Source organism: Populus trichocarpa, chromosome 1, assembly GCF_000002775.5.
Source record: "Populus trichocarpa isolate Nisqually-1 chromosome 1, P.trichocarpa_v4.1, whole genome shotgun sequence".
In the NCBI taxonomy this organism is placed as follows: domain Eukaryota; kingdom Viridiplantae; phylum Streptophyta; class Magnoliopsida; order Malpighiales; family Salicaceae; genus Populus; species Populus trichocarpa.
This window is the reverse complement of record NC_037285.2, coordinates 43,940,721-44,229,078: the sequence shown is the minus strand read 5'-3', so window position 1 is coordinate 44,229,078 and position 288,358 is coordinate 43,940,721. Positions and strand designations below refer to the sequence as shown.

Sequence of the window (288,358 nt, the reverse complement as noted above, 5' to 3'; positions counted from 1 at the left end):
CGACGTTTATTCAGTTTACTCAGGTTGCCATCTTCTTAATAGCCTCTCTCCTTCAAAAGATCCTTCCTTCCCCATTCTGTTTTGGAACGGCTTTGCCCTTCCAAAAGTGGATGTGTTCATGTGGCTCCTATTAAATGGTAGTCTCAACACAAAAGTTTTTTAGCTGAGAAGGGGACTATTATCTATAAGGAAACTCTATGTCCATTTTACTACAAGGAGATTGAGACTATACATCATCATTTCCATCATTATCCTATAACATGGTCTTTCTGGGGTAGATTGTTGAATTGGTTTGGGTGTTTAGGTTGTCTGCCTAAAGACCCAAATCATAACCTACAGGAATGGTTCAGCTCGGTTAGAGGCAATTTTTAGCATTATGCCATTACCCTTCTCTATAAAGGACTGTACTGGTCTATATGGATAGCTTGTAATCGTGTGATATTCGAGTCTAATACCCCATATTGGGATGTGATTTTTTACCTCACCTTTCACCGTTTGGATTTTTGGTTGAACTCCTTAGCTAGAAATTTCAGCTACATAAGCTTCGATCTTTTTAGAAATTTTGAATGTATCATGAATTGGACTAACTAGTTTGGTCTCTCGTTGCCTTGCTTTCCTTTTGTGTTTTTCCCTTTTGTTCTCCCTTCTCTTTCAACCTTTGTCTTGGGATGTGATTTTTCCTTGTTTGAACATCCTTCAATTGGATGTGGGAATTCATTGGTGGGCCAAATTCTTAAAGAGATTGGAAATTGTTCATCATTGTAATTACTATAAGTCCTGTATCAATTCCCCTAGTTCTCTAACTAATGCATTATTCAATGCTTGTTTACATACCAAATGTGAATGCCTTTTATTTTCTATGCAGGAGCTTGTTTCAAAATAAATCGAGTGATTCTATTTCCAAATCTATTTCTAGGATAGACAAGCTCAAAATTTAAAATTGGAGTTCAATGAGCTGGAGAGATACCACAAGAGCTTGGAAAACTAGAGAATCTTCTGGTTGTAAATATATCTTATAACAAGCTCATAGGCAGGCTTCCTATTAAGAGTATTTTTATGATACTTTAAGGCAAGACTTGGTTTTGGCAACACCCGGGCCATAAAAGACAATAGTTTGTTGTCTCTATTCTATTTGTTGTAAAAACCCTCAATTCGCATCCAAAATCCTTTCAAAATTTGATTTAGGCTTGTTTGATCTAGGGTTGAAGGAAGTAGATTTCACACAATGGATTGATAGGTACAATTCCATCAGGTTTAAGCATTTTCTTTTCATTTCTCACATACTAAACCTTTCAAGGAACAATCTCACGGGAATCCAGGGGAACTTTCAGGATCTCACAGTATATGAAGAGGGAATTCGGGGGAACATTGATAGAGAAGTGGATGAGTGGACATCGGTCAACCAGCTGTAAGTTTTTCATTCTGCTCAGCTTTTACCCGTTTTGGTTTATGCTCTCTCTATGATTATCTTTGCTTGGAACAATTATGGTTTATGTCTAACAAATGCTATTCCATTCAGAATAGGCTGATAAATTGTAATGTTGGAATTTACTTTCTGTTAGAAACTAAAAAAGATAATTGTTATGACTCTTTCATCAGAAATATGTGGAATGTTGTAAGTGTTAAATAGGCTTTCCTATAATCTGTAGGCAAATCATGAGGGATTATAGTGACGTGGGACAACTCTATCTTTGAGGTGAACACAATAAAATTTAGGAGGTAGTGGATTTACCTATGCGGCACACATCTTCCTTTACATGTATGGTAGTTGGTGTCTATGTAGCAACTTATATGCAAGAACGTGCTAAACTATGGGAAGACATCATCACTCTTAAGTTTGCTTTCAAATTGCCAATGGTGGTGCTATGCGACTTCAAAAAACCCTCGATATTCATGAGCGAAGTAGCTGCTACCTTAATCACTCAGGTTCAACTTCTTTCCATAGATTCTTATCTGATTGTGAACTGATAGAATTCAATCTGGAAGGCCACTGTTTCACTTGGTTTAGGGGTGGATCTATGAGCCGCATCGACAAGGCTTTTTCCTCTCTAGATTTTCACCTGCAGTTCCCAACCTTCAGTTTTTATCGCTACCCTAGGGGGATGTTGGATCATTGTTATTTGCTCCTACAAAACTCTAAGGTAGTTTGGGGTTAGAAGCCTTTCTGCTTCATAAACTGCTAGCTGTCGTACCCTTCTTTCATGGCTGATTTTGAGGTCTTCTGGTTTGATAGATGCAGGGAATATCCATGTGATTATAGACTAGTTAAGAAGCTAGGGTTTTTGGGGAAAAGGTTGAGGCAATGGAACAAATCCACTTTCGGTGATCAAAACCTAAAACTAATAGACATTTATAATGCCATTACAACCCTCGAAGATTTAAGCGAAGTGCGTCCCCTGTTTGTGTCTGAAAAATCAAAGCTCAAAGGTCTTAATTTTGAGTTATGAGAGGTTAGCAAGAAGGTTAGAAATCCTAACATAATTGGTGCAAAATGAGGGGTAAGGACACTCGTTTCTTCCACTTATTGGCAAAGGAAAAGCCACAACCATATTAGTAAGTTCGAGCAAAATAAAAGCTACCTACTCTCTTAAACGACATCAAATAAAGCGCTACCAACTTCTACTCTAGTTTGTTTACTAAGCCTAAATGCATAAGAATTGAAATAGGACACTCGGGTTTCAATACAATTTTAGAGGCTAGTTCAGTTTAGCTAGAAAAACTTCATTCAATAGAGGAGGTGAAGCAAGTCGCGTGGGACTATAACGGTTCAAAATCCCCTGGTCCTGATGGGTATGCCTTCTCCTTGTATAAAAAGGTATGGGACCTTATCAGCTCAGATGTCTTTATGATGGTCCAAGAATTTTTCAGAATTGGCAGATTTCCCAAGGGTATTAGCTCTTCTTTTGTGACACTGATTATAAAGACTAAAGAGCCAAGTAGATTCTTCCAATTTTGTCCGATTAGCTCGATTCATGAGTTATATAAAATAGTGGCAAAACTCTTGTCTACTAGGCTTCAAAGTTTTTTGTCAGATGTGATCAGTGTAAACCAGTTAACTTTCATTGTCAGGCGTCAGATTTTAGATGGGTTCATGATAGCAAACAAGGTTGTTTATGGTATTTGTAACAAGAAGGAGCACAATTTCTTATTAAAGGTAGATTTTCATAAAGCCTTCGACTTGATTCTGTAGGAACATATTGATATTACTATGGGTTATATGGGTTTTGGCTCTCATTAAAGGAAACTGATTTTTGAATGCTTATCCACCTCCAAAATGACTATATTGATAAACAGCTCTCCCGGGAGAGAATTCAGTCTGGAGAGGGGTCTTAAGCAAGGGGACCCTCTTTCACCTGTCTTATTCGACATAGCGGTTTATGGGTTGACAGGTTTATTCAACAGGGCATCAGAATTGGGTTATTTCAAGGGCCTCAAAACTTCTACAAAACATCACATAACTCATTTGCAATATGCAAATGATACTCTGATTTTCATGTCAAATTATTACTCCTCTCAACTGCATGCCAAGAGGATTCTTTATTGGTTTCAGATCATCTCAGGCCTAAAAGTTAATTTCTATAAAAGCTCAGACGACGACTACACTTTAGGTCTAGAAAACATAATTTTTATGTCACAGTGATACTTTCCCGATCATATACTTTAGGTTGCCTCTTAGTGCCAATCCGAGTAGGCTTTCTACTTGGAAACCAATGTTGTCCACTATTAGAGCAAAGTTAAGTACACGGAAAGGGAAGTTTTTTAGTATGGCTGGGAAGCTATGTCTAATTAAATAAGTTTTAAGCTCTGTCGTTTTATTATATATTTGTTTTTCCTATGCCAAAGGGTATTAATAATGTCATCTCCTCTATCAACCGTTTCTTTTTATGAAAAGGTACTTCAAACTCGCGTGGTATCTACAAGGTGGCTTGGCATAAGGTCATCAAGAGCAAACCCTTTGGTAATCTTGGCTTAGGATCTCTTCATAACAAAAACTTGGTGTAGCATGATGTCGGTTATCTCCTTAAATGAAAGCATAGCCATTCCTCTTCATTCCAATGTCAAGTTCAATGTGGGTGATGGCAGAAACATCTAGTTCTGGAGCAATCAATAAGCCTTGCAAATGTGTATAGCCCGACTGATACCTCTGTCAACCTGTCTTGAAGGAGATCTCTTCGGCCTCGTGAACTCTGTATACGGGAAAGATTAATTGTAGAGATGGAGCATGGTCTGGTCTTTTTTATATTTGAGCTGATAAGGTCCCATACCTTGTACCCATCAGGACCAAGGGCTTTTGAACCGTCACAGTCCCACACAACTTGCTTCACCTCCTCCATTGAATGAGATATTTCTAACCAACTGAACTAGCCTCTGAAATTGTATTGAAACCTGATTGTCATATTTCAATTCTTCTGCATTTAGGCTTGGCAAACAAACCGGAGAAGAAGTTGGCAGCACCCTCTTTGATGTCGTTTAAAGAGACTAGGTAGCTTCTATTATGCTCGATCTTATTGATATGGTTGCAGCCTTTTCTTAATCTTGCTGATAAGCGGAAGAAATGAGTGTTCTTATACCCCATTTTGCACCATTTTTGTCAGGGTTTCTGCCTCCAGATATCCTTAACCATTCTGCTAACCTCTCATAACTCAAAATTTAAACCCTAGAGCTTTGATTTTTTAGACGCAGATAGGGGACGCACTTCGCTTAAATCTTTGAAGGTTGTAATGGCATTATGAATGTATATTAGTTTTAGGTTCTAATCACCAAAAGTGGATTTGGTCCACTACCTTAACCTTTTCCCCAGAATCCCCGGCTTCTTAACCAGTCTATAATCATTTGGAAATTCCCTGTATTTATCAGACCAAAAGACCTCAAAATCAACCATGAAAGAAGAGTGCGACAACCAATAGTTTATGAAGCGGAAAGGTTTCCAACCCCAATCTACCTCAGAGTTTTATAGGAGCAACTGACAATGATCTGACATCCCCCTAGGGTAGCGATAAAAAGTTAAGGTTGGGAACTGCAGGAGAAAATCTAGAGAGGAAAAAGCCTTGTCGACGAGGCTCATGGATCCACCCCTAAACTAAGTGAAACGGTGGCCCTGCAAATTGAATTCTATCAGTAAACAGTTAGATAAGAATCTATGGAAAGAAGCTGAACCTGAGTGATTAAGGTAGCTGCTACTTCTCTCATAGCACCACTATTGGCAATTCAAAAACACACTTAAGAGTGATGATGTCTTCCCATAGTTTAGCAAGTTCTTGCACACAAGTTACTGTATAGACACCAACTACCATACATTTAAAGAAAGAGTTAACATGTGTGCCGTATAGGCAAATCCACTGCCCCCTAAATTCTATGGTGTTCACCTCAAAGATAGAGTTGTCCCACATCACTATAATACCTCCTTATTTGCCTATAGATTCTAGGAAAGCCCATTTAACATTTACAACATTCCACAAATTTCTGATTAAAGAGTCACAACAATTATCTTTCTTTGTTTCTAACAGAAAACAAATTCCAACATTACAATTTATCAGCCTATTTCGAATGAAATAGCATTTGTTAGACATACCTAAACCACAACTGTTCCAAGCAAAGATATTCATAGAGAGAGCATAAACCAAAACGAGTAAAAGCTGAGCAGAACGAGAAACTTACAATTGATTGACCGATGTCCACTCATCCACTTCTCTGTCAATGTTCCCCCGGATTCCCTCTTCATACACTGTGACATCCTGAAAGTTCCCCTGGATTCCTGTGAGATTGTTCCTTGAAAGGTCTAGTATGTGACAAATGAAAAGAAAATGCTTGAACCTATGGAATTTTACCCATCAATCCATTGTGTGAAATATTCTTCCTCCAGCCCTAGCTAGATCAAACAAGTTAGAAATTTAAGGTTAGGGTTAGAATTTAGAAAGGGAAAGAGAAAAGGTTGAAGGTGGTGGCTAGTTTTGTTTTGTTTTTTTAATTAATAGAAAAGTTATAATATTTAATATAATGGTTTTTTAGTCATTAAATGGATTATAATGGTTTTTTAGTCATTAAATTAAGAAAAAAAATAACAGAAGTTACCGAAATGTAAAACAATCTCTCATAGATCGCACTCATTTGAAACACACAGCTGGAGGACAAAAGAAATAATAGAATTGTTTAATCATCGGAAAAGCATAACGGGGACAAGCATTGAAGCAGCAACCTTCAATTTCAAACCCTTGTCTTCAAATATTGTAAGATTATAAACAAGGTGGGGGCCGAAGGATGACCAGAAGAATGTTTCATCAGAGAGGGTCAAGATCCGTGTCAACCCCCACCAGGGGCCGGGAGAGATAGACTAAATTAGTGGAAAAACATAGCCCACTAACTAGTCAAATTGTTTGTTTACATAAGAATGCGATCATATCTTGCTGAGAGATGAATTGGAGGTCTCTTTCATATACGGTGTAAATTGCACACAATTTTCAAAGGGCTGAAATTCAAACAAGTCAATGAAAAGAATGATGATGACTACGCATGAACATAAAATCTTCAACATTTTTTTACACGAGGCCTTGCTATGGTTGTTTTACCCTATAAATAAAGAGGAAAAGATATTTTAAAGTCCAAAGGGAGAGTATCTATCGAAAAGTCAAGTGGAAGTATTTTTCAACTTAAATGATTAGGTTAGAATTGTGGTTGGTGAGTATAATGCGAATTTAGACAAGTTTCCAAGAGGATTTTGCTTTTAAGATATTGATTGAGATGGTAAAGAAAATACTCATTTAATTTGAGATTTTGAATTTAAGTCTTTTTTTTTTTTTGAAGAAATGATATTTGTGTTTGATTTGTTCCTATTCATAGAGGTATTTTAATTAAATCTTAATTAATCCCAAGTAGGGATTCTAAGAACATGTATGTGGATGTAATTAAGAAATACAATCTTTATTTCAACAAAACAAAAAACAATCTTTTTACGTTTGGTTGTTATCTAAAGCACGCTTAATTACACTTTAATTGTTAATTAATATACGATTAGCATCTACGAAGAGATAATAACGAGGAACATCTATGATGGGACAACGTCGTCAAACCCCGAGTGCAATTGTAATTAATTAAATACTAAATTATTTATGGTCTCACTAGAATCACTTTCTAGAACCACTTGCTGGATCAAAACATATTTTTTTAATGGACTTGATTGAATTATTTTTTGATTCTCAAATAAATATTTATATCCATCCCCCAATTGTCTTTATTTTTTGGGTAGCCTCCTTTTAAAAGGTTGGCAGATTGTCTTTTTATATTTTACGGATTTTAGGCAAGCAATCCAAGATCACGAAGTGGAGATCTTAGCTGGTTTTGTTGGATTAGAACGGCGATATATTTAATTGTAAATTTTTGGCAAGTAACTCTTATTTTTTCTTTTTCTTTTTTAATTAGAAAGAAGAACATACAATGTGCAAAAAGAGAGCCGGAAAGTTCATAGAATTTTCATCATATCTAGCTGACAATTGAGTTCCACCGTATATAATGTGCCAGTAGTCAAGGTCATGCACTAACCTCTTTATTTTTCTTCTAATTTGGAATGATTTATCTCTTTATAATTTAATTCCTTGTCCTCAATTCGTTAAGCTTTTGAAAACGTTTTCTTTTATTGACTTCATTTGCATTATCTTCTTGTCAATGTTATGGTTTAATGCATGTATTGGTCTTTTTCGTGCATTAACCTCGTGTTTATCCTGTTAATCTTGTGTTTTAATTATGGTTTCCTTCATTCAAGGCCGAAGCATTAAACATGTTAATTTTATAGTTGAATCATCATATATTAGATATGAAGTTAATAAAATCTAATGTCAATTCAGATTAGTTTTTTGTTTAATTTAACTACAAGAAAATGGCATGTAAATACTAAAATCTTAAAATCAAATTAAAATCTTAAAACACAATAAGCATGTTTAAACATAATTTAAACTAGATTATTAAAAATATTTATTTGTTGAAGTATTTAGAATCTTCTTTAAATGAAAACTTGTTATTGTCAAGAATTAATCATTTGTCATAAAATCTTTAATGCTTATAAATTGGTAAAAATAAAATAATCACAATTAGCTTTTCAGAATTTCAACACCATCATCTTAATTAGTTTCAATACTAAATATGTCCATAAACTCTTGGAAATATGACTCAAAATCTCTTTACAATGTTACCTGACATTGCAGTGACTCGCTTTTTTTTCCATAAGAAAATTTTTTTTTTTTGTTTTGAGAGGGAAAAAGATATTATGTTATGAAAAGAAATCGTCATCTAGTACTATAGTCACTAGAAATCATAACTGGTCATTAAAGTTTTGAGGTAAGGTACTAGTTATGCTAAAAAGAAGATATTATCACCTTAAAACATTCTAAGATAAAGTGCATTACTATTTGTCTTCGATTCCTTATGAGTCTGTTGTGTCTAATCTACTAGTGGTCTATCTACAAGGATGGGAGTGAGTCCACTGCAATGAGTTAAACCCTGGACAGATGTTTAGGCTTGAGTTTATCCATTATAAAGTTCGGGTCATATTTTCCACTCCTAATTGCATTCATTCATTTTGATAAGAATTAGTGAATTAACATATTTACAACCAATTTCTCCTGATCAAAACCTTTGACCAATAATGGTTTATCAAGAAATTCCAGTCAATAATTGGATGGACCTATATTGGGCACCTTAAATTGAGCCCTAATCCTAGAAAGGGTAGTGCAAAATATTTGTTTATGCATCCAAGGTCTATAGACAATGACTAGTGAATGTTTGTTTATTCTATGGTGAAGATTTACTTGTATTTTGTTGAAGGAAGTTTTATATCCTAGTCTTAAACATCCAAACAATGACATTTATAGGTTCATCTACTCATTAATGGGATCTAGTGGTATGAATGTCCATTTTGGACTAAATTTGGAAAATATGACCTATATGGATTCATTTTCTCTAAGATGTGTTGCTATATTTAACAATTACATTTACAGTTCAATTTTAGGATATTGCCTTAAATATCATGAATGAATAACAAAAAAAAAAACATTGATTTTGACAAAAATGATTAAAAAAATAAAAGGAATGTTTTGAAAATATTTTGAATGTCTTTTAATGTGGGTCAAAACCTTGATGGGTTTTTTTTTAAATAAGTTATAAAACTCAATGCAAATCTAAGTATGAGTGTGAACATTATCCTTTTATGTAAAAGCAAACCCGTGCATAAATAATATAAAGGAATGACTAAAAATATCAAACATGAGCAAGATGCAAACCTTAAAGGATTTGACCTAGATGTGAAAAAATAAAAGTCTTGAAAACATGTTGAACACATTCGCGATGCACATTTAGTTATAAAATGCACTATGTTAGAAAATTAAACACATAAGCAATTCAAATATTCACATATGCAACCAATCTTAAAGTTTGTTCAAACCCAGCAATTTCATCATAACACACATAATAAACCAAAATAATTATTTATAAAATATTTAGAGTTTAAAATGGACCTTCTAGAATGGATAAGGTGGACCAAAAAGGCTAAAACAATAGGTGATAGTGGTAAAACATTAATAGAACAGTTGCTAGCGATAACTTAGATTTCATCGTGTTGTTAAGCTAAACAATGAGGAGAACATGTGCGTGATCTGGTTCATAAGAAGAAATAATTCCTTTTATTTCTCATGGTGGAGGATGTGTCAGCCACCACCATCAAATGAGGGAGGTCTGTTCATTCAAAGTCCAACCACTTCTCCCTTTATCATTGTTTCTTCAAGAAAACTTGGCTTCCAATGTGTCATTAAGCTTATTGGTAGGGAAGGGAGGCATGTGGCCTAGCATGTAAGTTGTGCCACCCCATGTTATTCCTTTTGGTGGTGGCAGTGTAAGACATCGAAGGTCAGTGAGAAGGATCAAAGGTGCTGAAAGTCTAACTGTCTATTGTTTTTTTCTTTAACAACTTCATTTCCTTCTTTATTTTGATGTTTTTCGAGGATATAAGGGTAAAGAAGTCAGTTGGATGATGAGGAGATATGAGAAAGAGGTTAGGATTGCTGTTGTGGTGGTCGAAATGATGTTGGTTAACCAAAATATAGTGAGGTAGGTTGAGATATGACTAAGGTTCGTGATTTTGTTTTTGGGTTGATTAGTGGGAGAGAAGATTTTAAGGTTTTTGTGTGGTTTCTTTCTCAAGTTTCAGCCCTCTACTCTCTTTCTCTTTCACTCTTTCTCAATTTATTTATTTTTTTGCTCTTCAATGGTGGCTAAGATTTTATATTAATAGTGGAAGAGATGAAGCTAGGTTTTTTAATAGGGTTGGTTTATGATGTGAGTGGCTAGATTTTCCATCAATTATTTATTTTTGTCTTACCTATCCTATTTACACTATTCTTAGGAATATTCTTATTTTTTTATCCCTTATTCTAAGAACATCCTAGTAATATCCTTATTGTATTTGTTTTGTCCTTTATTCTTCTTGTTTTGCATTTTAGCCCACTTATTCATTTCTATTTTGACTAGAAAAGTATTTATTCCCTTGTACTTTGTATATTAAGCTTAATCTATGTTCCTAAACTTTATAGCCAATTAATTGAATCCTTGATATTCATATACCTAATATGTCGTTTTATTAATCCTTGATATTCAAACTCCTTAGAATTTTTTTTATTAATATTTATCACACCTTTAATACAATGCTAATATTATGGTACACTAACAATTAGTAAATTCAATTCAATCTTTAATGAAGAAAATGATCAATTTTGGTAAATTTCCAAAAAGAAACTTATTAATCCTAAAAAAAAGGCTTTTCTTATAATAAATCCTAAAATATAGGTTATTTTTTCATTTATACATTGTATAAATAACATAAAATAAGTAACTTAAATCACTTTTAAAATATATAATAATATATTTGTACTTTATTTTGACTATTAAAACTCAAAAAAATAAAACTTATAAATAAACCAATAAAAACATAAACAATCAAATTTTGAAAATTATTAAATGACATACAAAAATCATCAAATTATTAAATTGATTCCTAGGTGATTTGTTATAGATTATTTGTTGTTCCTATGTTGTTTTTTTACTCATTTCAACAAAAAAATGAGTAAAATTATTAAATGACAATAACAAAAAATAAACCAATAAAAACATAAACAATCAAATTTTGAAAATTATTAATGACATTTCAAAAATCATCAAATTATTAAATTGATTCCTAGGTGATTTGTTATAGATTATTTGTTGTTCCTATGTTGTTTTTACTCATTTCAACAAAAAAAATGATAATGTTAAAAATAAAACATTTATTAAAAATATATAAAAATTTATTCATTTTTAATTTATATTTACTTCACTTATAATTGAAAAACAATGGTTTAACATAAAAAAAGTTTCACAATAATATATTGTTAAGTTAAAAAGCTTTAGTGATTATTATTTAAGAGTTATATGAATTTATCCTAACTATTACTTAGTATTTTTAAAAGATAATTAAATTTATGTCCCCAATATTTTCATTTTAAAACTATTTTATATGGTAAATCATTAAACATTTGATGCATAAATAATTATCAAATTTTATGTCAAATTATTTGAAAATAAAAATGTTTATTTAATAAAGATTTCAAATTTATTCATTTATAAATAATCCTCAATAATTTATTAGAATTTACAAAAAGATATAAATTTGTTAAACAATGCATGTGCGAAAGCATTACGTGTAATGAGAAACTAGTATTTAAAGAAATACAATATTTAATTTTGAAAAACGAAAAGAGAAACAAAAAACCCAATAAAAATAAAATAAAATAAAAACTTAAAAAGACCTCGAAAATTGAGTAAATGAACCATCCATATATGGTGGTCTCATTAACTAGGGTTGCAAGGACAATAAGTTTTTTCATATGTTGTTTATTTTCCATGTTTCAATTTATGTTCTTTTTTTCTCCTTCTTTGAATTTTCAGAACTATATATTTTTTCCTTTTGTGTTGAAGACCTATTGGAGAACATGTGAATATATAAGATATCCATTGATATTATTTATAAATTTTAAAGACTAATATACAATGAAAACATGAATCAATTTACCCAAATATTATTCATCCTATGAGAAAAAGCATTCCGTGCTCTCATGAAATGATATTTTTTAATTTAAAAATATTTTAATTAAATAAAAATGATTTGTGAGGTGTCTCCCTTTCTAAAGTTTTTTATTTTTTTGAGAGAGAGGGATGCTGTAATTTTAATTAAAATAAGTGACAAGTTTTAATTCATATAGAATTTTCATTTACAATTCCGTTAAAATTTACTAACATGTTAAAATTTTGATGAAATTACTGAAAAAATATTTATTTATTTTATTTATTTTTAAAATTTCATCATAATTTCCATTAAATAATACCAAAACAAAAATATTTTGTTGCTATTTTCATTGGTAATTACCAACTGAACTTTTTGATTGTTATTTTCATCAGTAATTACTAACTGAAATTTTTTCATAAATATTTTCATTGTTGTTTGTTGATTTTTTGTTAGCGAATGCTTGGATAATGAAATGACAGATAAATATATAAATATTTAACTCCGATTTATCTTTTTAATTTATACATTTTATTTCTTTTACCTTGGATGTTGTTTTTTTTTTACCAAGAACAAATTATTTTTATTTTTATAAATACATGATGCAAATACAGTTCATTTATATTAAATATAAAAGAAAAGAAATATAAATTATAATATTATTTTTGAAACATTAAGAAAATACAAAATAATTGAAAAAATAATTGTTATTTAAAAAAGATGAACTATACAATTAAAAAAATAAGAAAGAGAGAGGATAGTAATTTAAATATATATATATAAAAATTAATGCAGTAAAAATTTATAAAAAAACAAGGTTATTAATTAAAATTAAAAAAATAAAAAGGATAGTGTTGGGCTACGCCCATACTCCTTGCCAGCTATATAGCCAAGACATGCCTGAGCTGATTTTTTTTATTGAACGGATTACACGTCGTTCACTCTCCTTATTTTATACTAAATGACAAGTTATTCTCTGTGGCATATAACCTACTATTGTCTAGAATATTTTATAGTCACATCTGGTGGTCATGGAAAAATTAGGGCTCGAGTTTTGGGGGGAAAAAAAATTTAATATGTTTTTACCTTAAAAACCTAAAAAAAAGACATCCTTATAAAATAAATAAACTATTTTTTCAACTTAAAATACCTTTAAATTGATCAAAATATACAAAATTAAATTGAAAAAATATTTTTTTATTTCAACGCCAATCTACTTTTTTCTGGCATTATAAAAAATAAAAAACACATCAATAGAACTTCTCTTGTCGAATGAAACTCATTGACATCGATTATGATTTTTTGTTTTGCTAGATTAATATGCACAACCAATGAATTTCTCTCTCCTCTCTTATTTTTCATTGGATCTTTGTCCTTTCTCAAACTTAGGGATTGAAATTTGATCAAAATATAGTTTGTAACAAAATATTACATTGTAAAACTAAAGGAACTAAACATGAACTCGACAAAGACTTTTAGGCAGAAATAAGCTAAAAAGCGTGTTTTTATGACTTAAAAAATAAAATCAAATCCTTGCATTGTTGCATCCCACTAAATTTTGTCCCGGAATGATATTTTTTTTACAAACAATAAAACTTAATTTTTTTTTATGAAATCAAGTATTAACACAATTAATGTTGGGATATTAATTCGATACTTTTATAACCTCATAAAAAAATATCAAAATAAATTATAGAGTTCAATTTCCCATCAACACAATGTAAAATGATTAAATTAAAAAAAATAATTATTTGATGATTGAATCGGAAGAATTAACAAAAGAAAAAAAATATTGTACAAATCCTAAGTAATCTGCGTACTGTGGATGAACAATATTGCTTCTACTGTAATATAAGTTTTTGTTAATTGTACATTGCATGGTTTTTTTCATACCACCATATCAAACACATAACGTGACTTTTCTTTTATGATAAGTATATGACAGTTGGGAAAAAAATTATGTAAATTTATTGAGAAAATTTACATTACTAATGCAATAACTAATTATGTGTAAATTCTCTCTCTCTCTCTCTCTCTCTCTCTCTCTCTCTCTGTATATATAAACTTGATTCGCGAATGTTTCTTTCTTTTATAGAAAAAATCTCTAATTTATGATACCTGAAAAGCTACAGTGATTGACCCAATCCATACTTGAAGACCTAAGACAGTCAACATCTTCAAATTCACGCTAGAGTCGTTCTATGCATACTTTGCTATTGAAATCAGAATCGTCTTGTATGATATAACTTTGCTTTTGAAATCAGCATGGATTGATAATTCCGGACACCAACTGGTTAAGCAAGTATTTGTTTTTGTGTTTTAAAAATATTTTTTTAAAAATTTAAAATATTTTTATTTTTTTCTTTATTTTAAATTAATTTTTTTGTGTTTTTAAATCATTTTTTGTGTTTATGTTAAAAATATGTATTTTTAAATAAAATATTTTAATATATTTTTAAATAAAAAAACATTTTAAAAAATAACCACCACTAACCCCTCTAAAACTCAAAACCAAATGGTCAGAATTCATTAACTTGTGACATATCAAACAAGCATCATCCATTGGATGATCCCTCCAAGAATTAATCACTCCAAACAAGACAATCAATTAGCCTAAGCCAATTCATATTTAATATAGTCTTTTAAGCAGCATAGAAGTAATTAGTATATTATGGAGATACCCATGAAGTAAACATACCCATTGTGATAAATACACTTGAATTTGACTAGAAATATTGAAGAAAAAAAAAAAGAGTAAAAAAACAAGAAGAAGATAATGGAAAGAGATGCCTAAAGTTTACAGCCCTGTTTGTTTTTGCGTTTTAAAAGCATTCTTGAAAAATTTAAATATTTTTATTTTTTTTATTTTAAATTAATATTTTTTTTAGTATTTTCATATCATTTTGATGCGCTGATATCAAAAATAATTTTTAAAAAATATAAAAAAAAATTATTTAATGTATTTCCAAGTGAAAAACACTTTAAAAAGCAACCGCAACCGCAACTACACTCCCAAACAGACCATAGTTGGATCGCTAGAAACATAGGGATGATAGAGCTGAAAAACCAAGGGTGTTAAATTCTCCTTTTTAGTTTTTCTTTTCTTTTTCAACTTTCTATTTTCAATGAAAAATTAGAAAAATATTCTTTTATTAAAAATCAAGATGATTTTTTTTTAAAAAAAAGAAGAGTACATAAATATTATAACTATTTTTCATAAAAAATTAAAACTATAATTTATAATAACCATCTTAACATTTTGTGTTTGTGATAATCTAATAGTATAATATTAATTTTATTTCATTTAAATTAAAAATTATCATGAAAATATTATATAAAAAAATTAAAGAGTGTTAGAGAATAATATAAATCATATCTTGGAACCTTACCTAACAGCTTAAGCTATTGGGTTGAGATGGTTCTTTGACAAAGAGAAAGGCGAAAAAGACTCGGTTTATTACTCACTATAATAGTAAAATGATGGTTTTGCCCTTCCGAAAAAACCAATTGTCTTTGTTCCAATGGTATTTTTGTCTTTTCATATGGCATATTAGTCATGTATAATAAATTTATAACATTGTTGAAGAGGTGCATAACTGTCTTTTTATTTATTCATGTATAATAAATTGACAAGTAAACACTTGGAATCAAAACATTTAAACTATAGGTTCAAGGGCCTTTTGATCCTTTCCTTTAGATTTTTTTACCAGGGTAATCAAAGACATTCTTGCCTTTTAACATTGATTAAATATTATTTAAATCTAAAAAGTTGTTAGCATGTGGAAGGTACCTCGTTCCTTTTGTACGATGCGTGTGGCACCTCACATTGACATAAATTGCCCTTTTGCTAAATCGTTAGATGCATCACCGCGTCCTCTTACTCCTTATGTGGTGAATGTTAGCGGTGATGGGGTGATTTGTCGCTAGTCGATCTTTTTTGTTTTTTTTTTCCTTCTTATCTCTCTCCTGCCCTAAAAAATACAAGTTGGTCTTTTTTTGTTGTTGATGCTTCTACTTTTGTTCTTATTCTTCTTATTTCTAATTTTTGTCCTTGTTTTTTTTGTTAAATTGTTTTTTGTTTTCAACTTAATCCTTCAATTCTAATTTGTCATGTATTAGATTTTTATGTTTTTAATTTCATCATTCAATCCAAGTTTATAGTGTATTGTTTTTTTCTTCTAATTTAATTATCATTCTTTTGATTATTTTTTCCTTATGTTAGATTTACTTTTCTTTTTAATTTAACCCTCAAATAAAAAAAGTTCCTTGCCCTCTAATTTATTTTTTATTTTAATTTTCACCCTTATTCTTTGATTTGTTGGGAATTGGGCTTTATGATTTTTTTCATATTTGGTGCTTTCAGTTTAATGATCCAGGTTATAGGTTTGAAAAGTTAATGTAGGTCGACATCTTTTTTTTGCTTTTTTTTTAATTTCATTGTTTGACATTAGTTTCTTTTTGTATATAAAAAATAGGCTTTGTGGTTTTCTTTAATTTTTTTTTTTTCTATTGGGTTATCTCCATCTTATAATCCAAGCCACAAGTTTTGCTAGTTAACTCGGGTTGGCTCACCTTTTATTATCCAAGTTACATGTCTATGACACTATCTTTGGTTAACTCAAGCCCTTTTTTTGCCAATTTTTTTTTTATCTATTTACATACTTCCTAGTTTTTTTCAAGTTATTGTGTTTTTTTTTTAAATTATCTATTTACTATCATTCTCAATTTTTTTTATTTAATTAAAATAAAACAATCTTATTAAACAAAATTAAAGTTATGACCTGAGTAATTTATTTTTGTTATTTATTTGAAACGCTCTTGTATCCTAGACATTGTTTTTACGCAAAAAAAAATAGGAACACATGGTGCAACGCAGATTTGTGTCTAGTTGGTAACTAAACAAATATTTTTAATAGATTTATAATAAAAATTAAGTTTATAACACTAACTAAATATATAAAAAAAGAATTTTAAACTTTTATATTATTAAAAAGTACTTGTATAATTGTTTTTTTGAATGGTTCACGTTTTTTCTTCATTTAGAAAATAGTGGAAAACTTGTAAATGATAAACCCTATATGGTTTGCTTTGTATACTTCTTGCATCCTCTATTCTCTCTCTCTCTCTCACCGACACACACATGGAAGTCACCACTTGATGTCCAAATCCAAGTATTGTTGTCTAGTTTGTCGCATTCACACCTCAAGCTTAGAGCATTATGACATCATTTTGACACAATAATGATTCAGAAACAAGATGGCCAATGGGTTTTTTTTAAGGAAAAAAAATTGGTTCCAAATTATTCGTTATGTAAGAAATTCTCTTAAGGGAAATTTTTCGAAGATTTAAATTAACGGTCTTTACATTGATTAAGATTTTACGTTTTTATTTTATTTTTTTATATATAAAAAGGAGTTAGTGTTGAATTTTATTCAAATGTTGATGTCGATAAATCCATTAATTAGGTCAAGGTTTAATGATTAAGTTCCTGGAAGTTTCATTAATGTAAAAATTGCTTGAATTCGTGAAAAGTACGTTGGAACTACTCTAAGGACTCTCCCCCCCGCCGGCAGAAGTAGGTAATCGGGCTAGAAATATATGGATTAATCTACTGGAGTGATCATTAATTTGTTTACTATTCTTTTTCAAATATTTTTATTTTGTTTTCATTACATTCACTAGAAATTAGCTTAACTCCTTCTTCATGTCCAAAAAGAAAAGAAAATATTATATTTTGATAAAAAAAAATATTTAAAGTTGGTTCGACAAACTATTTTTCTTGTAATATGTTTAAAATTACTAATAAATTATACACAAAACAATAAAATTTTTTATTCTTGATTAATAAGCTTCTCTATAAAAAAAGGCTGAAGGAGATGTTTATTTATGAAGTTGGATTGTGTTTTTTTTAACTTTAAATTAATTATTTTTTAATATTTTTATATTTTTTAAGAGTTAATATTAAAAATAAAAGAAATATTATTATAATATTTTTTTTTAAAAATAGTTTTTATCATAGATACAAAACCGTAAAAGTGTGAAAGCATTCATTTTCCTAGGGCACAACACATTAATTTTGATGGGGGTAATGCCAATGTTTGTGGTTCACGCTGTCTCCAGATGTTGTCACGCTTGTCATGTATTTCTGTTATCATAATAAGTGGATATTGGAATTCAATCAACAATTATTTTCGAGTTCATATTGCAATCATTATTTCACTCTTTAGTCTTGTATCGTACATGATAAAAATTCTGGGAATTTGAAAATTAGTGCGTATTTTATGCGCCATTTAGGATCATTTGTGGGGTTTTTTTGCAAAATTTTGGAAACAAAAGCAAAGAATTTTCTTTATTCAAAAAAACTAAAACCTTCACAATTTTTTGAAAATCATTTTGTTTTTTATTCAAAACTTTTAGCAATCAATAGTCAATTTTATGTTTCTGAAAATAAAAAATCTTCTTTGGCATGATTTATATTTTCTATTTGGCTTTTGTTTTTAAAATTCAAAAATAAAATTAATTAGAAAATTAAAGAATAGTGATAGAAAACCTATTAATTGGGGCATGCTTGGAGTACAAGTAGATAGAATTGCACATTATACATACATACTTACATACAAATCGCTGCTACTTTTCTTGTCAAACTCTAAACCTTGTTTATAGTCCTTGATGGTTGCATTTCTCGAATTGCATGTTGGTTTTCAAACAACCCTTGTAACGATCAAGTTAGTCTTCTCTCTAACCTCGAGGTTGACAAGAAAAGTAGCAGCGTTGGCAGATTCGTGGCTAGGTCGGCTGATTGATGCTTACCTTTCTTCAAATTGTTAATGAAAGTAATAGAATTTGAATGGAATGAAAGTTGTTACGTGAAGAAATATATATATTTATCTTATTTTATTTTATTTATTAAAAGTAGAATATTATTTTCAGTTTAGCTTATATATAATATCTTTGTATTAATTAGGTTAAAGCCATACTTTTAAAATATTGTGATTAATGAAAACCCTAATCTCTTTCTCTTTTATGTTTGTATTTATTTTCTGGTAATTTGAATTGCTTTAATATGGTATCGGAGTTGGTTTCATGGAATTTTTTTGGAGTGATATTCGTTCTGTTTCTGCAAATCTGGTATTTTGTCTTCCCTTCAGTTTCTGCAAATCTAGTATTTCGTCATCTCTTTAGTTTCTACAACTTGGTATTTACGTTCTGTTTTTGCAATTTTTTTGTTTTTGGAGTAATCGTATAACTTCGAGAAAATATTTGTTTAGTTTCTACGATATCCGTTCAGTTTCTGCAATTTGGTATTTTGTTTTTCGCTGCTTTTGCATTCCAGTTCTCTATGATTGTTGATTATGACTACTGAAAGAGATGATTTGCTTCAGTTTGTGAGTGTGAGGTAGGATGGGAAGAATTATTTATATTGTAGTTATGTAATGCGGAATTTTTTTAAGGGTAAAAAGATGTAGGGATATGTTAGTGGAACCTTGCGGTACCTAAGAATACTGAGGAAGGGGATGTTGTTTTGATAGATGCATGGGAAGCAAACAATGCAAAGATTATTACTTGGATTGACACTTTTATTTAGCATTCCATAAGTACATAGTTGGCAAAGTATGAGACAACAAGGGAGGTTTGGGATCATCTGCAAAGGTTATTTACGCAATTAAATTTTGCAAAGCAGTATCAGTTAGAGAATGACATACGAGCTCTTCACCAGAAGAATATGAGTATTCAAAAGTTCTATTGACAGATCTTTGGGTTCAATTAGCTCTTATAGAATCAGCAGACCTATATTGATCGTATGGAACAACAATGATTGATACAGTTTTTAACAGCACTTTGCAGTGATTTTGAAGGACTCAGAGGTTCAATTCTATATCGTTCTCTACTGCCTTCTATTGACTCTGTTTTCAGTGAATTATTGGTTGAAGAAATACATCTCCAGTTTTATTCTAAAAGGGGAATTTTTTCTGTTTCGAATCTATCTGTACTAGCAGTACCCTCCAAGTCAATCTCTAATCATCAAAATAAGCCTTATACAATGGTTGCCTTCGATGAGTGCAATTTTTGTAAGCAGAAAGGTAATTAGAAGGCTCAATATCGCAAGTTGAGACAGCAGAATCAAGCTTAGAAGTTTGGCAGCCAGTCACAATCTAATGCTCATAGACCATCTCAAAGTTATAAACCATCACACCACAATATTGCAGCAACAGTTACATCAGGCCCTATCACCGATCATAGCACTCTAGCTGAGCAATTTCAGAAGTTTCTCTCCTTACAGCCACAAGCAATGTCTAATTCTTCTTCTGTAGGTCAGTTGCCTCATAGTTCCTCAAGTATGTCACATTCTGAATAGGTCTTGGATTCTAGTGCTTCACATCATATTTCTCTATATTCTTCATCTTTTACCTATGTGTCCCCTTCACCCTCCATCCCTATTATGACTGATGATAACACTCCATGCCTTTAGCAGGTGTTGGTTCTGTTGTCATACCTCACTTATCTCTTTTTAATATTTATCTTATTTCAAAACTTAGATTGAATCTTGCTTCTGTTGGACAATTATGTGATTCTGGTGATTATTTAGTCATTTTTTTCTTTTTCTTTTGTTGTGTACAGGATCTGCAGTCTCAGAAGTTGATTGGGACAGGTCGTAGAGAGAATGGACTATATATTTTGGATGAGTTAAAAGTACCAGTTGCTACTACCGCTGCTACTACTACTATTGATTTGTCTTTTTTTTTTTGTTTAAGTCATTCCTCTTCTAGTTTTTATTTATGGCATTCTCGTTTAGGTCATGTTTTGTCTTCTCGTTTGAGATTTTTAGCATCCACAGGAGCTTTAGGAAATTTACAACCTTGTGATATTTCTGATTGTAGTGGATGTAAACTGGCAAAATTTTATGTTTTACCTTTTCATCGAAGTATTTTTGTTTCTTCTTCCCCATTTGAATTGATTCATTCTGATGTATGGGGACCTTTTCCTGTTGCCACGAAAGAAGGGTCTCGATATTATGTTTCTTTTATTAATGATCATACTCATTATTGTTGGGTTTATTTAATGAAACGTCATTCTGAATTCTTTGAGATATATACAGCTTTTCGAGCTCTTGTCAAAACTCAACATTTTGTTGTTATCAAATGTTTTAGGTGTGATCTGGGAGGGGAATACACCTATAATAAATTTTGTGAGTTGTTTGCCTTAGATGAAACCATTCACCAAACTTTGTGTACATATACTCTAAGTAAAATGGTGTGGTTGAAATAAAACATAGACACATTGTCAAAACTGCTCATTCTCTCTTGTTGTCTGCTTTTGTTCCTATTGAGTCTTGGGGAGAAGTTGTCCTTACTGCTGTAAGTTTGATTAATACAATCTCATATTCTCATAGTTCAGGTTTTTCTCATTTTGAAAAGTTATATGGGTATGTCCTTGATTATTCCTCCTTTAGAGTTTTTGGTTGTACTTGTTTCATTCTTCATCCTCATGCAGAACGCAGTAAGTTTTCCTCTCGATCTGCTATTTGTGTCTTTCTAGGTTATGATAAAGGTAAAAAAAGGTATCATTGTTTTGATCCAATAACTCAGAAACTTTATGTGTCTCGTCATGTTGTCTTTCTCGAGCATATACCTTTTTTTTCTATTTCATCCACTACTCATAGCTTGACTAGACCTGATATTATTCGTATAGATCCCTTTTCTGAGAATTCTGCTAGTTTATCATCTCAGGTTCCCAGTACCTTTAATACCCCTTCCCATGTTTATTCTGTTTCTACTCATCATTTTACAGGTACTAACACTTTACTCTCTACCACATCTGAACCTCAATTCTCATCTACAGCCCCCCAAGCTTCGTCTGAGATTATGAATCCACTTTTACATCAATCCATACACATTTATAAGTCCACAAAACTACCAGATTCGCTTATTCTTGTTATTCTTCATCCTTTACTTCTTTTTAGCTTATGTTCATTATCTCTCTAAGCACTTTTCCTATAAGGAGGCAATTCTTGATCCTCTTTGGTAGCAAGCTATGGATGAGGAACTTTCTGTTTTGCATAAGACAAATACTTGAGATTTGGTTCCTCTACCTCCTGGTAAGAGTGTTGTTGGTTGTTGTTGGGTGTATAAGATCAAGACTAATTCTGATGGGTTTATTGAGTGATACAAAGCTAGGTTGGTTGCAAAAGGATCCTTTCAATAGTATGGTATGGATTATGAGGAGACATTTACCCTAGTTGCAAAAATGACTACTATTCATAATCTTATTGTTGTAGCTTCGGTTCGTTAGTGGCATATCTCCCAACTTGATGTTAAAAATGCCTTCTTGAATGGAGATCTTTAAGAAGATGTTTATATGACGCCCTCTCCTAGTGTTTTACATGATTCTGGGTATGTTTGTAAGCTCAAGAAAGCATTATATGGTCTAAAACAAACGCCTCATGCTTGGTTTGATAAATTTTCTATTGTGATCTCGTCTCTTGGATTTGTTTGTAGTAGTCATGATTCTGCTCTTTTTATTAAGTGCACTAATACAGGTTGTATTATTCTGTCTTTATATGTTGATGATATAATTATTACTAGTGATGACATTGATGATATTTCAGTTTTGACGACAGAATTGGTTAGACAGTTTGAAATGAAGGATTTGGGTTATCTTTGATATTTCATGGGTATTGAGGTAGCTTACTCACCTAGAGGTTACCTTCTTTCTCAGTCGAAATATGTTGCAGATATTCTTCAGCGGGCTAAACTTACTGATAACAAGACTGTAGACACTACCATTGAGATTAACGCAAGGTATTCTTCTTCTGATGGTATACCTTTGACAGATCCTACCTTATATCGTACTATTATTGGGAGCTTGGTATATCTCACTATTAATCATCCAGATATGCATGTTCATGTTGTTAGTTAGTTTGTTGCTTCTCCTACTACAATTCACTAGGTAACTGTTTTTTGTATTTTGCGATATCTTCGTGGTACGGTCTTTCAGAGTCTTTTACTCCCATCTACCTCTTTCTTGTAGCTGCATGCATGCATACTCTGATGCTGATCATGATAGTGATCCCATAGGTCGCAAGTCTGTTACCGGTTTCTGTATCTTTAGGTGATTATCTTATTTCTTGGAAGAGTAAGAAACAGTCTATTGTTTCTCAATCTTCAACCGAAGTAGAATATCGTGCTGTGACATCTACTACCAAAGACATTGTTTGGTTACGTTGGTTACTGCTAATATGAGAGTTTCTCTCTCTCATCCTACTCCTATGTATTGTGACAACTAGAATTCTATTCAGATTATTCACAACGGTTTTTCATGAATAAACTAAGCACATTGAGATCGATTGTCATCTTACTCGTCATCATCTCAAGCATTGCACAATTACTCTGCCTTTTGTTTCTTTTTCTTTGCAGATTGCAGACTTCTTTACCAAGTCACATTCCATTTCTTGTTTTTTTTTTCTAGTTGGCAAACTCTCGATGCTTGTAACTGCCGCATAGTTAGTTTAAAAGAGCCGCATAATGAGTTTAAAGGAAGATGTTAATATATATATATATATATATATATATATATATATATATATATATATATATATATATATATCTTATTTTATTTATTAAGGATAGAATTGTATTTTCAGTTTAGCCTATATATAATCTCTTTGTATTTAGGTGAAAGCCATACTTTCAAAATATTGTGATTAATGAAAACCGTAGCCTCTTTCTCTCTTATGTTTGTATTTGTTTTCTGTTAATTTGAATTGCTTTAATAGTCTAAAGAATTCAAAACATGTTTGGAAAAGCCACTTGCACTAACTCGACCTATCGAGGGAAATTATATATATTAGCAATAACTATAGAAGTTGTCTATGCAGTGTTGGTGAGGGAAATGATGGGAAAACAGAAGCAGGTATATATATATCAATAAGATGATGAACGAGTTAGAATGTAAATATATGTCCATTGAACAATGTGGATTAGCGTTCCTATTTTTAGGTTCATACCATATATTAGCTAACCACCCAACTTTTGAGACAAACCCTTTAGAAGCTTGATGTAGCAGCTGGATGGTTGGTAAAGTGGTTCATATAATTGAATGGATTTGGCATCCACTGTAAACCACATACATTAACAAAAAAAATTAGCAAATACAAATGGACACGTCGATAGAAATATTATGTCAGTAAATTGCAGTAAATTTATCCAATTGAATATACCATCGTAGTAGCAATTGGTAAACACCGACAAAAATATTTTCTTGATATATACTGAGAGAATTACAGTGGGAAAAGAAGAAATGATAAAAAGATAAAAAGTACGATGACATGTCATTTTTACAGATAGAATTATTGATGGATTTAAACTCATCAGTAAATCTATCTATAATATTTAATTTATGACCTGACAAACAACCCTCATCTCTCCCTCCCCCATTTCTTCTTATTCCTCCATTTTTCCCTACAAAAACACCATAACACCCCCCCTTAATTTTATCACAAATCAACCTCTCACTACAAATCTAGTCACCTCAACACTCAGTTTGTTAGGATCCTTGTTCTGATTCAAATTTTATTGAGGATTCTCCACTTCAAGTAAGCAAAACTACCCATTTTTAACTCAATTTTAAAATATTGATTTTTATTGCATATTTTTGAAGTATATGTATTTTGTTTGGGTGTTTGCTTGCTTTATAGCTTTTTTTCCATAGAAATTTGTTATATGCATGTATGACTTGTACATGTTAGGGTTTGTTTGAGATTTTGTATAATTGTATTTGTTTGTACATTGATGAAATTTAATTTGAATTTGTGATTTAGGTGTTTTGTGATGAAATAAATAATGGCTTATTTAATGAGTCCATTTTATATTTTGTCAATTTTATTATTGAGTTCAAAATTTTGGTAAATGTATAGAAATTTGAATTTATGTAGATAATTGAATAAGTTGAAAATTATTGAGTTGCATATATTTAGTTGTACTATTAAAATAGTTTGAATTAAACCAATGTTCTATTATTTATTTAGTTTACATAATTAATTAATACATGTTGTTATCAATATTCTATATAGGTTTGACATAAGTAATGGATGATCGTTCATAGATGTATCGAGGTTCACCCGGAGGGTTGCGTAGGATAGATTATTGTAATGAGATTGAAGATTTTATTAATCATGCACTATCTAATCCGAGAAATTTTAGTGGAGGCGGTATTAGATGTCCATATAAAAGGTGTAAGTTTTAAAAAAGTTAATCGATCCAGATGTTGTAACGATACCTATTTTACAAAAAGAGTTCGTGGAGAGATACTTGTGTTGATTTGCACACGGAAAACCATATGTTCTTTACATGACCATGGTAGAAAAGATGATTGGGTTAACTTTTAGTTATAACAATGTACATGAAGTTGTTGTTGACAATAGTAATCCTTATAGGAATATAGTTATAGATGCGATGTGAATGAATCAGGGTTATACCAGCCAATGTCCAATAGTAGATGAAGAACCTAATGCAGACACAACCAAGTTTTTTTTATCTTTTGAAAGACTCTGATGAATCATTATGGAATGGGTGCACAATCACAGTAAATTATCGGTAGCTGCACATGTGTTCACCATCAAGTCAAATCATGGGTTGAGTGAGGCCGGTTACGACATAATTGTTGAATAGGCAAAAAGCATTTTACTTAAAGGGAATACGCTGAAAGAGAATTTTTATGCTACTAAATCCATTGTGAAACACCTCAGCCTAGGATACCAAAAAATTAACATGTGTCTAAATTTCTACATGTTGTACTACCTTTAAAATGCAGAGTTGACCTAGTGCAGAACATGTGGATATACTCATTATAAACCCAGAATTGGCAGGGAAAGGACTTTTATTGTACATAAAAAACTTAGATACTTTCTAATCACACCTAGACTACAAAAGGTTATTCATGTCACTAAAGATTGTTGAGCATATAACATGGTATCATTTACATGATGTGGTGGATATAGTGATAGTGCACCATTCTGATGGTGGAACCTGGAAACATTTTAAAGGGTGCATCCTCAGTTTTTAGTAGAATTAAAAAACATGCATCTTGGGTTATATACAAACGGATTCAATCCATTCGGGTCATTTGTTGCTTCTTATTCTTGTTGGCCAGTGATACTCATGGTTTACAACTTGCCACTGAGGATGTGTGTAAGGTTGGAGTTCATGTTTTTATCTACAGTCATACCTGATCCTAATAATCCGGGTTAAAATATATATATATATATATATATATATATATATATATATATATATATATATATATATATATATATATTTGTCTTTGTCCGTTGATTGATGAGTTGAAGAAATTGTGGTCATCCAGAGCTTTGACTTATGATGTATCGAGGAAATAAACTTTTTCGATGAAGGCAGCTTTGATTTGAACAATCAATGATTTTTTTATGTACAATGTTTTTTACCCCAACATATAAAACAACCTCTATAAACAACTGATGTAACCATCTAATAGTCTTTGAGACATTTGATACATCTATAGATTGCAAAAAAACTGTTCCTTTAGGACAATATACTAAGAAATTAATTAAAGTCCTTCTTTTATGATCTTTCCATCCATCAACCATTAATATGCAACCATTAATCTTCCAAATCTCTCGATAACTCTCAACATAAATCTTCACTTTATCAACCACTTTTGCCAAGTAATAACCATGAATAACATGCAAGTTTGGTCCTTTATAACCAGAACTCATGGCTGTTACAACATCTATGGCATGCTGATAATACACAGAGTTAACATCATTAAATAGCACACATGCATCAATCATCTACTTCGTTAAAGCAAGATCACATAATTCAACTGCTTCATTCATTTGCCAATAATTTGTAAGAGACTTTTGAGCACCAGGAGTTGTTCTCGACATGAAATGTGCCCCAAATGTTGCAGATTCCTTCTGCTTTCCATAACTTGTAGTTCGTTTTACAGTGCTGGTGCTTTAAAGCTTTTTCTTTTTTGCAACCTTCGATGGTAACTTATGTTTTTTAGTATGGACATCATCGCCATCCTCATCATCACCACCACCACCACCACCATCATCTTTTAATTGCCTAATATCATCTCTTCAAGATCTTTTTGTTGTGCATTAAATGGATTGAAATCTACTTGCATTTCTTTAACTCTTTTTTTTTCAACATTTCCTTTAAGATTCAAAAGCATTTGATGTTGAACATCAGGAGGACATTTGCGACATTATTCAATTTCTCCTTTAGCTTCAGCTAAATGTTGCTTAAATTGATTAATGTCACCACTCGCAAAAACTTTAGCACAATATAAACATACTAATTTAGTTTTTTTACATCCAACACTAAGTTCAGGAGTTTCTCTACAATGACCCTATGCCCAATCTATTCTTCCTCTGTTGCCACTTGATATGGAAATTGAAGGTTGAGATGATTGGGCCATTGAAGGATCACTATTTGGAGTACTACCATCACGAGAAGATACTTTAAGGACCTATATTAAACCAAATCAAACATAATTTATCATATTATATTCACCTAATTAACAATAAAACAAGCATATAGTTTAGTTAAATTATTGACGATCATTAAGAATTTCAAAGTTTAACTGCAATAAGCATGCAACTTACCAATGATAAAAAGAGGTATACTTCAGCCTAAAAGAAAAGGCTATGCTATATAAAGACCCCATCCAAGTGTACTTCAAATGTTGAAGTGAAAGTCATTTTCTAAATATTGGTCAACAACAGCCCTCGATGCTACAGAGCTAGGAATTTCTAAACAAGCATTTTTCCCTCATGCATGTTTGATAATTTCCTATATATCTATATAATCCTAGATCATCTGCCCTTGAGACTACATACTACTGATTATAATCATAGATGATTACATTCTCTCAATTTGTTGTTAACAAGAAAAGAAATAGGGCAAGAAACAGAGCTTAGATTCAAACAAAACGTGGGCAGGGAACAGAAAAGGATTGATATATAAACAGGGCAAAAACAAGGTAAGGAACAGAAATAGGGCAAGCAACGTGCAAAGGATTGACATATAAAAAAAGTAGTTAAATAACCTATATTACATCCATAAAGAGAAACGAAACCAGTGAATACAAAGAGGAAAACTCATTTTAAACAGGTATGGATTAACATCCAACAATATGGTGGATTATCTTCTTAATTTTCAAATACAAAAAGGAAAACATGAATTACCCATGTAATTAAATGACAACGAATTAATAACCAGAAACCAGAAAAGCCAAAAAGCCACAATGGAGAAAAAGTGGTAAAAAAGAAAAGGATATGTAGTTTACCTACAAAACATGGTTCTCCAAGCGTATAGTTACTGGTTTGCTTAATCAATCAATAAAGAACAAAAATCTGAGAGAGAAGAAAACTTAAGAGAAACAAGTAATTATTTTTTCATGAGGCTGAAAAGGAAAATATTTCAGCGCAAGTGCTTTTGTAAAAAAAAACTAAAGAGAAACAAGAAACAACAACTTCATCTGACCTTGATTCGCAAATCGGAATTGAAAAGAGCCAAATCAAGAAAAGAAATAAACACCCTGCAAAAAAAAGATTTAGAGTTTGTTAAGGGCATCTTCTTATTATTATAACGAAAAGAGAGACGAGGACTTACTTGGTATGGCTTGCCTTGAAGTCTTTTGCGTGTGGCTTAAATTCCTCTACAACTGATAGGGCTTTGAACTTTGAAGATTGAAGAGATTAGGTTTTCTGTGAATTGTGATTCTGTCTTCACGTTGCAATGCAAATGGTTTGATAAATTGACAGTAAAAAGCTAAAATGGTGACATTTTATTTATATATATAAAAAAGACATTCGTGTCTCATCTGGGTTTACCCAGGTCGACCGGGTTTTGCCGGGCCAAATCCCTGGCTGGTTTTTTCATCAACCTAGCCCGGTTCCAGCCCTAAGTCAACCCATCGGGCCAGGCCAAGTTTTAAAACTATGGACCAAATATCTATCCGCTAAAAGTTACAGAGATTATTGGAAACTAAAAAAAAATAGTATGGAAAGGATGCCAAGAGGGGAATGGTATAGCATGTATAACTCTTATCTTTAAAAGACTGTAATGCCAAAACTCAAGTTGTTTCATTTTTTAAATACCCGACTCAGGTCGAATCGGCCCAATAACATAGTCACATGTCAGCTAGGTCGATCCTAGTTTGGCCTGAGGAATTTCCAATTAGATTTTTGTATGAATTCGGACCGATTGAGGATGTGAATTAACCTATTGGTCCGGTTCAAATTTTAAAACAAAGGTTGTTTGGGTAATGCTTGTAGGACAAGGAATAAAAAATGAAGGTATGTATATTAAGTAATCAAAAACCAACTTCCAATTAAGCCTTGTCTTTGCAGGAACTCTAGTGTACCAGACTAAGGGACCTCGCCAGCAAAATGGTTGGAATCAACATTATAATTATAGATTATGATGTTAAATTTGAGGGTTTATCATAATTCATCACAGTGCTTTTTTTTTTTTGTTTATTCTTGAGATACATATACACACTACTAGATTTAACAGCTTTACCAACATAAATATTTGTCGGTATTTACACTCATAGTATGTCAGTAAGTATTTTACCGACTGGCTCATGAACAAAAATAGTGCATTAGAAAAACTCTCGTCAGTAATTTTTGGTAAGTCGGTGAGTTTATCGGTAATAAATTTATGGATGAATTTACTAACGGACAAAGCACGTAAAAAAAATTACTCTTTTCTTTCCATCGATTTTTCCCTTAGGAAGTTTGCCATATAATCGATGGAATACCATATGCAATTCAATTGATATTTTTATTTGTTCATCGGTATATCCATTGTTAGCTATTAAATATCACCAGTAGAATACCATCTGTAATTCCTATCGAAGAATTAACAGTAGCAGTGGTATTTGTAGTAATGTTTTTCTAACTCTCTCGAATATATCAATGGATGTGGTCCGTTGGTAATATTTTAAAGTATATATTTTTAAAAAAAAATATTGAACAAAAGTAGAAAAATAATTAAAATAAATAAAAATAAAATACATAAAAAGAAATTAAAATAATATAAAAATTAAATATTTATTACAAATTTAAACATTTGTACGTTCAAATACAATGAATCTAAAACAAAGGTGGCACTAGAGGAGGAGGAGGAGGTTAGTCGTCACTGGGACCGTGGGGATAATAAGGAGGAGCATATGGACCATCCATGTGTGATCTCATCTCTATTACCACTCGGCGGAGTTCTTCATAATCTGCAATGAGTAGTTCATATTTTTCAATAAGATGGGTTCTCCGATCTTGTACTTGTTGGTCTAACATCGCCTTGAACTCAGGAGTTTGAGTGCTCGGAAACGATTATGAGAAATCTAACGGTCGAAACACTCCGAGCCGTCCACAAGTTCTTGGTCGTAGTGTAAGAGAGTTCGTACACTTGACTTCGATTGAGTCCGCCAGACAATTTTACTTCCAATCACAAATCTAGATCAAGATTCAGATGTGTTGAATGATCATCCTCGTATCTCTCCTTCAACCACCAATCAATTATGAACATGTCATTGCTAGTTCTTTGTACCGAATTGTGAGGGAAAATGGATCCCGTTGTGAAGGGACAACCCCTCGACATTGCGGCAACACACCTAATGACCCCACGTCATGAGTCGATGCTTGTGCCTCAGGTGCCTATTTGTGGTCGGCACCTAATGACTCGTGGTCGTTAGCATTGCAAGGCAAATCAAACTAGCAGTGATTATGTCCTCATGACGTGCAATAAACTTTCCCCTAGACATGTACACAAATTAACGGGAAAACATTAAACAATTTCTATTTTTTAAAAACATTCTGATGCACCTACCCTGTATCAGCGGCTACCTAAAATTTTTAAATCTGCAAATACACAACATATATGCCACAAACCAGTTCATTTTATTAAATTTCTTCCAACAAATTAGAATAATTCAATTTCACACAAAATTCTTATTTTTCTAAGGGGTAATATATTTAATCCTAAATTTACAAAAAAAGTAATCTAAATTAACAAAAATTCAAATTAATAATTAAAATTAATAATACATATTTAATTGAAATTGAACAACAAAATTGGAAAAAAAATAACCAAAATTATTCAAAATAATGAAAAAAATATTTAAATAACAACTAAAATTCAACACAAAATTGAACAAAAATAATAACAAAAAAAAAACAATAATAATGCAACAAAAAAAACACATATAAAAAAAAGAAAAGGAATGAAAATTTCTTACTTTTATGGCATGCTTAGTGTTGGTTGAGAATTAAGAAAAAGAAGGAAAACAAAATAAATGAAAAGGGATTGTTAAATAACCTAAAAATATAAAAATAAGAAGAAAAAATAAAGAAAGACAACATACCTTAGGAAGAGAAGAGAAGATGATGCTTAATTTCGGCTCGGGTCATGAGCAAAAATAAGAGAATAAAGAAGAAGAGATAAAAAAAATAGAATGAAAGAAGAAGAAGGAAGAAGATGAAGCTCCGTCTGTTATGCATGTGGTCTTTTATATTAGGTTTTACCGACAAAATTCCTTATGGAATATTAAATATTAGTATCTTTAAATTTTCCGACGGTGATTTTGTTTGCGAAGTGAAGTTGAAATTTTCAATTCGCACAAAAAATTTTAGAAAGCCCTCCAAATATTATCGATAGCTTTCCATTTTGTTAGTGATTTCATAGGCAAAATAGTAAACAATCAACATTCAATAAGAGGATTAATTACCACCACCTTGAAATTCTTATTTCGTTGATGATTCCATTGGGAAACGTGTACCATAGTTAGAAAAAGCATTAATTGTCAGCGCGTTGGAATTTTCATTATGTCGGTGATTCTGTTGGTAAAAAAAAACATTAATTATCACTGCCTTGAGAAGTGAATAACGCCTTGAGAATAGAACAGTTCTCATCGCCATTAGAATATACCGATAGAAATATTTCATCGGTATATTTGTGTGTAATTAACACCATGAACAATGTCAGGAAAAAGGGGAACAATTCTCATTGCCACTAGAATATACCAATGGATACATTTCGTTGGTATTTCCATCGGTGTAAAACTGTGTTTGATGTCAGATTGTATCTGTATTTCATATCTATCCATCATGCAAATACTTAAATTCATAGCTGCAGGCACAACACAAGAATACCAGTTCACATTAAAATAATAAAATAAATATTTCCTTGTTATTCAAAAATAAATTAACACCATTATCATTACATTAAAGTGAGTTTCGTCCATAAATATTATATTATAGTTTATGGCATTACAAATTCATGTTGTGTAAATTAATCAAAATTAGCTTCTTTCTTCGTCAATTGACTCGTCCTCATCTCCATTATAATCTTCTACGTTGATTTCATCGCTATCATCATCTTCATCGACTTATGTATCTCCGTTGGAGCTCAAAACATCATTCAATTCCGAAGTGTCAACATCAACAAAAATATTATCGGTGATGCGAAAGTTATGATCAACCAAGCGTTAACATCTTCTAAGTCATTAGATAGAGCAACTCGATATGGATAAACTAACTCACCAAGTTGATGGACATCATCTCCCATAATTAATTCATTGCTCCCATCTTGAACAACCTCGACACGACCCCTGAGTTTGGTTTTCACTATGGATAACCAAACTCTTAAACGATCATTTCTAAAGGAAGGATTGTATATGTAATAAACTTGCTGGCATTGCTTGGCGAAAACAAAAACATTGTCGACGTTGCAGAGTCTAGTTTTTGAATTAATTTCGACCAAACCATAATAGGGATCTACTCTTATTTCTTTGTCAGCAGTGTCATACCAATAAAATTTGAATAAAAAAAATTATATTATGTTTACTGTGATATTGCAATTCAATTACCTCTTCTAACTTTCCATAATAGTCAACTTTAAACTCATTAGAAGTCGATCTCTTAACACAAACCTCACTATTATATGTCTTTCTACCATGTCTATATTTTTTAGTATGAAACACATGTCAATTGACGAAATACATGTTGTATCACTTCACCTTTCTTTCAAGACCTAGAATTAGTAAAGACAAAGTAACACTAACATTCCTTCCCAATTGATAAACCTGATATATGAAGTACAACTATGAATAGTTAATGAGAAATGTTTAATGAAATTAAGTATCTTGAGAGATAAAAATAATTGTATAATACTTACATATGTTTTGAATCACGTGAAAAATTATTCATTTTGTGATCGAAAGATTTGGGATTTAGTTAGCTATGAGTTTTGTAACAGTAAATATTGATGTTAGTTGTTAGTCTTGGGACAATAAATATTGATGATGTTGCCTACGAGGAATTCAATAATGTATCATTTTATGATATTATATGAGATTAATTATTCAAAAATAATGACATGTTAAGTAGTACACTTATTGAATAAAAGGTTTTAGTTTATTAGAGTTAAATAACACATAATTATATGGTTGTCTAAATTCTATTTCAGACAAATATCTTCCCCTCACAATATTTTTTGGTACGAGTCGAAGGCACTTCTCCACCATCATCATGCCTTGGAATGCAGTTGATTTTTTTACTCAATTGAGGCTCAAAATAGTACGAAATAAATGTTGAAATCTCTTCAACAATAGAGGCCTCGCATATCAAAACCTTAACACGTGTCTTGTTTTTTACTTTTCTCTTAAGGTTGAACAAGTACCTATATAGAATTAAAAGAATGTTTTGAATTATACAAAGAAAGATAAAAAAATAATAATTACGATGCATGTGTAATCCCTAACCTCTCAAATGGATACATCCATTTATTTTGGACTGGGCATCCAACTTTTGCCTTAAATGGTAAATGTATGGATAAATGCTCCATCGAGTTGAAAAATAATGAAGGAAATATCATTTCAAGTTTGCATATTGTCTGGACAATATTTGTTTCAAGTCTCTTTATATGTTGTGTCTGCAACTTATTGGTGTATATATATCTAAATAAATAACTAATCTCCGTGAGTGCATCTCATATCCCATTTGAAAATAAATCTCAATAAGCTAATGGAATGAGTGTTTGCATAAACATGTGGCGGTTATGACTTTTTATTCTATACAATTTGCAATCATCTGAATTCACTAACCTTGATATGTTTGAGGCATGTCCATAAAGAAAACACAAACTTTTAATCCACTGGTAGACAAGTAATTATACATTCTTGTCTAAGGCAAAACTGACTTTGGGCTTTACGACTCGTGACCTAACATAAACCAACTCCATATTTTTATGGTGACAAAACAAAGTTATATCCATTCTAGCTTTGATGTTGTCATTTGTCTTCCCCTTCACGTCCATAATCGTGTTGACAATGTTCTCAAATACATTCTTATCTATGTGTATAACATCAAGGTTATGGAGGAGAAAATTGATCTTCCAATAAGGAAGCTCCTAGAAAATACTTCGATTAACCCAATTGTGGGTCAAACCTAAATCAGGAAACTTTTGCTTACCAGATTGAAAACAAAAAAAATGTCACCATACTCTGACACCAAAAGAAGTCCTTCTTGTTCTTTCTATACTTGTGATCCATTGACAAGAACCATCGGTGGTAGTAAAAAAAGATGTTTTACCACTGTTTGTTAACGTGAATGTCTTGTTATTTTCCATACAATATTGACATATAGTTTTCCATATGTGCTTTAACCAGAAACCATTCTATAAACAGGAAAATCATTGATTGTCCACATCAAAGCTGCCTTTATCAAAAAAATTTGTTTCCTCGATACATCATAAGTTAAAGCCCTAGATGACCACAACTGTTTCATCTCATCAATCAACGGTCGAAGATAAAATCTATATTTTGACCCAGACTATTAGGACTGGGTATGACTGTAGATAAAAACATGAACTCTAACCTCATACACATCCCCGGTGGCAAGTTATAAACTGTGAGTATTACCGACCAACAAGAATAAGGAGCAGTAAATGACCTAAATAGATTGAATCCGTTTATATATAATTCAAGTCGCACGTTCCTTGATTTCACTGAAAACTGAGAATGGACACTATTAAAGTATTTCCAGGCTTCACCATCAAAAGGGTGCACCATCACTCCATCCACCACATCATGTGATTGGTGTCATGTCATATGCTTAGCAGTCTCTGGTGACATGAATAACCTCTGTAGTCTAGGTGTGATTTGAAAGTATCTAAGTTTTTTGTATGCGATAAGAGTCCTTTCCTTGTTAGTTTTGGGTTTATAACGAGAATGTCTACATGTTCTGTACTTGGTCGACTCTGCATTTTCAAATGAGTACAACATGCATAAGTTTAAACACATGTTAATTTTCTGGTATCTTAGACCAAGGGGTTTCATCATGAACTTAGCAACATAGAAGTTCTCTTTTAGCCTATTCCCTTCAAATAAAATGCTTCTTGTACATTTGACAATTCTGCCATAATTGGCATCACTCAACCCATGATCTAACTTAATGGTGAACACTTATGCAACAACCGATAATTTATTTTGATTTATGCAATCATCCTATAATGGTTCGTTAGAATCTTTCAAAAGATAAAAAAACATGGTCACGTCTGCATTAGGTTCTTCATCTACGATTGGACATTTGACCGATATGACCTTGATTCATTTTCATCGCATCAATAACCATATTCCTGTAAGGATAACTATTGTCATCTACAACTCCATGCACATTGCTAGTGCTAGAAGTTGACCTAACCATCCTCCCTACTATGGTTTTGTGATGAACATATGGTTCTCCATGTGTATATCAACACAAATATTTCTCTATTAATTGTTTTTTTATAGAAGATGCATCGTTACAATATCTTGATCGATAATTTTTTTATTTTTACACCTCTTGCATTGATATCTAATACCGCCTTTACTAATATTTCTCGAATTAGATAGTGCGTAATTAATAAAACCCTGAATCACATTACAATAATTCATCCTCCATAACCCCTGGGGTGAATCTCATTACATCCATAAATGATCATCTATTACTTATATCAAATTTATTTAAATAATGATGACAATATGTATTAATTATCTACGTTAACTAAATAAATTTGCAAAAATATTAGTTTGTCTCAATCTTATTCAATCTATTTTAATATATCTCTTAATTTATTATCAATTATATATCTACCTAAATTCAAATTTCTACATATTTACCAAAAATTACAGCTCGACAATAAAATTGATAAAATATAAAAAAAACCGGTTAAATAAGTCATTTTTTAATTTCATCATAAAACATTGAAGTCAAAAATTCAATATAAGTTTCATCTATTTACAAATAAATGTAATTTTATAAAATCTAAAACAAACCATAACATGTACAAATCATAAATCCATGCAACAAAATTGTATGAGAAAAAACTATAAAATAAGTAAACACCCAAACAAAATATATATATTACAAAAATATGCAAAAAAATTAAAAATTAAAAATTATGTTTAAATAAAAAAAAGGGTAGATTTGCTTACTTAAGGTGGAGATTCCTCAATAAACTTTGAATCAGAACGTGGATACTAACAAACCGAGTGTTGTGGTGGTTGGATTTGTTATGGGAGGTTGAATTTTGTTAAGATTGAGAGGGGAGGGGAGGGGCGGGGAAGGGGATGACTGTTTGTTGCAAAAAAAGATGTATAAGGAAGAAGGAGAAATGGGGAAAGTGAAAAGAGGGTCGATCGCCAGGTCATAAATTAAATATTACTGATGGATTTACCAACATAATTATTTTATCGGGCATTCTATTAGTTATTCTGTCGGTAAAAAGTGTCACATCATCGTATGATTTGCCTATTTGAATCCCACTGTAATATCATCCATAATTCCATCACTATATACCGAGGGATTATTTTTGTTAGTATATTTATTAACGAACTTTACTGTCGGGTTAATTCTATCGGTAAAAGTTACATGTTATCATACTTTTCTGGCTTCTTTTATTCTTTCTTTTCCCATTGTAATTCCCTCAATATATACCGATAAAATGTTTATGTCGGTGTTTATCGACAAATATAGCAATGAAAAAGTTTATCGGTAAAATTCACCGCAATCTACCGATGAAAAAATTATGTTGGTGCTTTCAATTATATTTGCCAAATTTCTAGTAGTAATATAAATGAAAATGAAGAGAAGATCAATGTTGTTAAAATCACGAGTTGACTTGTAAAATCATATGATTTTACGAGTCAACATATATATAACATGTAAAATCGGGTTAAAAACTCAAAAATGGTCAAACTCGGTCAACTCAGTAAAAACGGACCCAATTAACAAGTTTGACAAAGAGTGAAAAAAATAATTAACTATCTCCCATCCCCGTCACACCGTCACTCTCCCCTTTCCTGTTTCCCTTTTCTCAAATCTCAAGGGTTCTTCAAGTGTGCTCTCCCTCCACAACTCACCGAGTCTTGTCTCTGCATAGGCAAAACTCAAACAACAATCGATTTGTGTACAATAATAAGTTGTTGAATAGGTTGTTCAATAAGATCGGTTGAATCAAGGAAGGCAGTCCCACATAATAGATAGAAAAGAGCTTCTAGCCAGGGGCGGAGCTAGGTGCATTTTACAGGGGAGGCCAAAATTAATATAATAATATATATTATTAAAAAGCTTATTTATTTAAATTAAAAATATTAAATAATAGAAAATTTTAAAATGTTTTGCAGGGGCCCAAGCCCCAGCTTACCACCCCCTGGCTCCGCCCCTGCTTCTAGCCATATCGAGAAGAACCAACAGATCATAGAACAAGCTGTTGGCTGCACCATCTGATAGGGAAAGAGCAGAGACTCATACTAGAAAGCGGTCGGGCTTCCTTTCCAACTCAATGATCTGCTCCTGCAAAGATGAGTGAGCGGTCTTCAGATCCTTGCGTACAACGTGGCATCTCCTATTTCAACCGTAGTTCATGTCAAGCAAGCTTCATGCTGAAACTATCTTCCTAAGAATGTCCTGCTTCTTCCCCTCTATTGTGTGGGTGCTAAAGACTAGTTTTTAACATACTTGAAAAAAGGATGGGTTCTTTTCAAGTTTTGATTTTTGTTCTTTTTTTTCCTTCTTGTCAGTGCATTTGTTTGTGGAAGTATGGAAGATAATGGTGAAATCGTGTAAGAATATTATCAGTCTATCACTTTGTCCTCTTGTATGTTAAGCTTAGCTTTAGCTTGCTAGCTGGAAAGCAAAAACCCTAAAGACAACACTGATTATAGATTGAAACTCCAAATTAGAAGAATATTTCAGCTGTTTGTTTAGCTTTTACCAATTTCTTGAATATTCTCATAGCCGAAGGTCGGTCTATATAATTGGTTAGGCTGTCAGAATGTTTGAACTCTTGTTGAAGCAAATTGTAGTAGATTATTATTGCTAGGTTAGGTTCATTACAGTAAAAGCAAAGTTTGGTAATCGAACTTGTGAAATGAGACTAATTTTTCTTATGATAATTTCTTTCGCAAAATCGGTATATAGGCCGATTTGAGGTGAATTTGGATTTTCTTGATAAGTGTGGTTTGTTGGTTTTGATGCGATTTTTTTTCATTTGCAGGTTTTTTTTAACTATTTGGTGATTGAACATGATGAATTTTACAACGGTGTTGTGCAAATGTTTGAGTGTGAAGGAACTGGTCACCAATGTCCCTGTCTAGGAAAGCATTACTGGTAATGCCTGTTTCCTTCCAGAACATTGTTTTGTTTGTATTGATTTTCTTTGAATTTGTATGGGATGGTGTTATGGTGTCTTTGTGATTATGAAAGCATTACTGGTAATGCCTGTTCCTTTCCATAACATTGTTTTGTTTGTATCATCTTCTTTGAATTTAGGACAATAGGCTTTTCTTGAAAAAAAAATTTATGATTTCACGATCCGTTTTTACAATCCGAGTTTATTTTGTATTTTTTGTGTTGTGTTAAAAATATGTTTTTGACAATTTTGGAGAAGACAATTTAATATTTATGGTCTGATTGGGAATGGAGTACAGTATGGTTGAAATTGCTTTTTTATTCTAATCATAGTTTTGAAAGTGTTTAGTTATTCAATACACATTATGGTTTTACATGAGTTCCATTGAAAATTATCTCTTGAAACCATGGTTAAAAAAAATATACAATCTACAATTTATTTATTTATTTTTTTAACCGTAACCACAAAAACTATTACAATACCAACTACAAATTTAGTATAATATAATATTAATTTTGGATAGTAATTAAGGGTAATTTCAACACTAGTGTTGTTAATAAAATCTTAACTATTAATGTATTATTAATACTTATATTATTAATGTATTCATGAAAAATTTTATGCTCACAATATCCATTTTCATTAGAATCCTTAATAATATGGATAATATAATCATTTATTACCTAATATAATCCTTGACTTTTCTATATCTTCAACATTGAGGAAGATGGATAAATTAATGGGTACGTGTATAATGTGAACAAAGGGAGGCCAAATGATTAGAGTTTGAAGAATGTAAACACAAATTTGTTTTTAATGTAGTGTCAATTTCGGGGTTCTGACTCGGAGGAGGAGGAGGAGGAGGGTGGCTGGCTGACCTAGGGATGGCTTTGTGGCTTTAGGATGGCTATGTCAAGGGACCCACTTGTCGTGGCACGCGTGCACGCCGCGTGGACCCCATGCGTTGACGTTTTGAGATTTTTCAAAAACAAAGGTCACACGTATATTTGTTACCGTGTGACGCGAGAGTCTTCTTCTAGTCTCCCCTCCACCATTACCTCTCTCTCTCTCTCTCTCTCTCTCTCTCTCTCTCCGCCTGCCTCATCATCTATCACCCAACCTTAAGTCAAAATCTAATTGCATGTGCATTTCTTTCTTTAGTTTTGTTGTATCTAAGTCATTTGTTGTATTAAGTCAATACTATCATTTGAGAAAATAATAAAATAAATAAAGAACAATTGTGTTGTGTAAATGTTAGTGCTTGTCAATTTCCTTCTTTCTCGATGGAAACAGATTTGGTACATGGAATAAACTAGTACCATTTAGGGTTTTGTTTTTGTTTTTTAGTTCTTTGTGTTGGGATATTAGTTCCTGATGACGAGAAGTTGTGGGCAAAAATAGTTCTACATGGATTTTTTCTAGGTGTATGAAGTAATTTTTTCACATTTTTTATTTCATTATATGTCAATAATATTTTTATAAGAAAATTCATAATTTAAATATTATCAAAATAAAATAATTTACTAGTAAAATTCTTCTTTTTCATATCAATATGTTTTCCTCAACCAGAAGAATTTTTATTTTTTGAAGCAAAACATTATGAGAATCATAAAACAAAAATTTAATAAAAAACAATTAATAATTCTATTATTATGTTTGTATACAAAATATAATAATAATGCACAAAAATATTTTTAGTACAATAGGCAAAAGTATTTCACAAATTGGCATAGTTGAGAAAATATTTCCTACATTAGCACATAAACACAAGTCAGGTAAGTACTACATGTGCGACCTATTAAAATGCACATGCAACACATGCACATTCACTGGTTGTGCATATATCATAAGTGCAACTATTGGTCGTGTATATAGTACATGAATGTCTTAATATATGGCACATGTAGTACATGTGTGACCTTTAAAAATATTGTTCGGTTGTCTGTCTCAATATTTTCAGCCACCTGTCAAACAAAATATAATATTAAAAGCAGCACAATTACAAAAATTAGCAGCTCGACTATCCCAACAAATTCAACACAACTATTTCTTTAAATTCATATAATTTCATAGCAAGTAATTTCATAATTAAAGAAACTTAATCGCAATACAAAAACAATTAATTACAATAAGCAATATCAATTCAATTACATAATTAAACTACATCTAACCCTGTTGATGGGCCCGCATCATCAAAACCATAGTCATCATACATGATAAACAATCTTATCCTTCTCTATTACATTATCCAAATATTAAGCCTCTTTAACCTGTTAAGATGCACATGTATCACATGTGTGGAGTGGTTGCGCATACAATATATATGCAATACAAGGAACACGCATCTGCTATATGCATGTCTTAATAGGTCACACATGTAGTACATTTGCGACTCATGTTTTTGTGTTAGAGTGAGATATTTTTTTAATTGAGCTAATTTGAGGAATACTTTTACCCATTGTGTTAATATTGGAAAAAAAAATCTAGCTTGGGACTCTCAAGTAAAAATCAATTTCTAATTTTATTTTATTGGAGTGTGTGTACACACACAAGATCATGCATGAACAACAATTACTCATCTTCAACTTCTAATTAAAAACCTTTGACTTATAGCAAAGGTCAAAATGATCTTATCCTTGACTTAAAAAAAATATATATCAACTTACACCACCTGTGTTCATTAGATAATTGAGGAATGACGTTCATTAGATATTTAAACTCCTTTTTAATTAAAGTGTGTGTGTGTATTGTCTAGAACTGAGTCATTTCATCAACTAAATTAGTATAAAGTCAAATGTTAAATTAACGTTTCTCATTTACAAATTTACATTAATTAGCAGACAAAATTTACGCGATCAACTACAATTTGACCATCCCACTTAATTTGATGTCCTCGATATGCTGAGTTGATCGCCAACTTCCTTCAGGTGATTTTTATTTTAGTGGAATTGGTGATTGTCAAGAAGCCAATTGTCTTGTCTTGATGATCAATCAAGCACCCATGTCTTGAGGAAAAAATTATTTTGTGTTGTATGAAACGACAATGCAACTATATATTAATAAATAATACTTGTCAACTATATATTAATTAGAACACATTATAGTGGTAGTTTGATTAGGATTAATGCTACCATCATTTCCAATTCTTTCTAAAATTACCATTTCGAAAAAAAATCATACTAGTTGAATTTTGTGAGTTCCGAAGGCAGATCCCCAAATTTAATGATTATAATATTTTAAAAATGGTTTTCCAAAAATATTTTCTATAATTTTAGTTAATAATGATAGAAAATCTAAGTTTTGAATGAAAGGCATGAGGTTCCATTTTGTACAATATTTTCAAACAATTGATGCATGCATAATTGCATGAGATTTGTTTTTCATGTAAGTAAGTAACATTGAAAATTACTTTATGCACATTTAAAAGTTGGGAGGAGGTGTTTTTCCTATGTATTCATTATTATTAATCATGAAATAATCAGTGATATCCTATTAATTATTTTCCTTGCTCACTTTAAGAAAAAAAAATAAAGATAAATAGAAAATAAATTCTATGTAAAAATACAGTTAATTTTTTTTTAAGCACCATAAAATTAATTTTTTATTATGTTAATATATCATAATCTTGAGATAATGAAGTGAAAAAACTTTTGAGATAGCATCATTGATTTGGTGTAGCTAGTACTACGTATATATGTACTTGTGCCCTGGTGCTTATTCGTTTCAGCAATTTTGTGGACAATGCAGTTTGATTGATCATAGCTCTTCAGTTTCTGAAATACTCACCTCCTCGTAACAAAAAGTCGAAATTACTTATCAATATATTGCTATTTCTCCCTTTGGTAATTAAATAACCAAATGATTTTTTTATTAGGTTTTTAATTAAAAGGATAATTTTATACATGCGTACGAGGATTCATATTCTTACTGAAATCCCCTTATAAAAAAGTTTTATATCCAAAAATGATCCACTTGAGTTCTGTTTTATGAAGAAATTGTTTTCGGATTTTAAAAATATAAAATAATATTTTATCGATTTGAATTTAAATTTTTTTACAAGGTTTACATTTATCATTATATTTATAAACTATTGTTTTGGCAACTATTTTAGATAAATGCTTTTTTAAAGTCACAATTACAATCTTTATAATATAAATGGTTTATATAAAAAAATATATTTACGATACATATATGTTATATCATAAAATACAATCACACACATAATATAAATATCTTAAATATTAATAAAAAATGAAACGCTAGCATTCCCTCTTTGCTGATCTATCTGTGATCGGCGCCCCAGTGGCTCCACACACAAGTGGATTCTAACCTGGCATGATTTCATCAGCATAGCAACATATCAAAATATACTATTCTTTATTATAACATTGATTAACAAAACCTAGGAAAACATTGTTCAGTGCAAATTACAGTTCATTAAAATGATAGTTTTACTTTTCCCATAAAAAATTATTAAATTGACTATTGAGATAGAGACTGTTTTTATATCGTAGGCATTACTAAATTTATAAGAGATAAATAATTTTTTTTAGAATTACAATAAAACAACTAAAATATTATTGAAAATAAGAGTTTTAAAATTAGCATTCAGGGTTTTTTCTTATTTTTACATTTATTTTTTCATAATAATCAAGTTGAATAAGATGCAATTTGGTATTTGAATAAATATAATATAATTAAAAAACAAAAAGTGAATGGCGTTTGCAACACACGATCTAGCATGTTAGGAGATGCCTGTGTCCTTCAGGCATCGTGTGCGGCCCCTCCTGACGGTCAAAATTTACCTTTCATCGTATCACTAGAAGTGCTACTATGAGAACTTTTGATTGGGCCGGTGCATGGCAATATTGGAGGGGCGTGGCAATTAACACCACTGATCTTTTTTTTTTCTCTCTCCTCCCCTAGAAATTCACATTTGTCATACAAAATCTCAAAGTTGTCCTCTTATATATTGAGATTTCAACTTCAGTCCTTATTATTTTAATTTTTAATTTTTTTTCTTGGTCCCTTTGTAAAATTTTAATTTGTTTTCAATTTCATCCTTTAATCTCAAGTTGTGATATGTTATTTTTTTTCAATTTAGTCCTCATCTTTTTAATTGTTTTATTTTTTTTACTCCTTTTGTTAAATTGATTTTTCTTTTCATTTTCACCCTTCAATCAAAAATTTATAGTTGTTGTCTAACTTATTTATTTTATTTCAATTTTAGTCTTTATTATTTTCATTGCTATTTTGGCTTTGGATCCATTTGCGCAATTGAATTTTATTTTTAATTTCATCTTTCAATATTTAATTGATTGAGAATTGGACTTCTTAGTTTATTCATATAGGGTTCTTCCAATCTAATGACCTGAGTCATGTGTTTGAAAAGTTAACGTGTTGGCATTGATTTTTCTTCTTCTTTTTTACTTATTTTCTTTTTTAATTTCATTATTCGACAATAGTTTTGTTAAAAAAATAGGCTTTGTGATTCTACTTACTTATTGGGTTATTCTAATCTCATGATATGGGACACGAGTTTAGTGGGTTAACCTGAGTTAAGTCTGCCCTTTTTATGAGGTTGCATATTTTTTTTTTAAAAAAAGGATTTTTAATCTTTTTTCAAATATTATTCTTTATGAAAACAAAAACGGCATAGCATGGGTCCTCGTCTAGTAACAAAAAAGCTAAAGCGAAGGCAAATTCATATTGGCCATAAACATATTTTCCTATTCACACTATAGTGTAATTATCATTTTGCTTTTCCAAAAAAAAAAATCAAATGCCTTGGTATTGGGGGTATTTTGATCTTTTCATATGCCATATTAGTCATTTAAGTATTGATCGGGGGTATAAGAGTCTTTTTTAATCTTTTAAGCATCGTAAAATGACCTAATTACCCTCTAAGTCAAAGTTTCTAAGACTAGCACACAAAGGTATTCATGTTTTTTCATTCTTTAAATACAATAAAATGACAAGTTTACCTTTTAAATAAAAAAAAAATTAAACCATGTGTCTAAGAACTTTTTGGTCTTTTCACTCTGGTTTTTTTTGTTATTACCAGGTTCATTGAGGGCAATTTGGTCTTTTAATGAAGACTGATTAATATTTAAATGGAAAAAACTACTAGCATGTAGGGGAGCTCGCACATTTCAGGCAGCACGTACGTCACCTTTTGATGGTAGAAAATGCTCTTATGTCGTGTCTTTGAAAGCTTTGTTATGTCCTCTTCCTGTTGATGCGATACATGTCGGCGATAGTTGGGCAATTTATAATTGGTGGGTCTTTGTTTTCTTCTCTTTTTTCTCCCCTGAAAATTACATGTTGGTCCATTTTGTTGTTGATATTCCAACTTTAGTTCTTATTCTTTTGATTTTTGATTTTTGTTCTTGGTTTTTTTTTGTAAAAGTTTTATTTGTTTTCAATTTCATCATTCAATCCTAATTTTTCATATATTATTTCTTTCAATTTGATCCGTATTCTTTTGATCTCTAATTTTTCAACCCAAATTTATGGTATGTTATTTAGGGATTGAGCTTCACAGCTTTTTCAAGTATGGTATTGCTAGTCTAATTATTCGAGTCATATGTGTTGAAATGTTAACAATGATTGGCATATTTTTTTTTATTTTCTTTTCTATCGAGTTATCCTAATCTTATGATATATATAGAATGCGAGTTTGACGGATTAACCCGAGTTGGCTTGCCCCTTATTGCCCAAATCACATTTCTATAATGCTAACCCAGGTTGAGTCGCGCCAATTTTTGTCCCTTTTTATCCAATTTCTTCATTTTATATTTAATTAGCTGAAATTTGAACAACATTATTTTTTTGCTTTTGAAAAAAAAATCTAAGTTATTGTGATCTTTTTTTTTTTGTTATCCCTTTATAATTATTACTTATTTTTTTATTTGATTTAAATAAAATGATCTTATTTAACTGGTAAAGAATATAACTCAAGTTGTAAAAGTATTTTTATTCGTAACACCTAAACATTATTTTTTATAAAACATAATACGGATAGGCAACCTAGCACGATCTACAACTAGTATTCAACTAAAAGGAAAAGCAGCCGGAAAAAATAAAGGCTTGAAAAAATAAAAAGAAATTCAATTTCAAAATGAAATTTTCCTTGTCTAATCATCACTCGTATTCACTCAAAGAAATGTCAACCACCACCATCCCGATTAGTTCTTTCATTGGTACACCGCAGGACCCAAATGGTCACTTTGGTTTCCAGCTCCTATAAATACTCAAGTTATGCAGCGAACCGTTTTCTATCATTTTATGTAACCATAGAAGCTAAGTAAAGTAATCGAGAAAACAAGAAAGAAAGCCCAAGAAACCCAAGTTTCTTGCACACCAATAACCACAAAGAGACCAAGCAGTGTTAAGCCATGGCAGATGAGTACACAAGCACAAACTGGTGGGATTCATCTTCAAGCAGGAACAGGTTTGATAGTACTGGATCATCTTCTACAACTTCAGGACTTAATAGTTTACGTAGCTTTGCTTGGCCGACAGAAATGGCTGATGTCAAAGGAAGGTCTTCAATGGAAACTGTTTCGGTCTCAGATAGTTCTGTTGCTTTCCATGATTCCCAGAAGCTGCAACAAGGCCATGATTCTTCAGCTGACTTGCATATGATGGGTTTGGGCCTCTCTTCACAAGCCATGGATTGGAATCAAGCCTTACTGTAAGTTCACATACAAATACACTTGTAACCCTAGCTAGCTATATATGCGTACTCTTTGTTTCTTTATATGCATATAGCAGGTGTGCAAACAAATTTTAAAGTTAGAATTGTTTTGGCAGTCGCGGCGACAAGTCTGAGAACAGTTTTCGATCGATGCTACAAGATAATTTGAGTTCAAGCACCAATTATCAGCAAGAAACTGCAGGAATTGGATCTTCTCAATCTCAGTGGAGGGAGAGAGTGTTCACAGGGGTCACTGGAGATTCCTCTATGAGTGAGTTTAAGCAAATGAATCGAGGCTTTTCTTTAGATCAACCACAGTTTAGCCCTCATGGGAGCTCCAGTGATAGTACCGTGTCATGTCAAGGCTTGCAGTCTAGTTTCCCAATGGATTCATCAAGTATCTATGGAAGCCCTTCAACTATGGTACAAGGGCTATTGATATCAGATAATCAAGCACGGCAGTCTTCTTTTGAGAACAGACCGATGAGTTATGCATACGGGGCAAATTATAGTCTTGGCACTAATGAATTGCTGCCTTCTTGGCCAAAAGGACCTCAATTCTTGAGAAATTCACCTCCCAAACAGACTTCTAGTAACCAATTGCACTTCTCCAATAATACTCCATTTTGGAATGCATCTGCAAGTGCCATGAATGATGTTCGTCCGAGCTATTTCCCGTCGATGCAACCGCAGTTTGCTACATCGAATTTCGATGAAAAACCAAAGGTATGCAAATCTAACACGATAATGGAAGAGTACAACTAGGCATCTTTTATGCCTAAAAACCTCATATATATATATATATATATATATATAGCTACACATATATGCAATATTCAGATTTGATTGATATTGGTAATTATGCTTTTAAGATTAGGGTTTGGACAATTGAGATTGGAAATTTTTGGTTCACTCTTTTTTCCAGCAGAATATATCTGAAGTACGGGATTCGAATATAGCAGTAAAGAAAAGTGGGAGTGAAGCAGCAACAAAAAGGCCTAGAAATGAAATACCATCATCTTTGCCATCTTTTAAGGTACAGAAAATTTGATAAAAGATTTTGACAAGATGAGTCCATACAAGCTTTTTATCCCTTACATCATTTATAGACATGAATGAGAATTTGTAGCTTTGATCACAGGTAAGGAAAGAGAAGATGGGGGACAGAATCACTGCACTCCAACAATTGGTTTCGCCTTTCGGAAAGGCAAGATAACTCTCTTGTTTGCTTGCTCACTTTCACAAAGAGTAAATAGTGATAGATCATTTGCATTCTTGAATGATGAAAGCTTATCAATGATTATCTTTTTGGCTTGCGATCATGTTATCATGTCAGACTGATACAGCCTCGGTGCTCTCTGAAGCTATTGAATACATCAAATTCCTCCATCAGCAAGTTACAGTAAGTGATTGATCTTATACAAATCTTGCATCCTTCTAGTGAAAATTATACTAATGATATAGGGAATGAATCATAAACAATGTATTCAACCAATAAGTATATAGGTGCCATGAATTTCTAGTATATTCATCTTCTTATTTTATTTTCAGGTCTTCAGCACCCAATACATGAAAAGTGGAACTCCCATACTCCACCAACAGGTACAATAATATTCTCCTTCCGGAAATATATAATCAAATAGTAATAAATCCAATGAGTATTCAATACTTACTATAAATTTTTCAATTAAAATTATGGACTTTTTTTTTTTTTATGTCTTGATGGATTTAATATGGCATCTTCTTTCACTGTAGAGTTCTGACAAGTCCAAGGACCTCGAAGGACAAAAACAAGATCTTAGAAGCCGAGGGCTATGTCTGGTACCGGTATCGAGCACTTTTCCGGTTACTCATGAGACCGCAGTTGATTTTTGGACCCCTACATTTGGAGGGACTTACAGATAAAAGAAAAGAGAAGATGGTCGAAAATTCGGGCATGGGAACAGATTCTATGCAACTAGTATACATGATCTTATCAAAACCCTAGCCAAGTTGGGAACGATAAGATCAATGAGAGAAGAGGAAGAAGAAGAAGAAGAAGAAAGAACAGAAAACAAACAAGCCCCACATAACTCAGTCCAGGATGCAAAAGAATACAGCGTATAGAAATTGTGAAAAAGAAAGAAAAGGAAATGACTGTCCAAGGGTACATGCCAATGTTGGGCCAGCTACAGGCAAAATGATGCAGTTGGCCAATATTGGGACCATTTGGAAGCATATTAATTGTTGTAATAATTGAAGAATTATATGATTATAAACATGGGTTAGGAATGAGTATAGGCGCAGATTTTAGGGAAAGTGTAACAGATTAATTAGTTTAGATAACATTAATTTGTTATAAAGTATACTTGAGTTTAGTAGAAGAGCTCGCTGGAGGAGATCATATATATAAAGCAACTTTTCTTTTCTTTTCTTTTCTTTTCTTTTCTACTGCTCTCTCTTTCTCCCTATATGTATATATATATATTGTGAATAGAGCTGGCACTAGCTTTAATTAGGTTTCAAGAGAGAAAAGGAAGAAGAGAGAAGAATTGAAAGGGAATAATTGAATTCCAGAATAGGGAGTGAGTGTGGGGATGTCATTTGAATGAAAATCTCACTTTTGATTTGTTTGTGTTATGGAATATTGGTAGTGGAAGTCAGAAGGTGGTCCACACCTCTTCCTTTCAGGTTTTTATTTTCTATTACATAGAAATAAACAAATGTTAGGAAATATGTATGTATGTGTAGACTCTGTGCTTTTATGCTTTTCATCCAATGGCCACATTGAGGAGCTTCCATTGGAGGTATGTCAACAAGACAATTAGACCCTATCTCACTTTCATAACCAGAAACCTAAAAACCATCAGACTAATTTTATGCTTGGTTATTTGTATTTATGATTATAGGAAACTAACACACAAAGGTGAAGTGGGAAATGAATGATTAAACTTGATCTTAAATCCTTCTAAAAAAGCAAGAAGATGAGTACACTTCAAATTTTTTGTATCAGATGATGATGATGATGATGATGATGATAAGAGGGTTAGGAGAGAAACCCATACATCTCCTTCCAACCGTAGCAATGATTTCTGTGTAGAAATCTGTGTTCAAATCCGAGCACACAAGCGGTGAAGTGGTGATAATTTTTGTTTTCAAGAACAAATATAAAAGAAAGATAGGAGAGAAGCTTTGCTTGTTATTATTTGGAAATAATTTGTTGCTTAATGCTCTAATGCAATAAATATTCATGATCATACACTGTAAATTAACTTGTAATTCTCTGCTCAGGCACCGGATTCGATCGGGACCTTATAATATATCAACTACTTTATGAGTTCAAGTTCTTTTTAAGTTACTGAAAGTTGCATCAACTTTACTAAGAATCATAGAATCTAAGAGTTGATCATTGTTTCACCAATATTACAGACTTCCATGTGACTTCAAGATATCAAAAGCTTACTTTCCAATCTTCATATTTGTCTTCTATTACAAGTTTTTATTGATTAATTCTTAAAAGCACTTTCAATCTACAGTCCTTCCTTGCAATACTAATCTTGGCAAAGATTCTTACTTGAAGGAATTGATTATATATGGGCATTCTTTACTAAATATATACTCCTCTTGCAAGATATATAGAGTATATATATTACACTTCCACATGCATGTGATTCACTCATGCTTGACAGAGATGGATCTCTTCGAGGAATGAGAGGAGTAGAAACTAGCTAGATACAGTTCCTCTTACTCAAATTGTCGAAGAAAAGATGATATATCCACAAACCCTTCAAGGAAAAAAGGAAACAAACAAAGATTCGTACTGTAGGAGCTTTGTTTGATTCAATCCTTACACTTTAAAAGCACAAATCCTACTCTTGAAATACACAATGTTTGCAATGATCATAAGTATCATATCCTCTTTTATAGATTATAGATATAAGTTCCAAGGCCAGATGTCTCTAGAGTAGAATGATATTAGCCCAATATATCGAACCCACCAACATTGCAACAGATCATTAGGGTTTGAATTAGTTTAATACCTTCATTATCTTGCATCAATTAGTAAATCTCTTGCCTGCTGATCATGACACGATACTCTCATATATTTCAGTATCTACCAATGAAACTTCCTAATTGCATCTTTTGTCATCATGTGGATTAGTTTAAAGAACTGTTTTCCTCTTTGGTCTCATCTTTTGTCACCCAGTGCTGCAGCAAAAGATACAACTGAGTGGGATTCTTATAGATTTAAATCTAATATCTATCAGAAAAAGAGAGCCATACTTTAAAAGAAAGAAATAATTATAAAGGGAGTGGAATCTTGTAATTGTATAGGGTAAAAATGATTGCCCCGAGACTCTAATTTAAAATAAAAAAAGTTTCTTTCTCTTGTTCTAGGTCGTGCAATGGAGTAAAAAATGTTTTCCATGAGAATTTATATTGGTCAACGTGCACACCAATTGGTGTTCGAGATTTTATTATTACTACTAGTTAATGGGCATCCAACTATGCAAGCATGAGCATAAGCAGAGGGCAAGATATGAGGTAACACATGACATCAACCTAGCTACCTTGAAATTCGAGCACAGAATTCTATCTCGAAACATGTGTTTAGTTCGAGATGCTATTGTACAGTGCTTTTATATATATATACTGGCCGGAGAAGATCACGAAATTGATTACTGCATAGGCATGAAAGTAAAGCATGTAGGCAGATAAAAGAAAAGCTATAGGTTAGGTACATGAAAAAAGTGGCGAGACAGGATTTCACATGCGGCTGGATGTTTGGCCAAATGATGGAAGAAACAAGTTTGAGAGTTACAAGACTTCTTCTGGTGGCCCTTATCTGATTCCAGTAATCCGAAGTTCATTGATTGCGAAGGAGCCGAACCCTTTTATGCATAGCAATTCCTCAGAAAAAGAAATGTCCAAGTAAATTGATGATAAGCAAAAACCTACCCAGCAAGGGCATATTTGTTAAGCTCGACGTAACTCGATGAGTTGACCTGGTGTTTAGTTTATATCTAGAGTTTATTTTTAATTATTTTAAATATTAATATGGTTAAACTTGATTGATTTAAGTAAGAATTAGTAAAGTGCATTCCAAAAACTTTTTATCTTAATTTTTTTTTGTCCAAAATCATATTATTTTTTTTAAAAGAAATTATCCACAACAATATCATTTTAGGAAAGACATGGTTTGACATAAAAAATATCCGCTATCTGGATCTTAAATCGGGTTATGCACTGGGTCGAGACTAACAACTATGGAGGAAAGTATATCCAATATGCTATGGTGCCCACTTTGCTAGAAATAATTTGTAACAAGAAAAAGACACTGTTATGTGTTACATCGGCACCCATTTTAATCTCTTAAACACAATACACTCATGACCGCGGAAAGCTTGCTTGAGAGCACCCTTTCTAATGAGAACAGGAGTCTTGATGGTTTGGAGAATTATATTCATATATTCTGAGAATAGTTTGGTTCTCATAGGACATATCAGCTCAAACAATAACTAAAAATAAAACACTGATGAATCAAATTCCACCTAATATTTACCAAACCATCAGGTTGTGTATATTCTTTCTTTTATGTGTGCATGAAGGTTAGGTTATGCTCAGAAGTTGGTGTAACGTTGACACTATATTTTTTGTTAGACGTGGCTATACATACATCAGTGATTAGCCTAAATTTGAAAAGGTTCTAAAGAATGACAGACAGGAAAACTGCAGGTGAAAGGATCAATGTCAAGATAGAGGGACTCTAAACCATAAAATGTCACTGGCATCATTCAGATTTTCAAAACTTAAGACCTGCATTCACTATAAATTGTAGTGTTATGGTTCAGGTTTCGATGCGCTGCTTACGCAGGTCTCTGCCGTCTTTGCCTGGCATTAGCTTCAAAGTGGTTATTGCTTTCAATTTGCAGGAGCAATTGATCGAAATTATTAAGGTTCTAATAGAGGAATGAAGAAATCATATTATGATGCAATGGCAATGGAATAAATGAAAACACAACCAACCTTGATATCATTGAGACAATAATCACTATCGTGTTACACACATGAAAAGCATATAATAAACAGTAGAATAAGAATTATTCTTTGCAAATGCATATTCTATAGGGTGAAAAAATGGAAGACCAGACCGTATTCTTGTAATTGAGTAAACTTAAGCAGCTCCTTTGAGCTTCTTTGTGATGGCAGCAATGTACTTGCCCTGGTGGAAAGCCTGCTCCAATTCAAGCTCGGTTGGCTGTCTCGACCCATCCCCAGCGAAAGTTCCTGCGCCGTAAGGACTTCCACCTTTCACCTTCTCCATCTCAAACATGCCAGCACCAAATGTGTAGCCAATGGGAACAAATATCATCCCATGGTGAACAAGTTGGGTAATAGCAGTCAACCTGTAAAAATCTCAACATTTTCATAAGGCATCGTTACTTGTGCTCCCTAACAAGCTTTTCGAGTAAAAAACTTAATCTGGTAGCAGTGACACGGGGACTTACGCTGTGGTCTCTTGGCCACCACCTTGCGATCCAGTGCTAAAGAAGATTCCAGCGGGCTTGCCAGCAAGTTGCTGTGTTTTCCATAGACCTCCAGTTGCATCCAGAAAAGCTTTGAATTGGGCAGCCATCATTCCAAATCTTGTCGGGAATCCAAACACAAATCCATCAGCTTCAGCGAGTTCACCAGGTGTAATGATTGGTACATCACTCTTTGGTGGTGCACTCATCTTTCCAAGCACCTCTTCTGGCAGTGTCTCAGGAACCTGTTACACATGAGGACTAGATCAGTATAATTGTTTTTTGCAATTTCAGAGAAAACCACAACATTGAGGAGCCTCGACTTCAAAAATAATCCTTGCCACCAGTTGAACTATCAAGTTGCATTCCAAATATATTAGATTACACACTTCAGTGGCAAGAAAAACTATAAATAGCTATGCCTTCACAACCCTATAGATAATTATTATATGTGACAACTGACAGAGATGTCTAACCAAGGAAAAGGAACTGTAACAACTGTGAACAACTCCATCACAGGTGCAAAGTTCTAACAGGACCTTGGCACATATGAGCAACAGGACATAACTATGAGAGATATTAAAAGTTGTAATACTGATTTTACTAAAGGCAACAATATTAAAAAAAAAAAAAAAAAAAAAAACTGCATGCAGCAGTTCACATAAAGTATGGAAGCCATGAGTGTCGATGATGAATTCTGATAACCTCATAACTTCGCACGTAGGAAACATGCATTTTCAGAAACAAGTTGAGTTCATGATTCTCAAACCGTGTTCCTTTTGAATCTAAAATTCTTGTGGCATTCTACTTTGTATCATCATATACAGGCCACAGCATGCAGGTAAAATAGTTCAACATCACAAGAGCATGGACTGTGAAAGTTGACATCGGATGCACTTCCTCACCTGCCATAATTGGGCCTCAACACCTTCAACAGATGAAGCCCCTTTCTTAATCTCTTCTGCCAGTTTCTCTACATGTCCATACATGGAATAGTACCTGTAAATGCAACAATAAATTTTAAGAGACAAAGTACGACGAAAATAGCAGAAAGGAGAAAGAAAGAGCGTGAAGAGCATTTGGAGCATATAAAAATAACTTGCATGAAATTGTAACATAAGAGGTCAATAATGTCTTTAAAGGCAATGCTTTTTCTAAGTTTTTGAACCAAATCCACTATCAATTTATAAGATCATCTAGTCCAATCCAAAAGTGGATCTAGTAAATGGAAGTTTTTGCCAATTGAAAAACCTTGAATAGCAATGGTTAATAAAGATTGCAAATTTGCAATACCTCAAAACACCATACATCATGTTCCAGCACAGCCGATATGTTCATATGACAAATAAATGGGAGGGGACCTCAAACCCATTAGATTCAAAAATTGCAACAGAAAGTCATTACAGCACTGAAATCAGCGTGTTGACCGAAACAAATAATTCGTCATGTGTAAAATGATTTTATCCTAGCTTTCTAGATCTGAAAACTAGACACTTGCAAATGCACCCCCATTCAAACACCCACAATGCCAAAAATAAGTGAATTAAAAAAAAAAATTCCCTCCTTGGATTTTGTATTTTATTAGCAATAAACCAGCTGACCCGAAGTGATAATCCCACCAAATAGTGGATGCCTACATAGAGCCCACTACCCCACTATGTATAAGAACCTTCAGCCACATGAAAAAAAAAATGCTAGTACAGCTGGGAAAGTACTTCATACCAATAACATGACATGAACCACCAGCTAAATTGACAATTCATAGTGAAATAATAGTGTATGCAAACTAGTACCATATCCATGCAACTGGTTGAAAATCATGAAAAAAAAGAAGATGTAATCCATTGCAGCAGCCAATGTCTTCTTTTAATGGAATTTGACAGGATCTTTAGTGAATTATCTCAACTAATCCAGCAGAATTATCTGGAAAATAAAAGCTAACAAACTCTGACTTCAACCCTTAAGGGAAGCAGTAATAAAAATTTACATCACTTCGCACAGAACACTTAAACAGAGTGACAAATGAAATACAAGAAAGCTCGGTATCACCAGACAAACAATGAAGCAGCAACAATAATTACTAGACTTGATAAATAATCAAATTTTAACTTCAACTGACATGAAAAAAAAAGGTATCTGCACATGCGTAGCACAAGACCTCTAACTACATTGCATCGCAAGATCAGAAACACATTTATATCTTAGTACTTATAAATAACCAAAAAATCCATTCCTCATTGATGTGCAAGGGTTTCCTCATTATCATTTTCGCGACTAAGATGAGCTTATCAACACTAATTAATCGAATAAAATAAAAATAATTCTAAACCGATTAATTAGAGATCTAATAAAAGATCAACACACGAAAACGCAGCGCAGATAATCATACTTTAAATTAGCAAATGCACCATTACATCAACCCTGGCTCAAAGCACTTAAACAGAAACGATCTTATAAAGCAGAATAAAAATTATAAATAAATAAATAAAAACTAGAAATCCTAGTTCAAACCAAAAAAATAAAAAACAAAAAACTCAAAGTTCAAAATATAGAAAATTAGAAAAGAAAAATGGTGAGGATATACAGAAAGAGAGAGAGAGAGAGAGAGAGACTTACACAATATACACTTTGGTCGCCATTGAATCGGCAGAACTCTGCAAAGCTAGCTAGCTTACACTCTCCTTCTCTCTCTCTCTCTCTGGGTGTTAGTTGGTTGGTTGGTTGCGTGTGTGATTTTAAAAGGATGAGAAAAAGAAAAGAGCGTTGACGTTTTTTATAGAGAGGGAAGGGAGTCGCTGTAACGCTTATTTATAGTTGCTGACGGTGGTAAGGAGATTATTTTATTTAATTAAGGGGAAAATGAAAATAAAGAATTATTCAATTTTTAAAAGCAATGAATAATATATAGTAAGAGTTTTTGTTTATTATTATTATTATTATTTTAGTTAGTTAAGTTGGGTTGGGGTTGGACGCCGTGAAGAGAAACGGTATTTAGCTGTTAATAATTTTCAAACGGAAATGATTAGTGATTAAGGATGATGGAATATTGTGGTCATGCTTATAATCATGATCGGAGTGGTTGCTGAAAACTAATTTTTTCTAGAAGATGTGATGCTGTTCTTCTTTTCTTTTTCGGTTTTTTTTTTAATTTTAAAATGAAAATAAAAATCTAATTCAAATATGGATAAATAAAATTAGAAGGGTGTTGGTGGGGCAATGAGCTGTGTTTGTTTACTTGTTTTGGAGTATATATTTGGATTTTTTTAGAGTTCCGAACAATTCCAATGTTAATATGATTTTTTTTTCCATTTTATTCATGAAAATGGAGAATTAATTGGTCGATTTTTAGTTTTGAAAAAAAAAAAAAAAAGTGGATGACGTACATTAGATTGCATGCTGACCCAAAACTATAATGGTTATCCAATTTACAAACATGCCATTCAAAATCAATTATTTTTCTCTTTTTTTTCTTTTCCATTAATCTTCCTTATGCATAATAGAAGAGGAACTTCAGAAATTAAAAAATAAAAAGGAAAATAGAAGGGGGAAGAGCTACCTAGTACAATTTCTTAGTATGATAATTACTAAACAAAAATTAACAAGTTATACTAAAACATATATATATATATATATATATATATATATATATAGAGAGAGAGAGAGAGAGAGAGAGAGAGAGAGAGAGAGTATAACAAGTTATTTCTAGCATTTTATCATGTTTCAAGAATTAATTGCTGGTATTGATCTTGATAGAATTTTAAGAAATACATTATTTGCTGCCTTTCAATAACAATAACAAATAATAATAATAAACTTTGAAGTGGACTTGTACCTAAAAGCACAACAATTCAAGTCTAATATATACAATAGTTAAATCGCTCTTACAAAAGTCATGACGAAGAATGAGTCACGCACTAGTGCAAAACGTTATGTACGCAGTAAACTCATAAATCATGGTAAGAAGAGCGGTAATTTTGGTTTTTGGATACTTTTTAAAGATATATTTATTTTAAAATTTATGTTTTTTTATAATTATATTAATATGCTAATATTAAAAATACAAAAAAATCTTAATGGGCCATAAATGTTTTAATCAGAAAATAGTAAGACACGTGTACAAAAATAAAATTAATTAAGGATCTTAACTAATCCCCATTTTTTTCTTAGAAAAAAAAAAAAGCTATAATTGAGAATCACAAGTGTTACAGGGGAGGTGGGTGGGGTGCATCAGAAGCTTCAAGCACAAATACAAAAATTGCCTGCCGAATATTGCCATAATTTCATGGGCCATTATTTCTAACAAGTCGGATAACTTTTTTGTATTGTGAGTGAAAAAAAACACAAAAAATAAAGAATAAAATGATGGGCATTTCCTTGGATAGTGAGAAAACTCCATTATCATTCTTCATGATATCTCACAGAGGCCCACGCCACAAGGATAACATTAGCAAATTGGCTGTCGCTTCAAGGATAGTATAGGCTCTGCCACCTCCCATGATGTCAAGCAATTTTCCTACGTTTTCCTTGTCCAGAAAGCTACATTTTTTTGACCAAATGTCTCTGTTACTGTACTTGTAATTGATTTTACATGCAATATTTAATATTAAAGATACTCGTATGGTATGTAAAGTTGGTCTTGACTTTTAGACAGGTTTAGAAACACGGGTCAGCAAAAAAATTTAATTTTTTTTAAATTTAATTTTTTTATATTTTTAAATTGTTTTAATATATTATTTTCAAAAATTATTTTAAAAAAATAAAAAATATATATTTTTAATGCATTTCTAAGAAAAAAACATTTTAAATCACAACTGCAATTACAATTCTAAATAAACTATTTATATCTCTTGGATTTTTGATGACTTTTTATGCCTCACCATCTTGAATATATATTTTTTTAGAATATATTTTTTTTCCGAAGAATTTCTATGTGTCCCTTTTTTAAATGTTCATGTCTTTCCATCTAATAAATTTGTTCATGAGTAGTCATATCTTTCCATCTCAAATTAAATTGTGAGGAGTTTTCTATCATGCCTTTCCATCGTTGGTATATTCAACTCTATAGAATATACCAATAAAATTATTTTGTTAGTGATCTAATATTTGTGGTGGTATTTGCACTAACTCCCTGAAAAATACTAACGGAATCATTTTATCGGTGATGTAAAGTTACAGTGGCATTTATAGTAATTCTTTTTTAACTTTTTAGAATATGTCAATGGAATAAATCCATCGGTAACCCCATTCGTAAGAATTTGAAAATATTTTTTTTAAAAAAACTTATTGAACAAAAATAGAAAATAATTAAAAATAAATAAATTTGTATAAAATTCAAAGTATTTAAAAATCAATTATCTTAATATAAAAGCTAAATATTTCTTACAAATTTATACATTCAAATACAATGAAAGTAGAACAAAGACGGTGCTGGAGGAGGAGGAGATTGGTCGTTCCTGGAACTGTGGGGTCAATAAGGGGGTGTGACACGACCAAAAGATTGATGTCTTCTCCCAAGTGTAGGAATGTCAAAGTAATAAATAACCCGGCAATACTGGGGTCGAACCACAGGGAGGTCAACTGTATAAACTACAAATAAAGAAATAGATAATAACAGAAAAGGAGTTAAAGAGAGCTATGAGATGTGATATTGATATAAGGATTTAAACAAATATAAAACATTGTCAAGGTTAGAGGATCCATTAATAGTATTTCAAACAAGTATAGTATAAACTCTTTTTATTACTCAACTGGAAACCACACATAAAGGAGGTTCCAATCGGATTATAAATTGTTAACATGATTACATTAGTTATCTTATTCGAATAATGCTAATACTTGTAAATGTTGTTAGGTATTCATGATTATAACTTATGTTAACAACAAATCAAGTTCCTTTCATAGCACAAGTGTCAATTATACCATACGGTTGCGCTATGAAAGTGTCAAGTATTTGTTGCACCAAGGGTTATACAACATAAATCTAGATTAACCATTTAACAAGCAAAGTATTAAAAGTGAACAAGATAACAAATACAAAACATGTTAGTATCAAACATTAAAGTTCATGTTGAGTTTATACTATACTTATTCTTACACCATTAGTGTAACCTTTTCACCTTGACATGATAAACTTAACTAAACATAATGAAAGAGAGAAACATAAATAAACAAGATAAGAACATAAAAAAAATATAAGTTAACTAAGTAAAGGAAAAGAAATTAAAGGCATAAACAAGAGATTAATGAAAGCAAAACTTAAGCATTACAAAAATATAAAGAAAAAGAGCAAGAACAAGAGATATGGGCTGAACACTGAACAATGTTTGGGCTGCAGGACAAATTCTAACTTCTCCGTTGTTGCTACAATTTGAACTTGAAAATGGTCTTTTGAATCTTGGACTCTTCATGAAAGTTTTAGGCCTATGTCTTAGCTTTCCATCCATATAGACCGAACCTAAATCCAAGTTCTATAACTCCAGTTATGATCCAATAACTGAATGGTGTTCTAGTTTGAATTGAATCAGCATCTCTTTTCTAAGTTTAGCCTCATCTTTGTCCTTTCACTTTCAATAGTTAATCACATCAATCAATCCTTTGAATTGTGAGATATGCCTGCATTTAAAATAAGCATTTACCATAAATTAAAGCTATTTTATATTATCAAACTTGTTATTATAAAACATGCTTAAGTTAGGGAATTTAATCATACTTTAAGTGCAATATGATGATATAAAACCTTGATAAAAATACTAAAACCTTGATAAAAATTTAATGATACTTTTAGTCCCTAGTAATCAAAGCATTAAAATAGAAAAATAATTTGCAAGTTCCACAAAGCAAGGCATTCATCATTCAACTTCCATTAATCTATCCAAATAAACAAACTCTCATTAAATTTATATATTTGCTTCATACTTCTTAAACAAAATATTAATAAACCTTTCTTTTGTGCTCAATATATCAACACATAGTTATGGGGCTTTACTTGTAAGAAAACAAAATTTTGTTCTAATGTTTAAGGTTAACTTCCTTGGGTTAGGATTATTATTTTTTTTTCTTTTTCCTTTTTTTTTTCTTTTTTTTATATATACATATAACTTAAAACACAATGCATTTTTAACTCATGTAACGAGCTTTAGGCTAATGACTCCTAGACCAGTTGGTCTTAGGGCATTAGGTGTTGAGACACCCCTTCGAGCTTAGTAACTCGGGTTGCAGATACTGATACGTAGATAGTGCAATGTTTGATTCCTTTAAGCTTTTCTCCTCAACCCATGTAACAAGCACTGACCCAATAGCTCCCAAGTCAGTTGACTTTAGGATATTAGGTGTTAAAACACCTCTTCGGGCTTAATTGCTTAGGTTAGGGAGGCTACGAAACCAAACTTATCTACGTTTTTATTTTCATCAATATTATCAATTATTTTTTTTTTTTTTTGCAAATTATATACTATCCCTTTCCCTTAGTTGTTAACTTTAACAAAAGAACATAAATAATGTAATAATCCAATATACAACTCACAATCATATGTTAAACTGTGTGTGAAAATGAAGGTTTATGAATACTTGTTAGCTAGGTATATGAGCAGAATCAATTGATAATAATGCAAGAGTTTGTAAACCTGAATATTTCAAGAGAAGTATGTGATAGACCTTGTTATGAACATTGCAAATAACCATTAGAAAATGTTTACCAAGATGCGTCTCAATAGTCAATAAAATTCTCCCTTACTATGTCATCCTAGTAATAACAGTTTTGTCAAATGGTTTTAATAATAGCAAAAACAGTTAGTGAGTTAGTTTTTTTTAATGTCAACTACTATCCTCTCCCCCTAACCAGAACGAGACATTGTTGTCAATGTCCTAAGATAGAAAGATAGAGTATAGAAGACATCACCTGAAACAGCAAACACTAACAAACCTGAAACACACTTAAACATATATAAAAAATAACAAAACAAAATAATATGTTATTAATAAAACCAAAAGACGCAAGGTTTCACTAACGAAGGCTTAAATCCAATCTAAGCTTTTTATGGCTTTCCATAGTTGACCAATTTATGCGACTCATGGAGGGATCAATTACAAGGATGAAAGATTGTAGTTGGTCAATCAATTGTTCAGTAGTAGCAGCAGAGATTATGATTTGTCGTGCCGACAATGTTACAAATTTATGTTCCACAGCTTGATCAAGAAAAGATAATAAATTATCATAAAAATCATTAACATTTAACAAACCTATAAGTTTATGGTGAATGTGCAGTTGAGCCCAAGAGAAAATATGAAAAATCTCTTTCAATGTGCTCAGACCACCTGGAAAAGAAATGAAGGCATCAACATGGTTAAACTTCGCATTCATTCGATCAGACATTGTGGAGACTTGTAGTTCCTCTCCAATTATTTTTCCAATGATGTCCCTTTTTGCTAAAGCTTTGGGGACGACCCCCAAAACTTGACTGCCTCCTAAAAATACAGCTATTGACACACCCCCCCATTAACCCAAGGCTGTTTTTCCTATACACTAAATGAATCTTTCTCTCAGCTAGCACCTGACCAAGATGATTTGCTGGTTCTAAAAACACATTTTCTTTCCCAGAACTGGATCCACCGAAAACACAAATATTTCTTATGTGGTGACTTGATGAACCTGCCATTTCTACACACTTTTATATTTCTTATGTATGGGTTGAGTAGAAATGAAGGGAAGGAAGAGAAGATTTTATAGATGAGAAATTAAAAATGCAATCATACCACCTATATATGTAGGTCAGCCTCCTCTCACTCTTTCTCTCTCTCTTATTATTATTATTATTATTATTATTATTATTATTATTATTATTGAAAAAGCATGTGTAGTACAGGTAGTTGTGATTGTGGCTCATATCTTTCCTTGGTTTTACATCCAAGAACGGCTTAAACACCCTCTATGGGTCGGGGATAGGCTTCTCATCCAGTTTTCTTAAAAACTAGCAAACAAGGTCTTTTTTAGTCAGATTCCTAAGACTATGTCGAGCATGTTCTTTATGGAATAATGGCCATAAATCATGAATTGCACGATGCACATCTCCACTAGGATGCATCTCAAGAGTCAATAGAAGATTATATAAAGACTCCTTACTTAGGTCATCCTTAATGAATTGTATTTTATCTTTATGGTTTATAGATATCATTCCTAAAGAACGACATTGTGTATTACAAGTCCATCTGGTACATCGGTGACAGACTTTCAGTAGTTTTGCACGATGTTTCTTTGCAAAAGTACTTTTACCTGTTCCGGGTATGTATGAAATGAAAGAATTAGAGGACTCACCTGATAATCAGACCTTTGCTTCAATTACCAGCGAATATCTTCAGGAATTCCATGATTCATTAACAATCTCAATCTTGCACACCTAGCACGGTAAATTTTTGCAATCGCATTTGGAGGCAAAGCGGGAAAATACTTTTTCAATTTTTCAAGAGTGGTGTTCATTTTCAAATAAGAATTGGAGAAGAGATGCGAAGAAAGGAGAAAGAGCAAAGAATTGCATAAATATATACATAGATATCAGTTATTATGGGAAACTGAAAGAACCGACGTAAGAGTCACGGAGTACCGTTATCTGCCATTTGACCGGGTTGAGAGAGACTAGCAAAACAAAATTCACACCAAAAGAAACAAAAAAACAATGTGAGAAAAACAAAATAATCAACCTTTATATACAGGATCATTCAAACCAATGGATTCATTTTCACTAGGAAAATTATCAAAGTACGCTTTTAAACGATGTCTATTTACCTTAAAAACATTGTCATTCTTTGGATTCTCAATATCAAAGGTTCCATAAGGATACACATGTTTCTCAATAAATGGATCGCTCCATCTTAATCTTAGCTTTCTAGGAAATAAATGGAGTCGAGAATTGTAAAGCAAAACATTTTGACCAATATCAACTTTTTGACAATTTTCACAAGTTTTGTAGAATGTATGCGTGTCCTTGAATATGGTGGGCCAATAAAATCCACATTGTAAGATTTTTACAGTTGTCTTCTTTGATGAGAAATGACCTTTACATGCCTCAGAATGACAAAATTTAATGACACTACTTACCTCATTGTCAGAAATGCATCTTTGAAATATTTGATCATGACAATATTTGAATAAGTAAGGGTCATCCCAATAAAAGTTCTTCACTTTGTTCAAAAACTTATTTTTATCTTGGGTACTCCAATGAGCTGGCAAATCTCCTGAAGCAAGAAAATTGATATTTTTAGCAAACCAAGGCATTGAACTAAGAGAAAGTAAAGATTCATCAGGAAAGTAATTATCGATTGGTGTGATGTTGGATGTTGAATCTGTTGTCAATCTTGACAAATGATTCGTATCAACATTTTCGATGCCTTTCTTATCCTTGATTTCTTCCTAAGAATAAATCATTTGCAATTCTTTAGATTCATCAGACTCAGTTTTACTCAAGGTAGATTCAAATTGATCATAAACTAATTCTTCAATAACATCTACTTCTTATGAATCATTATCATCTCCAGGTTACTTGCAAATGTTGAAAATATTCATCTCCAATGTCATGTTTCCAAATGATAGCTTCATCACTCTATTCCTACAATTAATTAATGCATTAGAGGTTGCAAGAAATGGACGTCTTAAAATAATTGGAATTGAATTACATGTTTCAACAGGTTGTGTATCCAAGACAACAAAATCCACAAGATAAATGAATTTATCAACTTGTACTAACACATCCTCAACTATTCCTCTAAGCACTTTTATAGATCTATCAGCAAGTAAGAGAGTTACAAAAGTTAGTTTTAACTCACATAGATTGAGACTCTGAAAGACTGAATATGGAAGTAAATTCACACTAGCTCTCAAGTAAGACTCTTTCAATTTTATGTTCTTCAATAAAGTAAGAATTGAAGGACAACCAGGTGTCAAACCTGACATCGTGGCGGCCTTAAAAAATAATATTGGAAAAGAACGGATTTCTGGCATCTTGTTATTTGATGGGGAATGGTCTTGTTTAAGGAGTCGCCACCTAATATTATGGTCAATAGGAACCCTAACTAGTCAACAGAGAATCTATGGTTCGGGACTAGTTACATAAAAAGGAAGATATTATCACCCCTTAAACGTTCTGCCTGAGACCGACTGCATTGCTGGTTTTGTCTTAAATTGCTAAATGTTTATTAATTTTTGCTATGATGATTTGCTTATAATATTCATGATTCTGGCGCCAGTGAATATTCAACTACGGATACTTCCAACTCTGGTATTGGTAAATATTACGTAGTTATAAAACAAAATAAATTTAAATCCATATTTTTATTTCTGATTCTAGCGTCAGTGAATGAAAACAAAAATAAAATTTATTTTTATGCATACTCATATTTTTATTTTTTATGTAGCTAAATAAAATAAAATAAAATAAATTTAAATCAATATTTTTATTCCTGACTCTAGCGTCAATAAATAAACTAATAAATTTATATTATTTTTTTATTTATGCATGCACATATTCTTTTGAGACTGGGCTGAGCCTAGCCAATATAAACTGGGTTGAGCCTAACCAGCCCGGCCTGGTCACTGGTCCAAGCCAGGGACCTGGTTAGCTGAGGCACGCATGCGTGAATTATTCACGCATGCTGTGCACAGTGGGAAGGTAATTTTACCTTCTCACTGTACTTGTGCAACTATAAATGAAAGGGAGCGGGAAGCTTACCTGGACGCAGGAACGAAGACGATAACGAAGGCGTGGTGGCTGGCTGTTCCCTTCTCTGTTTTTTTTATTTTCTGGTTTGTTTCAGTTCGTTCACGCCCTGTATAATCTTTGTCTATTCTCTCCTTCCTCCTCCTGTTCGTTCGTCTCCTCTCTGCTTCTGGGTTTTTTCTTAGAGATGAAGGAACGAAGATGATGATGATGATGCCGGTTCTCTCTGGTGGTCTTGATTCTGGGTCCTTCTTCTTTTTCTGCTATCTTTTTAGTTTTCTTGCTTTCTTGTTGCTGCCTCCGGTTTTTATTTTCTCTGGTTTATGTTTTCGGTTCCACTCTCTCTCGGTCTCCCCTGTCTTTCTCGGTCCCTCTCTTTTTCTCCGTCTTCGTCTGTGTGTCCCCTGTTTTTTCTGTTTCTGTTCGTGGTCTGCCCCCTGCTTTTTTTTTCTCTGGTTCTCTTTCTCCGTCTGTGTTTGTTCTTCTCCTGACCTTCCCCCTAGTGTCTCCTCTGTTTTCTTCTTTTTTCACCCGCCAGTTCCTCTCCTGCGCTCTCTCATCTTATCTGGCTTTATAGCCAGAGAATGCCAAGCATTTGAAACGGTCTTCAAGCCTTTACTCCAGAAACGGTTCCTGGGAAAGAAGGCGAAGAAGGCGATGAATAATCTTTTAAAAACGACGCCGTTTGTGTGATGGGAATAGCCATTTTCAATCTGGTCACTGAAGTTCTGAAATCGTGTAATCAAGCCCCTGGGTAAATTGTAATTGGACCCCTGTATTTCGATGCCATTTTCAAGCTAGTCCTTGGATTTTAATTTTTGCAATTTGGACCCCACTTAAACCCCAAACTTTGATATTTCTTCAATTAAGTCCCTAATTCCATTAATTAAATTAATTCCAAGTTCAATTAAGTCTAAAAACTTATCAATTCTCCAATTGAGCCATTGATTTGATTAATTAAACTAGTCAAGAGTTTAATTAATCTCTAAACTTCTAAACATGTTGCCCTTAACCCAAATTTTAATTCATTTTTCATTTATTTCATTTTTTTTTATTTTTTCATTATCATTTTTCATTTTTCATTATCATTTTTCGGTAAATAAAATAAAAGTAATAATAATAATTAAAATAAAAAGGATAAAAAATTAGGTTATGACACCAGAGTCTTTATATTTCAAAGCATTATTGTTTTAAAGAATGACACTTACTTGTTCGGCTAAAAAGACAATGACACTTACTTGTTCGGCTAAAAAGACTTTCTTTTTCACATTCAGTTGCACAAGTCTTTCAAAAATTTAGCATAAGAAGGTACCTATTTAATAGCATCTAACAAAGGTATATTGATCCTTACCTGTTTGAAAGTTTCAAAGATGTCAGAGTTGTGATTGACTTTCCTTTGTTTGGTCATAACATGAGAAAATAAAAGTGCTGGCGGAGAATCAGTCTTTTCTTTGCAATGTTCATATTCAACCACTTCCTTACCCTCAGAGATTAACTCATCATCTTTCTCACAAGGTTCAATAATGGGTTTTTCAATAACCTTACCACTGCGAAGAGAAATGACTAATTTGACTTGATCCATGTATTGGCTTCTGGAATTACTTGCATTTGCATTGTATTGCTTGCCCCTTGGGATTTTGCTATGGTTGAGATGAAAACTTACCTTTCTCATGATAACTGAGAGCAGATGTGAATTTTACAAGAGTATTGACATGACCAAAATATTGATGTCTTCTTCCAAGTGCAGGAGTGTCGAAGTAATAAATAACCCGGCAAGACCAGGGTCGAACCATAAGGAGGTTAACTATATAAATTATAAACAACAACAACAACAACAACAACAACAATAATAATAATAATAGTGATACTGTAGTAGTAGTAGTAGTAGTAGTAATAATAATAATAGTAATAGTACTAATAATAATATTAGTAGTAGTAGTAGTAGTAGTAGTAGTAGTGCTAATAATAAGAAGAAGTTAAAGAGGACTTTGAGATGAAAGATTAATGTAAGGATTAAACAATGATAAGAACAATTGTCAATGTTAGAGGATCCACTAAGGGTATTTCAAACAAGTATAGTATAAACTCTTATTACTCAACAGGAAACCACACACAAAGGAGGTTCAAATCGGATTATAAATTGTTAACATGATTACATTAATTATTTTATTCGAATAATACTAATACTTGTAAATGTTGTTCAGGCATTCATGATTATAACTTACGTTAACAACAAATCAAGTTCCTTTCATAGCACATGTGACGGTTATACCATACGGCTTGGGCTATGAAAGTGCCAAGTATTTGTTGTACCAAAGGTTATACAACATAAATCTAGATTAACCATTTAATAAGCAAAGTATTAAAAATGAACAAGATAACAAATATAAAACATGTTAGTATCAAACATTAAGGTCCATGTTGAGTTTATACTATACTTATTCTTACACTATTAGTGTAACCTTTTTACCTTGACATAATAAACTTAAGTAAATATAATGAAAGAAAGAAACATAAATAAACAAGATAAGAACATAAATAAGATATAAGTTAACTAAGTAAAGGAAAGGAAATGAAAGGCATAAACAAGAGGTTAATATAAACAAAACTTAAGCATTACAAAAATATAAAGAGAGGAAGCAAGAACATGATCTTGATCTGAAAACCAAGATGCCTAAATGCATGGCAAATGCCTTCTTTTATAGGTCAAAATTTGAAACTATTGATTTGATGACTAATTGTTGAGTGGGTGGCCACATCTTGACTTGGTGACAATCCTTATCTTCATGTCTGAACAAAATATCATTGATAACATTCGAATTTGAATAAACTTAAATCATAAAAGTTCTAGGACATTGTCTTAGCTTTTCAGAAAACAAAATTGAGGTCATTTGGACTTCTAGAACACAAGATATGGGCTGAACACTGAACAATGTCTGAGCTGCATGACAGATTCAGACTTCTCCGTTGTTGCTACAATTTGGACTTGAAAACGGCCTTTTTAAATCTTGGACTCCTCATGAAAGTTTTAGGCCTATGTCTAAGATAGATATCGACACTTGCTTAATACTTGCCCTCATTATGGTTTTGAAACATGGAGATTGGTTTCATATTTTTATGAAAGGTTAACACCTAAAGATAAACAAATGGTTGAATTGATGTGCAATGAAACTTTTGAAGATAAAGACCCTAATGAAGCAATGGAGTACCTAAACTTGCTAGCTGAAAATGCGTAAAATTAGGACGCTACAAGCACTTATGAGGCACCAAGTGAAACTCAACCTCATACATCTAGTGGAGGAATGTTTAACCTTAGGGAAGATCATGACCTCCAATCCAAGTTTGCATCTTTAGCTAGAAAAGTCGAAGCACTAGAATTGAAAAAGAGTGGTCAATTAAAATTTGTTCAAGACATTGTGTGTCAAATATGTGAAAACAATGAATACTCAATAAATGATTGTCCAACTTTGCCTTCTTTTAAGGAATGTCTCTATGAACAAGTCCATGCTTTAAACAGTTTCTAAAGGACTAATCATAACTCATACTCGCAAACATACAACCTTGGTTGGAGAAATCACCCAAATTTCAGTTGGAAGAGTGATAATAATAATGCACAAACTTCACAACCACCGTTTCAAGCACTCTATAATTTCTAAAATTCTCATGGATATGCACCTCCTTATGCTCCACCTCATAGAAGAAATCTTGAGGAAACATTGCATGCATTCATTGAAAAGCAGGAGACAATCAACACTCAAAATGCTCAAACCATGGCAGATCTAAAAGATGCTCTTACAAAGTTCACATCTGCTCTCAGTTTCCAAGAGAAAGGTAAGTTTCCATCTCAACCATAACAAAATCCCAAGGGGCAATTGATTAGTACTTAAAAGTGCATTCTCATTAAGGCTTTATATCTTCATATTGCACTAAAGTATCATTAAATTCCCTAACTAAAGCATGTTTTATAATAACAAATCTGATAATATAAAATAGTTTTAATTTATGGTAAATGCTTATTTTCAATACAGGCATATCTTACAATTCAAAGGATTGATTGATGTGATTAACTATTGAAAGTGAAGAGACAAAAAGAGGACTAAGCTAAGAGAAGAGATGCTGGTTCAATTCAAACTGGAACACCATTCGGTTATTGGGTTATAACTAGTGCTGTAGACCTTGGATTTAGGTCTGCTTTATATGTATAGAAAGCTAAGACATAGACCTAAAACTTTCATGAGGAGTCTAAGACTCAATTCTGCCATTTTCAAGTTCAAATCTTAGCATCAACGGAGAAGTCTGAATCTGTCCTCCAGCTCAGACACTGTTCGGTTTTTAGCTCATATCTTGAGTTCTAGAAGTCCAAATGAGCTCTGGTTTTTTTTTGTTGGAAAGCTGAGACAATTGCCCACAACTTTCATGGGTAAGAGGAGCTCTAATTCTGATGTTAGCAATAACTGTTTGGCCAGCCAACAATATCAATAACCAACCAACAATATCAATAACTAGCAGCCAACAATGTCAAAAACCAGCCACCAAATCAATGGTTGGCCACTAACTATTTTCTTAGTCAACCAATCAATAGTTTTGAAATTTAGCTTATAAAAGGAGGCTTTTGCCATGTATTTAGTCATCTTATTTTCAGATCAAGATCATCTTCTTGCTTTCTTTCTTTGTAATGTTCAAGTTTTCATTCATGCTATATTAATCTCTTGTTTATGCCTTTTCATTTTCTTTATTATACTTAGTTAACTTATATCATGTTTATGTTCTTATATTGTTTATTTATGTTTCTCTTCTTCATAATGTTTAGCTAAGTTAATTATGTCAAGGTGAAAAAGTTTCACTAATGGTGTTAGAATAGACATAATATAAACTCAACATGAACTTCAATGTTTATATCTAAGAACACTTGCCATTAACATGTCTTATCTTTTTATCTTACCAATTTGTAATACCTTACTTGTTAAATGGTTAATCTAGATTTGTATTGTATAACACTTGGTACATCAAATGCTTGATCTTTCATAGTTTTCGGTCGACATCGTTGTTATGTGAGGAACTTGATTTGTTGTTAACATAAGTTAACATCATGAATAACTGACAATATTTACAAGTATGGTGTTACTTAGATAAGATGATTAATATAATCATGTTACTAATTTATAATGAGCTAGTAACGATAAATCATCTGATTGGAACCTCCTTTGTGTGTGGTTTCCAGTTGAGTAATATAAAGAGTTTATACTATACTTGTTTGAAATACCATTAGGTGCCATTCTTCAGAACAATAATGCTTTGAAATATAAAGACCCTGACTGTCCTACAATTTCTTGCTTTATTGGAGAACATAAAATTGAAAGAGCTTTATTTAATCTTAGAGCTAGTGTGAATTTACTTTCATATTTAGTTTTTCAAAGTCTCAATCTAGGTGAGTTAAAACCAACTTCTGTAACTCTCTTACTTGTTGATAGATCTTTAAAAGTGCCTAGAGGAATAGTTGAAGATGTGTTAGTACAAGTCGATAAATTCATTTATCCTGTGGATTTTATTGTCTTGCACACATAACCTGTTGAAGCATGTAATTCATTTCCTGTTATTTTAGGACATCCGTTTCTTGCAACTTCTAATGCATTGATTAATTGTAGGAATGGACTGATGAAGCTATCATTTGTAAACATGACATTGGAGATAAACATTTTCAACATTTGCAAGCAACCTGGAGATGATAATGATTGACAAGAAGTAGATTTTATTGAAGAATTAGTTTATGATAAATTTGAATCTACCTTGAGTAAAACTGAGTTTGATGAATCTGAAGAATTGCAAATGATTTATTCTCAGGAAGAAATCAAGGACAAGAAGGGCACGGAAAATGTTGATGTGGATCTTTTGCCAAGATTGACAATAGATTCGACATCTGACATCACACCAATCGATGATTATTTTCCTGAAGAATCCTTACTTTCTCTTAGTTCAATGCCTTAGTTTGCTAAAAATATTAATTTTCTTGCAACAGGAGATTTGCCAGCTCACTGGAGTACCGAATACAAAGAAACGTTTTTGAACGAAGTGAAAAACTTTTATTGGGATGACCCTAACTTATTCAAATATTGTCTTGATCAAATATTTCAAAGATGCATTCCTGACAATGAGATAAGTAGTGTCATTAAACTTTGTCATTCTGAAGCATGTGGGAGTCATTTCTCGTAAAAAAAGACAGGTGCGAAAATCTTTCAAAATGGATTTTATTGGACACTCATGCATTCTACAAAACTTGTGAAAATTGTCAAAAAGTTGATACTGGTCAAAAAGTTTTGCTTTATAATTTTGGACTCCATTTATTTCCTGGAAAGCTAAGATCAAGATGGAACGATCCATTTATTGAGAAACATGTGTATTCTTATAGGGCCTTTGATATTGAGAATCCAAAGAATGACAATGTTTTTAAGGTAAATGGACATCGTTTAAAAGCTTACTTTGATAATTTTCCTAGTGAAAATGAATCCATTGGTTTGAATGATCTCGTAGATAAAGGTTGATTATTTTGTTTTTCTCACATTGTTTTTGTGTGACTCTTGTTTTGCTAGTCTCTCTTACCATGGTCAAATGACAGATAATGGTACTCCGTGACTCTTAAGTCGATTCTTTTAGTTTTCCATGATAACTAATATCTGTGTATATATTTGTACAATTCTTTGCTCTTTCTCCCTTCTATGAATCTCTTCTCTAATTCTCATCTAAAAAATGGACACCACTCTTGAAAAATTAAAAAAGTATTTTCCCGCTCTGCCTTATAATGCAATTACAAAAATTTACCGTGCTAGGTGTGCAAGATTGAGGTTGTTAATGAATCATGGAATTCCTGAAGATATTTGTTGGATAATTGAAGCAATGGTCCGATTATCAGGTGAGTCTTCTAATTATTTTATTTCATACATGCCTAGGACATGTAAGAGCACTTTTGCAAAGAAACGTAGTGCAAAATGACTGAAAGTCTGTCATCGATGTGCCAGATGGACTTGTAATGCACAATGTCGTTCTTTAGGAATGATATCTATAAATCGTGAAGATAAAATACAATTCATTAAGGATGGCCTGAGTAAGGAGTCTTTAGATAATCTTCTATTAACTTTTGAGACGCATCCTAATGGAGATGTGCATCGTGCAATTCATGATTTATGACCCCATTTTCATAAAAAAACATGATCGACATAGTCTTAGAAATCTGACTATAAAAGACCATGTTTGCCAGTTTTTTAAAAAACTGGATGGGAAGCCTATCCCCGACCCATAGAGGGCGTTTAAGCCGTTCTTGGACGTAAAAACAAGGGAAGATGTGAGCCATAATCACAACTACCTATACATATACATGCTTTATCAAAATAAGTAAATAAACAAATAAATAAATAAATAAAGAGAGAGAGAGAGTGAGACTCCAGCTGGCCTACATATAAGTGGTATGATTGCATTTTCAATTTCTTATCTATAAAATCTTCTCTTTCTTCCCTTAATTTCTACTCAATCCATACATTCAACATATATAGAAGTGTGTAAAAATGGCAGGTTCCTCAAGTCATCATATAAGAAATATTTGTGTTTTCGGTGGATCCAGTCTTGGGAAGGAAATAGAGTTTTTAGAATCAGCAAATCATCTTAGTCAGGTACTAGCTAAGAGAAAGATTCATTTAGTGTATGGGGGAGGCAGCCTTGGATTAATGGGGGGTGTCAATAGCTGCATTTTTAGGAGGTAGTCAAGTTTTGGGGGTCGTCCCCAAAGCTTTAGCAAAAGAGGACATCATTGGAAAAATAATTGGAGAGGAACTATAGGTCTCCACAATGTCTGATCGAATGAATGCAATGTTTAACCATGCTAATGCCTTCATTGCCTTACCAGATGGTCTGGGCACATTGGAAGAGATCTTTCATATTTCCTCTTAGGCCCAACTGCACATTCACCATAAACCCATAGGTATGTTAAATGTTAATGTTTTTTTATGATAAGTTGTTGTCTTTTCTTGATCATGCTATGGAACATGAATTTCTAACATCTTCGGCACGACAAATCATAATCTCTGCTGCTACTGTTGAATAATTGATTGACCAACTACAATCTTTCATCCCTGTAATTGATCCCTCCATGAGTCGCATAAATTGGTCAACTAAGAAAAGCCGTAAAAAGCTTAAATTGAATTTGAGCCTTCGTTTGTGACTCCTTGTGTCTTTTGGTTTTATTAATAACATCTTATTTTGTTTTGTTATTTCTTATATTTGTTTAAGTGTATTTCAGGTTTGTTAGTGTTTGTTGTTTCAGGTGATGTCTTCTATACTCTATCTTTCTACCTTAGGACATTGAGGACAATGTCTCGTTTTGGTTGGGGGGAGAGGGTAGTAGTTGATATTAAAAAAAAAAATAATAATAACTAACTGTGTTTTCTATTTCATAAACCATTTGTAAAACTGTTGTTACTAGGATGACAGAGTAAAGGAGTTCTTTTGTTAAAGTGACTCTTGAGACGCATCTTAGTAAACATTCTTAACAAGGTCTACTAGAATACTTCTTGAAATATTCAGGTTTACAAACTCTCACATTGTGATCACTTAATTCTGCTCATATACTCATTTAACAAGTATTCTTAAACCTTCATTTTCACACACACAGTTTAACATATGATTGTGGGTTGCACATTGAATTATTAAATTATTTATGTTCTTTTGTTAAAGGTAACAACTAAGGGAAAGGGATAGTATATAATTTGCAAAAAAAAAAAAAACAAAAACAAAAAAAATGATAATAATAAAAATGTAGATAAGTTTGGTTTCGTAGCTTCCCTAACCTAAGCAATTAAGCCCGAAGTGGTGTTTTAACACCTAATACCCTAAAGTCAACTGACTTGGGAGCTATTGGCCCAACGCTTGTTACATGGGTTGAGGAGAAAAGCTTAAGGAAATCAAACATTGCACTATCTACGTATCAGTATCTGCAACCCGAGTTACTATGCTTGTAGGGGTGTCTCAACACCTAATGCCCTAAGACCAACTGGTATGGGAGTCATTAGCCGAAAGCTCGTTACATGGGTTAAAGATGCATTGTGTTTTAAGTTATATGTATATATATATATATATTAAAAAAACAAGGAAAAAAAAGAAAAAAGAAAAGAAAAAAGATAATAATTCCAACCCAAGGAAGTTAACCTTAAACATTAGAATAAAAATTTTGTTTTCTTCCAAGTAAAGCCCTATAACTATATGTTGATATATTGAGCACAAAAGAAAGATTTATTAATAACTTGTTTAAGAGGTATTGAGCAGATATATAAATTTAATGAGAGTTTGTTTATCTGGATAGATTAATGGAAGTTGAATGATGAATGTCTTACTTTGTGGAATTTGCAAATTGTTTTTCTATTTTAATGCTTTGATTACTAGGGACTAGTAATAAGCTGGTTGGGGGGTGTGATTAGTACTTAAAAGTGCATTTTTATCAAGGTTTTATATCATTATTTTGCATTTGAAGTATCTATAACTCCTTAACTAAAACATGTTTTATAATAACAAGTCTGCTACCATAAGATACCTTTAATTTATGGTAAATGTTCATCTTAAATGCAGGCCTATCACATAAATGAAAGGATTGGTTGATGAGTTTAGGTACGGAAATTGAAAGGACAAAGAGAGGGCAAAACTTAGAAAAGAGATGCTGGTTTAGTCCAAACTGGAACACTGTTCGGTCATTGGGTCATATCTGGAGCTGTAGATCTTGGATTTAGGTCTGCTCTATATGGATGGAAAGCTAAGACATAGGCCTAAAACTTTCATGCGGAGTCTAAGATTTAAAAAGGACGTTTTCAAGTCCAAATTATAGCAACAACGGAGAAGTCCGAATCTGTCCTGCAACCTAGACACTTTTCAGAATTCAGCCCATATCTCAAGTTCTAAAAGTCAAATGACCTCAATTTGTTTTTTGTTGGAAAACTGAGACAATTTCTTAGAACTTTCATGAGTAAAGTCTGTTCAAATTCTGACGTTATCAATGACGTTTTGTTCAGACAAGAAGATAAGGATTGTCACCAAGTCAAGATGTGGGCACCCATTCAACAATTAGTCATCAAATCAATAGGTCCAAATTTTGGCCTATAGAAGGAGGCATTTGCCATGCATTTAGGCATCTTGGTTTTTAGATCAAGATCATGCTCTTGCTTCCTCTCTTTATATTTTGTCATGCTTAAGTTTTGTTTATATTAATCTCTTGTTTATGCTTTTCATTTCCTTTCCTTTATTTAGTTAACTTATATCTTATTTATATTCTTATCTTGTTTATTTATGTTTCTCTCTTTCATTATTTTTAGCTAAGTTTATCATGTCAAAGTGAAAAGGTTACACTAATGGTGTAAGAATAAGTATAGTATAAACTCAACATGGACCTTAATGTTTGATACTAACATGTTTTATATTTGTTATCTTGTTCACTTTTAATACTTTGCTTGTTAAATGGTTAATATAGATTTCTGTTGTATAACCCTTGTACAATAAATACTTGGCACTTTCATAACCCAAATTGTATGATATAACCCACACCTGTGCTATGAAAGGAACTTCATTTATTGTTAACATAAGTTATAATTATGAATGTCTAACAACATTTACAAGTATTAGCATTATTCGAATAAGATAACTAATGTAATCATGTTAACAATTTATAATCCGATTGGAATCTTCTTTGTGTGTGGTTTCCAGTTGAATAAAAAGAGTTTATACTATACTTGTTTGAAATACCATTAGTGGATCCTCTAACCTTGACAATTGTTTTTATCATTGTTTAATCCTTATATCAATATCACATCTCAAAGCTCTCTTTATTATTACTATTACTATTATTATTATTATTATTATTATTACTATTACTATTATTACTATTATTGTTGTTGTTGTTGTTGTATTATTGTTATTTATAATTTATATAGTTAACCTCCCTGTGATTCGATCCCTGTCTTGCCGGGTTATTTATTACTTCGACACTCCTACACTTGAGAGAAGACATCAATCTTTTGGTCGTGTCACAAAGCTAAGACTTTTAAAGATTTTTTTTCTTTTGAAAAGATTTTTGTGCTGAAATAGAACCAAAAAGCCCTTAATTTGATAAAAGACAAATTAAAGCATTGATAAGAGCATGATAAAAAGCAATGACAGATCATGCATTTTTTGGAAAAAAGGTCTTTAAAAAAGGGTCGGGGATTTCTTCTTTGAGATGTGATGGGTAAGAAGGATGACATGAGAGACAAATTTTAGCATATGATTTCAAACACATGAATAAGCTCATGCCAAGAAAGAGTTCTACGAAATGAAAAGGACCTATGTTTCAGAACAAGGTAAGGATGCATGCATGACATCTAACCTCAAAGCATTGCACATACATTTTTGATTAGTTACAGGAAAATCCTCAATGAAATCCAGTAAGATTGTGGACAAAGAGAGAATCATTGAGCTGATAATAACAAAGAATCATGGTTGTGATCATGGAACGGGAAGAAGATGAGATGAATCCTACTATTAGGAAAATCTCAAAGAAATGAGAAGATCAACCTTGTCATCATAAGGAGTCTTCAAGTCAACCCTGCAATCAGGAAGCATCAAGTCTTCCAACCTTGTCATTGAGAAAAATCAGTTAATTTCTGTCATCAGTAAGGATAGATGTCAACCCTGCAATCAGGAAAGACCGATGTTAGTCCTGCAAAATCATAAAAAAAAAGCATCAAGTGAAAAGTTTGATCAAACCTTATCATCAAGAAGAAAAATGAGAAGAACCTTACCATTAGGAAATTCTCAAAACAAAAGAAGAAAGTTCAAACCCTGCCATCAGGAAGAACACGTAGAGTTTGGTTTTGGTTAAAGGGGATTGCCATACGGGATCTTAGTTTAGCCCAACCAAACAAATTTTGGTTCTGGTTAGAGGGGATCGCTAGATGAGATCTCAGTTTACAAGTATTTTCATAGATTTGAAAAATATCCATATGAACACGCAATATATGTGAAGAAAAAAGCTGATGGAAGCACACTATTTGCATGCCTATATGTTGATGACTTGATATTCGCCGGTAATAATCCTACCATGTTTGAAGACTGCAAGAAAATCATGGTACATGAGTTTGAAATGACGGATATTGGTCAAATGTCACATTTTCTTAGTTTATAAGTGATGCAGAAAGAAGAAGGAATTTTTGTATCCCAAAGCAGTTACCCCAAAGATATTCTTGAAAAATTCAAAAAGAAAAACTGCAATCCAGTAACAACTCCAGTTTGAAATGTCTTTCCATCACCCATAGATTCTGATGAACTAATGCTGTCAAGGGCGGTGGAGAACTTCAACAGGAAAATAAGTGCATTAGCACCGGTAAGTATAAGTGCAAGGATCATACTCATGATGTCTAATGTTCAAGCTGTTTAATCCCTTTCTGGTTATGGAGATATAAATCCTATAGACTTGGGAGACATGAAATTTGAATTGGAAAACGATACACAGAAAGGTCATTGTTCGATGTCGATAGATAGCAACAGATTACCTTCATTTCTTCCTAGTGGTCCACCATCTATTAGAATCTCAGAATATTCTTTGTTTTTTATTCTTTTTCAAAAATCTCAGAATTTTCTTTGCTTTTGATTCTTTTTCAAAAACTGTCAGACCACACTAAAATCTTAAAACATACGAATGTGTTCTATCACCTACTCCTAAACCTCACTATATATAGCAATACTTGGCTACATCTTTTGAAACATTGTCTTCTAATTATTTGGAGAATATTTACCACTAATTTTATATTTAAGGATGTCGTAAAGAAATGAAATTGATGATTTTTTATAATCGATGAAGAAGACCGACAGTTAACAAGGATTCATTGCTGTCCCAAGGCAACAAAAATTTGTTTATTGGACTCTTACTTTTCTTTGCCTTCGTAAAGGCTGGTGAAAATTCTCTGAAACTGACAATCGGTTTTGAACTTCTTCGCTTACAAGTGACAGCTGAAAGGTACATATAAACGGCTATACCTTCGGCCAAATAAGTGGCAGCCAGGGTTGACGGATTACAAGGGCGTTGGAGTCATGGGTAGTGAGTCTAGTGACTTGTTGATTTCCCTTGAATGCGTCAAAGTTGTTGTCTGTTCACCACTCTTGCCTTAATGCTTCTGTACAGGACAGATTAGTAGCCTTGTCATACTTCAATAATTCTGTTTGGTTATTTTTTTAAAATAAAAAACTGATAAAAATAGTTAAGATAAATAGGAAGTGTTATTTTATGATTTTTGTTTTAAAATATTATAAATTCATTTTAAAACTGTTTTACAAATACATTTATTTTTATTCCTACAATCAAACATGTTCGCTCTTTTCTATAACTATCCCTTGTAAATATTAAGACACTAATCAAATATAGTCTAAGTTTCTCGTGATTCCTCGTCATCCAAATATTTATGGGGTTATCATAGTAAATACTACGCATGATGTGAGAAAGTTTATAAATTTTGTTTAATATTTTGAACCACTAATTGTATATATCTGATGTTCTGATTCCTGCTATCCTAACCGTTTCCTTTTCTTGATCACAGAAATTTCCCTCCATCTTTATTTTTTTTCATCTTCAAAAAGAGAAAAGAACAGAAAGAAAGATCATAGCAATTTGCTTACGCAAAAAAAGACTTGTCCACTTCTATGTTACTTTGACCCTTGTGGATTGGAAACCATACCTGTATTCCAACTGTTACAGAAAGCAAAATAGTTCAAAGTTTTCCCAGTTGCTAATGGACACTCTTTCTTCAATGCTAATTATTATTGCGAATCTACTCCTTCTATTCTCTAGATTCTGTATTACAGATAATACCCTTACTTTGTCTCAATCTATTCGTGATGGAGGGACAAGAACCTTAGTTTCGAAAGATGGAAGTTTTGAGCTTGGTTTCTTCAGTCCTGGAAGTTCCAGGAACCGTTATGTCGGAATATGGTACAAGAACATCACAGTTAGAACTGTTGTTTGGGTTGCAAACAGAAACAACCCAATCAATGATTCCTCTAGCTTGTTGATGTTAGACAACACAGGAAATTTTGTACTTGTCAGCAACAACAATTTTTAAGAGGGGCCGGTCACCTGATATTGAGACTATTTTTTAGAAAAACGTGGAGTTTTCTAAAATTTTTTTTAGGTGGGCAGGTCACCCGATATTGAAACCATCCCTTAGAAAAGCATGAAGTTTTCTAAGAATTTTAAGAGGGGCTTGTCACCCGATATTGAGACCATTTCTTAGGAAAGCATGAAGTTTTCTAAGAATTTTAAGAGGGGCCGGTCACTTGATATTGAAACCATTTCTTAGAAAAGCGTGGAGTTTTCTAAGAATTTTAAGAGGGGCCGATCACCTGATATTGAGACCTTTTTTTAGAAAAGCGTGGAGTTTTCTAAAAAAAATTTAAGGTGAGGACGTCACCTGATATTGAGATCATTCATTAGAAAAGCGTGGAGTTTTCTAAGAATTTTAAGATGGGCAGGTCACCCGATATTGAGACCATTTCTTAGAAAAGCATGGAGTTTTCTAAGAATTTAAGAGGGGTCGGTCCCCTGATATTGAAACCGTTTCTTAGAAAAGCGTGGAGTTTTCTAAGAATTTTAAGATGGACCGGTCACTCAATATTGAGACCATTTCTTAGAAAAGCGTGGAGTTTTCTAAGAATTTTAATTTGGATAGGTCACCCGTCATAATGAGACCACACACACACATTTTTGTATTGGTTGTGGTTAAAGGACATCGCCAGATGGGATCTCAGGTTAACCCAACCACACATAGAGTTTAGCTTTGGTTAAAGGGAATCGCCAGATGGGATTTCAGGTTAACCAAGCTACACACCGACTTTGCTTCGGATTAAAGGAGATCGCCAGATGGGATCTCAGTTTAACCCAATCAAAAGGGTAGGTCGCCCGTGAAAATAGACCAGCGTGAGTATGTGGGCAGGTCGCCCCTGAAAATAGACCAGGTTTGAATGTGTGTGGGCAGGTTGCCCGTGAAAATAGATCAATTTTTTTTTTTTAAAAAAGGGGGGGGGGCAGGTCACCCATGATAACGAGACAAATTTTCTTTTAAAAAATAAAGTCCTTGAATGAGTGGATCACTCAGCAAGCAAGGAAGACTTTTTTTCTTTACAAGCTTACTATGCAAAACATTGAGGAGTTTTGCTTCGTAAGCATTGTAAAGAGGGGGGACATCTGTTGCTACCTAATTTTTGACCCATGTTTTGATAAAAAAAAAATTTAAAAAATAAAAAATAAAAATAAAAATAAAAAATAAGGATTTACATGTGGCGATAACATAGAGCATCAGGGTTAAGGAAGCAATATGTCAAGGAGATAATTACTGAATCATATATAATTACTGCAATATATAATACCATAGATATATGATTTGATTCGTGCTGGTTATGGAAAATAATCACTGCAATAAAAAAATACCATATATATAGGATTTGTTGGTGCTGGTTATAGAAGACAATCTCTATAATAATTATTGCAATATTTCCTTAAATGGAACGTGTAGAGATTTTCTATATAAGTAAACATCCAGCCATATGCATAAGGGGGGAGAAAAATATTCAGAAGGGGTTAATTTTTTGAGAAAAGGGGAGCTAAACAAAAAAACCCTAAAGATAAAAAAACCTAAACCCGTTTTCTCTCTTGGAGCTATTCCCCCCTCTAGCCGACCAAAGCCTTTCCTTTCCCTTGGCTAAAACCTAAACGAGTCGCCTCCCAACGCCATTTTCCAACATCCCTGCAGACAAACCTCTCCCTCTCCAAGCCAAAGCAGTCGCCCCCCAAAAACTATTTTACCCTCGGCCATTTCAACATCCAGAACCCCGGACACGCCTCTCCCACAAACCCATGGTTCCCCATTTCCTCTGTTTCTCTCCCAAACCAGCAGCCATCCCCATCTCTTTTCCCCCTCAGCACCTGGCCGCCATCTCCCTGCCCGGTCATTAACACACTGCCCCTCTGCCAAAAGAGCACCAGAGAGCACAAGACAACCTTTCCTTCTTCTTCCTCCAACTCTTTTCCCTTCCCTCTCCCAATCGTCCCCTTCCTAGCACACAACCTCTCGGCCACTGCACCCGACTTCCCTCTTCCAGCCGCCACACTAACATCCACCGATCTATCTTTCTGCCTTAGAACATTGAGGACAATGTCTCGTTTTGGTTGGGGGGAGAGGGTAGTAGTTGATATTAAAAAAATAAAATAAAATTAACTAACTATGTTTTCTATTATTACAACCATTTGCAAACCTGTTGTTACTAGGATGACAGAGTAAAGGAGGAACTTTAGTGACTCTTGAGACGCATCTTAGTAAACATTCTTAACAAGGTCTATCATAATACTTCTTGAAATATTCAGGTTTACAAACTCTCGCATTGTTATCACTTGATTCTGCTCATATACTCATTTAACAAGTATTCTTAAACCTTCATTTTCACACACGCACTTTAACATATGATTGTGGGTTGCATATTGGATTATTACATTATTCATGTTCTTTTGTTAAAGGTAACAACTAAGGGAAAGGGATAGTATATAATATGAAAAAAAAACAAAATAATAATAAAAAAAATAATAACAAATTGAATAAATAAAAAAAGTAGATAAGTTTGGTTTCGTAGCCTCCTTGACTTAAGCAATTAAGCCCGAAGGGGTGTTCTAACACCTAGTACCCTAAAGTCAACTGACTTGGGAGCTATTGGCCCAGTGCTTGTTACATGGGTTAAGGAGAAAAGCTTAAGGGAATCAAACATTGCACTATCTACGTATCAGTATCTGCAACCCGAGTCACTAAGCTCGTAGGGGTGTCTCAACACCTGATGCCCTAAGACCAACTGGTCTGGGAGTCATTAGCTAAAAGCTCGTTACATGGGTTCAAGATACATTGTGTTATAAATTCTATGCTTTTTTAGAAAAAAAAAAATATTCCCAACCCAAGGAAGTTAACCTTAAACATTGGAACAAAATTTTGTTTTCTTCCATGAAAAGCTCCATAGCTATGTTTTGATTTATTGAGCACAAAAATAAGGTTTATTAATATCTTGTTTAAAAATTATGAAGCAGATATATAAATTTAATGAGAGCTTGTTTATTTGGATAGATTAATGGAAGTTAAATGATGAATGCCTTGCTTTGTGGAACTTGCAAATTGTTTTTATATTTTAACGCTTTGATTACTAGGGACTAGTAATAAGCTGGTTGGGGGGTGTGATTAGTACTTAAAAGTGCATTCTCATTAAGGCTTTATATCATCGTATTGCACTAAAGTATCGTTAAATTCCCTAACTAAAGCATGTTTTATAATAACAAGTATGATAATATAATATATCTTTAATTTATGGTAAATGCTTGTTTTGAATGCAGGTATATCTCACAATTCAAAGGATTGATTAATGTGATTAACTATTGAAAGTGAAGAGACAAAAAGAGGACTAGGCTAAGAGAAGAGATGCTGGTTTAATTCCAAACTGGAACACCATTCGGTTATTTGATCATAACTGGAGTTGTAGAACTCGGATTTAGGTCCACTTTATATGGATGGAAAGATAAGACATAGACCTAAAACTTTCATGGGAGTTCAAGACTCAATTCTGCCGTTTTCAAGTTCAAATCTTAGCAACAACGGAGAAGTCAGAACCTGTCCTACAGCTCAAACACTGTTAGGTTTTCAGCTCATATCTTGAGTTCTAGAAATCCAAATGAGCTCTGGTTTTTTTTGTTGGAAAGCTGAGACAATTTCCCACAGCTTTCATGGAACAAAGGGCTCAAATTCTGATTTTAACAATGATGTTTTGGCCAGCCAACAATATCAAGAACCAGCAGCCAACAATATCAAAAATCTGCCAACAATATCAAGAACCAGCAGCCAACAATGTCAAAAACCAGCCACCAAATCAATGGTTGCCTACCAATCAATAGTTCTGAATCTTAGCCTATAAAAGGAGGCATTTGCCATGTATTTAGTCATATTATTTTTCAGATCAAAATCATGTTCTTGCTTTCTTTATATCTTTGTAATGTTCAAGTTTTCTTTCATGCTATATTAATCTCTTGTTTATGCTTTTTCATTTCCTTTCCTATACTTAGTTAACTTATATCATGTTCATGTTCTTATCTTGTTTATTTATGTTTTTCTTCTTCATTATGTTTAGCTAAGTTAATTATGTTAAAGTGAAAAGGTTTTACTAATGGTGTTAGAATAGGTATAATATAAACTCAACATGGACTTTAATGTTTATATCCAAGAAAGTTTGTTATTAGCATGTTTTATCTTTTTATCTTACTAATTCTTAATACCTTACTTGTTAAATGGTTAATCTAGATTTGTGTTGTATAACACTTGGTACATCAAATGCTTGATCCTTCATAGTTTTCGGCCGACATCGTTGTTATGATAGGAACTTGATTTGTTGTTAACATAAGCTAGCAACATGAATGCCTGATGATATTTATAAGTATGGTGTTACTTAGATAAGATGATTAATATGATCATGTTAATAATTTATAATGAGCTAATAACGATAAATCATCCGATTGGAACCTCCTTTGCGTGTGGTTTCCAATTGAGTAATAAAAAGAGTTTATATTATATTTATTTGAAATACCATTAGTGGATCCTCTAACCTTGACGTCTGTTTTATTATTGTTTAATCCTTACATCAATATCACTTCCCAAAACTCTCTTCAACTCCTTTTCTGTTATTATTCTCTTCAAATCTTTCTCTTTATTTATAATTTATCCGCCATTTGACCAGGGTTGGAGAAAGACTAGCAAAACAAGAGTCACACTAAAAGGAAACACAAAAAAAATGTGAGAAAAACAATATAATCAACCTTTATATACAGGATCATTCAAACCAATGGATTCAATTTCACTAGGAAAATTATCAAAGTAAGCTTTCAAACGATGTCCATTTACCTTAAAAACATTGCCATTCTTTGGATTCTCAATATCAAAGGCCCCATAAGGATACACATGTTTCACAATAAATGGACCGCTCCATCTTAATCTTAGCTTTCTAGGAAATAAATGGAGTCGAGAATTATAAAGCAAAACTTTTTGACTAACATCAAATGTTTTTCTCAAGATTCTCTTATCATGAAACTCTTTGATTCTTGCTTTATGAATTTTTGATTTTTCATATGCATCATTTCTTATTTCCTCAAGCTCATTTATTTGCAACTTACGCAGATGGCTAGCATCATCCAGGTTTGAATTGAAAGCTTTAATAGCCCAATAAGCATTGTGTTCAAGTTGCACAGGCAAATGACAAGGTTTTTCATAAACCAACTTATAAGGTGACATACCTAATGATGTTTTAAAAGTAGTGCGACAAGCCCAAAGTGCATCATTAAGTCTTAAAGATCAGTCCTTCCGATTATGGATAGAGATAAATCCTATAGACTTGGGAAACATGAAATTTGAATTGGAAAACGATACACAGGAAGGTCATTGTTCAATGTCGATAGCTTGCAACAGATTACCTTCATTTCTTCCTAGTGGCCCACCATCTATTAGAATCTCAGAATTTTCTTTGTTTTTTATTCTTTTTCAAAAACTGTCAGACCACACTAAAATCTTAAAACATACGAATGTGTTCTATCACCTACTCCTAAACCTCACTATATATAGCAATACTTGGCTACATCTTTTGAAACATTGTCTTCTAATTATTTGGAGAATATTTACCACTAATTTTATATTTAAGGATGTCGTAAAGAAATGAAATTGATGATTTTTTATAATCGATGAAGAAGACCGACAGTTAACAAGGATTCATTGTTGTCCCAAGGCAACAAAAATTTGTTTATTGGACTTTTTGATGCAATCCAACCATCAAAGGATTCATTGGAGGTTCCAGTTGGGTCCAGTTACTAGGCTTAGGGCTAAGAAGTTCAAAGAAGCTTTCAATGGACTTCTTCAAGATACATGGGCTAAGGTGGACTTCAAGAGGATTTGCAATAATAAAGAGCAAGTCTTGATTAATCTAATTCATGTTTAATAGGAGCTTGTTGGTGGAACCAAGACCATTACACAAGGATTGGGAGAAGAAGACTAGATTCGGACAGTTTGACCTTTTGTTACTCTTTTGGTAATACCTTGAGCTACAGATCGAATTTTGATGTGATTCTAGTTGGGCTGGAAACTATACTTCCATACCTTTCCAACGGTATATGGAACACCTTCTAATTCATTAATACGCGAGAGAACCATCTATTTTAAGTTGGGCCTTGATGCTGCCAAACAGAATGCGGAAACAACGAACTTGTCTTATTTAATTAGTTGGGCTATCAAACTTTAATTATTTTGAGAGGAGACAATTTGTTTGGGTCTTAGAATTGTTTATTTTGTTTATTTTAATTAGTTTGGGCTAATTTTAGCTTGGGTTGATTATTATTTAAATTGGGTTTATGTGAGACCCATTAGGGAAACTAGGGTTTTGGCTTGGAGTTTAAATACTCTTTAGGAATAATATTAGGTCAGACTTTTGATGATATTTTCAACTCCGACTTTTGGTTGCTCAATCTTGATTCTTGATTGAACTTTTAACTCTTCAAAGAATTGACTATTCTTTGTTGTGAATTTATACTTTCTTTGCTCGTCCCAGGTGTAGGCGTTGTGATCGAGTTGGTTTATAGTTTTGTTGCCTTGGAGCAAGTCTTCCATTGTGATAAGCTCATTCAAATCTCAACAAACTTGGATTAGATTGATCTTGGGGTTGCAAATACCATTAAATTCTGCTAGGGTCCGCATCACTCTCACTTTTCTTTGCCTTCGTAAAGGCTGGTGAAAATTCTCCGAAACTGACAATCGGTTTTGAACTTCTTCGCTTACAAGTGACAGCTGAAAGGTACAAATAAACGGCTATACCTTCGGCCAAATAAGTGGCAGCCAGGGTTGACGGATTACAAGGGCGTTGGAGTCATGGGTAGTGACTCTAGTGACTTGTTGATTTCCCTTGAATGCGTCAAAGTTGATGTCTGTTCACCACTCTTGCCTTGTCATACTTCAATAATTCTGTTCGGTTATTTTTTTAAAATAAAAAACTGATAAAAATAGTTAAGATAAAGAGGAAGTGTTATTTTATGATTTTTGTTTTAAAATATTATAAATTCATTTTAAAACTGTTTTACAAATATATTTATTTTTATTCCTACAACCAAACATGTTCGCTCTTTTCTATAACTATCCCTTAATTATTAATATTAAGACACTAATCAAATATAGTCTAAGTTTCTCGTGATTCCTCGTCATCCAAATATTTATGGAGTTTATACATTTTGTTTAATATTTTGAACCACTAATTGTATATCTGATGTTCTGATTCCTGCCATCCTAACCGTTTCCTTTTCTTGATCACATAAATTTCCCTCCATATATTTTTTTTCATCTTCAAAAAGAAATAAGAAAAGAAAGAAAGATCACAGCAATTTTTTTCCACTTCCATGTTACTTTGACCCTTGTAGATGGAAACCGTACCTGTATTCCATCTGTTACAGAAAGCAAAATAGTTCAAAGTTTTCCCAGTTGCTAATGGACACTCTTTCTTCAATGCTAATTATTATTGCGAATCTACTCCTTCTATTCTCTAGATTTTGTAATACAGCTAATACCCTTACTTTGTCTCAATCTATTCGTGATGGAGGGACAAGAACCTTAGTTTCGAAAGATGGAAGTTTTGAGCTTGGTTTCTTCAGTCCTGGAAGTTCCAGGAACCGTTATGTCGGAATATGGTACAAGAACATCTCAGTTAGAACTGTTGTTTGGGTTGCAAACAGAAACAACCCAATCAATGATTCCTCTGGCTTCTTGATGTTAGACAACACAGGAAATCTTGTACTTGTCAGCAACAACAATAGTACTGTTGTTTGGTCATCAAACTCAAAGAAAGCAGCTCAGAGTGCAATGGGAGAACTCCTGGATTCTGGGAATCTGGTCTTAAGAGATGAGAAAGATGTCAATTCTGGAAGCTATTTGTGGCAGAGTTTTGATTATCCATCTGATACAATGCTTCCAGGAATGAAGCTTGGATGGGACTTACGGATTGGACTTGATCGGCGGCTATCAGCATGGAAGAGCCCTGATGATCCATCTTCTGGAGATTTTACATGGGGAACACAACTACAGAGTAATCCTGAGTTAGTTATTTGGAAGGGGTCCGAGAAGTACTTTAGAAGTGGTCCATGGAATGGTATCGGGTTCAGTGGTGAGGCGGCGTTAAGGATTAATCCAGTTTTTTATTTTGATTTTGTCGACAACGGGGAGGAGGTTTATTACACATACAACCTCAAAAATAAATCTTTAATCACGAGGTTAGTTATGAACCAAACTACCGGTTTTTTACGGCAGCGTTACACCTGGAATGAAATCAGTCAGACATGGGAACTCTATGCATATGTGCCGAGAGATTACTGTGACAATTACAATCTTTGTGGTGCCTATGGAAATTGCATCATTAGCCAGTCGCCAGTTTGTGAATGTTTAGAAAAATTCACGCCTAAATCACCTGAGAGTTGGAATTCAATGAACTGGTCTCAAGGGTGTGTACGAAATAAGCCACTAGATTGCCAGAAGGGAGATGGATTCGTTAAATATGTTGGTTTGAAATTGCCAGATGCTACAAATTCTTGGGTAAACAAAACTATGAATCTCAAGGAATGCAGGTCAAAATGCTTACAAAACTGTTCTTGTATGGCATATACAGCTACAGATATTAAGGAACGCAGTGGCTGTGCTATTTGGTTTGGCGATCTGATAGATATTAGACAGTTTCCAGATGGCGGGCAGGAAATATACATTCGCATGAATGCTTCAGAATCAAGTGAATGCTTATCCTTAGTCTTAGTTAATCCATGAGTATATAGATTATTATTTAAACATCATTTTGTAGCTTCTCTATTTTTTTAGCTGCATGGTAACTGTATTTCTTTCTTTCTTTCTTCTTTCTTATCGACCATGTAGAGGCTAAAGCTGCATCTAAGATAAAAATGGAAATGGGAATTGCACTATCTATTTTCGTGGCCTGCGGGATGCTTTTGGTCGCCTATTACATCTTCAAAAGAACGGAAAAACTCAAAGGTAAAGTTACTTTGATTGCTTTCAGTAAATGAGCATCTTGTTTTTAGCGAGTTTAATAGAAAGGAACAGCTTTTTAACTGGCTTGGAGCTTATCGTTGGTTAGCATTTGGAGAAGCCGAGAAGGTTCAATGGATTTACAATTAGAATAACTGAAATAACTACATGATTTAGCCTTGATTAGATAGTAGCATTCAGGAAAATTACAGAGTGAAGTTCAGTGTTGCCTCAGTTTTGTAATCATTGTCTCAACTGCTATCTTTCATCTTAACATTCAAAATCTTAGCTCATTATTCATTTCTCCTCGTTTATCATGTATGTGATTCCCATTCTCTACTGTCTGAGAAAACAGGAGGCAACAGAGAAGAAAATGATCAGATAGATAGTGGACCAATGGAAGACATGGAGCTACCCCTATTCCAGTTCACTACAATAGCCAAAGCCACCAACGGCTTTTCATTAAACAACAAAATAGGAGAAGGTGGTTTTGGACCTGTGTACAAGGTAAATTTCTCAAAATGACTATATTAACTTCTAGTGCCCAGTTTTATTGAGATAAGCATAAGAATCTTGGGATACCATTTTCTAGGGTACTCTAGAAGATGGCCAAGAAATAGCAGTAAAAACGCTATCAAGGAGTTCTGGACAAGGATTAAATGAGTTCAAAAATGAAGTTATACTGATCACAAAGCTTCAGCACCGAAATCTTGTAAAACTTCTTGGCTGTTGCATTCAAGGAGAAGAGAAAATTCTGGTTTATGAATACATGCCCAACAGAAGCCTCGATTCCTTCATTTTCGGTACTTTTCTAAAGCAGACAAGCTTTGTTATCCTATCGTTACATAGTTCTTTGATTTTAATACAATCAAGCTCGTTTCTAAGTGTTTAAGTGGCATGTTGCACTCACAAACACTTACAGATCAAACAAGAGGCAAACTATTAGACTGGTCCAAGCGTTTCAGCATTATATGTGGTATTGCCAGGGGGCTTCTATATCTTCATCAGGATTCCAGATTGAGGATTGTTCACAGGGATCTTAAAGCAAGCAACGTTTTACTTGATAAGGATATGAACCCAAAAATCTCTGATTTTGGTTTGGCCAGAATGGTTGGTGGAGACCAGACGGAAGGAAACACAACCAGAGTTATTGGGACTTAGTAAGCACTTACCAATTCAATGCCATACTTGTTATGTTTATTTTATATTTTGTTAACAAAGCACAATATTTGTTTTCTGTAGAGTCAAACATAAGAAATCTGTTTATGAGCCAGATGCAATACTAGTATACTTACATTTATGTGTTTGTGTTTAAATGACATTCGGCAGTGGTTATATGGCTCCTGAATATGCTACTGATGGGCTCTTCTCAGTGAAGTCTGATGTTTTTAGCTTTGGAATCTTAATGCTTGAGATAATAAGTGGAAAGAAGAGTAGAGGATTTTATCATCCAGACCGTAGCCTAAGCCTTACTGCACATGTAAGTGTCAAGGTTTCAATTTCTTACTTGCGTGTGCTGAACAAGTGTATGACGGAAAGTTCCTTTTCTTTTCTAGGCATGGAGATTGTGGAAAGATGGAAAACCTTTGGACTTAATTGAGGCGTTTCCAGGAGAGTCACGCAATTTATCAGAAGTGATCATGAGATGCATAAACATTAGTCTCTTGTGTGTGCAGCATCATCCTGATGATAGGCCAAGCATGGCCACTGTGGTTTGGATGCTAGGAGGTGAGAATACACTGCCTCAGCCAAATGAACCAGGCTTTTTTAAGGGTAGCGGTCCGTTCGGACCATCTTCTTCATCAAGCAATATTGAATTATATTCGAACAATGAATTTACTGCCTCACTCTTGTATCCTCGGTAGTTGATTGTACTGGATGAAATGTTCACAATTTTTTGACATGTTTAGGACGGAGCTAGGATTATTTATTTGGGAGGCAAAAAATATAATATATTTTTTTAATTTATTATATATGAGTTGTAAGAATAAAATAAAAACCGCGTGATTTAGTTTTATTTAAAGAATGTATTACAAAACATATAATAATCTTTGTACCTATTAAATACAAACATACAAAGTATATAAGAAACATTAGCTAAAATGAAGCATTATTTATGTTTAATAAACTTTGAAATAAAATAAAAAATAATAAAGAATGATTCTTACATATTTATTTTAATTGTGCTCGTAGTTCTTTCATAGAATAGAAATCATCGATTATCATATCAATTGTGAATCTTTCAGCAATTTCTTTTTTTATATAGACAATCAAATAATTTGCAAGAAAATCATCCTCCATCCGATTGTGAAATCTTGTTTTAACAATCTTCATCACTGAGAAAGCTCGTTCAGTAGTTGTTGTCGAAATAAGAAGAGTCAAGATAAGCCGAATCAACCTGTCAATGAGTGGATAAATTGTTGATTTTTCTGTTTCAACCAATCCTTGACATAAATCAGCAATCGATGACATATTCTTTAACTTTGGATGATTGAGTACATCAAGCTCATAATGTTGCAACTGAAATCTCAAATGAATTTTTCTTAGTTAGAAAAATCTTCAGGATAGAACTTGTCAGCAAGTAAGCATATATCTTTAACATTGAATAATTTATAGCTATTTCTAAGATCTTCGGTAGTGATGCTTAACTGTTACTGATTTTTGTTTTACGATGAGATCGTCCCACACTAGAAAAACAAGCATTCATATCAGAAACTTCAATGTCTTTATGCTTACAAAATGATGTCACTTCTTCTAAAAGAGTTTCCCAACCATCATCTCTTAACTTCTGAATTAAAGTCTTTATGCTAGTCACCAAATGCTTAGCATTTAAAATGTCTTGAGATTTTTGTTGCAAGGCTTGACAAAGTACATCAGTAATTCCCATAACATTCTTCATTATATGTAAGAAGAATGCAAAATCAAATGACATTAGCAACTTAAATGAAAAGGCCGCATCACCACGTTGAGAATAAGTAGATCCATCTAAAGCAATGTTTTCAAGAACCAAGCAAGTTGCCCCATACATTTTTATCAAACTGCAAATTGATTTGAAGTGCGAACTCCATCTGCTATCTCCAGGTCATTGCAAACCACCTACTTGATTAACTCCTTTACCCGTTTCAATCTCACCAATATCAACTAGATGTTCAATTGTAGTTGCTTGAAAAGCCTGTAATTCATCATTACGCTTGCAAGAAGCACTAACAATGTTAATAATAAAAATCAAATTCTGAAAGAAAGTGTGAACATCAGATATTTCTCTAGCTACAGCAATAAGAGCCAATTGTAATTGATGAGCTAAGCAATGTACATAATATGCATAAGGGCAATCATTAATGAATAAAGCTTGCAAACCATTCCACTCTCCATGCATATTACTAGCACCATCATACCCTTGGCATCAAGATTGTGATGAGATAAAACAAAGGAAATCTATTCCTTAAGAGTTGAAGCAGTTGTATCTTTGACATGAACTATATCCAAAAATCATTCTCGTATAAATCCACTTCTATCAACAAACCTAATAACAAGGGCCATTTGCTCCCTTTTGGATTCATCTCGAGCTTCATCAATAATTAAACAAAATCTTGCATCACCAATCTCATGACGAATTGAAGACTAAACATTTATAACAAAGACATGCAAAATTTCCTTTTGAATTTGATGTGAGGTGTATTTAGCACTTTGTGGAGCATTACCCAAAACAAGAGCTCCTACTTGCTCATTGTAAGATGCTAAAAGTTCCTTCATTTCAAGAAAATTACCTCGGTTTTCTGATTGAGGACATTCATCATGTCCTCTAAAAGCACATGCTTGAAATGTGAGCCAACAAACAATATCTATTGAAGCTTTAATACGCAATCAATTATTTTGAATTTCTTGAATAGTTTGTCTCTTAACTACCTTCTTAATATGACATGACTGATTTTTCAAAATTTCCAAGCACCTAGTAGCAAATCTATGAGCTGAATTTGGACCTTTTCCCATATGAGTCAAAAAAGCACACCGCTCCCCATCATTAACTTTCTTCCAACAATTGAATCCTTTAATAGTGAATGTGTTTGATCCTGGCTTTCCAGATGGCTTACTTGAAAATAGATAGCAAAGGAAACAAAATACAATATTTTTCTTTGAATATTCAAGCCATGGATAACTTTTGAACCAATAAGATTGAAATCAACGAGGATGTTTTTCACCAGTCAGTGGATATTCAGACATTAAAGGTTGATATGGCCCCAAATTAATGTATGCCCTTTGAATTTCATCTTGTTGATTAATCGGGTATTCTCAAATTTGAGTACTTTTGCTTGGATCTCTAATTAAATGAGCAATATCGATTCTAGTAATAGGTGGTTCACTAGTCAATGCAGGTTCTTCGTAAACTGAAGCATATTGGGGCTGCTCAACCATAACTTCAACATTACACATTGGAGTTGTTTCACTAGGCTGTGAGTTATCAATATTTTTTCTCTTTTTCTCAAAAAAATACCTTCTCACATATTTACTATGGGGAGGGCCCACCTATTTAAAATAAATCACATTCCACCTTAAGACCTTCTCACATTTAGTGTCTAGGTAATAAAATAAATTGAATGTTTTTCAAGGGCCCGGGCCCCTGCTTGCCCCCTTTTCATTCCGCCACTGGACATGTTCCTCCACTCGCAAAAGTCATTAAACCTATTTCAATGTATATTGAGTTTTCAGAGGTATTAGTTGATTGGTTTGAATGCATTCTGCTTTTACCTTATCACTAATTTGGATTAGAATTGCATCTATTTAAATGCACATTTTCAATTTTTCTTTTCTTTTTTAAGAAACTTTATCTAGTACAATTTGCTTTTGCTTTTTTTCCTTCTATCGAGTAAGAGCGTACGAGGGGGCAAAAAACTGTTGTTCTAATTATAAGAAAACAATAACATCTAAGGGATGGGTGGATTAGGTGTTCCACTAGTTATGTTAAATAATGCAAATAGATATACTAAGCACATATAACACAATAACCAACAATATAATTAAAGTGCTTAAAGTAAAGAGGTAGGGGAAGAAAGATTACAAAACTCGATTTTTAACGTGGTCCAACAAGTCTACTTTCACACCTCAAGTACCGACTATACTTGAATATTGTACTCTTTTACTATTCCAAGTGAAAGATACAATGCTCTTGATGAATCCAAACCAAGCAATTACACCACTTGAAGATATTCCCTCTTTAAGATTTTTTTCTTGGTGACAATACCTCACCAATGTCAAGAGTTTATCCAAACTCTCAAGTATTTACAATTATGATTTGTTTACAACAAAATTCACACTCTAAAATAGTAGGTTGTAGTTCATCACGGATGAATAGCAGTCAACTGGTTCATTTGGTATGCCCAAGCGGTCGACCAATTCAACTTCAAAACCAGTTTTAGCTATTTCAAACCTGGTAAAACTTAAACAGATTAAATATATATCAATCCTATTTATGTATGCAATGTGAAGTGTGTGAGTTCATTTTAGTTTTTTATTGTGTAAGATATGAAAATTTAACAATAAACTCTAAAATGAATCTTTAATACCCAAGTCTTCATGACTTGCTTTACATTTTGGACTTGTTGATAGATATAATTTAAAGGTTTTGATGGGTTCCTAATCGGTAGTTTGTCTATGGCTTAGATAAAGATTTAATCTTATGAATAAATCTAGCATTTTAAATTTATTACGGGCTTGTATGCCTAGATAAATTCTTATGGGAAGGGTCCATGTAGGTGATCTGACAAAGTTCACTTATCATGAAAGGCGAAAGGGTTCTCCATAACTCATATATTATAGTGAAAAATACTTCCGATTAAAATTGATGAATATATAAAATAATTCTTAAAATTTTCTAGTTAACTCCTGGTATTTAAATACCATCCTACTTATAGCGCCAACACTTATACTAGGATGTTGACCATTAACTTTTATGAATTATAATTTTTAGGGTTATTGAAATATATGTCAAAATCCTTCGGAATTTTACAATCTTGTTGTAAAATCCATGCAATATCTCTTTAAAAACATGCCAAAGTATTTTAAATTTTTTAAATAAAAAAAACTCAAATAATTTGAAGGATTTTTGGCCATATGCAGGAAAAAAATATTATTTTATAATTTTTTACAATTTTATTGTGTTTATTTTAAGCTTTGTTTGGCAAAAACCCATTTTTTTTGTGATAAAACTCTCCAAAACAAGCCCAAGGGGTGTTTGCCAAACACACACTTAAAAAAAAAAAACCTTTAGCAAAAACATTGGTAGCCAAACAAAGCCTTAGCTATTGATTCAATTTTGACCCGACCAGGTTAACCAAAAATCTTTGGTTCGACCATAAATCAAACTAAAGACATGGGTTTGACCTGAAAGTAAGCAAAAAAAAAAACCAAACCCAAAAAAGATTAAACTTGCCAAAACTCAAAAAACTTGGTGAAAATGGATCAAAACCCAGAAAAAAAAAAAAAGGAACACAAATGAACATTGGAAGTGATTCTAGCCACACAAACTCTAAACCATACCATATTTCATGAAATAAAAGGAAACATAAAGGTTGTAAACCTTACAAGGATAAATAATCAAGCAACAAAACTCAACAACTATCACTTAATAATCATGATTTGACCAAAAAAGTTTATATACCAAAAACAAAACTCTTGGATTAAAACTCATAAAAAACAGTTATTGATGCATTAAGACCCTAGATTATTCTCTAATGATGTTATGTGAATGTGAAGATGCAAAGAAATGAAATAAAACAGGTGAAAAAACTCATAGTTAAGGCAATATTCTCAGCAAGAACATAAAGAACACTAACCTAGATTTTGCCCATAAATGCATTAGCTTACTACCAAACCCAGAAATGCATACCAAGCCTCCAAACCGAATATTTTTTGTTCACACAAACCACATTGTCATATTCATTTGCGTTTGCATCAAAATAAACAACAAAAAATAACAAATCATGCAAAGCATGCATGAAATCCCATTTCCCAAAACTGACAAATAAAAAGCTCATCCATGCAATTTGGATTCAAATTTGATTTTCAAAACATATTTTGGTCATGACTAAAGCCTTATAAACCAAGGATTAATAACATGGCTTATCAATGCATTAATTGAACTAAGAAAACAAGCATTGTTGTATCAAAAACTAACTTAACTAGAAGGCTTTTATTACATCAAAAAAATCAAACACATCCTAAAATGCTTGAGAGAACAACATCAAACCATAAAATAAAAAATTACAACAAAAAAAAAACTAACACACCCCTACTTTTCAAGCATTCCAAGCACATTTCCATACTTGTAAACATAAATACAAACCAGATGACAATCAAAATCAACTCAAACAGACCACATGGACTCCATTTTTAGGTTAAGAAATATACCTTCAAACCCCTAGAACATCTATCGCCTTTCTTTGCTTTCCTTTATAAGGTTTTGTTTCCACAAACTAGCTTCCCTTTGAAAGATGAAGAAACTTTATGCTAAGCTCGTCAACCTTCACAACTAGCATATTTTCTCAATATTTCTCACCTTTTTTTCTCCTCCTTTCAGCTCGAGTTTTTAAAGATATTTATAGGGTTTTTCTAGGGTTTTTGATGGATTTCATCAAATATTGATCAAAGTTGAGCCCTTTGATCAAAATGAGAGAGTTCTAGACAACATTTCATAATTGGAACCTTTGTCCTTCAATGTTTTTTGCAATGGTGGTTTATGCCTAAGTGGTTTTCCTTTACTTGAAGACAAAGGCAAGCATTCTTTACCTTGTGATCTTGGGGGAATGATTTATAGGCCTCAATAAGAACTCTCTAGGAGTTTTGAAGTGTGGACACATGAAAAGATTAGGTGGTTTTGCACCAATAGGTATCTCAGTTAGGGCTAACCGAGCTGGCCATTTTTTAGGCTTCGTTGGAGCAATTCTAATGTCATCATCATTGAAGACCACTTGAAGTTGGTAAAGGGGGGGAACATCTTTTGTTTGGATCCAACTTTGCTCAATGTGGAGACCTGTAGCTCCGTATTCACTTGCTCAAAGGTGCCAAATTAATCATCCTATAATCTGAAAATTGAGTTATGGTTGATCAGGGACAAGATGTTGGGCTTTTCTATGGAAGAATTGGGATGTAAACGTCCAATTTCATGGAAATGGGGTTGTAGAGGGGATGTTGCACTTTTATTTGCAAGAAACCCCATGTCATTTGGAGGTTTAGAACTCCAGAACGAGCTCTTGAAATGTGCTAACTTGATCATTGTGAACTGTCAAAGAAGAAGATGAGCAAATGCTAAATTACACGTCGTCTGGGTTAAACTCTAGAATTTAGAGTTTTTAATTTAGGATTTGACAAAGTTTCAATTTAATCTATGTTCTTCCAATTGAGGCACATGCACCCTTAATTGACACAGAAATTTTAATTGCATGTAATTTAATCCCTGACAGACTTAAATATTAGCCTGAAAGTTTAGTGTCATTTTCATTTTGGTCCCTAGTTTCTAATTTTTCAATTGGATTCCTAATTAACCATCAAACTTTCAATTTCTTCAATTTCCCCCCTGATTTGGTCAATTTTAGCCTTTGAAATCTTACGTCTTTTACGATTTGATCCTTGATTTTGAAGTTTTTCAATCAAACCCTTAATTAGCTATCAAACTTTAATTTTTCACAATTAAGCCCCTGATTTGACCAATTAAACTTTTAAAAGTCTAATTTCAGTCCCCAAACTTCAATTTCTTCCAATTAACACCCAAATTGACTTGAAAAAATTGATTTTCCTTGCAATTAAGTCCTTAATAAAATTAATTAAGCCTTTCAAAATACCCATTAAGTCCTTACTCATCCAAATTTGTATATCTTTACCCGAAATACAAATATTTTTGCCAAATAGGTCTTTTGTCAATCAGAATTAGGCTTCATGATTTACTTTGTTGCTTTCTATTAAGTTATTCTAGTCTCATGTTCTGGGAATAATGCTTAATGAATTAATCCGAGTTGACTTGGGTTGTTTTTTTTGTCTTTTTTTAATTGATTTTTTTTCCAATTTTATCATTCAACATTGAGCTGGTTGGGAATTGAGCTTCATAATCTATTTTGATTTGTTTTCTATGGGGATATATTTGTCTCATGATTAGGTTCTTAGCTTTTGGCATTTTAACTTTGGTTAAATTGGGTCATTTTTTTATTTTCTTTCTAAGAGATTATCTAAGTCTCATAACCCGGGTCATGGGTCCTTTAATATTGGATTTATTTTTTATTGTGTTGTTCCCATCTCATGACTCAAGTCGCTTGTAAACCCCAGAAAAATAAAAATAAATAAATAAATAAAGGTTGCTTAAATTAAAAACTAACTACATGAGAAATAAAAGTGAAGAAATTCATGCGTATGGTTAAATAAAAGACAGGAATTCAGAAAGTTTTGAATATAATTTCCAGGCAAATTAATTCGAGACATTATAATAAGCTTGGTAATGTTGAGGGTTGGATTTAATTGAAGAGAATAATACACTTAAAGGAAATGGGGCCTAAATGCAAATAAGGGAAATTATAGAGTATAAATACTCTCTCCTCATCAAAAATTTGCAGGAACCATAAGGAGAGAAAATAGAAAGTTTTATACCCATTCTTGCAAAATCAAGAGAGAAACACTAAAATTTCAAGAACTCATCCAAGATTAAGGGTTTATAGATAGGATAAACACTTGTGAGCAAGGGATTAACAAGAAATTGAACAAGAAGAAAAGAAAGGAGGGAGTTGAAAATCTTCAACTGGTTGAAGATCAAAATCTTAATTCATACCCGATAAGGTGTTCTAAACATGATCTTAAAAATTCATTTCAAATTTGATAATGAATTGATGTCTTGATATTGAATTATAGGTTAGGGTTCCTAGACATGAATTGGGGAAAAAGTACTTATTATTAAAATTAAGTTAATTCATGTGTGGTATGTAGTTTATGAAAGTATTGTGTGAAGGGAAGGGGGTGACGAATCTGGACAAACTTTTCTCCTGACTTTCAGTGAGATTTCGGGTAGGAGGATGAGGGAATTAGGATCGAGTTCCTTCATAGAAATTGTAGATTTGGATGTTAGCTAACCAAGGGAAACTAGTCTTGCTCAATTTGGAGATGTAGAACTCCAGTTATGGGTTACCAACTGAGACTGGGTCGTGACTGATTCTGTAGGGCAGTAAGACTGATTAGTTGATGAGCAATTTTGACTATCTTGGAGGCAGAACTAGGTTCTCCCTCCTTCAGAGAACTTGGCAACAGTTGGATAGTAACAATTCAATGTCTAGACAATAATAGTAGACTTTCACGTGAATATTATATGTAAGAATATAAAAGAATTGAGTCATACAAACACTTGCACATTGAGATACTAACTTTGAAATATACATGATATATGTATGTTTGTTATTATAAGAAAATGAACATGCATAGAAAGTAACATATGAGTAATGAATGAATATGGATTCTCTATAATATCGGCTTGAAGGAATCATAACTTCAAACTTCCTTGTGATTTAGGAGGAGCAACTAGGATTGGATTTTTTGTTAGAGGAGGTCACGAGACAGGCGGAGCAGGTGCGTGATTTTCCCTCTTTTTTGCACTTATACAATTTAAAATTCTTCTGGTGAATGCAATTATAATAAATATCGTGTTCAATGTAAATAAAGAATAGCTTCGGCTAATGGCATCTGTGATAGGATTGCCGGGAGATGAATTACAAGATTAGCTTCGGCTAATGGAATCTGTGATAAGATTGTCGGGAAATGAATTACAAGATTAGACTTTGTAAGGTCACCCGGTTCATACAAGTAAATAAGAGTATTCAAATTAAGAATATACAAATGAGTGTTAATTGGGTTTAAAAGATTTACAAGCAAAATATTAGTTATCTGTTAGAATTCTTATGGATCTGATAGAAAATTAATACTTCTTTCATATACATTACATGAGCATATGTATATTTTTTTTTATCAATATAATGGTATGTTTATTTATGTAACAGGTCCATCAAATATCCAGGGAGATCATTAGTTTAGAACTCTACTTTGTCAAGCTTATGTAAATATTTAACTTAAACAAAAGGGAATTAACGCATTTATGTAGTATGCTTTTGTGTAAACCTTGATGTATTTATAAAAGTTCAGCTTAGCATGTAGTACTTTAGTTATCTTGTAATTAACCATTTTGAAATGTTTAAGAACACTTATTATGTTGTAATGCTTTCTTTACATGTTAGTATTCCTTTTTCTTTTAAATTTTATGATCTAATATGTGGGCTATGTTCTTATTGAACTTACTCGTAGGATATATATATATATTGTGTGTGTGGATTGTATGAGGTGTTGAATTATGATGATTGATATAAGGTCTGGAATTATAGGACCTTGTGATGATGGGTTGATTGAGTAAAGTGATAGTAGTCGATAACTTGGGATGTCCTAAATACAAATGAAACTCTGCCGAATTTTTGGGTAGATTTTTTTTAAAAATTACCATCAAATTAAGAGAATATGTTGGGATCTTTTAACATTGATCAAGTCGTACAGCCAAGCTGTTACATTTCTAGTTTGGCAGGTTAACTCAGTTAAGTTGGTTTTTTTTTCCTTTTTTAATTAACTTTCCCCCTAATTTCATCAATTAATATTGTGCTTGATTAAGAATTAGGCATTATGATTTGTTTTGGTTTGCTTTTTATTAGGTTATCCGCAACCTCATGACCTAAGAATAGTGTTTAATATATTAACCCAGGTTGACTTCACTTATTTTTTATGTCATTTTATTAATTAAAGTTTTTACTAATTTTATCGTTCAATATTGTGTCAATATGGTTGATTGGGAATTGAGTTTTAAAATTTATTTTGATTTGCTCTCCATTAGATTATATGAGTCTCATGATCAAAGTTACGGGTTTGAAAAAAATTGAAATTTTATATTTTTTTTCTTTGCTTTAAATTAATTTTTTTGGTGTTTTCAGATCATTTAAAAAAATAAAATATATATATTATTTCAATGCATTTCCAAATAAAAAGTACTTTGAAAAAATATCACAATACCAAACGGGCTCTAAAGTGACTGTTGTTGTAAATGAGCCAAGTACAAAACTAACTAGAGTTTATTTTTTAAAAGGTTGTAGCCAATGAAGGCATTGATTGAGTTGCATGTCGCTTTGTAACTCAAAAGGATGTTTTTGTGTAATTCCAAAAATAAATGGAAATGGGGATTAGACCATTCAATCAATCAATGAATGTCATTAGACAAAATAAAAAATAAAAAGGAAAATGCAATTTAGAAAGGCTTTGTGCTTGGCTTGACAATTATTTAGGTTACGTTTGGTTAGTGTTTCTAGGATAGGATGAACATATACAAAAAAGACAGAAATTTGTTGTGTAGAGGAGACAGAAACAACTACATAAATTAAATGTGTTTGAAATATTTTTGTGAATTTCTATACTTTTAAAATAGAAAATACAAGGAGACATGTTTTCTCTACCACCACTATCTTGTTTTTCTGTCCCAAAACAGTAACCAAATGTTACTTTAATGATCATGTTTAATATTCTCCCCCTACACATGTATGCTTGAAGCTATACTTATTGAATTTCCCTTTGTATTGTGACCGTTAGAATATGATTTTTCTTAATTATGAGTTTCATGTCTCAAAAATCTAAAGTCACCTTCACCTTAAACAAGTATACAAAATTTTTGTTTGTTTATGAATGACTTAAAAGTCTATGATTTTCTAATGGATATGCTTTAAACATAGCTAGATTGGTGAATTTAAGAGAACATAGATTGTATAGAATGAAGAGTCATGACTTCTATGTGTTTATGCGAACACTTATTCTATTTGATTATATGGATATATTTCCAAAAGAGATACGAGATACATTGACAGAGATTAATCACTTTTTTAGGGATAAAGGATATAGGTTTGAGAAATGGCGATGGAATTGCTGATATACATGCAATTTTATCAAAATAAATTAGAGGTTTGACAAATGGTAATGAAATTAAAAATAATAAAAAACAATAAAATTTCCAAAGGCAATTCCATCGACAATTGTTAACGTGTTAATAAGCTGATGAAATTACCAATGGAATTTCCATAAAAACAATCTAGGTTATAACCCAAAAGTTCCCCTATCTCTCCATTTCATCTCATTAAAGCCTAAAAAATCATCGTCACCCTTTTCTCACTACATCGCCCTTAACATTGCTTTTTCTCTCACTTCGTAACCCTTAGCCCCTTTTTCTCATCGCTGACTAGCCTCTCACCACCCATCCTCTCTCTCTCTCTTTCTCTAAGAGTAAGTTTCTTAATCCTCCTGGAGTTGTTTATGATAGTTTGTTTTGAGTTCTTAGTTTTGGAGTGGATTTGGTGTTTTGCATTATTAGTTTTAGTGTTTTTGTGTTTGTTCTATGGTAATGGGGTTGTTAATTTGAAAATGAAGGATTGTTTTTATTGGGTTTCAATAAGGGATTTGAGTTATAAATGGTGAGAGAAAGTGCATAAAGTTTTTTTATTTGTTTTTGCAATGCGGTCATTGAGGTAGATTGTTAAGAGAAGGACGAAGGTAGGGCTTATTTTTTGGTGATACTAGATTCTGTAATGTGAATCTAGTTGGAGAAAGTTCTTATTTTGTGATGTTGTTATGAAAATTTTAATTGATGATGGAAAGGTTAATTGATGATGAAAATATTAATTGGGTTGTTGCTACTACTATGTGATGGAAACGTTAATTACAACATAATTTTATGTTGTTGTTGTTATGGGAATGTTAATTGATGATGAGACTAGCTGCTTTTTGTTCATTCTTTATATATTGTTATTAATGAGGGAAAAAAATACATGCATTAATAGTTGCATGTTATGGGATGCCATATGAGTTTAGATTGATTTTGTTTTTTTTAATTAGGTGTCTTTTATTATGAAACTTTTTTATGTTTTTAATATTGAGAAACAAACATGATGTAGTGAAGTGTTCGTGATTAATTTTTAAAATGTAAGTTAATTTGCTGAAGTTTGAACATGGTTAGTATTGTTTAAATGCTCTTAAGTGATTTTGTTTCCACGATAATGATGAGAGGTGTGATTAAGTGATCAATGTTGTTAGTTTTGTTTGGATTATGATGATTTAATGGATTTGAAATTGGATAATTGAATTATTAAAAAAAATATTGTAAGGCATTCTTAATTTTGTTGAAAATTATTTGTATTGTTTGGATTTTGAGATTTTTATCTAATTCATTGAATATGGTTATATGTGAAAATTTTAGAATACGGTAATTCATGAATATGTTAGATTTTTGTTTGGTTTTGTTTAGTTTGGTTTGTGATCTTGATTTTGTTTGCTTTGGTTTGTGATTCAAAGAGAGACTTTTGAATCTGTGTACATAAAGCATGCTGTTTTTTTTTGGACCATATTGCTTTATATATTTTATCTATAATTATGAGTTTATCAAATTAAAATTGAGAATTAACTTGTGTTATATTTTTGTGATGCCAAGAAAAAGTCCAAAAAAATGCTACCACTATTGTTGGTTCAACCGACAATAACATTGGTTATGTCGGTGACCATGCTATTAATTTAGGTACCAGTCATATAGAGGCACCTAATGCACATGATACTAATCGAGGTTCAACAACTTTGGGCAACAAAAATGGAATCCCTTGTTCAAAAGAGAATTTTTTGGTAAAATTATTTCATAATAGAAGGCTAACCACTCTATGTTATGTAAGTTATGTATTGAAATTATTTAATTTGATTATGTTATTTTAAAATTTAATTAAATAAAAATGAATGACTTTGTGTGACTTTGTTTTTAGATTTACAAATATTAAATCTAACTATTGTATCACAAGTGTGATGAAATCATCGTTCAAGGAGCAATTGTTAGTATATAGTTTTTTTAAAAAACAAATTCCAAAATCCAATTAATGTACAAATTGACATTGCAGGGTAAATTTTGGTGGGAAAAGAAAAACGAGGGGTGGTCAAGAAAGTATGGGAAAACCACAACGTAATTGTAAGTATCAAACAATTAACAAATTTATATTTAATTTAACAAAACATCTTATATCAGATTGCGTGATTTGTGGTATTATGCTCACAATTATGCAAAAAACAGAGTTAACTCTGATGACATCGTGGTCAAGAAAAAGTATAGACCAAGTCACGTCAAAGATAAAAACTGGGTGAAGTTTCAAGAATTTGTGGTATCAAAAGACTTTAAAAGGCACTTGTGATCCAAATCATAGTATTTAAACAAAGAAACACATGGTTTAGTAAGCTAGCACATCAGTGGATTGCTTTTATTTGTCAAGCATGCAAAACGCCTTATAACAGTTTAAAAATATATATTTTTTAATTTTTAATTTACTGTTTATTTGTTAGAATTTTTAACAACTTATTTATTTTGTAGGAATAGAGCTTGGGTGTGAACCTACTCCGATGGAGTTATACGAGGAAACTCATATAAGAAAAGTGGATAGGGGGGAAGAGGTGAAGAATTTCTTTTTAATTCTTCTAATTTTTATAATTCTTTAATTATAATTAACTTGTTTTCCTTTTCTTTTTGTTTCATATAATGGCATAATTAATGGACCTGAGAGGAATCAGGTTTATGAAATGCCTACACAATCATCCAAATAAATGAGGTTGGGTCGTACTACTTCAACTCCAAGCACAAAATAGTCTGGCCTAAGCCAGTTGACGCTGAAATCTAAAGTTAGTGTCCCATAGAAGAGTGAGAAGCCAAATTAGATGAAGAAATGAAAGCCAGATTATAAGAAGAAAATATGAAGAATTGGGAGAAAATGATGAAATATATGGCTTTATGTTATCTTACTCCTTGTTCTGATCCTTTTGGCTCGGGATTTTCTCATCTCCACCTCTTTTATTTGTGTAGCGATGTATTTATCGTTGTAAAAAAATTCATTAGCAATATAGTCGACGCTATTTTGTTGAAAAGTCCCAGAATGGTTCAGAAGTTTTAGATCGATCTTGTATTAAAGTTCAGAATGGCTCAGGATTTTCTCACCTCCACCGTGTTTTTCCCATAAAATTCCTGTTAGTATTAAATCGATCTTGTCCGAAAAGATAATGTATTCAATTAATCGACAACATTCACATTTTCACGAGATATAAGCTGAGTTTCTTTTGTGGAGAGAAACAGTTCCTAGTTTATTTTAAAATGATCATAGCCTCCTGCATATGTATCACAGTTTTCTTCCTTTTCTTTTATTTTGCCCAGGTCAATACTGTTGCGTAAATCACATAAAACAATAAGCTTTGACTAAGAACATGAAGACTGAAACGACCTTCTTTCAGACTTCAGCAGTTTTTTGGACGCAGCTTGCATCAGGCTGGTGCTCCTAAAATCTCATGGTCACAGAAGCCAATGCTGGTTTCGACGCCTGGTTCATGGATAATGATGCAAGGTTGCACAACATGCATCAAGAAATCTACAATTTAACTGCCATCAGGTTATGATATTTTGATTATGGCCTTGCTGTATTTTTTTTGTGATAACAAATGCAATTTTCATTCAATTTATTTCCTAAAACTATGGTTTTAATTTATTTTCCTTATACTTTTATGAATTGAGCCTGTTGTTATAGATAATTCATTAACAACTAATTGTTTAAAAAACTACCAATCTCATTATAGTCTCTGTTTCTTTGCTTTCAGCATTGCTTCGTACCATGTTATGGCCTCACAGATATTTATGTGCTTAGACCCTGACTGGCATTCCTTCAAATGCTATTCCTAGTGAATAACCTTAAATTCAATGACAGAAATGTGAACACCAAATTAGCTTTGAAAATCAATCTGATTCTGACCTCTATTAATTTTCCATTTCCTAACATCAGAATTCAGAGCAAATCCAAGACAATTATATCTGAGCCTATAGTCTTCTATAATCCTTTTACATATGAACTTCGCAGGGTAGACCTTCTAAAGGGAAACATAAAAACAGAACAGAAATTTATTGGAAAATAACAATCCCTTTAGAAAGATTACAAATTGTTCTGAACAGAGAACTTAAAAAAATCCAGAAAAATCAAGAAAAAAATTAAAAAACTGGCTAGTACAATAATGTTGATACCACTGCAGAACTAGGTCTTTAAAATCACTTGAAAAATTTGAATTTGATCCAATGACCGGATCAAAAGTTATGGTCATTGGTCTAGCGTGACTTGATTTTTTATTGAGCTTAACTTCGTCCAACTGGTACATAAATATATCCGTTATACTATCTGCATGATTTGTTAGTGTAGATTCCATCAAACAGTGGCAGATCTCTATTTGACTGCTCAAAACATTCACTTTCTTCCTGCCCGGCTACATCACTTGTGGTTTAGCTAAGATTAGAGTAGTGTTATTAATTGGTTGATTAAACTTAAGTTATGGTGATTATTATCTGCAAAACTAATGGCGTTCTATTTGAGAATCATGTAACTAATGGCAATATTGTATACACATTACTACACTAATAAAATCTTATGAATATATTGCATGCATGTATATATTTGGAAAACTGAACATAATTCAGAAACACAATAAGAACAATTGATAATCCTGCTCCAATGTTTTCAACAAGACCTTAATAGAATTCCAGTCTAGCTAACCAGATAAAGCCATATAAGTTTAACATTCTACACTGAGACATTAGAATGAGACCATTCTCCATCTTTTTTTTACCTGGGTAGGTCACCCATTATAATGAGGCCATTCTTCCCTCTGGGTAGGTCACCCATGAGAATGAGACCACTCTTCCCCTTTTCCACCTGGGTAGGTCACCCATCATAATGAGACCATCATTTTTTCTGGGTAGGTCACCCATTAGAATGAGATCATTCTCCATTTTTTTTTTTACTTGGGTAGGTCACCCATTATAATGAGGCCATTCTTCCCCTTGGGTAGGTCACCCATAAGAATGAGACCACTCTTCCCCTTTTCCACCTGGGTAGGTCACCCATCACAATGTGACCACCATTTTTTCTGGGTAGGTCACCCATTAGAATGAGATCATTCTCCATCTTTTTTTTTTACCTGGGTAGGTCACCCATTATAATGAGGTCATTCTTCCCCCTGGGTAGGTCACCCATAAGAATGAGACCACTCTTCCCCTTTTCCACTTGGGTAGGTCACCCATCACAATGAGACCATTTTTTATGGGTAGGTCACCCATTAGAATGAGACCATTCTCCATCTTTTTTTACTTGGGTAGGTCACCCATTATAATGAGGCCATTCTTCCCCTTGGGGTAGGTCACCCATTATAATGAGGCCATTCTTCCCCTTGGGGTAGGTCACCCATAAGAATGAGACCACTCTTCCCCCTTTCCACTTGGGTAGGTCACCCATTAGAATGAGACCATTCTCCATCTTTTGTTTACTTGGGTAGGTCACCCATTATAATGAGGCCATTCTTCCCCTGGGTAGGTCACCCATAAGAATGAGACCATCTTGCATTTGGGTAGGTCACCTGTCATAATAAGACCACACACATATTTTTGTATTGGTTTCGAATTAAAGGAGATCGCCAGATGGGATCTCAGGTTAACCCAAACCCACACAGAGTTTAGCTTTGGTTAAAGGGAATCGCCAGATGGGATTTTAGGTTAACCGAGCTACACACCGACTTTGCTTCGGATTAAAAGAGATCGCCAAATGGGATCTCAGGTTAACCCAATCAAAAGGGTAGGTCGCCCGTGAAAATAGACCAGCGTTAGTATGTGGGCAGGTCGCCCCTGAAAATAGACCAGGTTTGGATGTGTGTGGGCAGATCGCCTGTGAAAATAGATCAATTTTCGTTAAAAAAAAAGGGGCAGGTCACCCATGATAACGAGACAAATATTCTTTTAGAAAATGAAGTCCTTGGATGAGTGGATCACTCAGCAAGCAAGGAAGACTTTTTTTCTTTACAAGCTTACTATGCAAAACATTGAGGAGTTTTGCTTCGTAAGCATTGTAAAGAGGGGGCATCTGTTGCTACCCAAATTTTGACCCATGTTTTGATAAATTTTTTTAAAATAATAAAAAAATAAAAAATAAAAAAAATAAAGATTTACATGTGGCGAGAACATAGAGCATCAGGATTAAGGAAGCAATATGTCAAGGAGATAATTACTGAATCATATATAATTACTGCAATATCATAGATATATGATTTGATTCGTGCTGGTTATGGAAAATAATCACTACAATAAAAAATATCATATATATAGGATTTGTTGGTGCTGGTTATAGAAGACAATCTCTGCAATAATTATTGCAATATTTCTTTAAATAGAACATGTAGAGATTTTTTATATAAATGAACATTCAGCCATATGCACGGGGAGAAAAATTGACAGGGGGCAAAGAGACAAACAAAAATCGAGGGAAACATAGAAAAACCCTAACCCTATTTCTCTAGCAAAGAAGCCGTAGCCCCTGCTCATCTTTTAAAAATAAAAACAACGAAGCAGCCCCTCCCTTGGAGGAAACGAAGGATCTCTCTCTGACCATACACATTCCCCTCTCCCTTTCACTAGAACCCCCATTCCCCTCTCAGCCGTTCCACCATCGCCATCTCTCCTCCAAAACGCAGCAGCTCCCCTCTCTGTTAGTTCCCCATCTCCATTCTTCCCTTGCAAAACCAGAGAACCCCATTAAAGTCACAGCCCCATCTCTCTTTTCACAGACCTTCCCCTTCCCTCAGCAAAGTTTTCCCTTCCCGTCAGTCTAAAAAAACAGCCCATAGCCGCTCATCAACACAAAATTTCAGACTCTCTCTCGACCACTCACCTTCAGCCGCACACTGCCCTTTCCATCTCCATTCTCAAAACCGAAACACATCTTCCCTCTATCACCCGAACAGCAAGAAAACCAAAGCCTCGTCCTCTCCTTCTTTCTTTTTGGCTTCTCCCCATCACCACCAGATTCTCCCCCACGGTCCGGCAACTTCTCTTAAGACCTAGCCAAAACCGTGAGCCACAAGCAGCTAGCGTCAGGAGCTTTGCTTAACATTCCAAACAGACAGCTCTTCTCTGAGTCCTGCACCAGTACATAGCCGTCTCCAGCTTCAACAGCGGCGTCGTCTTCAGCTCCGAAAGCCATCGCTGACTCGCAGCCCCTCAATCACCAGGAGCAGGTACTAGCCGCAGCAGCAATCCTAGGATGGCGACCAGTCTCGTCTCTGCACCAGCAGCTGATCCCTAGTCGTCCATATCTCTTCCCCATCGCCAGCAGTAGCTGTGTTTTCTTCTTTGCACTGGGAGCAAGAACCAGCAGGGGCGCGGTCATCACCATTTGCAATTCCTCAGCCACTTTGAGAAGCAATAAGCAAGAGCAGCAGGCCGGATCTTCCTTCATGAGCAGCGTCCAGTCGTCTCAGCACCATAGCCTTCGCCCGTTTCAGCGCCAGGTAAGTTTCCATGCATTCTCTTCACTTTGCATTTTAATTACATAGCTACTGTGCATGCCTTTTGTGTTTACTGTTCAAATGAATTATAATTCACTTGAACTGTAGCTTTTTTTATTGTTTGTGTCCAGCCGGGTCACTTGCTTTGGCAAGTGACCCGGCCGGATCTACTGGTTTCACCCTTTTTTTTTTCTCTCCAAAAAAAGAAAGAGAGAGAGATTGATGATTTTCTAGCATATTTATTTTAAGGTTGTATTTTTTTTATTATAAAAAAATATATCAATCTCGCATTTAGAATACCCGGTTTTCAACGCAAAGATGGCAAATATACATATATATATATATATATATATATATATATATATATATATATATATATATAAAATGTTTTCATGCATACGGCCAATACCCTAACATGTTTTGAACGTTTTTTTTATATATATAAAAAATAAATATTTGAAGTTTTGAAAATGTGTTTTCGCATGAATTTCTTAAACACAATAAAAAATTATTTCTCTTGCATTTCTGGATTTTACAACATGTTTGTAAAACTCCAAAGGGTATTGGCCAATATTCCAAAAAAAATACAAAAATCTTATTTTTTTAGGGGAAGTCATCTATTATTCACCGTTAATGTTTGGATAAAGAAATCTCAAAGGGATGAATATCCAAAATATTATTGGGAATAACTTGTTATTATTCACCGTTAATGTTTGGATAAAGAAATCCCAAAGAGATGAATATCCAAAATATTATTGGGAATAACTTGTTATTATTCACCGTTAATGTTTGGATAAAGAAATCCCAAAGAGATGAATATCCAAAATATTATTGGGAATAACTTGTTATTATTCACCGTTAATGTTTGGATAAAGAAACCCCAAGTGGTTAATATCCAAAATATTTTTCTAGGAATAATAAGTCATCACACATCCTTGAAAGAAGCCTTAATTATAATCGAGGACATTTCAATTTTTTTTACTCCACGGTTTACGAGCCGTGAGAGTATGAAACACTAAGGCAAAAATATGCTTTTAAAGCGTCATGAATTTCCTTAGATTTTTGTCCCTCCTCCTTGCGATTTACGAGTCGCAAACTCTTGAAATACTAAGGGAAAAATGAGCTTTTAAAGCACATGGAATCTCCTTGGATTTCTATAAATTTAGTTTGAATCAAACCTAGGAAAACTGATGGGATTAGAAAACACCAACACCATAGCAATTTTAAAGAAACCAAACACCAAGCAGCTTACCTTAGGTAGGGCGTACTAGGGGTGCTAATACCTTCCCTTTACGCAACCAGTCCCTTGCCTTAGAATCTCTGAAAGACCAGTTAGGGTTCCTAGTGACCAAAATACTAGGTGGCGACTACCTTATTCAATAAAACAAAAGACCCCGGAACCAATCGAGGATCGCCGCGACGCCAATCGAGATTCACTTTTTATTTTTTAAAAATAAACTAATTGACAGAAATGATATAGGTATATGTTTTATTTGAAGAAGAAAGTGACCAATAAAGCTAAAGTTGAGGGTTCCATATGTGAAGCATACTTGATTGATGAAATTACCAATTTTGCATCTCATTATTTTGGTGATGACGTGCAAACAATTTGGAATCGAGTTCCACGGAATGATGATGGTGGCCTTAGAAGTGTAGATGGATGTCTCTCTATTTTTTCCTATCCAGGGAAAAAATTATCCAAAAGATTTTATAAAAGGCAGTTGTCACATGCTGAAATGCAAATTGTGCATAACTATGTGATATTCAATTGTCAAGAACTGAAGCCTTATTTAGAGTAAATATGAAATATTATTTTGTACTAAATTTATAATAATTTATTATTAACTTTAACATTTTAAAATTTTAGGCAATGTCGACAAGAGCTAAAGTCACAACAACCATATGCGAGTGATGGTGAAATTGAAAAATTATGCAAAGCGATCTTTCCAAATTGGTTAAAAAATAATGTAAGTATTTTAATAAAATTAATTTATATTTTATGTCAATTAGCTACTTTAAAAATATTATTAATCTCTTTTAAATCATTATTTCTTATGGAGTTAACTATTATGCTAGGTGGAATACCAATCTAACGGAATTGAAAATCAGCTCTTTAGACTTGCTATGGGCCCTTCAACTTCAGTGAAATGTTATAATGGGTATTATGTGAATGGTTTTAAATTTCATACTCAACGTTATGGCCGTTTTAAAAAGACAATGAATAGTGGAGTTTGCGTGAAAGGAAGTTGCTATGATGATAATGAACGTGATTATTATGGAATGCTTAAAGAAGTTGTTCGGCTAAATACTTGGGGAGTAAGTGCAAGTTATTTATGTTTAAATGTAATTGGTATGATACAAAACAAGGGATTAGAGTGCATCCTTTGAATGGTTTGGTTGAAATCAAGCATCCATCTCGACTACATGGAAATGAAGATTTTGTGTTAGCACAACAATGTCAACAAGTCTACTATACATATCCACCTGGTAATAAATCATCTGAATGGTGGACGGTTATTAAGACAACTGCTAGAAGTCGTTATAATGTTGACATGGGTGAATTTATTGAAGATGCCAACAATGTGAGATCATTTGATGTTGATCAATCAGATGAGATTTCTCAACCATGTCGTGTCCTTCCTACTCCAACACTTGATGATCCAAATATACTTGTTGAATCATCTTATTATGAAGAAATCGGGCAACATGAATTGATTCAACTTGACATGAATTGGGGAAACAAAGATGATGAAGATGAAGATGAAGATGATGAAGAAGAAGGTGATGGTGATGGTGATGGTGATGGTGATGGTGAAGAAGAAGAAGATGATGATGATGAGGATGATTGTTATGGTGGTGATGGTTAGGAATGATGATAAAAATGAGTAGCACAAGTTAATTATATTTTGTAGTATATGTATAAATGATTTCATATTATTTGACAATATTTAGGCTTTCAATGTTTTTTTTATTATTTTATTCAAGTGTGTGTTATGCATCACATTACATAAATCATTTTCATTCACCTTTGAAACCATTTATAACCTTTCAAGTATCAATCTTTAAATTGTGATTCTGATGTTATATTTTATTTTGTGATTCGTTTTCTTGCTTATAGATGCTGAAGCGTGAAAGAAAGGGTTCTTCCTACTCAATGTTTTGATTTATAGGACCAAACATTAAGGTAAGCATACTTATAAATTTTGATTTCTGTTTAATTAATTATTTAGATTTTTATTTTTATTATTGTTTGTGTTAACTGGCTTTTGACGATTTAAACTTCATGGCTGAGTTTTGTCATTGCAAGGAATGCTTAATGAAATTGTCTTGATGTTATTTATATATTTGGTTTTGTTATAGTAATTATTTTATTTGAAGTATAATATTTTTCGGAGTGATGACTATTAAGTGGACAATCCATACTGATTTTGAACATTATAAACTAGATATTGTTTGTAATGAATTGGGAAAAAAAATGAGATTTAACAGTTTGTTTTCATTCTAGTTATGGCAGTCTTGGGAAAATATCTGTGAATTTTTTGTTCCTGATAGTTTAAAATGAGCTAATTTATTGTTATGTTGTATATATTCATATTAAATGTTAGTTATTTTTTCTGGTTTTTAGCATGCCTCGACGAGGATCCATATTAGATTCTAGGAGTGACAGGTCCACATCAAGGAGTGACAGGTCCACTTCATCCAAGTCATTTCAAACTACATCAAGGCATAATAACAAAGGATCCACATTTCATCAACCTGTGTATCGGAACGTAAATGAGTATTATATACCCACTTTGGGGAGTACACATCCTCTTCCACATGATTATGGGAGGGTTGATGCATATCAATATTGTGAGGGCTTTCGTTTTCAAGATTTGCTTCAAACTCAAGGAGGTTTCTCTCGAGATAACCAACTTGTTTATGGAGGATATAATTTATATGGGACTTATGGGAGAGTTGATGGTAATGATGATGATGTGAACATTAGAAATGAAGATGAGGGAGACGGTAGTAATGAGAGAGGTGTATGTGATGAGAGAGATGTATGTGATGAGGATCAAGATGGTGTTCCATGATATCACGGTTCAACATCTTCTCCATACAATTATGATCAAAGTGTTAAAAGGAAGGGTTTTGACACGCCAATAGATCCAATAACAAGAAAAAAAGAGCTTTGTTTGTATGGAACAACAGAGTAAGTTCAAACTTTTAATAACTAACTTATTAAGGTTATATTTTCAAGTATGAAAAAAATTACTTATTATTGTGTAATTATTTGTTTAATATAAGTTTGTTATTATATATTTTCAGGTTCAATAACGCATCGTGTGGCCGTGCAATCAGAGATATTTTGAGGTCCAATTTTAAGGGAGCATGGCACTCTTGGGAAAAAGTAGATCCAATGTGCAGGGATGAACTCTTTAAAGAGTTTAAGGTAAGAACCAACACTAATTGCCATAATATTCTTTTCAATTTTGATCACTTTAATGTAGAATTATGAAAATTATCAACTGAATAGCTATGACTGATTTGTGTTATAATTTGTTCTTATTTCTTGTTTACTCTTTAATATCATTTAATTTCTTTAGTTATTACATCATCTTGCAAATTCTGAACAAGATAACACAATATGATTAATTATTTATATAATTTGAAATTTTGTGCACTCTTTTTACTTGGTATATATATTATTTGGTAGAAAAAATATTCCTTTCCTGAGGAAGATGAGTCGATTGTTCGTAATATTTGGGAAGATAAGGCTAGGATAGCTTTGAATCAACAATTGACACGAGCTCGCAAGAAAGCCATGTCAAAAGAAAACACTACAAATATTATAGATTGTCTTGATAAAGGTCCTCCCTGGATAAACAATGATGACTGGAATCAAATGATCAAAGATGTTTGGTCCACCCCTGAATTTCAAAGGAGATCTGAATCTGCTAGGAGGAATCGATTAACCAAAACAGATGGCAAAATAAGCACTCATTCTGGAGGAACAGTGTCATTTGCATCATATCGAGCTAACATGGTATGGATTTTTTTTTTATGCTTAAGATAATAAATTAAAATTTGTATATTTATCTTTTATAATATTTATTAATCTTGAAAGCAAGAGGAAGCTGGTGGAAAAGAACCTCCATGGGATGATGTCTTTTCAGCTTTGCATCAAAGTATTAAGCAATCTGGTAGCTTCGTCGACAACAAGTCTAAAAAATGGTTGTATGTATTTTTATTTGATTATTTCTTAATATAACTTAAGTATTATTCAACATTCAAATTAATTTATTATTGCATGTATTTTATTTGTAGGAAAATTATAAAATGGAGATGATTTCAAAGTATGGAACTGATCGGGAAAATCATCCTTCATTTGATGGAGCAGCTTGGTGTGTGGCTTCAGGAGGAGTTACAAAGGGTAGGGTATATGGTGCACCTCGTATGCCAAAATCAAAAGTTAGTACAAGCTCTTCATCACATTCCTACTCGGTGGAGTCATCATATCCCAGTTCATCGTATCGAGCATTGCAAAAGGAGATAAAGGATAAAGAAGAGGAGATAAAGAAAAAAGATGATTTTATTCTTGAAATGAAACGGCAGATGGATTCCATGAAAGAATATCTTGTGAACAATCTTGGATACCATGGTGGGACATCAAATATTGATCAAGGTATGCCACCACCTTTGACTCCATCAATACCGCCACCTATGGGTCCTCAGATAATGACACCTATGGGTCCCGCATCTCAACCAATTTTTCGACCTACACCTCGACCCTTATATCCTGATTAAAGAGACACAACATAGCAGCTGTTTCAATGAGTTATTCACCTTCTGTATTGATAATTATTGTGTGCAATATATACAGCAACGTGGAATCAGTTTTGGAAACAAATAAAATGGTAATGCTAAAACTGTGCTATTACAATATACAGCTGCAGATTTTACGTTCCAAATATATATCGTTGATGGCAGAGTCTGTGCCATGATTTTCTGCTATTCCTTCTTTGTGTTGATTTGAGCAGATTCTCTGCATGTTTCCCTGATACGCCCCCGCAAGATTGAGCTTCCATCGGCAAGACCAATCTTGTTACGTAACACAGTCGTTCTTTGTTTGGACAGTGGCTTGGTTAACAGATCAGCGAGTTGGTCTTGTGTGTGTACATGTCTAACCTGAAGACTTCCTTGTTGCACCAAATCTCGGACAAAGTGGAGATCAATTTGAATATGTTTCATGCGTGAATGGTTCACTGGATTGAAGCTGAGGTGCGTGGCTCCTAGATTATCACATAACAGCAGAGGAGAGTCTTGGATTGGAAATGCAAGTTCTTTGAAGAGAGTGGACAACCAAATTGTTTCTGAGGCCGCATTAGCCAGTGCCCGGTATTCAGCCTCTGTTGAGGAGCGTGCAACTGCTCTCTGTTTCTTGGATGTCCATGAAATGGGATTAGGTCCTAAGAAACTGATGTATGCAGACGTCGACGTGCGGTCATCCACATTCCCAGCCTAGTCGGCATCAGAATATGTGTGTAACACTGAAGGTCCAGCTCTGTGAACCTGAATACCATAGAAAATGGTTTGTTTTAAGTATCGTAAAAGCCGTTTGGTTGCTTGTCCAGTGAGTTGTAGTGGGCTTGTGCATAAATTGAGAGAGTTTGTTGACTGCAAATGAAATATCTGGGCGCGTCAAAGAGAGATATTGAAGGCTGGCCATAATGCGGCGAAATTCTGAGCTATCCACAGCAGCAGTGCCATCAACCAGTTGAAGGGACTGTGATGTGGACAGAGGCGTGGAGATATCTTTGGCACCACTCATGTTGCTGTTAGCTAGAAGCTCACGAATATATTTATGTTGTGTGAGGAATAAGCCGGCCTTGGTGGGAATGACTTCAACACCCAGGAAGAAGTGAAGAGGTCCCATATCCTTGAGAGAAAACATATCTCCTAGCTGCTGAATGAAGGTGGTCACAAGCGTGGGATTGTTTCCTGTTATGACAAGATCATCAACATAAACCAGTAAGTAGCAGAGATTGGATTCATTGTTGTAAATGAATAGAGAAGAGTCGGCCTTGGAGGTGTGGAATCCCATCTGAAGAATAGCAGTTCTGAGTGCTGTATGCCAAGCTCTAGGTGCCTGTTTAAGGCCATAGATGGCCTTGTTCAACCTGCAGACATGGTTAGGTTTGGATAAATCTCTGAACCCCGGAGGCTGCACCATGAAGACAGTTTCAGTTAATGCACCATTAAGAAATGCATTGTTAACATCCATTTGACGTAATTCCCAGCCACGCATGACTGCAATAGATAATACAGCACGTATAGTTGCTGGTTTGACTACAGGGCTGAACGTTTCCGTATAATCAACCCCTGGACGTTGATGGAAACCCTTAGCAACAAGGCGGGCTTTGAATCTATCGACAGAGCCATCTGCATTCCTTTTTACCCGAAAGACCCACTTGCAACCCACGGCTGCACAGTTGGGAGGTAATGGCATTAGGTCCCATGTTCCATGTTTCATTAGAGCAGTGAGTTTATTTGACATAGCCTCACGCCAATGAAGTTGAGTAATGGCTTGGCTCACACAAGTTGGTTCTAAGGTCTGGGGAAGAGGGTGTTTGGTTACTGTGTGAAGTTGTTTAGGTTTGAAGATTTGGTTCATGGATCGTGTGGTCATGGTGCTGGTGCGATGAGGAGTATTGACGGGTGGGATAGGACTGGAAACAATGGAATGTGAAAGAGGAGAAGTTGGACTATGCAGTTCAGTAGGGTGAAGAGGGGGGTGTTGTTCCAAATTTAACGAAGACGCAGGGGTATTGAAATTACCTGGGGAGGATGCAACAATGGCAGGGGAGTCTTTCGGAGACAGTGATGAGGCTGGTGTTGTGGAGACCATTGGTGGTGGCACAACGATCGGTGGGAAACCAAAATGCAGTGGAGTGACTTGATGACTGGCTGGACTAACCGGTTTGGACAGGATTTGTGAGGAGGGGCAGTGATATTGAGTTTCATCAAACAATACATGACGAGAGATAAAGAATTTGTGTAAATGAGGATCAAAACATTTATATGCATTTTGAGTAGATGAATAACCAAGAAAAATGCATGCTCTGGATTTTGGTTGCATTTTATTGGAATTATAAGGACGTGTGAGGGGATAACAAATGCAGCCAAATTTTTTTAATTTTAAATAACTTGGGGTTTGATCAAAAAGAGCTTCAAAAGGTGATTTGTGTTGCAGGAGTGGTGTGGGTTGTCGGTTTATGAGGTAGGATGCTGTCTGAAAAGCATAGGGCCAATACGAAAAATCAAGTTTTGCATCTTGAAGTAGTGTAAGGCCCGTTTCCACAATGTGACGGTGACGGCGTTCGGAAGCGCCGTTTTGTTGAGGGGTGTATAGAGCAGTGGTGTAGTGAGTAATGCCATGACGTGAGAAATAAGATTTTAAAGCAATAAATTCACCTCCATTGTCAGAGTAGAGTGTTTTGATCGGTTTTTGAAAACGGGTTTCAACAAACTTTTTGAACTGTGGAAAAATGTTAGAGACACCGGATTTAGTTGCCATTGGATAGAACCAAATATATTTGGTATAGTGATCCACAAAAATAAGATAGTATCTTGAACCATCAATTCCAGTATAACTAGCTGGGCCCCACACATCCGTGTAAATAAGTTCAAGGGGTGCATGGCTTTGAAGACTGGTGCTACGAAAGGAATGTTGATGTATTTTATTAATGGAACAAGAATGACATAAAGATGAAAAAAAATTTTGCCATGAAATGGGAAGGGAAAAATTCTTAACAAGATGATGAACAATTTTGAGTGAAGGATGCCCAGGACGCTTGTGCCATCCATCAATGGAAGTCCGTTCATGCACATTAGCAACCTTTTGGGGCGTCACCATTGAATCCGGAAAGATATAGATGCCATTGTTACACGCTCCTTTTAGTAGAATCGCCCCCGTGGTCGCGTCCTTCACAAAAAAATGAAAAGGATGAAGTTCAACAAAGACATTATTTTGTTTGGTGAAATGATGGACAGAAATTAAATTTTTGCGAAGATTTGGAACATAGAGGGTGTCATGGAGTGTAAAGTTTCGGCGGGTAGACTGTAAATTCAAAGAACCAACATGTGAGACTGCCAAACCTGAGCCATCACCGAGTATTACTTCATCAGTTCCATCATATTCGGAATGAACAGATAAATTGGAAAGATCACCCGTGATATTATGTAAAGCAGCCGAATCAAGTAACCAATTGTTGTTCTTCCCGGTAGAGGTTGTGGCACAATTGACAGATACATTCTGTGGATGAAACTGAGGGCAGGACTTTGCAACGTGACCAAATTGGTCACATATTTGACATTTAGGCTGAGAACGTCTATTAAAGTTGTTGTTGGCTCTGCCAGAATTAAAACGACGTCCATCACGTTGAGTGCCACTAAAATATCTGCCTGTGCTGGAACCATGATACCCCCGGGGGTTGTCATTTGGTTTAGGGAACCACTGTTGACTCCCTCTATAATTAGAAGACTTCGTCTTTGTGTAGTTGGCAGAAGCTACTAGGTGCTGCGTTGCTGTTTCCAAGCGCCTCAGATATGCCTCATGTCCCACCAGCAGATCATGCAACTCCTCAAATGTCAATGGTGATTCACGGGCTCGAATAGGCGCTACAATCTCCCGAAATTCTGAACCTAAACCATTCAATACATAAAGCGTTAGGTCATCATCTGAAATTGAGTGATCAATAATGGCTATTTCATCAGCCAGGGTCTTCACAGCATGGAGATATTCTGTAATTGACCGGTTGTCCACGCTGGATTAAGGTGAGCTCCTCCTTTAACTGCATAGCACGAGTTCTTGATCGGCTAGCATATAGATTTTTCAGCTTTTTCCAAGCTTCATGAGATGTTTTTGCTGTAGCAATGAGTGGTGTGATTGAGGATGATGTGGAGGCTAGAATAGCACTCAGAATAAGTTTGTCCTGCCGGACCCAGTAGAGCTTGCAGAGCTCATCAGTGGCTGTGCCAGAGGAGGAGGGACACAGAAGTGTGCCTTCGACATAGTCGAGTAGATCGTAACCAATAAGAAGTGCTTCAAATTGAGCACGCCATTGAGGGAAGGTGGAGGGGGTTAATTTTTCATTGATCTATGCTGTGATATTGAAGGCAATGAGTGGTTTGTCTGCTGTGGAAGAGGGTTGGGTATTGAGAGTGAAATTTGGGTTTTGATCGGAGGATGATGACATGGTGTTTTGGATCGGTGATTCGTTAGAATTTGAGTGCTCTGATACCATAAAGAGACACAACACAGCAGCTGTTTCAATGAGTTATTCACCTTCTGTATTGATAATTATTGTGTGCAATATATACAGCAACGTGGAATCAGTTTTGGAAACAAATAAAATGGTAATGCTAAAACTTTGTTATTACAATATACAGCTGCAGATTTTACGTTCCAAATATATATCGTTGATGGCAGAGTCTGTGCCATGATTTTCTGCTATTCCTTCTTTGTGTTGATTTGAGCAGATTCTCTGCATGTTTCCCTGATACTGATCAATCTTGTGTTGATCCACAATATCATGGTTCGTCTTCGCAACCAGCACCATGATTGTATCTTTTATTGTTTTTTTTTTATTGTATTTGAACTTAATTGTATTAATGCAAGTTTAACTAAATTTTTATAATATGAATATTTTTTTATTTTTTTTTTATTAATGATATAATTATTTTTAATATTAATTAATTTATGTTGGTTATATAAATTCTACAACTTTTAAAATATCCATAAATAATTAAATAAATAAATTAAAAGTCATTTTAATAAATAAATAAAAATTAATTTAATAAAAACAAATGCAATCACCAACGGAATTCTCCGTTGGTGATTGCAACTGATTCACAAAACTAGCAACGGATTTATCCGTTGCTAGTTTTGCAACGGAAAATCCGTTGCTAATTGTCAGCAACGGATTTTCCGTTGCTGTCAAATCAGCAACGGATAAGTCCGTTGCAAAAAAATCAGCAATGACAAATCTGCATCGGATTTTTGCCGTTACTGATTCCGTTGTTAAATTGTTTTAGAAACGGATTTTAGTATTATTTGCAACAGAATTGTCCGTTGCTAATTACTCCATTTTTTAGTAGTGTACGGCCAAATAAGTGGCAGCCAGGGTTGCCGGATTACAAGGGCGTTGGAGTCATGGGTAATGAGTCTAGTGACTTGTTGATTTCCCTTGAATGCGTCGAAGTTGATGTCTGTTCACCACTCTTGCCTTAATGCTTTCATAAAGGACAGATGTAGTAACTCTGTCATCCTTATATTTTTAATTTAATATGTATTTTGTAATATTTAATGTTACTTGTATTTTTATTTCAGTGTTTAAATGTGTTCTATGAATATCTTTGATTTTGATAAACAAAGGAACATGTAATCAATTACTTGTGTCACATTAAATTTTTATTAAAGGAATCAATAATTGAAAAAAGGAATAATAGACAAGGAAAAGGTGCTTGAGCAAGTTATATTGGAAAAGCGCTTAATTTTAATAATTGAGCCTATGGTTATTGATTAAAAAACCCTATTATTCTCTACTTTATAGTTAATTATTATTATTATTATTATTCACATTAATGTAATTATGAATATTATTTTTTAAGACATGTTGAAGAATTATGATAATGTTTAAAGCAAGACATAATCATACATGTTGAAGAATTATTATTATTAGTGTTGATATTTTTATTAAAAAAATATAGTTGCAAAATCAAATTAATTTCATTGATGAAACTATATATGCATCTTATCTCTTATCAAACTTCTATTATTGTCAAACAATTTTATAATTAATCATTATTTTTTATTGAGGTGGATCCCAAGTTGATCCTTTTAGTTTTTTTTTTTTGTATAGATCCCAAGTTTGTCCTTTAATTTTCATTTGTGTGAATTCCAAGTTAATCATTTTAGTTTCATTTGTAAGAATCTCAAGTTGATTATTCATTTTTACTTGCTTGAATCCCAAATTAATCCTTTCATTTTTAGCTATGTGTAGATCCTAAGATGATCCATTTTTATTTTGATTTGTGAGGAATTAATCCAAGTTGATCCCTTTTATTTTCATTTGTGTGGATCCCAAAATGATCTATTTTCATTTTTTAGTGTAATTTTCTTTACAAATTTACTATACAAAGTTTTTTTTAAAACAAAATTAAAATATCTTTGTACAATAGAGAGAAACTATCATAATCCACTTTAACACTCCATTTTTTAAATATGTTTTTTGAAAAGGAAAAAACTCAAAAAATAAAATAATAATAATAAGAGAGTGAAATAGTGATTAAAAAAAGAGGGACATAGATAAATATAGGACTTTAATTTCTGATAAAGAAGAGATAAAATCTTTTATAAAAAAAGGAAAAGATATAGAAAAAAAAAGGTAAAGATAAAGAGAAATAAATTGAGATAAGAAGGTAAGCACAGTGAGTTATATATAAACTAGAGGAGAAAACAACTAAGAAATAGAGGAGAGTAGTCTGAGAGAAGCGAAAGATAAAATTAAAAAAAAAAAAACAAGAACAAAAACTTAGAAAGAAAACAGAGAGACTAGAAAAGACCTAAAACAAAGGCGAAAACAAAAGAAGCTGAGATCAGCCAAAGAAAAAAGAGGCCACCTCCATTCCTTCATGTCTAATCGTAGATCCCTCTCCCCTCATGTCAGAACCCAACAGCTAAACACCGCCCAGTCAGGAAAAACTAACAGCAGACCATTATTAATGTGTATGATTTTTTATATTAATTATATTTGTTTGTGTTGATATGGATATGTTGGGTAATTTGTAATACATGATCGATTTTAAATTACACTAGTCCATGCTATGCCACGAACTTGATATATTTTTTAAAATATAAAAATAAATATTAATAGCGTGAAGAATTCTTTAATTGTTTTATTTAAATTGACTTAATATATTAATTTTAAAATTTTGTTATTTAACTATTTATCTAACTCAAGTTTTAAATTAAATCGTATAGGAGTTAGCCCGAATTAAATTGATTGATTTCATGTATCCAAATGTAATCTTAATAATTGGTAAAAACATGACTTAACTTTTGACAAAATTTCAAGATGATAACTTTTTTAACAAAAAATATTGAAACAATGACATATTGTATCCATTTCAGTCCCCTAGTGAATTGTGTAATGGACTCTATTGAGTTTACTAGTTTATTTTTTATAAAATATTTTTTTAATTATATGATAAAAATATATGGTAACAAAATTGAGCATCAACCTAAAAATAAAAACTTATTTGAGACAATAATAACCCTATAAAAAGAAAAAAAATAAAATCATGCAGTTTATTCTCCAACCAATTCAATATTGAAAGATAAAATTGAGAAAAAACTATTAAAAATAATTAATGAATAAAACACCAACTTAATACCATAGTTATTAGACCTGACCCATTAACCCGATAAACCTGGAAAAATAAAAAAACAATCGGGGTTTTAGAGCATAGTCCAGTGAAGGGGCTTCCAGCTTGGCATCGCAAAATTGGTGGACGACATTCTGGATGTAAATATGGGCAAAACCGAGAGGTTGTGTGTGTGGGACACGAATCTGTGAAAAGTGGTACAAACTTGGGGTAGAGGTGCTTCAAACTTTGGTGGGAGAGGTTTGTTACAGGAAGTGGCGAAGCCACAATGGGGATTAAGGGGGCAATTGCCCCCTTAATCTTTTTTTTAATACATTTTTATACTAGAATTTTAATATAATAACTTAACAAGTTTAGTTTTTTTTATTAACCACTAATTGATCCAAGTTTTTGTTTTTTTTTTGAATTATTGTTCTTGCCTTTCTTCCTTCTACAAAATTTCTCTTCAAGTCCTAAACTATTAATTAATTAGTTAAGTAAATAACCTTTTATGCTTTATGCTTTATGTTTTAGGTGAGTTTCCTTCATTTGTTTTTTCATTGTCTAATTTTAGTTTTATTCCTTAATAATTAGTTATTAAAAATGTAACAGTTTATAATAATTTATGGATTTGTTAAATTAATATGTGTATGGATAATATTATATGCATATGAATATGAATTGAAATGGGTTTTGATGAATTGATATGTATTTTTTTATGAATTTCATATGAAAAATAATGGTGATCAACTTATTAGTGATTAAAAATGAAGTACTGAACAACTCAAAAAATTAGGGACACAATAAAAAAAATTAAAAAAAATATATTAATATTTATATTTAACCCACTTATATAAAACAACAAGTCAACAAACAATTGTTGCCAATAATTTCACTAGTCCCTGGAAGATTTAGAAATAGATGAATGAAAGTTTAATTGTATATATTGAGAAGCAGTTTCAAAATATAAAAACTCGAAAAAAATAATTATAATGTAAGTTTTTTCATTTTAAAAATATTTTTAAATTAATTGTGCTTGACATGAGTTAGTACATGCATTTCAAATTGATTTCTCTATATATAACACATGTCTATATAGTATATAATATCAAGCATTTGTTAGTAATTTGCCCCCTCATTTAAATTTTTTTGACTCCGCCACTGGTCACAGGGTTAAAATTCGTCAGGGAGTAGGCTGACAAAAGCATTATGGATAGTAGATATGGGGTGGCAACCCGCGTGACAATAGCGAAAATCAGCAACGTGTGTGTGCGCGGCAACACACAACATCTAGCGTAGCAGGGTGCTGACGAGAGTTGGGGGATTGGACGATAGATTGCCCAAGGCTTGACGAAACAGTGCTGGAATGACATAATGGGATAGTGGGGAATTCGGCAGCACTGATGAGATTGACAACGTCGATGAATTCGGCAGCGTCGATAGAATCGGCAGCAGGAGCTAATGATAAGTCTGGATAGTGATTTCCTCGGTATATATCAAGAGAATATTTTCGTTGGTAAAATCCGTCGACAATTTATCAATGAAAATATTCCCTTAATATTTATATTTGTATTTATTAATTTTCTAATATATAGTGATGTAAGAATTTAGTGAAAGTTGCATTTTCCATCAATTTAATAATTTACTGGAAACTTTTTCAAAAGCCCATAAAATGTCTTTATTCTAACGATAGGGGGAGAATTTCTTGCTCTAAAAAATTATCTTTCTCATAACAGGATTATTCACCTTGTTGAAACCGGTATAACTCTACTCCCTAAGGCCTCTCTTCCCATTCCTATTGGCCACATCCCTTTCAAACTACTATTTACCTCATTAACCACTTTCCCACATCTAATTCACAATCTCTCTCCTTTTGAGGCTTTGTTTGGGTGTCAACCAAATTATCATAAACTATAAAACTTTTGGTTGTCTATGTTTCCTACTTACCCAACCTTGCACCCCAATCAAGCTAGAGCCAAAATCTATCCCTTATATTTTTTTTAGGCTATTCCATGGCCTAAAATGCTTATGTTTATGATGAATCTTTCTCAAATCAACGTGTGTATGAATTTGTTTAGAGGCCCAGATGGAATCCTCCACTGGACAAACAAGTAAAAGGTTCTATTTCTTCCAGCCGTAATTTTGCTTTATATTTAAGTTTTGGAATTTACTCCTCTCTCTTCCTCTTTTCATCACCTTCGTTTTCCTTCACTTCAGTTTTCATTAGTTAGCTTTCCACTGTCTTAACGACAATCTAGTTGTATCAATAAAATCTCTCTCGATTGTTATAAAAAAGAAGAAGAAGAAGACTTGGGAAACATGAACTTTGAATTGGAAAACGAGACACACTAAGTAAGGTCACTGTTGAGTGTTGATAGATAGCAACAGATTACCTTCATTTCTTCCTAGTGGCCCACCATTTGTTAGAATCTCAGGATTTAAGGATGTCGTAAAGAAATGAAATTGATGATTTTTTATCGATGAAGAAGACCGACAGTTAACAAGGACTCATTGCTGTCCCAAGGCAACGAAATTTTGTTTATTGCACTCTTACTTTTCTTTGCATTCGTACAGGCTGGTGAAAATTCTATGAAACTTGGACAAAATTCGTAAGTTGCCGTATTACAAGGGCGATGGAATCATGGATAGTGAGTCTAGTGACTTGAACAAAAGTGTTCTTATGAATATTGATTTCCCTTAAATGCGTCAATGTGATTGTTATTTGTGTTTTCACCAGTCTTGCCTTAAATGCTCTCCTTTTCTGATAAGGAGAGAGTGAGGTGTGAAAACCAATGAAAAGAGAGAGGAAAATAATGAAAAGAAGAAATGATTGTTGGCGCTACACCGGACCTCTCCTCAGTACACGCGTCGCCCTAATAGAAAGGCATCATTGAGAAGATTTCAACGGCACCCGTGAAGACCCCCTTCAGAGTCCGGTGAAAGGCCCACACGCCACCTAAACACGGTGACCTTCCATCACAATTTTTATATTTTTATTTATATTAGTCCTTGTTCTTTTAATTTTTTTTTCTAATCAATAAAAAGAAATAATTGACCATCAGTTTTGCAATCAAAGTGTTTAATGGCTGAAAAAAATTGGGAACAAAACAAAAAAATTATTCCAATCCATAATAAATTGTAAAAGAGTGATGCACAATAATTTCATCTCACAACCTTTTTTGTTTAATGAAGAAGAATCACATACATTCATACGGTAAAATACAATAAAAACTGGAAGTTAATTGTTGGTGAATTGTGTTTTGGGTTTAGCTTTTTCTGTGGGCTTTATTTTCAGATTTCTATGAACAATAAAGCCCATGCTAAAAGAGTATTTAAAAGTGTAATTATGATTGTTTTTTAAATTATTTTTTTATTTTAAAATATTTTAAAATAATAATTTTTTTATTTTTAAAAATTATTTTTAATATTAACACATCAAAATAATATAAAAATAATAAAAAATATTAATTTAAAACAAAAAAAAATAAAAAATTTTCATTTAAAAAAAAACTCTTTTAAAATACAAAAACAAATAAAACCTAACAACATTACTGTCTCTCCATATAAAATTACTATCATCAAATTAAATCCTCCCTCGATACTTTTACATCATCAAAATTTCAAAACTAATGTTCAACACATTAATATTCAATATACAATTTTCCACACCTATATATCCATTTTACATTCTAACATACACACTTCCTCATATTTTCCATGTTCTCAACCTCTTTAATTATGCTCAAACATATCAAATTTATATTTTTTTTCATATTGACATATATTAACTAAATTCAATTCCAACTAAACTAATAACTTAGCCCAACAAAATTGATTTAACTGAACATAATTGTTTTTCAAACTTATACACTTAAACTTTTTGAATTTACATAATAACTCTCTCTTGTCTTATTTACAATTTCCCTCAAATATTCAAAACATTTAAGACAATACAATTTGACCATTTAACTATGGTTAACTTCTCAAATTTCAACAAAATTCTCAAAACTAACAATTTGGCCAATTTGTTTTAACAGAATTTCATAATTTTATCATAACTCTCTCAATCCTTTTCTTTTTTACTGAATTTTTCCATCGGTAAACACAGACGGAAATATATCATTGGTATATAACGAGGAAATTACAGTCAAAATAAAAGGAATAAAAAAAACCAAACAATGTGATGGCGTGTAAGTTTTTACAGACATGGTTACCAATGGAATTACAATTGGATTCAAACAGACAAATTGTACAGTGACATGGCATTGATACTAATAAAATGATCGACGGAGTCACCATCATAATAATTTCATTGGTAAACCTATCAGTAATATTTAATATATGATCTGACGCTCGACCCTCCTCTATCCCTCCCCCATTTCTACTTCTTTCCTATAAAACTTCTCTACAACAAAACAACCCCACCCTCATCCCCACCCCCTCAATCTCAACACAAATTAACCTCCAACAACTTTTTCGGTCAAAACAACACCTTGTTTATCAGCATTCGTGTTCTGATTGAAATTTTATTGAGGATTTTCCGCCTTAAGTAAGCAAATCTACCCTTTTTTAATTTGAACATAATTTTAAAATGTTAATTTTTTTTTTGCATATTTTTGTAGTATATGTATTTTGTTTGGGTGTTTACTTGTTTTATTGTTTTTTCTCAAATAAACTTATTGTATGGATTTATGATTTGTACATGTTATGCTTGTTTTAGATTTTGTAAAATTGTATTTATTTGTAAAGTATTGAAACTAATATCGAATTACCGACTTAGGTGTTTTGTGATGAAATAAATAATGACTTGTTTAACTAGTCCATTTTATATTTTATTAATTTTATTTTCGAGTTGTAATTTCCATAAATGTGTACAAATTTGTATTTACATAGATAATTAATAATGAATTAAGAGAAGTATTAAAATAGGTTGAATAATCTTGAGCTGAACTAATTTTTTTTTGCAAATTGATTTAGTTAACGAAGTTAATTAATACATGTTGTCATCATTATTTGATATAGGTTGGATAGAAGTGATGAATGATTATTCATGGATATATCGAGACCCAAGGATTGTGGAGGATGGATTATTGTAATGGGGTTTAGGGTTTTATTAATTATGTAATATCTAATCCAAAAAATATTAGTGGAGGTGGTATTAGGTGCATGCAAGAGGTGTAAAAATAAAAAAGTTTCTCGATCCAGATGTTGTAACGATGCATCTTCTACAAAAAATGGTTCATGGAGGAATATTTGTGTTGTTATGCACATAGAGAACCATTTGTTTCTCACGAGACCATGGTAGAAAGGATGGTTTGGTAACCTTCTAGTGTTAGCAACGTGCATGGAGTTGTAGATGATAATAGTAATCCTTATAAGACTATGGTTATGGATGCAATGAGAATGAATAAGTGTCATATTGATCAATGTCTAATCGTAGATGAAGAACCTAATGCAAATGCGACAATGTTTTTTGATCTTTTCAAAGATTTTAACGAACCATTATAAGATGGTTGCATAAATCATAGGAAATTATCAGCCATTACACAGGTGCTCACCATCAAGTTAGATCATGGGTTGAGTGAGGTGGGTTATAACAGAATTATCGAATGAGCAAGAAGCATTTTACCTGAAGGGAATAAGCTGAAAGAGAACTTCTATGTTGTAAAGTCCATGATGAAACCCCTCGGTCTAGGATACCAGAAAATTGACATGAGTCCAAACTTCTGCATGTTGTATTACCTTGAAAATATTGAGCTAACCGAGTACAGAAGATGTGAGCATTCTCATTATAAACTCAGAACTGGCAGGGGAAGGACTCTTGTCGCATATAAAAAACTTAGATACTTCTCAATCACACTTGAACTGTAGAGGATTCATGTCACCAAAGACTATTGGGCACATGACATGACACCAATCACATGATGTGGTGGATAGAGTGATGGTGCACCCTTCTGATGGTGAAGCATAAAAACACTTTAACAGTGTGCATCTTTACTTTTGAGTTGAATCAAGGAACACGCGTCTTGGGTTATGTACAGACAGATTCAATCCATTCAGGTCACTTGTTGCTTCTTATTCTTGTTGGACGGTTATACTCCACCTAGAACATCTCTTCTTGGTCTTCCTTCTGTTATGACTAGTGCTGTCCAACACATCTCAAGGGAGGATATTGATGATCCCAAAGTTTTGGTCATTTTCTCCCTTCTTTTTTGGTTGTAGCAGCTATCTCTTCCTCATACACACACGACAACCTGTGATAACAAAGCAACCATAACAACCCTCTAAGGATCACACACACACACACACACACACACACACACACACACACATGACAACCTGTGATAACAAAGCAACCACAACAACCCTCTAAGGATTCAAATCACCATATCTTTAATATATTGATCGATGGCTATGGTTGCTGATGTTGATAGTGAAGGGTTCGTGAGGGAAGGTTATAGAGCTGTGTTGAAGGAGTTATTGGTTGCAATTCAGGAGGAAGTTATGACATAACCCAATCTTTTCTTTCAAAATTGGGTTGTGACACCATTGATTGAAAAGATTACCTTTATTGAGATAGGTAATTCTATAAATTTTGTTTCATCTTAAACTAATCAGTGATTGGTACTTCTATCATTCCATCAACAATGAATTTACCAATGGGCTCACGGATAAAAATGCTTCGTCAGTAAAACTCTTATTGGTAATTGTTGATTTGTCAGTGAGTCTGTCGGTAATAAAATTACCGATGGATTTACTAACAGGAAAAGCGCACCAACAAAGTTTTTTAACCACTTCATTTCATCGGTATTTTCCTCAAAATTAATTTAATTGAAATTGAAAAACAAAATCCAACTAAAATCCAATAAAATTGATCTCAAATAAAAAACAATCCTATAACAACATTCATACAACTATTAAGAACAAAAAAATTTAAAATTTAAAATAAAAATAAAAAAAACACAAAAAAAGAGAAGAAAAAATAAAAATCTTACCTTAATTTAATTGCAAATGAAGCTGAGAAGAGAAAAGAAAAAATAAATTTCATAAAGTATGTTAATTAAAAAAAAAACTAAGAAGAGAAAAGAAGAAGAGAGGAGAAGACATACCTACGCGTGGAGGAGAAGAGAAGAGAATAAAAAAGGAGTTACGAAGGGAAGAGAAAGAAAAAAAGAAACGATGTTTTTTACAGAAGGGGAAGAGAGAAGAAGAATGTTTGTTATGAAATGAGGGATTATGGTCTTTTTATTGGGGCATTTTACTGATGGATAATTAAATATTAATATTTTTAACCATTTCGTCAGTGATTCTATCAGTGTTACTTAATTTAAATTTTTGATTTAATAAATTTTTTTCAGAAACCCCAAAATATCACCAACAACTTTTCAATGTGTCGGTGATTCTGTCTATAAAGAACAGTAATTAACAGTGCAATTGAGAAGTGAACAGTTCTAGAACTCTCTGGAAAATACTAACATAATTGAGAAGGGAACAGTTTACCGATGGGCATACGAATGGATTTTGCCATCGATATTAATACCGTTGGTAATGCCGTCTATATAAATGACACATCATCATACTTTTTGTTTTTTTTAATTATTTTTTTTTCATTGTAATTCCCTTAATATATATTGAGGGAAGAGTTCCATAGGTGTTTGCCGACGGATATAGCAAGAGAATATTATGTTGATAAAATTCACTGCAATCTAACGACATAAACATTTCGTTGGTGTTTCCGTTTATATTTATCAATTTTCTAGTAGTGATAGTACTACTACGATTCATCTTAACATGTTTAAGATTTTTATTTTCGTACAACTTTTACTAATCAAATATGTAATTCATGTCATGAATCCATCTAATAATAATTTAAGATCAAGTTGTAAAAATTGAGGGCCGTTATTTTGATATGAGTTATGGCTAGCTCATCATGGTCATCATGGTTGTGGTGACCTAGGTTATGGTTATCTATGATGGTTATTGTTGGGATTTTCATTGTTATTATGTTGCCCTATTTTGGAAATCTCTATAGACTCAACTATTTAAAATATTGGTTATATAAGCTTGCATGAGCTATAGTTGCTCTTGAATGATTTTAAAGGCACTAAAAAATGTGTCCATGGTAGATATAGACTCAGGGTTGGACATTAGATGACCACTATATAAACCCTTGCAACACTAAATTAAAGATCGATGGAATTGAGATCAAAATAATTTTTGCAAGTAAAAACTAACATAAATTTAATTGTAATATTTTTTGATATTAATCAAGACTAGAATATACTAGTAAAAGTATAGATTTGCAATGCTTGAGGAGTTATGCTTAGGATCAGTAGAATTTAAGAGGAACGGATTTGAAGGAAGTTTTGAGAAGCATTAACATATCACATATGGAATAACTGAAGATAAGAGAAGTAATGGCAGTATATATTTTCTATAACTTACGACCAGTAGTAATGTCAAAAACACGATATAGAGCAGACCCATTCCAGCCACAAACCCAAACTAGAACTACTGCAGCTGACAATCCAGTATGGACAGTGATTGAAACATCGTTTAATACCAAGTCTAGAAGGAAAAATTACAAAGTCACTACCGAGGTTCCAAGACTGAGGTTGAAATTTCATTGGTTGAAGATGATTCCACCTTGCTGGATGAAGAATATGCTTCAGCAGGACCTCTATCCTTAAAGAAGCCTGGTTCTTTTGGCTTTGGCAATGTCCTCTCTCCACCTAACATCAAAACCACTGAGGCCATGCTTGGTCTATCCTCAGGGTATTGTTGAACACATAACAGGCTAATGTGGATACATTTCATGACTTCTGATAGATTCCACGACTCTTCGGCCAATCCATCAACCAATTCTAATGGTTTGCCTTCTTTCCACAATCTCCATGCCTAGATCATTTGAAACCTCATCATTAATCGCTAAAATGATTTAATGTAATAAGGAAATTTAACCCTGGATACTTACATATCCTATGAGGCTTAGGGTATTATCTGGATGGTAAAACCCTCTACTTTTCTTTCCGGTTACTATCTCTAGCAACATGATACCAAAGCTAAAGACATCAGATTTCACTGAGAAGAGTCCATCAGTAGCATATTCTGGTGCCATATAACCACTACAGAACGACATTAAAAAAGGACAGATGAGTACTATGTTGCAAATATCGTAAAGGCCTTAAAGAAAGAGCATGAAAAGTGAATACTTACTAGGTGCCAACTACTCTACTTGTGTTTCCTTCAGTCTGATCTCCTCCGAAAGTTCTAGCCAAACCGAAATCAGAAATTTTTGGGTTCATGTCCTTGTCAAGTAAAACGTTACTTGATTTCAGATCTCTATGTATAATCCTCAATCTAGAATCTTGATGAAGATACAGAAGCCCCCTGGCGATCCCGCAGATAATGTTGAACCGCTTAGACCAGTCTAACAGTTTACTTTTTGTCTGATCTGGTAAGATGTAATCATATATACGTCATTCATGCTACTTGAAAGCTCAAAACAGAAGACAAGATTCTATCATGAGCCACGATTCATTCTTATTAGTAACAGCAAGCCAGCTAAAATTTTGTAAGGTTATGAGAGATCCGAACCAAAAAGGAAAGAGTCCAGGCTTTTGTTAGGCATATATTCATACACCAGAAGTCTTTCCTCTCTTTGAATGCTACATCCAAGAAGCTTTACAAGATTTCGGTGCTGTAGCTTGTTAATCAGTATAACTTCATTTTTGAACTCTTTTGAACCTTGTCTGGAGCTCATTGATAACCTCTTCACAGCAATTTCTTGTCCATCTTCTAGTGTACCCTACAAAATCACACCAATAAAATGCATACCTTTTCTTTTCTGAACAAAACCCAAGCTCATTATTGTTCTTGTACATTAAAAGGCATACCTTGTAGACAGGTCCAAAACCTCCGTGGCCTAATTTGTTTTTTATTGAAAAGTTGTTGGTTGCATTGACTATTTTAGCGAACTCAAATTGTGGTAGCTCCAAGTCTTCATTCTCTCCATCAGTGATCTGATCATTTTGCTGGTCCATTTCTGCTCTCTCGGAAAAAGGAGGACAACAGGTGTCATATTAGTTGTGACAGATGAGACATGAATGTGTATTAAAAAATCATCTTAATCTAATAATTTAAATTGTTAAGTAAGATTTCAAGATATAATTTATATTATTCTCTAACATATCCTCTCAAATGAAAGCTCAATGAACTTGAAATTTGTATAAATCTACATTACCTTGTGTTTAATTTTTTTATCAAATAAATAATTCATGATGGTGAGATTCGAACTCGTGACCGCTTGATCATTAAGTCTCTGATACCATGTTAAAAAACCATCTCAACCCAATAGCTTAAACTATTAATAAAATTCTAAAATATGATTTATATTATTCTCTAACATTTTTCAAATTGATTTATGAGATTTTGTTATGGAAACATATTAACAAATCAATATGCTCATGGTTATATTTTAAAGCAGTTGACTATAGCCAATCTGACTACTAAGTTGATTCGAAACTGAAATTGCAATATAGAAGAACTATTATATTGACTTGCTAGCATCAATATAGAAGAACTTTATATATTGAAACAAGCACTCAGTCATGACAAGTATCGAAGCTTTCACTAAAGATGATCATATACTTGCTAAAGCTACAGTCATAATGAGTGGACAATAATTAATGGCTTAAAGCTATACTTTTCCATGAACTACAGACTTTTTTAGAACTTTATGATAAACAGGATGGCCATTCTTTTAGAGAAATGTACCAGTAACTTTACCTCTGCACTTTTCCTTTCGTTTGCAAATGCAATAACAGAACACAAGCAGCCCGGAGACCATGGCAATGACTGTTGAAACTATCACCGCAATCTTTACGGTAGGCTCAGCTTTTGCATCTAAGAAAGTGCACTATTGTTAGAATAAAGATACATCACAAGTAATTAAAGAAGCTATAAACAAGGAAATTGTGCCGCATCTAGGTACTCATGGATTGAAAAAAACAAATGTTTAGCATATACCTGATTCTGAAGGATTCATGCGAATGTATAGTTCCTGACCTCCAGCTGGAAACTGTCTAATATCTATCAGGTCACCATACCAAATTATGCAGCCACTGCCGCCTCCTCTAACATCTGAATTACTGTATGCCATACAGGAACAGTTCTGTAAACATTTAGCTCTGCATTCATTGAGATTCATACTGTTGTTTAGCCAAGAATGAGTAGCATCAGGCCATTTCAGCCCCAGATATTTCACGAATCCATCTCCCTTCTGGCAGTTCAATGGTTTATTGCGCACGCACCCACCAGACCAATCCATTAAGTTCCATTTCTCTGGTGATTTAGGCTTGAATTTTTTTAAACATCGACAAATTGGCAAGTCATTAATGATGCAATTTCCATTGGCACCACAAAGGGCATAATTATCGCACGAGTCTCTTGGCACAGAAGCATAGAGGACCCAAGTTTGGGTTGCTTCATTCCATGTGTAGGCTTCACGATAATTGGTAGTCTGATTTACAACTATCCTGGAGAATGCTGATATATTTTTGAGGTTGTAGGATAAATATACTTCATCCTCACTTGAGACAAAATTTAACTTAAAAACTGGGTTTTGGACTAGTTCTGGAGCACCTGTGAATGCAATGCCTGTCCAAGGGCCACTCCTGAAGTACTGTTGTGATCCTCTCCAGATAATTGTCTCAGGGTTATTTTGTAGTTTAATCCCCCAAGTTAAGTCTCCGGGAGATGGATCATCTGAGCTCCTCCAGGATGATAGGCGCCTTTCAAGTCCGGTCCTTAAATCCCAGCCAAGCTTCATTCCTGGAATCAGTGTATCAGATGGATGATCAAAACTTTGCCACAGGTATCTTCCAGAGTCACTTTTTTCATCTCTTAAGACAAGATTACCAGAATCCAGGAGCTGCAGTACTATTGGACTCTTGGCTACTATTGTTGAGTTTGATGACCAAACAACAACGTTGCGGTTGCTAACAAGCAAAAGATTGGCAGTATTGTCTATGGTCAAAAAGCCAGAGGAATCTTCAATTGGATTCCGCCGGTTTGCAACCCAAAGAACTGTTCTAACTGGGATATTTTTGTACCAAATTCCCAAGTAACGATTCTTAGAAATTCCAGGGCTAAAGAAACCCAGTTCAAAGCTTCCTTCTCTAGAAACCAAGGTTTTACCATCAATTAGAGATTGTGATGGAGCAATGGTGTCAAGAGCAGTGGAGAATTTTAATTGGAAAATAAGGAAGGAAATATTGAAAAGTGTAAGTGAAAGGATAGTACAGAAAACTGTATGTGGAAGGATATCCATCCAGTCATAGAGAGCTCATATGTGTATTGTGCTTGCAAGCTCAAGATTTATATATATATATATAGACTTTTCACTACATGATTGAATAGGCTTTGATAAAGACTTGACTTTTGATATGTGTGTTTCATGAGAAGAACAGCAGTTTCATGGATTGCAACTTCCACTAACCTTTTTTTTCCACAACAGATCCCACAGCTTTTAACTTTAATGATTCGACAAATAATTGATGCGGATGCCGAATCTGGTAACAATACGTGGTTGGTGATGTCGTCAACAGCTATTATTTACTATGACCGAGACGTGATTCAGTGGTAATCACCACGAATTTGAACCCCCTTCTACTCAAAACAATGTCTAATGTTTTCTGAAGTGATGATTGCCATTGCTGGATTCTACTTATCCCTACAATCTGTCGTACACTAACTTTTTAACCATTGCCTGGTTGTGTGGTGTAATTTTTTGAACAGTTGGAGAAATTGTTACAGGAAATGGTTCAAGAAGACCAAACCAGTCACATGACGGATTTGCTAGAATAACAATCAATAACAGTGGAGTTCATTACAACAAGAAATCAAATGACTTTAATTCTTTTGAATATTTATTCAAGTTTAGACTTTCTTTAAAAGATGCTGAATATCCAAAACTTACCTAAAAAAAAAAGGTTGCATTCACAACTTAACTAAAAGCAATAGACTGGGGTGTCTACTCCTCCACAGCGACCTCAGGTCTTTCTAAAGAATTATTCGAAAAGAAACTTTCCTAAAAGAAAAGGTTGCATTCACAACTTAACTAAAAGCAATAGACTGGCTTGTCTACTCCTCCACAGCGGCCTTAGGTCTTTCTAAAGAATTATTCCAAAAGAAACTTTCCATTCGGTCTGCTAATTATAGTAAAATATTGAAAAAGAAAACCTGATTACGTTGGTCAATATATCCCCTATCAGAGTTCACATTGAACGATCGTGCTTTTTAACAGTTTATACACCATCTGGACCAGAATTGCCTGTGAGCTGAGATCTGCATCCTCTGCTACCGAACAGGGCAGCTTTGGAAGTACTGCTTGAATAGCATTTTAGCATTCTCTTTCAAAAATGCTAATGAACAAAGGTAATATATTCTACCATCCTAAACAATGTCAAACCTGTTATAAGGAAAATATGATTAATTCTGATACAAAATCATGGATGTGGCGATTAAAACGCTTCAGTCTCCAGCCATTTAGGCCTATGGGTTGAAATGCTAAACATTCATTTTGAATCTTGTCCACAAAGTAGACTTTCTAATGCAAAAGATTTTAGGCAAACACACATCATAGCCTTATACTAACTGAGTATAAATTTTGATCCAATTGTTAGCTTAGGTTGAAATTTTTGCTTGTAGATTTAAAAAATCATAAGGTTAAAATTTTATAGCTATTTGATATCAATGAAACCTTTAAATAAAAACTAAAAGTTATTGTTCGGGATTTATTATATCTTCCTAGTTAATTTAAATTTGTTTTTTTTAGTTTAGAATTCTTTATTGTTTTGCATATTTGTTTAGGATATTTTCCATTCCATATAAGCAACCTAGAACATTTAGTTTTGATTAGAGAAAAAAATAAATAATAAAAATTCAAATTAGTGTTCTTGTGGTTGAGATCCTTTTCACTAGAATTCTCTTTCTTCGTGCTTACTAATTTTTTTATGTTTTTATTTTTGTCTCAATTAGTATCAAAGTCTAACGATTCTCACTAGCTAGGTAACGTGTATTATTGAATAACCATCATTAGAAGATGTCAGGAACATGACATGCTCTTGAAAGAGAGGATTAGGAGGTTCGGTTGTTGAGAGTCTTTTTGCTAAAATTATTTTTCTTTGTGCTTACTACTTTTCTTGTATTGTTTCGGTTTGTGTCAGTTACCCTTACTTTTACCCTCAAACAAAGATAACATAAACCATCAGCAAGTAGATTGCTAGTGGTGATACGGTGGTCCTGCTTTCATTATGGGACCCTTCTTAACCTTTTTCATTGAGAAATTAGCTACCGAGCCTCCAGCAATGAGGTTGACGTTTCATTATTTGAAGGTGATCCGCCTGGCCGGATGAAGAATTTGCTTCGACTAGACCTCTATATTTAAAGAAGCCTGGTTCTTTGGGCTTAGGCAATACACTCTCTCCACCTCACGTCAAAACCACAGAAGCCATGCTCGGCTTATCCTCGGGATGTTGTTGCATGCATAAGAGGCTAATTTGGATACATCTCATGACTTCTGATAGATTCCATGATTTTTCTGGCAATCCATCAACTAATTCTAATTCTTATCGCCCTCAAATTATTAAATACCTCCGTTACTTATGTTCAAATGGATCAAACTCAGACGTAAGGGGAAGAATTGTTGAGTGCAGTTGTGAGGTAAATATTCAACATCGAAAAGAAATGGAAAAAAGAAATGTTTATATATAAGATAAGATACATATATCTATATGATCTAATAGTTAGAGATAGTGTCATCTTAACACTTAAACCCTCATATGCGTAGACCCAATACGTACATGGTGATAGGACAGTAAGATTTACACAGAAAAGAAATAGAGATAGAGAAACGCAGAGAATAGAGACGAAGAAGAACAGAGATTGATTCTGTTAAACAGAGAAGAAGAAGAAGAACTTTAGCACTGATTCTTTTATTAATTCATTTCAGTTCTCTTATCTGACATCTGTTCATTTAAAAAAAAAAACTCTTTTAAAATGCAAAAACAAATAAAGCCTAACAACATTACTGTCTCTCCATATAAAATTACTATGAAAAATAAAGCAACCATATTTCAGATTTTTATCTGTTTAGTAACCTTTCTTTCATTTTCCTTTAGTTTTCCACACTCAAATATTGAAAAATTATTAGGTAGATCAATAAATGCATGACACCAGGATAAAATTATGTAAAATACGTGAGAAACATTATATTTTATTTATATGTGACTGTTTTTATTAGTCTACTCTATATATTTTTTTTATTTGTTGCTGTTAAAGGAAGTAATATTCAAAATTATTAGGAAGCAAACATAAACTTTCCATTATACTCCACAGGTCAATATTTCTATCATCAAATTAAATCCTCCCTCGAGACTTGTACATCATCAAAATTTCAAAACTAATGTTCAACGCATTAATATTCAATATACAATTTTCTACACCTACATCCATTTTGCACTCCAACATACACACTTCCTCATATTTTCCATGTTCTCAGCCTCTTTAATTATGCTCAAACATATTAAATTTATATTTTTTTTATCTTGACATGGATTAACTAAATTCAATTCCAACTAAACTAATAACTGAGCCCAACAAAATTAATTTAACTGAATATAAATTTTTTTCAAACTTATATACTTAAACTTTTTGAATTAACATAATAACTCTTTCTTGTCTTATTTACAATTTCCCTCAAATATCCAAAATATTTAAGACAATACAATTTGACCATTTAATTATGGTTAACTCGTCAAATTTCAACAAAATTTTTAACAAAATTTCATATTTTTATCATAACTTTCTAAATCATTTTCTTTTTGACATGTTACTTTAATGCTAAATACAACACTCAATCTAATTCACAAATTTCATAAATAATATAAACAATCCTCAACTTCTATTTTAACTAAAACACACTACACTATCTACTAAATATTTCATTTTTAATATATATAGTTGCCCAACCATTTAATAGTAAAAGTTCTGTATTTTCGCTCTCCTCTGAATCTATCCCATTTAATTCATTATTTCCAAAACATTTAATTTAAAATTCTCATTGGTTCAATTACTTTTTTACACACCCAAGTCCCTAACATTCACATATACTCTTTTCAAGCTCATTTCTCCTCATACCAACATGCATTTACATGTATAAATTACTTTAATTACTAATTTTAAAACCTTCACATTAGCCTATCAACTTTCAACATCAAAAGTATACCAACTTCAAGTTCAACTCTTTCCCAAACACACATTCCTTACAAAAAAAAGTTCATATTTCTATACAAATTCTTTTTAAAACACAAATATTCATATCAACATATTATACATGTTTTTTTGGTTTTTTATTTGAAAATTCACCTACCATTTTTTTAAAAAAAAAACCTTTCATGATACGCATTCATATGCGAAACACATCATACTAAAAAGTTAAACACAAAGAATTCAAACATCTACACATAAAATTACTGGTGCACACACAAAACTAAACACTTAAAATCATCCAAAAGAACATATGTTTTGCCATTAAAATTCCAGAATATGCTAAATTTTTAATTAGTGTTCAAAATCGACCTTCTAAAATGATTGGGGTGGACTGGAAGAAGCTGAAACAATGGCTAGACAAGAGGAAACAATGACAACGTATGGTGGCCTTATGTTAATGGTGGCAATTGCTGCTGGTGCGTCGTTGCAAATGCTACTAGGATTGAGGAGGCGTGTGAGTCACTCCACCTAGAACATCTCTTCTTGGTCTTTCTTTTGTTATAAGTAGAGTTGTTATCTATTTTTAGATTCTCATACAAAAAATAAAAAATATATATATAAAAAAATATATATATTTAAAAAGAATCCAAAAAATAATAGGAGTGAGAAAATAATGCTGGAACGCCTATAATATGACTAGAAATTGGTTGAACAGGTTCAAAAATATAAGAATTGAAGTTTGACAGTATATTTTTAACTGGTGAGAGCCTTGTTGACAAGAAAAATTTAATTTGAGGAAGAAAAGTTCAAATCAAATGTTTATGGACTCAATTAAATTTTATCTAAAGTTTAATTGAATTTATGGAGGGTTTGATTGCAAGAAAAATTGACTTTTAAGTCAATTTAGGCTTTTATTGGAAGAAATTAAAGTTCTGGGGTCCAATTATAATTTTGAAGAGTTGATTTGGTCACGTCAGGGGTTTAATTGCATAATTATTGAAGTTTGATGGCCAATTAGGGACTTCATGGAAACAATCCAAAACCAAGGACCAAACCGGAACAGGCGCTAAAATCAAGGGATCTGATTACGATTTTTCCGGGGGCTTGATTACAAAATTGCATAAACATCCAAGGACCAAATCGGAAATATCATTTAAAGTGGCAAAACGGTGCCGTTTCACTAAAAACTATTCATTGTCTTCTGCTGGCAATAAAAACAGGGGAAGCGTTAGCAGCAGAGACAGCGTAGCTGCAGTCGAGGGGAGGCGCGTCTCGCGGCTGATGTTCCTCGCCGCCGTTATGCACGCCGGCCGTTACCAAGAAACGCCTGCGACCTCTGGCTATAAAAGCCAGAGGAAGAACCGAACCAAAGGAGGGGGACAGAAATACAGAGAGAGGAAGAGTGTAAGGAAGAGAAGAAGAGAGAAAGGAGAGAATACAGTGGGAAATTCAGGAGAGTGAAACACAAAGGAAGGCCGCACGATGATATAGAAACAGAAGAGCAAAGGAACGACATTTGGAGAAACCGAACGGCGAAGCCAAAACACAAAGACAGCAGGGGAGGTTAACACCACCATCGATTTCCTTTCTCCAGAAGCAGGTATGCTCATTTCCTTTCTTCACAACAATTGACGCATGTTTGTCTAGAAAAACAAAAAGAAACAGAAGACGAAAGAAAGCCAAAGATCGCCATTTTGTATTTGCTCTGTTAATAACCAGGGGTCTTCGTTTTTGCTATCTGCAAAAACGAAGGATGAACAGTGCGAAGGTAATATAATTACCTTCGCACTGTTTCATGCACGCGTAGAATTTTACGCGTGCATGGCTTAGATGGGTCACTGGCTTGGGCCAGTGACCAGGCGGGGCTGGCTGGGTCCAGCCCAGCCACATGGGCCGGGTGGGCCCAACCCGAAAAAATAAATTTCAAAAAAATTCTTTTTAAAAATCTGTGATTTTTTTGTAAATATTTTATGGCATTTTGATCAATATTGGTTTGTATTTTTATACTGTAAAGATACAAATCTGGTATTAAATATCTGGTTTTCGTCAAAACAAAAACAAAATTAAAAAATAAAATAAAATATTTTGTTTTCATACATACGGTCAAGTCTCTAAAAAATTAAAAAAAAATCATATTGTATTTTGCTGCTTAATTTCACAAGTGCACGAATCGTAACAAGTAATAAAGTGATTGGTAGAGTATCATCCCACGAGGATTTGTAAAAATTACTACTAATTACCAAAGTCTTTTAAATTATGATCAATTTGAGGAATTGAATGAGATAGTTTATGAAACAAAAATTAATGATTAAAAACAAACAACCAATTGATTAAATATTAATGAATTCAATTGTACTAGTTCTAGGATTTTTGACTTACCGTAACTATTCATATGTGAACTTTCTCAATTGAATTAATTACTCCTAACATTGATAATCAGGTTTTTCTAATTTAAACATTAATCTCTCTCGAGTATCAATGAATTATTTCAACAAGCAAATTTCATATACTCTACAAAAGTTCTGAACTTGTCGAAATTTATTAAGTACCGTAAAACCTGTAACGATTACAAAAGTTCCTAGGATATCTCTATCCTATAGATTTCTTAAGGTATTTCAAACAATAGCTAAAACAATTATCACTTTCCAGTCTCAAATTGAATTCTAAATCATGCAAATGTTGGCCAAACATACACAAGCATTATACATAGAATGAAATACTCAACATCTTAATGTAATAATTCAATCGAAGAAATTGTTCACATATTCATAGTAAGGTTACATAAAAAATCCCATAATAAAAGTCTACTCCATAGTTAAATTAAGGAGAAACAAACTTGATACGATGAACATCACTCAAAAGCAGAGAATGGCAGTGGAATAGATAGGTGTCCTCCAAATCTTCTCTGTTTTTGCCTTTGTTTTTCGTCCCTCTTTGTGCCGCCTGTCCTCCTCCCTTTAGTCTCTTTTAGGGTTTCTCTATGCATGCACCTCTTTCTTGTAGACCCCTTTTTTTCTTTTATATTGTGGCCTTTTTACCTCTGCTGGAATGAAGACAGTTTCCTTTTCTGATTTCAATTCCTTCCTACCCAGACATTGCGGGCCAGATTTGAGGCAGGAAACGTGCAAATTCAAAGATCTCTATTTCTTGAGAAATTGTAGAAAATCAAATCTTCTTTCCAATGACACTGATCTTGCAATTTTTGGACCTCTAAGACTTGAGATAAGGGCCATAAACTGAGACAGTATTTGGAGTGCAGGAAGTTCGGGTCTGATTCAATCCCTGTTTTTCGACTCACTTTTTGGGCTTCAAAACAGCAAAACTGAGTTATATGCCCTTCATATGTTTTGTAGACCTTCATCTCAGATATTTGAAAATGGTGAAGAACATCTGGAACTGAGTTGTATAGCTTTCTTTGCAGCGCATAATAAATCAATGTTCGGTTTTACTGCCGGATTCTGCCTGCTCACTAACCTAGTATCTGAAAATACATTAATTTCTCACGAGGTCAATAGTTCAAAAAGGGATCCAAAATTCTAATTATCTTGTGCAACACATCCAAAATATTTCAAAATCAAGCATGAATAGTGGAAAATATACATGCTAAAAATTCCATTATCATATTTTCATACAACAAAGAAAATTTCAAAAAATATGTATTAGCATGCATTTTGGCTTTAATAACCAATTTATTAAAGTCACGAAAACTAGGCCAATATTTCAAAAATTCCAAAAAAAGTATTTTGTTTTCTTTTAATATATGGGGTTACGACCTTATACGTAAAACGTATTCCGGATATTAAATTCTTTTGTTGACGTTAGAATGGTTACATTTTACCCGATAAGATAAAGATCTCCTTACCGAGGAGAACTTTTCTTAAACCGTAGACGGACCAACAACTAGAAAACACGACAATACCTAATATTTAATCAGACAATAAAACAATGCAGCTTACCTTAGGCAAGGCGTATTTGGGGTGCTAATACCTTTCCTTTACGCAACCAGTCCCCGTACCCGATCTCTGAGAGGGTTCTTAGTGACCAAAATACTAGGTGACAACTCTCATTCTATTTTTCCACTGATAAAAGATAAGAATTCCTTGTCTCCCCACATTTTCCGCATTAGAGTGATAATTGAGAGTGAATGTTTTCGCCGCAATGCTCCACACGTGCGACAAGTAGGGTTGTCCACCACATCTTAAGGGAGGAAATTGATGATCCCAAAGTTTTGGTCATTTTCTTCCTTCTTTTTGGTTGTAGCAGCTATCTCTTCCATACACACACAAACACACACACACACGACAACCTATGATAACAAAGCAACCACAACAACCTTCTAAGGATTCGAATCACCATATCTTTAATATATTTATTGATGGGTATGGGTGTTGATGTTGATAGTGAAGGGGTCGTGAGGGAAGGTTACGGAGCTATGTTAAAGGAGTTATTGGTTGCAATTCAGGAGGAAGTTATGACATAACCCAATCTTTTCTTTCAAAATTAGGTTATGACACCATTGAAAAGATTACCTTTATAAGATCATGATCGAGATAGGTAATTCTATAATTTTTGTTTCATCTCAAACTAATCAATGATTGGTACTTCTATCATTCCATCAACAATGAATTTACCGACGGGCTCACTAATAGAAATGCTCCATTGGTAAAATTCTTGTTGGTAATTTTTGGTTTGTCGGTGATAAAATTACCGATGGATTTACTGATGGGAAAAGTGCACCAAATTTTTTTTTTACCCACTTCATTTCATCGGTATTTTCCTCGAGAAGTTTGCCATATAATCGACATAAATACCATATGCAATTTCGTTGGTGATTAAATAGTGGCACAATGACATTTGCAATAATTCTTTTTCAACTCTCTGGAATAAACTAATAGATTTAATCTGTCGGAGATACCATCAGTAATTATTTAAAAATATTTTTTAAAAATGTATTTAACATAAGTAGAAAAATAGTAATACTCAATATTAATAAAAAATAAACAACAACAATAAATAAATAAATCAACTAAAAAATATTTTTACCTAATCTAGAAAACCTATTCCAGAACCTATAATCCAACAACAAATAAATTAATTTAATTGAAATTGAACAACAAAATTAAAAAACAAAATCCAACAAAATTGATCTCATATGAAAACAAATCCTACAACAACATTCATACAATTATTAAGAATATAAAACAAATATAATGAAAAAAACACAAAAAAAAAGAAAAAATAAAAATCTTACCTTAATTTAATTGCGAGTGAAGCTAAGAAGAGAAAAGAAAAAACAAATTCATAAAGTATGTTAATTAAAAAAAAACTAAGAAGAGAAAAAAAAAAGAGAGGAGAAGACATACCTGTGCGTGGAGGAGAAGAGAAGAGAATAAAAGAGAAGGGGTTAAGGAGGGAAGAGAAAGAAAAAAAAGGACGTAAGTTTTTTTTACAGAAGGGGAAGAGAGAAGAAGAAAAAGAATAAGAAGAAGCGTGTTTGTTATGAAATGAGGGATTCTGGTCTTTTTATTGGGGCATTTTACTGACGGTTTTACTGATGGATAATTAAATATTAATGTTTTTAACTATTTCTTCGGTGATTCTGTCAATGTTACTTAATTTAAATTATCAATTTAATAAAAAAAATTCAGAAACCCTAAAATATCACCGACAACTTTTCAATCTGTCGATGATTCCGTCTATAAAGAATAATAATTAATAGTGCAATTAAGAAGTGAACAGTTTTAGAGCTCTCTAGAAAATACCGACATAATTAATCTGTCGATGATCCCATTTGTAATTGACAACATAAATAGTGCAATTGAAAAGTGAAGAATTCCAAAGCTTTCTGGAATATACTAACAAAATTAATATGTCGGTGATGCCTTCTATAATTAACATAATGAACAATGTCAGGGAGAAGAGAACAATTTACCGATGGGTTTACAAATGGATTTTGCCAACGGTATTAATGTCGTCTATGTAAATGACACGTCATCATACTTTTTTTTTTTAATTAAATTCCTTATTTTCCCATTGTAATTCTCTCAGTATATACTAAGGGAATAGTTCTATCGGTGTTTACAAAGGGATATAGCGAGAGAATATTTTGTTGATAAAATTCACTGCAATCTATCGACATAAATATTTCATTGATGTTTCTGTTTGTATTTATCAATTTTCTAGTAGTGGTGGTACCATTGCGATTCATCTTAACAAGTTTAAGATTTTTATTTTCATACAACTTTTACTAATTAAATATGTAATTCATGTTATGAATCCATCTAGGAAGAATTTAAGATCAAGTTAGTTGTAAAAATTAAGGGCTTTTATTTTGATATGAGTTATGGCTAGCTCATCATGGTCATCATGGTTGTGGTGACCTAGGTTATGGTTATATTGGTGTCTATGATGAACATGCCTATGATGGTTATTGTTGGGATTTTCATTGTTATTATATATGTTGCCCTATTTTGAAAATCTCTATAGACTCAACTCTATAAGATATTGGTCATTTAAACTTACATGAGCTATAGTTGCTCTTGAATGGTTCTAAAGGCACTAAAGATTGTGTTCATGGTAGATATAGATTTAGGATTGGATATTAGATAACCACTATGTAAATGCTCGCAACACTAGCTTAAAAATAGAATTGAGATCACTATAATTTTTGCATGTAAAAACCCAATACGAAGATAAAGTTAATTGTAATATCTTTTTGATATTAATCAAGACTAGAAAATACTAGTAAAAGTATAGATTTGCAATGCTTGAGGACTTATGCTTAGGATCAGTAGAATTTAAGAGGAAAGGATTTGAAGGAAGTTTTGAGAAGCATTAACATATCACATATGGAATAACTGAAGATAAGAGAAGTAATGGCAGTATATATTTTCTATAACTTACAACCAGTAGTAATGTCAAAAACACGATATAGAGCAGACCCATTCCAGCCACAAATCCAAACTAGAACTACTGTAGCTGACAATCCAGTATGGACAGTGATTGAAACATCGTTTAATACCAAGTCTAGAAGGAAAAATTACAAAGTCACTACCGAGGTTCCAAGACTGAGGTTGAAATTTCATTGGTTGAAGATGATTCCACCTTGCTGGATGAAGAATATGCTTCAGCAGGACCTCTATCCTTAAAGAAGCCTGGTTCTTTTGGCTTTGGCAATGTCCTCTCTCCACCTAACATCAAAACCACTGAGGCCATGCTTGGTCTATCCTCAGGGTATTGTTGAACACATAACAGGCTTATGTGGATACATTTCATGACTTCTGATAGATTCCACGACTCTTCGGCCAATCCATCAACCAATTCTAATGGTTTGCCTTCTTTCCACAATCTCCATGCCTAGATCATTTGGAACCTCATCATTAATCGCTAAAATGATTGAATGTAATAAGGAAATTTAACCCCTGGATACTTACATATCCTATGAGGCTTAGGGTATTATCTGGATGGTAAAACCCTCTACTTTTCTTTCCGGTTACTATCTCTAGCAACATGATACCAAAGCTAAAGACATCAGATTTCACTGAGAAGAGTCCATCAGTAGCATATTCTGGTGCCATATAACCACTACAGAACGACATTAAAAAAGGACAGATGAGTACTATCTTGCAAATATCGTAAAGGCCTTAAAGAAAGAGCATGAAAAGTGAATACTTACTAGGTGCCAACTACTCTACTTGTGTTTCCTTCAGTCTGATCTCCTCCGAAAGTTCTAGCCAAACCGAAATCAGAAATTTTTGGGTTCATGTCCTTGTCAAGTAAAACGTTACTTGATTTCAGATCTCTATGTATAATCCTCAATCTAGAATCTTGATGAAGATACAGAAGCCCCCTGGCGATCCCGCAGATAATGTTGAACCGCTTAGACCAGTCTAACAGTTTACTTTTTGTCTGATCTGGTAAGATGTAATCATATATACGTCATTCATGCTACTTGAAAGCTCAAAACAGAAGACTTGATTCTATCATGAGCCACGATTCATTCTTATTAGTAACAGCAAGCCAGCTAAAATTTTGTAAGGTTATGAGAGATCCGAACCAAAAAGGAAAGAGTCCAGGCTTTTGTTGGGCATATATTCATACACCAGAAGTCTTTCCTCTCTTTGAATGCTACATCCAAGAAGCTTTACAAGATTTCGGTGCTGTAGCTTGTTAATCAGTATAACTTCATTTTTGAACTCTTTTGAACCTTGTCCGGAGCTCATTGATAACCTCTTCACAGCAATTTCTTGTCCATCTTCTAGTGTACCCTACAAAATCACACCAATAAAATGCATGCCTTTTCTTTTCTGAACAAAACCCAAGTTCATTATTGTTCTTATACATTGAAAGGCATACCTTGTAGACAGGTCCAAAACCTCCGTGGCCTAATTTGTTTTCTATTGAAAAGTTGTTGGTTGCATTGACTATTTTAGCGAACTCAAATTGGGGTAGCTCCAAGTCTTCATTCTCTCCATCAGTGATCTGATCATTTTGCTGGTCCATTTCTGCTCTCTCGGAAAAAGGAGGACAACAGGTGTCATATTAGTTGTGACAGATGAGACATGAATGTCCATCATTGTTCAAATTGATTTATGAGATTTGGTTATGGAAACATATATATTAACAAATCAATACGCTCATGGTTATGGAAACATATATATTAACAAATTGACTATAGCCAATCTGACTAGTAAGTTGATTCAAAACTGAAATTGCAATATAGAACTATTATATTGACTTGCTAGCATCAAGAATGTTGAACTATTATATTGACTTGCAATCAAATAGCCATTTTCTTTTTTCTTCTTTTCTCATCAAAGAAAACTTTAAATATTGAAACAAGCACTCAGTCATGACAAGTATCGAAGCTTTCACTAAAGATTACCATACACTTGTTAAAGCTACAGTCATAATGAGTGGACAATAGTTAATGGCTTAAAGCTATACTTTTCCATGAACTAAAGACTTTTTTAGAACTTTATGATAAACAGGATGGCCATTCTTTTAGAGAAATGTACCAGTAACTTTACCTCTGCACTTTTCCTTTCGTTTGCAAATGCAATAACAGAACACAAGCAGCCCGGAGACCATGGCAATGACTATTGAAACTATCACCGCAATCTTTACGGTAGGCTCAGCTTTTGCATCTAAGAAAGTGCACTATTGTTAGAATAAAGATACATCACAAGTAAAGAAGCTATAAACAAGGAAATTGTGCCGCATCTAGGTACCCATGGATTGAACAAAACAAATGTTTAGCATATACCTGATTCTGAAGGATTCATGCGAATGTATAGTTCCTGACCTCCAGCTGGAAACTGTCTAATATCTATCAGGCCACCATACCAAATTATGCAGCCACTGCCGCCTCCTCTAACATCTGAATTACTGTATGCCATACAGGAACAGTTCTGTAAACATTTAGCTCTGCATCCATTGAGATTCATACTCTTGTTTAGCCAAGAATGAGTAGCATCAGGCCATTTCAGCCCCAGATATTTCACGAATCCATCTCCCTTCTGGCAGTTCAATGGTTTATTGCGCACGCACCCATCAGACCAATCCATTAAGTTCCATTTCTCTGGTGATTTAGGCTTGAATTTTTTTAAACATCGACAAATTGGCAAGTCATTAATGATGCAATTTCCATTGGCACCACAAGAGGCATAATTATCGCACGAGTCTCTTGGCACAGAAGCATAGAGGACCCAAGTTTGGGTTGCTTCATTCCATGTGTAGGCTTCACGATAATTGGTAGTCTGATTTACAACTATCCTGGAGAATGCTGATAAATTTTTGAGGTTGTAGGATAAATATACTTCATCCTCAGTTGAGACAAAATTTAACTTAAAAACTGGGTTTTGGACTAGTTCTGGTGCACCTGTGAATGCAATGCCTGTCCAGGGGCCACTCCTGAAGTACTGTTGTGATCCTCTCCAGATAATTGTCTCAGGGTTATTTTGTAGTTTAATCCCCCAAGTTAAGTCTCCGGGAGATGGATCATCTGAGCTCCTCCAGGATGATAGGCGCCTTTCAAGTCCGGTCCTTAAATCCCAGCCAAGCTTCATTCCTGGAATCAGTGTATCAGATGGATGATCAAAACTTTGCCACAGGTATCTTCCAGAGTCACTTTTTTCATCTCTTAAGACAAGATTACCAGAATCCAGGAGCTGCAGTACTATTGGACTCTTGGCTACTATTGTTGAGTTTGATGACCAAACAACAACGTTGCGGTTGCTAACAAGCAAAAGATTGGCAGTATTGTCTATGGTCAACAAGCCAGAGGAATCTTCAATTGGATTCCGCCGGTTTGCAACCCAGAGAACTGTTCTAAGTGGGATATTTTTGTACCAAATTCCCAAGTAACGATTCTTAGAAATTCCAGGGCTAAAGAAACCCAGTTCAAAGCTTCCTTCTCTAGAAACCAAGGTCTTGCCATCACTTAGAGATTGTGATAGAGCAATGGTGTCAAGAGCAGTGGAGAATTTTAATTGGAAAATAAGGAAGGAAGTATTGAAAAGTGTAAGTGAAAGGATACTACAGAAAACTGTATTTGGAAGGATATCCATCCAGTCATAGAGAGCTCATATGTGTATTGTGCTTGCAAGCTCAAGATACACACATATACTTTTTACTACATGAATGAAATTGGATCAATTGAATAGGCTTTCATAAAGACTTGATTTTTTATGAGTGATTCATGAGAAGAATACAGATTTGATAGATTGCGACATCCACTAACCTTCTTTTTCCACAACAGATCCCACAGCTTTTTTAGCTTTAATAATTCAACAAATAATTGATGCGGATGCCGAACCTGGTAACAATACTTGGGTGGCCGTGATGTCGTCAGCAGCAGTTATTTTCTATGACTGAGACGTGATTCAGCGGTAATCGTTAAAAAATTCAAAGAAATAAAGAGAAATATAAAAATAAAATAGGAGGTTAGAGTTTATCAATATTGCATGATCTAATCACAATAATCTAAAAGAATAGGCCTAACCTAAATATAAAAAAATTATTTATAAGCTAAACTGAAAAGAAAATAAAAATATTATTCTACCCTTAATAAATAAAACAAAATAACCTTATATTTCTTAATATCTCCCTTCAAACTCACGATGTGGTAGCTATAAGCATTGAGAGTTTGCTAACTAGAAAACAAAAATGAAAAATAGATTGCGACTTGGTAAAGAAATCTGTAATCTGCTAAGAAGAAGAAACAAAACGCAAAGTAATGGTGTCATGCTTGAGATGATGAAGAGTATGATGACAATTGATCTCAATATGCTTAATTCGTTTATGAAAAAACAAGTTTTGAGTAATCTGAATAAAACTCTGGTTATCACAATACATAGGAGTGAGATGAGAAAGGAAAACTCCTATAGCAAGTAATCAACATAACCAAACAATCTTTTTGGTAGTAGATGTCATAACACGATATTTTACCTCGGCTGAAGATTAAGAAACAATAGATTGTTTCTTGCTCTTCCAATAAATAAAAGAATCACCTAAAAATATACAGATTCCAGTAACAAACTTGCAATTTGTGGGATCACTGTTATAATCAACATCAAAGTAAGCATACAGCTCCAAGAAAGAGGTGGATGGAAGTAAAAGACTCTGAATGACTGTACCCTAAAGATACTGTAAAATACAAAGAACACCTGTCCAATGAACGGTAATAGGAGAAGTAACAAACTGACTAACAACATGAACAACATATGCAATATGTAGATGAGTAATAGTGAGATATAACAAACTCCCAAAATAGTACAATATAAAGTAGGATCTAACAAAGATAAATCATCAGAAGAAGAATACTTTGCATAAACCTCAATGGGAGTATCTACAATCTTATTATCAATAAGTCTAGTTCGCTCAAGAATATCTGCCACATATTTCGACTAAGAAAGAAAATAACCTCTAGGTGAGTAGGATACCTCAAGAACCAAGAAATATCGTGGAGAACCTAAATCTTTCATTTCAAACTGTCTAGCTAACTCTGTCTTCAAAACTAAAATATCATCAATCTTATCACTAGTAATAATCATGTCATCAACATATAAAGACATAATTATATTATAACCTGTATCAGTGCATTTAACAAAAAAAAAGCAGAATCATGACTACTAGAAACAAATCCAAAAGAAGAGATCACACCAGAAAATTTATCAAACCAAGTACGAAGTGCTTGTTTGAGACCATATAATGCTTTCTTAAGCTTGCAAACATACTTAGAGTCATGTGAAACACTAGGAAGGGGCGCTATATAAACTTCTTCTTGAAGATATCCATTTAAGAAGACATTTTTAACATCAAGTTGAGAGATATGTCATTGATGAACAAAGTACGAATAATAGTCATTTTTACAACAAGAGTAAATGTCTCCTCATAATCCATACCATACTGTTGAGAGTATCCTTCTACAACCAACCTAGCTTTGTATCGCTCAATAGATCTATCAGAATTAGTCTTAATCTTATACACCCAATGACAACCAACAACACTCTTACCAGGAGGTAGAGGAACCAAATCCTAAGTATTTGTCTTATGCAAAGCAGAAAGTTCCTCATTCATAGCTTGCTGTAAAAAAGGATTAGGAATTGTCTCTTTATAGGAAGAGGGCTCATAGAGACAATAGATGGAAGTTAAAAAGGAAGTAAAAGATGAAGAATAACAAGAATAGGCAAAATCTAGTAACTTTGTGGACTTACAAATGCGTATGGATTGATGTAGGGGTGGATCCACAATCTCAAATGGAGCTTGAGGGACTATAGAAGAAATGAGAGCTTCAGATGTTCTAGAGAGTAAAGTGTCAATACCTGCAGAATGATCAATACGAATTGGTCGATTATGAGAAGAGGTATTTGATGTCAAAATACTTAGAAAACCCAGAGAAAATAGAAACAGAGAACTTTGTTTTGGAATTTGTATCCCGTGAGTTCCACTCTTCTTCTTATATATTATTTCATCTATACACGGAAGTATGTGTTATACATAGAGTTTAACTGATTCCTAATATTTAGCCTCTATTCATAGAAAGGTAACCTTTATAGCTAATATTAACAGAGTTTTAAAGTTATATACGATAACATGCCCCCTCAAATTGATGTTGGTAAGTCAACTAACAATAATTTGCCAACAACAAATTGATGTCGCTGTCGAGTCATAGCTTTAGTGAAGACATCAGCCACTTGGAGATCAGAAGAGATGTGAGGAAGAGATATCACTCAACTTTCCAAGGTGTCTCGAATAGAATGACAAGCAACCTCAATGTGCTTGGTACGTTCATGGAAAACAGGATTGGTGGCAATCTGAATAGCACTGGTGTTATTAGCATGAAAAGAAGTAGAAGTAGTCTGAGGAAACCCAAGCTCCTCAAGAAGACCGCGTAGCCATACAATTTCAAAACAAGCAGTAGACATGACACAATACTCGACTTTAGTAACGATCTTGTTTCTTACATCTCTAAGAAATTAAGGCATTACCTAAAAATATACACAAACCCGTAGTAGATTGACGTGTATCAGGACATCCAGCCCAATCAACATCACTATAGGCAATAAGTTGAAGAGATGAGCTGGTAGGAAAGAACAACCCACGAGTAGGTAAACCTCGAAGATAGCGGATCATGTGTCGAACTGCAGCAAGATGGAGATGTTGAGAAAAAGACATAAACTGACTAACCTGATGAACAACATAGGAGATATTAGGTCGAGTAGTGGTTAAGTAGATAAAACTCCCAACTAGGCGCCGATAGAGAGTAGGATAATCTAAAAGGTCCCCTTCATCTTTCTTGTATTTGACATTTACCTCCATAAGAGTATCAATAGAAGAAGTGTCCTCTAAACCAACCAAAGTAATAAGATCTTGAACATACATATGCTGGTTCACAAATATACCATTAGCGCGATGATGAAATTCCAATCATAAAAAGTGTGTGAGCTGGCCAAGATCTTTCATATGGAAAGTTACATGTAACAACTGTTGAAGCTTAGTAATCAAACCACAGTCAGTGCCAGTAATGATAATATCATCCACATAAACCAAGAGAAGGACTATACCCAACGCAAACGTGTGAAAAAAGAGAGAAGAATCATACTAACTTTGTGTGAAATTGAAGCCAAGAAGTGTACTGCGAAACTTCTCAAATCAAGCCTGGGGCGCCTACTTAAGCCTATACAGAGAATGCCTTAGTTTACAGACATCATGAGGAGAAGAAGTAGTCATACCAGAGGGAAGCTTCATTTAAATTGCTTCTTGCAAATCACCATGAAGAAAGGCATTCTTCACATCCATCTAATGTAGTTGCCACGATTGTAAAGCGGCAATAGCTAAGATGGTTCGAACTGTGGTCATTTTGGCAACAGGAGAAAAGTTCTCCTCATAATCAACCCCATATGCCTGCTTGTTACATAGAGCTAAGAGGCAAGATTTGTGACAGTCTAAAGAGCCATCAGAATGAAGTTTTACAGAAAATACCCATTTACTCCTAATAGGTTTGACTGTAGGAGGACAAGGAACAATATCCCGAGTGTGATTCTCCTCAAGTGCTTCAAGTTCTACGTGCATTACATGTTGTCAACACTCATGTTTAATGGCTTGTTTGTAACAAAATAGAATGGAAATAGTGGATAAAGTAGCAACAAGAGAGACATGAGAGAAGAAACCATACCAATTAGGGGGTCGAGAAGGACGAGTAGACCGACGAATGGTGGTGTAAGTAGGAGCAGGATTAGGCATCGGGTCAAGATCAGAAGGGAGCACAGGGGAAGTGGAACCAGACTCATGTCGACTATGTCTTTCATAAATAAAACCAGGTTTGAATCTTTCCATAATTATTGTGGAATTAGAAAAGCTAGGCAGAAGAGATAAAGATGTAGATGGTTGCTCAACATGAGATAGAAAGAAATATTGATTTTCAAATAAAATCATATTCCTATATACGATGAGCATTTGGATCATAACAAACATTACCCTTTTGAGGGATAGAATAACCAAGAAAATCACACTTAACAGACTGAGCAGTAAGTTTATGTCGTTTATGAGCAGGGAGATGCAAAAAACAAACACAACAAAATGTACAAAGATCAAAATATAAAGGAGAATGACCAAACAACTTAAAAAAAGAGAAACATGATTTATCATAGGATAGGGTAAGTGATTGATCAAATGAACTGAAGTAGAAAGTGCTTCACACCAAAAACAAGGAGGAACAGATGATTCTAGTAAAAGAGTTCTTACCACATCAAGAAGGTGATGATTTTTCCTCTCAGCAACACCGTTTTGTTATGGTGTAGAAGGACAAGAACGCTGAGAGATGATCCCTTTGCTTTGAAGAAAGGCATGAAACTTATTAGTCATGTATTCACCGCTAGAATCAGAGCGCAAGACCTTGATGCAAGTAGAAAATTGAGTCTCAAGAAGTGCAATAAAGCACTTAAAGACTGAGAAAACTTTGGCCTTAGCCCGGAGGAAGTAAACTCAAGTAAAACGACTAAACTCGTCAATAAAAATAACAAAGTACTTGTAATGCGCATGAGAAACAACAGGTGCAATACCCCAAACATCATTATGAATAATGTCAAAACAATGTGAGGCACGAAATGCATGACAAGGAAAAGGTAGAACTTTACTTTTGCCAAGTTTGCATGATGTACAATCAAAAGAAAGATCAAGAGAAGAATATGCTTTATTTCCCAATAATCCAGAATTAATCAAAGTACGAAGTACATCAGAGTTTGGGTGGCCTAAACATAGAGGAAGGAGAAATGTAAAGAGGAAAGAGTAAAGGAAAACTAGGAATAATAGTGGAAGGAGAAATGTAAAGAGGAAAGAGTCGGCTCACTTTAGGCCCCTTCGCGATCATTTTCCCTAACACTTGATCCTACACAACACAACCAAAATGAGAGAAATGAACATCACAATCATTTTCAACTAATTGATCAACATAAATAAGATTTGTAGAGAGGTCAGGACACAAAAACATTGGTTAAGGAAGAGGAAAGATCACCAACAACACTGATAAGTAGAGAACTGTCATCAATAGTATTAATTTTCAGACTGCCCTTATAATTTCTAACATTGGAAAGAGGAACAACAGTATTGGTCATATGGTTAGAGGCCCCAAAGTCAAGATACCATGGCTTAGAAAAACATTTATGATTACCTGAGAGCCCAGAAGTATAAGAAATAGATTGGATCATCTGGTGTATTGTTGAGTGGGTTCGGGTTCGCTAAAGCTGTAGGAGCAGGAATAGGAACAACTAGCGAGGCAATCAGCAATGCAACAGAACTAGAGGCACCAGTGAAGGCATGATAAGCAGTAGCCTACTTTCGTTCAGATTTAATGGGATAAGCAGAGATGATATGACCTTGTTTCTTACAGTAGTTACAGAACTTCTTAGGACAATCCCGAGCAATATGACCAAAAGCTTTACAACTAAAGCACTAGACAACACGCATGTCTCTACCCTTATTCCTTTCCTGTGCTGCATAAGCCACAAAAACAGGTGCACTAACATTAGCCTGGTGTTTCATGGCAATCTGAGTTATAATATGTTGCTCCACACGAAGGAGTTCACTCAAACAGGCATCCAAAGATGGTACAGGATGACAATTCATCTAATTAGAACATGCAGTTTCAAAATCAAAACGGAGCTTCATCAAGAATAGATCTCTCTTGCTTGTGTCATGCACTACTTGAACAATAAATAGAGCTATGACGACGGAAACATTAGCATAAACAATATTTGAATAATATGCCCAAAGATTTTGAAAACTAGAAAAATATTCCTCAATGGAGAGACTTCCTTGTGTGAAATTAGCCATCTCATACTCTAATTGAAAACATCGAGTCGTGTTTTCTTGATTGTAAACTTTATTCAGATAATTCCATATGGTGGAGGCAGTTATATAAGGCATCAAATTAAGAACAAGGTGAGGCTCAACTAAGCTAAGGATCTAAGTCATAACCCGAGCATCCTTGATTTTTCATTTAGATAAAGCCTCGACCTCTCGAGGTGCGAGAGTACTCTCATCAATATGACCCCACAATTCTTTGCCTTTGACAAATAATTTAAATTGAAACTTCCAAGCAGAATAGTTTTTGCCAATAAACCGAATATGAAACGAGTCTACTTTATTGTATGACATGATGATGCAGTGGAGGAAAATAATCACACGCGAGAATAACAATAGAGCTTCCAAAAGGAAGTAACTCACCCAGATGCTAAATAGATGGCGCTGAAAAGTGATACCCAAACCAGAAAAAAAAATATGCGCCGAAACAGCCTAACTGAACCAGAGAAAAAAATGCCAAAATCCAAAAGCCACCAAAACAAGAATAGAACACAAAAACACAACAGAAGTTGATGAAATCCTAGTTATTGAACTGTAAAGCAAGATCTCTAAAAATTGACTAAGACATTACCGAGAATAAAGAACCCACAAGGAAGCTCTCCTAAGAAGGAAAACAAATTCGTGAAAGACAGATAATCTAGTAACCTGCTGTTGATACCATGTCAAAATACTTAGAAAACCTAGAGAAAACAGAAACAGAGAACTTTGTTTTGGTATCTATATCCCGTGAGTTCCACTCTTCTTCTTATATATTATTTCATCTATACACGGAAGTATGTGTTATACATGGAGTCTAACTGATTCCTAATATTTAGCCTTTATTCATAGAAAAGTAACCTTTATAACTAATATTAAGAGAGTCCTAAAGTTGTATATGATAACATTTGAAAACTAGGAACCTTAGATGATAAACTATCAAAATCCTTAGAAAAAAGGATCTTTACGAATAAGATCAGATCTAGTCGAGCTATAAGTAGTGGATGGAATAGAAAAGAAAGGTATATGCTTGAAAAAGACAACATGATGAGACACATAAAGTTTTCGAGTTGCTGGATTAAAAAATGATACTTTTTTTACCTTCATCATAACCAAGAAAAACAACAAGAGAGAACAAGTAGTTTCAACAATATACCTATGTTTTCTTTTAGCAACGCTATTTTGCTAAAAAATATTTGTACACGAAGTTTGGTAAATAATTTCGTCTAGGGCAAAAAACTCACAAAATTTATTAGTGTATTCCCCTCCCAATCACATCTAAAACATTTGATAACAACAAAATATTGAGTTTTGACAAGAGTTTGAAAGTTGTATATAGCTTAAAGAATTCATAACGACGTTTCATTAAATAAACCCAACAATAACAAGTATGATCATCAATAAAAGAAACATAATATCGATATCCTCCTTTTATGGCAACATAAGAAGGTCCCTATACATCAGAAGAAATAAAAATACTTTGATTAAAAGGTAAAACAAAAAAATTTGCCAGTTTACATCCACTACAATCAGAAATATCTCAAGTTTGCAAATTTTCTAAAGCTCTTGTGGATGCCAAAAATCTCAAATAAGAAGACGAAACATGACATACATGAGAATGCCATAAATAAAAACTAGAAGAAGAAGATCTAGGATCGATGGAAGAATCTAATGAAACTATTGCTGTAATATTGTGGTGTGGTGGTTTGTAGCTTTGAGGTGGTCTTTGAGCATTAGATTGTGACTACTACTAGACTTTCAAGCTTGATTCTATTGTCTCAACTTGAGACATCGAGCCTTCCAATGACCTTTCTGCTTATAGAAATTACACTCATCGAAGGCAACACTTATGTAAGGCTTATTTTGATTATTAGAGAATAGCTTAGAAGGTATTGCTAACATAGAAGGATTAAAAGTAGAAAGAATTCCCTTTCCAGAATAAAACTGAAGACATATTTCTTCAGCTAATAACTCACTAACAAATGAGTCAATAAAAAAGCAATGGAGAACGATTCAAAATTAAACCTTTAAGTCCTTTAAAATTACTGCGAAGTGCTGTTAAAAACTGTATTAATCATTGTTGCTCTCTACGAGCAATATAGGCACCACATGCCTTTAATTAATTCTGTCAATTTTGTAAGAGCCAATTGATCCCAAAGATCCATCATAACAGAATAAAAATCCTGAATACTCATATTTTTCTAGTGAAGAGCTCGTATGTCATTCTCTAATTGATATTGCTTTGCAAAATTTGTTTGCATGAAAAACCTTTGCAGATGATCCCACACCTCCTTTGTTGTCTCATACTTCGCCAACTGTGTACCTATGGAATGCTTAATAGAATTGTTAATTCAAGTAATAATATTTGCATTGTTTGCTTCTTAGATATCTATCAAAGCAGCTTAACCCTCTTCGGTATTCCTAGGTATCATAAAAGTTCCACCAACATGTCCCAACATCCTTTTACCCTTAAAAAAAAATTTCATCACATAACTCCAATACGAATAATTCTTTCCATCCAACCTCACACTTATAGTCTGAAGTGAAGCTTTCAATAGCCATAATCAACAAACAAAGAAAACTAGAATGCAAAAAAAAGAAAAACGAAACACCAGATTGCAAAAACTAAACAAATATCTTCTCGAAGTTATATGATTACTCCAAAACAAAGTTGGATCCATGAAAGCTGTGTTTGAAATTAAGTCTCGTTCCATGAAACTATACTCTGATACTATGTTAAACAATCCAAAGAAATAAAGAGAAATACAAAAATAAGAAAAGAGGAGGCTAGAGTTTCATTAATACTGCATGATGTGATCACAGTAATCTAAAAGAATGAGTTTAACCTAAATACAAAGAGATTATATATAGGCTAAACTAAAAAGAAAATAAAAATACTATTCTACCTTTAATAAATAAAATTGTTGCTATCCAATTTTTGACCCATGTTTTAATAATTTTTCAAAAATAAAAAATAAAAATAGAAATAAAAAATAAGGGTTTACATGTGGCGATAACATAGAGCATCAGGGCTAAGATTAAGGAAGCAATGTGTCAAGGAGATAATTACTGAATCATATATAATTACTGCAATATAAAATACCATATATATATGATTTGATTCGTGCTGGTTATGAAAAATAATCACTACAATATAAGATACTATATATATAGGATTTGTTGGTGCTGGTTATAGAAGACAATCTCTGCAATAATTACTGTAATATTTCCTTAAATAACACGTGTAGAGATTTTCTATATAAGTGAACTTTCAGTCATATGCAGAAGAGGGCAGGAAAATTTACAGAGGACAAATTTTTTAAAGAGAGAAATTTAGGGCAAACACAAAAAACCCTAAATCTAATTTTTTCTCCTGGCCTAAACCAAGTCGTCGCCCCCATCTTTCTAATTTTTTTTCCTCTCTAAGCCAGCCACCAGCGAAGCCCCTTTATTTCTCCATCTCAGCCACTGCACCCCCACAGAGACCCGACCACAGCACCAACAGTCCCTTCTCCCCGAGTCCAGCCTTTTCCCTTCGTTTTCTTCTTCCCCTCAGCCGACCAAAGAACACACCAGCCCCTCTGCCTTTCCATCTCTTTTTCATCCTCTCATCTTCAAGTCTAAGCCAGCCACCAGCGGCTTCCCTGGCTTTGGAGATTTCGGTCACAGAACCCCCAAGCCTCCAACAGCCTTTCCCTCTCATCAACAGCCCACCATTTCCCCCCTCAGCCAACCGACCTCTCCCTCTCATCAACAGCCCACCATTTTCCCCTTCAGCCAACCGACCTTCCCTCTCTGTCAACACAGCCCCCAGAAACGGCTCTCCCGCAATCTTCCTCCTCACTGGGCTATTTCCTCTGCAACAGCAACACCAAAAATTAACATGACAGCACTGCAAGCTTTAGCAGCTTCAGCCTCTGCACTGTAACCTTCAGCAACAGCACTGTGACCAGTCTCGCCTCTGCACCAGCAGCTGGTCCTAGTCGCTTGCCTTGCCATATCTCTTCCCCATCGCCCCAGCAGTAGCCGTGTTTTCTTCTCTGCACCGGGAGCAAGAAGCAGCAGGGCCATAGGTTACTCCTCCAGCAGCATTCTTCTTTTCCCTGCAGAAATTGCACTGTTCGTAGCAACACCGAAGGGCCACCATTGAGACAATCATCTTTCAGCCAGCAAACCTGTCTCCACTGGGAATAGCGAGCAGGGGCGTCCTTCGTGAGCAGCGCCCAGTCGTCTCCCTCCACTTCGCCTCCAGCCGTTGCCTCGCAGGTAAGTCTCTCTTTCACTGGTTTTTGCTAAATTAATTACCTTGCCACTGTAGCATGCATATGCATGCAACAGTGGCAGAACCGGTTACTGGTGTGAGCCAGTAACCGGGTTGAGCCTTGCTGAATCCCGTCAAGCCCACAATTAATTGCGATTAACTGTGATGCTTGTGTTTGTTTTTTTAAAAAAATATATATAAAAAATGTTTTTTTGTGTGTTGCATACGGCCAATACCCTAACATGTTTTGAATGCTTTTTTTTTATATACAAAAAATATTGGAAGTTTTGAAAATGTGTTTTCGCATGGATTTCTTAAACACAAAAAAATTTGTTTTCTTGCATTTCTGGATTTTACAACATGTTTGTAAAGGTCCAAAGGGTATTGGCCAATATTCCAAAAAATATAAAAATCTTATTTTGGGGGGAATTCATCTATTATTCACCGCTAATGTTTGGATAAAGAAATCCTTAAAAGATGAATATCCAAAATATTATTGGGAATAATTTGTTATTATTCACTGTTAATATTTGGATAAAGAAACCCGGAGTGGTAAATATCCAAAATAATTTTCTAGGAATAATAAATCCGCACACATCCTTGAAAGAAGCATTGATTATAATCGATGACATTTCAATTTTTTACTCCACGGTTTACGAGCCGTGAGAGTATAAAACACTAAGACAAAAAAGATAGGTTTTTTAAAGCACTCTAGATTTCTAAATTTTTGTCCCTCCTCCTTGCAATTTACGAGTCGCAAACTCTTGAAATACCAAGGGAAAAATGAGCTTGTAAAGCACATGGAATCTCCTTGGATTTCTATCTTAATAAATTTAGTTAGAATCAAACCAAGAAAAACTGATGGGATTAGAAAACACCAACACCATAGCAATTATAAGACAAACCAAACACCAAGCAGCTTACCTTAGGTAGGGCGTACTAGGGGTGCTAACACCTTCCCTTTACGCAACCAGTCCCTTGCTTTAGAATCTCTGAAAGACCAGTTAGGTTTCCTAGTGACCATAATACTAGGTGGCGACTCCCTTAGTCACAAACGAAACAAAGACCCCGAAACCAATCGAGGATCGTCGCGAGGGTGCGACAGGATGGCGACTCCACTGGGGACCCTAGGACTAAGCTTGGTAATTGTTTTTTTATTATTATGCTATGTGTTGTTGTTTTTTTTACTATGAATGATACTTTGTTTAAAAGCTTTAGCATGCATCTTTACATTCTATCATACATGGTATAGTCATGCATCACTTTATTATTATTATCTTTTTGATTGCACACACATTTAAATTTAAGTTAGGTGGGGGACTAGCAGCTTGCCTTATGACTTGAGTCAAGGTTTAAGTTTGTGTAAACCCCAACTCTTTGCTGAGTGTTTAGATTGATAGTGATTGGTACACGTGCCATCCCACTATCTGCTGAACCCCCATATTGCCTGTACGAGGGTGATCACTAGGACAGCAAGAGACCCTCTTTAGAGACCAAGTAGTAAACCTACCCAATATCTCACATAAAGGAAATAGAACCTATCCTTAGGATGTATGCTCCATAATATCTTTTTGCATCCAAACAAGCCTAAGCTCAAAGCATCTTGAATCTCAAGACCTTCATTCAAAAGCTAGCAAAGGGAGAGATGTTCCAGAATTGGGAGACCCAAGAAGCTCTATTGTTCTTCAAAATTTAATCAACAATGCTTGTTTGATCATGATATTGTGTTGTTTGCCTTTTTCACCTTTTAAATCGAGGTTCCAAATGTCAATTGGATTTTTATCCTTGTTTTTTTTAGCCAAACGTTTTCCTTTTAATGAGATCATGCATTTTCAAAAGTTCATCTTGATGTTTTTACACATCACTTTCTGTTTTCAAAACAGATCTTTCATAACAACACCTGCACTTTACACTGAGAATGAATGGCCGAACTTTAAAGAATACATATTAGTTGTAGAAGAAGAAGAATGAGAGGAAAATAACATTACGGGATTCACAAAAATTAATAAGAACAACATGAACAAGCTTGGAAACCCGCTAAAGAGGAATTTTAAACCAAAGACGTGGGCAATGGAAAAATCAAGGGAGAGTTGAAGATAGGGACTTTGATCACCCCTAAAGAAAGAGAAAAATTGATTGCATTACTCCAAGATTATGTAGATTTTTTCTTGGTCCGACAAGGATATGCCTGGTTTGTATAAGGTACCACTAGTAGAAGGATGCAAATCGGTTAAGCAAAGGTTGAGAAGGACCAATCTGAATGTCTTGATCATGGTAAAGACATAAATTGAAAAGCATTGGAATGCTGGTTTTCTAGAAATAGTCAAGTATCTGTAATGTGTGTCCAACATAGTGGTAGTACCCGAAGAGGAAGTTAAAATTAGAGTTTGTGTGGACTTTAGGGACTTAAACCAGACTAACCCTAAAGACAATTTCCCTCTATCACTCCTACATATGCTGGTTGACAATGCAACCCGTAGCCCCATATATTCCTTTATGGACCGATTTTCGAGCTACAACAAGATAAAATGGTGCAAGAGGATAAGGAGAAGAAACCTTTGTAACACTATGGGGAACCTTTTGCTACAAGGTCATGTCATTTAGGTTAAAGAATGTCGGGGCCACCTACCAAAGGGCCATGGTGGCTCTATTTCAAGACATGATGCAAAAAAGAGATTAAAGTATACGTGGATGACATGATTGCTAAATCTAGAGAGAGAGAGAATCATGTCCAAATATTAAAGGAATTATTCGAAAGACTAAGGAAGTACAAGTTGAGGCTTAACCATGTAAGGTGTTCATTCGGGGTGAAATCTAGGAAGTTGTTTGGATTTATGATGAGTGATAAAGGAATAGAAGTGCACCTTAGTTAAGTAAAGGTTATTCAATCTATGCCAACTCCTGGGACTGAGAAGGATGTAAGAGGGTTCTTAGGAAAACTGAATCACATTACACGATTTATATCCCAATTAACCACGACTTATGACCTCATCTTCAATTGTTAAGGAAGAAGAATTTTGGAATTTGGAATAAGAGTATGAAGAAGCTTTCGCGAAAATCAAGTAGTACCTACTGAATCCACCCCTATCTATCAAGCCGAATTGCAAAATGGCATGTTCTACTAGCTGAGTACGACATAGTATATATGACAAGGAAAGCCATGAATGTCATCGCCGATCACCTAGCTCACCATGCTGTGGAAGATTATGAGCCGTTAAAATTTGATTTTCCTGATGAAGATGTACTTTCAGTCGAGGAAGGGAAATCAAATTGGTGGATTATGTACTTTGATGGTGCTATGGTAACGAAGTTGGGGCAGTGCTAATCTCTCCTGATAAGAAACATTATCCGGTTTCATTTAAGTCGTAGTTTGGGTGCACTAACAACATAGGAGTATGAAGCTTGCATTCTCGTTTTAGAGGTGGCATTGGAGCTAAATATTAGAAAGATAGATATGTATGAATGCTCTATTTTTTGCCAAGTGAAAGGAAAATGGCAAACCAAGGACGAGAAGTTGAGACTTTACCAAGAATACTTGTCTGAATTGGCTAGAAAATTTGAGGAAATAGAGTTCACCATTCTAGGAAGGGAAGGAAACCATTTTGCTGATGTTTTGGTCACGTTAGCTTCTATAACTAGAATAGACTTTGGGCACAAGGTGCGGCTGGTATATATTGATACCAGAAATAACCCAACTCATTGTTGCTCAGTTGAAAGAGAAATAGTTGGAAACCTTTGGTACTATGATATCAAGAATTTCATCCAAAACCAGACATATCCCATGGGGGCATTCAAAATCAACAAGAAGACTTCGAGGAGGTTGGCAATGGATTTCTATCTTGATGGGGAAACTTGGAATAAAAAATCATCTAATGAAACTTTGTTGAGATGTTTGGATAACGTGGAGGCAAAAAGTGGTGAAGAATTTATGGAAAGAGATTTGATCTGTCGATATGGTCCACTAGAAAAGATTAATAATGCCCAGAACTTCAATAACAAGATGATAATAGAACTCTGCGCTAAATGGAAAATCAAGCATTCCAATTCCTTGCTATATAGGCGAAAGATGAATGGTGTTGTAGAAGCTGCTAACAAAAATGTCAAGAAGATTATTTCGAAGATGGTAGTCACCTATAAGGATGGGCATGAGATGTTGCCATTTGCCCTTCATGCGTACCGCACCGCAATCCGAACTTCAACAGGAGCCACACCGTACACTTTGGTATATGAAATGGAGGCGGTGATGCCTTTAGAAGTGGAAACCCCCTCATTAAGAGTATTGGTAGACTTTGAGTTTAGAAGAGGTGGAATTGGTAAAAGTTAGATATGAATAGTTGAATCTGATTAGTGAATAGAGGATAGCTGCAATCTGTCATCATCACGGATGGCCAAATCATATGATAAGAAGGTCCGACCTCGAGGATTCCATGAGGAGATCTTGTACTGAAGAAAATATAGCCTTTACCAGGAGAAGAACAGAGTAAATGGGCGCCAAACAATAAGGGCCCTTACATGGTAAAGAAAGCGTTCTCGAAAGGAGCTTTATTGTTATCTAGAATGGATTGAGAAGATCTAGTTAGACATGTGAATGCTGACTCTATAAAGAAATACTATGCTTCCAGATCCATAAAATAAAGTTCGGCCATGAATTCTCTCTGTAAAAAACCTTTTCTTCATAAAGCACATGATCTCATAACATTTAAAATCTTTTACTTAAAAGAATTGTTTTTACACATGACCAAGAAGATGACTCCATCAATTCTTAAAAATTGGAGGGATCCAAACCAAATTTAAACCTAATAGGTTTTGCACGCCACACTAGGGGGCAAAAAGTGCACATAGGGGTCTATTAGCGAACCAAAGCCCAAAGGGGTATCATCATAGAACTGTTGAAACACCTTTTATGAGAGTTGCTTAAAACAAAATATGATGATTGCATTAAAAGTTTCAGTTTTCATGAATAAAACCAGATCCTTTGAGTTTTCCTCTGAAAATAATTTCTTAAAAATGGAAAAAGACAATTAAAACATCTGCAAAAGTATAATAAAAGACAATATTCAATGGATCAAGAAAGGGCCCCATAAGAAACTAGAGATCTCTTCACCAAGCATAAAAAGGATAGGAAATATAGCGCATGGAGCATATTCCAGTTCAAGAGGATAGGTCAGGCAAATAAATGGAAACAGGAGCTCGAAGAAGGCTACAACGAAAAGGGGGACCTAGGTTTCCAAAAATAGGAAAACAAAAACATGCATGCTATATTATCATAACACTAACCTGGCAGGAAAGGTGTGATGAAAGCCAAATAGTTCTAAGTTTTTGGGACTCGCTGAGATACAGAATCTCAGGTTAACGGAACTATAGAAAAGAATATGAATTGTGAACTGGCACTGTTTCACTCCTCGAGGTAAGATGATTTCTTTTGAAGTTCAAAATGGGCAAGTCACCCGATATTGAGGCCATGTTTTGAAAAAAAAAAAACATGAGTTTTAAAATAGGAAGGTCATCCAATTTTAAGACCATTCCCTAGAAAAAGCACGAAGTTTTTCTAAAAAATAAAAATAAATAAAAAAATAAAACGGGCAGGTCTCCAGATATTGAGACCTCTTTCTAAAATCCTTTCCCCTTTCCACTTGGGTAGGTCACCCATCACAATGAGACCATTTTTTTTTTTCGGGGTAGGTCACCCATTAGAATGAGACCATTCTCCATCTTTTTTTTTTACTTGGGTAGGTCACCCATTATAATGAGACCATTCTTCCCCTTGGGTAGGTCACCTATAAGAATGAGACCACTATTCCCCCTTTTCCACTTGGGTAGGTCACCCATCACAATGAGACCATTTTTTCTGGGTAGGTCACCCATTAGAATGAGACCATTCTCCATCTTTTTTTACTTGGGTAGGTCACCCATTATAATGAGGTCATTCTTCCCCCTGGGTAGGTCACCAATAAGAATGAGACCACTCTTCCCCTTTTCCACTTGGGTAGGTCACCCATCACAATGAGACCATTTTGTCTGGGTAGGTCACCCATTAGAATGAGACCATTCTCCATCTTTTTTTTTACTTGGGTAGGTCACCCATTATAATGAGGCCATTCCTCCCCCTGGGTAGGTCACCCATAAGAATGAGACCACTCTTCCCCCTTTCCACTTGGGTAGGTCACCCATCATAATGAGACCATCATTTTTTTTTCTGGATAGGTCACCCATTAGAATGAGACCATTCTCTATTTTTGTTTACCTGGGTAGGTCACCCATTATAATGAGGCCATTCTTTCCCTGGGTAGGTCACCCATAAGAATGAGACCACTCTTCCCCTTTTCCACTTGGGTAGGTCACCTGTTATAATAAGACCATCTTTCATTTTGGGTAGGTCACCCGTCATAATGAGACCACACACATATTTTTTGTATTGGTTGTGGTTAAAGGAGATCGCCAGATGGGATCTCAGGTTAACCCAACCACACACAGAGTTTAGCTCTGGTTAAAGGGAATCGCTAGATGGGATTTCAGGTTAATCAAGCTACACACCGACTTTGCTTCGGGTTAAAGGAAATCGCCAGATGGGATCTTAGATTAACCCACTCAAAAGGGCAGGTCGCCCGTGAAAATAGACCAGCGTAAGTATGTGGGTAGGTCGCCCCTGAAAATAGACCATGTTTGAGTGTGTGTGGGCAGGTCGCCCTTAAAAATAGACCAATTTTCTTTTTTTAAAAAAAAAAAAGCAGGTCACCCATGATAACGAGACCATTTTCTTTTAAAAATTGAAGTCCTTGGATGAGTGGATCACTTAGCAAGCAAGGAAGACTTTTTTTTCTTTACAAGCTTACTATGCAAAACATTGAGGAGTTTTCCTTCGTAAGTATTGTAAAGAGGGGGCATCTGTTGCTACCCAATTTTTGACCCATGTTTTAATAATTTTTCAAAAATAAAAAATAAAAATAGAAATAAAAAATAAGGGTTTACATGTGGCGATAACATAGAGCATCAGGGCTAAGATTAAGGAAGCAATGTGTCAAGGAGATAATTACTGAATCATATATAATTACTGCAATATAAAATACCATATATATATAATTTGATTCGTGCTGGTTATGAAAAATAATCACTACAATATAAGATACTATATATATAGGATTTGTTGGTGCTGGTTATAGAAGACAATCTCTGCAATAATTACTGTAATATTTCCTTAAATAACACGTGTAGAGATTTTCTATATAAGTGAACTTTCAGTCATATGCAGAAGAGGGCAGGAAAATTTACAGAGGACAAATTTTTTAAAGAGAGAAATTTAGGGCAAACACAAAAAACCCTAAATCTAATTTTTTCTCCTGGCCTAAACCAAGTCGTCGCCCCCATCTTTCTAATTTTTTTCCTCTCTAAGCCAGCCACCAGCGAGAGCCCCTTTATTTCTCCATCTCAGCCACTGCACCCCCACAGAGACCCGACCACAGCACCAACAGTCCCTTCTCCCCGAGTCCAGCCTTTTCCCTTCGTTTTCTTCTTCCCCTCAGCCGACCAAAGAACACACCAGCCCCTCTGCCTTTCCATCTCTTTTTCATCCTCTCATCTTCAAGTCTAAGCCAGCCACCAGCGGCTTCCCTGGCTTTGGAGATTTCGGTCACAGAACCCCCAAGCCTCCAACAGCCTTTCCCTCTCATCAACAGCCCACCATTTCCCCCCTCAGCCAACCGACCTCTCCCTCTCATCAACAGCCCACCATTTTCCCCTTCAGCCAACCGACCTTCCCTCTCTGTCAACACAGCCCCCAGAAACGGCTCTCCCGCAATCTTCCTCCTCACTGGGCTATTTCCTCTGCAACAGCAACACCAAAAATTAACATGACAGCACTGCAAGCTTTAGCAGCTTCAGCCTCTGCACTGTAACCTTCAGCAACAGCACTGTGACCAGTCTCGCCTCTGCACCAGCAGCTGGTCCTAGTCGCTTGCCTTGCCATATCTCTTCCCCATCGCCCCAGCAGTAGCCGTGTTTTCTTCTCTGCACCGGGAGCAAGAAGCAGCAGGGCCATAGGTTACTCCTCCAGCAGCATTCTTCTTTTCCCTGCAGAAATTGCACTGTTCGTAGCAACACCGAAGGGCCACCATTGAGACAATCATCTTTCAGCCAGCAAACCTGTCTCCACTGGGAATAGCGAGCAGGGGCGTCCTTCGTGAGCAGCGCCCAGTCGTCTCCCTCCACTTCGCCTCCAGCCGTTGCCTCGCAGGTAAGTCTCTCTTTCACTGGTTTTTGCTAAATTAATTACCTTGCCACTGTAGCATGCATATGCATGCAACAGTGGCAGAACCGGTTACTGGTGTGAGCTAGTAACCGGGTTGAGCCTTGCTGAATCCCGTCAAGCCCACAATTAATTGCGATTAACTGTGATGCTTGTGTTTGTTTTTTTAAAAAAATATATATAAAAAATGTTTTTTTGTGTGTTGCATACGGCCAATACCCTAACATGTTTTGAATGCTTTTTTTTTATATACAAAAAATATTGGAAGTTTTGAAAATGTGTTTTCGCATGGATTTCTTAAACACAAAAAAATTTGTTTTCTTGCATTTCTGGATTTTACAACATGTTTGTAAAGGTCCAAAGGGTATTGGCCAATATTCCAAAAAATATAAAAATCTTATTTTGGGGGGAATTCATCTATTATTCACCGCTAATGTTTGGATAAAGAAATCCTTAAAAGATGAATATCCAAAATATTATTGGGAATAATTTGTTATTATTCACTGTTAATATTTGGATAAAGAAACCCGGAGTGGTAAATATCCAAAATAATTTTCTAGGAATAATAAATCCGCACACATCCTTGAAAGAAGCATTGATTATAATCGATGACATTTCAATTTTTTACTCCACGGTTTACGAGCCGTGAGAGTATAAAACACTAAGACAAAAAAGATAGGTTTTTTAAAGCACTCTAGATTTCTAAATTTTTGTCCCTCCTCCTTGCAATTTACGAGTCGCAAACTCTTGAAATACCAAGGGAAAAATGAGCTTGTAAAGCACATGGAATCTCCTTGGATTTCTATCTTAATAAATTTAGTTAGAATCAAACCAAGAAAAACTGATGGGATTAGAAAACACCAACACCATAGCAATTATAAGACAAACCAAACACCAAACAGCTTACCTTAGGTAGGGCGTACTAGGGGTGCTAACACCTTCCCTTTACGCAACCCGTCCCTTGCTTTAGAATCTCTGAAAGACCAGTTAGGTTTCCTAGTGACCATAATACTAGGTGGCGACTCCCTTAGTCACAAACGAAACAAAGACCCCGAAACCAATGGAGGATCGCCGCGAGGGTGCGACAAAAATAAAATAAAATAACCCTATATTTCTTAACAATAATCACCATAAATTTGAACCCCCATCAACTCAAAACAATGTCTAATGTTTGTTGAGTAATGATTGCCATTGCTGGATTCTACGTTTCCCTACAATCTTTGTCATACACTAACTTGTTAACCATTGCCTGGTTGTGTGGTGTAATTTTTTGAACAGTTGGAGAAATTGTTACAGGAAATGGTTCATGAAGACCAAACCAGTCACATAACGGATTTGCTAGAATAACAATTAATAACTGTGGAGTTCATTACAACAAGAAATCAAATGACTTTAATTCTTTTGAATATTTATTCAAGTTTACACTTTCTTTAAAGAATGTTGAATATCCAAAACTTACCTAAAAGAAAAGGTTGCATTCACAACTTAACTAAAAGCAATAGACTGGCTTTTCTACTCCTCCACAGCGGCCTCAGGTCTTTCTAAAGAATTATTCCAAAAGAAACTTTCCATTCTGTCTGCTAATTATAGTAAAATATTGAAAAATAAAACCTGATGATGTTGGTCAATATATCCCCTATCAGAGTTCACATTGCACGATCGTGCTTTTTAATAGTTTATACACCATCTAGACCAGAATTGCCTGTGAGCTGAGATCTGCATCCTCTGCTACGGAACAGGGCAGCTTTGGAAGTACTGCCTGAATAGCATTTTAGCATTCTCTTTCAAAAATGCAAATGAACAAAGGTAATATATTCTACCATCCTAAACAATGTAAAACCTGTTATAAGGAAAATATGATTAATTCTGATACAAAATCATGGATGTGGCGATTAAAACGCTTCAGTCTCCATCCATCTAGGCATATGGGTTGAAATGATAAACATTCATTTTAAATCTTGTACACAAAGTAGACTTTCTAATGTGAGAGATTTTGAGCAAACAGATATCCTTATACTAACTAACGAGTATAAATTTTGATCTAATTGTTGACTCAGGTTGAAATTTTTACTTGTAAATTTTAAAAATCATGTTTTCTAGAACGTTAAAATTTCATAGCTATTTGATATCAATAAATCCTTCAAATAAGAATTAGAAGTTATTGTTTGGGATTTATTATATTTTCCTAGCTAATTTAGATTTTTTATTTATTTAGTTTAGAACTTTTTTATTATTTTGCATCTTTGTTTAAGATATTTTCTATTCCATATAAACAACCTTGAAGAGCTTACAGAAAATATTGAATAATAAAAATTCAAATTAGTGTTATTGTGGTTGAGATCCTTTTCATCAGAATTAATCATATTTTTTTAAAATTCAAAATATTGTCTTTTTGCTAAAATTCGTTTTCTTTATGCTTACTATTTTTCTTGTATTGTTTCGGTTTGTGTCACTTACCCTAACTTTTACCCTCAAACAACGATAACAGAAACCATCAGCAAGTAGATTGCCAGTGGTGATACGGTGGTAGTGCTTTCATTATGGGGCCTTAAGACTTAAGCTGACGACGACATTAGTCTATACTGAGTCAGCAAGAGAAAACTTTCCCACAAGACAAATGCAATTAAGTCCAATATAACTTTTTTATAACAGCAGAATTTATTTCTAAAGCACAAACAGAGCAGGGGGGCCCTCCAGCAATGAGGTTGACATTTCATAATTTGAAGGTGATTCCGCCAAGCCTGGTTCTTTGAGCTTAGGCAATGCAATCTCTCCACCTAACGTCAAAACCACAGAAGCCATGCTCGGCTTATCCTCAGGATGCTGTTGCATGCATAAGAGGCTAATTTGGATACATCTCATGACTTCTGATAGATTCCGTGATTTTTCTGGCAATCCATCAACTAATTCTAATTCTTATCGCACTCAAATTATTAAATACCTCCGTTACTTATGTTCAAATGGATCAAACTCAGAAGTAAGGGGAAGAATTGTTGAGTGCAGTTGTGAGGTAAATATTCAACATTGAAAAGAAATGGAAAAAAGAAATGTTTATATATAAGATACATATATCTATATGATCTAATAGTTAGAGATAGTGTCATCTTAACACTTAAACCCTCATATGCGTAGGCCCAATACGTACATGGAGGTTCCATGCTTCTCCCTAAACACAGGAAGCTCTCTAACAAAAAAGTTACAAAATTCCATTTAGTCGGTTAAACATAAAAGAACATGAAAAAGCAACCTAATTGAAGAATGCCAAACTCTTTTCTCGGGCCACTATCAGTTGAAATGATAATTATCCAAGAAGTACAAAAGCTTGCAGTAGATTTCAGCTAAAGCCTTTTTCACATCTCAAAAGTATTGTAATCTTATCCAAGTTCGTTCGTTCAGGACAAATCAAATAGAAAACATAAAGAATAACACAAACCAAGTAGATAGATAGTCATGACGGACAAGTTTCAAATCGCAGTTCCGGTCGTGTTTGTGGATTGTTGATTGAGGACTTCGTTTATGTTAAATAACGGTACTTACAATTTTCATCATCCATGAGTTTATCGATGATTCTTCACAAGCTTTAATACATGTGTTCTAATAGTTTTGCTAAATATGTACCGTAATAACATCTCCAACATGTAAAATTCATATAAACAACATTTTAACAGCAACTACTAGAGAATGATGTTTCAACTGTAGCCTGAGTTATTGAAACACCCAAAACATGAAATTTTATATTTTTTTAGCACAAAACGATGTTGTTTTCTCAAAAAATTTAAGTTGTTTTTTTCAAAACCTGTTTTCACTTTAGTCCTTGGAGTTAGAGGTTTGGGCAAAATGGTCCCTGAACTTCATTTGTGTTAAGGATAGGTTCCTAAATGTAAAGGGTGGATAGGGAACGCAGGAGATAGAGAGGAGGGTTCGATGTTTTTTGGATTATAGGAAGGATTAGTACATGTTTGAGGTGTAAATGACTTTTTTATTTTGTTAGGATAATTGAATGGTATTTTTAGATGGAAATAGTATCAAAACTAGGAAAAAAAAAAGGCTAAAAGTACTACGGTTATTTAGATTTAATTTTAAATTTTCAACTATTTATTTTATAAATATAAAAAAAAATTATTTAATTTTTATGTGAGACAGAATCTTTTTAAAAAAGTTTTAGGTTTTGTCAAAACAAGAATTATTTAAAATTAATTTTTTATTCATCTATAATTTATTTAAAATATTATAATATTTCAAGTTAAAACTTAAGTTTAATATTAAATCTCAACAAATTTGGACTTGAATATATTCATTAAACATGTTTTAACAAATTTTCCCATAAGAGATGTGTTACACATGCAATCTCAAAGATAAATCTGTATCGATCGACAAGGATTGTAATGACCAAACAACCTATTTTCGGCAGCGTCACTCCTGGAGTGATTGCAGTGTAGACTTGTGAAACATGAAATTTGAATTGGAATGCGATACACACATAGGTCACTGTTGGGTGTTGATAGATAGCAACAGATTGGCCGACCATCCATTAGAATCTCAGATTTTTCTTTGTTTTTGATTTTTTTTCTAAAATCTCAGACTACACTAGAATCTTAAAACATACGACTGTGTTCTATCACCTCCTCCTAAACCTGACTATGTATAGCAATACTTGGCTGCATCTTTTGAAACATTGTCTTCTAATTATTTGGAGAATATTTACCGCTAATTTTATATTTAAGGATGTCGTAAAGAAATGAAATTGATGATTTTTTTATCGATGAAGAAGACCGACAGTTAACAAGGATTCGTTGCCGTCCCAAGGCAACAAAATTTTGTTTATTGCACTCTTACTTTTCTTTGCATTCGTAAGGGCTGGTGAAAATTCTCTGAAACATGGACAATCGTTTTTTAACTTCTTCGCTTACAAGTGACAGCTGAAAGGTACATATAACTACTAAACTACGGCTATACCTTAGGCCAAATGAGTGGCAGCCAGGGTTGCTGGATTACAAGGGCGTTGGAGTCATGGGTTGAGTCTAGTGACTTGTTGATTTCCCTTGAATGCGTCAATGTGGTGGTTACATATCTGCTCACTACTGTTGCCTTAATGCTTCCGTACAGGACAGATGCAGTAGCCTTGTCATACATAAAAACAAAGGGGGAGGGGGACAGTTCTCTCACATTAGGTTGTGTTTGGTTATTTTTTTAAAATAAAAAAGATAAAAATAGTAAAGATAAAGAGGAAGTGTTCTGGTATGATTTTTGTTTTAAGATATTATAAATTCATTTCAAAACTGTTTTAAGAATATCTTTATTTTATATCTTTATTTTAACTCTTACAATCAAACATGTTCGGTCTTATCTATAACTATCCTTTATATATATTAAAACACTAATCAAATATAGCCTAACTTTCTCGTGATTCCTTGTGATCCAAATATTTATGGAGTTGTTATAGTATATACTACGCATGATGGGAGAAAGTTTATAAATTTTGTTGAATATTTTGAAACCACTAATTGTATATCTGATGTTCTGATTCCGGATATCCTAACTGTTTCCTTTTCTTGATCACATAAACTTCTCTCCATCTTTATTTTTTTTCATCTTCAAAAGAGAAAAGAAAAGAAAGAAAGATCATTGTAATTTGCTTACGCAGACAAATACGACCTGTCCACTTCTATGTTACTTACACCCTTGTAGATTGGAAACCATACCTGTATTTCATCTGTTACAGAAAGCAAAATAGTTCGAAGTTTTCCCAGTTGCTAATGGACACTCTTTCTTCAATGCTAATTATTATTGCGAATCTACTCCTTCTATTCTCTAGATTCTGTAATACAGCTAATACACTTACTTTGTCTCAATCCATTCGTGATGGAGGGACAAGAACCTTAGTTTCGAAAGATGGAAGTTTTGAGCTTGGTTTCTTCAGTCCTGGAAGTTCCAGGAACCGTTATGTCGGAATATGGTACAAGAACATCCCAGTTAGAACTGTTGTTTGGGTTGCAAACAGAAACAACCCAATCAATGATTCCTCTGGCTTCTTGATGTTAGACAACACAGGAAATCTTGTACTTGTCAGCAACAACAATAGTACTGTTGTTTGGTCATCAAACTCAAAGAAAGCAGCTCAGAGTGCAATGGGAGAACTCCTGGATTCTGGGAATCTGGTCTTAAGAGATGAGAAAGATGTCAATTCTGGAATCTATTTGTGGCAGAGTTTTGATTATCCATCTGATACATTGCTTCCAGGAATGAAGCTTGGATGGGACTTACGGATTGGACTTGATCGGCGGCTATCAGCATGGAAGAGCCCTGATGATCCATCTTCTGGAGATTTCACATGGGGAACACAACTACAGAGTAATCCTGAGTTAGTTATGTGGAAGGGGTCCAAGAAGTACTATAGAAGTGGTCCATGGAATGGTATCGGGTTCAGTGGTGGGCCGGAGTTAAGGATTAATCCAGTTTTTTATTTTGATTTTGTCGACGACGGGGAGGAGGTTTATTACACATACAACCTCAAAAATAAATCTTTAATCACGAGGATAGTTATGAACCAAAGTACCTATTTTCGGCAGCGTTACACCTGGAATGAAATCAATCAGACATGGGTACTCTATGCAAATGTGCCGAGAGATTACTGTGACACTTACAATCTTTGTGGTGCCTATGGAAATTGCATCATTAGCCAGTCGCCAGTTTGTGAATGTTTAGAAAAATTCACGCCTAAATCACCTGAGAGTTGGAATTCAATGGACTGGTCTCAAGGGTGTGTACGAAATAAGCCACTAGATTGCCAGAAGGGAGATGGATTCGTTAAATATGTTGGTTTGAAATTGCCAGATGCTACAAATTCTTGGGTAAACAAAACTATGAATCTCAAGGAATGCAGGTCAATATGCTTACAAAACTGTTCTTGTATGGCATATACCACTACAAATATTAAGGAACGCAGTGGCTGTGCTATTTGGTTTGGCGATCTGATAGATATTAAACAGTTTCCAGCTGCGGGGCAGGAAATATACATTCGCATGAATGCTTCAGAATCAAGTGAGTGCTTATCCTTAGTCTTAGTTAATCCATGAGTATCTATATTATATTTAATCATCATTTTGCAGCTTCTCTAGTTTCTTAGCTGTATTGTAACTATATTTCTTTCTTTCTTTCTTTCTTTCTTATCGAACATGTAGAGGCTAAAGCTGCATCTAAGATAAAGATGGCAGTGGGAAGTGCACTGTCCATTTTCGTGGCCTGCGGGATTCTTTTGGTAGCCTATTACATCTTCAAAAGAAAGGCAAAACACATAGGTAAAGTTACTTTGATTGCTTTCAGTAAATGAGCATCTTGTTTTTTGCGAGTTTAATAGAAAGGAACAGCTTTTTAACTGGCTTTGAGCTTATCGTTGGTTAGACTTTAGAGAAGCCGAGAAGGTTCAATGGATTTACAATTAGAACAACTGAAATAACTACATGATTTAGCCTTGATTAGATAGTAGCATTCAGGAAAATTACAGAGTGAAGTTCTGTATTGCCTCAGTTTTGTAATCATTGTCGCAACTGCTATCTTTGATCTGAACAATCAAAATCTTAGCTCATTATTCATTTCTCCTCGTTTATCATGTATGTGATTCCCATTTTCTACTGTCTGAGAAAACAGGAGGCAACAGAGAAGAAAATGACCAGATAGATAGTGGACCAAAGGAAGACTTGGAGCTACCCATATTCCAGTTCACTACAATAGCCAATGCCACCAACGGCTTTTCATTCAACAACAAGATAGGAGAAGGTGGTTTTGGACCTGTGTACAAGGTAAATTTCTCAATTTCGAGTGAAATAGCTAAAAGAAAAACGAAGTACCTCATTTTATGTAGAAGACTGGTCCAACATTCTCAAATTGAAGCGAAATGACTATATTAACTTCTAGAGCCCAGTTTTATTTAGATAAGCATAAGTATTTTGGGATGCCATTTTCTAGGGTACTCTAGAAGATGGCCAAGAAATAGCAGCAAAAACGCTATCAAGGAGTTCTGGACAAGGAATAAATGAGTTCAAAAATGAAGTTATACTGATTACAAAGCTTCAGCACCGAAATCTTGTAAAACTTCTTGGCTGTTGCATTCAAGGAGAAGAGAAAATTCTGGTTTATGAATACATGCCCAACAAAAGCCTCGATTCCTTCATTTTCGGTACTTTTCTAAACCAGACAAGCTTTGATGTCTTATCGTTACGTACGTCTTTGATTTTAATACAATCAAGCTTGTTTCTAAGTGTTTAAGTGGCATGTTGCACTAATTAACAAACACTTGACAGATGAAACAAGAGGCAAACTGTTAGACTGGTCCAAGCGTTTCAGCATTATATGTGGTATTGCTAGGGGGCTTCTATATCTTCATCAGGATTCCAGATTGAGGATTGTACACAGGGATCTTAAAGCAAGTAACGTTTTACTTGATAAGGATATGAACCCAAAAATCTCTGATTTTGGTTTGGCCAGAATGTTTGGTGGAGACCAGACGGAAGGAAACACAACCAGAGTTGTTGGAACTTAGTAAGCACTTACCAATTACATGCCATACTTTATTATTTTTATTTTATATTTTGTTAACAAAGCACATAATTTGTTTGCTGTGGAGTCAAACATAAGAAATCTGTTTATGAGCCAGATGCAATACTAGTATACTTACATTTATGTGTTTGTGTTTAAATGACATTCGGCAGTGGTTATATGGCTCCTGAATATGCTACTGATGGGCTCTTCTCAGTGAAGTCTGATGTTTTTAGCTTTGGAATCTTAATGCTTGAGATAATAAGTGGAAAGAAGAGTAGAGGATTTTATCATCCAGACCATAGCCTAAGCCTTATTGGACATGTAAGTGTCAAGGTTTCAATTTCTTACTTGCTTCTGCTGAACAAGTGTATGACGGAAAGTTCCTTTTCTTTTCTAGGCATGGCGATTGTGGAAAGATGGAAAACCTTTGGACTTAATTGAGGCGTTTCCAGGAGAGTCACGCAATTTATCAGAAGTGATCATGAGATGCATAAACATTAGTCTCTTGTGTGTGCAGCAACATCCTGATGATAGGCCAAGCATGGCCACTGTGGTTTGGATGCTAGGAGGTGAGAATACACTGCCTCAGCCAAATGAACCAGGCTTTTTTAAGGGTAGCGGTCCGTTCGGACCATCTTCTTCATCAAGCAATATTGAATTATCTTCGAACAATGAATTTACTGCCTCACTCTTGTATCCTCGGTAGTTGATTGTGCTGGATGAAATGTTCACAATTTTTGACATCTTCCTTGTCACGACCTGAATTCCGGGTCGATAAATATTTATATTATTTATTTAATTGATGTTAAAAGAATGGAACAAATGAATAATTTGATTTATGATTATGTGAATTATCAGTAAATTATGTGAAATTATCGGGTTTATTGATTAACAAAGAGGTTAACTAGATATGGGGTAATTCGTATGGAATTACCGGATTGTTTAGCTAACAAAAAAGGTTAACTGGATGCTGAGTAATTTGAATGAAATTACCGGATTGATTAGCTAATAAAAGAGGTTAGCCTGATACTGGGTAATTCATATGGAATTACCGGATTGATTTTGACCGGCAATGCAAGAGCAGTGTTGAAAGGACACCCCACTTACGCTAAACTTCAAAACGAACATATCAAAAGAACAAGTTATTTAAAACTATGTAGCATTTTATAATGTTCAGAAATATTATATTATTCAAAACTAATGAAACTAAATGATAGTTCAAAACTTCTCATCAGTAGTTAAATCAAAAAACAATAATCCATAATACTCATTACATTGTCAAAAATCCAAACTTAATTAAAACAGGGAAATAGTGGAGCGTCTAGGACATCGAATCAAAACTAAAAGGAAAACCTCGCAAAACAAGCAAGGCATACCACCCAAAATTGAAGAAGCAAGAACACTCAACAAAGTACTAAGAAGAGCAAAATTAGACACTGGCAATGGCATTTCTTTATAAGAAAAAGGATTGTGAGACTGAAATGATTATTGAGAATATTGACGAGTGTGTGCAAGTGGAAATACTAGTTAATCCACAAAATTGATATCCACCAAAGATAACAAGAGATACATGTTTGCATAAAGATGAGACTAATGAGTTTGAAAACTCAGGATTTGGGGTTGAACTCAACATAGGCATATAAAAGGATAGTCTAAATGAAGTCTAAGTAGAAGAAAGAAGAAACTGAAATTAAAGAAAATCATCTAGAGAAGCAATAACTGATTTGGTAGTAAGAGAGAATCAGAGTAAGAAAATAAATAATACAGTTGAAATCATTCTTATGATTCAGAAGTTAAATGCAATATAGATATGCAGAAGAACTATTCAAATGAATTCGATAAGGAAGAAGGCAGAACACTAGATGAAGATTCAACACTATAGCCTCAATGATACGAAAATAAGAAAAAGGTAAAGAATATCTACCCGAAGTAACAAAATGACATAATTAAAAGAAATATGAGCATTTGAAGAAGAAAATACTCCAATCTTAAGGCTGAGACAAGTGAAGAGGGGTGTCATACCCCAAAGCCATACCGGCATACGATAGAGAGGATCACAATAAACCATCATAACCATGTAAGCCCCCTACATACATTTCATACATAACCCGAACGGAAAACTTCACAAATAAATTTCATTAATCCAATATTTCATAATTGTAAATCTGTAATAGATTGTACATACAATTTTCGTACCATCAATTTACCCAATTCTAGATAACTATATTAATCAACATCTAGATCATAATCAATAGCCTATAGTAAAAACCTTAATAAGTAATTCTCTAATAACAGTCTAGTCATCTATAACTAATTAATCATATTTCAACTTTTTCATGCATTTAAAATCTATATTTTTGGGATAAAAAACAATCATGAAAAAGGATGAGCTTTCATGGCTCAAAAAGTAATCAAAATAAACACACCCAGAAAAATATCATCAAACACATTTATTAATTTCATAGAACATTGTCAACCATATATATAATAGAAAAAGATTATTAAACATATATTTCAAAATACTTAGCAAAGATAACACATATAGATATAAATATGATGTAAAATTAGATTTAAATACAAAAATACTATAAGTTGTTCAATTACTCAAAAGCACATACTTACATTTAATATACACTCACTAACATTATTCGCACATATTCATACTTTTAAAGCGCTACAAGTCAGAAAATCAAATATAGATAGAGTATACAAATCCATGTAAGGCCTTCACACACGCTAATGTTGGTATTCTAACTTGTTTAACTCAAAAATTCATTTCAGATTTATATGTCCAAATCACTCAAAAATTCATATTAGCTTTATATTTTAAAATCACACAATGACAAGTCAGATATACAAACAAATCATATTTATTTAAGATGCAATATTATTCTTCTAATAAGTCAAAATACTTTTAAATAATATTTATAATAATTACTCACTCCATATCATACACACATATTCACATACACATATTTCATAAATACTTACAAGATATATTTCATGTTCATTTACATAGATTATACAAATACTTTGAAAAATATACCTAAATCAAATATTCACACACACAAGTATTTTCTCACATGAATGCAAAACACATATACCACATATATTATATCCAAGAATATACTTACATAAAATATTATCACACATGTATGAAAAACACATATATTATATATAGTATATTCAATGATGTTTATATCAATATTCACATACATATATATTTCCTCACATGTAACACAACAATAAAAAGAGTTCAAACAAAAAGACAAAGAGGAATCAAAACAAGACGAGAAGGATCCTAAGCTCCACATATTACGGGGGTTTTAACAAAACCAGATTACAGGGTTTTAACAAAACCGGGCTCTGATACCACCTTTATCACGACCCGAATCTCGATTCCATGACAAGCAATGCAGAAGTAGTGTTAAAAGGACACCCCACCTACGCTAAGCTTCAAAACAAACATATCAAAAGAACAAGTTATTTAAAACTACGCAGCATTTTATAATGTTCAGAAATATTATATTATTCAAAACTAATGAAACTAAATAATAGTTCAAAACTTCTCATCAGTAATTAAATAAAAAAACAATAATCCATAATACTCATTACATTGTCAAAAATCCAAACTTAATTAAAACAGGGAAATAGTGGAGCGTCTAAGACATCGAATCAAAACTAAAAGGAAAACCTCGCAAAACAAGCATGACATACCACCCAAAATTGAAGAAGCAAGAACACTCAACAAAGTACACCTGCTATAAAAAAAACTAAGAACATGAAATAATATTAAGAATGAGGGGTGAGTTCAACCAACTCAGTGAGGGAATAATATTTAATATACATTATAGATATTGATGATATTAATAGTTTGCAAGTTGATTTATCTTAATATACATATACATATACATATACATATACATATACATACTAAACATATTATCATAAAGTAGTGGAATATATGTCAGAGATTAGATGACACCCGAAGGTGACCAGATGACACTCGAAGGTGACTAGATGGCACCCGAAAGTGATCACTATGGGATGATCAGTCGCCACAAGCTGATGTCTCTCTCACCAGCTAGGTATATAGAATACTATGTGTGCACATAGTCTAACTACTCTCTGTTAGCATGGAGTTACTAGCAAGTCCTATATCAAGGCATAATAGATATTCACATAATCATCAAAGAAATATATATCATATCGAATAGAATTTAGCTCGATGAAATGCAAGTGCAATTCAAGAATAAATAAGTACTCGAAAAATAAAGCAGCATATATAAATAGGGGATTATATTTAACGAAATTGAAAGCTGGAGGACTCAATTAAAAATCGGCAAAAATCCCTAATTTTAACCCAAAACGGCGCCGCTTTTGCGTTTTAAAAAAAAAAGGAAGAGACCAGGCGATGCGTCGCCTGGTCACTGTTCATCTTCTTCCCTATGAAGCTGCCCGAGTAGCAGCTTTCCAGGCGCATTTGATGCCTCGTTTGGCCCCCAAATTCGACAACGCGTGCACCAACATGTCCACCTGAAACTCATCTATCCTCGAGAATGGTCTGGTCAGGCCGAAAAACATCGAAACGGCTCGTTTATTGGCTTAAAGTGGCCACCTCGGGCAGTCTGCAGCCTTGGACTGCCAAATTTGGCAGTTCGAGGTGCACACTTTGAACCAACGGCTTGGATTCCTCAAGTCGAATCAAGGGCTGAGACTTTTTCCCCGTTGAAGACAAGATTACCCTTTTTCCATCCCTATAAATAGGAGCAAATTGCATGCTCAAAGGGGGGAGAAAATCTAGCTCAAAGTTGGCCGAAAACCAACCTTCTGTATTCATTTTTCCTGCAAACAATCCTTTTTCTGCTTTCTCTCTCCACCGTGGCCTTCAGCCACCACCACCTTCATCACCTGGCTTCTCACCATCATCCCCACCTCCAGTAGCCATAAAACCATCTCATGTGACAGTCGCACCACTTCTCTCCCTCTCTCCTTTGTAAAAATCTTCTCCTCTGCTACCGTGACTCCAGCAGCAGCGTCGGCGACAGTAGAGGCAGCGGCCACCACCTTGCCCAGAAGCTCTCTTCCTTCCCAAAGGCAGCTGGGGTAGCTGCTCTCTCCTCAACCACACCAACAGCTCCAGCCGTGAGCTTTCCTCCTCCTTTGCAGGACTCTGCTCCTTCTTCTTCCAGCCGTGACCAGTGCAAGCTGCCGGCCTCACCACCTCTAGTTGCACCGTGCACCATCAACCAAGCCGCCAGCTCCCTCCATGCCAGGTAAGCTTCCCTCCTCTCTTCTTCTTCTTCTGCCCTTCTCTGTTATGTTGCATGGGAACAATGCAACGTGAATTAATTCACTATTGCGTGCAACTCAGTCACTGGGCTGTGCCAGTGACTGAGTTGCTTTAGGCTGGACCTGTTTTGGCCCAGCCCAGTTTTTTGGGCCGGGTTCAGCCCATCCCTAAAAAATAAAAGAAGTATTTTGTGGGCCGAATTCGGCCCAACCTTTTTGGGCCGATATCGGCCCCTCCTTTTTGGACTGAGCTCAGCCCAGCTATCTAGGTCGGCCCAGTCCACATATGTTGTAATATATTAATAATATATTATATATATTATTATTATATTTAAAAAAATTCAAAAAAATTTCAAAGGGCATTTTTAAAATATTTGTGATTTTCTCAAATATTCTTCTACCAAGTTTGCTTAATATTGGGGTGTATACTTACATTGTAAGATACAAGTCCGGTATTAAAATACTTGGTTTTCTCCGAAATATTTCAAAAAAAAATTCAAGAAAAAAAATATATTTTATTGCATACGGCCAAGTCCTAAAGAATTTTCCAAGCATGTTTTCAAAAGAAATTGCATCTTTCTCACGTTTTAAAAATCCAAAAAATGGATATCATAACTAGTTTATGATCATCCATTAGGGTTTGGCCAAAATATCAAAAACCTTTTTCCAACCTTTTTTTTTTTAGGATCCAGATGTAGACTTTAATATTTACGGGGTGTAAAATTACACGATAAAGTACACCCTCGGGTATTAAAGATACAAGGTGTAAATAAATGCAATCCTAAAATTCAGACTTTAGAACGGTTAGGATTTAACCCAATAAGGTAGAGACTCTCATGAAGGGAGATCTGCCTTGAACCTTAGAAAAGACCAACGAATAGAAACTCGACCTAGAAAAACAATCAAACAACAATGCAGCTTACCTTAAGTAGGGTGCACTGGGGGTGATGCGTCTTCCCCTTGCACAACCAGTCCCTTACTCAGACTCTCGCAGACCATAGGTTTCTAGTGACCATAATACTAGGTGGCGACTCCAAAGAACCAAGCAAAACACAAATAATAAAAAATCATCAGCCGACGCCGCGCGCTGTTGACGTGCGACACCAAGTAACACTTGAAGATATTCCATCTTCAAGATTTTTTCCTTGGTGACAATACCTCACCAATGCCAAGAGTTTATCCAAACTCTCAAGTGTTTACAATTATGATTTGTTTACAACAAAATTCACACTCTAAAATAGCATTTAGGATGATTGAAGGTGTTAAGTGTAATGAGTGTGAGATTTTATACTCTTATGCTAGAATATAAAGATTTAATTTAACATAACTCAGAGTATGTTAGGATTGATGATTTCTAGTTGGTTGTTATTTTAGAATAGCTTATATATCATATATGTTCAGAAATATCACTTTAGTTTTGCATAAAAGAGCTACATATATATATATATATATATATATATATATATATATATATATATATGTTTCCAAAAGAAACTAGTCTTTTATAGCCATTGGAATGTCTATGAAAACTATAGTGGTTGACTAGTTAAAATGACCATATCATCCGCTCGACTGCTTTCTACAAAATTCCTAAAAGTTCATCACAGATGAACAATGGTCAACTGGTTCAATTGGTATGCCCAAACTATTTTGGTAGTTTCAAACCTGGTAAAACTTGAACCGATTAAATGTATATCAATCTTATTTATGCATGCAATATGAAGTGTGAGTTTATTTTAGTTTTCTATTGTGTAAGATATAAAGATTTAATAATAAGCTCTAAAATAAGTCCTTAATCTAAGTCTTCACTTGCTTTGTATCTTGAACTTGTTGATGGATTTTTTCATTCAATTCCATATGCTTGTTGATGTGATCTTCATATAAAACTTTTTTAAACTTAATCTCATCCAAGTATATCATTAGTTTATTTTCCATTTAATTATTATCATCAAAATACAAGATATTATAAATATTAATATGTGACCCATAAGTCAACAATCTTCTCTCTTTTTTAAGATGACAACTAATGTATATTTATAGATATAAAGTTATTTAGGATATGTTTGTTTAATATTCAAGGGTGGTATCGATATAAAAGATATAAAAATATATTTGATTGAAAAAATAATAATAAATTAATTTTTTTATAATAATTTTAAAATGAATTTTTTTTATTTTTAAAAGAACAACAACATGAAGACATCTCTTGTGTATTTACAATCTCTTTTTTTTGTCAAGACGGTGGTCAAACGCAAATTTAATGATGAATTTTAATACTCTCTTCCCCTCCACAAAAAGTATTTGTAATCGCTACGTGTTAGATGGGGGGTAAATATATTCCTTTTGCAATGCTGAATTCTAATCTAGTAGTTTCAGAGCTACGAATTTCAGCTTACAACGCAATTCCAGTGAAGATGGTTCAGAAAGAACACAACGGTCCAATTGTTTGGTTTGGGTTTTTTTTTATACCTAGACTACCTGAGTATTGGTTTGGCTGATGTGGTACAATTAATCCCACATAAAGAGAGGGGTTTTGGCCCACTTTATTAGTTTTTTTATATAAAAAAAAAAAGAAAAAAACTTATATACCTAGTTTTGTGTAATGAAAAAAAATAATGAGGGATCTAAAAATCGCAACTTTTCAAAACAGTGTTGTGAATATCCATCCAATTTTAATTAACTGCTTCGATTGGAGTCGCCCGTGATTCAATTTAGCTTAAATTTATAAGTTCACAACATGAAATTCTATAATCTGAAAGATAAGGATCAGATTTGGAGTATCCAGTTGGAATTTCTTTTGTTGCCAAGAAGTTGTTCTTTTATGGATTTTGAGGTGAGATCTTTCTAGAATCACTTGTGAGTTTTATTTTATTGCCAAGAAGTTGTTCTTGAGATTGTATGTCCTTAGTTCTATCTTGAGAGAAAATTTGTAACTCATTATTTGTTGATAATAGAGTTTTTGGATGGACTACAATATTTTAGTTTTTCCATTATCAAAAAACCATCTTCATATAAAAGTTTAAGCTATTAGGTAAAATTTTAGTATGATTGATATTGTTCTCTTATATATCTCTTCAAGTGAAAACCATTTAGACTTGAAATCTGCACAAATACATACTATCTTGTGCTATTAATTAATTTTAATTAGAAAAAAGAATGAAAATAATAAGATTCAAACTCATGATCATTCGGTTATTCATGTTCTAATAGCATATTAAAAAATTATCTCAACTCAAAAAGTTAAGCTGTTAGATGAGATCTCAAGATATGATTTATATTATTTTTTAACACCCCAATATCGATGAGGTTTCCAACATAAAACTGCCTTGTGTTTTTTGTTCATATTAAATTATATGGTGTTTATTTAATTGCTTCCTAACAAATACATACAAAGAGGGAGAAATAATTATTTTCGCTATTGAAAAGCATGAGAATAAATCTAATAAAGAATGGACCTTGCAACATCAACAAGTATGTGGATACATCAAGCAATGGATGGATGATAATACTTTGAACCATGTTACTATTGAGACACATGCACACACTCTAGAATAAACTTCAACACTTATATGCTTGAAATATTGGAAATAATAAAAATAATTTAATAAAGCATTTGATGACTTTGAGATACAAAGATGGAACTCCATTGATATATCACTTGAACACTTTTCAAGGAATAATTAAATAGTTTGATAGAATGGACACCAAGTTTGATGATGAGGTGCATGAGTTGTGTTTGCTTGGTACATTGCTTGACTTTTCAGAGACATTCAAAGCATGATTTTCCAACTCAGCTCGAGATGATATAATCCATATAGATATGACAAAGAGTAGTGTTTCGAGTGAAGAAATGAGAAAAGAATCCCAGGTTCCACTTCATAGCTAAAGGTTTTGGTTACAGAAACGAGGGAGAAGAGTAAAAGCAAAGGTCCAAAGATTAGGGGAAAAAACAGAGGCAAGTCCAACAAGTTTGCTGATGTTGAGTGCTATCATTGTGGTATGACGGGACCATTAGAAAACATTGCAAAAAATTGAAGAGATAAAATAAGGAGCAAGGGAATGAAAAGAAGAACAATGATGCAAATGACAATGGTTGAGTTTCCACCATTGATGCAAAAGACTTCTTCATTGTTTATGATAATGTTGTTATTGACATTACATGTCATGAGATTAATTGGGTCATTGATAGTGTTGTCTCTATTCATACTATACTTTAAAATGACTTTTTTCAGAAACCATACACCTAGAGACTTTGGGAGAATAAAGATGGGAAATGATGGTTTGACTAAATCATAAGTAATGAAAATGTGTGTTTGGAGATGAATAATGAAAGGATGTTCATTCTTCAAGATGTAAAGCATATTCCTAATATTTATTTGAACTTGATTTCTACTAATAAACTTGATGATAAGGGGTATCACAATGGCTTCAATGATGGCCAGTTGAATCTTATATGGTGTGATATGGTCGTGGCCCTAGTTATAAGACTTGGCCTAGCCTAGATAGTTAACTGGGGCTGGTCTAGGCCGGCTCAGTGGAAAAACTAGGTTTTTTTTATTAAAAAAATGTTGTTTTGAGTTTTATTTAAAAAAATAAAAAAAACCTTAAATCTTATATGGGGTGATACTGTCGCAGCTCTAGTTATAAGATTTGGCCTAGCCTATAGAGTTAATTGGGGCTGGTCTAGGCCCATTTAGTGGAAAAACTAGGCTTTTTTCTATAAAAAAAAATGTTGTTTTGGGTTTTATTTAAAAAAAAAAAAAACCTTAATTTTAGTGTCACTGTATTTGACTGTGACCTAGGCTTTAAATGGCTCATCATCAGATCGACTTTTATAAATTATAACTATAGTTGTAGCTAGAGGCAACTTTCAAATCTATACATATTATAGGCAAGGAGGCTCTACAAATGCATTATGAATACAATGGATAATAAATTCATAGTAGAGTTGTGATATGAAAGGTTTGCTTAAATGAGTGAGAACGGCTTGACAATTTTGCTATAAAGAATCTTCTGTCTGGAATAAAAAGTACACTTTTAAAGAACTGCACTCATTGTTCAGCGTCGAAGTAGAATCGAGTTTCCTTCAAAAGTCCCCCTAGTTCAAGAAAGTCATGTTCATTCAAATCTCTATGGCCCTATGAAGACAAGAACACATGGTAGTTTCTTTTACTTTGTGACTTTCAAGATGATCATTCAAGAAAGTCCTAGGTTTATACCTTGAAAAGTAAAGATCAATAATTAAATGTGTTTAAATAGTTCCAGATCTTAGTTGAGAGAGAAAGAGAGATTGGGAAAGAGCTAAAATGCACCTGAATTGGTAACGAAGGAGAGTATTCAGGTTCGTTTTGATGATTATGCTAGATAACAAAGTATTTACAATAAAAAAAAATTATAAGGTATTACCCTAATAGAAAGCAAACAGTAAAACATACAAAACAAAATCCAAAAAATAGATATAAAAAAAAGAAAACATCACCTTAAAAAAATAAAATACAAAAAACAAAGCAAGCTCGAGCAAACATCATAAACATGATCTAATATCTAAAACTTGCAACTCGTTAAATCTTGGATCCGAATTCGATCAAGAATCCTAATTCTCAATCAATTTTATTTTGAATGAGAAAAAAAATAGCAATAAAAAAGAACAAGGATAAAATTTTATTAAAAAAAACCCAAGAATGATGAAATTTGAAAAAAAAAATGATCCTAAACAAAATAAGTAGTAATTGAAAGAATGAGAATCAAATTTAAAAATTTTTAAAAATCATATGGGTGAAATTGAAAAATATTTGTAATATGATAGACTATTTATATATTTAAAAAAGTCAAGGGGATGAAATTGAAAAATATTTGTACTTTGATAGACTATTTATATATTTAAAAATGTCAAGGGGATGAAATTAAAAAATATTTGTAATTTGATAGACTATTTATATATAAAAAAAAAGAGTAGTAGGGAGGTGAAATTGAAAGGATTTATAATTTTATAGTTTATTCTAAAATAAAATAAAAACAAAAACATAAAGACCAAATGTCAACGGAGAAAAAATTAAAGAGGTTGTTTTGAAATTTTACAGGGTCAGCGTAAAACTTGAAGAGGAGAGAACCATGTATAGGGTGTTGAGATCTTTCAAACACTTTCTCTGACAACGACTTTTGATGGTCAGATAGCTCCACATGAGCCGCTTGAACAGCATGGGAGCTGCTAAACGTCCCTGCAGGTTTTTTTAAATAATATTTAATTTAATATATGATAATTACAATAATACCCTTAAAAAACTCCAAAATTACATCAAAAATCAATGTATAATGAACTCCATCACATACATGATGCTTTTTTTTTCCTTTCACATTAATTCCCAAGACATTAGTGCTTCGCAATGATTCAAATTTTTTTTGGCACTTGTAAGGAAAAAAAAACTGCTTTTTTTTACAATTTCACCCAGCAATTTTAGCTCCAGTAAAACAACCACATTAACCGAAGAAGATCCATCTTGCGATGCAGGGGCGGAATCAAAAAAATAAAATTAAAAGGAATAAAATGTTAGTTGTTTTATTATTTAGACTAAAAATATAAATATTATTAAAAGAGAGGCTGCAAAAAAAAATTTCTTTGCAGGCCCGTCCCACCCCCCAGCCATACCAGCTAAATGTTAGCGTCTCTCGCCTTCGGCGCACACGCAGGTCATTCTTTTTCGAAGAATAACCGTCGGCATCTTCTTCATGTGTTATCTGCCTAGTTCAAGTGTTTTTTCATCCTTTTTTTACATGCCTTCTGATTAAGAAGTTTCATTTGCAATGGTTTCAAAGAATATTTTCAGCTGATTTGAGTTCGTCTGATGCTTACACAACAGCCATCTGTCTTACTCAAATAGTTTCTGCTAACCCTGAATAAGATTGTCCTCCCATTTCCTCCCTTCCCAGCATTTGCATTTGTTTGTTTGCTGTACGCTGCTAATTAAATTTGTTCATTCACTTCTGTGTTTTTTTTTATTTGCTGGTTACTCAAGCGATCGTCTAATCTACCATGATCTTTTCTGTTTATGTATAGAATCAAACTTATATTTGCTGGTTATGTATCGTTGGTTTTTACCTTAGAAATATTGAAAAAAAGACTGAAAAGTTAGAGATATGTTATGTTATTATGTTAATGAATTGTGGCAGCTTTTCTAACCAAGTTGGCCATGTGAGTTCATGCATGAGTGGATGCCTCTGTTTTGTGTACATACAAGCCCCATCTTAGCTTTTTAGAACCATATTTAAATAATTTAACCCAAGCACTTTGTGAGGGAATGATGCCAATGATACATTAGAAATTGTATGCTATTTAAAGTTTTTGAGATCCTTTTCGTATTATTTTATAAAAAAACATTAGCATCTCCTCTATTGTTTCAATTGACTCATGCTGGCGATACATGGTGTCTGTTCGTTGATTCCAAACAACTGCTGCGCACTTGTATGCTTTTTTATCTCTCCTTTCATATGCGTTTGGCACATCTTAGGTCCATGTCCTAACAATTGAAAGAAAACCGTGCGGGCAATGTAACTAGTTCAAACACAACACACTTAATAGTTCAAACTTCAAATAGGTTTAATGACTACTGCGAGTGTAGGAACGTGTCAAAAAATTGTGAACATTTCATCCAGCACAATAAACTACCGAGGATAAAAGAGTGAGGTGGTAATTTCATTGTTCGAAGATAATTCAATATTGCTTGATGAAGAAGATGGTCCGAACGGACCGCTACCCTTAAAAAAGCCTGGTTCCTTTGGCTGAGGCAGTGTATTCTCACCTCCTAGCATCCAAACCACAGTGGCCATGCTTGGCCTATCATCAGGATGCTGCTGCACACACAAGAGACTAATGTTTATGCATCTCATGATCACTTCTGATAAATTGCATGACTCTCCTGGAAACGCCTCAATTAAGTCCAAAGGTTTTCCATCTTTCCACAGTCTCCATGCCTAGAAATGAAAAGGAACTTTCCGTCATACACTTGTTCAGTACATGCAAGTAAGAAATTGAAACCTTGACACTTACATGTCCAATAAGGCTTAGGCTATGGTCCGGATGATAAAATCCTCTACTCTTCTTTCCGCTTATTATCTCAAGCATTAAGATTCCAAAGCTAAAAACATCAGACTTCACTGAGAAGAGCCCATCAGTAGCATATTCAGGAGCCATATAACCACTGCCGAATGTCATTTAAACACAAACACATAAATGTAAGTATACTAGTATTGCATCTGGCTCATAAACAGATTTCTTATGTTTGACTCCACAGCAAACAAATTATGTGCTTTGTTAACAAAATATAAAATAAAAATAATAAAGTATGGCATGTAATTGGGAAGTGCTTACTAAGTTCCAACAACTCTGGTTGTGTTTCCTTCCGTCTGGTCTCCACCAAACATTCTGGCCAAACCAAAATCAGAGATTTTTGGGTTCATATCCTTATCAAGTAAAACGTTACTTGCTTTAAGATCCCTGTGTACAATCCTCAATCTGGAATCCTGATGAAGATATAGAAGCCCTCTAGCAATACCACATATAATGCTGAAACGCTTGGACCAGTCTAACAGTTCGCCTCTTGTTTGATCTGTTAAGTGTTTGTTAATTAGTGCGACATGCCACTTAAACGCTTAGAAACAAGCTTGATTGTATTAAAATCAAAGACGTACGTAACGATAGGACATCAAAGCTTGTCTGGTTTAGAAAAGTACCGAAAATGAAGGAATCGAGGCTTTTGTTGGGCATGTATTCATAAACCAGAATTTTCTCTTCTCCTTGAATGCAACAGCCAAGAAGTTTTACAAGATTTCGGTGCTGAAGCTTTGTGATCAGTATAACTTCATTTTTGAACTCATTTATTCCTTGTCCAGAACTCCTTGAATGCGTCTTTGCTGCTATTTCTTGACCATCTTCTAGAGTACCCTAGAAAATGATATCCCAGATTACTTAAGCTTATCTAAATAAAACTGGTCACTAGAAGTTAATATATTCATTTTGCTTCAATTCGAGTAGTTGGACCAGTCTTCTACATAAAATGAGGTACTTCGTTTTTCTTTTCGCTATTTCACTCGAAATTGAAAAATTTACCTTGTACACAGGTCCAAAACCACCTTCTCCTAGCTTGTTGTTGAATGAAAAGCCGTTGGTGGCTTTGGCTATTGTAGTGAACTGGAATAGGGGTAGCTCCAAGTCTTCCTTTGGTCCACTATCTATCTGATCATTTTCTTCTCTGTTGCCTCCTGTTTTCTCAGGAATCACATACATGATAAACGAGGAGAAATGAATAATGAGCTAAGATTTTGAATGTTCAGATCAAAGATAGCAGTTGAGACAATGATTACAAAACTGAGGCAAAACTGAACTTCACTCTGTAATTTTCCTGAATGCTACTATCTAATCAAGGCTAAATCATGTAGTTATTTCAGTTGTTCTAATTGTAAATCCATTGAACCTTCTCGGCTTCTCCAAAGTCTAACCAACGATAAGCTCAAAGCCAGTTAAAAAGCTGTTCCTTTCTATTAAACTCGCAAAAAAACAAGATGCTCATTTACTGAAAGCAGTCAAAGTAACTTTACCTATGAGTTTTGCCTTTCTTTTGAAGATGTAATAGGCGACCAAAAGTATCCCGCAGGCCACGAAAATAGATAGTGCAATTCCCACTGCCATCTTTATCTTAGATGCAGCTTTAGCCCCTACATGTTCGATAAGAAAGAAAGAAATATAGTTACAATACAGCTAAGAAACTAGAGAAGCTGCAAAATGATGATTAAATATAACTAAGACTAAGGTTAAGCACTCACTCGATTCTGAAGCATTCAAGCGAATGTATATTTCCTGCCCTGCAGCTGAAAACTGTCTAATATCTATCAGATCGCCAAACCAAATAGCACAGCCACTACCTTCCTTAATATCTGCAGCTGTATATGCCATACAAGAACAATTTTGTAAGCATTCTGACCTGCATTCCTTGAGATTCATAGTTTTGTTAACCCAAGAATTTGTAGCATCTGGCAATTTCAAACCAACATATATAACGAATCCATCTTCCTTCTGGCAATCCAGTGGCTTATTTCGTACACAACCTTGAGACCAGTCCATTGAATTCCAACTCTCAGGTGATTTAGGCGTGAATTTTTCTAAACATTCACAAACTGGCGACTGGCTGGTGATGCAATTTCCGTAGGCACCACAAAGATTGTAGGTGTCACAGTAATCTTTAGGCACAGTTGCATAGAGTACCCATGTCTGATTGATTTCATTCCAGGTGTAACGCTGCCGAATATAGGTAGTTTGGTTCATAACTACCCTCGTAAATACATATTTATTTTTGAGGTTGTATGTGTAATATACTTCCTCCCCGTCGTCGACAAAATCAAAATTAAACACTGGATTTTTCCTCAACTCCGGCGCACCACTGAACCCGATACCATTCCATGGACCACTTCTACAGTACTTCTTGGACCCCTTCCACATAACTAACTCGGGATTACCCTGTAGTTGTGTTCCCCAAGTAAAATCTCCTGGAGATGGATCATCAGGGCCCTTCCATGCTGATAGCCGTCGATCAAGTCCAGTCCTTAAGCCCCATCCAAGCTTCATTCCTGGAATCATAGTATCAGATGGGTAGTCAAAACTCTGCCACAAGTAGCTTCCAGAATTGGTATCTTTCTCATCTCTTAAGACCAGATTCCCAGAATCCAGGAGTTCTCCCATTGCTCTCCGGCCTGCTTTCGTTAAGCTTGATGACCAAACAACAGTACTATTGTTGTTGCTGACAAGTACAAAATTTCCTGTGTTGTCTATCAACAAGAAACCAGAGGAATCATTGATTGGGTTGTTTCTGTTTGCAACCCAAACAACAGTTCGAACTGGGATGTTCTTGTACCATATTCCCATATAACGGTTCCTGGAACTTCCAGGACTGAAGAAACCAAGCTCAAAACTTCCATCCTTCGAGACTAAGGTTCCTGTCCCTCCATCACTAATAGATTGAGAAAAGGCAAGGGTATCAGCTGTATTACAGAATCTAGAGAATAGGAGGAGGATATTCGCAGTAATAAGCATTGAAGAAAGAGTGTCCATTAGCAACTATTTTGCTTTCTGAAACAGATGAAATCCAGATATGGCTGCCAATCTCTACAAGGGTCAAAGTACACATAGAAGTGGACAAGTAGTATTTGCTTGCGTAAGTAAATTGCTTCTCTTTTTTGTTTAAACAGACGTGAGAATGTTGCAACTGATTAAAATAAATAAATAAATCTGTTACATCCAAAATTATTGTTGCAAGCAATAAATCAGACCAATTACATTAAATTTAGTTTCATTTATTAGAACTAAATTTTTCCTTCCTCGTCTATTGTCATCTTTATCTTCTCTTAGTAGAAATTTCTCATGTGAGTTATCCAGTTGTGATATAAAATTAAATTTTTTATTATATAAGTAATTCTCATTAAGGGGTGTGTTTATTTACAAGACTACACCTTACTTTTTAAAAAATTAATTTTTTTTACTTTAAATTAATTTATTTTTTTTTTGTTTTGATAATATTAAAAATAAATTTTAAGAAAAAATGATGCATTTGGCTTTGATGATTATCAGAAATTATTAGAAATATGATGGTTTTTCTTAATAATATAATCATTTCAAATGACTTGATCCACCTAAATCTACCTAATAATTTTTCAATATTTATGTGTGAGGAAAACTTGTTAATATTTTTTAATATTATTAGAGTGTATTTGGGATAGTTGTTGTACTTGTGTTTCGTGATCTTAGATAGTCTATTTAGGATAGAGAAGTGATGAAGTATAATTTTTTTTTCTTTAAGATTCATAAAAAAAGAATAAAAATTTGTTTTTAATGAGCATTAAATGAATTGTATATTGAAAGAACAACAACAACAACACCTTGCCACATCTTTATCCCAAATAAAAATATAAAAATAATGTTTTTGATGCTTGTGTTTTGTGCTCCTCCACAGCCAACATAAACCAAAAGGGGCTTGTGTGTCCATTTACACCATCCAAAAAATAGGGTCATTGGCTCAAAAGGCTTTTGTTACAAGTCACAGTGTCACATCAATAATTGATGGGAGTAGAGTTTTATCGAAAGAAGAATAAATCCACCTTGTGTGTTGACCAGAGCCATCCCATTGTCCCATTCCACCTATGGAAGGTGAAAAATTCAGGAATGATCTCATTCATCATGTCAAAACTCTGCAACACTGTCAATAAAACTACCTTATTATAGATCAACTTTGTGACCCGGATGGACAGGTTTTTGTCATCTTGGAAGAGCGCAGAAGATCCTGCTCGAGGTGAATTTTCTTTCCGTATTGATCCTCATGGCTATCCGCAGCTACTCTTGAAGAGAGGGAATACAACGTGGCAAAGAGGGGGGTCATGGGATGGCATAAAATTTACATCAACTCCGAGGCCGAAAGCTAGTCCAGTTTTGACAAGTGAATTTGTGTTCAATAGCAAAGAGGTTTTTTTGAATATGGAATTCAAAGTACAGTTTTTTCAAGGCTTACACTAAGTCCATCGGGTCTTCCTCAGAGCTTCAAATGGAATGAACGAACTCAGGATTGGGTGATTATTGAAAATGGTCAGTTCGATCAGTGTGAGAATTATGCATTCTGTGGTCCCAACACTCGCTGTGAGATGACTAGAAATCCTATATGTGTATGCTTGGATGGATTCACGCCCAAGTCTCCGGTAGATTGGAATTTTTCAGATTGGTCAGGTGGCTGTAACCGGAGGACTCCACTGAATTGTAGTGGTAAAGATGGCTTTCTCAAGTATACTGCCAATAAGCTGCCAGACACATCTTCTTCCTGGTTTGACAAGAGCATTGGCCTCAGGGAATGTGAGGGATTGTGTCTGAAGAACTGCTCTTGCACTGCTTATGCAAATTTAGATATCAGGGGAGGTGGAAGCGGCTGCCTGATTTGGTTTGGAGACCTGATTGATACGAGAAAGTCAACTGGGGATGGACAAGACCTCTATGTCAGGATGGATTCTTCAGAATTAGGTATGTCTTCCCATTATGCGTTCAAATAATTAATCTAATTCTAAGGGTAGATCACCAGCATGGACAAAAATTGAAGAACCATTTCTCTGTCTTGGCTTCAAAGAGAGGAATGGCGATAGCATAGAAACTAGAAAAGCTTGCCTGCTGCTTTGTCCACTTCTTCAACTCCATTTTATCTCATCAAAACTTTGTTATATAAATCTCTGCATTATTATTTTAGAAGTCCTGGACTAGGAATATGTCCACTGACTTCCAACTATTCGTCTATGTATTCAGTTGCAAATGTGAAAAAAGGGAACTTCGGTAAGAAAAAGAAGGAAGCAATAATGCTGCAGGTTAATGGGAAAACTTTGACTAGAACGATGGAAGAACTAGGGAGAAGGACGTTAGAGAAAGAAGAAGAAGGATTAACACATTCAGGACGTGTTGAGAGAAAGGACAGAGAGAATCTAAGAATTCTGTTATATTTTTCCACACCCATTCTGTTCCAACCATTAGGGAATTTAAAGACAAAAATGCAATTGCCAGCGTGGCATTAATCACGTGGTCCTGCCAGCTGGGCTACTGTTATAAAAATGAAAATGCACAAAACGCAGTCGTTAGGTCTTGCATTTAAATTTCAAGCTTTACTTCAGCTTTCCTCTTTTAAGTTTGCGCCTGCTTCCATTCTGTTTGTGACAATGCCTCTTCCATGAGATCATCCTTGTCCTCAAGGTGAGATTGAGGGAATCGCCAGTTAAATTCCTCCGCATCTTCCCAAGTCGCTTCTGTCAAAGGTAAGTTCTTCCATAGAACCAAGTACTGGGTAGTTGCAGTATTCCCTCTTTTAACCATTCTCCTCTCAATAATTTTCTGTGGATGCAGCAGTGGTTTCTCCGAAAGAACAGGGAGATCAGACTGCACAACATGATTGCCTACATGTTTCTTCAGCTGGGACACGTGAAAGACCGAATGTACCACAGCAGTAGTAGGTAATTGTAGTTTGTAGGCTACTGTTCCAATTTTTTTGATGATAGTGTAGGGACCGTAATACTTTGCTGATAATTTGTAAGAGCTGCGTTTGTGGACCGATTGTTGTCGATATGGTTGTAGTTTTAGATAAACCAAGTCACCTTCAGAGAACATTCTTTCGCTCCTTTTCTTATTTGCTTGTTGTGTCATTCTGTTTTGGGACTGCAGGAGGTTGCTCCTGATGAGCTTGAACATGTCTTCCCTTTGAGTTAAGTACTGATCCACAGCCTCCACTGGTGAGTCCTTAGGTGTATAGGGAAGGTGAATTGGAGGTGTCATTCCATATACGATCTCGTATGGTGTCTTCTTAGTAGAGGTGTGGTAGTTCGTATTGTACCACCATTCGCAGGAGCTCAGCCATCGTCCCCATTGTGCAGGGATGGTTCCTGTCATGCATCTTATGTAGCCCTCGATACATTTATTGACCACCTCTGTCTGTCCATCAGACTGTGGATGATAGGCTGTAGAGTATTGTAAGTTGACCCCCTGCTGTTTAAATAGCTCTTTCCAAAACTGGCTGAGGAAGATGTTGTCCTTGTCACTCACAATTATTGCTGGCATCCCATGCAACTTATACACATTCTCCATAAAGACTTTGGCTACTGTAATGGCAGAGTAGGGGTGGGTTAGGGCCATAAGGTGGGCATACTTGCTAAACCTATCAACCACCACAAATATTACTTCCTTTCCTTCTGATTTAGGTAGCCCATCAATAAAATCCATGCTAATATCTATAAAAGGAGCATGGGGCACTGGTAACGGTTGTAGCAGACCTGGAGGCTTGACATTTTCAACCTTGTTCTGTTGACAAATTGGGCATTCCTTGACGTATTGCCTCACCAGCCTTTGGAGTTTCTTCCAATAGAACACCTACCCCAATTTTTTTGAAGTTACCATAGCTCCTGAATGCCCCCCCACTGCAGAGTCATGATAGAGTCTGATAAGTTGGTTCTGCAAGTTCGGTGCTTGTCCCACTACCACCTTTCCTTTTCGAATAAGAGTGTCATTGACCCATGAATAGTTGAGGTGTGAGCTAGCATCCTTGGTGAGGTCTGCTATAAGCTGCCGCAGGTTTTGATCAGTGTCCCAAGTCTTCTTAATGTCTTCCATGATAGTGGTGGAAATGGAAGAAAGGGTTAAGGCACCCAACTCATTGTGAGAAACTCTGGAGAGGGCGTCTACAGCTAGGTTGTCTTTGCCCCTTCGATATTCAATCTCATAATCAAAACCCAAAAGCTTAGTTAGCCATACCTGTTGGGCAACATGTGTAGTCTTCTGGTCTAGCAGAAATTTTAGGCTGGAGTGGTCTGTCCTGATGAGAAATCGTCTGCCCCATAGATAGTGCTTCCATTTGGTAACAGCAAAGACAATGGCCAGCAACTCCCTCTCATAAGTTGATAGGGCTAGCTATCGAGGACCTAAAGCTTTGCTCACAAATGCAATGGGGTGTCCTTCGTGCATCAGAACCGCCCTTATACCCACTCCTGAAGCATCAGTCTCTACTACAAATGTTTTGTCAAAATTAGGCAGGCCTAGTACAGGGGGTTGGGACATCGCGTCTTTGAGCTGCTTGAAAGCCAAGGTAGCCGAGTCTGTCCATATGAAGGAGTCCTTCTGCAATAACTGAGTAAGAGGTCTGCAAATAGTTCTATAACCTTGTACAAACTTTCTATAATACCCTGTTAAGCCCAGGAAACTTCTAAGCTGTTTGATGGTTGTAGGTACTGGCCATTGCAAGATAGTAGTAACTTTCTGTGGGTCTGTCGCTACTCCCTCCTTGGTGATCACATGTCCCAGGTATTCCATCTGTTTTGTCCCAAACACACCCTTACTTTCCTTTGCTACTAATTGATGGGTACATAACAGTTCAAATACCAACCTAAGGTGTTGTATGTGGTCGGCCATGGTCTTACTGTAAACTAGTATATCATCAAAGAAAACCAAAATAAATTTCCTCAAATGATCTCGAAAAATATCATTCATTAGACTTTGAAAGGTGGTCGGTGCATTAGATAGGCCAAAGGGCATGACTAGGAATTCATAGTGGCCATTGTGTGTTCTAAAGGCTTTTTTAAAAACATCTTCTGAAACCATTCGAATCTGATGGTAACCTGCCCTTAGATCAATTTTTGAAAAAATAGCTGCCCCTTCTAGTTCTTCTAACAGTTCATCTATTATAGGAATGGGGTACTTATCTTTGATAGTGATTTTGTTGAGAGCTCGAAAATCGACACAAAACCGCCATGTTTGATCTTTCTTCTTCACAAGCACTACTGGAGAGGCAAAGGGGTTGTTGCTGGGCTGCACTATGCCTGCCTCCAGCATTTCAGCCACTAGAGTCTCTAGAGTATCCTTTTGTAATCCTGAGTATCTGTAGGATCTCAAATTGACAGCCTGGCTCTCATCCTTTAGTGGTATTTTGTGATCATGCCTCCTAGCTGGGGGTAACCCTCTTGGATCACAAAAAATATGCTGATAGGCTGCTAGTAGAGTCTGTAAAGGTGAGTCTTCATTGTCTTCCCAAGCATGGGGTACTCCCTGAGCAGAGCTTACCAGGTCAGCCTTTCCCACCATTCTTAAGCTGCAAAGCCTGACTTCTGATAGTAAGGTTTCAGTGCTTAGTAGTCCATTTAGTTCCTCCTAGCATAGATTGAGCTAACCTAGGATTTTCTCCTCTTAGAGTTACTTCCTTGTTCTGCCACCAAAAGGATACCTATCTATCTTCAGAGTTGGACAATACATTTCCCAACAACTTCAACCATTGGATTCCCAGAACCATATCATAGTTCTGCAACTTCATAACAAATATGTCGGCCTGGAACTGAACTCCTTGCATCTTCCATTGCAGGTTCTTACAAACTGAAGTGCAGGACATGGTGCCACCATTAGCTGCCTCAACCACCATAGGTTTTATGGTTGTCGTGGGGCATCCCAGTTTGTCCACCAGATTAGCGTGGAGGAAGTTGTGAGTACTACCCGAATCAATCAAAATTAATATGGGACATTTGTCTACCTTTCCCAATACCTTGATGGTTTGACACCCTGTTGTGCCATAGATTGCTTGGAGTGATAAATGAGGGGTGAGAGCTTCTGCATTCATTGTCTCCACTGATTCCTCTTCTTCTGAAATGTCTCCATCATCTTCTATTATACATAGTGAGTATAGCCTTCGATTTCTGCATCTATGCCCCGGTACGAACTTATCATCACACCAAAAGCATAGGCCCTTGGCTCTTATTTCATCCATTTCCTTGGTTCTGATGGGTCTGGTAGGTTTGTGGTTGGGGTAAACATTATTATTGTTGAGGGGTAGGTTGGTAGGTGTAGGCAGCAAGGCTTGTGGGGAAGGTTTTAAAGGATTGAGGGGGTGATTGGGGTTTGTTTTGTAAGTGTTAGCATGATATATAAATTTTGCAGGCTGTGAGTGGGGACTCGCCTGACTCTGTTGTTTTGGGTAATGAGAGGTTATTTTCCGGTATGTGAGGGTGTTGTTGTGCAACCTAGCTAGGTTATAGGCTTGTTTGAGTGATTTTGGCTCAAACATCTTTACTAGGTTCTTAATCTCTATCTCCAAGCCTCCTAGGAAGAACACCAAGGCTTGCTTCTCAGAAATTTGTGCTCTATTCCATAACATATCAAAGTCCCTGATATAACCTTCCAAGTCCCCTTCCTGTTTGTGCTCGGTGAGCTCCTCTAAGGGGTCCTTTTGACCTCCAAACCGACAGCACAAGGCATCCACATACTCTGCCCATGTAACCTCATGTCCTTCCAAGTTTCTGGTGTAATTCTGATGCCAGTAAAGTGCCAAACCATCCAGATAATACGAAGCTAATTTCAGCTTGTCCGTTTCAGGGATTTCTTCCAGGTCGAAATACTGGTTGCATTTGTACAACCATTTATGTACTTCTTCCCCTTCAAAAGAAGGGAAATCTCTTCTAGTCTGCGTGACCTGTAGGTAGGTGGTCCTTCTCCTATCCACTCTTGGTTGCTGGCAGGAGCAGGGTGTTGGGGCATTTGAACATTCTGGGAGGAACTTGCCTCACCCGCTAAGATTTGCAGAGTTTGTTTAATAGAGATTTGTTGATTCGCCATTTCTTTCATCATGGCTTTAAGCTGTGCTAGGTCATCTGACTGAGCGTGCAACTTGACTTCTATTCCATTGACTCTTTGATTAGCAGCTTCCAAAGAATCATCCATTCTTCTTACGTCTTGGGACCTGGTTTCTGGTGCCATTTTGCTGAGTCCAAAGATGTGGGCTCTGATACCAATTTGCTGCAGGTTAATGGGAAAACTTTGACTAGAACGATGGAAGAACTAGGGAGAAGGACGTTAGAGAAAGAAGAAGAAGGATTAACACGTTCAGGACGTGTTGAGAGAAAGGACAGAGAAGAGAATCTAAGAATTCTGTTATATTTTTCCACACCCATTCTGTTCCAACCATTAGGGAATTTAAAGACAAAAATGCAATTGCCAGCGTGGCATTAATCACGTGGTCCTGTCAGCTGGGCTACTGTTATAAAAATGAAAATGCACAAAACGCAGTCGTTAGGTCTTGCATTTAAATTTCAAGCTTTACTTCAGCTTTCCTCTTTTAAGTTTGCGCCTGCTTCCATTCTGTTTGTGACAAATAATCGCAGCACCGCTGTACTGGGCATTGCGATGCTAATGTTAGGAATGTTATTTTGCATACGGAGGAGGAATCATAGGACGCACAACAATTCTGAAGAAGTAAGTAAAGAAGACATGGAGTTACCAATATTTGATTTGAGTACCATAGCACATGCCACCGATAACTTTTCAAGCAGGAACAAGTTGGGAGAAGGAGGTTTCGGACCTGTATTTAAGGTAACAAACAGTTACCTGCCTGTTGAAACCATCTTCTACGTGTAAAACTTACTGAACTGTTTCTATGGTTGCTAGAGCATATTGAAAGAAGGTCAAGAAATAGCAGTGAAAGGCTTTCAAAAAGTTCTGGGCAAGGATTAAATGAGTTCAAAAACGAAGTTATATTAATTGCTAAACTTCAGCATCGCAATCTCGTGAAGCTACTTGGTTGTTGCATTCATAAAGATGAAAAAATGCTAATCTATGAATGCATGCCCAACAAGAGTTTGAACCTTTTTATTTTTGGTGTGAACCTCTCCTCAATAATCAGCAATCATTTATTTATTTTTGTTACTGTTACAAATGATCAAGTAGATAATGGGCTAACATGGATGAGAAATTGACAGACAAAACAAGAAGAAAAGCACTTGATTGGGGTAAGCGCATGAACATTATTGGTGGAATTGCTCGAGGGCTGCTTTATCTCCATCAAGACTCTAGACTGAGAGTAATCTATAGAGATATCAAAGCCAGCAACATTTTACTAGATAATGAGCTAACTCCTAAAATTTCAGACTTTGGCCTTGCAAGAATGTTTCGTGGAGATCAAACAGAGGCGAATACTCATAGGATAGTTGGAACATAGTAAGTATCCTTACCCTTGCCCGCCTTATTGACTTCATTTGTGTTTTGAGAACCTATCTTGTCAATAACAGTTTTCATTGGCTATATGTCTCCTGAGTATGCATCCAACGGCTACTTCTCGGTGAAAACGGACGTCTTTAGCTTCGGCGTCCTCGTCCTGGAGATAGTGAGTGGACAGAAAAATAGGGGATTTCATCACCCAGATCGAAACCTTAACCTCCTTGGGCATGTGAGCATTTGTATGAAAATGTTAATTCATGATATTGATTAACTGAGTGGTGATATAAAATTGTGCAGTTTCCTTTCAGACAATTCAAATGGCATGCCATAGCATATTAATTAGCACGTCAAGCATGCTTCTTTAGTATACTCAACAAAACACATTTTGATTTATTTGGAGTATCAGAAATGTTACAGTAGTTAACAAATTAACAGGCAAATTAGAGTGGCCAGTCTGTTGACCTTATTGCCTTGGTTTTTTTAGGCATGGATACTTTGGATAAAAGGAACACCATCGGAACTGATTGATGAATGTTAAGCTTTCTCGAGCAATGCATCTGAAGTGTTAAGATGCATTCATGTGGCTTTATTATGTGTTCAGCAACGACCAGAAGATAGGCCAAACATCTCAACAGTGGTTCAAATATTATACAATGAAAATCCATTGCCTCAGCCTAAACAACCTGGTTTTTTCATGGGAACGAATCCACTTGAACAAGACAGTTCATCAAATCAGATGGAAGTTTACTCTTCAAATGAAGTTAGTTTGACAATGTTAGAGGCACGGTAGATTTTCATTTGTGACAATTGAAGAAAAAGTATGGTCATCAGACAAGTGCAATCTAGCCACAAGACTGACCTCTGTTTTTGCTGTTCACTATTTCAGAACAGAGTGCTACACAAGTTAAAACTAGTTAATGTATCTATATTGGAGCAGAATCTCTCTGTGCTACCATTATTACTATCGATTCATGAGATTTTGTTGATAAAAACCCAAAAAGCAGTTGCTTGCCCCTCCACAAAGAGAACTCTATGCCTCATTACTGTTTCATCTAGAACTTCTTCCCCTCTCACAGTTTTGGGTAATGAGGTTAAGAGCCTCAAATCTTATAACCCTGTCTTTCAAGCTTTTGAGAGTTCTTAAACCATGTGGGTTAATAGGTTGGTTAAAGTCAATTGTTTTTGTTTATCCAAAATAATATTATTTTGGATAAAAAAATAAAAAAAAAATAAATAGATGTTTTGAAAAAAATAATTAAAACCTAATTAAGTTTCACTTGGATCATTCAAATTTAACCGGGTTAATTATACACTAAATTTAAAAAAAAATCAGCTTAATCCAAGCTTCGAACCAGCAAAACAAGTAGTAACCCTTTGCTCCTCGGAGCACAAGTACAATCTGCTTGATAGTCAAATCTACAACGGACTACAACAACATCTTTTACTGTTAGCACAACACAATCTAATCCCGCGGCCGTGATTAGATTGTGTTGTGCTAACATCACCTCTTCAAACTTCTAGACTGGGATCAGATGCTGGCGTTGAAATTTCTATTCCATATAGAAAATGTTGTCTTTCCATTAACATGCACTCCTCTATTGTTGATTTTCCACAATGTTTTACAGAGATTTTGTTTCCCATTATTCCAGGAAGCACTTGTATGTGAATTAGGAACTAAAATAGTCTACAAATTCTTCACTCTGTTAATTACAGGGGCCACGATGCAGGATAGCAAGAATAAAGTGTGAGCAAAAACAACAGTCAGAATTGTATAGATCAATTTATATTACCAATAATAAATAATTAAGATTGTCTAACTGCTTGTGCTATTGATTTTGCACATTAATAATGAGGAATAAATATTTTTTATTTATCATTAATAAGAAATAAGTAACAAATCCCTTTGAAGATACCCAAGAATATAGAGAGATAAGTACCTTTTTACCATAACTTTTTATGATAAGGGTCAAGATAAAAAAAAATAGATTTATGTGATCCAATGAAAAGCCTAAAAAGATCATTAGTTTTACAACCATCTTGGCTCGGCGAGATGTTGAGCCTAGGAATGTCGAGTCTAGCAATCATTGGATTCTGACTAAGAGAGAAAAAGTTTCTGTTGGGAAAGATTTGTGCTACCAAAACGTATAATATTTATGTCAAAAGATTCCATATAATGAAGAGGGATTAAGATTAGGTGTTTTTTACCTTGAAAACACCTAGAAAAATAGATCTGAACTCAAGAAGAGTTTTGATTTCGAGTTGATTTTAGGTTTTGGATTTTTTCGCATTTTTGAAGGTCATGGTTTGGTTTAAAAATATTCTTAAGATGTTTCCTGGGTGTTTTGGGTCAAACCGGGTTGAAAAAAGGTTTTTAGATGAAAAAACCATGGACCTTGTTTTCCCGTCCACCACAGCAACTGGATTCTGGGATCTCAAACAACACGTCATCTTTTAAAAAAACTCATTCGGCAGGCGACATGTTGGCCACCCCTTTAACTTAAAAAAAATATTGGCATGCTCGCAAAGACCTTTTCTATTTGGGTCAGACGCATGGCCTGACCTCATTTTATTTTCCTTTTTTAAAAATTAATACATGTTTTTAGATGTATTTTTAAATTAATATTTTAATTAATATCCCTTTTCTATGTTTTTTTGTTGTTTCTTATTTAGCTTTTTTTAAATAATAATTATTTTTTAATTATATTTTATTAAGAAGTTTGTATGACTCATTTGTAATTTTTTTAATGTATTTTATTTAGAATTAAATACTTGTTTTTATAATTATTTGAATATATGTAACCTTGCATAGTATTTGTTTTTTAAAATTTTATTATATAAATTTCATATGTGTGTAGATCTATGTTATAAATTGATTTTAATAAACAAATTTATTAAACACAATCAATTAAATAACTTGTGTTGCGATATTAAATATCTTGATTTATCTCTCAATTTAATATAAAAAAACACATTGAAAAATTCTAAATGTTCAATTTACTTTTTACCATATATTGGATCATGTATTGGTACACTATCAAGTCCAAATATCTTGGACTTGGTTGACCGCCAAGTCCAAGCGTATTGGATCTAGCGTTCGTGCCAGACCCACTCCACCTTAAACTTGACTAACTGTCAAGTCTAAGCGCTTTGGACTTGGTTGCCAAGTCCAAGTGTATTGGAGCGTCGAACTCATATATTTTAATATAAAAAAAATCTGACTCATCACTTACAAACCATTTAAAACATCAAAACAAACTCAAATCCACTCTAAAAATTTGAAAATATCAATTCTAAATTAAAAAAAAAAAAACTAATTTTCTTGGAACTCCATCTCCTTTTCCTAGTCACTTGGAATGCTAAAATTATATTCTTAAACTTTATATTAAAGAAGAGTTTATTAACATCAATATTGCTTATTATAGACTTGTATGGGAGCTTGTTAGAGATTTTTCTCTCCTCGAGATAGATTTAACATAAATGAAGTTCAATAATCATTATGTATAACACTTAAACTTAGAAACCGAAGGGGAGAAAGTTTTAAAAATCACTTAAAACTTTGAAGAAATTATAATATTTCATGCTTAAAAGATTTAAAACAATATCGTTGGATGCACAATAAACCAAACCATGTATAATAGTGTTTATGAATAGTGCACTTGTGCCTTAGTGTATAGTAAAACATCATTGTAGTTTTTTTAAATTGTAATTGTAATTTTAATTTAATATAATATTTATTTTTAACGTTGATATATATTAATAATAAGAATGAATATATGGGGAAATAATAAAAAAATAACAAAAAGCAGAAGTCATGAAAGGGTAGAGGTTTCCTTCACGTGGAGTCTTGATGTATTATTATTTTCAAAGGCAGAAAACGGATTGTTTTAGAATTTGAAAGAAGAGGGTTTTAAGTAATTAAGGAACAAAATTAAAAATAAAGGAATATTAGTTATTATGAGAAATATGGGAGTGAGAAACAATTATGGGAATATAGATAAGGATGTAATAACTGAATATTCTCAATCAAATCTTACTAGAAAAACAAACTAGTAAACTTCGGACAAAATCAACCTTTTATTTATATACGAATGTAAGAAAAAGTTGGACAGAAAGCCAGAACTTCCAAGAATAAAAAAAAAAAAAAAAAAAAAAAAGAGAGCAAATACATATATTTTTTTATTATAAAAAAAGAGATTGAAAGTAGTGACCCTTTCAAAATAGAAGAAGATAGAGAGAAATTTACAGGAAAATAACTAGTGATATTTTATTAATTATTTTTTAAGTTTATTTTTTAAAAAAATAGATATAATTAGAAAAAATTCTTATAATTTTTTGTGAGTCATAAGTTTTGTTTTATTTTGTGTTTTGTGTTTAATTTTGTTTTAATATAAATATAAAAAATAACTAGTTATAAAAACATTTATATTCTTCACGGATAAATTTTTTAGTTCTAAGAAAGTAATAATAAAAAATAGCATACTATTAAATACTTTTCAAGTACATTTAAATAAATAAAAAATAGATAAAATATTCTGAAGATATACCAATTTAGAAATGGTTCAAGTAGTCAAATATTTTGATTGGAAAATTCCTTGGCAGGCTGAAAGCTCTCAAGTCTTGGCTGTTCTGGCCAGTGGCCTATCGAAGGATAACTAGTGATATTTTATTAATTATTTTTTAAGTTTATTTTAAAGAAAAATAGATATAATTAGAAAAAAATCTTATAATTTTTTTTGAGTCATAAGTTTTGTTTTATTTTGTGTTTTGTGTTTTTTTTTCTTTAATATAAATATAAAAAATAACTAGTTATAAAAACATTTATATTCTTCACGGATAAATTTTTTAGTTCTAAGAAAGTAATAATAAAAAATAGCATACTATTAAATACTTTTCAAGTACATTTAAATAAATAAAAAATAGATAAAATGTTCCGAAGATATACCAATTTAGAAATGGTTCAAGTAGTCAAATATTTTGACTAGAAAATTCCTTGGTAGGCTGAAAGCTCTCTAGTCTTGGCTGTTCTGGCCAGTGGCCACTCGAAGGATAACTAATGATATTTTATTAATTATTTTTTAAGTTTATTTTAAAGAAAAACAGATATAATTAGAAAAAATTCATATAATTTTTTGTGAGTCATAAGTTTTGTTTTATTTTGTGTTTTGTGTTTATTTTTTTTCTTTAATATAAATATAAAAAATAACTAGTTATAAAAACATTTATCATCTTCACGGATAAATTTTTTAGTTCTAAGAAAGTAATAATAAAAAATAGCATACTATTAAATACTTTTCAAGTACAATTAAATAAATAAAAAATAGATAAAATGTTCCGAAGATATACCAATTTAGAAATGGTTCAAGTAGTCAAATATTTTGACTAGAAAATTCCTTGGCAGGCTGAAAGCTCTCTAGTCTTGGCTGTTCTGGCCAGTGGCCACTCGAAGGATAACTAGTGATATTTTATTAATTATTTTTTAAGTTTATTTTAAAGAAAAATAGATATAATTAGAAAAAATTCTTATAATTTTTTGTGAGTCATGAGTTTTGTTTTATTTTGTGATTTGTGTTTATTTTTTTTCTTTAATATAAATATAAAAAATAACTAGTTATAAAAACATTTATATTCTTCACAGATAAATTTTTTAGTTCTAAGAAAGTAATAATAAAAAATAGCATACTATTAAATACTTTTCAAGTACATTTAAATAAATAAAAAATAGATAAAATGTTCCGAAGATATACCAATTTAGAAATGGTTCAAGTAGTCAAATATTTTGACTAGAAAATTCCTTGGCAGGCTGAAAGCTCTCTAGTCTTGGCTGTTCTGGCCAGTGGCCACTCGAAGGATAACTAGTGATATTTTATTAATTATTTTTTAAGTTTATTTTAAATAAAAATAGATATAATTAGAAAAAATTCTTATAATTTTTTGTGAGTCATGAGTTTTGTTTTATTTTGTGTTTTGTGTTTATTTTTTTTCTTTAATATAAATATAAAAAATAACTAGTTATAAAAACATTTATATTCTTCACGGATAAATTTTTTAGTTCTAAGAAAGTAATAATAAAAAATAGCATACTATTAAATACTTTTCAAGTACATTTAAATAAATAAAAAATAGATAAAATGTTCCGAAGATATACCAATTTAGAAATGGTTCAAGTAGTCAAATATTTTGACCGGAAAATTTCTTGGCAGGCTGAAAGCTCTCTAGTCTTGGCTGTTCTGGCCAGTGGCCACTCGAAGGATAACTAGTGATATTTTATTAATTATTTTTTAAGTTTATTTTAAAGAAAAATAGATATAATTAGAAAAAATTCTTATAATTTTTTGTGAGTCATGAGTTTTGTTTTATTTTGTGATTTGTGTTTATTTTTTTTCTTTAATATAAATATAAAAAATAACTAGTTATAAAAACATTTATATTCTTCACGGATAAATTTTTTAGTTCTAAGAAAGTAATAATAAAAAATAGCATTCTATTAAATACTTTTCAAGTACATTTAAATAAATAAAAAATAGATAAAATGTTCCGAAGATATACCAAATTAGAAATGGTTTAAGTAGTCAAATATTTTGACTGGAAAATTCATTGGCAGGCTGAAAGCTCTCAAGTCTTGGCTGTTCTGGCCAGTGGCCACTCGAAGGATAACTAGTGATATTTTATTAATTATTTTTTAAGTTTATTTTAAAGAAAAATAGATACAATTAGAAAAAATTCTTATAATTTTTTGTGAGTCATAAGTTTTGTTTTATTTTGTGTTTTGTGTTTATTTTTTTCTTTAATATAAATATAAAAAATAACTAGTTATAAAAACATTTATAATCTTCACGGATAAATTTTTTAGTTCTAAGAAAGTAATAATAAAAAATAGCATACTATTAAATACTTTTCAAGTACATTTAAATAAATAAAAAATAGATAAAATGTTACGAAGATATACCAATTTAGAAATGGTTCAAGTAGTCAAATATTTTGACTAGAAAATTCCTTGGCAGGCTGAAAGCTCTCTAGTCTTGGCTGTTCTGGCCAGTGGCCACTCGAAGGATAACTAGTGATATTTTATTAATTATTTTTTAAGTTTATTTTAATGAAAAAACAGATATAATTAGAAAAAATTCTTATAATTTTTTGTGAGTCATGAGTTTTGTTTTATTTTGTGATTTGTGTTTATTTTTTTTCTTTAATATAAATATAAAAAATAACTAGTTATAAAAACATTTATATTCTTCACGGATAAATTTTTTAGTTCTAAGAAAGTAATAATAAAAAATAGCATACTATTAAATACTTTTCAAGCACTTTTAAATAAATAAAAAATAAATAAAATATTTTGAAGATATACCAATTTAGAAATGGTTCAAGGTAGTCAATTATTTGGACTGGAAAATTTTTAGCAGGCTGAAAGTTCTGAAGTCTCGGCTGTTCTGTCCAGGGCCCACTCGAAGGTTTATATCTCCCATGTCCTTCATCTTTTTAGATCAAAGAACAAGTGACACGTTGGTCACCTTCATCATAATCGGTCAATTGTTTACCCCTAAGAAAGCAACTATTGGTTGACTTTTTAGTTTTTTATGTTTTTTCGCCAAACCAAAATTGATGGGACTCTGACATTTGGGAAGGCGAATTGGCGAAACGCCGTGTCCTTACAACATTAATGAAAACAATGTGTTAAAGGTTTAATTATTTATGTCAGAACATTACACAACACGTTGTCCATAAACAAATTCAAGAATGGGAGTGTTCTTCGTGAGATCTTTCTTCATCTCCATCTTAACCACTTCCACCGCACTGGAAATCATCAACCCAGGCCAATCATTGAGAGATGGTGAGACTCTGGTTTCTTCAAGCGGAAGCTTTGAGCTAGGATTTTTCAGCCCTCAAGGTTCAACAAGCAAATACTTGGGATTATGGCTCGACAAGTCTCCTCAGACAGTTTTATGGGTTGCCAATAGAGAAAATTCACTTTCTGATAATATGGGAGTTCTGAACATCACCACCCAAGGGATTCTAATCCTTCTCAATAGCACAAACCATATTGTTTGGTCATCAAATTCAAGTGCATCAAGAAATACGCAGAATCCGGTTGCGCAGCTCTTGGATTCTGGAAATTTTGTTGTGAGAGAAGGAAATGATTATAACCCTGCAAAATTTTTGTGGCAGAGTTTTGATCATCCTTGTGATACCTTACTACCTGGAATGAGAATCGGAGTCAACTTTGTAACACGGATTGACAGGTTTCTGTCATCTTGGAAGAGCCCAGAAGATCCTGCTCGAGGTGAGTTTACGTTTGGTATCGATCCTCAGGGGTATCCACAGGTACTTTTGAAGAAAGGGAATAGAACAGTGTTTAGAGGGGGGCCATGGACTGGCATAAAATTTACATCAAATCCTAGACCGATACCCAATCAAATTTCCACAAATGAATTTGTGCTCAACAACCAAGAGGTTTATTTCGAGTATAGGATTCAAAGTTCAGTTTCTTCAAAGCTTACACTAAGTCCATTGGGCCTTTCTCAGAGCCTCACATGGAATGACAGAGCTCAGGACTGGGTGATTGTTGGAAATGGCCAGTACGATCAGTGTGAAGAGTATAAGTTCTGTGGTCCCAACACTCGCTGTGAGATAACTAGAACTCCTATATGTGTATGCTTGGATGGATTCACGCCTATGTCTCCAGTAGATTGGAATTTTTCAGATTGGTCAGGTGGGTGTCACCGGAGGACTCCATTGAATTGTAGTGATAAAGATGGCTTTCTCAAGTATACAGCAAATAAACTGCCAGACACATCTTCTTCCTGGTTTGACAAGAGCATTGACCTCAAGGAATGTGAGAGATTGTGTCTGAAGAACTGCTCTTGCACTTCTTATACAAATTTAGATTTCAGGGCAGGTGGAAGTGGCTGCCTTATTTGGTTTGGTGACCTGATTGATATGAGAAGGTCAACTGGGGATGGACAAGACGTCTATGTTCGGGTGGCTGATTCGGAATTAGGTATGCCTTCCAATTATGCTACTAGTTATTGATTTAATTCGCTCCTATCTAGATGACCAGCATGGATAGAAATTGAAGAATTATTCATGTTCCTCTTCACTTCAAAAAGCCTGAAAAGGGAAAAGTCAATATAGCATAGAAACTAGGAAATCTTGACTCTGCTGCTTTGTCCACTTCCTCAACACTAAATTATTATAAACTTCTTCTTCTTCTTCCGTTTCCTTCTACTCTAAATTAAAAGAATTTCAAGATTTTATTCAAGTTTCAGTTGCGAACAAAGTCTTGAACTAGGGAATAGGTCCAGTTGCATCTAACTATTCTTTATTGCGTTCAGGTGCAAATGCGAAGAAAAGGAACTTGAGTACGAAGTTGAAAGCAGGAATAATTGCCAGCGCCGCTGCATTGGGCATGGGCATGCTATTGGCAGGAATGATGTTCTGCAGGCGGAGGAGGAATCTTGGGAAGAATGATAGACTTGAAGAAGTAAGGAAAGAGGACATAGAATTACCAATAGTTGATTTGAGTACCATAGCTCATGCCACTGATAACTTTTCAAGCAGCAACAAGTTGGGAGAAGGTGGTTTTGGACCTGTATATAAGGTAACAAAAGAATCTCCAACTAACCTATATGTATCATCTTCGTTTATGAAACTAACTGAACTGCTGGAATCATGACTTAGGGCATATTGATAGAAGGACAAGAAATAGCGGTGAAAAGGCTTTCAAAGAGTTCTGTTCAAGGGATGGACGAGTTCAAAAATGAAGTTAAATTCATTGCTAAACTTCAGCATCGCAATCTCGTGAAGCTTCTTGGTTACTGCATTCAAGAAGATGAAAATATGTTAATCTATGAATACATGCCCAATAAAAGTTTGGACTTCTTCATTTTCGGTGCGAACCTGTCCAAATCAACAGCATTTTAGCTCTAGAAGTTATCATTTATATTCTTACTTCTGTTACGAATCGAGTTGTTAATCAGACTAACATGAATGAAAAATTGATCAGACCAAGCAAGAAGAAAATTACTGGATTGGACGAAGCGTATGAACATTATTGGTGGAATTGCTCGAGGGCTGCTTTATCTCCATCAAGACTCTAGACTGAGAGTAATTCATAGAGATATCAAAGCCAGCAACATTTTACTGGATAATGAGCTAAATCCAAAAATCTCGGACTTTGGCCTTGCTAGAATGTTTCGTGGAGATGAAACAGAGGCCAATACTCATAGGGTGATTGGAACATAGTAAGTATCCTTAATCTTTCCTTACTAATCTTCATTTGCATTTTTTGAGAAATTTTCTTGTTGCCAACATTTCTCAGTGGCTATATGTCTCCTGAGTATGCGTCGAATGGACACTTCTCTGTGAAAACCGACGTCTTTAGCTTTGGTGTCCTCATCCTGGAGATAGTGAGTGGAAAGAAAAATAGGGGATTTCGTCACCCGGATCGAAACCTTAACCTCCTCGGGCATGTAAGAATTTGCACAAAAATGTTAATGCAAAGTCTTGATGAACTGAGAGGTGATGTTAAATTGTGCAGTTTCCTTTCAGGCAATTAAAATGGCATTGCTGAGAATAATAATTAGTACAGCAAGGATGCTTTCTTTAGTTTACCCAACAAAATACATATTGGTTTATTTGGGGTTTCAGAAATGTTACAGTGATTTTGCTGTTGTGACCTGTCACATGACAAGCAAACCAACTGGCAAATTAGAGTAGCCAGTCTGCTGACATATTGCCCTGTTTTGATTTTTCTTAGGCGTGGATACTTTGGATAAAAGGAACACCATCGGAACTGATTGATGAATGTTTAGGTTACTTGAGCAATACATCTGAAGTGTTAAGATGCATTCATGTGGCTTTACTGTGTGTGCAACAACGACCAGAAGATAGGCCAAACATGCCAACTGTGGTTCAAATATTATGCAATGAAAATCCATTGCCTCAGCCTAAACAACCTGGGTTTTTCATGGGAAAGAATCCACTCGAACAGGAAGGTTCATCAAATCAGATGGAAGCTTGCTCTTCAAATGAAATGAGTTTGACATTGTTAGAGGCACGGTAGATTATCATCACTTGACAATTGATCGATTGAAGTAGAAATGCTGTGATCAGACAAGTGCAATCTAGCATGGGTCACAACACTGACATTTGTTTTTTCTGTTCTCTATTCCAGAACAGGATGCGAGCAGTAAAGTTAATTCTATCTATATTGGAGTAGGCAATGTATTACTATTATTTTTATTGATAAATGAAAATCCATTCATCAAAAAACAAACAAACAGGTGCTTCCCCGGCCACAAAGAGAACTGCATGCCTCATTACTGCTTTATGTAGTAAAACGAGCCAACAGGCAGTAACTCCTTACCCTCCCATAGTTGTGGATGATGTGATTTGAGATCCTCAAAGCTCATAACTCTTTCTGTCATCTAATCTTTAAGTCAGTTAAGTTTGCTTGCCACCCTTCTTAAACCCCATAAATAATATGCTTAGCTTATTTTTAGAGTGTCAAGGAAAGCAGTTTCCATTCCCTGACCTATCAAAACCAAATCTACAGGGGACGACAACATCTCCACCTCTTCTAACGTCTAAGCTGGGATCAGATGCTGTACTGGAATGTTCCTATCTAATAGAAAATGCTGTGTTTCCATTAACATGAACCATCTGTTCTTGATGTTTCCACAATGTCTTCAGAAGTTTTTTGCTGAACATTCCAGGAAGCACTTGTAAGTCAATCAAGGACCTTAGACAGAGAATGCAATCTGCAGCTATAGACCATGACTGTCTCATGTTTGCCAATATCACTAATTATGTACTCTGTGGATTACAGGGGCCACAGTAATCCATATGAGAAAAAGAGTCAGCTGTCTGCATGAGTCACCTTCTTCTAGGCTCCGCTGGACGACACGGCATTCTCGTTCAAATATAGGCCGGCCGTCCTTGTGATGGTTCCCAAGGATCCAATATGATACCACTTAGGTCTACGTTGCCCCGATATTGTTCTATGTAAGCGGGCGGGCTTGTTAGAAGTTCGGCCCGGTTTTTTTTGGTGTCGTAGGGGAGGGATTGACCTTTCTAACGCATATTCAGTCTGCTGCTTAGCGCTTAGCGCTTAGCGACTGAATCAGCCCAGGAAAAAAACCGATCGATAAATAGGGTGAGGAAGGAAAAAGGGTGCCGGTCATGGGCAAGGTAGACAATCGATATATAGGAGCGGTGAATCCCATGCTTAACACACTATACTCCTTGCCGTCCCCTAAGGTCTACGTAAATAGCCCTTTCTTGACATAACGAAATGAAAAAGCTCAATCCCAACTCTCTCTTTGTGCCAAAGAGCTTCTTCTTGCATAGGATTTGTCCAAGGTTATCCGGCAAAGAGCTTCTTCTAGAACATCTATCCCATCTCCTTTTACTTTGATAGGTGAGAAAGCAAGAACAAAGCAGCACACCTCTGCTCCTGGTTTGAATGGAAAACAACAGCAGAGAGTACACATACAGGAGTTGCTGGATCAGCCAAATACTATATCTTTCAATCAAACTAACCACAAATATATCTTAATTCCTGATATTTAATTAGATCATGTTATCTTGAAGCATCAAAACAGAAATTAAAGGATGAAGAGATAATAAGACTGAGGTTAAAATGCGAAGTTGTTTCAATTTCTAATCCTTCATTCACTATATTCCAATGATCCAATAATATAAGTCATTACAGGTAAAAAAAGAAAGATAAGAAAAGCCCACGAAATGGGAAACAAATGTCAAAATAATAATAATAATTAAAAAAAGATTAGCAAGAATCTTTGAACTCCTGTAGAAGAGCTTCCTCTAACAAAAACTGAGACTCTTCCATCAACTCAGGACTCAATCTGAACATCAAAACACAAAACTCCATCTGATTAAGTGCTTCATCACCATCAAAATCGCCTTCTTTTAACATACTCCTTAAATCATCATCACTCAAATCTTGCAAACCCAATAAAGCTGAGTTCTTTTTAAGACTATCAAAAGTGATGACACCCTTTTCACCATCCATCAACAGATTGAAGCCGTTGCATAGTTCTCCAATAAGACCATCACCACCTAGCTTGCTGGCCATAAGAGGCAAGAAATCTTGAAAGTTTGAGTTTTGGTTTTGTGAAGATGCCATTTTTTGTCTGTGGACAAGAGAAGGTGTTGAGGGAGCGAGGGAGATTGAAAATTGGCTTGGGGTTTGAGAGTTGGGATGTTTAGGCTCGCGGGTTTGGTTTATATAGATAGGGAGTTGGGAATTGGATTTTCCAAGAAGGAGAGGCCATGGAAGACAACTAAGGGACAGGTCATCAAGGAAGGGAGGAAGGTCGGTCAAGACCACATCCACTTTCTCATGGGAGCTGCTGCCTATGGGGTTTCTGGGAAGGTTGTTCAGGGGTAAGACGGTCATTCTAATGGAAAGCTGGAGGCGGGTTCCTGCCTCTTGCGAGATATTGGGAAGGTCAGCAGGGGTAGAGTTGACAATTTGGAAGAAGTAAAAGCAGTCTCTTGTGGTCTTTTGTGAAGAGTATAGGGGTAAAATGGTATATGTCAAACAGAAGAAGGGTGGGCCCCCTTGGATTACTTCCTTTGTGGAGAAGGGGATGTCATGAGGGGCAAAACTGTCAACATGGAAGGAAAAATCAGGGGAGATTTATTACTTCATGAAGAAGGTCAATGGAGGTGGGACTTTTGGAGTTGCTTTACCATTTACCAAGAAGTGAGGAATTTTGGACGGTTGTTCTTCTTGGAGAAATGGGTTTTGCTTTGGATGCTGCCATGCAATCTTTGGTGCTTTTTTATTTTTTATTTTTTTGGTTCGTTAATATCTTTTATCGGTGAAAAGACTTTTCACAAAATGAAATTTGCTTGAAAAACACGAAATTTACCGTTATTTCCTTTATAATGAGTTAGTGTTTATTATGTTACAAAATATTGATTAAATTGGATTAAATAAGATTGGATAAGGTAAATTATTATCTTGTTTTATATTTGATATAATTTGAACTAGATTAAATAATTTGTTTTATTTTATATTTGATAGATATTCAATGAGGTCTGATCGATTTAGGTCTTGGATCGATGCAAATTTAAAAAATAAAGGATGGATTGATCCAACTTAACCTTATTAAAAACTTTTCTTTTTATTTTTTTTATTTGGAGGGTGTATGAAAATATGATAGTAATTGTTTTTGAACTATTTTTTACTCGAAAATACATCAATATAATATTTTTTATTTTTAAAAAATTATTTTTAACATTATCATAAAATATCTAAAAACAACTAAAATATATTAATTTAAAATATATTAAAAACACCAAGAATCATCATTATGATATGATCAAGGGAGAAGGAACGAAAGTGACTCTCCATTATCAACCAGTGTGATGTCATCATATGGTATATGGGATTTGTTTTCATCTTTATGACGTGTGTGGGGAGGTTGCTCCTTGGTCAAATCTGCATGAAGCTGACGCTGACCCCATCAAAAGGATCACAAGAACTACCCCTTTTTGAATGGGCCAGATGCATGAGCCCTTGTGGCCCGGATTCCTCCTCTTTCGTCGTCTCTGCGGTATTCCTCATCTGGATTGCAGGTTTTTTACCAGGCCCAAGTCTGGGTTTCGATGAAAATTGTATCCAGTGATTTGATATATTATTTTAAAAAAACAAAAACTAGTTAAATTTTAAATTATACTAGTATATTGACAGTTCTCCACAAGTAGTTAATAATAATTTTTAAAAAATATAAAAATTATGACGAATTCAATAGCCTTGGGTCTAACAGCCTAAAAATCCAAAAGTTGTTAGGTCTGGTTGGGTAGCCAGATCAAACGCTATTGGATCTTGTTGAAGGCAGGACCTAATACTAATGGGTCTGCCTGGAGACAAAACCCAAGGCTAATAGATCCTGTTGAGCATCAGGACCCAACACAAATGGATCTTACAAGGTAGACGGACCCAAAATTATTGGGTCCTATTGGCAGCAGGACCCAACTCTATTGGGTCCTATTAGATTCTACTGGCTCTAAGACCTAACACTATTGGGTCCTACTGGGCAGACAGACTCAACTCATTTAGGTCCTGATGGGAGCAAGATCCAATGCTATTGGATCCTGGTGGAAGTAAGACCCAATTCTATCAAGTCCTATTGGATCCTGCTAGCCGAAGGACCCAACACTATTAAGTCCTCTGGTAGTAGGATCCAAATTCTTATATTCACTCTCCTCCTTGTGTAACTTCTGCTTTTTCAATCTACCTCCACTTCTCTTTTTAACTTTTATAAACTTCATTATAAAATCACAATCAAATCTAACAAAATCTTAAATCCTTAAAAATCCGGTGCAAAATTTCACTAAATCGCTAATTCTCCACTCAAATAAAAAACAAACATTAAATAGCACACTCGATTGTATCTCCTCGTGGATCGAAAACTCATCCAGATCTCTAAAAAATTTGGAAAAAATTAATTTGAAGTAAAGAAAAAAAATAAAATTTATATTCAATTTTTAAAAAAAAAACATTTTTGAAATGCAAAAACAAACATTTTTTAATAATGAAATTCAAGCCAACCTGAAATGAAAAACAAATTATCATTGAAATATCTTAAACAGAAAAAATTAAAGGGAAAGAAATTAGTTATTGGTGTATTGGGTGCTGCTCTGCTATGCGCCATTGATGGTGCTACTATATAAAGAACTTTATTTGAAGATGGTGATTATGCAAATACATTACATGTTTTAACTCAACTCAAGCATTTTTACATTTTAAAAAAATTATTATTGATCCGCTGCGGAGCACGGGCCAATATTTTAGTTATTATATTATTTTGTAATTGTTATTTTTTAAAGTATTTTTTTTAAAATATTGAGATAACATTTTTTTGATTTCTTAAAATTGATTTTTTATATCATCACATCAAAATAATACAAAAACATCAAAAAATATATATAAATTTGAATAATGAAAAAAAATCAAATTTTTTTGAAAGCATTTTTGAAACGTAAAAACAAACATGCTTTAATAAGAAAATTCAACCCAACCTCAAATAAAAAAAATTATCATCACCCAACTTTTGTACAATATAAAGAAATTTCCATCAATTTATTTTCTCTTTACAATATGAAAAAAAAATAAGGGAAAAGAAAAAAATTGTAAGAGGAAAAAAACATAAAATTGGAAATATCTTAGAAGGAAAAAAATTAAAGGGAAAAAAATTAGTTGCCGATATATTGGACACTGCTTTGCTATGCGTTATTCATTGTGCTACTATAAAAAAATATGTTTTTTGAAGATGGTGGTGATGCAAATACATTCTGTGCTTTTAACCCAATTCAAGCATTATTACATTTGAAAAAAAAAATTGTTATTGACCCGCTGCGGAGCGCGGACCACTATGTTAGTTAATATATTATTACGTAATGGTTATTTTTTAAAAAATATATTGAGATAATATTTCTTTAATGTTTAAAATTGATTTTTTATATCATCACATCAAAATAATACAAAAACATAAACACAAATATTAATTTGAATTAAATAAAAAATATAAAAATTTTAAATTTTCTTAAAAGCATTTTTGAAATGCAAAAACAAACATGCTTTATTAAGAAAATCAACCCAACCTCAAATGGAAATTTTTTTATCATCACCCAACTTTTGTACAATATAAAAACAAAAGTTTAATAAGTTCATTTCCTCTTTATCGTATGAAAAAAAAATTACATAAGAAAAAAGAAAAAAAAATAAAGTATTGGGTCCTGCTGCCAACATTATTGGGTACGGCTGCCCAGCAGGATGCACAACTATCGGGTCCAGTTGCGGCAGGACCCAATATTCTATGGTTCAACAACGGCAGAACCCAACATTATGGGGTCTTGTTGGAGGCAGGATCCAATGCTATGGGTTGCAGGACCAAACCCTATTGAGTTCTGCTGGAGCATCAAGACCTAATATCCACAAGACCCAACGTCATTGGGTCATGCGGACAACAGGACCCATTTTGTCTTTTTTTTTTACTTCTTTAAAATCAAAAGAGAATGAAAGTCGTCCTTAGAAGTTCTCGCTCGATCGAAAAGATATAGCACATATAAAACCTTAGTTTCTAAGGTATAACCTTTACCAAGATATTAGTGGCTTAACTATTCATGCTTCCCGAAAGCTTTTTTATATATATAAGAGAGAGTGTCTAGCATGATCCAATGATATTAGATCTGGTTGGGTAGTCGGACTCAACACTATTAGATGTGACTACTCAACTAGATCTAATAGCAATTTTTACTAAATATAAAAAAGATAACATCATTTACAGGTATTACAGTATAATCCACGGTACAATAAGTTTATATTAACAGCAAATACACAATGGGATTGGGTTCCACGTCTTTTAAAATACAATATAATCTGTTTAAAGATTTTATAAATACATTACACGTAAGGCGAAGCTAGGATTAAATTTTAGGGGCAAGCCTAGGAAGCTAGGATTAAATTTTAGGGGCAAGACTAGGATAAGTTTTTTTTTATATATATATATAGAGGAGCAAAGCTTAAATTTTACTGATTTTGGTCATAAAATTTAAAATTGCTCTTTTTCTGTAGGGCATAATATTAATGATTTTTTTCTCGAAGGCACTAAGGCTAGCTATAAAGAAAGAAATAAGCTTAACAGTTCCTTATTACGAGAAAAACAATTTAAAGTGCCCTATTAAATAATAAAAGTTCCTTTATGGTAATTTTTTTTTATTATTTTGATTTTTTTAATTTTTTATTTAATATTAAATTTTTATTAAACATAACTTTTGTTTTTCTTTTTTTTTAAAGAAAGTCTCACTTGTTTGTTTGCTTTTTGTTAAAAAAAAGTTTCTCTAGCCCACACATCTCAGCTTTTTGATATTAGACCCATAATTTTGTGTAGTGATCTTTTCTTATATTTTTTATATATTTTGTTTAATTTTTTAATTACATTCTTTAATGTTTATTAAATTTTATCATTTAATATTAAATTAATTGAAAATTAGTTTTTGTATTTTTTATTTTTTTATCATATAATAAAATAAGATAAATGAATTCAACCCAGTGATCGGGTCGCGGGTTTTGTAAGTTGACTATGATGAACCTTATATTTTTCTTTTTTGTTTTCTTTGATATTTAATTTTCTTTGAACCTACCTAGTCGATAAGATCACGTCGAAACAATTCTCACATGATTTAATTTAAAACTCGAGTTAATCAAAAAATTAAATCAAAATTTTTCAAATTTAAAACGTTATACTATATTTAATGATTATTCCAAAAAATTTCTAATCATCTAGGTGTTATTTGTTTACATTCCAAGAAACTTGCGTCAAACCTGAAAGCACCAAGAATTAATAAACTAGTTTGTATCTATATAGTATTTAATAACAACTTCCCGAGTATTTATATATTCTCACCATCTTATTTTTGGGTAAATCATCTCATTTTTTATTCCTTGTTTCAAAGGATATTCTAGAAGATCAATAGTGTGTGTGTGTGTTAATATTATTATTGAGTTAAGCTATATCGTGGGAAATAGAAATAAAATGATGATGAGGATTAGTGGAAATAATACCCTAATTTGAGAAATAAGTTTAAAGTTCCTTATTACGGGGAAAAAAAAAGATTTTAAAGTTCCCAATTAAAAAAAAAAAAACTCGTCCAAGTTTGCTTTTTGATTGGTTATTGGTAATGTGGGAATTGTCATTTTAATTGGTTGTGTTAAATTCTAGACTTTATTTATTGTTAAATTTATGCTCTGCTATTGTAATTATACTATCCCAACTCCATCATTATTTTTGGTGGGCAAGAGATAATCCCCAGATTTTGCTAAAAGAAGTTTAGTGCCTAGTGTTTTGGCCCAGTTGCCATTGGCAACAAGGATTGAATCCAGGTTTCATTTTTCACTCATAAGGGACAGCAAGAAGACGAAGAATAAAATCTTGCAGCATTTCCTTAACTCTATAAGCAATGCCGTCCTGGGATTGTAGATGGTTGCTCAAATCAATACTTTGGCGAGTCCAACAGATCATTCTGACTTGGTATCGAGTCTCATCTGGGCTGGAAAGAAGAAAAATGGAAGCTTGTGCTATTTGTGGATGGCAGAGCCATGTCCTCTTCTTCTGTTGATGGGACATCTGAAGAAAAGCTTGTGATTCGTAGCTGAAACCTAAAATATCCTACTAGTTCTATTTGTGCACTGGATTATGGAACGGGTGATGCCTCTGAATACTCTGAGACCATCATTTGTGGTTCTGCGCAGCACTCGCATGGCAGGTTATTCAACTCTCTAACATCTGCAGCACTGGATTGTCTCCGAGGCAATAAGGATACTGCTGATGTTGAACTTGCCTTCCTGCTCCTTGCATGCGGAAGAGAATCGAAATGAATTATAAAGTGAAGTTCGGCGGTCTTTTGCTAATCAACAGGCATTATAAAGTGAAGTTCAGGTTTACGTCTGCAATTTTGGTAGCTGAAATTATACATGGCTTGCAGCCACAAACGGTTGAATCTCCAAATCTCTTGAAGTTGAGGAATGCCAAATTCATCATTGCCTTGAAAAAGGTGAGGTTTCCTGATAGAAAGCCTTGTTTGCTTTAAATAATCACCCATTCCTTTGGAGCTAAGTTTTGTTTGATTGATTTCCCAGCTGGACAATATCTGCGGTGGGAAACCTGTCGCAAAACATCTGTAATGAAGGCAATTACGAAGCAGTATGAAGATGTGAAATATGAATTTTATTTGTGGTGGTAATTAAGATATTGTTTATATATTCGTATGATTATAAATAATGGAGAATAACCTAAATCATTAAGAGAGATTGAATTTTAGTTTATATTTTAATTTAATTTATTTAAATTTTTAATTAAGATTTATTAATTAAGTTTTATTTATTGGATTATAAGCCCACGTACTTGTTTTTGAAAGCTTTTTATTTTATTTATTCATCGATTTTAATACTAGAGTAAAGCTTTTAATTATTCTTACAATTAAACAATTGATGCTCGTTCAAATCCTCAAATTCCAACCATTCATGAACCCAAAATCTTATAGATTTGCATGATGTGATTGAAAAAAAAGCATCTTTTGCCTTCTGTTTACCAAAGAAATAAGAATAAAAATCCAAACATGCCCTTACTTTGACCCGAACACTAGCCATTTTCACCTTCCTCGCACCACCAGCCACTTTATTCATAGATCAACCCCACGCCACTTCCTTGCGTAGCTGGTGACAGCCGTAACCAGAGATGAGATCAGTCTGCATCAGTTTTGGACTTTTTCGGGAATGGTCACAACTTCAGTTTCAATTTTGAGCACTGAAGAAACTTCCAACATGGACGACCTATCAATAGGATTTTCTTGAACACGTGGCAGTGCATTTTGTAAGCAGCAGCTGATTAATTTACAAGAGGACACTGTATTAGCCAGCTATGTATTCTTGATCTCCATGCCTTTACCATATTTCCACAACTAATTTTTATTTATTTTTATTTTTATTTGTAATTTTGTTTTTCTTTTATCTTAGATTAGTTAAAAAAAAAGTGGTAAAAAAATTACATCACTACAAAAAAAAAAACAGAGTGAAAAGGTGAAAACAACAAATAAGTTAGAGGACATTAGTAAACATAGATAATTTTTTACGTGATTCGAAAAGGTCCATCCACAATTAAATTTGACAATTTAAATCTTTGTCGATAAATTTATCTATCTTCTGATTTGTTGTGTTTTCCCTTTTTGGTTTTACACTTTTCATTTAAAATTATTGTTAATATTACTTTTTATACCTAAAAAAAGCCTACCTTGCATTTTTATCTATTAATTTTTGCTCATCAACATCTTTCATCATTGATATTTATAATTTAATCCACTTTCATAATTGTGAGGCCTTGCTTGTGATATTGTGATTGATTAATTATTTACATTCAAAGGTGTAATAATACATACTTAAAATTTTATTGGTATGTTTTGTTCTTAATTAATCTCCATGTCGCACCTGACATCACGACAACCTTTAAATTTCTATAAAAAGAATAAATATCAGGCATCTTGTTCTTGGAGGAAAAAAGATCTAGTTTAAGGAGTCGTCATCCAGTATTATGATCACCAGAAATCTTAATTGATCAACAGCGATTCTATAGTACGAGACTGATTACGGAAAAAAAAAGATACTATCACCCCTTAAGTGTCATATCTGAGGTAGGTTGCATTGCTGGTTTTGTCTTAAATTGCTAAGGATTTGTTATATTTTTGTTTTTGATGGTCTACCTATAATATTTACGACTCTGGTGTCATTTGAATATTTAACTATAAATACTTCCAACTATAGTATTAGTAAATATTACGTAAAAGATGATGATATTTCTAATTTTGACATCAGTAAATATTGGGGTTGAGGATATTTCTAGTGTTCCGGTTCTTAATTCTAGTATTAGTAAATATTGAGGGTATTTCTAATTTTGACATTAGTGAATATGAATATTCTTGATTCTGGTGTTAGTGAATAAACAAGTAAAATTTTGAATTGAAAGCAAATCATGATTTTTTGTATTTTTGCTATGAGGGAGATTTCTTCTTCTTTTTCTTTTTGAGAAAATAAAAAAAATAGAAAAGATAGGCATACATTTTATACCAAATTTACATTTCACAATAGAAGTTTACAATTTAATACTAAGTAAAGTAAAAAAAAAAAAAAAAACATGCAAGGGACTCAATACTAATTACTTAGATGATACTTTATTATACAAACCGAACACACATTTAAATAAAAATAAAAATCAAACATTCAATTGTGGAAATTATATAAGTTCATACACTCAGAGTCTCTTTATTCCTGAATTATATAAGACGCATTTCTTGTTGATAATTGCATTTAATTAAAGTATCCAATTCCTAGAGGGTGTTTAGTAGTACTATCAAAATTTGAATTTTTTTTTAATTAATATTTTTAGTGTTCTTAAATTATTTTGATATGTTAATATTATTGATAATTGCATAATGTTCTATTTTAATCCCTAGAGTTTTAATCTCTCCAATGTTATTTCTAAAGTTTCAGATGTCTTAATAAGTCCTCCAACTCTCTCTCTCTCTCTCTAGTTTAGTGAGAGGCCCAATGAGATAATCTTTAATTAGAAGTGGACAAAAAATTCAAAAAAACTAATTAAATCAAGAAAATAAAAAAATTAATAAAAAAATTAAATTGAGAAAAAAACCCGAATTAACTTATTAAAAAAAACTTTCAATTTTATTTTGGTTTTAAAAGTCTAAAACAAATCAAACCAAACTAATTAAATCAGGGTATAAATATTAAACTTTCTTTTGCTTTCTAACCCTAAAAGCTATCAAACCCAGACCCACCCTCCAAACTCTCTTAATCTCTCTGTCTCTAGTCAAGCTCTGTTTCCTACATCGTTGAACATGTTCAGTCTCTAGGAAATTATAGAACGTTTGCAAGTTTTAATTTCTCCCTTTTCTTTTCTTGGTATTTCTTTTTAAGTTTTAATTTCTCCAATTTCTTTTCTTGGCATTTCTTTTTAAGTTTGAATGCTTGGTTAATTAGGATTCGTGATACATCTATTGAATGCTTGGTTAATTAGGAATATTTAAGCCCATAATTTACATCATATCACGGTTCAATTGGGAATATTACATGATTTGCCAAGAGGGGTGAGAGCATTGCAAGATAGCAATGGCAGAAATAAGAGAAGAGTATGGTTAGATTTTTTTTTTTATTAACATGAATGTCCGGACCAGTTTATGCGTATCTCAACTAATTTACTAGTCCTGAAATTAATGACCATATAAACTGAGGCGGAGACATAAATTTTATATTCCGTTATTCTTTCTTAGAGATTTGTAATCTTATTTAAGGATAATGAATTTTTTTTGTTTTTGTTTTTGTTTTTGTTTTTGTGTTTTCTGTATTATTTTCTTATACTTTTACTGAATTAATACTATTGTTATCAAGTAAATGTTTGAAAAAAATATTTTCTTAGAAGAAAAGGAATATGTTATCCTCGTAAGCACAGTAATTTTTTTACACGAAATATGAAATAAGAAATCAAGAAAATGTTATCCTACAAACAAATAGAGCCCTAAATCATCATGTTTTTCACTGGTAGCTATGTTAGTTATCTTATTTTGACAAAATTTCCTTTCTAACTACAAAAGAATTTTGAATCTTGTGCTTAGTTTTCAGCTTCACATTTTCTCACACCTTCATCAAGTAAATATTGAATTTGGGAAATAGATTTGGTTTGTGTGGCGTACTTTTATGGGTGTTTGTTTGATTTGGCTATGATTGCATTGCTAGTTGCGATCTCCATTATGGAGGCAAGTTATGATATAATTCTGTAGTTGATTTTAAGAAAGAAAGGACTTCTATTTTATGTTTTATATTTAATGGAAAACATTATCATATTTCTAATGAATATCATAAAAAATCAATTTTTATGTAAGCTAATGTAAATACACGATTAGAATATTGCATAATATCAATGAAATATTCTATTAATATTTAAACACTAATTATATTGAAAAATAACTTACCGATAGAATTACAAACTATAATTGATCATCGAAAAATATATTTTTGATGATTTCTATCATGTTAGTCATTCTATTAGTAATATAATTACTAATGGATTTACAAATAAAAAAAGAGTGCCAAACTCAAAAATTTCACCGGTATCATTCCATCGGTAATTCTATCAATGAGTATAGCATATTACAGATAAAATAAATCATCAATAATTTCTTCGGTGATAGAATTCATATTATCGACGAAATTAACCCATCGAAGATTTACATATTGTCAGTGGCATGTTCCTATAATTTATTCTCAACACTCTAGAACTTTCTGAGGGAATTAGTTCATCGGTGATTCCGTCTATCTGAAACTTTTTGAGAGACTTAATTTGTTAGTGATTTCATCTATGATTATTATTTTGTTGGTAATTCTATCAGTATTGTATTTAACATTTTAAAAAAAATTAAATAAACAAAACAAAAAAAATTTAAAAGAAATAGAACTAAAATACATAAAAAAACCAAATTTTTATTATTAATTTAAAAAATATTATTGAATATAATTTATCTAAATGACATAACTTGAAAGAGGAGGAGGAGGAGGAGGAGGCATATCTTTATCGGGACTCGATGGGTGACGAGGTAGATCACATGAACCATCGAGGTTTGATAACAACTCCTCGTACAATCACCTAAGTCCGGTCGTCTTGAACATAAATCGGGTCATCTCAGCATTAAGCCAAGTCATCAAAGCTTGAACTTGTTTTCGTACAATCGTCTGGACAACTAGAGATTTGGAGCTCAAACATGATTGGAGGAAACCAATGATCGATATATTGCGACTTGTCTGCATATCCTTGGACGTAGTGTTTGAGATACTAGATCATGTGTTTAGAATTTAAACTAATATATATGTATTTAAACTAATATATAGCTATTTGGAATTTTAAAAATTGAATTCGTTAAATTAGTTCATGTGTTTAGAATCTTTTTGAGGCTATTTAAACATAAAAAAAAATAAGTATAAGCAAATCAAATGAGAAACCTTCTAATTTAGTAGAGTAATTTCAAATATAAACTAAAAGAGAAAGAAAAAACCCAGTGTGACCCGGTGACCCGACAAGACACGGTCAAAAACTCGGTTGCAACCCGTTGATTTTTGTTTTTTTAATAACTAAAATGATGTCGTTTTGATTTAAAAAACAAAATTTTCGTTTCCCCTTGGGGAATTAAATAAGAAGAACAAAAGGTAATTTACCACTTGAATTAATTCAAATAATTAAGCCTTTTTATTTTATTTTTTACATATGGTTATGTTTAACAACCCAATGATAACTAATTAAACTAAAAGAATAATATCTACTGTTTAATTTATCTTGTGTTATGTATTTAAAAATTATAATTACTTCATTAATTATAATAATTAGTAAGCTTTAAGAAACATTTTTATTTTTTTCATAGTACTTAGGCTTGTTTCATGTTATTTCTATTTTATTTTATAATGAGAATAGTTTTACGTGCACGACCTGTTTGGCTTTTGTTGTTATTAATGTTGTTATGGATATATATGTGATTGTTAGAAACTATTATTATTAATTATAATAATAGTTTCATGTTATTTTATTTTCTATAGTATAGCCAAATACTTAGGCTTGTACTTAGGCTTATTCGTAATAATTAAAAAAAAATCATAAATGATCGACTTACCAAAAACATTTCTATACATGGGAGAAAACAAAAGTATATGAAGTCCCTGTTTCGATGGAAAATTATAAATGTTTAAAAAATAAATTATTTTTTAATATTTAATAATATCATGAAAAATTAAGTTGGAAAACACTTTTTGAAGTATTTGGCTATACTATAGAAAATAAGTTTAAAAACAACTTATTAATATTTTTTCATGTTTATTAAAAAAATAAGAACCAAAACTGATAGATGAAAAAGATGAAGGAGGAGGAAATTGAAATAAAATTCTAATTTCATAAATTATTTTAAATAAAATAAATAGTAATAAAAAAATAGAGACCAAATCTAATAGATAAAAAGTTGAAAGAGAATGAAATTGAAAAAAAATCTTTAATTTCATAAATTATTTTAAATAAACAATTAAAAGAGTAAGAATCAAATGTAATAGATAGAATATTTCAATTAAAAATTAATAAGAGAAAAAAATAAAAAAAAATAAGAAATAAGAACCAAAATTAATATAAAAATTAAATTGAATCAAATTTTAATAGATAAAATTGAAAAATAAATAAAAAGGGAAAACACTTTTATTAAAACCAAGCTAATTTTTTCTATTAGTTTTTTTTAATGAGAAATAAACATAAAAAGATTAAAAAATAAAATTTTGATTTAATAAAAAAAATAAAAGGAGATCAAGAGAGAGGGTTATCTTTTAATAAAGTAAGAAATATGAAAGAAGCTTCGTTTTATCCCTTCTGTTTTGGTGCATATAACCTTTCGTGCAATTAATCATGAAGGATCGCCCATCTTTTCCAGTCTAAAAACTAGAAAGAGACTTTTATTTCAAACTTCTTTTCATTGAAGACCGCAGACTCGAGACAGAGCATTCTGTGGTCTTGTTGGGAACCCCATCCAGGGGCCATGGTTTCCGTAATTACTAATTACAAGTCCGTTACGATATACAAACAAATCACCATTCCATTCATCGTAATCAGGCAAAACACGAGTCCATTTCTTCAGAGACCGGGCCTAAATTATCAGAGAATTTATTCCATGATTGATATTGTGGTAGATTTTAGCAATTATGATGTCAAAAAGAAATAAATTTCAAAAAAATATAAATTGTGGTTTTTTATTAACCAAAGTTTAAGTATTTTTTTTTAATAAGATACATAAAAAGCACAAATGGAGCTTCAATGTCTAAAGGCTCATCTATTTATTACCGGTTTTTTTTTTAAGGAATGCGGTAGTAATTGATTTTAAAAATGTTTTTTTTTTAAAATATATTAAATAATATATATATTTATTTTTAAAAACTTATTTTTAACACTAGCACATCAAAATAATTTGAAAACATAAAAAAAATTAATTTGAAATAAAAAAATTAAATATTTTCAAAAATACTTTTGAAATACAAAATTATTTTGGAGTGTAGTTGTGATTGTTCTTCAAAGTATTTTTCGCTTGAAAATATATCAAAATAATATATATTTTTTTATTTTTTAAAAATAATTTTTGATATCAGCATATTAAAATAATATAAAAACATAAAAAAATATTAATTTAAAATTTAAAATTTTTTTAAAATACAAAAACAAATCACTGTACTTGAATGTGCCGCAAGGGAATAAGTTTGCCATTATGATCTATATAATATTCATATGGTCCTCCAAAGTCAGAAATGGATAAACTCTTGGAAATAAAATGACTTTGCCTTCGGACCCTTAATGGCAAAGTTAAATACATGCCAATGATGTTTTTTTATTTTTTAAAAATCATTTTTGATATCAGCACATCAAAACGATCCAAAAGGTACAAACCGTACTCAATTTTAGCAAAAAAAAAAAAAAAAAATTTGAAATTCGCTGAAAAGCAGGTTGAACAGCAGAGCCAAACGCTCCCTAATAATTTCGACATTTAGGTGTGAATTTCCAAAAGCAGAGGTCACATTTTCAAAGCAGAAAATCTAAACAATTAGGCGGTCACCATGCAACAGTAGAGGAGTAAGATTACATTTCACCAACTAGAGCTATCAATTACACTTTATGCTTAAAGAATTCAAAGATGACTGGCTGACAATGGCAGTCAACTTTAATGGTAGACGCCCATTAACTCCACACGCAGAGTCATTGGTTAGCTTTGTCAAGAATTCAGTGCGTGTTGTGGATGGCTGGTGCCGCTAGTTGCCACGATATTCGTTGTGGGTCCGGTCTACCGATGGAGATCAACGCCACCTTGCAAGTGGATTGGCTGATACCTTGCAAAACCCATTCTGTCCAAAGAAAAATGCGTGGTGAGGGTTTGAGATTATAATTTTTTTTTTTAATTTTAGGTTTGAGTATTATTATTATGATATTAAAGAATTTTATGGTTATTATTAACTTTAAGATTTGTGAAATTAGTTGAGATATGCGTAAACTAATCTGAATATTTATGTTAAACTAAAGAATAAAAATAAATAAAATCTACTTATAATTATGATTTTCTGTAATTTTTTTTATGAAATATCAAGTTAATTTACATATATTTTAACTAATTTAATTTTATAAATTTTAAAATTAATGCAAGATTTTCATTAAAAAAACTCAACCTCGTAATTATTAAAAAACAAAATCAAAACCTGATTATTGAGCTACCCTCCTAGAAGATTATCTTATATAATTTCTACTTATTGGTGCTGCATTGTTTACTGTCTGTCTATTGTGTGTAAGGACCTATTTAGTGTTTCATGAATTGAATAAGTTAATTCTCTTTTTTTTTTTTTTATGGTAATCATCTTATTTCTTGAAAGAGTTTCTAAAAATCAATGGCATAAATCTCACGATCTTTTTTATACCTGTTCGTGAACTTGATATGAAAAATTATTGAAGAAAAGCATTCTCAGTTTCTCACATTTGTCGTATTCATCCAAATATTTAAATAATAATAATAAAAAAAATCTTTGCTTAAAGCACTTGATTACCTAATTCTTTATAAGATTGGACTCAAATAGTAAACACGATGAAGGAGGTCATGAGAACTGACCCAGTCCTCATCACTCATTTAATGCCATTGCCTGGTTTTCAATCCTGAAATAAATTGTGGTTGAAAACAGAGATGAAACGCCTAATTGCCCTTCCCATTCTTCTTTTCTTCTCCTGTTTCACTTCTTCCTTCACAACATCCTTGGCAGCAGATACCATAGCTGCAAACCAGAACATCACTGATGGGAAGACCATTGTATCAAGTGGTGGAAACTACGAAATGGGGTTTTTCAGCCCTGGAAATTCCACCAAAAGATACTTTGGAATATGGTACAACAAGATATCTAAGGGAAGAGTCGTTTGGGTTGCCAACAGAGAAACACCAATCGCTGATAAATCTGGAGTTTTCAAGGTCGATGAAAGGGGAATTCTCATGCTTTACAATCAGAACAACAGTGCCATTTGGTCTTCCAACTCATCAAGGCAAGCGCGAAACCCGGTTGCGCAGCTTCTGGAAACAGGAAATCTTGTTGTCAGAAACGTAGATGATAATAGCCAGGAAAATATCTTCTGGCAAAGTTTCCATCATCCTGGCAATACGTTTCTACCAGGAATGAAAGTTGGGCGTATAGCTCCAGGCTTGGACGTGATCATATCATCGTGGAAGAGCGCCGATGATCCTTCTCCAGGCGACTATGTTTTTGAGGTTGACCCCAAGCGTTTAGAGTTGGTTGTCAATGATAATTCAGATTTGAAGTCTCGTTCAGGGCCGTGGAATGGCATCGGGTTTAGCGGTCTGCCTTATTTGAAACCAGATCCCATTTATAACTATACCTTTGTGTTCAATGACGAGATAGCATACTTCACTTATGATCTGTTTAACATTTCTGTTATTACAACGCTGGTTTTGTATGAAGATGGTGTCATGAATCGGCTTACTTGGATAGATCGAACTAATAATTGGATTGTGTACGCCAGCGCACCGGCAGACAACTGCGATAATTATAATTTATGTGGTGCTTATGGAAGGTGCAACATCGGCACTTCTCCTGCCTGCAGTTGTTTGAACAGATTCGTGCCGAAAAACCAAGCACAATGGCAAAGGGCAGACTGGTCTGGTGGATGCATTCGAAGGACGCCATTGGATTGCAAGATTGGAGATGGATTCATCAAGTATTCCAACGTTAAACTGCCTCAAGGGAATAATTGGATGGTTAATGTAAGCATGACCACGGAGGAATGCAGGGCAGAATGCTTGAAGAATTGTTCTTGCATGGCTTATGCCAATTCAGATTTAAGAGGGAAAGGAAGTGGATGCTTTCTCTGGTTTGATCAAGACCTGATTGATATCAGACAGTATACAGATGATGGGCAGGATCTTTACATTAGGATGGCCGCTTCTGAAGCAGGTAATTAAAAACTTGCTGCATTTCATAATTATTTTGAAGCAAAAATCTAGAAATACCAGTTTATTATCATGTTCATGATTTCTGTTTTTTTTATAAAATAAGTAGCTGCCTAACATCTGAAATGTTAGAGGAAGTCTTTGAATCCAATATGAATATCACCATGTCCTTTTCAAGACAGGAGAAAAAGAAACATCTACTTTTAACTTTGTCAAACTAGAGATTTAGTTCAAGATATTGTGGCTGAACTGTCCATCTAAATTCACACCTCTCCAGTTTGCTTGCCTCCGCATATGTCTAGTTAAGTGGTAGCTGACACAGCATTGCAATATTGTCAATATAAAATCTTAGAACGCAATGACTTTTCTGGTCAAACTGGTCCCTGAAGTTACTAAAGTCATGTTAATCTGGTCATATTGCCGAGATCAAAGTGCTAGCACACAATGCTGAAAGCAAGAGTTTATCACCCAAATGCGCAATCAACTATGTTAAAATGTAATCTTGAAAAGGAAATTAAAAATTCGTTATATGTCACTGTCTCTGCATTCATATGGAGACATTTCTCGAAATTGATTACGGACTCATGATGGCAATTTTCTTGTAGCCGCTGCAAATCAAGATCAAGGGGGCTCCGAAGGAAATAAAAAAGTTGGTGTTATAGTGGGCTCAATATTGGCATCACTGTTCGTCATATGCATGGGCATATGCTTGTTCATACGGAAGAAAAAGAAGCAGCGAAAGAGAGATGCTACCAGTCATGGTAGGTCAAGTAAGCAACGTTACCTTCAAATATCAGTTCATATTTGATCCTCTTTAGTATTTTTGTAGTTATGAATGCGATGAATGAGGTTATAAATTGTAGGATTAGTATGAAGATTACAACTATTTTTAATTTTTTTTTGTTTATACCCCTCTTTACCATTTCACAGGGATGGAACAGATTCCAGAAAATAGCTTCTCCATAACTTACCAGGAGGAAGATCTTGATCTACCACACTATGACTTCACTACATTAGCTAAAGCTACCAATGACTTCTCATTCAACAATTTTCTTGGGGAGGGTGGGTATGGACCTGTCTATAAGGTAACACATTCAGCTTTACTTGAAATTTGAGGTCCACATGCATCTAAATGACATAATAGCATCGAAAAATCACTGTAATATCCAACTCTATTGCATATTTTGCAGGGAGTGTTTAACGATGGACAAGAAATAGCTGTGAAGAGGCTTTCCAAGGAATCCAGACAAGGGCTTGACGAGTTCATGAATGAAGTTAAATGCATTGCGCAACTTCAGCACCGAAACCTTGTAAAGCTTCTAGGATATTGCATTCAACGAGATGAAAAGATTTTGATCTATGAATACATGCCCAAGAAAAGCTTAGACTTCTACATAAATGGTATCAACCTACCAAATTGATATGTTTGTTTATAGCATGAACTTAAGTGAATTGATTGAGTGTCAACATGGATTAACATGGTCATAAATGTATGATGGACAGATCAAAAGCAAAGCAAGTTACTGAATTGGCCTAAGAGGTTACATATCATCAATGGCATTTCGAGAGGACTACTTTATCTTCATCAAGACTCAAGATTAAGAATTATTCATAGAGACCTTAAACCTAGCAACATCTTATTAGATGACGAGATGAATCCAAAAATCTCAGACTTTGGCATGGCTAGAAGTTTCGGAGGAAATGAAACAGGAGCAAATACAAAAAGAGTAGTGGGAACATAGTAAGAAACTAATGCTCTTTTCTTTTTCACCTATTTATTTCAAGATGAAAAAAAAATTCTTACAACTTACAAGTACCTTCATATCTTTTGCAGTGGATACATGTCACCGGAGTATGCCATTGATGGTCTATTCTCGATAAAATCCGACGTATTTAGCTTTGGTGTCTTGGTGTTAGAGATTGTAAGTGGGAAGAGAAACAGAGGGTTTAACCATCCAGGACATCAACTCAACCTTCTTGGTCATGTAAGGGCTAAGTGATCTTTTTCCTTTTAGTTATGTTAAAGCAAGTGCATGTAGTAACAAAATGTGTCTTGAGATTTTCAGGCATGGAAACTGTTCAAAGAGGGAAGACCCTTGGAGCTGATAGATAATTTAATAGTGGAAACCTGCGATCTAACTGAAGTGATGAGGTCAATCCATGTGGGTCTATTATGTGTTCAACACTCTCCGGAAGATAGGCCAAGCATGTCAACAGTGGTTCTAATGTTAAGCGGTGAAGGGACATTGCCTCAACCGAAAGAGCCTGGCTTTTTCACTGAAAGAAAGTTGATTGATGCAAGTTCTTCCTCAAGCAAGCCAGAATCGTGTTCTGTCAATGAAGTTACTATCACATTGATTGATGCTAGGTAAAATTAACGAAATGATTTTTTTCAAGAGTGAAATCAGGATCACGGTTGGCAGGCAAATGTATCCATCACCTTTCCCAGGCTGAAGTTCTTGAGGAGTTACAAGAGAAAGAAACGATAAATTACATTTGATTTGTATAAGCATTCCGAATGTAGAATTTTTTATTTTTTTTTAGCGAGTGCAGTTGTTATCAAAAAGTATTTAGTGGCGTGTACATGTATATAAAAATGAAACTCTTGATTTATATTTTTACCGATATTCATATTTTTCTAAAGTTTTGAATTCAAATATTTTTTTAATGCATTGCACTACAATATTTAACAGTTTTACCGATATAATTTTTTTGTCGGGATAAGATTACCATTCTGTTTGTGTAAATTTTACCAATGGAATACGTCTGTCAGAATAATGTTTGTCGGTAATTTTATATTATGTCGCTAATTTTATCGGTAAAAAAAAATAATTTTAAAATCAATGGTTTTGCATACGGAAAATGTGTGCAAAAAAAAAATCTCGCTAGAAATATGCCGAAGGAATCATTTCATCGGTATATTTCCATCGGTGATTGTGGTATAAATGGCAATTTTTTCCAAACTCTCTGGAATATACCGACGGAATGATTCCGTTTGTATTGTCATCGGTAAATCACCAACGGAATAATGATGTCAGTGATTGTGGCATATGCAGTAAATATTTTACAACTTTCTGGAAAATACCAACGATATAATTCCGTCGGTGATAATTTAAAAATATTTTAACAAATAAAATTGTGTAGAATAAATAATATAAAATTGTATAGAATAATAGTAAAAAAATTAATTAAGCAAATAAAATTGAAAATTTTAAAAATAAAATAAAATAATATAAAATCCAAATATTCATTACAATTTTAATTGTACAAAAAAAATTAAACTACAACAATGGCGGCGCTAAAGGAGGAGGAGGCTGGTCGTTCCCGGGACCATACAACGAAGAAGGGTGATTAGTATTTAAAAGTGTATTTTTATCAAGGTTTTATATCATCATTTTGCACTTGAAGTATCAATAACTTCTTAACTAGAGCATGTTTTATAATAACAAGTCTGATAATATAAGATAACTTTAATTTATGGTAAATGCTCATTTTAAATGCATACATATCTCACAATTTAAAGGATTGATTGCTGTGATTAACTATTGAAAGTGAAAGGACAAAGAAAAGGCTATGCTTAGAAAGAAGATGCTAATTCAATTCAAATTGGAACATTATTCAGTCATCGAATCATATCTGGAGCTGTAGATCTTGGATTTCAGTTTGGTTTATATGGATAGAAAGCTAAGAAATAGGCCTACAATGTTCATGAAGAATGGAAGACCCAAATCTGCCGTTTTCAAATTCAAAGTTTGGCCACAAAAGAGAAGTCGGAATTTGTCCTGCAATCCAGCCCAAACATTGCTCAGAATTTTACCCATATATAGAGTTCTAGAAGGCAAAATGATGTCCAATTAGGTGGGTGAAAGGATAAGACAATTTCCAACAACTTTCATGAAGATGACCTGCTCCAATTTTGATGGTAGCAATGACATTTTATCCAGACAAGAGCTTGAGGGTTGTCCACCACGTCCACCAGAAGCACTACTCAGTATTTTAGCCATATCTCGAGCTCTAGTGATCCAAATGCTCTGAACTTCTATGGCTAGAAAAAAGAGATGATTTCCAACAAATTCAATGAAGAACACTTTGTCAAATTCTGATTGAATCAATGTCATTTCATCCAGCCAAAATGCTTAAGTGTTGTTGTCCACCAAGTCCACTAAATCAATAGTTGGCCACTACATCAATAATCAATTACCAAATGAATAGTTCTGAATTTTAGCCTATAAAAGGAGGCATTTGCCATTCATTTAAGCATCTTGGTTCTTAGATCAAGATCATGCTCTTGCTTTCTTTATATTTTTTAATGTTCAAGTTTTATTCCATGTTATATTTTTCTTAATCTCTTATTTATGCTTTTCATTTCCTTTACTATACTTATATAATTATGTTCTTATTTTGTTTATTTATGTTCTTTCTCTTCATGATGTCTAGCTAAGTTTATCATGTCAAGGTGAAAAGGTTTCACTAATGTTGTTAGAATATGTATAATATAAACTCAACATGGACTTTAATGCTTATATCCAAGAAAGTTTGATATTAACATATCTTATCTTTTTATCTTATTAATTCTTAATACTTTTCTTGTTAAATGGTTAATCTAGATTTGTGTTGTATAACACTTGGTACATCAAATGTTTGATCCTTCATAGTCTTCGGTCGACATCGTTGTTATGAGAGGAACTTGATTTGTTGTTAACATAAATTAGCATCATGAATACCTGCTAAAATTTAAAAGTATGATGTTACGTAAATAAGATGATTAATATGATCATGTTGATAATTTATAAAGAGTTTATACTTTATTTATCTCTAATACCATTAGTGGATCCTCTAACCTTGATAAGAGTTTATACTTTATTTATCTCTAATACCATTAGTGGATCCTCTAACCTTGACAACTATTTTTATCATTGTTTAATCTTTACATTAATCTTACATCTCAAAGTCCTCTTGAACTCATCATCACCATCATCATCATCATCATTATTGTTGTTGTTGTTGTTGTTATTATAATTTATATAGTTCACCTCCCTGTGGTTCGACCCTGGTCTTGCCGGGTTATTTATTACTTTGACACTCCTGCACTTAGGATAAGACATCAACTCTTTTGATTGTGTCAAAGGGGGTGCACACGTACCATCCATATGTGATTTCATGTCCATAACCATCAGGCGGAGTTGTTCATAATCTACCGAGAGTTGCTGATATTGATTGGTGAGATGAGTCGTGTGTTGTTTCAAGGTTACGATCTCCTCAGATTGGGTGCTCGATACTGATTAGGAGCTCCTAACGGTTGAGACACTACGGACCGCCCACAAGTTCTCGATCGTAGTGTTGGAGAGTCCGTACACCTGATTTTTATCAGGTCCACCAGGCGATCCTGCCTTCATCCACAAATCCGGATCAAAATCTGAATGGGTCGAAGGATCGTCCTTGTATCTCTCCCTCAACCGACTATTATATATCTCCTGAAAATTAAAAAAGAAATCATCATATTCAATTCAAGAAAATAATAAGTTAATAAATAAAATAGTTGAACGAACATACAATGAAATGTTGAGTACAGTTGACTACGAACTGTTACACCCTCCTTTAACGGTTTTCACTCCGCATTTGTGTCTCTACAAACAGTTCCATGAGGCTCGGGTCACGTCCATGAGACGTAGCCTGTAAGAAAAAAATGTTGCAAGTTAAATATATTTATAAATAACAACAAATTAATTAATGATAGATTTCATTAAAATTAATCTTGCTATTCGCTTCGCATGTGTAATGAATGAAACGGAGCCGCCGGTATGCGTGATCACCGGACCATGAATTTGCCAGTTCTGGTTGTTGGCACCGGACTGTGAGTGTCGTGTGAATCGCTCAGACGTCATGTGCTAGATATATTGCGCCCATATATCATCCAAGATGTATGGCAGCCTGAAATCCCTCCAAACTGCCATGTCATTCCAGCTTTATAGACCGTTATCTCTAGCATATTTTTGGCTTTTTTCTGCGCTTCATACCAAAAGTCATGCAACTTACTTTCATTAACGAATTTTATACGAGTTAATGACAAATTAGATTTTAAAAAATATATATATTTTTTAAAAAAATATCGTAACATTTTCGATGTTGCCTAGTTGCCACGTGATTCTCCCACACCCTCATCGCAACATTGTAATGAGTGCTATCCCACTCGAATTTGTTCCGTGTATAAATAATTTATTAAAAATAAATCAATAATTTCAATATAACATAAAAAATAATAAAATTTGAAGTTAACACTAACCTCAAATCTTCGAAACCATGCATCGATATAAGGTCTTCAATCAAGATGTCTAGAAACCTGACTCCATTGAAATAATAGAATCTCCATCAATGATTTAAACACTGATGTTATTAATCGGGTGGCCTCAATGTTTGTGAAGATGAAAATAAATAAAATTAATGAAATATTAATTAGTTGTTCCCAAATTATGTTATAAGTAAAAAAAAAAACTAAAATCAAAACAAACTTACATTGAAAGGACCTCCTTTCAATGTGCCTCATACTTGCAGGCGAATTGATCCCGCTGTGAAGGCACACTACCTCTGCGCTGTGGGATCGTGCTAGAAGAGGCAGCGTCATGAGTCGTCGGAGGTGCCTTTTCTTAGTCAGCACTTAAGGACACGTCATCCTCGCTGCTAGAAGACCTAGTTGCGACCATATGCTCACAACATGATGTTGATTTCGTTATACGCATCTATACAAATTTAATGAATAATTACATAATAAAATTCGATTATTGTAAAAAAAATTGGCAACACCTCTCCTATACTGGAGACTATCCAAATTTTTCAAACCTGCAAAAATTGACAATATATATGCCACATACCAATTGATTTTTTTTATTTATACCAGAAATTTCATATTTTTCAATTTCATCTCATTTTCAAAATGATAATAAATGTTTCTAACCGTAAAATAGAGAAACAAAATCTTATACATAGCTTAACATCTATACAAATTTAACAATAAAATAAAGAAAAAAAATAAAATTTAATTCTATATATTCAACTAACATCTATACAAATTTAACAATAACAATTAAAATTCATGGAAACAATCAAACACTCTATTATGCAATATATACAATAAAATTGAGATAAAATAATTAAATTTAATTGTATATATTCAATTAACATTTATGTGGAAAATTCAATAATAACAATTAAAATTTAACAAAACAATTAATTATTATTTCAATAAAAATAATAAAATAGGCAACAAATTAATACAAAAAATATAGATGAACAAAATCCATCGGTAGTTCCCATCGCCTCTTTAAAATACCGACGGACATAAGCCGTCGGTCGTTCCATTAGCGATGTGGATGTGAATAGTTCCCATCGCCCCTGTAAAATACTGATGAATACAATTCATCGGTAGTTCCATCGATGCTGTGCACAGTGCATAACATATTGTGTCTGTATTGCCTATCTATCCTCCCTGCAAATACTTAAATTAAAAACTATCCGCACAACACAATAATAACAGTGAACATAACAATTATAAAATAAATATTTCTTGGTACAAAATTTCATCATAATATTACATTATAAAAAATTCTTTTACACTTTCGTGTTCTGATACTTAGTCAAAATTTTCTTCTTCTTCTTCTTCAATTAAATCGTCATCAGCTTCATCGCAATCTTCAATGTTGATATCATCATCATTTTCATCGACTTGTGCTTGTTCGCTGGAGCTCAGAACAACATTCAACTCCTCTACATCAACATCAATAAGACTATCATCGAAGACGTGATAATTTGAATTTTCTTCTAAGTCAATCGATGGACACAACTCAATATGGTTCGACTAACTCACACACTTGAAAGACATCATTTCCCACATTTGTGTCTTCGTTCTCATCCTGAACAACCTCGATACGACCCCTGAGTTTTATTTTTAAAACGGATAACCAATCAACTCTTGATCGGTCCTTTCTAAAGGAAGGGGTGCATGTGTAATAAACTTGTTGGCATTGCTTTGCGAAAATAAAGACATCGTTTATGTTATGGAGTCTAGCTTTTGAGTTAATTTCCACTAGACCAAAGTGGAGATCTAATCTGATTCCTCTGTCAGTAGTGTCATAACAATTGCATTTGAATAAAAATACTCTATTATGCTCGCTATGATATTGCGATTCGATAACCTCTTTTAATTTACCATAATAGTCAACTTCAAACTCACTACAAGTTGATCCCTTAACACAAACACCGTTGTTATTTGTCTTTCTTTTGTTCCCATATTCTTTGGTATGAAACATATATCCATTGACAAAATACCCGTTGTAGCACTTAACTTTTCTTTTAGGACTTAAGCTTAGTAAAGACAATGAAACACTAGTACTCCTTCCCATTTGATAAACCTTGTATATCAAGTACAACAATGAACAGTGAAAAAGAATTCTATAATGAAATACAGTAACTTGCAAGAGATAATAAGTTTGTTATAGTACTTACATGTGTTTTGAACCACGTGGCAAATTATTCATCTTGTAATAGAAAGATTTGGAATTTGATCAGCTATGAGTTATTAGACAATAAATATTATCAATGTTGCCAATTATGAGTTTATGATATTACAATATATAAATAGTACATTTATAACAAAGTTTAAGTAGTACATATATTTACTGAATAAGATGTATCAACTCATCATAGTTAAATTAAACATAATTGTGTGCTTGTTTGAACTCTATTTCAGACAAATATCTTCCCCTTGCAACATTTTTTTAGCGTGGGTCATACAGGATTGGAGAATATTGACAAGTTCTTGCTGGAAGGTACTTCACCACCATCATCATATCGTGGAATGCGGTTGATTCTCGTTCTCAAAAGAGGTTCAAAATAGTATGAGATAAATATTGAGATCTCCTCAACAATATAGGCCTCACATATCAAAGCATCAACATGCGCGCCTTGTTTTTAACATTTTTCTTAAGATTGAACAAGTACATGAATGGAATTAAACAAATATTTTCAATTAAGAAAAACAATGAAAATGCTTTACAAATTACATTACATATGTAATATCTAACCTCTCAAATGGATACATCAATCTATTCTGGATTGGTCCTCCAACTTTTACCTCATACGGTAGATGCATGGGTAGATGCTTCATCGAGTCAAAAAATAATGGAGGGAATGTCATCTCAAGTTTGCATATTGTCTCGACGATATTCATTTCAAGCCTCTCAATGTGATGTGTCTGCAACTTGCTGGAGCATATATCTCTAAAGAAATGACTGATCTCCGTGAGTGCATCCTATATTCCTTTTGACAAAAAATCACAATAAGTTAATGGAATGAGTGTTTGCATGAACACGTGGCAATCATGGCTCTTCATTCCATACAATCTGCATTCCTCCAAATTAACAAACCTTGATATGTTCGAGGCATGTACATTGAGAAAACACAGACTCTTAAGCCATTGGTAGAGTAGTAGTTGTGCATTTTTCTCTAACATGAAGCTTGCTTTGGGTTTTGCGACCCGTGACCCATCAAAAACCAACTCCATATTTTTACGATTACAGAACAATGATATATCCATTGTAGCCTTGATGTTGTCATTTGTCTTTCCTTTCACATCCATGACAATGTTGAAAATATTTTCAAACACGTTCTTTTCTATGTGCATGACGTCAAGGTTATGGCGGAGGAGATTGGTCTTTCAATAAGAAGCCTTAGAAAATACTTTGCTTTACCCAGTTGTGGGTCAAACCAAAACCAGGAAACTTCTGTTTACCAGATTGGAAACCAAACACAATGTCACCATACTTTGATACAATGTTATACAATTCTTCACCAGAAAGACGCGGGGGTGCAACATCCTTTTTAACTCTACTAACAAAGAAATCTTTTTTGTTCTTTTTGTACTTATGATTTGTTGGCAAGAAACGCCAGTGGCAGTAAAAAAAAAGAAGTTTTACCTCCATTTGTTAGCATGAATGCCTTGTTATTTTCCATGCACTATGGACATGCTAGTTTTCCATGCGTGCTTTAACCGGAAACCATTCCATAAACTAGAAAATCATTAATAGTCCACATCAAAGTTGCACTCATAAATTTTTTTTGTTTTCTCAATATATTGGAAGTTAAAGTCCTAGAGGACCACAACTGCGTCAACTCATCAATCAACGATCAAAGACAAACATCTATATTCCAACCTGGACTGTTCGGACCGGGTATCACTGTAGATAAAAATATGTACTTCAATCTCATACACATCCTCATTGGTAAGTTGTAAACCGTGAGTATAACTGGCCAATAAGAATAAGGAGCAACAAATGACCCGAATATGCCTCCCCGGCCAAAGAGCCTCCAGGACAAGGGGGCGGCGCTCGCTATTGCTCAACCTCGTTATCGTATTGATTCTTGTTGACCCTTCCAGATTCAAATTCCTTATTAAGATTGAATCCATCTGTACACAACCTAAGATGAACGTTCCTTGATTCAACTGAAAAGTGAGTATGCACACTGTTAAAGTGTTTTCATGTTTCACCGTCAGAAGGATGCACCATCACACCATTAACTGCATCATATGATTAGTGCCATGTCATGTGCTCAACAGTCTTTGGTGACATGAACAACCTCTGCAGTCTAGGTGTAATTGAGAAGTATCTAAGTTTTTTATATACCATGAGAGTCTTTCCCATGTTAGTTTTGGGTTTGTAATGGGAATGCCCATATGTTATGCACTTGGTCAGCTCAACATTTTCAAAGTAGTACAACATACAGAAGTTAAAGCACATGTCAATTTTTTGGTATCCTAAACCGAGGGGTTTCATCATGGACTTAACAGCATAGAAGTTCTCTTTCAGCCTGTTCCCTTCAGGTAAAATGCTTATCGTCCATTCGATAATTTTTTCATAACCGACCTCACTCACCCCATAATCCGACTTGATGGTGAACACCTGTGCAACGACCGATAATTTACTGTGATTCGTACAGTCATCCCATAATAGTTCATCATAATCTTTCAACAGATCAAAAAACCAGGCTGCGGCTGCATTAGGTTCTTCTTCTATAATTGGACATTAACTGTCATTACCTTGATTCATTCTCATTGCATTTATAATCATATTCTTGTAAGAATTACTGTTGTCATTTACAACTCCATGCATGTTGCTAGCATTAGAAGTAGTTGACCCAACCATCCTTTCTACCATGCTCTCATTACGAACAAATAGTTCTCTGTGTGCATACCAACATAGGTAATCCTCCATGAACCCTTTGTGTAAAAGATGCATCGTTACAATATATGGATGCAAAAACTTTTTACTTTTACACTTACTGCATAGACACTTAATACCACATTCGCTAAAATTTCTCGGAATAGATATTGTAAAATTAATAAAACCCTGAACCCCATTACAATAATCCATCCTTCACAATCCTTGAGGTGAATCTCGATACATCCATGATTTCTATTGAACCTATATAAAATAATGATGACAACATGTATTAATTAACTACGTTATGTAAATAAATTTACAAAAATATTGGTTTAGCTCAAGATTATCCAACTTACTTTAAAACTTCTCTTAAATATTCATTATCAATTATCAATGTCCATACAAATTTATAAACATAAATTTACAGAAATTACAACTCGGCAATAACATTGATAAAAACTAAAACGGACCCATTAAACAAGCTTTTTTTTTAAATTTCATTACAACACATCTAATTTGGTAATTCGACATAAGTTCAACAATTTACAAACAAATACAATTTTACAAAATCTAAAACAAACCATAACAAGTACAAAATTATACACTCATACTACAAGTTTGTTTGAGAAAAACAATAAAACATGTACATACCCTAACGGCAATTTTGCTGGTGAAGTGGACACGATCCCGGTTTAAATCCCTCTATAATTCTGTCGGTAAAATCGCCCACAAAAACTTTCATGTCATCGCACTGCTTTGTTTTTTGAAATTCTTTATATTCCGTCTGGAATTCTGCCGGTATATACTGAAAGAGTAATTCCGTTGGTATATACCGACGGTGTTAGCGATGAATTTAAATCGATCGGTAAATATCACCGTAAAGTACTGATGGAAAAATTATGTTGGTATTTGTTGAATTTCTTTATGATAGTGTTGTTTATTTTAGGGTTATTAAATTTGACTCACAAATAAAATGTTTAAAAAATCCTTTTAGCTCGAGCTTTTAACAAAGTCATACTTTTATATATATATTAACTTCTATGTGAATTGATCATTGTGAGCGGTGGATGGCATCATTAAAAAAATGCCAATTTTCTTGGCGTTTATTTTTTATTTTTCAAATGACTTTAATCTTGAATTTCTGGGCAAATACTTATGCACTATGTTTTCGTCAAAAAGCAATAAAAGCTAAATGACACGAATGCATTTTTACACATTGGAACCAAGACTATTAGGCTTAAATGATTCTCGGCTGGCTGTAATAACAAAAATAATTATAACATATTATTGCAAGTTGTGGTAGTCCCTACTCCCTACTGCCAAACTAATAATGAACCGCCTTCTCTGTAATGAGCTTTTTTCTTTAGATAAAGTAGGTTGTTTTAGTGATAATTGTCAAATATTAGACATTTGATGGTGTATTGCTTTTAATTTTTTTTAATTGTAAATATATTAAAATAATATATTTTTTTTAAAATATTTTTGACATCACTATATCAAAATAATTTAAAATAAAAAAAATAAATTTAAGTAAAGAAAAAAATAAAAAAAATCAAATGTTTTAAAAAACACTTTTGAAATGCAAAAACAAATAAGCTCTTAATATATAGAGTTTAGAGATAGTGTTTGATATTGTGGTTCAATTATACCTTTAAAAAATAAAATCTATCATTATACCGAACGAAACTTAATTGGCCGATGGATCAAAAGCCGATCTGATAAAAAATAATTAGGTCTACGAGTAAATTAAAAAACCTACAGTTAACTCAAATACACGGCAGAATCGGCCGGGTTAACAACTCGGCTCCGGTTTAAGAACATTACAATAATACATGAACCGTGGATTAGAAGACAATAATCGTTCATAGAAGGCAGGCATGATCCAAGTTCAAAAGAAAATCGTCTTTCAAATTAGACGACTGGACGAAATAAAAGCAAAGACCCATTGATTATGAATGACTGCTACTGTTGGCTAAACCATATCGGAAACATGAATGAATGTGGAAGGAGGAAGATGCCATGGAAGAATTTGAACTTTTCCGAATTTCATATATTCAGCAAGAATGATCTGTCTTCTTAGCTGGATTGTGGACTTGATGCCTGGATACCACAGTAATTATAGAACACTGTATCTTCGTTCTGTCTTAGCTGCAAGTCCGATTTTTTTTTTTTAACATAAACAAAATTTAAAGGCATTGTTAACCTATTTTTTTAATAAAAAAACCTGTATCCAGTGTTTATTTAGCATAATCCAGTTAACTTGATTAGTTTAAAAACAAATTAAATAATCAGTAAAAACATATTTTAACTTTAGAAATTCTTAAGATGACATCTTTTTTTTCTAGAAAAAAATATTGAGACAACAATATATTAAATCGATCTAGGTTAATCTATTAAATTTGTGATCCATATCATGAGACCTTAATAACTCTTTAGAAAGAAAATCAAAACAAAATATAAAGCTTAATTCTTAATCAATTTAATGTTGAAGAATGAAATTGAAAATAAATAATTAAAAAAGAAAAGAAAAAAACAATCCTAGTTAACTTGTGTTCACCTGTCAAATCCATGGCATAGGTCATGTGTCCAGGATAACCTCATAAATAACAAATCAAAACAAATTATAAATCTTAATTTTCAATTAACTCAATATTAAAAAATCAAATTAAAAAAAATTAATTAAAAAAATTAATTCAACTCATAATGTAATACAAGCAATGATCCAGTGGTTATAACTTGGTTATTTCTATTATGTTCTATGTTGAAATTCCAGAAAGGGGCAATGGAGATTTTAAGATTTGAAGGACTATCCTATAATTTATACTTTAAATTTATATTTTGTTGAGAAATATTTGAGTTTTTTTATTTTTGTTTAGAGATCTTGTTTAGAAGTGCATCCAAACTAAAAAGATTTGTTAGAATCTTGCGAGATATATTACAAACATCTCAATTATACAAATAAGGAGCAATAAACTCTTAAAGATATATGATTCATTATTGACAATAATAAAAATTATATTTCTTTAAAATACTTTAAAAAATAAGTATTATTTTTTATTTTAATCTAAAAATTGTTATTTTTATTATTATTATACATGTTAAAACTTCGATCTTATATATATTGGAAGTTTATATATATAGACACACACTTAGTATGCATACTAATATTTTTTTTTTTATATTAATATTGAATGCATGTTTATCTTGAATTAATTTTATTATACATATTTATAAATTTAAAATTTTATACGTTCTAAGTTTACTCTGAACACTCTTTTACATTTTTTACACTCTTGTTATTGGAAATTAAATATAGTTTAATATAATACAAAATAATTTGACAATATGAAATGCAGTGGACTGCATTTTGATTACAGACAATGACAGACAAAAACATGGAAGACTGCTAGCTCCTAGTTATTGCCATTTTGATCACTGATTTCTCTTAAAATCATAAGAACCATATCAAATAGAGTCATTGCGTACAGTCCTATGATTGTGGTGGAGCCGGGATTTAGTTCAAAGATTTCTCCATACGGTAATGATCAACTCACATGGTCACAGCGTTTCAAAATTCAAAGTCTACGCCAGACACATAAGCAGTTAGACTGGCTTAACTCGGAAATTAGTAGGTAAAATTATATTTAAGCCTAATTGACTTTAAAAAAAAGATAATAATTAACTATAAAAAAATAATATGTCAGTATCATACTTGAAATGAGAAAAAAATAAAGATCGTTGAAGCTCTGTCATTGATATCGCTAAATCACCATAAATAAATTATCGAGACAGTTCAAACGTCATTACGAAAGGTTTCATGATGACATCAAGAGAGGCCAAACGAACTATCAAAGCAACAATCTAAAAAGTAAACTAAATAAAATATCATAAAATAAACACTTATATATGATCAGTTAATTTAATGTAATTGAAAAATATTTTCTGGAAAAAGCTAAATTTAATAGAGAATGATAAATAAAAAGACCTGAAATAACTTGAGTCATTATCAAAATTAAGAAAAGATCCTATAAAAAGCAAATAAAAAAAATAATGGAGTCCAATCTCCAATTAAATAAATGCAGAGGGATGAGATTGAAAAAAATATGAGCTTAAAAAACCAAAAAAAAAAAATCAAGCAAACTTAGGTGAATTTTCTAAACCTGGGTTAATCTTCTAAACTTACAACTCGTGAAATCTATACCCGGGCTCAATCAAGATGCTCAATTTCCAACAAATTCAATGTTGAGGCATGTAATAAAAAAAATCAATTTTAAAACATTAGCAAGAAAAAAATAGCAATTAAAATAACAAGGATCAAATTGGTAGAAAAAAAAACATAAGAAAGATGAAATTATAAAAAAAAATAAACTTTTAAAAATCATCTCAAATAAAAAAAATATCAATTAAAAAAATAAAAATCAAATCTAAAAGATAAAAAAAATTGAAGGGAGATAAAATTGAAAAGAAATCCAATCTCATAAATCATCTAAAAAAACAAACAGTAATAAAAAAGAGACCAAATATGAAGAAATAATAAATTGAAGAGCTGCTTTTAAATTTTGCAGGGTCATCATGAAAATTGAGAAGGAGAGAGGAAAAAAAAGGATCGCGTGTGCCAAACTAGAGGTTCGTTTGGAACATGCACCATACTAGAATGGAGAGGAAGCCGAGATGAATCAAATGATACCCTATAAGTCACTGTATGACCACCACATTATGTCTAACATCGCGCCCAAAGAATGTAGAGATAATTCCATGCGTTAACTAATTTTTTTAAATAATATCTATATTAAGTAAGTTACTATCAATTTGATTATTATAAAAAAAAACCAATATAAAAAGAAGGTAAGGTACCTGGACCTGATGTATATAAAAAATTATCTTTAAGGTCAAATGAGTCATTTCATTATTTATAAAAAATAAAAAGATGATAAATCCTCTAAAATCAGGTTTAGAAAATTTTATTTTAAAAAATAATTATGTAATTTTACCGTGTTGAAAAATTGGTAAAGATCTTCATCCTTCGGTCCAATTCATAAATTATATTTTTGACCATTAGAAAAAAAGTATTCTACCCCATGTAAGGCTTGATAATTCTGGGGTGAAGGCAAAATCACAACTTTATTATTATAATCTACTGTACATAGCTTCATAGACAACATGCAGACAGAGCACTTATAATTTTTTTTTATTTATAATTTGATTGAAAAATGTTATCCATGAGTTCGATGTACGCGTGGAACGGAGCATGATTGTCGTTGTGATTGGCAGCCTCTTTCTCTGTGAGCATGACTGTCGTTCGTGATTTTAATTGCTTTTTAAATAATTTTTTATTTTAAAATTTATTTTTAACAATAACAAAAAAAATTGAAAGTATAAAAATAAATTAATTTTTTTGAAAAAGACGAATCAAACGGGGCCTACATCAACAAGTCAGTGATAATGTCCAGGTCAATGCCAAGCTGTTGAAAGGAGCACTTGGAATATCTTTCTCTTTCTTGATAGAGCAAGCCGTCTAGTCTCTAGACTTTTTTGCGCTCTATGGGCCATACTGCACATCTATAATGGCATTTGCTACTTTCTGTAGCTTTCTCAGTAGATCATTTCAAGTGCTTGAATCTCCCTTCTTCCATTTTCTTTCCATTGGTTATTTTACATCCTGGTCAAAAATAGTTTGGCACTGCATCCAAAACCATGTGAATATCAATGGATTACTTTAGTGTGCTTCTTTTTTGCTCCTCTTTGTTGCTGATTATAATACCATCCACAGCAGTTGACTCCATAAATACAACTCAATCATTTAGAGATGGGGATTCCATTGTTTCAGCTAGTGGAAGCTTTAAACTGGGATTTTTCAGCTTCGGCAGCTCCATCAACCGTTACTTGTGCATATCGTACAACCAAATATCTACCACGACTATAGTTTGGGTTGCTAACAGAGGAACCCCGCTTAATGATTCTTCAGGTGTTTTAAGGATTACTAGCCAAGGAATTCTTATCCTTGTTGATCAAAGTGGGAGCACAATATGGTCTTCCAACTCATCAAGGTCTGCGAGAAATCCGATTGCGCAGCTTTTGGATTCAGGAAACCTTGTTGTGAAAGAGGAGGGTGATGGTAACCTGGAAAATCCCTTGTGGCAGAGTTTTGACTATCCTGGTGATACGTTCCTGCCAGAGATGAAGCTTGGAAGGAATAAAGTAACAAGTCTGGATCGGTACATATCATCATGGAAGTCAGCTGATGACCCTTCTAGAGGTAATTATACTTTCAGACTTGATCCTGCTGCATATTCTGAGTTAATTATGATAGAGGACTCAAACGAGAAGTTTCGGTCCGGACCATGGAATGGTATGCGGTTCAGTGGTACTCCTCAACTGAAACCAAATCCAATATACACATACAGATTCTTTTATGATGGTGATGAGGAATACTACACCTATAAGCTTGTTAACAGCTCATTTCTTTCAAGGATGGTGATAAACCAGAATGGTGCTATCCAGCGCTTCACCTGGATTGATCGAACGCAATCTTGGGAACTTTATCTTTCAGTGCAAACTGATAATTGCGATCGTTATGCACTTTGTGGCGCATATGCCACCTGTAGTATCAACAACTCCCCTGTATGTAGTTGTTTGGTAGGATTTTCTCCAAATGTTTCTAAAGACTGGGACACAATGGATTGGACAAGTGGTTGTGTTAGAAAGACTCCATTGAATTGCTCTGAAGATGGGTTTCGAAAGTTCTCTGGCGTAAAGTTGCCTGAAACAAGAAAATCCTGGTTTAACAGGACCATGAGTCTTGACGAGTGCAGAAGCACATGCCTGAAGAACTGCTCCTGTACAGCTTATACAAATTTGGACATCAGCATTAATGGAGGGAGTGGATGCTTGCTCTGGTTAGGTGACCTGGTTGATATGAGACAGATCAATGAAAATGGGCAAGATATTTATATAAGGATGGCTGCATCAGAACTAGGTATGAAATCCTCTCTCCTCAGATGCAACTCTCAAATGCTGAGATTCTAATAACTTGCCAAATGTAGTACATCCTGCATGAATTAACTGTCTGGATGTTATGTCATTGTGGTGAATTTTCTCATCTAGATTGGCGTCTTGCTCATGCTGAATCGATAGATACATGAACATATTTGTTTTACAGCTAATGAATATCATATATGAGAGAGTTCGATTGGTCTGGCTCCCTAATGACTTTTGTTCACCCATACTAATCAACCACTCGAGTAAAGCAATAATGAGAATTTCCTATCTGATTTCTAACTTCAAGTTTCTCTTCTCTTAACTGCCTTATGTCTAGAAAAAGCTGGTTCCGCAGAGGCCAAATCCAAAGAGAAAAAACGAACGTGGAGCATAATAATTTCTGTGTTATCTATAGCAGTGGTCTTCAGTCTAGCCTTGATCCTGCTTGTCCGGAGAAAGAAGATGCTGAAAAACAGTAAGTTCTCCAATCCATTAAATCATAAATTCCCTGCGTCTAGTCCTTTTCAAGCTTGTTAAACATTTATACATGGTAGTTACTGATATGAGATACCACGGAAATTTGTAAGGGAACTCAATATATTTGAAATTCAACAGAACATAGATGATTATTTGTTTCTTTTCAAGTCATTGTTATGATACTTCGCAGGAAAAAAGAAAGATATTCTGGAACCAAGTCAAAATAACCAGGGCGAGGAGGAAGATCTAAAATTGCCTTTGTTTGATTTAAGTACGATGTCTCGTGCCACCAACGACTTTTCTCTGGCCAATATACTCGGAGAAGGTGGTTTTGGAACTGTCTATCAGGTAATACTTTGATAAACAGCCACACAATTTATCGACATTTTCGAAATCTAGTGGTACAAGCTACTGGCAGCGCTGATGTAGCTCTGTGCAAGGTATCAGTTTTAGTAAAATGACAATAAGGCATGCTTATAATATATGTGGAGTGACCATTTACAGGGAAAGCTAAACGATGGACAAGAAATAGCTGTGAAGAGGCTTTCAAAGACTTCAAAACAAGGACTCGATGAATTCAAAAACGAAGTCTTGCATATTGTGAAACTTCAGCATCGAAATCTAGTGAAGCTTCTAGGTTGCTGCATTGAAGGTGATGAAACGATGCTGATCTATGAGATGATGCCCAACAAAAGCTTGGACTTCTTTATCTTCGGTACGTGTCTCAAAACCCTTACAAATTTAGCTACTGTATTTCTCGCTTAATTTTGTTGTCACGCAAACTCCAAATCCTACTTTCTTTAAGTGATGCTTTGACTGGAGCCACGGCTAAAGCCAAGTCTTGGTAGCAAAATCAAAATTAGTAGCATATGTATTGAGAGAGAGGAGAAATCATAAGTACCTTTAACCTGCCCCTGTTAAGCTTCCTCTATAATCCATTTGAAAATGATGCGCTGTGTATTGAGGAAGGGATTTCTCTGCTTCTCTTGTCACACATGCTGCCATCACAATTCGTCATACCAGAACATACATCAAAATATTGGTTATGCATTGCCTTTTCTCCTTCCCATGCATTTAAATAACCTGAAAATAATTAAATAACGAACAAATTTTGGCAGATAAAACAAGGGACAAGGTACTAGACTGGCCTCAACGCTTCCACATTATCAATGGGATTGCTCGGGGACTCCTTTATCTTCACCAAGATTCGAGACTAAGAATAATTCATAGAGATCTGAAAGCCAGCAACATTTTATTAGATCATGAAATGAACCCAAAAATTTCTGATTTTGGCCTGGCTAGAAGTGTCGGAGGAAACGAAACTGAAGCCAATACAAATAAGGTGGTGGGAACATAGTAAGTGCTCTTCTATTTGCCGGTCGTTTCCAGTTCTTGAAATGTGATTTAGCATTTTCTAACATTGAATGTCTTCCTGCAGTGGCTACATAGCACCAGAGTATGCAATTGATGGACTCTACTCTGTGAAATCAGATGTCTTCAGCTTTGGTGTAATGGTGCTAGAGATAGTGAGTGGCAAGAGAAATAAAGGATTTTGTCATCCAGACCACAAGCAGAACCTTCTCGGACATGTAAGTTTTGCAGCAGAACCATTTTATTATCTCTGCATTCCAAGCTGCATGCTAATATAATGTTTAATGCCAGGCATGGAGACTATTTATAGAAGGCAGGTCCTCAGAGCTTATTGTAGAATCAATTGTAGAATCATGCAATTTCTATGAAGTACTGCGTTCGATACATATAGGTCTATTATGTGTGCAACGCAGTCCGAGAGATAGGCCAAGCATGTCAACAGTGGTTATGATGTTGGGCAGTGAAAGTGAATTGCCTCAGCCGAAAGAACCTGGTTTTTTTACCACAAGGGATGTTGGTAAAGCAACTTCTTCATCAACTCAGAGCAAGGTTTCAGTAAATGAAATCACCATGACACAACTAGAAGCAAGATAGTTCACTCTTTTGTAATGGTAGTTTTTCTGCTTTTCATACCTGGGACTTAATCTGTTATAGAAACTACTCCATAGTTTTCTGTCTTTTGTTCTCTCATTCAGAAATTATTTAGTTATATTATCATTTGTATAGGCATTTGTTTTCCCCCCTTTTTGGTAATTGTCCAGGCTTCTGTTTGATTTAAAGATGAAGATCTACCAAAAAAGAAATAAGAAAAACAGAAAATCATGTTTACATCAACAGGAATGTCTCCCCATTGTTTGTGTTCTCAAGTTTCAAATGCTAGCTTCCATTGCTCTCAGTTACATACATCTCAAGCTCTGAATCCTCCCCTATATTATTCTTACAATTGTTTGCTTCCAAAAATCGTCCTTTTTTTTTAGGCCCCGTTTGTTTGCTGGAAAGTAGTTTCCTTTTGAAAAGTAAATTCTGGGAAAGTGTATTCCAGAAAAGTATTTTTCGATGTTTGGTAGTGTAATGAAAAATAAGTTGGAAAATACTTTCCGGTATTTGGTTATGTCATGAAAAATGAGCTGGAAAATAATTTATTAATGTTTTATTTTTCTCAAGTTTATTAAAATAATGAGGAACAAATTTTACAAATTAAAAAGTTGAATGAAAATAAAATTGAAAAAGAAATATAATTTCATAAATTATCTCAAATAAAATAAATAATAAACAAAATAATAGAGATCAAATCTAAAAAATTAAAAAAAATGAAAGATGAAGAAATTAAAATAATAATAATTAACATTTCATAAATTATTTCAAATAAAATAAGTAACAATCAAAAGAATGAGGATAAAATTTGATAGATAAAAATTTTTAATAAAAAAATGATAAGGAAAAAGCAAATAGCAATTATAAAAATAAGGACCGAAATTAATATAAAAATTAAATTTTAAGAGATGAAATTGAAAAATAAATATTCAAAATAAAATATATATAACAATCAAAAGTTTGAGAATCAAATTTGATATAATCAGCAAATAATGACATTTCTAAATTTTTCACAACTTCCGGAAAGTGTTTTCCGCCCAAATTTTTCAGAAAAATACTTTCCTGAAAACCAAGCTAAATTTTCCTTTGACTGGAAAGTGTTTTCCGTTGACCGAAAAGTGTTTCCGTTGACTGGAAAGTGTTTTTCATTGACTAATTTTTTTAATGACAAATAAACAAAGAAAAATTTAAAAAGTAATTTTCTGAAAACTATTTTACAGAAAACAAACATTACCTTAAGCTATAATTTGTATCTTGGTAACTGGAAAAATATTCCACATATGCTGTCGATTTCCAAGTGAAACCGTCAACAATCCCAACCTCCTGCATGTATCATTGTAGGGATAAGCTACTATCAAACCAACACCACTCATTTGTCTTCCTGACTTCTCTTGAGTTCACATTTCTGGTCTCCAAGACTTGTGCAAAAAAAGGTCCAAAATGGCAACTAGCCGAGCCACAACAAAATACCATTTGCCGTGGAATCCTGGGGCATTCAAAACACAGTTAACAGTACATTAACTTTACTGACCAGAACAGAGCAGAACTCCTAGTAAGAAAGGGGTAAAATAATAGGATTAAAGTACACTAAATAGCATCAACCCAGCACAATCTAATAGACTAGAACTTATTCTCACATGGCCCGGCCCTAAACCTTAAGCTCTAGGTTATCGCTAGCGCACTACCTAGGTATTTGTATACTCAAGATCTTTCTCGAGATATCATAGTTAAACTTTTAGACTTTAATGCAGTGGGGTAGCCTTCTTTATCAGTTTATTGTCCACGGCAAACGTGTTAGACTTAAATACAGTGGGGTAGCCTTCTAGAATGACAATCACTGCATCATTCAGCTCTCTTTTGAGCTTTGACTATCAATTTTGCCTGTCATTATCATCCAGAAATAAACCCATCCTGTTTTCCTCTAGTAAATGGAATGTCCGGTAAAATTGTGATTGTTTTTTAAAAAGTTTTTTATTTTTAAATATATATATATATATTTTATTTTTAAAAAATTATTTTTAAAATCAGAGCATTAAAATAATCTAAACACTAAAAATATTAATTTTAAGCAAAATAAATTAAAAAATTTTAATTTTTTTTAAAAACGCTTTTAAAACGCAAAACAAAATAGGACATAATATTAAGCTTTTCCGGTGATTATTTTTAACAAGGTTCTCGAAGATTCTGTTTGGGTTGGTGTTTTATTTTATTTTTTATTAAAATGTTAATTTAATAAACATGATTTTAATTAAAATTTAAAAATAAATTAATTTTAAATTATGCAATATAAAAACAATATCTATCATTTAAATATAATTTTAAAATTTAAAACATTTTTACATAGTCAAGAGTTAAGACTAAAAAGAACTTTAACTTAAAGTAATTTAACACAAATAAAATGTTAAAATATTAAGAAAATACAAGGTTTTAATACAAAAGAAGATAAATCAAACATCATTTCTATTATTAACATATAAATAATAATCTTGACCTTGTGATGGTATGTAGAGAAAGTCATCAACTAGACATTAGAATTCCAATAGATTATCAGTTTCACAAAGTCATCAACTAGAATTCTCAATTTCAATAAATAGTCATTTTCACTTAGTCCATCCTCACCATAAAAAATAGATCTTTTTATTCTCTAAAATCAAAGGAGACAAGGATATCTTAATAGTCTCATAACTTAAATCTTCTCTTTGAAGAAAGCTAGGTTATTCATAAATTTACTCATTCAATAAGTCAATCTTACGAAGGTTAATAAGATTTAAAGTATTATTTGTTTTGCTCAAATTCCTACAGAGTATAAACAAGAAAGAAAACAACACAAATATATATAAATCATATATATTAGTGATAATTCAATTTTTTAAATATAATATCAATGTTAATGAAAATAGTAATAATTATTTTTAATATTATTATTAATGTAATAATATTAATGTTTTACCTTGTTGAATCCTCAAATTGTTACGAATAAAAACCAAGTAAAATCACACTTTAGTTTTGTCAAATATTTATCTGGATTAGAATGGACAAAGTAATCTTAGAATATCGTGACCAGAATTTAGGTAAAAAATCTAAAATAACTTGAGATTCCAAACGAGATCAAATTTATTCCATTTTTTTTTATTTTTTGAAACTATAGAAGGTATGCAGACACAACCTTGTTTTTAACAAAGAGAGCTACAGGAAAAAGAACGAGAATATCAAAGAAATACATTTCTCTGATTCTCTTTAGCTCTTCGTTATAGCTGATAAAAGAAACGGTCAAAGTCATTGACACCATAAACACAACTCAGTCCATCACAGATGGTGATACCATTATTTCAGCTACTGCAACCTTTAAGTTAGGATTTTTCAGCCCGGAATGTCCAGAAATTGAATGATATTTGGGGATATGGTGTTGCAAGATGCAGGATAAGCTTGAAAGTTAATTAGAAGAGAAGCAAAAACAACAGACTAAGGCAGCAGTATGTTTTGTAGTTTTTGCACGTGGAGGAATTAAAGCGCACGTGATTCATTTGTTGGTTGGCAAGTTAGTTAGTTGTTATAGTTAGTTGTTAAATAACGGCCAGTTAGTTAATAATGAAGGCCATGGACTTGTATAAATCCTACTTGTATAGTTACCTTGGAATTCAAGTAAAAATTGAAGAACATTGTTGTATTTTGACAGAATAGAAACTCCAAAAGACAAAGAAAACGAGCAAATATAAAGGGTTGTAATGGGACTGCAAATCAGTACTGTTTTATTGACAGAAGCACTCTTTTATACAAGAATTTTGGTAACTGATGGCCTAAAAAACAGAAGAAAAATAATGACTTGATTAACAAAAAAGAGCTGTTCAACAGTAGCATTATTTACAACTGACTTCCTAACTTGTTGGAGCTGATTTTGACTTGATCGTTTCAGCCCCAAAGACAACTTCTTTAGCAGCAAATGAGGCAACCATCAACAAACATTTTGCAGTAAATTGCAAAACTCCATCTCTACAATTTCTTCTATCTCTCTCTCAATTTTCTATAAGCTTTGTGTTTTAAGGATTAACCTTAACAATTGGTATCAGAGCCACTTTTCAAGGGTGAAGAAAGGTTGCTAATCAACAGTTGATCAGGTTTAAAGCAAAAATATCAAGGCTCTAGAGGAAAAAGTGGCTGAGAAGTCAAAGATTGATCAAGTGGTTGTGCTAGAAAAACTCCACTAAATTGTCCTGGAGATGGGTTTCGAAAGCTCTCTGGTGTGAGGCAGCCTCAGACAAGCACATTATGGTTTAACGAGAGCATGAATATTCTTGAGGAATGCCAGAACATGTGTGCTTGAAGAACTGCAGCTGTACAGCATATTCAAATCTGGACATCAGGGAAGGAGGGAGTGGTTGCTTTCTCTGGTTCGGGGACCTAGTTGATATCAGAGTATCTGTTGAAAAAGAGCTGGAGATTTATTCAAGGATGGCTGCTTCAGAACAACCTAACCTATGGATAAACCATTTTCTAATACTAGGACCTAATTACTTACAGTAAAGTCATATATTAAGTATATTAACTGTCCATATGATTCATTCAGAGACCAACTCAAGTAAAAGCTAAGATGGGAAATAAAATGCAACAGAAGAAAATTTTCTTCTTTACTCTAAACATCATATCCTGTTTACGTAAAACATCGTATGACAAGATGCACTGAAGAGTGTCTGTCTATGCATTAGCAAGTCGTGTGTTGTCTGCGGGAATTCTGCTCCTTGTCCTAGCCTGGATCTTATATATTCGAAAGTAGCAGCAGCTGAAAGACATTACGTTACTAACTCTGTGAAATTCTGACCATTCCCACAATTTGTTAAAAGCTCGTTATTTTTCATGTGTCAAAGCAATTTTAGTTTAAAAGAAAGAAGAGATCCCTTGCTTCCTCTTTAGTCACAGCAATTACGTGCGCAGGAATATAACAGGTTTCGGACCTGTTTATAAGGTACTGATCCATACACAATCATGCAATTTCTTGACGGCTACGTAATTTAATGATACAAACTCCTGGATCCTCTGTAGTTCTGTGGTATTAGTTCCTTTGAACCTATTACAGAACCAAATATAAAACAACGAAAATTGACTAAGTGTTTTAAACTTTCAAAGTTTCAACAGATGTTGTGGTAATGCGGTATGCAGTACCAAACTATGATTCACAACTTTCATGAGAAAATGCATGGTTTGCTTCTGATACCGAGGGACTCTATACAGGAAACATTGAATGATGGATGAGAATAGTAGTGAAGAGGCTCTCTAGGAATTCGAAACTAGGAGTTGATGAGTTTAAAAATGAAGTCAAGCATTTTGTGAAACTTCAGCACCGGAATCTAATAAAGCTTCAAGGATCCTGCATCGAAGTAGATGGAAAGATGTTGATCTATGAGTTATAATCACATCTCAGCTAACTTTTGAATTAACAAACCCATCGCTTCTAATTCAAGAGATCGTTTGTTTTTTTTATGTTTTAAAAATCTTTATGAAATTTTTTTTTTATTTTACTTTAAATTTTTTTTTATGTTTTTATAACGTTCTTATGTGTTAATATTAAGAATAAAAAATATATTTTAATATATTTTCAATAAAAAATTACTTTAAAAATAAGAATCATAATAAAAAATACTCTTACTGGATTAAATTTGGCCCCAAAGGAAACTTGTTCACATGCCATAAATTATACATTAGTAGCATTACCATTACAAAATATAATAAATTCTAACTCTGAAGGGTATAGTTTAATTACTCACATTCTAGGTTTGCTTATAAAAGATTACCAGTTCGAGTGTCACAAATCTACCATTACAAAATATAATAAATTCTAACTCTGAAGGGTATAGCTTAATTACTCACATTCTAGGTTTGCTTATCAGAAGTTACCATTTCGAGTGTCACAAATCTAAGAGCCACTGGAAGCTTACATGGTCATTAATTTCAGGGCTTTGGAGGATTAGTCAAGGTGTGTGTAAGCTGACCCGGACACCCATAGTTACTTAAAAAGAAGAAAAGGAAGGAAATTCCTAGATAGAAAGAGAGAAAAACAGAGTTGGTGATCTGTCCTCCGCATCTGGTGATGGTCATGGATCAGTGGTGCAGCAACAATAATTTTTAGCAGAAGGATCTGGTTTACACGTCCCAAAATGAATTCCAAAAGCTGTGGAGCATATAGCAGGGCATTGATCATCATAGTAGCAGCTAATATTCGAATTATTTTCACATCTGACTTCCTCTGAATTGCTGAAACCTACAAATATATATATTGAAGCTCTTGAAACAATTCGGACCCTTCGTAATTTTTCTTTGAAACAAGGAAAAAATAATTATATTTTGGATTATTATTCGTTCAATGAACGAAGAGATTATATTGAAACAAAATTGATTGCTAGAAATCCTTCGGAACACATACAATTAAAGAAAATAGAACAAGGAGAAGTTAATATATAAATCCTTACCAAAAGATAGAAGGAGACTGAATAGGACAATTATAGAAGTCAGTGCTTGCTTGGATGCCATTGATGTAGAAGAAACAACAGACTTACCATACAAATATTTTAATTTAAAGTTTTATTATAGAATGTTTCTACTAAAATATAAGCTAAGCAATGGTATTTGTTTTATAAAGGAAAAAAACACTAAAAGGGAAGGGAAAATCATTGAACGACTTATATTATTATTTATTGTTACAATATAATTATTGTTTTACTCTTCTAAAAAAATCAATGACCTTGATGTTAAGAATATTTTTATCTTTTCACATGGCTTGTTTGTTGTTGTTATTCATTTTGAGGCTTCACAAACAAAAATACACACGTAGAGAAGAATTTGGATTGACAATCTTAGTGCAATTATACAAAAATTAACAAGAGTGAGAGTTTTGGACTAAGCTGCATAATGAGGATGTTTGAGGATAATTTTGGACAGATCTGGCAAATTGACAATCTAATTTTGATTGATGAGGGCCTTGCTAATAAGAGGAAATTTAATTTGGCAAGAAAACTTTAAAATTTGGATGTTTAAGAACTCAATTGGAATTTTTCAGGGTGTAATTAAATTTATTGAGGGCTTAATTGCAAGAAAAATTGGTTTTTGAGTTCAATTTGGGTTTTAATTAGAAGAAATTGAAGTCTCAAGTCTGGAGGTTAAATTGTAATTTTAAAAAGTTAATTTGGTCAAAAGAGGGTTTTAATTGTATAAATATTAAAGTTTGATGGGCAATTAAAGACTTGATTAAAGAAATTCAAAACTAAGGTGTCACGACCCAAATTCCGGGTCCGTGCCATAGGAACACCCCACCTATGCTAAGCCTCAAAATATACATATCATAAAACAAATATACATATAAAATTCAAGTAGCATTTCGTAATCTTTCAAATATTTCTTAAGAAAAAACAATTTATAATTCAAAATACTTATTACATTAAATAAAAACCAATATTTGAAATAAAAATCTAAACTTGAATGAAAATAGTGTAATAATGGAACATCTAAGACATTGAATCATAAAGAATAAAAAAAGCCTCGCGAAAGCAAGCAAGACATACCAACAAACAAAGTAGCAAGAACTCTCAATCAAAGGTCAACTTGCTAACAGAAGCTAAGAGCCTGAAATAATATTAAAATGGAGGGGTGAGTTCAACCAACTCAATTAGAGAATAACATTTAATATATATTTTAGCAATTTATAAGTATAAGGACTGAAACACACACACACACACACACACACATTAAGCATAATAACATATGGTAATGAAATACATGTCAAAGATTAGACAAAGCCAACGACTTAGATAACTGACAAAACCCTAAGGTTTTGATAACAGACGAGGTTTGCCGCCCCGATCACTGTAAGATGATCAATCACCACAAGCTAGTGTCTTTCTCACTTGTTAGGTATACAAAATACTATATGCACATAAACTAATTACTCTTTGTTAACATGAAATTACTGATAAGTATATCAATATTAAGACATAATAGATACTCACATAATTATCAAAGCAAACAAATGTCATATCAAATAAAATTTTAACACAAAATTGTTGAATATGTTCTATGTTTTAATTTGGCAGTTTTAGGAATTGAGATATTATGCATGATTGTGATGCTTTAGTGTTGTTTGTTGTTCATATTATTTCAATCATATATAACAATGATAATATGGTTTGTTTGAACCAAAATGGCTTGATTCTGGGGCTTGGAATGCATTTTTTAGGATAGGAAATAACTGAGTTTTCTAGGTTTCTATTCTTCATGTTTTTAGAAAAAACATTGTCTTGACTTCATGATTTGAACCAGTTTTGGTCCAATTATTTGCACCAACAACTTCGTGAGATTTGATTAATCAATAATCAAGGGTTGAATTACATTAATAACTGTTTTTTTCTGAGTTTTAATCATAGGATTTTGTTTTTGCACTAAAACTAATTTTGACCAAATCATGATTATTGGTTGATAATCATTGATGTTTGATGCTTGATTATGGTTCAATGATTGATTTCCAACATGCTTATGTCTTTGTTTTGTTCATATCTAGTCTAGATTTTGATTCATATTTATTAGGCATGTTATGTTCTTGAATTTTTCTAGGTTTTAATCCTTTTTTTACTGAACTTTTCATGTTTTTGCAAGTTTGATATGCTTTGGGTTCTAATTTTGGCTTTGGTTTGTTTTTCAAGTAAGTGGTTTTTTGTTCGGTTTATGGTTGAACCAATGATTTCAAATCAACTCGATTGGGTCAAATTTGGGTCAGATGGGTAAGACCTTGTTTGGTCCTAAATCTTTTTTATAAAGGAATTTTTTACTTAAGAGTTTGTTGGACAAACATGTTCTTAAGTCTATTTTGATAGTTTTATCTTAAAGATATTAAGTTTTTGCCAAACAAAGCCTTAAAAAAATAATAAGAAATATTAAAAAAAATTTCAAAATAAATAAAGTTTTTTTTTTTCATATGGTCAAGATCGTAAAAATTATTTGAGCATTTTTTTTTAAATTATTTTTTACTAGAAAATATATTCTTCACTTTTGATACAGGGATAAAAAAAATCTATAAAAAGGGTTAATATCTAAAATATTATTAAGAATAATAATTTATTCACTTTTAATATAAGGATAAAGAACCTTGTATGGGTCAATTTCCAAAATATTATTGAGAGTAATACAACTCATTCATTTCTAATATAAAAATAAAAACTGCACGTAGTTTTATCTGAAATATTATTTGGAATGATGTAGTAGCCAAAGATTCCAAGTTTATCCTGAAAGAAGCCTTAATGATAATTGAAGATATTTCAACTTATGTCCCATGATACAAGAGTCATGGAAATCCAAAATACCAAAGAGAAAAGAGAAGAAAATGAAAATCACTGAATCTCTTCGGATTTCTATATTTGGTTCATTTGTAGTGCATAAGTTGCAGATGACCTATTTTTCTTTAGATATTTTTCAAACCAAGTTCTTGACCTAGGAAACTAGAGTTTGTTCATTATAGCGATCTTATCATAAATATACTAATAGAAATAGAAACATCATTAGACTATAGCAACCACAAACAAAGAAAAATGATGCAATTTACCTCAGGTAAAACATACTAAGGGCTAATACATTTCCTTTACACAACTAGTCTCTTGCCTAAAATCTGTTAAGACTAGTTAGGGTTTTTAGTAATCATAATACTAGGTGGTGACTTCTTATCCAACCATAGACCTCTCAACCTGCTCGAGAAGTGTCATTACGACGTCGTGCTCTTGCAAAGGGTACGATAGAATGACGACTCCACCGGAAACCCTTGGGCTAGCCTTTGTTTTATTTGTTTATACTATGTGAAGATTAATATTTGTTAATTTTTTAGCTATGAATGATTACTTTGTTTAAGAGCTTACTTTGTTTAAGAGTTTTAACATGCATTCTCTTTACATCTTGTCATATATAGTATATTGGATATCAATGAAATGCATTCATCCATCACTAATATTATTTGTGAGGGCACACACTATAAAACGTTAGGTTAAGTGCCTGTTTGGGAGTGTTGTTGCGGTTGCTTTTCAAAGTACTTTTCGTGCTGAAATGCATCACAATGATGTTTTTTCATTTTTTTTAAAAAATTATTTTTGAGATCAGCGCATCAAAACGATCCAAAACATAAAAAAATATTTTTTTGCAAAAAAAAAATTAATTTTTTAGGAACGCGGTTTGCACCACGTTCCCAAACGTTCTCTAAGTAGGGGACTAATAGCTTACCTTATAACTTGAGTCAAGGTTTAAGTTTGTGTAAACCTTAACTCTTTACTAAGTGCTTATATTGGTAATGCTTTATATATTGCCATCCCACTGCCAACTAAAACCCCATATTGCCTTTATAAAGGTGATTACTAGGATAATAAGAAACCCTTTTTAGAGACCAGGTAGTAAACCTACCCTTTGTCTTGCATAAAAGAACTAGAACCTACCTTTAAAGTGTATACTCCATAATACTTGTTATGCATCAAGCTTAAGCCTAACTATAAAACATCTTGAATTACAAAACTTGTGAATGATAAAATGGCCACCACTTCTAAACTTACCACTGTAGAATATAGGCAAAATTCTGAATTGTTATAACTGTCAGAAAGAGATTACTATAGATGTTATGCAAAGAAACTGTCATCAATTAATAACTTGAATTACACTGTGAATGAGGTGAAGAAATTGATAGCTTAAGTTCAGAATATTGACGAGGTTGTATTTTTTAGGAAGCATGGGCAACTGATAGAAATTATAAAGGTAGAAGTACTGAACCCGACAGTTAGAGCTCTTGTTCACTTTTGAGATCCTGATTACAGGTGTTTCTTTTTTGAGGAAATAAATATATGCCCTAATATAGAAGAGTATAGAATGTTGATGGAGTTTCCTAACCATCTATATATTTCCCTTTAAAAAGTGACAGGGTGATTCCTTAGTTGTCAAAACTGCTCAAAGTTCCTAATCTGACTAAGTTCTTAGAAAAGAATGCTAGTGATATAAAGTGGAAACTGTTAGAAGCTGAGTTAAAGAGGAAAAAGTCAAAACATTGATCTATGATAGAAAAAGATAGATTGATTGCTTCAAACATATTTGATCCTGTGTTGTTTCCAAGCTTAATATGTGTAATAAGTTTAGAAGCTGATGTTGCATTTGTAGAGTATGAAAACACCTAGATTAACCATGTTGCTGTTATGTTGGCTAAAAACATCCTAACCCTTAACTATTGTAGAAGAAGTGGAAAAGAGGAAATGAGATGTTACACATATTTATTAAACATATGGATGGTGAGTCATATTGAAACAAGAAAACCAATCTTCAATATTTTTTTGTGGTTTAACCAAAACCTTTTAAAGTTGGTGGATGAAGAAGAATAGGGAAGCTTGGATAATCAAGTGATACGATTCAACTACAGATTTCTCATGAAGGGCCTTTGATTTTGTGCTTTAGTTTGATGGGGAGGCCATTCGACCATGATTTTATTTTTCCTTGGAATTTAGCTTGTGTTTCATTCGATCATGATGGGTTTTTGGCGTGGGATAGTTTTAGCCAACTTTGGTTTGTGGATGTTGATGAGTTCAATCCAATCTTTTTGATATTTCATTTGGCCAAATCAGGTCAGCCCATGTATGGGTCTGATTTGGGCAACAAAGTAGGCTTGTTGAGAGCTTGTATCAGGTCTGGTTTTGGGTTATATTAATGAGTATGAGTTTCGACTATATAAGGTCCAAAGTTGACTTGGGCTAATTAAGATGTTAAGATCCTTTTCTTATAAGGATTAACAAAATATTCTTCTAAAATTAAAAGGGAAATTCATTCATTATTATCCCAATTATTTAGGAGAATATTCAGCAATAAAGGAGGAAGTTTCCTAGTCATGTAAGGAAACCAAATAGGGTTGTCAGATCTGAATCCTAGACTTGTAAAGATTATTTAATGCTAAAGATTTGATTCTCCTAGTCAATGAAGGAAAGTGAACGGTGACTACAAGGGGATTTAATTTCTAAGAATGTTTTCCATCTTTTGAAGGGAAATCCTAGTCCTTTAAGGAAATAAGACTTCAACAATTAAATTTTGATTCGGATCAAATTTCCTAACATCTAAAAGACTTTAAAAGTTGGCTAAGCAATCCTAGAGTATCTAGAATGATGGATCTCAACTAAGAGTTATTTAAGCTAGGGAATTAAGATATTTTATCTTATTTTTCTTTCTAGTATATGCGACATCAACAAGCTACTGTCTAGACTTGTTGTTTTCATTAATATTTCTACGTTTGAGCTTAATTAATACTTTGATTTTCAACTAATATCCAAGACTTGTTTGGATCAAGGTTTGGGCTTACTGGTAAAAGTTTTGAGTAGGTTTTTTCACATGAGGTCCTGGAAATTATCAAACAAGATTGGAAGCACTTGGTTCTAATAAAATAAAAAAAGAATTTAAAGTTTAGAGACCCTAACACAAGTGAGGAGCATACGAGGTGGATATATTTGACCATGACCATTGTTCATAGGATGCCACACTCTGAAGTTGGACCTTCACAAGTTGTAGAAGAGCTAATTAAAAGAAAAAAAAAGGGTCAATAATTAAGAGGAGTTGAAAGAGCAAATAGAAAAGCTTCAAATAGAGTTGAGCAAGAGCAAGAGAGATAAGACAACTTTAGAAACAATGGTGCTGGAAGGAGACAAAAAGAGAGCATTTTTAGATTAGCAAGTTCGATCTAGAGATGCAAAATAACATAACTAGAGCTACAATTGAGTAAAAAGAAGGCTGCAATTGAAGAATACGAGAAAGAGAAAGGAGAATTGGATCTGATTTGGATGTAAAACAAATTCGAACTTTAAGCATTAGAGTCTGAGTTTAATGACTGTCAAGGAAGCGTTGGATATTATGAAGATAAATTCGCCCAGGTTTAAGCAGAGCTGATGTACAAAATTGAGAAATATGAAGAGCTAAAAAGAAATATATGATGATGAAAAGTCAACTAGCTAAAGCACAAGAGATAACAAGGGTTGAAGGAAAAGGCAAGGGAGTCAGAGCTATTGAAACATATCTAGTGATTAAGAAGAATGAAGTAAAAGTGATAAGGGTAAAGCTCGATAAAGAATGAGAAAAGATAAAGCACTTAAATGAGAAGTTAATAGCATTAGAAAAACATAAAGACCATATCAATGTTAACAACAATGCCTTGAACCAAAGCAACATGCTGCTCATAGAAAAGATGACCAAAATGGATGAAGTTGCCAAACATACATAAATTGTTAGGGTCAATGCTCGAAAGGTGGGAGGAGACATCCTTCGCTACTAGCAAAGCTTAGCTGTGAATGATGCTTTTCTGGGAAAAATTAAGAATCATGGTTTTGCTTTCCTACCTTTAGCTAGAGATGTTGTTAAAGAGAAAGACATATGTACTTTTCCTTTTCCTTCCTTGTATTTTCTTTTCCAAAAACAATGTAATGAACTTGTCAATATTATTAATGAAAAAAAGGCTTTGACCCATCTTTTATGTAAAATCTGTCTCTTGATAAGCGTGATTTAAAGCAACGGCTTGAGCAGAATTACTCTTAACAAAATATATGTCAAAAGAATCTACGCTCATTACATAAGCAAAGTGGTGGCCATTAGTCGTTATTGGAAAGGCTAAATCCATATTCAATATACATTGGCACATATATGCATCATAATCATGCATTTGCTTATAAATTTTCATGTGCACTGGAGGTTATGAAACATAAGACCCTTATCTAAGGTCTACTACTCTACAATGAACATAAACACCTTGGAGGAAGATAAGGTTAGAAGGGATGCCAAAAGAACATAGCCTGTAAAGACGGATGAAGTGCTGCCATAGCTAACCATCCATACTCTGGAAGAAGTCTCCGCCAATACCTTCACATGAAAGTTGGCTAAGGGCGAGAAGTTTCAAAACTAGATGACATAAGAAGCTCTAATGGTGTTTAAAATGTAAACCAACATTACTTGTCTCAAAATGTTGTTATCTCTGATTTTGCTTGCTTGTGTCTCTTGTTCATGGTTGACAATCGAGGATCAAGATATCAACTAAGTTTTATCTTTGTTATTGAATCAACTTTTTCTAAATAATGAGATCATGCATTTTCCAAAATTATATCTTTATTTCTTATTGTGCATTTACGCTGAACACCTTTTGCTTTCAGGAATCCTAAAAGCGGATCTTTCACAACACCACATACACCTTGCACTAAGAATGAATGGTCAAACTTTAACAAATATGTAGTAGTTGTGGAAGAAGAAAGAGATGAAAACAATATTAGAGAATTCATAAAATTAATAGAGCAATATGAAAAGACCTGAAAACTTGCTAGAGACGAACTTGAGACCATAAACGTGGGTGATAAGCAGGTTAAAAGAGAAATGAAAATGAGAACCTTTATCACCCTTAAAAAAAAGAGAAATGATTGCCCTACTATAAGAATATACAAATGTTTTTGTCTGGTCTTATGAGGATATGTCTGGTTTGGATACAGATATCGTAGTACACAAGGTACCACTTGTAGAAAGATGCAGACCGGTCAAACAAAAGTTAAGGAAAACCTACCCAGATGTCCTGGTCAAAGTCAAGGCAGAAATTAAGAAGCAATGGAACACTGACTTTTTTTTTTTATAAATAGCTAAATATTCACAATGGTTATCTAACATAGAAAAAAGGAGAAGATCAGATTCTGCGTGGGCTTTAGGGATTTAAACATGGCTAACTCTAAAGATGACTTTCCCTTGCCATATATAGATGTTTTGGTCGACAACGCTACATGCAATTCCATGTATTCCTTTATAGATGGCTTCTCAGGATACAACCAGATAAAAATGGCTCCAGAACATAAAGAGAAAATGACCTTTGTTACACCCTAGGATCCTTCTGTTACAAGGTTATGCCATTTAGGTTGAATGTAGGAGCCACTTACTAGAGGGCCATAGTGACTCTATTTCATGCTATGATGCATCAAAAAAAATAAGGTATATGTGGATGATATGATTGTCAAGTTCAAGAAAAGAGAGTCATTTCTAGGTTTTAAAAAAGTTGTTTGAGATATTAAAGAAGTACAAGTTGAGGCTCAACCCTGCAAAATATTTATTTGGAGTAAAATTTGAAAAGTTATTAAGATTCGTGGAAATAATTGAAAAATAGAGGTGAATCCTAATAAAGTAAAGACCATTCAATCTATGCATGCTCCAAGGAAGCAAGAAGATTTCTAGGGAGATTTAACAATATGGAATTATTGTTGTTTGATTTTGATACCATGGCTTTTGCAACCAGGAACTTTTCAGAAGAAAATAATTAGAGGCAAGAAAGTTTATATTTCATCAAGCTAGGCCAGCTTCAAATCACCAAGAATCAATCACCTTTTTCCCATTGTAATGCAAAAAAAAAAAAAAAATAGATGAAGGAGCCCAGAAACAACCAAAGAAACACAATGGAAAAGGACATAAATAACAAAAAGACACTAACCTTGAAATGCCAAGAGAAAATCAGAGAGGAAACAGTCATCAAATGAGTGAAAAGGAGGAAAATACATCAAACCACCCAACCCCACATGCTACCCTTGGAAATCAAGTGTTGATAAGGTTCCTAAAATCTTTTTTTTTTAATCAAATGTAAGAATATAATAGATCAAAATGAAACAGGCCAGGAAGCTAGCAAGTCATATATACACATATACAAAATCAGAAGCAAAAGGGAACATGCTCCCATTCATAAAAAATACAGGGAGACAACTACCTAGAGAGAAAACTAAAAGTATCACATCGGTTAGCTAAGGAACCCAGGATCCAGCAGGTGCCAAAGATAACCAACCAAAAAGAATACCAACAAAAAAAAAAATCCAACAGCTGACGCAATTTGCAGCTGAAACATAAGAGAACCACCAACGGCTACTGAAACACACAAGGGCCATTAATAGGAGGCTTGCAACCTCAACAGCAAAAGCAAAATAAACTCAGCCAACATCCAGTCGGGAGTAGTTTGCGGCATGGAAGTGGAATATTGTGTAGAATAAGATTTGAAATCTCCTGAAGACTCTATCAACCCCTAAGCACTTTCCTTCAAATATCCGCTTGTTCCTTTCTTCCCATATAAGGTAGACACCACTGCCCAAGGAAACTCTTCGCATCCGAGCTTCAAGATTGCTTTTCCTAAACCTCAGACCACGCAGAGCACTATACAAAGTCGTCATGCTCCTACCAATCTGCAACCAGGACTTAATCTTGCCCCACAAGCAGGATGTCCATTCACATGCAAAAAAAAAAATGGTCATGCGACTCCCCCTCATACTGGCAGAACACACAAAAGGGATCACTAGGAAGAAAAGGTAACATATCTCGAGTTCGAAGCTTCCACTGAACTGCCAGCCACAAGATGAAGCAGTGCTTTGGGAGAGACCACTTTTCCCATACAACTCTTTCCCATGAGACTGACGAGCCAGATGGTCGAAAGAAGTTATAAGCATGAGACATAAATTTATCCATTCCAGAATTCCAGCCACTCATCAATGCAATACTCCTAGATTGACTTCCACAGTGCCGGATGGTGCAGTCTTTAAGGAAGATAATAGACTTCCATTAGGGAGAGGAAGAATGGTGGGCAGAAGCAGTCCAAATAGTTCCATTGCGCAAGTAGAAATGGTGCACCCAACGCATCCAGACAGAATCAGATTTGAGATGGATATTCCAAAGCTGTTTTGCAAGAAAACTCATGTTGCGAGTTTTGATATCGAACAATCAAATGCCTCTTTCTGCCTTAGGTAGGCAAATAGATTTCCAAGCAACCAAAGCAGAAGTGCTCTTCCTAACATCCCCAGTCTAGAGGAAGTTCCTGCATATGCTAGTGATTTGTTTGATAACAATCTCTGGCAGCGGGAAGATGTTCAACCAAAACTGCACCTTCCCATATAAAATAGATCTCAAGAGCTCTAGCCTTCCAGCAAAAGTGAGGTGCTTGCCAATCCAGCCTTAAACAGACAATTCCAAGGAATGTATGAGAGGGGAAAACTGATTAGCAAGAAGCCTATGAGGGCTCAGGGGGACTCCAAGATAAGTGAAAGGAAAGCATCCTTTACGAAAGCCTGTAGTATGAAGAATACTTAGCTTCTGACTAGGACTAACACCTCGAAAGAAAATTGAAGACTTACTCGGATTAATATCCAACCCTACAGTCTTGCCAAAGATTGTGAGCTGCTGGGAAATACCATTAACTGAAGAGTAATCCCCACGATAAAGCAGCAAGACATCATCCGCAAAAGCGAGGTGGCTAATGCCGTGGATACCACATTTTGGATGGAATCGAAAGCCAGGCTGCCTGCAAGCAATTATAAGCATCCTAGATAAGTATTCCATGCAATAGATAAATAGATAGGGGGACAAAGGGTCTCCTTGCCACACCCCACTTTTCTCAGGGAAGAACCCATACAAATCACCATTTACAGCAATAGAGAAGGAGGTTGTGGAAACACATTGCATGATAAGGTGAACAAATCTCTTAGGGAAGCCAAACTGTCATAATAAATCCCCTATAAAGTTCCACTGGACTGAGTCAAAAGCCTTCCGAAAATCAACTTTCGTTAGACAGCAGGGGGAGGACCGTTTCCTGTTATACTGCCGAAGAAGTTCTTGAACTAAGTTAATATTATCACTCATTAATCTGCCACCTAAAAAAGCATTCTGCATGGGGCTGATGATGCCGGACAGAACATGAGCAAGGCAACCAGCAAGAATTTTGGCAATAACCTTATAGATCATATTGCAACATGAGATCGGCCTGAAGTCACTTGTAGAAGATACATTTGCCGATTTGGGGACCAAAGCAATGACTAAGTGATTAATCTGTTTGAGAAGTCTGCCAGAGATGAAAAAGTCTTGCACAACAACATAAAAATCTCTCCCCACAACACCCCAGGCTTGCTTGAAGAAAAGAGAGGAGTAGCCATCGGGACTAGGAGCTTTCTCATTCTCAATACTGAACACAGCCTTCTGAATGTCCTTATTGGAAACTGGAGAAAGGAGAAACTCATGAGAACTTGGATCTATGCAAGGCCCACATTGGATAACAACACTATCCAGGGGGATAGTAGCTTTTGAAGTACCAAGCAAACACTGGTAGTATTGCACAAATTCAGCTCCCACTTCTTCCAAAGAGGTGCTAAGATTACCATGGCTACACTGAATGGCTAGAATAAAATTTCTCCGGTGGTTCTGACTCGTGAGGGCATGAAAAAACTTGGAGCCCTTGTCACTCTCTTTGAGAAAATTACGTTTGACTTTCTGGCTAAAGAACATGTTTTCTGCAGATTTCAGCCTCAATAACTTCAATCGAAGGAGTTTGTCCTGCTCTAATAGAAGAGAGTTGTCTCTGTCATGGTAAAGTGCAATTTGATGAAGATCTAACTCAGTATCAAGTCTTGATACACGTTCAAAAATATAGCTGAAGTGGAGCTTATTGAGTTCCTTCAATGGCCCCTTTAGAGATTTGAGCTTCCTGCAAAGAGTACACATGAGAGTGCCATAGACAGAAATATACCAATTTCTAGAGACAATCTCCATAAAGGTTCCTAAAATCTTTGATCAAACAAGATGAGGCTAAAGAAATTACTTAACGCAGATCCATTATGTAGAAGCATAATTGACTCCACTCCGGATTGACTAAAAAGAAGACATGGGTCAACAGAAGTTCACACTGATTTAGTCAGTGGATTTTGACTCAATGCTAATGACCCTGTACAGTCAAGCAACCAATTAAATAGTTCCTTAAAATTATAAACATCAATTAAACTGTTGGCTTTAGATTAAACCACCTCTTCCTACGAGCATTCACTTCACTATCAATGTTGCTTGTCATTGTCATGTAGAAATAAAACCTACCACTAACAAATGGAATGGAACTGTTTCGGGCAGACAAACTGTACTTGGTCTTAAATTAATATGCTGTTTTTTGCGAAGTATATTTTCACATCCAAGCTTGATGATAAAAAAAGAAAGAAAAAAAAAAGAGTAGCAATGAAATACTTTCCCATGCTTCTATTCTGCTCCTCTTTGTTGTTAATCATAGAAAGTTCCACTGCAATTGATACCATAAATACAACTCAGCTTGTTAGAGAAGGTGATACCATTGTTTCAGCAGGCGGAACCTATGAATTAGGTTTTTTCAGCCCAGGTAAATCGAAAAACCGGTACTTGGGGATATGGTACAGCAAAATATCTGTGCAGACTGCAGTTTGGGTTGCCAACAGAGAAACTCCACTTAATGACTCATCAGGAGTAATTTTAAGGCTTACCAACCAAGGAATCCTTGTTCTTCTCAATCGGAGTGGGAGCTTGATATGGTCTTCTAACATATCGAGACCTGCGAAGAATCCAGTTGCACAGCTTTTGGATTCAGGAAATCTTGTTGTGAAAGAGGAGGGTGATGATAACTTGGAAAATTCCTTGTGGCAGAGTTTTGAACATCCAGGTGATACGTTCATGCCAGACATGAAGCAAGGACGGAATAGAATAACAGGCATGGACTGGTACATGACATCATGGAAGTCACCTGATGATCCTTCCAGAGGTAATATTACATATATACTTGTTCCTTATGGATATCCTGAGATTCTTGTGATGGAGGATTCGAGGGTGAAGTATCGGTCTGGTCCATGGAATGGTATGCGGTTCAGCGGGACGCCTCATTTAAAACCAAATCCCGTATACACATTTGGATTTGTTTTTAACGACAAGGAGATATTTTACAGATATCATCTTCTTAATAGCTCTAAACTTTGGAGGGTCGTGGCAAGTCAGAATGGTGATATCACGAACTTTGTTTGGGTTGATAAAACACAAAGTTGGCTGCTTTATGGCACAGCAAATACAGATAATTGTGAACGCTATTCACTATGCGGTGCGAATGGCATCTGTAGTATAAGCAACTCTCCAGTGTGTGATTGCTTGAATGGATTTGTTCCAAAAATTAAAAAGACTGGGATGCAATGGATTGGTCAAGTGGCTGTGTTAGAAAGATTCCTCTAAATTGCTCTGGAGATGAGTTTCGAAAGCTGTCTGGTGCCAAGTTGCCTGAGACAAAAACATCATGGTTCAACAAGAGTATGAATCTTGAGGAGTGCAAGAGCACATGCTTGAAGAATTGCAGCTGCACCGCATATTCAAATTTGGACATCAGGGATGGAGGAAGTGGGTGCTTGCTCTGGTTTGGTGACCTGATTGATAGTAGAATTTTCATTGAAAATGAGCAAGACATTTATATACGGATGGCTGCATCAGAACAAGGTATGAATTTATCCTCAGACTAGAAAAGGCAGTATCTATTACTTATCGATTATAGGAACTTGTAGTATGTTATAAATTAAGATTATCTTCCAAAATCATGTTTAAATATTAAGCTAAGCAAAAGCTAAGATGGGAAATCAACTGCTTGAGAAGAATATGTCCCGCTGAGAGTGTTCTGTAAACAAGTATACTTGTGTTACCCTGTGTAAATAGCATGATAACTTAGCATTCATAGCTCATTATCGAATTTGCATAGAAGATCTTGAAATATAATAAAATCAACGCCTAGACATATCACTTGGTAATATGATGGAGGATTACCTGACCAGAGCTAATGTAAATTTTCCAGCCATGCTACCTAATTAACGAAGACTAGGCCTTTTTTTGGCATTTAATTAGTCTTTTGATTCCCCATCTCTCTGCGATTCTGTAGATGATGGTGGTGATGCTGCAAAGGTTAATGCTAAATCCAATGTGAAGAGAAGGATCATGGTAAGCACTGCGTTGTCTACAGGAGTTCTGGTACTTATCGTAGCAGTGGTCTTGTATGTTTGGAAAAGGAAGCAGCAGAAAAACAGTAAGTTATTCACACCATATGAAAGTCTAAGTTCTTCTATCCCTCTCCTTCAATTTCGAAAAACACATTTTAGTTCGTTTTCCAATTTGATTTTAGCAAGCTATGGTACATCCACAAAATATTAAGAGCTCATTATCTTTTACGTCTTAAGTAAATTTGAGTTTAACAGAAATTAGTGATCCCTTGTTTCTTTTCTATTTCTACCAATTCTGCTTGCAGGAAACATATCAGGTGGTTTGGGAAGAAGTTCAAATTACAAGCACAAGAAAGAAGCTCTGGAATTACCGGTGTTTGATTTTGATACCATGGCTTTTGCAACCAGAAACTTTTCAGACGAAAATAAACTGGGAGAAGGGGGCTTTGGACTTGTTTATAAGGTACTAATCTGAAAAATGGCAATGCTGTTTTTCGGCATTAACTAGTTCTCCGGTATTAATTTCTTTGGAAATATTCAACCACTGGATAGACCATTTTTCAAGTGCAAACAACAACCATTTGGCAACTGTTCCAACAGACCACAGTAGTATTCTCAAAATTTTCAAGACAATGTACGACCTAATTTGCTTGTGATATTCACTGATCATTTTCAGGGGACTTTGAAAGATGGACGAGAAATGGCTGTGAAGAGGCTCTCTAAGAATTCAAGACAAGGACTTGACGAGTTCAAAAATGAAGTCAAGAATATTGTGAAGCTTCAGCACCGGAATCTCGTGAAGCTTCTAGGATGTTGCATTGAAGGAGAGGAAAAGATGTTGATCTACGAGTTTTTGCCTAACAAAAGCTTGGACTTCTTTATTTTCGGTTAGGATTTCTCAACCTGCAAAAATATAGCTCAATTATTATACTCGATTGTTTTCATTATCCAAACACCAGAACCAACTCTATGTAGTATTATAGATCAATTAGAACACAACTTTGAGGAGAAAGTGCGAACCAAAAGCACCAAAAACAAACATTTGTTGAGTTTCATTCAAGCCCCTTAGGAAAATGGCTTGGTGAGGAAGAATTTTCTCCACTTTCTCGGAGAGAAATTAAGCGAGTGTTCATTATGCATCATGTTTTTTTCTTATTCTTGTATATACATTTATGAATTGATAAAAACCAGAATGGATTGGCTTTGGTAAAAACAATTGGGCAGATGAAGCAAAAAGCTTACTTCTAGATTGGCCTCAGCGCTGCCACATTATCAATGGGATTGCTTGTGGACTCCTTTACCTTCATCAAGATTCAGATTAAGAGTAATTCATAGAGATCTGAAAGCCAGCAATGTTTTATTAGATAACGAGATGAATCCAAAAATTTCAGACTTTGGCCTGGCTAGATGTTTTGGAGGAAATGAAACTGAAGCCAACACAAACAAAGTGGCTGGTACATAGTAAGTCTATCAAGCATCTCTAATTTATTTCTATTGCCCACAAATGCAATCTAACACTAACATTCTGTGTACGTACAGTGGCTACATATCCCCAGAGTACGCAAATTATGGACTCTACTCGCTAAAATCTGATGTCTTCAGCTTTGGTGTATTGGTGCTAGAGATAGTAAGTGGGTACAGGAACAGAGGATTCTGCCACCCAGACCACCAACTCAACCTTCTTGGGCATGTAAGTGTCATAATTGTTGCATTTTCTTGTTTTCTGAAACCACATTTCTTTGTTTCAAATGACGTGGTTAAATTTCAAAAATCAGGCTTGGAGACTGTTTAAAGAAGGCAGGCATGTGGAGCTGGTTGGGGGATTAATATTTGAAACTTGCAAATTATCTGAAGTTCTACGGTCGATTCACATAGGTCTATTATGTGTGCAAGAAAATGCAAAAGATAGGCCGAACATGTCACAGGTGGTTTTGATGCTGGGTAATGAAGATGAATTGCCTCAGCCTAAACATCCAGGTTTTTTTACTGGAAGGGATCTTATTGAAGCAAGCCATTCATTAAGTCAGAACAAACCATGTTCTGCAAACGGATGCTCGGTCTCCCTGTTAGAGGCACGGTAGATTTGTATCTGCCATGTATTTGCAGAAACTTTTAGTTGCTTCTAGCTTCTTCTTCTTTTTATCAGCATAAAAATAATGTACTTTGTTCAAGCACAACTTTATGCATCAGCAATGAAGCTCAAAATTGTCAGACATTTGGATTAAGTGCACAGGAAAGTAATTGAAGAAAGAGCAAAAAAATTATAATACTCCTACTAGCGTACTAGGCATGTACGTTAACATCTAGAAAGCAAGGAGGGAGATCTCAAATGGAGTAAAAAACCAAAAATTATGCTTGCATATATCTAAAGAGAAAAATCACATGCCACCACTGGAAATGACAACAATAAGAGGCAAACACAAATTTCAAGAATTGGAGCTTGAAGGTATTTACCTTTATAGTGGCACATTTGTAGTCTGTAGAGTTAGCTTCAATTCCTTTCTGGGTTCGCATTAAGGAGCGTGTGTGCTGTGCCCATTTGAGAGGCTAAAATGGATGCCTTGGTACTTAGTATTTGCATTGCAAAATCTCTGCACGCCGTGACACCGTTTCTCGTTGAGGATTTTCGTCGAACACTTGCTGAATCAAAATAGTGATCAGACGCTTTCAATGGGTTGGGTGGACAAAATGTTAAGACCAAGAACAAGGTCCAAAAGGCAAGTATAAGCGCTTAACGAGTGGTGCAAGACCTGGAAAGAGCCTGCAGTGAGAGGTTAGCAATTGCATCATTAAAAATTCATCGAATGGGTTTGTAGTGTCTGTTACCGATGAGGTTTTTAATTTGCCATGCTGTTTTTCTTATATACAATAACTAATAAATAGAACCATGTATATTCAATTTAAATTCTGAATTATTCTCAATTTATGAGAATAAAATTATAAACTATATTTATTTGTTGTGTCATTAATATATCCAAATACCGAATAAAAAATAATTCACAAGCTATTGTACATCTAGCTACCTAAACATGACTATTCAATTTAACTTAATATTTATAGAATATTTTATAAGATAATTTTAAAAAATACAATAAAATGAAAATCCTAAATGAGAATTCAGTTAAATTTTTAATTAGGCCTAATTTCTTCTTACAATAAAAATATATCATATTTCTATGCCATGATTGAGATCTCTCGCAATTATGATAAAAGTTAAATGGTGTGGAGAAATCACTGTAGATCAAGAGACGTTTTTTTTTCGTCCCTAGTGAGTGGATGGCGCCTACGCCATTAAAAAGGAGCGTGTGACGCTTTCCGATGGCCAAATCTGGCTATCCACCATCTCACTAGATGCACAGTCGTGCCCTCTTCTACATGGTGTGGCACGCATAGACAGATAATGGTTGGATTGCCGCTGGTAATCGATTGTTTGCGTTTCTTTCTTTCTTTTCTCTCTCTTGACAACCAAAGTGCACAAACATCCTCTTTGTCTGTTGTTTGTCAGATCTGACATGATTTGTCACACCTACGATGCTTGGGTCTGGCAACCATGCCGACCCAAACCCGTGCCTGAGTCACCACACTTGCGCGTCTAGGTCTGAAAACCATGTTAGACCCACAGCTCTAGGGTCTGGCGGCCATGTCTGACCCAAGAGCATTGGGTTTGACGGTCATGTCAGACCTAGACGACCCATGATGTGGCCCATCAAACCCAAGCCTAAGTGTAACCCAAGAGCCTAACCTAATCTATGTATTTAAAGAGAAATTCTTTGCTAGAGAATTTGTTTTCCCTTTTTCTTTTTTCCCTCCCCTACTGTAACATTTTCTCTTAAATATACCAAGAATTAAGCTCTATCTAAACTTAAGCTTTTAGGTTTTGAGAAGGTTGAAGAAGTAAGTAAATGGTTTACTCTTTTGTTGTTTTTATTAGGGATTTGATAGTTGGTGGATTAAAGAAGTGTTTTAGGGTTTTTATGATGGTTAATGTATTGATTTGATATATGGATGATTTTAGAGGTGTAATTGATGTTTTAAGGTGTTAGTTGACTTAAAATGAACTGTTTAGATGATTGGAATTACATGTTTTGAAGAAAATTGTTTGTTTTTAGGATATGCAGATTTGAAAACTAATAAATTGGGATTCTGAAAATCCTAATCAACCAGTTAATTGGTTGGTCTAAACCGGCCAACCAGCTAGTTTGATGTTGTTGGTTGGCTGGTTGGTCTAAATCGATCGATCATTTGGTAATCGAGTCTGTTAGATTCGATTAGTATGGGGAATGTTTAAGATCAATTGAATAAATTAATTTAGCTTTATAATTATGTTTTTATCTCTAAACTTAGAGTTTCAATCTTTTAAGTTGTTTGGTTTGCTTTGAGTCTATTTTTTAGTGTTTTTTCTAGGCTTTGTGGACGCTTCTAACTGGTAGATTGACTAGTTACATGAGAATGGACTTCCTGTTGAGCTATAATTGATTAATCAATGCCGCAGTTTTCCTGGCAACCAAATTTCCAGAGTAGGGACAGCGGCATTTATACGGTGGAAAATTTTACTGTGTTTAATTTACAACTACTATATAATTATATAATATAATATAGTTAATGATATTTTAGCAAGAAATTTAACAACTCTTCAAAGGTCGAGAAGAAAGACAGAGACTACTAATTTATTTATTAAAGAAAGACATTAATTAATTTATTTTTCGTTACAGAAATGGACGTTAAAATAAACCGACCACGCATCACAGAGGAAACGTTTGGCCTTTGCAAGAAAGCATTGACGAGAGACAAATGGATATGTACACAGGGATTCAAATCGTCAGCATCGAGTAGTCTTATTTTACTATTCTCATTCAAACGATGGAGGGTCAATTTCAGAGACAATAAGAGAAAAATATTGAAAATCATACAAAATGAGGAATTCCCAGGACTCTAATTCATCACTTGCTCACCAAAATCAATTTAAAAGAAAGAAACAAGTTTACTCAAGCATTACCTTAACAAAGTTCATTGTCGGAAAAATAATGAGAGCATCTGTGGACAGCATTTCTAAACTTCTTTATATCACCATTTTGTTGCTGATCATAACGATATCCACTGCAGTTGACATCATAAATACAACTCAATCTATCAGAGATGGAGGCAGTATGGTCTCTGCTGATGGAAGCTTTAAAATGGGATTTTTCAGCCCAGGAAGCTCCAAAAACCGATACTTGGGAATATGGTACAACAAAGTATCTGTCATGACTGTAGTTTGGGTTGCCAACAGGGAAATCCCCCTCACCAATTCATCAGGTGTGTTAAAGATTACAGGCGAGGGGATTCTAGAACTTCTCAATCAAAATGGGAGCATCATTTGGTCTACAAACTCATCAAGGTCTGCAAGAAATCCAGTTGCACAGCTTTTGGATTCAGGAAATCTTGTTGTCAAAGAAGACGGTGATGATGACCTGGAAAACTCCTTGTGGCAAAGTTTTGATTATCCGTGTGATACACTCCTGCCAGGGATGAAGATGGGGAGGGATTTAATAACAGGCTTTGATCGGTACTTGTCATCATGGAAGTCACCTGATGATCCATCTAGAGGTAACTTTACTTTTAGAAATGATCCTAGTGGACATCCTGAGCAAATTCTGACAGAGAATTCAATTGTGCGGTATCGGTCTGGACCCTGGAATGGTCTACGTTTCAGTGGGGTCCCTCAATTACGGCCAAACACTCTATACAAATTTGAGTTTGTTTTTAATGACAAGGAAATCTATTACAGATACCAGCTTCTTAACAACTCGATTCTTTCAAGGCTAGTGCTAACTCAAAATGGCAATTTCCAGCGTTTTACCTGGACCGATCAAACAGATGTTTGGGCGTTTTATCTGGCACTATTTGATGATTATTGTAGCCGATATGCATTGTGCGGTGCATATGGGACCTGTGATATTACCAGCTCCCCTGTATGTGGTTGCTTGAAAGGGTTTCTACCAAAAGTTCCAAAAGTTTGGGACATGATGGATTGGTCAGATGGTTGTGCTAGAAGGACTGCATTAAATTGCTCAGGAGATGGGTTTCAAAAGTACTCTGGTGTAAAGTTGCCAGATATAAGAAAATCCTGGCTTAACAAGAACATGAATCTTGAGGAGTGCAAGAGCATGTGTATGAAGAACTGCTCATGTACAGCTTATGCAAATTTGGACATCAGGGAAGGAGGAAGTGGCTGCTTGCTCTGGTTCAGTGAGCTGATTGATATGAGACAATTGAATGAAAATGGGCAAGACATTTATATAAGGATGGCTGCATCAGAACTAGGTACGAAGCTATCTCATACCTAAAAAGACTCTAATACTGAGATTCTTAATACATTGAAAGCTAATACATATAAAGTAGATTAGCTACAAAATGACTGTGTAAGCATGCAAGAGATGCAAATTTTCTTGCTTTCTTTTTCATCCTTTGAAGCAGGGAATTGACAGGTATTATACATTGAAGAGAGACTGTGTAAGCACACAAAAACAAGTAACCTCATAGTGTATATGAGAATTGGATACAAAAAATATGAATAGCTAAGCATATAATCTGGCAACATGATGAATTGATTTACTTTACCAAAAGCAGTAAATGTAATTGTAACTTCTAACAGAATAAGATTGATTGGAATCATGCAGCTTCCTTAGAGGTCCATCCTGATAACTAAAATATCCATCGACATTGTTTACTATGAATTTGGTTGATAACTGAAGCAGACAGGTCCAGCTAGTGGGATTTATCCGAATTAAACTGACCAACTAAAAAATATTGATTAGTTGAATTTTCCTATTGTTGATTTATAACTCCCAGTTTTTCTGCTCAACTGCCTGTGTCAGATCATGATGTTGATGTGAGGATTGACTCCAAATCCAATAAAACAAAACGAATGAGGATCATAGTAATGTCTGTGGTAACTTCAGGAATGCTGCTACTTGGTCTAGTCATGGTCTTGTTTTTATGGAAAAAGAAGCAGAAGAAAGGCAGTAAGTTGTTCAATCTACAGAAATTAACTATTTTCCTTTCCCACTGTTATTTTTCTACACTGAACTGTGATCTGTAGTAATCCGAGGGACAAATCACAATCACTATTATACTCGAATGACAATGAAATGCAAGTTCATCAAAAAATACAGATCGATTGTTTCTTTCCTTTACATTCCTGCTCTATTTTGTAAACAGGTATTCTCAAAAGAAGTGCAGACGATAGCTGCAAGAAGGAATATCCAGAACTTCAGCTGTTTGATTTTGGTACAATTTCTTGTAGCACCAACAACTTCTCTCATACCAATAAACTAGGACAAGGGGGTTTCGGACCTGTTTATAAGGTAATAATACAATAAGCCATCATGCAATTTCTTCATGGCCACTATGATTCATATATGAAACTCCTGGCCACCATTGTAGTTATCTGGTAATAATTATCTCAAACCTATTCAATAGATTGAACTTACCCTTTATGGATGAAAAAGTGATTCCTTACCTAGTGTTCCAATTTTTTTGAGTTCAAATAAACGCAAGTAACATGCAGCACTAAGCAAATATTCTCAAATTTTACATACAAACTGACCTCGCTAATTGCAAGGAATGATAATTTTCAGGGACTACTGAAAGATGGACAAGAAATAGCAGTGAAGAGGCTCTCGAAGAGTTCTAGACAAGGACTTGATGAGTTCAAGAATGAAGTCATACATATTGCAAAACTTCAACACAGGAATCTAGTTAAGCTTCTGGGATGCTGCATTCAAGCAGATGAGAGGATGTTGGTTTACGAGTTTATGCCTAAAAAAAGCTTAGACTTCCTTATTTTTGGTTTGAAACTCTCCATACCATTAAAAAGTTAATTAGAGACTGTCTCTTTAATGCATTGACTTGAGTAAAAAATTGACAGATCGAACACAGAGCACACTTCTAGACTGGCCAAAGCGGTATCACATTATCAATGGGATTGCCCGTGGACTTCTTTACCTTCACCAAGATTCAAGACTAAGAATAATTCACAGAGATCTGAAGGCAAGCAATATCTTATTAGATAACAACATGAATCCAAAAATTTCAGACTTTGGCCTTGCTAGAAGTTTTGGAGAAAACCAAACTGAAGACAACACAAACAGGGTGGTGGGAACATAGTAAGTACCTCCAACAGTTGCTGTTTATGCCCCTAACTTGCCAATGCAATTCAACATTCAATGTTTGCCTGCAGTGGCTACATGTCACCAGAGTATGCAATTGATGGGCTCTACTCAATAAAATCAGACGTGTTCAGCTTTGGTGTATTGGTGATAGAGATAGTGAGTGGGAGCAGGAATAGAGGATTCTATCATCCAGACCATAACCTCAACCTTCTTGGCCATGTAAGTTTAAGAAAAAGTCCAAACAATTTCTTTATTCTAAATACCGAATCTCCTTTCAATAACATGATTATTGCTATCAGGCATGGGGGCTATTTACAGAAGGCAGGTCTTGTGAACTAATTACTGAACCAATAGAAGAATCATGCAATTTACCTGAAGTTCTACGGTCAATTCATGTGGGTCTATTATGCGTGCAATGCCATCCAAACGACAGGCCAAGCATGTTATCTGTGGTTTTAATGTTGTGTGGTGAAGCTAAATTGCCTCAGCCAAAACAACCAGGATTTTTTACTGACAGGGCTTTGGTTGAAGCGAATTCTTCATCGAGAAAGAACACATCATGTTCAGTCAATGATTCCACGATAACCCTTTTAGAGGCAAGATAGAATTTTTATTTTTCCCCGATATATTTCTTGCTATGCTCATAGAAACTATAGTGCTTCTCAGTATAATTCGTATACGTGCGAAAATGAAAGTTTAAGAATCTTGTTGTATACTGGACTTGAAAAAAGCATTGAAAGCAGCTGAATTGGAGTAAAGATAAATGACTTGCGCATGGTACATGTAATAGAAGCAGAAACACAGAAACCATATGCCACTACTGGATGAAATCTAAGGAAATAGAGAGCATGGAGTTGTTAATTACCTTCATTTCCATTCTTTGTCTGCATTGAGAACGTACTTGCGTATCCATTCTCAGAGACTAGTTTGATTATATTGGTAATGCAAGCAAAATATCAACCAAGAGAAGGCAGAGTTTTTCGTTGAGGACATTTGCCAAACAGTTGGTGACATATGAGAGCTTGTATCCTGGAAAACCAAAGGCTTTCATGGGTTGTTGTAAGGAGAAATTGAAGATTGCTTGCAGCCTTTCCCGGTGATCGGAAAACTGGGACTGGAAGGCGATGTCCTGTTCTTGCCTCGTCGTCTCTCTCTCTCTCGGCTTTTGAGCCTTCAATGACATGGGCTAAGGGGTTGGACTTTAAATTTAGTGATTTGGGTCTTCATTTATTTGGACTTGAGCTTTTTCGTTGGGCTGAGCTTTTGGATTTGGATCAATAAATTTTAAAATTATTTTCCTTTTACCACATTAAATTTAATGGCAAACATACAAACGGAATTAAATGATTTCATTCGAGTTTGTAAATCAATTCCTATATTGCTTCAATTTAGTCTCCTTTTCATGTTTGATATAAAATAATAATAAAAATAATAATTACAGAACCTCCTATAGTTCAAAAGAATAAGCAATAGAAAGTCAAATCCACACTGCACAAAAGAATTTAGAGGTCTGCAATTTTTTACTCTGATCAAAACCCAGCTGAGGTGCATCACAAAAACACACAATCAACAAACAAAACCCCCTCCCTCTCTTTCTAGTTTTAAATGGCAAGAGATAAAGAGAAGCGAATTTCTCCTTGATGCATGGTCGTAGGATTGTAGGAGCATTTTACATTGTGTGGTTCCAAGCTTGTGTAGTTTGCCGGCAATTAAAACGGCAGGGTGGAGATGACGATAGGAGCTAGTGATTGTTGAATATATTAGGTATAGAAAGTTGTTTGTGCTTTGTGTTGGAATTTTCAATTAGTACAGAATTCTCATCTGTTTAAATTTTTGAATTCATTTCTACCTGCAAGTGTGTTGGTTACAAACATGAGGATTGTTGATAATAATAATAATAATAATAATAAATAAATAATAATTGAAATCAATTCTATGCTTTAGAAAGGATTTCATTATCCGGCTCTCGAACCCTCTCTACTAATGGTATCATAATTAATAACTTATCATGAGGTATTTACAACTCCATTTATCATAAGATATCTATAATATTACTCTCCACGCTCCACGAGAAGATAAGTTGATATGATGAAGTTGTATATGTAAAACCTCTGAGTAAAAAATTGTAAATTGATTAGTTTTATGTAAAATAAAACTAAAAATATTTATAACTCTTAATCGTGTTATTAGAAAATTATGAAAATTTATGTGAAATCTTCTAATATGATGTCTTAGCTTGGGTTAAAATTTCAGATATTTTAGAGAAATTCAGAAATTTGACGAAAAATCACAATTTAACTAGTTTTACGTTATTGGACGTAATTTTCAATCTAACCATCAGATTGAGCTGAAAATCTATGAGGAACCTTAAAATACATTGAATAAAATCTGGTTAAAATTTTAGGATGAACGAAGCTCGGTAATGCTAGCAAACAAATAAGGACCGTCAAATAAAAGCAAAAAGACTCATTAAGGGTAAAATGGTTATTTGCCATTAAAAATAAAACAAATCAGCTCTTCTTTTCTTTTATAAGCTGCCGACTGGGTAGAAACAAAATATGAAAAGAAATAACAAAACATAATGTTAGAGAAAGAGAGAAAAGTAGGGAAAACAAATAAGAAAATTGAGAGAATGACCTTGTAAACTTGAAAGTTCAACTTATATAACACTAATCTAAGAAAAAATCAAGTGAAAGAAGGAGGAATAGAGAGAGAGAATTTGGCCACACTAGGAGGAGAAGAGAAGTTGGGAGAACTTAGATTGGTAAGCATGAAAAATTAAGATTCTTACTTGAAAAAAGTGTTTTGAGTTTATTTGAGTAAGTTATCAAACAATGACTCTTTAAATTAGGGTTCTTATGAGAATTTGGGGATTTTGAGAAAAGTAGTAAACATGATGGAATTGAGGTAGAATAGTATAGAAATAGTGAATGTAAGTAGTAATTAAGAAAGAAATTGAATAAGTTTGAAGAAATGAACTTGTAACTAAGGATGAGAAAATAAAGGAATGAGGTTTTTGATTGTTTTATGTTTGAGAAATGATTTTCTTTATCTTATTTGAAGTATTCAAAATATGAACAAGTGAAGAAACATCATAAGAATGTGAAAAGAATGAATAAATAAACGGTAGGAATAGTTCATGGAAGAATTCTTTACATGAGTTAAAAGAAGAAAATTGATTAAAACTATATGTTGAAAATGAGGTGACAAATGAATGAAATTTTTGGTGCAAAACCCAATTAAATAAAAGATATTACGTACTTCAAATTTAGGCACGTAGGAGAAATATTAATGGATTAATAATGTAGTGCAATTTGATTGATTCAGGAGTTGTTTCGGGAGCAGGGCATGAGGTAGGAGAAGCTGGGCCATCACGAGCAGACGGTAGGTGATTCATCACTTTCTTTTAAAATTAAAAGTTTCATTATTAGTTATGAGTTGTTTATGACATATTGATATGGAAAAAGTAGAAAAAGAAACTTGTTTGTATTATAATTGGGATGTTGGGTAATTCGTATGGAATTACCGATTAGATTGGCTATTATTAGAGAATAGCCAGATGTTGGGTAATTCGTATGAAATTACCGGTTATATTGGTTGTTAAAAGAGAATAGCCGAATGTTGGGTAATATGTATGAAATTACCGATTTGATTGTTGGTTATCGAAGATGGTTAGTCGGGTTTGAGGTAAAATTATGAATTACCAAATTAAAAATTAAACAATGAGTGTTGGTTATAAAAGTCCTATAAGTATAGGATTAATAAATTATAAATGAGTTATTAATGTTGATATGTAGTAAGTTAGTAATGAAAGACAATTTGATATATTTTGAAGAATTGTGAACATAATAGCTTTATCATTTTTAATGTGTTATTTTTCTTATTTCTTATTAATGTTATGTATATAGGTTTTTCACGAGGTGATGCGGAGCGTTAAATATGGGCTTTGTGTTTAAATCTGTTTATTTTGTGGGATGTTATAAGTAGATTTTAATATATATATATATATATATATATATATATATATATATATATATATATCCTAAAGATATTTGCTTTTGGTATTTGTACATTTAGAAAGTATGAGTAAGGAACTAATATTAGTAAACTATTCGAAAAGAATACTTAGTAATTATAATCATGCATGTTTAAAAGATGAATGCATGTTAATGTAATAATTAGTTCAATATGAATACTTTGAGTTTATATTTATTTGTAGTTAATGTTTTATTTGTTGATGATGTAAGGTTGAGAAAGCACAACGAAGTATGGTTATGTGAAATATTGTATAATGAGATAGGATATGATCCAGGATGGTTGGATTGAAGTGAAAGATTTGAGTATTGTGATTGAATGAAGTCTAGTCGATAACTTGGTAACATAAAAAAACAAAGGAAATTCTGCCGAAATTTTCAAAAAAAAAAATTCCTATAATCTTAGACATATTATTCAATACTTGACATTAGTAAAGAAATGTTTGAGATTTTATGACATTATAATTTAAAGATGTTATAGTATAAATATTTTAAGTCATCAAGTTAAAAAAAAAAAGTTTATTCAACAATAAAAAACATACAACATTCACAAATGCATGCTTTCTCACTTTCTTTACTTTCTTATATATTATATCCTTCCTCTAATTTATTAACTTAAGTGTTGAAGGTTTTCTATTCCGATAAAAAAATTTATGAAAATTACCCCCATCAACTTACCAGATTAGAGATCAGGTTCAGTCACATCATGAAAACTCATTCTGATCTTGAAATTTTCATTTCATAAAAAACTATTCCATATTTTATAAAACAAATAAAACAATATGTAAACTTACGTTTGATACTCCAAAAGCTAGCTAGTATCCATGCCATTCTAGCTAGCTAGGGATAAGTCTATTCACATCACAGGTCCAAAATTATAACCATGGAAAACACATTCTACTCTTGAAGTTTTCACAATTTTATAAAAAAAACTATTCCATATTTTATATAACAAATAAAATAATATAGAAAAGTACTTTACGTTGATACTCCTATAGCTAGTATCCAAGCCATGCAACATGAGCTTAATGACTTTACAGGAGCAAATGATTACTATGATTTATGGGCATTCGATGAATTTCATGAGCCAAATGAGCATGAAATAGACTTATCCCTAGCTAGTATCCAAGCCATGCAACATGAGCTTAATGACTTTACAGGAGCAAATGATTACTATGATTTATGGGCATTCGATGAATTTCATGAGCCAAATGAGCATGAAATAGACTTATCCCTAGCTAGTATCCAAGCCATGCAACATGAGCTTAATGACTTTACAGGAGCAAATGATTACTATGATTTATGGGCATTCGATGAATTTCATGAGCCAAATGAGCATGAAATAGACTTATCCCTAGCTAGTATCCAAGCCATGCAACATGAGCTTAATGACTTTACAGGAGCAAATGATTACTATGATTTATGGGCATTCGATGAATTTCATGAGCCAAATGAGCATGAAATAGACTTATCCCTAGCTAGTATCCAAGCCATGCAACATGAGCTTAATGACTTTACACCCCATGCCTCACGGCAATCTATGTCGCGTAAAGGAGACTAATGTAGCATTTGAATACAGAGCTTAACAATTGTCAATTTTCATAGATTGTTGACTAAGGATGGGCTAATTATTAATTAACAACAGCTTAATAATTACGAAATTTAATAACTGCTCCTATTCGAAAGAAGACAGACAATTTCAAAGCTATTGGGATTAGGAAAGCATTGAAAATTTCAGTAATCAGGGATTATTTACTGATCATTACACATGGAATCTTTTCCCCCTCACATTGCATGCATCGTAATTGTACAAGAAAAAAATCATGAAATATGTGTTCTTTGGTTTAATTAGTGCTGTTATTAAGGAATGAGCAAGCTGATTTAATTATAAAAACGAAAGTTGGTGCACCTAATTGTGAGAAATGAGAAAATTCAAACACTTAATTTATCCTTATATCAATGAAAATCATGCCTAAGAACGGAACAGAACAGAAATTAAATTCTACTACAAGGTAACCCGAGAGAGAAATACGCTGAAACAGAAGGAATCAATTAATCATCGTATTAACTTCTTCTAATTCAAAAAAGAGACCAAACACAGGAAAATAATTGAAATTAATTAAGGAATTCCCCGGTCTCTGATTCACAAAATACGTTAAAGATTTTTCACGTTGGACGGTATACGGGGTTTAAAAAAAGAAGGAAAATCCTTCGATCCCTTGTAATCAGGGGCGGACCTACGCACAAGCTGCGGCCGAAATTTAGAGGACTGTATATTATTTTGTTTGATTGTCAAACTTTTACGGCCCTAGAAAAATTAAATTAGCTCAAGAGACAAACTCTTTTAGCTTAAAAACGAAATCTAATAGCCAATAGTTAGCCTTGCCTGCTACAAATATTCTGGATCTCAAATATTCTTAAATAAATAAATATAATTGGCTCTTCTAGCATAAAATATAAGGACAAAAAAGAAAGAAGGTATTCTCTAATTTTCTTAACAAATCCTATCTCTTAGGACTCTAAAGGTGAACAAAAAACTCAAAAAATTGATTAAACTACGAAAACTAGAAAAAAAATAACCGAAAAAAACCGCACCATGAAAAAAAACCAATTAAACCGATTAGAATTGTTAACAATTTTTTTAATTTTAGAATAATTCATCAAATCCTAGTTACAATTCATGAAAAGTTTAAGGCTACAATCTCTTCTTTCTAAAACTAAAAAGATTTATCAAGGTTTATCTTGGCAGAATTGATAAATGCATTACAAGCATAAAAACAAATAAGGCTTGTGAGAAAAGAAGGATATGTGGAGGGGTTTTTTTTAGCCAAAACACAAAACAACAATAGAGGCAAAAACAAGAAGGAAAAAAAAAAAGCTATGCAACTATAATCTTTCCACCTTTCCCCACTATAAAAAACCAATCATCCATGGAAAAAGTGTTAGTGGAGGCCAGATACAAGATGTTATAAGTGTGGTCAAATTAGGCCACATGAAAAAGATATATAGGACTAAACAACAACTAGGTGAAGCCAAAATTATTGAAGATGAAAATGAAGAGGAACAATTATTTGTGATATTATATTTTTCCACCAATAGTTTCACTAAAAGTTGTTTTGTTTTATAAATAATAGTTGTACAAACCACATGACTTTTGATTAAAAGCTCTTTAAATAGCTTGATAAAATTGTTGTTTCTAAAGTGAGGATTGGAAATGGAGCATAAATTGCTATAAAAGACAAAGGAACAATGGAAAATGAAGGCCACACGGGTTTGAAATTAATTTATGATGTTTTATATGTTCATGAAATTAATCAAAACATGGTAAGTATCACTCAGTTGCTTGAAAAAGGTTATCGGGTGCTATTTAAAGGCAAAAATTATGTGATTAAAGGTGTAAAAAGCATAAAAGTGTTTAAAGTACAGATGAAAGACAAAAGCTTTGCTTTATATTTGAAGAAAAAAAAGTAAACCGCATTACACAAAGAAGAAAACAATTCAGTTCTTTGGCATAAGAGAATGAAGACATTTCCATCATTTTGCTAAACTCTTCATGGAGAAGAACAAATTGGTGAAAAACTTGCTTGAATTAGAGGAGGAGCTTCCTTTTTGTGCTCCTTGTGAATACAGAAAACTGTCAAGCTTTTATTTTCAACAAAGCAAGGCTTGAAGAGCCACATAAAAGCTGCAAATTGATACACACACAGATGGGACCTATGAACACATCATCACTAAATAACAATAAGTTTTATATTTCTTTCATTGATGATTATACAAGAATGTGTTGGGTTTATTTTAAAAAAATTAAATTTGAGGTTGCTGACATCTTTAAAAAGTTTAAAGCTTGGGTTAAAACTCAAAGTGGATGCAAAATACTGGTGATAAGGCCTGACAATGAAACTGAATACAGCTCAAGGAAATTTAACAAGTTTTATGAAGTTGCAGGCATTGAACACCTGTTGATTGCACTTTACACTCCTTAGAAAAATGATGTTGTGGAGAGGAATAATAGAATAGTAATGGAGGTTACAAAATGTTTATTTCATGATAAAGGGTTGCCAAAGATAGTTTGGGTTGAGGTAGTAAACACTACAATATTTCTATTAAACAGACTGCCAATAAAACCATTGCAAAACAAGACTCAATTTGAAACATGAAATGACTACAAACCAAAGTTGTTTAATCTAAAAACATTTGATTATTTTTCACAAGTTAAGAGAAAGAAGTTAGATAAGAAAGCAAAACCCAAGATCTTTGTAGGCTATAACTGAAATTCAAGGGTAAAACTTTTAGAGAAACAAACTAATTAAGGATAAAATATTCCGTAATAAAATTTTAAATTAAAATTTTTATGTGGTGATATTATTTTTGCTTGTGGTTATTTGTGTTGATTTCATTTATTTCATGTAGTTAATGGAAATGATGCAAAGATTAATGCTTGATCCAATGTGAAGAAGAGGATCGTAGTAAGCACTGTGTTGTCAACAGGGATTCT

The 288,358-nt window shown here is 33.7% G+C and overlaps 11 protein-coding genes, 1 long non-coding RNA gene and 1 other non-coding gene across 19 annotated transcripts; 8 read left to right on the top strand and 5 right to left on the bottom strand.

Moving 5' to 3' along the window:
- Positions 1–46,037: 46,037 nt before the first annotated feature.
- On the top strand, positions 46,038–48,908 carry LOC18095864 (transcription factor bHLH123). Of its 2 annotated transcripts, none has more exons than XM_052454229.1 (7): positions 46,038–46,492; positions 46,612–47,221; positions 47,424–47,531; positions 47,637–47,702; positions 47,832–47,897; positions 48,047–48,097; positions 48,251–48,908. In XM_052454229.1, the coding sequence occupies exons 1-7, from the start codon at positions 46,194–46,196 to the stop codon at positions 48,398–48,400; spliced, it is 1,350 nt and encodes a 449-aa protein (XP_052310189.1). In that variant the 5' UTR covers positions 46,038–46,193; the 3' UTR covers positions 48,401–48,908. The 2 variants fall into 2 exon arrangements, with proteins under 2 accessions (XP_052310189.1, XP_052310185.1); XM_052454225.1 differs by having other exon boundaries at positions 47,421–47,531.
- A 3,573-nt stretch (positions 48,909–52,481) lies between these two features.
- Positions 52,482–55,783, bottom strand: LOC18095863 (probable NAD(P)H dehydrogenase (quinone) FQR1-like 1). Its single transcript, XM_006370515.3, has 4 exons — positions 55,618–55,783; positions 53,907–54,000; positions 52,984–53,246; positions 52,482–52,881 (listed from the first exon to the last, which is right to left on the bottom strand). Exons 1-4 carry the CDS (start codon positions 55,638–55,640, stop codon positions 52,650–52,652), a joined length of 612 nt encoding a protein of 203 aa, XP_006370577.1. The 5' UTR covers positions 55,641–55,783; the 3' UTR covers positions 52,482–52,649.
- Positions 55,784–78,367: 22,584 nt separating this feature from the next.
- Positions 78,368–176,576, top strand: LOC18095861 (G-type lectin S-receptor-like serine/threonine-protein kinase At4g27290). Of its 2 annotated transcripts, XM_052450892.1 has the most exons (9): positions 78,368–78,505; positions 86,306–87,587; positions 87,728–87,844; positions 88,194–88,345; positions 88,431–88,641; positions 88,761–88,998; positions 89,168–89,318; positions 89,395–89,611; positions 176,447–176,576. In XM_052450892.1, the coding sequence occupies exons 1-9, from the start codon at positions 78,497–78,499 to the stop codon at positions 176,449–176,451; spliced, it is 2,382 nt and encodes a 793-aa protein (XP_052306852.1). In that variant the 5' UTR covers positions 78,368–78,496; the 3' UTR covers positions 176,452–176,576. The 2 variants fall into 2 exon arrangements, with proteins under 2 accessions (XP_052306852.1, XP_024445832.2); XM_024590064.2 differs by lacking the exon at positions 176,447–176,576 and having other exon boundaries at positions 89,395–89,809.
- Positions 78,387–173,319, bottom strand: LOC127905029 (uncharacterized). Its single transcript, XR_008058647.1, has 3 exons — positions 173,174–173,319; positions 86,246–86,421; positions 78,387–78,442 (listed from the first exon to the last, which is right to left on the bottom strand). It is a non-coding gene; the product is annotated as an uncharacterized LOC127905029 (long non-coding RNA).
- On the bottom strand, positions 130,088–148,628 carry LOC18095709 (G-type lectin S-receptor-like serine/threonine-protein kinase At4g27290). Of its 3 annotated transcripts, XM_006370511.3 has the most exons (8): positions 147,834–148,628; positions 132,710–133,324; positions 132,470–132,586; positions 131,578–131,726; positions 131,279–131,489; positions 130,898–131,135; positions 130,656–130,806; positions 130,088–130,579 (listed from the first exon to the last, which is right to left on the bottom strand). In XM_006370511.3, the coding sequence occupies exons 1-8, from the start codon at positions 148,519–148,521 to the stop codon at positions 130,274–130,276; spliced, it is 2,475 nt and encodes an 824-aa protein (XP_006370573.3). In that variant the 5' UTR covers positions 148,522–148,628; the 3' UTR covers positions 130,088–130,273. The 3 variants fall into 3 exon arrangements, with proteins under 3 accessions (XP_006370573.3, XP_052306849.1, XP_024444507.1); XM_052450889.1 differs by lacking the exon at positions 132,710–133,324 and having other exon boundaries at positions 147,219–148,628; XM_024588739.2 differs by lacking the exons at positions 130,088–130,579; positions 130,656–130,806; positions 130,898–131,135; ... (2 more) ...; positions 132,470–132,586; positions 132,710–133,324 and adding exons at positions 144,818–145,309; positions 145,387–145,537; positions 145,629–145,866; ... (1 more) ...; positions 146,309–146,457; positions 146,983–147,099 and having other exon boundaries at positions 147,219–148,616.
- Positions 172,630–176,576, top strand: LOC18095707 (G-type lectin S-receptor-like serine/threonine-protein kinase At4g27290). The gene is made up of 7 exons (XM_024590801.2): positions 172,630–174,336; positions 174,477–174,593; positions 174,943–175,094; positions 175,261–175,471; positions 175,596–175,833; positions 176,004–176,154; positions 176,231–176,576. The coding sequence occupies exons 1-7, from the start codon at positions 173,052–173,054 to the stop codon at positions 176,537–176,539; spliced, it is 2,463 nt and encodes an 820-aa protein (XP_024446569.1). The 5' UTR covers positions 172,630–173,051; the 3' UTR covers positions 176,540–176,576.
- A 12,122-nt stretch (positions 176,577–188,698) lies between these two features.
- Positions 188,699–192,345, bottom strand: LOC18095705 (G-type lectin S-receptor-like serine/threonine-protein kinase At4g27290). The gene is made up of 7 exons (XM_024591420.2): positions 190,942–192,345; positions 190,717–190,833; positions 190,229–190,380; positions 189,853–190,063; positions 189,491–189,728; positions 189,170–189,320; positions 188,699–189,093 (listed from the first exon to the last, which is right to left on the bottom strand). The coding sequence occupies exons 1-7, from the start codon at positions 192,221–192,223 to the stop codon at positions 188,785–188,787; spliced, it is 2,460 nt and encodes an 819-aa protein (XP_024447188.1). The 5' UTR covers positions 192,224–192,345; the 3' UTR covers positions 188,699–188,784.
- Positions 192,346–193,273: 928 nt separating this feature from the next.
- Positions 193,274–201,748, top strand: LOC18095851 (G-type lectin S-receptor-like serine/threonine-protein kinase At4g27290). The gene is given in 11 exon segments (XM_052450907.1): positions 193,274–193,628; positions 193,631–194,173; positions 194,224–194,261; positions 196,218–196,234; positions 198,458–198,507; positions 199,298–199,321; positions 199,914–200,029; positions 200,105–200,135; positions 200,138–200,314; positions 200,416–200,882; positions 201,138–201,748. Coding segments are annotated over 10 exon segments (1,455 nt in total). The 5' UTR covers positions 193,274–193,408; the 3' UTR covers positions 200,655–200,882; positions 201,138–201,748.
- Positions 201,749–208,204: 6,456 nt separating this feature from the next.
- On the top strand, positions 208,205–211,888 carry LOC18095703 (G-type lectin S-receptor-like serine/threonine-protein kinase At4g27290). Of its 2 annotated transcripts, XM_006370341.3 has the most exons (6): positions 208,205–209,651; positions 209,986–210,251; positions 210,332–210,542; positions 210,657–210,894; positions 210,972–211,122; positions 211,410–211,888. In XM_006370341.3, exons 1-6 carry the CDS (start codon positions 208,391–208,393, stop codon positions 211,713–211,715), a joined length of 2,433 nt encoding a protein of 810 aa, XP_006370403.2. In that variant the 5' UTR covers positions 208,205–208,390; the 3' UTR covers positions 211,716–211,888. The 2 variants fall into 2 exon arrangements, with proteins under 2 accessions (XP_006370403.2, XP_024456014.1); XM_024600246.2 differs by lacking the exon at positions 210,972–211,122 and having other exon boundaries at positions 211,410–211,546.
- A 1,413-nt stretch (positions 211,889–213,301) lies between these two features.
- On the bottom strand, positions 213,302–213,992 carry LOC18095702 (calcium-binding protein KRP1). The gene has a single exon (XM_006370339.3). It carries the CDS (start codon positions 213,798–213,800, stop codon positions 213,441–213,443), a length of 360 nt encoding a protein of 119 aa, XP_006370401.2. The 5' UTR covers positions 213,801–213,992; the 3' UTR covers positions 213,302–213,440.
- Positions 213,993–228,882: 14,890 nt separating this feature from the next.
- On the top strand, positions 228,883–232,900 carry LOC18095701 (G-type lectin S-receptor-like serine/threonine-protein kinase At4g27290). 2 transcript variants are annotated; one of them, XM_006370337.3, is made up of 7 exons: positions 228,883–230,261; positions 230,863–231,018; positions 231,188–231,342; positions 231,448–231,658; positions 231,761–231,998; positions 232,092–232,242; positions 232,324–232,900. In XM_006370337.3, exons 1-7 carry the CDS (start codon positions 228,986–228,988, stop codon positions 232,627–232,629), a joined length of 2,493 nt encoding a protein of 830 aa, XP_006370399.2. In that variant the 5' UTR covers positions 228,883–228,985; the 3' UTR covers positions 232,630–232,900. The 2 variants fall into 2 exon arrangements, with proteins under 2 accessions (XP_006370399.2, XP_006370400.2); XM_006370338.3 differs by having other exon boundaries at positions 228,884–230,261; positions 230,863–231,027.
- A 14,107-nt stretch (positions 232,901–247,007) lies between these two features.
- Positions 247,008–251,199, top strand: LOC18095700 (G-type lectin S-receptor-like serine/threonine-protein kinase At4g27290). The gene is made up of 7 exons (XM_024601302.2): positions 247,008–248,446; positions 248,786–248,923; positions 249,116–249,273; positions 249,430–249,640; positions 250,044–250,281; positions 250,364–250,514; positions 250,588–251,199. Exons 1-7 carry the CDS (start codon positions 247,177–247,179, stop codon positions 250,888–250,890), a joined length of 2,469 nt encoding a protein of 822 aa, XP_024457070.1. The 5' UTR covers positions 247,008–247,176; the 3' UTR covers positions 250,891–251,199.
- Positions 251,200–269,868: 18,669 nt separating this feature from the next.
- LOC18095699 (uncharacterized) lies at positions 269,869–280,706 on the top strand. Its single transcript, XR_008057668.1, has 14 exons — positions 269,869–271,185; positions 271,619–271,762; positions 271,982–272,139; positions 272,353–272,563; positions 272,901–273,137; positions 273,216–273,366; positions 273,452–273,753; positions 276,583–277,979; positions 278,534–278,680; positions 278,877–279,022; positions 279,296–279,506; positions 279,586–279,823; positions 279,898–280,048; positions 280,129–280,706. It is a non-coding gene; the product is annotated as an uncharacterized LOC18095699 (transcript).
- Positions 280,707–288,358: the final 7,652 nt, after the last annotated feature.

What these genes read in the sequence shown, in the direction of transcription:
- LOC18095709 (XM_052450889.1), bottom strand. Translation starts at nt 148,521, where the DNA reads ATGGATATCCTTCCAAATACAGTTTTCTGTAGTATCCTTTCACTTACA. An exon ending in CATGAATCCTTCAGAATCAG is followed by an intron (nt 132,587 to 147,218) that starts GTATATGCTAAA and finishes GCACTTTCTTAG; the next exon opens with ATGCAAAAGCTGAGCCTACC. An exon ending in ACGAAAGGAAAAGTGCAGAG is followed by an intron (nt 131,727 to 132,469) that starts GTAAAGTTACTG and finishes CCGAGAGAGCAG; the next exon opens with AAATGGACCAGCAAAATGAT.
- LOC18095701 (XM_006370338.3), top strand. Translation starts at nt 228,986, where the DNA reads ATGAAACGCCTAATTGCCCTTCCCATTCTTCTTTTCTTCTCCTGTTTC. An exon ending in AAAAGAGTAGTGGGAACATA is followed by an intron (nt 231,999 to 232,091) that starts GTAAGAAACTAA and finishes TATCTTTTGCAG; the next exon opens with TGGATACATGTCACCGGAGT. An exon ending in AACTCAACCTTCTTGGTCAT is followed by an intron (nt 232,243 to 232,323) that starts GTAAGGGCTAAG and finishes TGAGATTTTCAG; the next exon opens with GCATGGAAACTGTTCAAAGA.
- LOC18095707 (XM_024590801.2), top strand. Translation starts at nt 173,052, where the DNA reads ATGGACACTCTTTCTTCAATGCTAATTATTATTGCGAATCTACTCCTT. An exon ending in CATGAATGCTTCAGAATCAA is followed by an intron (nt 174,337 to 174,476) that starts GTGAGTGCTTAT and finishes TCGAACATGTAG; the next exon opens with AGGCTAAAGCTGCATCTAAG. An exon ending in GCCTAAGCCTTATTGGACAT is followed by an intron (nt 176,155 to 176,230) that starts GTAAGTGTCAAG and finishes TTTCTTTTCTAG; the next exon opens with GCATGGCGATTGTGGAAAGA.
- LOC18095864 (XM_052454225.1), top strand. Translation starts at nt 46,194, where the DNA reads ATGGCAGATGAGTACACAAGCACAAACTGGTGGGATTCATCTTCAAGC. An exon ending in GATTGGAATCAAGCCTTACT is followed by an intron (nt 46,493 to 46,611) that starts GTAAGTTCACAT and finishes TTGTTTTGGCAG; the next exon opens with TCGCGGCGACAAGTCTGAGA. An exon ending in CATCTTTGCCATCTTTTAAG is followed by an intron (nt 47,532 to 47,636) that starts GTACAGAAAATT and finishes CTTTGATCACAG; the next exon opens with GTAAGGAAAGAGAAGATGGG.
- LOC18095702 (XM_006370339.3), bottom strand. Translation starts at nt 213,800, where the DNA reads ATGGCATCTTCACAAAACCAAAACTCAAACTTTCAAGATTTCTTGCCT.
- LOC18095703 (XM_006370341.3), top strand. Translation starts at nt 208,391, where the DNA reads ATGGGAGTGTTCTTCGTGAGATCTTTCTTCATCTCCATCTTAACCACT. An exon ending in GGTGGCTGATTCGGAATTAG is followed by an intron (nt 209,652 to 209,985) that starts GTATGCCTTCCA and finishes TATTGCGTTCAG; the next exon opens with GTGCAAATGCGAAGAAAAGG. An exon ending in GTTTTGGACCTGTATATAAG is followed by an intron (nt 210,252 to 210,331) that starts GTAACAAAAGAA and finishes ATCATGACTTAG; the next exon opens with GGCATATTGATAGAAGGACA.
- LOC18095863 (XM_006370515.3), bottom strand. Translation starts at nt 55,640, where the DNA reads ATGGCGACCAAAGTGTATATTGT. An exon ending in GCGACCAAAGTGTATATTGT is followed by an intron (nt 54,001 to 55,617) that starts GTAAGTCTCTCT and finishes TTGCATTTACAG; the next exon opens with GTACTATTCCATGTATGGAC. An exon ending in TTGAGGCCCAATTATGGCAG is followed by an intron (nt 53,247 to 53,906) that starts GTGAGGAAGTGC and finishes CATGTGTAACAG; the next exon opens with GTTCCTGAGACACTGCCAGA.
- LOC18095700 (XM_024601302.2), top strand. Translation starts at nt 247,177, where the DNA reads ATGGATTACTTTAGTGTGCTTCTTTTTTGCTCCTCTTTGTTGCTGATT. An exon ending in AAAGAAGATGCTGAAAAACA is followed by an intron (nt 248,924 to 249,115) that starts GTAAGTTCTCCA and finishes GATACTTCGCAG; the next exon opens with GAAAAAAGAAAGATATTCTG. An exon ending in AGCAGAACCTTCTCGGACAT is followed by an intron (nt 250,515 to 250,587) that starts GTAAGTTTTGCA and finishes GTTTAATGCCAG; the next exon opens with GCATGGAGACTATTTATAGA.
- LOC18095705 (XM_024591420.2), bottom strand. Translation starts at nt 192,223, where the DNA reads ATGGACACTCTTTCTTCAATGCTTATTACTGCGAATATCCTCCTCCTA. An exon ending in GTTTTGGACCTGTGTACAAG is followed by an intron (nt 190,064 to 190,228) that starts GTAAATTTTTCA and finishes ATCATTTTCTAG; the next exon opens with GGTACTCTAGAAGATGGTCA. An exon ending in GCCTAAGCCTTATTGGACAT is followed by an intron (nt 189,094 to 189,169) that starts GTAAGTGTCAAG and finishes TTTCATTTCTAG; the next exon opens with GCATGGAGACTGTGGAAAGA.
- LOC18095861 (XM_024590064.2), top strand. An exon ending in AAGAACGGAAAAACTCAAAG is followed by an intron (nt 87,845 to 88,193) that starts GTAAAGTTACTT and finishes CTGAGAAAACAG; the next exon opens with GAGGCAACAGAGAAGAAAAT. An exon ending in GCCTAAGCCTTACTGCACAT is followed by an intron (nt 89,319 to 89,394) that starts GTAAGTGTCAAG and finishes TTTCTTTTCTAG; the next exon opens with GCATGGAGATTGTGGAAAGA.